This window comes from Leuresthes tenuis, unplaced genomic scaffold, assembly GCF_036924035.1.
Source record: "Leuresthes tenuis unplaced genomic scaffold, fLeuTen1.0.hap1 SCAF_2, whole genome shotgun sequence".
Lineage (NCBI taxonomy): Eukaryota > Metazoa > Chordata > Actinopteri > Atheriniformes > Atherinopsidae > Leuresthes > Leuresthes tenuis.
Window position 1 is genome coordinate 1,936,023 of NW_027325356.1, and position 288,358 is coordinate 2,224,380.

Genomic DNA, 288,358 nt, shown 5'->3' on the forward strand with positions numbered 1-288,358 from the left:
TACACTGGTGTTAATCAGACTGCAGGCTCTGGCCATGTTTGAATTATTTAAATTGTGTGAATCTAGTTGATTCTCTCCATGATTTAGGATGCATCATTTATTATAAATACAGTATTTATTTCACAGCCTGAGGTTTGTTCAAATAAGAATATCCACCAAGGTCACAGATGAATAAAACATCCTCAGCTCAGCATTGTTCAAATCACTTAAAATCTGACTTTCACTGAACAAAATGAAAGTTTTGTTAATCTTTAATGTTTTACAGAGTGATTTTCACTAAAGGCTATCCAATATCAGCAAACAAAATACATTTTTCCTGCAGTTATCTCTAAAATCATCTCGTTTTGGGGACTTTTCCCCATCACTTCTCTTTTATACTAAAAGCTGGTTTCATTCATTTATTCATGAAAAACACAGTTGTTGCATTTTCCTATAAGTATCAGATGATGTTTTAACGTTAACGAGTCGCTGTTGTTAACGTATGTTTCTGAACGCCTCAGAGATCCTTTTTCTTCAGCCATCACCAGCTCTCTGACATCCTAATTTCCATGTTAGGTTTGGTTCAGGTCATTTTTTGCTGCTTCAGTGTATTCCACAGTCTGTTTTTTGTCTTTCTGGCTCTCCACACACACCTGGATAATTGCCACACCTGTCCTCTGTGTGTCATTAGCTCCTTCTGTCCAAATACTCTTAGTGTCCTTTCAACAGGACGTTCTGACCACAGCCTTCATTGTATTCATTGTATCAGGAGCAGGCAGACGTCACAGCTGGATGTTAACCTTCGTCATGCTTTAACCACATATTTCTCTTTCCTGTACGGTGCTTATTAATCTGAAAAGCTGTGAGTGACTCTTTTGAAAGATTCTGAAGCTCGGCTCTGAATCCGCTCGAAGCTTGAATGAAATGTAATGTAACGGTAATGAAACTATGCTGTGATACCAAACTGACTGCAGTGCTGCATCCAGTCGGTGCTGCTGATGGAAGAATGAACTCTTCTGGCACTTTGGGGGAAAAGTGAAGTTACAAACACATTCCTACACGGAGCGAGAAACAAATCCGCCTGCAGCCTGTTGTTTCCGTATCCCTCAGAAGTCTGAACACTCAGTGCGGTTACATGAGCGCCATGGGTTCGGATTAATGGCTAAATTACAATAAGACTGAGTTATTCAGCTCATGTAGACACCTTAATCTGACTAAGAATCAGATCAGGTTACTTACGATCAGTGGATCGGATCGAGCGTTCTGCACATGCTCCAGATTTTTTTCCCGCGATCGTCACCCGGAAGTGGAAGGAGACGATATTCCTGTTGCTGTCGTCACCGTCAGTTTTCACTGCGTCTGGTCATGTAGTGAAACTATATTCACCTCCTTATTCAGCATCACACTTTTATGGTACAAGCCAGCATATTTTAAAGCAGACTTAAATCTAATTAAGTATTTTTCACGCCTAAACCTCGTGTTTTTTAAATCCTTTGACTTTCTCCAGTCCCATGTCTTTCTGAGGGGTTTGTACAGAAACATGCTAACTGAATTAGCTCTCAGGATCCTGTTCTCCCCGTGCATGTGTGGGTTCTCTCCGGCTTCCTCCCATCGTCCAAAAGCATGTCAGGTTAATCGGTGACTCTGAATTGTCCGTAGGAGTGAGCGTGGTTGTGTCTCTGAGGTCCTGAGGTCCAGGTGTACCCTGCCTCTCGTCCAATGGCAGCTGGGAAAGGTTCCAGCCCCGCAGGGACAGAAAATGGATGGATTCTGAGGCCAAAGGGCAGCTTGTGCATACCTGTGAGATGCTGCAAGCTACAGGAAGAAGATGTATGAGCGCCATCGGATCGCCATCGGATCGGATTAAAGGCTAAATTACAGTAAGACTGAGTTATTCAGTTCATGTAGACACCTTAATCTGACTAAAATCGGATCGGATCGAGCGTTCTGCTCCAGATTTTTTCCCGCGATCGTCACCCGGAAGTGGAAGGAGACGATATTCCTGTTGTTGCCGTCAGAAAGAAAGAAACAAGGCGATGGAGAATGCGCCGTTGTGCATCGTTTGTGCCATAACCAGCTCATCACAGATGGAGAGGGACGCAGCTTCATCTCGCTCTGCGTTCGCCATCTTTCTGAATGCCTGAGTTTGTTGTTGTTGGTGGTGAAGACGTCAACAGGAAGTGGCTCTATTAGCGATAGCTGAAATGGGGACAGCGCCACCTATGGTACCGGGGTATGACATGCTTTGTGCCAGTGATTCCATTCATTCACCGCCATATATCCAAGGATAATTACCCTCAGATAAGGAGCAGAACCCAACTGTAGCTTCAGTTAATCTCACCATGTGGACCCCTGAGTCTTATCTTGTTGGTAAATTTGAACAAGTCTCTGGTTATATGTTTTAATTGTTCCCTTTAAGAGCTCATTCTGGCAATTAAAACCTCCCGTTATCGTCCAGAGGCTTTAACGAATGTCTTCTTTGTTCCTCTCAGATCTTATCTCTGGTCCCACGGTGAAAATCCCTCCATGTTATAAACCTTTTTCATAACTGCTCCTTATTTAAATTATTGGCACTGCACTATTTTTATGCTCTCAGGACTCTCGTGCAATTCAATGTTCTGAAGGTATAAAGCAAGTGAAATGAGAGAAATATGTCTGCTGTGGATGTTCGGTTTAAAAATTGGGGCTTGTGGTTCCAAATGAAAATGAGATGTGTATTATGAGAATTCACAAAAAGCATAAACTTTAAGGGGGGGGGGACGTCTGACAGACCAGACCATCTAAATTATTAATAATAATTTAATATTTTATCATTTTTATTGACATTTAAGTATCACTCTCTCATCACTGCACATGAATATGTAAAGATCATGAATTCTGGAGAGTGAAATGTCTTATTTACAAATCAGAGATGTCCAAATAATTCAAGGATAAGGCTCACAGCAGGGCAAGAAGTTGGGAGAATATTCTTCTTCCCGTGGTCCCCTTTTGAAGATAAACGCTGTAAAAACCTGGTTTTGGAGCATGAGTTCATACTGTGGCTTTTATTGGTATAAATGCTCCTTTGCCACAGAACACACAGCAAATCTCAAGCAACAAAACACTCATTTGTGCAGGGAATGAAGTGTGTATTGAACTCTGGAAGAAAAGTGTAAAAACTCACAAAGATACCACAAACATAGCCTGAATCCACTGATGGATGAGTGCAGCACAGGCCTGTTGGCCACAGCTTTACTCTGTTTCAGTTTAACTGGCAGTAATGCTGGATTCAGAGTTGGGGTCATTAGAGGTCAGGGGTCGTCAAGTTGAGGAGACCCACGGGCACAAAAGGCGCATTCGGACAGAGAGTTCTAAGAACTTTCCTTCCCCAGGGGAACCGTTTCATTTTGCATTCCCACATGAGTCGGGGCCCTCGACAGGGACTGATGTGACGCAGCCATCTGCGACAGACGTGTTACTTTAGCGCCACTCAGCAACAAAACAGAACCCGGGAAAAGCAAGGAGAGAAGAAAACAACAGCACCAAGAAGCTAACATGGAGAGCGAGGAGGCCACCGTGTTCACGGTCTGCATGACGGTGATATTAATCATGGACGATCACATCAGGCGTCTAAGATGGAGGCTGGAAGAGCGCACAGCGAGAGTCAGGAGACGGAGAATCCAGCAGCGGGCGATACTTCTTCGTTTCATGGAGGAAAGAAGGAGAGCAGAGCGCCGCAGACAAAGGAGACGAAGTTTAACTTATTAAACAGGCGCCGGTTGGGTCCGTGTCGTATGAGGAAACATTTCAGACAAGGGGCGGAGCTACAGCCACCAAACACCTACATCATGTTCCTGTGGAACCCAGAAAAGACCCTGAAGGAGCTAAAATGGTTCCAGGAACTGAGGGCCGCGGTCCCTAGATCCTGAGGGCCGCGGTCCCTAGTTCCTGAGGGCCGCGGTCCCTAGTTCCTGAGGGCCGCGGTCCCTAGATCCTGAGGGCCGCGGTCCCTAGTTCCTGAGGGCCGTGGTCCCTAGTTTCTGAGGGCCGTGGTCCCTAGTTTCTGAGGGCAGCGGTCCCTAGTTCCTGAGGGCAGCGGTCCCTAGTTCCTGAGGGCCGTGGTCCCTTGTTCCTGAGGGCCATGGTCCCTAGTTCCTGAATGTCTGAATGCACGAAAAAACTATTCCTGAAAAGGTTCTAGGATCTGCAAAAGGTTCCTACAGTGGGAAAGCGCCTAATGAGCCGGTTACTCCTGATATTCTGCAGCCTTCAGCATAAACCACAGACTGTAGAGTCTGTATAATCAACAGTAAGCAGATAACTGGCAGTTTCTGACTCCGGAATAAAGTCTGATATCAACATTTTATTGCTTCATGGCTTTTCTGAGGTGGAGTATCAGGCCAACAGCCAGCCAAAGCCACCCTCAGCACTCCCAAAGTCCCACCAGAAACATGAGGGTTTGCTCCGGGTTCAGAGCGTGTTTTGTTCCCTCTGGGCTACTGTAGTAGCCCGACAGGGACCTTATAGAGTCCTGACTCTATAATCTGGGTGCATACAGACCATTCTGCCCCACAGTGACCCTTAAATCATCCGCATCATATTGGAACCATTTTAAGGCCTTGCTTTAAATCCCATTTAGGCTTCATCGGGCTCTCGGTGTGCCTGGGCTTCTCTGACATCAGTGGCTTGGACTCTAATGGCCTCCACAGGAGAAAGCAGAGCTGTGAGAGCCCACAGACACGATATGTTAAGAGCAGACAGGCTACGTACTCAGCATCTTTTAAACTCTTCTTTTATAAGGAAGTGTGCATGAATATTTAATGTGTTGCTGGGTTTTATCCCTCCACTCCTGCCCTGACAAACCTCTAAACCTCATCCTATCCCAGCATGTTTTATGGTCCCTGTTTCTTTCATTTTTATTAGCACTTGTTCCCGCTGCAAAGTGCTTTGTGAAAATGACAAAGAATTACAAGCAAACTATAAAATGTTTTTATTTCTTCTTCCGCTGACAGCCAGAAAGATGAGCTCCTTGTTAATCTCTTCTCTGGAGGTCAGTTTCCAACCTCCAACGGTGATTACGAGTCGCTGAGCCTCAGCCAAACTGTCTGTGGCGCCTCAGATCTTTGCTGATCCAGGGGTGGAAAGCTCGATAATCTGACCATCTCCGTGGACACCGTCACCTCTGGCCGGAAGGCAGGTGCCTTTATATCCAAAAACGGTTAATACCGAAGAGATCTTTTTCTTAAAATGGAGCAGGTAATGGCCTGTGGTGCTTGGTGCTCGTCTAAGCTGCCTGTTAGAGCTTAATGTGATTTACGCAGTGGAGACAAGCAGCAGAGGAAACTGCTGGGAGCTCGTGTGTTCACTTATTTATTTATTCTTCCTTGAAATGTGAACATGAATTGAATGTGATCGGCTTTTTTTTTTTTAAAGCCCAGCCAGAAAGGATCGATGGCCACTTAGAGAGGGATGAAACCAGGAAGAATTGTCCTGTGAGGACAGATGTGCCGGGCCGGGCGCCGTAAGGAGACTCCACCTCCATTTCAGAATGAAATGCAACCAGACCGTGGCCGGGTTGACCTGCGACTATGGTCCACACGTATTAATCTGTCCTGTCCCACGTTCATATGTCCTGAGCTCCAGCTCTAAAGTACCACCCTGATCATTCAGGCCTCGCTGAGCTCCTTTCCGTCGGTTAAAACATGGAATTAAAAGGGAGCTTCGTGATCTGTGGCTTTTGTTTGGTTCTTTGTTTTTTTTATTGGTCTGGACCTTATTTTTTAGGGGTTTACTGTACCTTCCAGTTCATTCTGCTCCTTAGTTTTTCCTTCCAGTCCTTTGTCTCACATCGGGTTGAAGTTGGCCGATAACTCCACTCCTGTGTCCTCGGAAGCAATTCTCTCCTCATCATTTCCCTCCTTTATTTTCTTTGTCCTTTGCCAGTTCATCGGTGTTTGTTCCTGCTCTGCTTGTCCCGGTTTTCCTTGTCTTCGAGTCTTGTTATTTTCAGCTTCATTGTTGTAGATCCTGTTCTTTTGTTCACTTTGTTATCGCGTCAGTATTTATTCTCCAGGTGTCCTTTAGACAGATACCAGAGGACTGGGTGTAAAGCAGTGTTTCTCAATTCCGGTCCTCATGACCCACTGCCCTGCATGCTTTCGATGTTTCCCCCCTCCACCACACCTGATTCAAATGATCAGCTCATCATCAAGCTCTGCAGTGGCCTGATAAGGAGCCATTCATTTGAATCAGGTGTGGTGGTGGAGGGAAACATTGAAAACATGCAGGGCAGTGGGTCATGAGGACCGGAATTGAGAAACACTGGTGTAAAGGGTTTATTCCAGGGATGTCAAACTCCGGTCCTGGAGGGCCGCTGTCCTGCAGGTTTTAGATGTTTCCCTGCTTCAACACACCTGACTGAGATGAAATTGATCTCTTCGAAAGATTGTTAAGTTCTGCACAAACCTGCTAATGATGCATTGATCTGATTCAGCTGCATTGAAGCAGGGAAACATCTAAAACCTGCAGGACAGCGGCCCTCAAGCACCGGAGTTTGACATTCCTAGTTTATTCACTATAACTGGACTCTTTAAAACACAGGCTGCTGGATCCAGTTCGACTGAGAAAGATCCAAATAATCCAAACTGGCACAAACAAATCCTGGAAACAATCCTGGGAGAAAAGGCTTATTCAAAACTCATCACAGGACACATAATTAGGTTTAATGAATGGCGAATGGAGAGCAGACCCAGGCTTACAATCAGTGCAGTCACAGGTGAGTCAGATGAGCCATCAGCCCATGGACGGTAGGATCAGAGCAAACATCTACAGATCAGAACAAGTAGGGTATGAAGCCAACAGATAATCACCACATGTTACTTCTTTCTCCTGAAGCAGGTCTCCCAACGTTATTCTGAAGTCTGATTCTACGCCTTTAGGTCGCTCAGTTCTGCAGCAGAGGTGCCCTGAACCTGGGCTTTAAGTTCTGTCCTTCAGCTCGATTTCTGCTCACGGTGCAGGATCCAGATGACGTCACCTTCAGATGTGGCGAGCAGCGTTTCATCCCTGAAGCTCATAATCTGCAGCTCATTAGCTAGAATGATGAATCAAATGGCCGATAAGGTTCAGGAGACCACACTGTGGGTCGTGCTGATGATGAACTGTTACTGACCCGGATGGTTTATTCAGGTCGTCAGAATGAAGAGTCGCTTTTTAGAAAATTCTTCATATTTATGGTCTGTCAGTGCTGCTAGAAAATAACAGAAGGAGCATAATTCCCATAAAAGTTACCGTTAATTATAGAGAAATCAATCAAATATTTTCCTCTTACTTCTCTTTTGATCTGTGTTGGTATGTGGGGGGAAAAAATAGGTTTTTACAGCTAAACATGCTCAAATCTGCTGATTCACCCGCTAACATTCACATGGTTTAATCAGACACTTTGTAGGGAATAAATGAGACTTTACATCGTAGCTGGAAAAGAAACTGGTCCGTCTTCATTGTTTGTTGTTCAGACCAGAAACAGCCAGCAGGTCACAGCTTTTTAATCTTTAGCCACAAATTAGCAGTAAAAATCCAGCTAGAACGTGTTTTACTCGAAGCTTCCTGCTCTGGAAAATAAAAGTCTTTCATCTGACCAAAATCGATCTTATTACCTGGAAAAAGTCCTCACAAAGCTCGCTTCTGTCAGAGATGTTAAACAGGAGAGAGGTTTGGCAGCTGGTGAACTTTCAGTGAGCCGCTTTATCCTTTTAAAACTCTGCAGTATGAAAGATTACAGCTTTATTTACACGCTCCGGTCTGAACAAAGTCGTTAAAAGAAGGATGTGAGAAGCTGCTCCGTCTACCTTTTTCATCCCATCCCACCGAACAGCCTGATCGGGGGAAACCGGCTGTGATTAGTTTCCCCCGAGCCACACATGAAGCACCATCCACCAGGCTTGTTCTCATTAAGTCTTCATTAGCAGGAGTGTAATGGCTTTTTAATGAAGGAGGGAGACACAAACACAAAGACGAGCTCAACTCGACCCTGACATCAGCAGGGAGTCATGCCAATCATCTGTTTCCTCCTGTCCACAAGCACCAAAACGCACGGATTTCAAGCTTTTCTTTCACATGTTTGCTTTACGTTTAAATAGATTTGCTTTGTTGCAGTTGAGTGTAAAACCGTCGGCCCTTCTTACGCTTTCTCTTTAAAAAAAGTGACAGAAAAACGCAGATGCAGGTCGTCTCTTGTGTGAAGGCAGTTTTTCTTCCATTTAATCTCTCATTAGCTGTTTTGTTTTCTCACTTTTCTCCAACAACTGACCTGTTTTTATGGGAATCAGGCGACACTGATGAGGAACAGAGGCAATCACCCTCTTTCTTCCCGGAGCAGTTTTTTGTGCCCCAGACTGTGTCGACTCGCATTACAGGAGTCCGACAAACGCCATTAAGTTCCTCTTGTGATCCGCAGCACAGACTCAGGCCTGGCTGCAAAGTCATTAGAGCTGCAGCAATCAAACTGAGAAGTTTAATCAGTTAAAGAGTATCACAAATGAGATTTGTCACTGCTTTGTTCAACATCGTGCAATGTCACTGACACAGATTCATTTCATTTAGTTTGAAGCCAACACTGAATATTCATCAGAGGCAAGTCTGAACAAGTTAATGGGCCCATTTAACCTGAAATAATGACTTTTAAAAACTAATGTGATGATGAATTCTATCAGGTGACTTAATTCACCATTAATAAGGGTACATTTCTGCAGTCAGACAGGCTGTTTGTTCGTATACGACCCACAGAGACGTCCCCTGGTTCGACTCTTATGAGTGTTTCCACGTTGGAGGCATCGTGCTCAAGCCTTAACCTTTTTAACCGATCTGAAACCTACATTTGGCTGGAATAAAGTATGGGGTAATGGGAGCTTACACATTACAGTTTTATATGTAGGGACTATTTAACTCCCAGGAAGCTTAATTTGATGAAGGCTATTAAGATTAAGATTAATTATTCAGATTAAGACTTTATTATTTGTCATGTAGATGAAATACATGAAATTGGGGGCACGGTGCCTTGCTCAGCCGTGAAAAGGAGGTGAACTGCCACCCCTCCAGCTGTCTTTTTACTTGGGATCGAACCGCCAACATTCAACCTTAGTGGACGACCACTGATCCTATGTGTACTTCCTGTTCTTCCAAAGGGATCTTTGACTGGGGAACACTCCCATACCCCAATGATTCTGCCTCTAACTTATTTTTGTTTAAGATCAGGTTGCTGGTTCACCAGGTGGAGCTATGAGCCGCCATTATATAGGTTTAAATTACCCACTTAGTCCAATTTAGGGATTGGACCAGCTGTGATTGGGCGAGAGGACAAACAACCATTCATGCTTACGGTCAGTGCGTTTAATGAGCGCCATCGGATCGGATTAAAGGCTAAATTACAATAAGACTGAGTTATTCAGCTCATGTAGATGCCTTAATCTGACAAGAAAACGGATCGGATCGGATTAAGACCCCGAGATAACGTGATCCAAACGTGCACTTAACGTGCACGCAGACAACAGTGGATCGGATCGAGCGTTCTGCGCATGTGTGGTGCACCTAAAAAAAAAAGGGGTCACCACATATTTTTGGTTACATGGTCATTTTGAAATGTTTTCAAAATTAATTTATTTTTTTTTTTAAAAACGAACAGATAATATTCTGTTTGTATATCGGCATATTAACCTGCCTGTATTTAGTGCTTTCCTGAGCTTAATGTGAGAACAGTAGTGGTAAAGTGGAACCTGGGTTTGGGGGGCGTGGATTCCAGGCTGGTTTCCGGGGCGGACTTCCTGTTTACCTCAGTCGCAATCTGGACTTCCTGTTTACGTCAGACGCAATCTGGACTTCCTGTTTACGTCAGACGCAATCTGGATGCTAGCAGCTGTGCGCCGGTCTACATTGTCCTCTGCTGTTTATTTATTCTTCAGGTCAGTACACGGTGAAAACACACCAGAACTAGCTTGTAAAATGGTTACAGATTCTTTTAGTAGTAGATGGTACTTTGACTCGGTTTCTGTGCGCCGTTGTGCTAATATATTTAAGTTTTATCAGCGGAGGGTTAGATTGGCAGGATGCTAGCCCGCGGACTAGCGCCGGATGCTAGCCCGCGCCGGGGAAGTATCGCGGGACTTGGTGATTAAAAGATCGTGATATTTTACCAACTCCGGTTTTGGGAGTTTTCTAATGATTTTGTTTAAATCATCTTGAATGAATGTTATTTAGTGACACTTAAGGTAAAGTGAGTCCAGCTGAAGTTAAAAGTAAAGAGAGAAACCATTCTCTGTTCATTAAGTGTGGGAATTCTGAGGTTAAAGTTGACAGAATGCTGTGCTAAATTCTACATTAGTTATAAGTCTGGTAATACTAGTTTTGATAGGTAGTACGTTAAAAATAGAGTACATGTTGATGTTTAGACCAGTCAATATGCATTTAAATGCAGTAAAGCTCAGAACAGTTCATTAATCCTGTTTAATGCACTTATTGAAGTGAAGGATGTGGTAAACGTAATTATTACGAGTGAGGAAAAGAAAGGTCATGTAAAAGTCATGTCAAACCTGACCACGATCTTTGTCTAGATTTAATCAAGTTGTCTTCAGTTCCTAAATATAACCACAAAGCGGTTTTAAGCTTAAACCTAATTAAGAAGCTGTAATACTGATATTTAGCCAAACAGCAAGCAAAACAGGAAGTGAAACTGAATGTAAACAATGAGTGAGATAAAGTAAAGAAGTGCACCAATGACTGTGTCAATACGATCTTCATTACAAGTCTTATATTTAACTTAAATTACCCCCCCACAACATTTTTATGAAAACCCTCCACGTTTTAACTCTGCTGTTTGCTGTTAGCATAGTAGCATCTGAAAATGTAAACAGGCTGCCTTTAAACATCTTATATCTGTTGTGAGTTTTATATCCATATATAACTGCTGCCATTTTTTTATTTGAATGATTACCATGGTTACAACTATCAAAAGTAAAAGGATGTGGTAAACGTAATTATTACGAGTGAGGAAAAGAAAGGTCACATAAAGCATTAATGTTGTACACTGAAACAGGTTTGTTGTAATCAATAAATGAGACGCAATCTGGATGCTAACAGCATCTTCATGGTTCTCTGCTGTTTATTTCTTCTTCAGATTGTGCACATCACTGTTTCATCAGTTCTGACACTCAGGACCTGAAACACATGCTCCAGACTTTTTCCCGCGATCGTCACCCAGAAGTGGAAGGAGACGATGTTACTGTTGTTGTTGTCAGAAAGAAAGAAACAAGGCGATGGAGAATGCGCCGTTGGGCATCGTCTGTGCCATAACCAGCTCATCACAGATGGAGAGGGACGCAGCTTCATCTCGCTCTGCGTTCGCCATCTTTCTGAATGCCTGAGTTTGTTGTTGTTGGTGGTGAAGACGCCAACAGGAAGTGGCTCTATTAGCGATAGCTGAAATGGGGACAGCGCCACCTATGGTACCGGGGTATGACATGCTTTGTGCCAGTGATTCCATTCATTCACCGCCATATATCCGAGGATAATTACCCTCAGATAAGGAGCAGAACCCAACTGTAGCTGTAATCCAGCTAATCTCATCATGTGGACCCACTGACTCTCTCCTCGGGACAATTCAGAGACACCAGTTAGCCTAACAGCATGTTTTTGGATGGTGGGGGGAAGCTGGAGAGAACCAGCTGGGATCAGAACCTGGAACCCTGCTGTGAGGCGACGGTGCCGACCAGCAGGTAAATGATCCACTGTAGTCCAAAACCTTTTTTAAATGGAAATGTTTCTGGGGACACAGCTTTGTCAGATAAAGCTGACTCACATTTATACATTTATAAGTCATATTTAACACATTTTAGCACAGTGAATGTGTTGCACCCTCAAAATGAACAGACAAAAAACCACGTCCATCTTCGTTTTTGCAACTTTTTAATCCATCAAAACGGTCCACGGTTCAACACAAGCATACGTTTTTTTTTTTTTTAGCATGTCTCCACACCAACCCACTTTACTTGTCCTCTTAAAGAGACAGTACCCCCCTCCAAAGGCTCAGCACAAACACAGCCAATCCTCAACATACGCAGAAATTCAACCCTGAAACAATAACAACTATAATGAATTAACTGCAACACACACAAAGCAAACCATCTCCAATCATAACACACACAAAATCACTTTTTTTTAATCTTTTGTTATTGTACATCTTGCTAAAATCAAATGGGTTCTGCTGCTTTTCAACCCATAGCATTTAATTTAATGATGTTGCCCTAAATCACTTCCAGAAGGTCGGCGTTAACCACTGTTGGGACTGAAAAAGCGTGATGATCAAAGAGAGATACCAGTCAGTCGTACTTTATGTCATCATCAACAACCTGAGCACATCAGACAGCAGCCATGCACAAAGCTAATAAAAGAGGCAAATCAATCATAATTACCTGCAGCAGAGCAGAATTTACAGTGGCTCAGACCAAACTTTGTTCTCTAAATAAATGGAAAATTGATGGCAGTGCAAGGTCAATCACTCAGGATCATCCTCTGCTCTGCAGGCAACACAAAGGCTCTGCTCACGCTGATTAATAGACTTCGATGAATCAAAAAGCTCTGCAGATGGAGGCTTGAAACTCCTTTCAAAGCCTTTCACCTTCAGACAGATTAGGCAGCAATAGAAGCTGGATGGAGAATGTGAGGCCAATAAGACAGTTCCTAAAAACATCTTTACAAATCAGTTCTGCCCCGACTTAATGATGGGATGGAGATGTGAAAATAATAGGATGTCAGCAGAGATCAATGAGACATTAGAGTCGAAAGGTCTGTACAGTAATTGCCAATAAGCTGTGAGGTTAGAGCAGGACCTCAGACCTACAGCTGGTTTTCAGCTGGGCTTCAGTCCCACCGCAGGGACTTTCAGGCGAGTCCAGCATTTTATTCCCACCGTTCTGTCTGCGTCTCGCATTTCATCCTCAGAGCTCACAAGATCTATTTAACCGGGTTAAAGCGGGCTGAGCTTCAACGGAGGGAGGATAGAAACACAATGTTCTGATTATTTCACAGCAGATAAAACCGCACCACCTTCAAGGAAAGGGCCACATTGCTGATTTGTGTGATTACAGTTAAAGTGCACCCCCCCTTTTAACTGTAGCTGCTATAGCTCGGACCAAAACTCCTTTACACGTAATCTATGTATTCATGTATAAAAGATGAGTGAATTTGAGGCGTTTGACAATTAAACTCTGATTAAACGTCGGTGGAGCGTGAAGAAGAAGAAAAGCGAGTCTTTGGGCATCAGGACTGGCTGGAGATGGAGAGGAAGCAGGTTCTGTGAACATCACAGAAGTTAAAAAGAAGTGGTTCCTCAAACCGTGGAGGAGAAAAAGATCACTGGACTGAGCAGTAAAATTAGGAATAAGAGCAGTTTGGTGCCTGCACACTCAAAGAGAAGCAAGAGAGACAAACCCAAACCCCAGGGTAGCATGTTAATTTGTACCAAAGCTTTATCTTAAAACGATAACGTGTCCGAAGCTGTTTTTACAGAAAGGAACCAAACAGGAGGCAGAACAGAAGCAGAACTCACAAGATCTATTTAACCGGGTTAAAGCGGGCTGAGCTTCAACGGAGGGAGGATAGAGCAGCAAAAAACACAATGTTCTGATTATTTCACAGCAGATAAAACCGCACCACCTTCAAGGAAAGAGCCACATTGCTGATTTGTGTGATTACAGTTAAAGTGCACCCCCCCTTTTAACTGTAGCTGCTATAGCTCTGTCTGTAATCTATGTAGCTTTGTCAGGAACTTTAAGGACTTAGGACACAGATGCAGGGTCTTTGGATTCCAAAAGGGTTTTATTTCAATTATATTTTTAATATATATATATATATATATTAAAAATATATTAAAAGGCTTTGGAAACCTAAGAGCTCTCCTCGGGGCGGCGGAGAAGGAGCGCAGCTATGAAATTTACAAACAAAACTCCACGCTCCGAGAAAAACAGAAAAGCTATGAACAATTAATGAAACGAAGAACTTTAACTATAACTTAAAGACTCTCCTCTCCTCCACCTCCACCTCCACTTCCACTCTTTTCCTCTCCTTTCCTTTCCTCTTCCTCTCCTTTCATTTGAACTTGAACCTTTATTGTTCTTCTTTAACTCATTTGAATATATTTGTTGCATTTTTCACTTATTTTATTGTTGAATAAGTTCTGATCAGTAGACTGGAAAATAAACATCATGCTGGACAGCATCTATATTTCTTATTAATATACCGTCTGTTACGTATAATATGATCCCTCACCTTCATATTTTAAGGGAACTTCAGACCTTAAACATAAAGATAAAGGGAGTTTCTGCAATGAAAGCAGCTCAAAACAATCAATTTCTGAATATTCAACGGGGTTAAAGCTACAGAAAGATGCAGAAATGCTGCTTCAGACATTGATAATAATCGACTGAACACCATCATGTTTCCAGAAGGCAGTTTTTATCCGGTTCGGGCAGATTTCCCTGCAGTGGAACCTTTCTGGAGCTCAGGTCAGACTGAACTGTTTTCCCAGATGAAAGGCTTCAGATTATTGGAGCAGCTGAACAAATGCAGCTGAAGCTCGAGGAGCGACTGCAAAATGAAAAGAAGAGTCAAAGGCGTCCAAAGCCCAGATCAAAAGGAGGCTGTAATGCAGAAGCTCTTTCCAATAATTTCCTCGTTATTCTCCATCTGACCCGCAGAAAGCTGCTCATGTAATAAGAAGCAATGATTCTATCAGCACACCTGAAACTGTTGGCACAGCTGCAGACATTTCCCCAGAGATCCTGCAAAGTTTGAGAGGCCCATCTCCTGCTTTTTATTGCACTGCCTCACAGCTGCTGCTGAATCCAGTTATTACCGAGCTGCGATCAAACGCTGGAAAACTTCTGATATGTCGAGTCTGGATGCAGATCTTTGGTTTAACTTCACCGTGAAGATTCAGATTAAAGATGGTCAAAGCTGTGAAGTCATCACTTTACTCTTCCTCTGACCTCCATCTGAGGGACGAACCACGAGAAGAACCCTGAACGTGCGCGCTCACGTGCACACGTGCTCACGTGCACGCCTCTGACACGGCTGTGATGTGTGCAGCAGCCTGTTGGATATTAAAGGTGCTGTGGGGCGAGTGCAGCAGCAGAATCACAGGAATGTTGCACTTTTGGCTGTAAATGCACCAAAATTATATATTTCCTGCAGTACTGCCTGTCTTCCCGTGTGTACTTTTACCTTCCTGCAGTACTGCGTGTCTTCCCGTGTGTACTTATACCTTCCTGCAGTACTGCGTCTCTTCCCGTGTGTACTTGTACTTTCCTGCAGTACTGCGTGTCTTCCTGTGTGTACTTATACTTTCCTGCAGTACTGCGTCTCTTCCCGTGTGTACTTGTACTTTCCTGCAGTACTGCCAGTCTTCCTGTGTGTACTTATACTTTCCTGCAGTACTGCCAGTCTTCCTGTGTGTACTTATACTTTCCTGCAGTACTGCGTGTCTTCCTGTGTGTACTTATACTTTCCTGCAGTACTGCGTGTCTTCCTGTGTGTACTTATACTTTCCTGCAGTACTGCCTTTCTTCCCGTGTGTACTTATACTTTCCTGCAGTACTGCGTGTCTTCCTGTGTGTACTTATACTTTCCTGCAGTACTGCGTGTCTTCCTGTGTGTACTTATACTTTCCTGCAGTACTGCGTGTCTTCCTGTGTGTACTTATACTTTCCTGCAGTACTGCGTCTCTTCCCGTTTGTACTTATACTTTCCTGCAGTACTGCGTGTCTTCCTGTGTGTACTTATACTTTCCTGCAGTACTGCCAGTCTTCCTGTGTGTACTTATACTTTCCTGCAGTACTGCGTGTCTTCCTGTGTGTTCTTATACTTTCCTGCAGTACTGCCTGTCTTCCCGTGTGTACTTATACTTTCCTGCAGTACTGCCTGTCTTCCTGTGTGTACTTATACTTTCCTGCAGTACTGCCTGTCTTCCTGTGTGTTCTTATACTTTCCTGCAGTACTGCATCCCGTGTGTACTTATACTTTCCTGCAGTACTGCCTGTCTTCCCGTGTGTACTTATACTTTCCTGCAGTACTGCATCCCGTGTGTACTTATACTTTCCTGCAGTACTGCCTGTCTTCCTGTGTGTTCTTATACTTTCCTGCAGTACTGCATCCCGTGTGTACTTATACTTTCCTGCAGTACTGCCAGTCTTCCTGTGTGTACTTATACTTTCCTGCACTACTGCGTGTCTTCCTGTGTGTTCTTATACTTTCCTGCAGTACTGCCTGTCTTCCCGTGTGTACTTATACTTTCCTGCAGTACTGCGTGTCTTCCTGTGTGTACTTATACTTTCCTGCAGTACTGCCTGTCTTCCCGTGTGTACTTATACTTTCCTGCAGTACTACGTGTCTTCCTGTGTGTACTTATACTTTCCTGCAGTACTGCCAGTCTTCCTGTGTGTACTTATACTTTCCTGCAGTACTGCCTGTCTTCCTGTGTGTACTTATACTTTCCTGCAGTACTGCGTGTCTTCCTGTGTGTACTTATACTTTCCTGCAGTACTGCCTTTCTTCCCGTGTGTACTTATACTTTCCTGCAGTACTGCGTGTCTTCCCGTTTGTACTTATACTTTCCTGCAGTACTGCGTGTCTTCCTGTGTGTACTTATACTTTCCTGCAGTACTGCCAGTCTTCCTGTGTGTACTTATACTTTCCTGCAGTACTGCGTGTCTTCCTGTGTGTTCTTATACTTTCCTGCAGTACTGCCTGTCTTCCCGTGTGTACTTATACTTTCCTGCAGTACTGCCTGTCTTCCTGTGTGTACTTATACTTTCCTGCAGTACTGCCTGTCTTCCTGTGTGTTCTTATACTTTCCTGCAGTACTGCATCCCGTGTGTACTTATACTTTCCTGCAGTACTGCCTGTCTTCCCGTGTGTACTTATACTTTCCTGCAGTACTGCATCCCGTGTGTACTTATACTTTCCTGCAGTACTGCCTGTCTTCCTGTGTGTTCTTATACTTTCCTGCAGTACTGCATCCCGTGTGTACTTATACTTTCCTGCAGTACTGCCTGTCTTCCCGTGTGTACTTATACTTTCCTGCAGTACTGCATCCCGTGTGTACTTATACTTTCCTGCAGTACTGCCTGTCTTCCTGTGTGTTCTTATACTTTCCTGCAGTACTGCATCCCGTGTGTACTTATACTTTCCTGCAGTACTGCCAGTCTTCCTGTGTGTACTTATACTTTCCTGCAGTACTGCCTGTCTTCCCGTGTGTACTTATACTTTCCTGCAGTACTGCGTGTCTTCCTGTGTGTACTTATACTTTCCTGCAGTACTGCCTGTCTTCCCGTGTGTACTTATACTTTCCTGCAGTACTGCGTGTCTTCCTGTGTGTACTTATACTTTCCTGCAGTACTGCCAGTCTTCCTGTGTGTACTTATACTTTCCTACAGTACTGCCAGTCTTGCTGGTTGCTGGTTGGAACTTTTCTGCCCTTTTTTTGCACCATATTCGGCTTACATGTCGTTTGAACGTGACTCAGAGGGTGTGTGAGGTGCAGGAATAAATAAATGCACATTTTTCATATTTATCTCAGAGATGCTTCTGGCTTTGAAAGACGGTCCAACTAATAGTCTCGACATCTGTGACCGAGTAGCTTTTTAGATGAAAATGTTTCTCACAAAGTGTGTCTTCATGCAAAGATAAAATCTGTTTGCTTGGACCAAAGAGAGTCAGAATAAAACCCCCTTTGTGTCTTGTTTACTGGAATAACTTCCACACTAATGCTGTAGGACGTCTGTGTTTGTGTTCGGTCTCTGTTTGTACGGAGAGGATGAATAAGGTGTGATCACAGGGCTGAACGGCGTGCACGCTCAAGCTAACCGGGGAGTAGGAGGAGGCCTCCATGACACCTGTTTTCAGCCCTCAGGGAGTCCGCTGAGCGCATCTGAACAAGTTAAAGCAGCTGGAGGAACCGGGGGCAAACAAGTTGTCAAGGTCAGCCGCTCGGAGAGTTTGTCATCGTTACTCGGCTCCTCGTTGCGCCACAGGCTTCATTAGCCGTCTGATTGGCCTTGAGTTCAGCAGACTGATGAATCCGTTTTGTCTCAGAGTCATGCGTGGGCCGCACAAACACATGCGCACAGCTACCACGAGCGTTAATATGCCAGCGTCACGCAGCAGGCATATAAATGTATGGAGAACTGCTGCTTTGGATGGTGTTTGATTCAGATGAGACGTTTCTGTGTAATGAAGTGAGGAGACAACGAACACAGACTCTGAATCTGAGGCTTTAATTGGATGCGAGCGGGAGGGAGATGAGTTTAAATCGGAGGAGTTGCAGGTGGAGGACGGCGTGGGATGGACCTCCTCTGCACAGGTCACCAAGTGCTTTTCCACCCAGAGACAAAGCTGCCGTGCATTTGAATGTTTGTCTTTACACCAAATACAGTTTCAGCCAGACTTTTGGACGCCTGCTTATTTCAGCAGAGATATTAAAGGATGTTCTTTCAGCGTCTGTTTGCAGTTAAACGCTGTCAAAGTCATCGTCTGTCTTCCACAAACAGGATTTTTTCTCCCTTCACGCCGCTCACCGCCACCTTCACTTTAGCCACGCCTCTTCACTCTGTACATTGGAAATTAATGGCAACTGGCCACTGGGCCTGGTCTCCTGGGGGAGCAGCTTCTCTGGGCCTGGTCTCCTGGGGGAGCAGCTTCTCTGGGCCTGGTCTACTGGGGGAGCAGCTTCTCTGGGCCTGGTCTCCTGGGGGAGCAGCTTCTCTGAAGCGTCCTTGGGCGAGACATTTCAGCTGTATCAGTGTGCAAGTGAGTGTGAGATGTGGTGTGAAAGCGCTTTGGCTGGTCAGATTGCTTAGAAAAGCACCACACAGGCCATTAACCATTAACTGACTGGACCGGAGTAAAAGGGGAGGGAGGCTGGGCTGTGCTCGGCCAGCAGGATTAGAAACAAAGAGCAGACTGGAGGTAGAACAATCCACAGGTGAACAATCAGGGGAAACAACCAAAAAGCTTTGATCAAAAACAGCAGATCCTGACGCTCTCGACCAATCGCGTCTCTTAGAAAATGGAGAAACTGAAGAGACGTTACATTAAGACACGTCAGCCACGGTTTCTATAGAATAAAACAAGTTCATCACTTCTGAGCTCGTTCCTGCTGAAAGATTTAAACTAAAATACTTTATTAATCACCACTGAAACATAAAAGATTACCTTTGTGTGATGAGAGGAATCAGTGGATCCTGCAGGCTTTCACTGTAACACCAACACACAATAAAGATTTTATCTCTAAACACATTCAACTTTGTCCCAATCTGGGGTTAATTCCCGCCTTTTGCCTTTTATTTAACCTCACTGTGTGTTAACATGTGCAGATTCCTGTTTCCAGAAAAAGCCTGGAGGAGGTAAGCTAACAAACATCACAAGGTGTGAAACTGGCACAGAGAGTGTTGGAAACAGTGGGGGTGGTGTTTACGTGTGGATCAGTGTGGCGAATCCAGACAAAAATAACCAAGTTCCAAAGTGAGGAATTATAACCAGAGGGAAGGAAGAAACATCGTGGGGACGAAGCAGCAAACTGGGACTGAGAAAGCAGGAGGTGTGCAACATAATGAATACATTTGGTGAGTATTTGTTTTTAAAAGAGGAGGAGGAATAAGTGGAAGCTAACATTTCTGGCTCCCTCTTTCAGCTGTGATTACCCAGAGCTACTTTGCCATGTAATGAAATTTAGTGGAGATTGGGACCACTTTTGTTACATAAATATAGTTAAATACAAGATTTCCTTTGCCAGAACATGTCATCTCTGGGTGGTCTTATTTGTAAGCAGCAGTTTAAGTCTGCAGAGAAACCGTTTTTTTCCTTTTCCCCAGAAAATTATACCCACAATGGGACCAAATGTCCTCAAAACAAGTGAAGAGAAAAGAATAAAAGATTTATTATGAGCACTTAAGTGGAAAAAAACACAATTTATGTTCTGATTGTTTTGGAGAGGGGGGGCTAACTGTGGTAGGGTTTGGTTCACAGTGTTTCTTTGCTTTAGTGAAGCTGGGAAGCAGACATGGCTGCTCTTTAAATGCAGCTAACAGCTGTAGCATGCCTTAAAATACAGACATTTTACTAACAATACGGCTCAATAAGTCTCAAAGAAAAAGCTAAAAGAGCAGCTAAATGACAACACAAAACAAATAGCTAATAAAAAACGCTACGAGTAAAAGTTTTGCTTTGCTAAATGCTTGATCTAAACCTGTAGACTACTCAGTGTGAAGCATTTACTGACATCTGGTGACAAAGTGAACCAAATGACTCCAACAGAAAATAACTAAAACCTGCTAAAAAGGCGCTAAATGTTATGAGGTGATGCCACACGATAATTAGCATCATTCACGTGTTTTTCTATTTCTGTTAAAGAGTGAAACAAATCTGAAATTTAAACTAAGTCCTAATCTGAATTCCTACCACATAGCCTGACTCCACAATTTTAGCTAACTGGCCTCTCACTCCCACAGCTAGCCTCTCACTCCCACAGCTAGCCTCTCACTCCCACAGCTAGCCTCTCACTCCCACAGCTAGCCTCTCACTCCCAAAGCTGGCAGCTCACTCCCACAGCTAGCCTCTCACTCCCAAAGCTGGCCTCTCACTCCCACAGCTAGCCTCTCACTCCCACAGCTGGCAGCTCACTCCCAAAGCTGGCCTCTCACTCCCACAGCTAGCCTCTCACTCCCACAGCTAGCCTCTCACTCCCACAGCTGGCAGCTCACTCCCACAACTAGCCTCTCACTCCCACAGCTGGCAGCTCACTCCCACAGCTAGCCTCTCACTTCCAGAGCTGGCAGCTCACTCCCACAGCTGGCAGCTCACTCCCACAGCTAGCCTCTCACTCCCACAGCTGGCAGCTCACTCCCACAGCTAGCCTCTCACTCCCACAGCTAGCGTCTCACTCCCACAGCTGGCAGCTCACTCCCACAGCTGGCGTCTCACTCCCACAGCTGGCAGCTCACTCTCACAGCTGGCAGCTCACTCCCACAGCTGGCAGCTCACTCCCACAGCTAGCAGCTCACTCCCACAGCTAGCAGCTCACTCCAACAGCTAGCCTCTCACTCCCACAGCTGGCAGCTCACTCCCACAGCTAGCCTCTCACTCCCACAGCTAGCGTCTCACTCCCACAGCTGGCAGCTCACTCCCACAGCTGGCGTCTCACTCCCACAGCTGGCAGCTCACTCTCACAGCTAGCAGCTCACTCCCACAGCTGGCCTCTCACTCCCACAGCAAGCAGCTCACTCCCACAGCTGGCAGCTCACTCCCACGGCTGGCAGCTCACTCCCACAGCTGGCAGCTCACTCCCACAGCTGGCAGCTCACTGCCACAGCTGGCGTCTCACTCCCACAGCTGGCAGCTCACTCCCACAGCTAGCGTCTCACTCCCACAGCTGGCCTCTCACTCCCACAGCTAGCGTCTCACTCCCACAGCTAGCAGCTCACTCCCACAGCTGGCAGTTCACTCCCACAGCTGGCCTCTCACTCCCACAGCTGGCCTCTCACTCCCACAGCTGGCGTCTCACTCCCACAGCTAGCAGCTCACTCCCACAGCTGGCAGCTCACTCCCACAGCTAGCAGCTCACTCCCACAGCTGGCAGCTCACTCCCACAGCTGGCAGCTCACTCCCACAGCTGGCAGCTCACTCCCACAGCTAGCAGCTCACTCCCACAGCTAGCAGCTCACTCCCACAGCTGGCAGCTCACTCCCACAGCTGGCCTCTCACTCCCACAGCTGGCGTCTCACTCCATGCATAAAACCATCTTATGGGCAAGATTAAAAACTTGACTTTTAGCAGAGACGGACTTTAAGCTGCAGTAATTATCAAAGCATTTAGAGACTTTGATAGAATCCTGATTGTGAGCAGAATCATCAGATATGTTGCCCAGAATCTTGCTGGTGCTGCTGGAGATGCTCATATGGGGCAGAACTGAGATATTTGAGCAGAAAATGACTAAACTGTTGGTTTTTACATCCGGTTGTTTCATTTTTCAGTGTAAAGGATAAACTATGGTGGTCACTAACACGGAAACATGCTAAAGGCCGTAGATATAAATAATGTGATTCTCCACTAATGGAAACCAGATGTTTATTGTTCAGTACAGATCTGTAAATGTTTCTGTTTCTGCATTAATGTGGAAATAATTTTTATTAGCTACCAATTAATAAAAAGCTTTGTGTCTGCTTCACATAATCGGTTCGCTGTCACTGTACGAAAAGAGAATAAGTCATAAATTATTGATAAATACCCAATTTAATGTAATAAGGAATTAGTTAATTAAAATAGGTCATTAGTAGCTCCTGAAGGCCTTTAAATGAATGATAATAACAGTTAACATTTAGCTCTAAACCCGATGAACACATTTGTTTTCAGAGGTTTTCTTGAGGTGCATGAAAGAGAAAAAGCCGCCTTACTTCACATTTAGTAAAACCTAAAAAAGACAACAGTGAAAAACAGGTCAAACACTGATTAATTCATTAATCTAGCAGTTTGAATACATTATGACTGCTTTAAGATCCATTTATTCTGATACACATGAGGAATCCTCTGTGTTAAATCAGGAGTAATTGCTTCTTACAGATGTTTTTCAGTCCGGTTCACGTCTCACCTTTTAAAGTTTCTCCCCCCCCCCCCCGTCCTTCGGTCCCAGCAGAGGAGCCATGTTTTAAATAAAATAAATCAATCGTCTTCTTTTCATCCTCACACTCCTGCCTTTTCTACCCAGAAGCACCGAGCATTTTCACTCATTCATCCAGGCCAGGGGGTGTCTGTCTTCACAGCCCTAAAATCACGTAAAAGGAAAGAAATAATCGGATTTGAGTCACTTTAGTGCTGCAACATGAATGCAATCTGTGCATCTTTTAAATATCCTGCAGCTTAATATGTTTAACATGTCTCTAAACGCCACAAACGTCTTTTATTCTCAAACAGAAACACATTTAAGAGTCAAAAAACTCAAAAAGTCTAATTGCACTGCTCCGCTTTAATCCTGGACAATACATTTCATCCTTTAAAGCTTCCTGCTCTGCTCCGACATGACTGTGGGGCTGAAGCCAAGCTGTGGCAACATAAATCTGTGCTGTAAAAGCTGTCATACACTCACGCTGTGGCCGCTCAGGCAAGGCAGCAAAAACAAGTTTTCCTGTCAACACCATCTGTTTTATTCATTATGGAGCTCCAACATATATGGACAGATAGACACGGTTTCCTGCCATTTGTCTTCATGTTTCAGGTGTAAAACTCTGAACTGCAGCTTGTATTTTAAGCATGATGCAGCTGTGCTGACAGGAGGTTGGTGAGAAGTGTGAATCATCGTCTAAATGTGAAGAAATCAGGAGAAAACACTGCTGTAATTACAGTTTTCAGCTCAGATGAAGGCAGTTAGAAGCTCCATATTTCCCATCTTTACTTTCAATAAGAAAAAAAACCTTTAGGTAGAAAAACAGGACAAAGGCGCCTTTATCAGTGACTTTCTTAAAGAAAAACACTGTAAACAGAGCTGAATGTGAAGCATTTTCCACAGTTAGAGTGGGAACCATAGACCTTATTAGACCTGGTTCAGCTATAGCAGCACTTTATGTGCCTCATTCACCTTTTTTCTTCTGCAGTCGACCATCTGAAAGGCTTATTAGTGCGAGTGAAAGAGCATCTCACTCATGGAGAGACAATTAAACATTCTGATGATAAAAATCTGCAGGAGGAGAAGGGAACTTCGGTTTTTTGTGTGAGGAAACAGGTCAGAGAGGTTTTTTCCATCTATTTTTCCATGAAACTAATTAAATCCAACATCTAGTTGCTTTGATTTACAGTTTTTTTACGTGCATTTTCAAATTGGACTGAAAATGACAAAAGCTTTTGAGGATGAGTTGGAGAAATTACTGCCTGATGAAAGCAAATTGGCACAAAGTGCACTGAAAACACGTTCAACCATTTTTCATGCCACAAAGCTGGAAACGAGCTGTGGTTTCTTTTTCTGATGAAACTATTTTAAAAATAATGCTGTTTGGAATGAAAATAAAAACAAAATGCAGTGATTTACAAACCGACACTTTATTTGCTTCAGAACATTTCAGCTCAAGTTTTATTTAAAGGGGAACTCCGGTGTTTTTAAACCTTATTTCTGGCATGAAATACGTTCATCTGCTCACCGAGAACAGTTTGGTGAAAGTCGGCGTCCTTCAGAAGATATTTAGATAACTGGAGATCCATATAACGGAGTGAACGGGGCTTAGAGGATGCAGCCTCTAAATAAGGCATTATCTGTCTTTATTTCACCAATACTTTAAGAAGAATGAATGAATGAACGTGTGCTATAGCTCTGTTAGCTCATAGCTGCTGTTATGTGGCTACTTGCAGCTATAGGAGAGCTAACGGAGGGATTTCTACACAGGCACTCTACTGGGACCACTTCATCCACACGCCCCCCTGCAGCACAGTTTATTCACTCCGTGCTCTGTGACAGTCGGCTAACTTCACACAGAGTTTGCTGCTGATAGTTTTGTGCAACATGGCAGGATATTTATCAGATTTTGACAACGTGAACGACGACTTTGAGTAAGATGGACGTTCTTACCGGAGTGAATGAGCTGTGTTTAAAATGAGACTTTTATGTGTCCAAGACAAGCTTAAACCTTCAGTAACTGCTGAAGGTTTCATTCATAAAGCCGCGTATCATGTGATCGTGTATAGAGAAGTGAAAAGGTCCAGAAGCCCGTGGGAGACCATAAATAAGGAGTGAATATCATTTACAAGTATAAACTTTAATCTATCTTGGCCTAAAGCAGTACCCTGCATCCCAATGATATGTTCAGGTCTGTTAAAAGATGTTCAGTGGGCTTAAATGCTGCACTGAGAGGCCATAAGGAGGTCATTTGTAACTCAAACTAATGGTGTGCACATACACCTTTATCAATAAAACCAGGAGCATATTTGTGAGGCCACTCAGGAGATTAGATTGAGACACACCAGCACTTTGGAGGATGACATTTAGCTCTCGAAGAATGGCTAAAATGTGGCTATATATGTCCTTGTTTCGCACTGTGTAGCATCCCTCTTCTTTTAGCAACATCTGTAAACATCTGGAACTGAGGAGACCAGCTGCTGGACCTCTGGGAGATGAGGTGGGAAAGAGTCCGGTTGTGGTGTAGTGACCCTGAAAGAGCTCAGCGACATCGTCTTTATACCTGAGAGGGTGTTTAAAGGAGGTCTGGTGTATGGGAGGCATCACTGATCAATGAACCTGATCAGTTCCAACATGTTCCTCCTGCTCTTTCTTTCTTCTACGGCTGTTGTTGGAAAACTGTCTTATTCTACTTCCAGATGACTGCATTTGTTCCATATTGAGCATCCTCCCAGCTGTTGGACTGAGGTTTTAAAAGCCAGATGTCAGCTCTTAAATCTGAACGTATTAAAGTGAATAAGGTCCTCCACAACTTGTCTTTCTTCACTATTTAAGAGCTTAATTTCACAGTTCTTAATGCCTCTGATGCCCCCAAATCATCTCCTTCTTGAATAATTTAATTATTTTCTCTTGCAGCTTAATCAGCAATCACGGCTGATCCGAAACCTGATGACGGCGCTGAGTTACTGTATCATGAGGCTCGGGATTAGAAGCAGAGGGTCGCCCTGTGCTGTTAATGAAGTTTTCCTGGCTCAGCATGTTCGGGGGAAGCGGGTGTTTGCATGTATTTCCCTGCAGAGGCAGCAGCCCTAACAGATGAAGATGGATTAGCTTCCCCCTCCGACTGTCTTACGGAAGCAGAAACGGAACCAAGAAGCTCCGCCACTCACAGCGGAAACACTTTTTCACCCCTCCAAGGTCCCCAGATGAAAGGTTCAGCGATTTATTTGGCTTGTTATCAAAACCAAGAAGCAGCAGTTTGTCTCGGTGTCGCCTCATTTCTTCTGCTGGGAGAGGAGGCTGCTGACTCAGCCGAGGAGTCTGTGTTTGACGGCCTGTTTTGGGTGAGAATGAATATAGATGTGGCCTGAACCTCCGGAAGCTGACCTGCGAGACCTGGTCAGTCAGTCAGTTTCCTTTCTGCTCATATCAGCCAGGAGCCCTGACTTTATTAAACATTTTGTATTAATACATTCAGATTGTAAGTCGTATCTGAATATGGGAGGCAGAGCCTTCAGTTATCAGGCCCCTAAAAGCAGAATGGGAGGCAGAGCCTTCAGTTATCAGGCCCCTAAAAGCAGAATGGGAGGCAGAGCCTTCAGTTATCAGGCCCCTAAAAGCAGAATGGGAGGCAGAGCCTTCAGTTATCAGGCCCCTAAAAGCAGAATGGGAGGCAGAGCCTTCAGTTATCAGGCCCCTAAAAGCAGAATGGGAGGCAGAGCCTTCAGTTATCAGGCCCCTAAAAGCAGAATGGGAGGCAGAGCCTTCAGTTATCAGGCCCCTAAAAGCAGAATGGGAGGCAGAGCCTTCAGTTATCAGGCCCCTAAAAGCAGAATGGGAGGCAGAGCCTTCAGTTATCAGGCCCCTAAAAGCAGAATGGGAGGCAGAGCCTTCAGTTATCAGGCCCCTAAAAGCAGAATGGGAGGCAGAGCCTTCAGTTATCAGGCCCCTAAAAGCAGAATGGGAGGCAGAGCCTTCAGTTATCAGGCCCCTAAAAGCAGAATGGGAGGCAGAGCCTTCAGTTATCAGGCCCCTAAAAGCAGAATGGGAGGCAGAGCCTTCAGTTATCAGGCCCCTAAAAGCAGAATGGGAGGCAGAGCCTTCAGTTATCAGGCCCCTAAAAGCAGAATGGGAGGCAGAGCCTTCAGTTATCAGGCCCCTCTCTGTGGAACCAGCTGCCAGTTTGGCTTCAGGAAGCAGACACCCTCTCTACCTTTAAGATCAGGCTGAAACTTTCCTTTCTGATAAAGCTTATAGTTTCTTCCTGGTTCTGGTTCTGCCAGAGGTTTCCTTCCTAGTTCTGCTCCTCACTGAGACCAAAGAAGTGGAGCACATCAGTCCAGCTGTGAGGTCTTTCCACCGGCTGCCGGTCCATCAGAGGATAGACTTTAAAGTTCTGATGCTGGTCCATCAGAGGATAGACTTTAAAGTTCTGATGCTGGTCTATAAAGCTCTGAATGGTCCAAAATACATCAGTGACCTCCTGACCCACTATGAACCTCCCAGACCCCTCAGGTCATCTGGATCCGGTTCTTTATCAGTTCCCAGAGTCAGAACCAGACCTGGAGAAGCTGCATTCAGCTTCTATGCTCCACATTTCTGGAACAAACTCCCAGAAAGCCTCAGATCAGCTGAAACTCTCAGGATTTAAGTCCAGGTTGAAGAAACATCTATTTTCAGCTGCATTTGAATAAGCTTGAGTTTCAAAACGGAATCATATTTTAACTCCTGATTTTATCTTTCATATATATAATCTTTTCTGATTTTATCTATTGTTCTTCTTTCTTTCTTTTGTTTAAATTTTAAATCCTGCTTTTAATTCCTTCTGTTTTAATGTCTCTGTGAAGCACTTTGAGTCACCTTTTCCTTGAATTGTTCTATAAAATAAACTCGCCTTGCCTGCACTGTGTTTGTGGTTTTGACCTGATTTGGAGCAGGTCCTGTTTGTGCACGTTGGGTGTCATGCCTGTGCACGTTGGGTGTCATGCCTGTCACAGTCCAGCGCTCTCAGGAATCTGTCAGTCTGACAGGTCATTAACCTGAGAGAGGCAGAGCATCCACCAAAAGATCAGGGGAAAGGTCAGCTTCATACACAGCCTTATCCGACTGATTCAGACCTCCGCTCTATCTGCTGCCCCCCCCCCGTTCTCCGACAAACACACCTTTGTTCCTCCTCTTGTTTTATGATGCAGGGATCTTGATGTCAGAAAAGTGGGCTTTGGACAGAGGTCACCGGTGATTGCATCGACCTGCAGCTCTCATCCTGCTCTTAAACACAGCAATCACAGCAAAGGGAAGAGCCTCACTGTACGAGTATCAAAGCCTGGATCCTTTGCTGCTGTGACATCTTGACAATATATATTAGAGCATCTGTCATTCTTTAATGTATGTTACCACTGCCTCAGCCTGAGTTGCAGCAGGCTGGTAATTGGATTTCAGTGCTGTTGCTCTCTCACACGTTTATAATAATTACAGTTTGTGGAGCACGATGAAACACGGCAGCAAAATCAAATCAAAAGCCTTCAGTGGATAAATAAAACAAAAGCTCATCACAGAACAACAAAAAAAAAGGGATCAGAGGCTCTTTCTGCTGCTAATTTAACTGCATTAAGTCCTTCTCAGTCCCACAGAAGTCTGTTACAGGAGGTCTGTGGGATATGATCTTCCATAGCTGCAGATATAAATACAGTCTCATGGCATTTATGAAACTGTCAGTAGAAGAGGAGAGAGGAGAGAAAGCTGTCGGCAGACTCAGAGCACCAAATGGCAACGCCAGATGGGCTGAGAGGACACCAGAAATGGGCCAAAAGTGGGATTTGAGCCACTTTTACATGCAGTGTGAATATGGAGTTATGAGAGTCTCAGAGCTGTCTGAGGCCCTCTGAACTTTGACCCCAGACCACACGGGTTAGGGTTAGAGCAGGGATGTCAAACTCCGGTCCTGGAGGGCCGCTGTCCTGCAGGTTTTAGATGTTCAACTCACCTGATTCAGATTAAATGGACCTCTTCGAAAGATTAAGTTCTGCAGCAGTCTGCTGATGATGCATTGATCTGAATCAGGTGTGTTGGAGCAGGGAAACATCTAAAACCTGCAGGACAGCGGCCCTCGAGGACCAGAGTTTGACATCCCTGCTCTACATCCTGCTTCCACCGGACAGATCCTAACTTTCCATCCTCGCTGCTCTGCTTCTGCTCCCAACTCCACAGACCGAAGCTTTTTCCTTTCAAATGCTTCTACTACGAAGTCAGCTCTATGAAATAGATTCATTCTACTCTTAGACCACAAGAGTATATCATTAGATATCATTAGATTTATCATTATATTAGATTTGTAGAGGCTATTTCCTGGGGAACAACAAGCTCTGACGGTGGCTTTGAGTACATGTGCAGCTATATGCCAACTATTCACCTTATTCTTAATGATTAAGTGTTCTGATTATGGTGTTTACAAGAGCTGCATAAAGGATATTCCAATTATATGTATTTACATGTTGCAGAGCATAGTCACGGTTCATTCCTTTAAAACAGAGACTTTAAACTCTGGTCCTGGAGGGCCGCTGTCCTGCAGGGTTTAGATGCTTCCCTGCTTCAGATCAATGCATCATTCGCAGGCTGCTGCACAACTTAACAATCTTTCGAAGAGATCCATTTAATCTGGAATCAGGTAATACTCAACAACATACAGACACACTGTAGAGGTTTAGTGTTCAAACTTTTATTTTAAGCTCTTTTCCTCATCCTAACCGCCTAAAACAGAAAGATGAAAAGCTCCCTCACCACAAAGGTCTTCGTGCAGATTTCACCGCTCGTTCATTACTTTTCTGGAGTGATTGTTGAATATTAGCACACAGGAAAGCGTAAACTAGCATGTCGAATGCCAGCTTTAATTAGCTGAAGACGCGCCTGCTTTGTCTCTGAAATACCTTTAGCATCCCGGGGCTCAGGTAGTGATGGGAGACTCACACAGTTGACCCCTTCTCACAAGTTCTCAAGCTGCAGCGATGATATTTTAATTACTATGGTCACATTGTGATTATTTAATCAGTTTTACCCTGAAAACACTCACCTAACCTGCACTCTGCAGTTATTTAAGGCCACAAAATGCTTGATAATTAGCGTGAGACAGTTCTGCAGAAAGCATGTTTAATAGGATTCCAGTGGAGGACGGCTGGTGCAGGTCCCTTTCTGAGGAAAAGTGTTTAAAATGATGCATTTTCTTTTGGGGAAGCTGTCCAGACGCTTCATTGGTTTTGTTCCCTTCCAAGATTACAGCATTTAGCTGTTGGAAAACATCATGAAGTTAGGGAAAGATGAGTAAAGATTTCAGAAAGGTGACCTCAGTGAGATGGATATCATATTGTTCTAATAAGGGTTAGTATTTCACCTCATAATTATTCACATGAATCAGGTGGTAAAAGTGTAGAATAATACATGGCTGCTGTTTATATATATATATATATATATATATATATATATATATATATATATATATATATATATATTATCCTTTTATAAGACGTAATCCAGCCTTTGCTATGAGAAGATCTTCTCCTGGATTCAGAGACCTGCTCCTATCACTGCCTAAAACAGGTTATTTTACTGGAAAAAAGGCAAGAAGCAAGAAGAAGCTAAAGTTACAGAGATGATAAAAGTCCCTCTGATTAATGTGAGCCTCTGCAGGCTGAGCTGCAGATGGGTATGTGGTGGTTTTTATCTGACATCCATGAGGTACGGAGGACACTGATTGGTGCGTTTCTCACTTCCTGTTTGAACCTGATTGAATCCAGTCTTTCCTTCTCGTTTCTCTCGCTTCACTTCAGTCTGTAACCTGTTTTTTTTCCTCATCTGCTTTTGTTTTTGTGCATTTTTTTGTCACATTTTGTAAAACTTTCCATTTTGGACTCATGAGTGCTTCACTTGTCCTTCTTGTGGGTCTTTCGGCTGACATCATCTCATTTGCATAATTGCTGCAGGACTGACCCTGGAGGCATTTACATCCGTGTGAAGGACGCTGCCAGCTGCTGGACAGCCATGTTCCAACCTGCCCGACCGGCTGAGCTTCACGGCCTCCACTTGCTGCTGCTTGTGTAACAGAGTAAATAGTTATTATTCCACTTGCTTTTATTATTGTAACATTGGAGTCTCCTTCTTAATGCTGCCGTGGTTACGTTGTGATGGTAAATTTTATGTCTCAGGACTGACAGACCCTCCAATCCACATGAACCATTTGTATCACCCAGACACGCTAATTGTTTTAAACTATTTACCTCTTAATTAACACTCAGACAAGATAATTGTTTTAACCTCCTGTTTATCATCAAGACTGCATCCTACCCCCCTCTGGAGATGTTGTTACACATCTAAAGGTATAAATACTCTGGATTCCTTTTGTTTGTATCTTTTCATACCATTGCCGCTGAATGGTGTGGACTGATCTTTTTCCTTGCAACGAAGAATAAAACCTTAGCCGGCCGGCAGAAAAAGTAAGTTTCTCTATTTCATTGCTCATCAGAGGTATTAGGAAGGAAGCGATTGAAAACTTCCACAACAACGTCATCAGCTGCACCTGATGGTGTGGTGTCTGGTTACCAGGCACCAAAAGTAATACAATGGAAATATGTAGCTTAATAATATGGAAAGAACCAAGGTGTAGCTCTGAGTCAATCAATTGATGAATGCATGTGGGGGCGCCATATGTCCAGGAAAGGCTTTATAAAGCAAACACCAGATCTGTTTTATAGTTAGGACTATAATGTGTGATGTCCACACTAATGACAGTCAAATGATGATCCCCAGAGCTATTTACAGGATATGATGTCCACACTAAGGGCAAAAATAGGCCATGGTGTCCAAGATAAGTGCAAAGATGGTAAACCGGCGATGTGGATGTAGAGAACAGGTCAGGAGTAGTAGAAGGGACTATTATATGAATAAATGATAAGACAAAGGACCCAGCCTCGGGTAAACAAAGTAGATAAAACATAATGGTGGACAATTGGGGAAAATACGGCATATGAAAGGAGCCGGGGAGGCGCCTCAGGCCCCAAAACTGTATAAAAGGTGGAAACTTTCGGGCTACTTCTCATGCATGGTCATATTGTAACTCTGCAATAAACCATCATTGGACTGCGATCCAGCTGAATCCGTCCCATCTTTGATGCTTCATGACTTCTCATCTTTAACTACTGAGTATAGCACATTAGGTGAATTGAATTCCACAGAAAGTCACAACAATGGACGTCGGTATTGGGACGATGCGTCAGAAGTTAGTCGGTTCCTTTTTAGCAGTCTGTATGTGGGAGTTTCATTAAGCATTTCCATTCCCCCGCAGTATGTGTGAATTTAATCGTGTCTGACCAGCATTCTCACATGTTCTGCAGGAGAGAATAAACGGCCGGTGCAGGCGAAATCCAACCAGTCTCAGAGAAAGAGAGATCTGAACCTGCCAGTACCAAGGACTGGCCTGGTTACACTTGGATAGGGACTGGATAGTGTATGATTCCCACCTTCCATGTGGGACATGAGAATGAAAGGTATTACCTCCAGTAGGGGTCCTTAGGCAAGACCCCCTTACCCTACCTGCCTACCTGTAAGTCACTTTGGATAAAAGCGTCTGATAAATGCATAAACATAAACATAAACTTGGACCAGCCGAGCTTCCTTAAAGCCGAGTGGAAGGAAGCAGAAACGCAGCGAGAGAGCAGATGACAAGTCATCTTGTCTTCTGGCCATCATTTGCTCAAGCTGCTCAGCCATCATTGTTTTCACTGTTTAATTATCTGTCTTTCAACAGGATAGAATTACAGACTATTTAAAAGGACAATATGCTGCTCTCTGGGCAGGAATAGATTATTTTTCTCTCATGCTTTGTACAAAGTATCTTTTCGAAGGTTTCTTTTGTTCTACTTTCCCGACTTGAATACTTTTAATTTGATTTAAAGTAGTAAAAAGAAGACATTTTACTTTGAGATATCCCACCTGTTCTTCATTTCCTCCAATAACAAACCTCTGCAGCTTTTACAGTTCAGACACTTTTCTTATTGTTCTTATTTCTACGTTTGAGATAAAGTTACAGGATTTCAGCCTAAATCGTCCCTTTCGCAGTAAGCTCTTCCACATGACTCTCCTGACAGATCCGAGCTGTGGCTCCACTGTCCTCCGGTGACTTGATGAAGACAACAGCCAGGAGTTTCTGTTTCTGTTTCTGTATTTATCAGACGCTTTTATCCAAAGCGACTTACAAATGAAGATATAACAGCTTTATAAAAAGCTAACAATAAGCTCCATAGAAGGAACCCAGGAGTCCGACTCTGTCAGAGGGGACAGAGTAGAGATAGGGTGCAGGCATAGAAGGAAGAGCAGAAAGATAAAGTGCAGAGATAGAGGGGGGAGGGAAGTACAAGGTAAGTGCTGGGATAGGAGATGCTCTCTGAAGAGCTGGGTTTTCAGGAACTCGCTCCATTTTCCACTTGTGGATGTCCACCACAGCTGTTGTTGGATTGTTTCCTCTTTGTGGAACGTTTCCCCTGAGGAGGGATGTCAGGGCCGGTTAATGGTCCTGCTTTGGTGCCTGTTTGATGGCTTTCAGCCCCAGAGTCTGTGGTTGAATTCTGATTGGTTAAAAGCTTGGCTGGAACCAGGGTCCAAGACGAAGAAGCACTGATAAGAGGCATAAATCACAGCTGCTCTGGATAGTTGCAGTTATTTCTACAGAATGCGATCTTTGGATAATCTTATACTTACAGACCTGCGTCTGAAAATGAATGCTGGAAGTTAAAGTCTAAAATCTGTGTTTACCTGTGTTGAAGCCTCTTCCCAGAGCGGGCCACGGTTTGTGGTTCTTCCACAAGTTGCCCAGGTACCAGTCACTCTGGTTCTCCACCAGACCGATCACCTGCTTATCTGCAAACACAGCAGCAGTTAGGCATCATTCACCTGCAGGACGAATGTTTCAAATACACAGGAACGGCTGGTATAACAGGGCTAACAGGGCTCAGCCCTCCCTACATTATTCAATAAAAAAGAGAATATAATATATAAATAATTCAATAAAAACTTTAAACAAATTGTTTTTTAATTTTTGATCAGAGGCGGAGCAAAATCTGAACTGAAACCCATGAAATCCGTGGAAACGGGCTAATTATCTACAGCCAAAGCGAAGCAGCTCAGTTACACTTGACTTTTCTTCAACGTTTGAGTGACAGGTTGCAAGTCCCGCCCCCTCCATTTGTGGCTCATTTGGGCTAAATCTGTACAGCCCAAAGCCAGCAGATTTGGGCCAATCACAGACGACTCTACTTGATTGCGTGTTTAGGGCGAAACTTTGACAATGGCAGGCATCGGCGTTAACGAAGTGGATTATTTACTTTCAAATCAGTTTTCTTCAATGTCCTGGTGAAAAAAGTAGGGGCACATCATCCAAACGATGTCCAAATTACACAGAAAGAAAAGCGCCAGAATCGAAGCTTTTGTGTAACTTGGTTTGAGAGAAAGGCTAACGGCTAACGTTAGAAAGGCTAACGGCTAACGTTAGAAAGGCTAACGGCTAACGTTAGAAAGGCTAACGGCTAACGGCCTCTTGAAGCTTATCTTCAAATAAGGTAGACCACCATTTGTGTCACACATTCTGTGGAGTATTTCTTTTAAGGCTCTCTTAATGTATTTCTGGAATCTTCAGACTTTGACAAAATATAAAGAACATTTTAAAAAGAGAGATATCTGTGTGATATCATGCAGCTCCATATGTGGGCCGACTGCCTCTCGGGCCATTTCTCAGTATTCATCGGTTAGATTTTGATCCAAACTGCTCATCTGAAAAGCTTAGGAATGGGTATAACTACCACACCAATAAAGGCCAAGGACAGAAACCCCTGTTGGATGGATCTTTAAGGATGACATTAACTTGATGAAGGACATGAAGGTGAATCTTTATCGATTCTCCATCTCCTGGCCGAGGATTTTACCGAGTGGACTGAGAAGTAAACAAACACCACACCGGTTTATTTTTCAGTTTTACTGTATGTTAGTGTGAGATTAGATCTGTAATTTGTTAATTAATAACTAACCTTTATTTAACAGACACAAGTCAAAATAAATGATTTATGTCAGCAAACAATCAGTAAAAGTTGTTCTGGAGTCGAATAAAGACAGAAAAGTTTATAGAATCTACAGCAGCAGCTTCTGGAGCTTCTCCAAGCAGCAGGTTACCTGCTGACAGGTGAGGGTGTCAGGATTGGGTATAAAAGCAGCTTCCACCAAAGGTTCAGCCTCTCCAACAAGGATGGGTCGTGGCTCACCGCTTTGTGCCAAACTCCATCAGAGAATCATCAATAAGTTCAGGAAATATTCCTCAGAGTCAGACTGTAAAGAACTTTGGTCTTTCAGCATCTACAGAGCAGGATATTGGGAACAGATTCAGGGAGTCTGGGGAAGTCTCAGTGTGGAAAGGCCAAGGACAGAAAGCCCTGCTGGATGAGCTCGGAGCCCTCAGGCAGCACTGCAGGAGAAACCGTCAGGCCACCATGATCCATACAGCCACATGGGCTCAGGAGGAGCTGGGAAAAGCATTTCCACTCAACACAGTCCACGGCTGCATCCAGAAATGTGAGCTGAAGCTGCATCACACCAGGAGGAAGCCATATATCAGCTCTGAGCAGAACCACGGCCCAGTTCTCTGGACTCCAGCTCATCTCAGAGGGACAGAAAGACAGTGGATACGGGTTCTGTGGGCAGATGAGTCCACGTTTCAGCTGCTTCTGGGAAAAACTGCTGAGAAAGAGCATCCAGCTGTTCTCAGAGGAAGGTTTAAAGCAGCGTCTGTGATGGTCTGGGGCTGCAGCAGAGTCCAGGGCATGGAGGGCTTCATCTGGGTGAAGGTACCACTGATGCACAGCTGGATGTTGGAGTTCTGGAGAGACAGATGCTGCCATCAAGGTGCCGTCTTTTCCCGGGAGGTCCGTGGTTATTTCAGCAGGACGATGCCAGACCTCATTCTGCAGGACTTCCAGCAGCTTCAGACACAGAGTGTGTGAGCTCGGCTGCCTGCCTGCAGTCCACATCTGTCTCCTGCTGCAGATGTTGGAGCATCATGAAGAGGAGAACCAGACAACAGCAACCAGGGACTGCTGAGCAGCTGGAATCTGGGATTCAGCAGGAATGGACTCAGATTCCTGTGAAAAACTCAGTTCAAAGCTTTAAAAGAGTCATTAAAGGAAGCTGAAGGAACTTTTACTGAGTGTTGCTGCTGCAGATTCAACGTTTGGTTCAGTTTTCCAAATGTATTCATAGATTTGCACTTTTGTCTGTTGAATAAAGGTTCAAACAAATGAAGAAATTACAGATTTAGGTTTTAGAAAAATGTAACTTTTCTGGAAATGTGTTTTTTGCACAAAAGCACACACAGAGATGCTCAAGCTGGAAACAAAACCAGCCTCTGAGAACATCCCCCAAAGGTCTGAAGTGCTGAATACTGCAGCTGGAGAAGTAATGAAAATGTTTTTATTCGTTTCCTTACATATTAGTTAGAGCTTAACCACCTTCAACGGTTCCCTGGAGAGAGAGCAGCCATCTTCCTCTTAAACTGGTCCTTAATAGCTTCGCATTTGCTTTTTTATGATACAGTAAAATATTCGTAGTTGCTTGTTAACTTACCATGTTTCAGCGCCTTGTTTCTTTATAAAAGCATTAAGAAAGGTGTGTGAAAGGTTCTGGTTTTCATGGCTGCAGCATCTTTCATGGCTACACCCACAGGCCATTAAAGTGTCTAACTGTGATTTATGGAAGCAGAGTGGGCCACAAGTCAGCTGGGTGAGAGCTAATTAAAAATTCATATCTGACTGAACATTAAAAATTCATGAGTGGATGATCTGGTTGAGGTATTTATTTATAAATATATTAATTGTGCGCATGGATTCCACAGTTTGGATGGAATGTAGTAAAAGAGATAATTCTCAGAGTATTCACAGCTAAATCACATGTGCATTGAAGCGCTTTTATCATCTAATATTCTACTATGAACCGGTGAAATATGCAATATTTACAAGCCAGAAGCATCCTCAGACTGAAAGGAGATCAGAGATGAGTCATTGTAAAGCTGCTGCAGTGTGGATGTGGGGTTCCCAGGCAGCTATGAGCCGTCTGTAAACCAGGACTGCAGTTTCTCTGTAAAAGATGGAGAATTCAGAGGTGGTCCACAAGTCAGAAAGAGGCCAGACGAGTACAACAACCTCCTGAGTCTCCACTGAACTTTTATGGACTTTGAAACTCTCCTTCACCCCGAGGGCCCACAGTAAAACTCCACAAAGGAAAAGTGATATATTTGATTACATACTACATTTTCTTGTTCCACCCCATTTGATTGCACTTTCAATTTATTTCCACCATCTCGACCATCATTAGTCACCCACCACTGACATCTAATGCCTGCACTCAGGAATATTCTCTGTGTGAAGCTAACTAGATGACATAGAGCAGTCAGCAGGGTCTGAGGGATTTCTGCTCAGATATATACGTCTCTGCCCTCAGTCACAGCTGGGCTTCGCTCACACCACCGAGGTGATTTACGTCAACCATTTTTCACTGAAGTCCCTCTCCTCTCTCTGCTGCCCCGTGAGGAATGACAGAGCCTTTTCTGGGGCTCAGGAACAGCTACTGAGCCATCATCACCACATGTGGGTGAACTGCTTTAAAATGTCTTCTATGCATCACCCAGACACAGGAACAGTGAGGGCTGAAAAGGTAAGCTGCAACCTGCTGCCACCACATACAGTAACGGAAGGTCTTTTTCCATCTATGCTGCAGCTCAACTTTCTTCTGTTCTCTTTTTACAGGTTTTTGCATTTGTTCCTTGTAGAAAAAAGTGACAAGAAAGTTTCTGAGATGCCAGAATTATCTAAATGACTTATAAGAGTTGGACTCAAAAACATCTGAACAAAGACGAACAAACCTTTTGTCTTTGTCTTCTCAAACCCCAGCTGGTGGAGGCAGATGGCTACTGGTCCTGCCTGGGAGTTTCTTCCCGTTTAAGGGAGTTTTTTCTCTCCACAGTCTCAGGATCGGGAGTTTGGACCGAAGAGAAGTTTCGGCGCAATCTGTTGGTTAACTTAGTTAGGAAATAGCTTTTGAGTTGGCTCTGTATGTATGAATTGGGCTAATTTTTAATGTAATTAATTGGATTTGATTACAATGAATTGGACTCTAATTATCTTGAATTGGACTGTGTCATTGAGGTGCCTTGAGATGACATTTGTTGTGATTTGGCGCTTTGTAAATAAGCTACTTTCAATCATTTTATTAATGACATTTAATCGCTGTTGTCCCGATAGATCCACTGTTTCCAGCGCAGGGAAAGTAAAGTACAGATTTTGTTATCTGTGCTGTTTCCTGGTACACAAAAAACAGTGGCGGACCAGCGCCCCAGCGGTGCAGCCAAACAGCCAATCGTGTACTGTTGCCAGGGCAATTTAATAAATAATTGGCCAATCAGTGTCGCAGAATTTTATGGTCTTGGGGCGTTGAAAATAGCGCCCCAGCAGCAGATTTCAGGTTAAAAAAAAGGCTTGTGCAGCGCGATAAATTAGCGGGATGATGGCAAACTTCACGAGCGATGTGCAGCTTCCACTGAATTCGGTGAGATCCTTATTTATCTGGTATTATACAACTGAGAATGATTCATTTACTTTATCTGTGAAACTGGTGATTTTGAGAAGGAGATCTAATCGTGTTAAATTGTAGCCGTCCTATGACTGTTGATTTGAATTCTTATACTGGACTAGGCAGGGAAATGTATTGTCATATCGGCCCCACCAAGAATATTTTTCACCAGATCAACTGAAAAAAACTATTCTGAGAAGGTCAAGCAAATACCCCCTGCTGCTAGAGCTAGCGGTGACGTGTGTCAACCAATCAGATTACGAGTTTGTCAAGTCAGATGCACGCTTTGACCAATAGGAGCCGTCCTAGCTCGTTTTCCTTCTTACCGTTCCAACGGTTAGCTAAATGTTGTAGCTAGCACGCTAACGGACAGTTAATAAGTGTTGTTAGGTCGATTTATTTTTTTAAATTTATTTTTGCTTTGTCCAGTTGTTTTTGAACGTACAAGGAGATGTGGATTTAATCGATAAAGTCTTTTCAAGAAGGAGAAGAAAAGCTCGACACGGTGAAAAGGAGTCGGACACCGCCGGAGGAAGCAGCTTTGGTAAGTTCAATGTCCGCTGAAGGAGGGATCTTAGAGATGTGGGAAATGTTTTACTCTGTCGGTTTTAGCATTCTGTATCAATATAAAACAGTGAACAGTTTGTGTTGCTCCGTCCTGCGATAACTGTGGAGGAGAATATCAGATGGAGTTAATCTTGGTGGGCGTTTAAAGGGCATTTATTAGACTGTTGCTGGTTTTGTAAATTATTCTGACATTCAGAGACTTGGCTGTGGCCTTGGGATGTTGGCAGTGCCCCATGTTTAACGAGCAAAAAGCCTGTCGATTCCTGATTTATTTGGTTGGATTTTATCGCACTTTTCATTGGTTTGGAGGTTGATGATCGTTGTGAAGTTGAAAGATTAAAAGATTATAGTCACGGTGGAAATGACAGCTGCATGTCGGCCTTTTGTCATATTTAGGTGTTTTAATTCGTGGAAAATAGCAATAAAAGCTACAGAAATAATTGTTTGTAGTTGCATCAACAGCATCACTTCTAGCTTGAATCTATATGCAAATAATAGTAATTTGTATCTCTGTGCTCACTGTTTTTATCTCTGAGAAAGGATCACAAATCTACAGAGTTGGTTAAAAGATGTTCAACTTCCACGATGTTGTTCTGCATAAATGTCTTCTGAGTCATCGGTTGTAGATCACATAATTCCCCTTAGATTTGTGCAGAATACACGGATGCATCACAGACAAATCTTCCACAGTGTGGGGATTATTTTCCTCATAAGACCCAATAAAGCGTTGCTCCGAGTCTACCTCAGGGATACCAACATCTGGGCCGCTGTCCTGCAGGTTTTACACGTTTCCCTGCTTCAACACGCCTGATTCAGATGAAATGGATCTCTTTAAAGATTGTTAAGATCTGCAGCAGCCTGCTGATGATGCATTGATTCTGCGACACTAATTGATCAGAAGATTATTGTTAATAATTGCAGTTCTTCCCCCTCTGCAGCCCACCATCGGTGTGATATGCAGGGTTGTATTTCAGCCTCCTCAACAGAGCAGGCTGTTCACGTGCACAGTGGTTGCACGTGAACTGTTGGAAAGTTAAGACTCTTCTGATTGAGTGTAAATGTTTTATGACGCGGTGACCACAGTCCGGATCAATACCAGAACAAATGTTATTGAGGCAGCTAACCTTTTCAAGCTTCTTGGAAATTCACTGATCAATATTTTCTTGACAAAAAAAAGTCTTTGTCGATTAGTCCAGACAATCCAGTTGAGTAAAACTTTTAGGGCCCAAAACTGTCTGCTGCATCATTTCCACCCGAGCTGAGCCTGATCTTTCACTTTTCAGTCGTTACACGGTGACTTTAAAGCCTCACCGGCCTCGTTAGCTTTCGGTTAACGCCTCACTTTGAGCTGTAAGAGGATCCATGTTGTGTCCACAGGTCACAGCAGTCAGCCCCCCCCACCCCCCCCCTACTGTCAGTCAGGGCCACACCGTGCACTTTCAAACACTTTCTGCTCTACTTTTTCCAGGACAAAGCAAAGGTCCACGAGCTGTTTTTTAGGCAGAGACCCGCTGTGGCTCACAGGCTTTTGTGTTTGCACCTGTCATCAACATGCAAACGTGTGCACGACGGTTTCTGCACGCCAACACGTGCTCAGCAACAAAACGCTTTGTTCAGATGCAGTAGATGTAAAAAACTACCAGATATCGAAAGTTCCAACTGCTCTGGAAATATGGGCCAAAGCAGGATGGTTTCTGGCCTGTTTTAATGTTAAAATAAGCAAAAACAGTCCAGATGGACGTTTTGAGCTCCGTGTTGAAGGGTTTAAAACTGTCTCTGCTCTGTGAGGATGTTTAGAAATGGTTTGACGTCAGAATTTGTGCCAGTTTTATTATTATTGACGAGGCAACTGGAGATGGATGGTGTCAGAGCTGAGCTTGTCAACAGGACCTCTTGCATGTTTGCACATTAAAGGACTGATCTGAGAATAAAGTGGTTGTTGCTGCAGAATCGAAGACAACTGGCATGAGATCAGCTATTTATATATATATATATATATATATATATATATAGGCAAAATGTTTTTGGCGGCATGAAAAAAAGAAAAAAAAGTAGCGGCTTATAGTCTGTAATCGTATATATTTATTGGAACACAGGGATTTTAATGGAGCCAAACATCATTGTTACGGTAATGAATTGTTCATGCATTTTGCCCAGAAAATAATTATTCACAAATACTTGGCCCAAAATGACAACACTGCTAGTTAAAGGGTATAACCCCAACCATTTTTTCTATTTGTATGTATATTAATTTATGGGGGTGTATTGCGATAATTTTGGGTTTAAGATAAAAAATAAAAAGCCACGTTACGGTAATGAACTTTAAGGTTGAAATGTTGTCATAAAATATAGAGCAATCCATCAAATGCAATAATAACAGTAGTTCTACAATTAGTACATACCATAGTTTTATATATAATACAAAAGTTTGATTGTTTTAGTAGTTTAGTCGATCAAATCCTTACAGACACGTCAAAATGCAATTTCGTGAGAATCACCCATATGTGTTTATGTGTATGTATGTATATATATATATATATATATCGTAACATTCGACCAGTAAAATAATAGAATACTTCCATCCACAGTCTGGCTGCTTCTCTTCAGCCGCTGCTTTTCTCCTCTTCAGGTGTTACTGATGCTTTACTTTGGCTTCTCTGGATGGAAATCCCTTTTTCCTTCAGCCGCTTTCTTACACTTTAGTGTCTTTTGTCGTTGATTTTCTATTTTCAGACGCACTGCTTTCAGTTTTCTGTCCATCTTGGACCCGTTTCCCTTTTCCAACCTTTTCCATTTAGTTGTTCTTGCTCCATATTTTCCACCCAGCTGACTGAGAACATGTTTTACCTTCTCAAAGGAGTTTTATCCTTGTTTCCGCTGACAGCTACCATGTTGGTACCGTGTTTCCTGTCAGTCGGCAGCTCATCAAGCTCTGCTAGGAAACTCTTTTAACTGTAGACATGTAGAAATGATTGCATTTCCTCAGATTACACCATCATTACTTTGCCAGCACTGACTCTCCAGAGGAAGTGGGTCATAAAGTAACAGATCACACTCTGCCTCTCACAGATAATAATATGGGATCATTTCTACAATACATGGATAACCAAATAGGATTTTTATCTGTGGTTTAACTGTGGGGGATGGTTTGTTAACCAGAACTATGTTGGAACCTCCATCTATATCCCATTCACCAGTTAACTTCAACCAATCAGATCAATGAAAAGCTGAAAATGGAGCCTTTCGACGCTTAAAAATGAGAAACAGCAAAGTTTTTAGCCTCTTTTGAGGGAATCTACCTCTAGTTGCTCTATTTTCACCCTTTAGACTCTGAAAAAGTCATTTCCAGGGTTTGTTTTTCCTCTGAAAAGCTGAAAATGGAGCCGTTCGATGCTTAAAAATGAAAAACAGCAAAGGTTTTAGTCTCTTTTGAGGGAATCTACCTCCAGTTGCTCTATTTTCACCCTTTAGACTCTGAAAAAGTCATTTCCAGGGTTTGTTCTTTCCTCTGAAAAGCTGAAAATGGAGCCGTTCGACGCTTAAAAATGAGAAACAGCAAAGTTTTTAGCCTCTTTGGAGGGAATCTACCTCCAGTTGCTCTATTTTCACCCTTTAGACTCTGAAAAAGTCATTTCCAGGGTTTGTTCTTTCCTCTGAAAAGCTGAAAATGGAGCCGTTCGACGCTTAAAAATGAGAAACAGCAAAGTTTTTAGCCTCTTTGGAGGGAATCTACCTCCAGTTGCTCTATTTTCACCCTTTAGACTCTGAAAAAGTCATTTCCAGGGTTTGTTTTTTCCTCTGAAAAGCTGAAAGAGATTAAAAGTGTTTCCTGGACAGATCTTTTATGATTTTATGTGCCTATTAAAATACAAATGGTGATATGACTTAAAGAAGTAACTGAAGACTTTGAGCTGTTTTTGTTTCATTAAAAGGAGAATATTTCTTTTGGTGGATATGTTTTAACTGCCATGTTTGCTCCTTATTAATCTGCATTCATTCTCCTTTTACATCTCGATGTGACCTCAGTGGAACCATAGAAGAAGAAGCAGTTTTCCAGGACTGTTACCTGTTTGATGTGATGCAGTTTCATCTTCTTTTCTCCCTTTGCGTCAGGCTCGTTTGAGGTTCTTTGAGAGCAGTTAAGCTGTCTGAGAGCCATTCAGGGTCTCTCTTTCATCAGGTTGTTTTAGCCGCTGTGATACGGTGGGATCCATGCTCGGGTCTTTGTTGGGAGCCTCAGGAGGCGTGTGAAATATCCAAAGGCTGGATTTTGTGACTCAGAAACATCCCGATGTGCCACAGTAATGGTTGACTCCTGACTGACCCCCGAGCCTCACTTTTAATCTGAGCCCAGAAGGCTTTGACATTTCTCTGACATTTACCACCGCACCGTTGCCTCATGGAAGTGGAAAGGGCCTGGTTACTGGCCTCGGCAATCAATAGTCGGTTAGTCCGTCCTCCCACAGAGGCCCAGTAAAAAAGACTTGTGTGTAATCACATTAGTCCTGCCCGTCATCTTCTCCACAAGGTAAAAATATCTGCTGCAGGAAAATGACGGTACAGCTGCAGTATTTCTGTTAAAAGGCTCTTCAGACACAAAATGTCGGCTTTTATCCTCGTGGGGGTGATTGTTGCAGTCGAAGTGGCCCTTTCAGCTCTGAGAATCGACCACGGCTGTGCTCATCGTGGCCGATTAGAGCCTTAAAATGACCTTTAAGAATGAACTTACAGTAACTAAGAGCTCAACTATCAAATGAATGAGTTTAGAAAAACAAACAGAACACATATATCTGCACATATATCTGCACACATAACTGCACATATAACTGCACATATAACTGCACATATATCTGCACACATAACTGCACATATAACTGCACATATAACTGCACATATATCTGCACACATAACTGCACATATAACTGCACATATAACTGCACATATAACTGCACACATAACTGCACATATAACTGCACATATATCTGCACATATATCTGCACATATATCTGCACATATAACTGCACATATAACTGCACATATATCTGCACATATAACTGCACATATATCTGCACACATAACTGCACATATAACTGCACATATAACTGCACATATAACTGCACATATATCTGCACATATATCTGCACATATAACTGCACATATATCTGCACATATATCTGCACATATAACTGCACATATATCAGCACATATATCTGCACATATATCTGCACATATATCTGCACATATATCTGCACATATATCTGCACATATATCTGCACATATATCTGCACATATATCTGCTCATATATCTGCACATATATCTGCACATATATCTGCACATATAACTGCACATATAACTGCACATATATCTGCACATATATCTGAACATATATCTGCACATATAACTGCACATATAACTGCACATATATCTGCACATATAACTGCACATATATCTGCACATATAACTGCACATATAACTGCACATATAACTGCACATATATCTGCACATATAACTGCACATATATCTGCACATATAACTGCACATATAACTGCACATATAACTGCACATATATCTGCACATATAACTGCACATATATCTGCTCATAACTGCACATATAACTGCACATATATCTGCACATATAACTGCACATATATCTGCACATATAACTGCACATATATCTGCACATATAACTGCACATATATCTGCACATATATCTGCACATATATCTGCACATATATCTGCACATATATCTGCACATATATCTGCACATATATCTGCACATATAACTGCACATATATCTGCACATATATCTGCACATATAACTGCACATATATCTGCACATATAACTGCACATATAACTGCACATATATCTGCTCATAACTGCACATCTAACTGCACATATATCTGCACATATAACTGCACATATATCTGCTCATAACTGCACATCTAACTGCACATATATCTGCACATATAACTGCACATATAACTGCACATATATCTGCTCATAACTGCACATATCTGCACATATATCTGCACATATATCTGCACATATATCTGCACATATAACTGCACATATATCTGCACATATATCTGCACATATATCTGCACATATAACTGCACATATATCTGCACATATATCTGCACATATATCTGCACATATAACTGCACATATATCTGCACATATATCTGCACATATAACTGCACATATAACTGCACATATATCTGCACATATAACTGCACATATATCTGCACATATAACTGCACATATAACTGCACATATAAGCACATATAACTGCACATATATCTGCACATATAACTGCACATATATCTGCACATATAACTGCACATATATCTGCACATATATCTGCACATATATCTGCACATATATCTGCACATATATCTGCACATATATCTGCACATATAACTGCACATATAACTGCACATATATCTGCACATATAACTGCACATATATCTGCACATATAACTGCACATATAACTGCACATATAACTGCACATATATATGCACATATAACTGCACATATATCTGCACATATAACTGCACATATAACTGCACATATAACTGCACATATATCTGCACATATAACTGCACATATATCTGCACATATAACTGCACATATAACTGCACATATAACTGCACATATAACTGCACATATAACTGCACATATAACTGCACATATAACTGCACATATAACTGCACATATATCTGCACATATAACTGCACATATAACTGCACATATATCTGCTCATAACTGCACATCTAACTGCACATATATCTGCACATATAACTGCACATATATCTGCTCATAACTGCACATCTAACTGCACATATATCTGCACATATAACTGCACATATAACTGCACATATATCTGCTCATAACTGCACATATCTGCACATATATCTGCACATATATCTGCACATATATCTGCACATATAACTGCACATATATCTGCACATATATCTGCACATATATCTGCACATATATCTGCACATATAACTCCATATATCTGCACATATATCTGCACATATAACTGCACATATATCTGCACATATAACTCCATATATCTGCACATATATCTGCACATATATCTGCACATATAACTGCACATATATCTGCACATATATCTGCACATATATCTGCACACATAACTGCACATATAACTGCACATATAACTGCACATATAACTGCACATATATCTGCACATATATCTGCACATATATCTGCACATATATCTGCACATATAACTGCACATATAACTGCACATATATCTGCACATATAACTGCACATATATCTGCACATATAACTGCACATATATCTGCACATATAACTGCACATATAACTGCACATATATCTGCACATATATCTGCACATATATCTGCACATATATCTGCACATATATCTGCACATATATCTGCACATATAACTGCACATATATTTGCACATATCTGCACATATAACTGCACATATATCTGCACATATATCTGCACATATCTGCACATATATCTGCACATATAACTGCACATATAACTGCACATATATCTGCACATATAACTGCACATATATTTGCACATATCTGCACATATAACTGCACATATATCTGCACATATATCTGCACATATCTGCACATATATCTGCACATATATCTGCACATATAACTGCACATATAACTGCACATATATCTGCACATATAACTCCATATATCTGCACATATATCTGCACATATAACTGCACATATATCTGCACATATATCTGCACATATAACTGCACATATATCTGCACATATAACTCCATATATCTGCACATATATCTGCACATATAACTGCACATATCTGCACATATATCTGCACATATATCTGCACATATAACTGCACATATATCTGCACATATATCTGCACATATATCTGCACATATCTGCACATATCTGCTCATATCTGCACATATATCTGCACATATATCTGCACATATATCTGCACATATTCATGTCACTGTGGGTGAAGAAGAGCCAAAGTTAACAATCTGTAATCTGCTCAGCAGGACTCTGACCTGCGGTCTGGTGATGAAGCAGATGTGCTTTTCATTGGGTTTCATTTTTCCTACATTTAATGATGACGATCTAAGGCTCATTCTTCTGTTTTTAACTGCCTGGGACATTGATTCACATTTCCAAAAGTACTCTCTGATGCTCTTTTATGCTTTCAAGTTTAACAGAAAGTTGTTTTTTAGTTATTTATCATCTATCTTCAGGGTTTGATTAGAACAAAAAAAACGTGCCAAAAGGTTTAAGAGTGAAAACTGGAATCTGTCGACACTGGAATCGACAGTTTGATGAGTCGTACACTAACATCAGCAACTAGATGATAGATTCATCAGCAGAGTTCATGAGACATGCATTAAAAACTGAACTCAAACATGTGAACAGCTAAAGCTGCTCGATGCACTTCGGTGTTCCTCCTGGCTTAGCTCCTGCAGCTGCTGAATCTTTTCTCCGTCACACTCGGAGCTCGGCCTGTTGTCTGCTCCATCATCACGGCTTCACATTAAAAGGTGAACATTTCCACACAGAAGGATTGTTTATGGCTCCACAGGGTCAGACTACAAACCATCAGGTGCCGTTTACTTCCTGCTGTTTCACTGGCAAAAAGCAGCATTTCTGCACAGATGGAACAGAATAAACCTTTATGGTCTAAATGCAGCTCTTATGAGTGCAAAAAAACACAGTGACTTAAGTTAAGCATTGTTTTGCTTTAAGTGGGTTTAATGCATTTAAATTAAATTCTTATTAATTATCACATGTTCCTGTTTTGTTTCTGTCTCTTATACGTTCAGTTAATCTGTAACTTTGAGTTTTACTGCTGCCTAAAACAGGTTTCTCTTGCAAATGAGACCCTGGGTCTCAGTGAGATTTGACCTGTATAAATAAAGGTTAATAAAATAAATAAAAATGAGGGTTGAAACAGGCGAGGTGTGCAGGGTCCCTGAGGCTGTGAAGGATGACCAACGCATGGCTCCCTCTAAGATCTTTTTTACTCCACCAAAAAGGAACAAAGGTGTAAAGTGGAAGATGGAAATGTCCAGTTCTTCTGCAGATTGATTTATGATGTGGAAAAGGCAACGGTTCAGAGCCCAGAGCCAGGCTGGGCCGAGCCGGGCCAGGCTGGGCCGGGCCGGGCCGAGCCGAGCTGGGCTGAGAGGTGATGCTTGACCAAACGGATTCCCCCTTAAATGCAGGCGGAGTGTCTGTCCCCTCTTCTTCAAACGCCTTGGTGTCCTTTTTAAGATGCAATGAATCAGCTGTAGAAGAAGCAGGGGAAGCTCATCATCATCTCCTGTCAGATCGGCTGAACTCCGCCGTGCCGGAGCAGATAATCAGCAGCGCGGCTGCGGCGCCGTCAGCCTGACCCTGAGGCGCACGCTGAAAGCCCGATGACTCATTTTCACCACCACTTGCCCTCTGTCTCCCCCTGCGAAGCAGAAGTGAAGGAGAACCGAACAATGGAAGGTCTGTGGAGCGATGAAATCAGTTCTAACCTTCTGAATGAGTAACCTCTGCCACACAGAGGCCTGAACGCTGACCGCTGAGTTTAAGGATCTCACCCAGCTGCAGTCCTCTCACTCTGAGACATCATTTCCCCATTTTCTGAAACTCTCACATTCAGAAGCCTAAACAAAGTCGCAGTATTGGTTCTTCAGCATGTTCTCAGCATCCTGAGACGGGCCTCTCTGCCAGGAACACCCACTCATGGCATTACAGGCTCAAAGTGACTCTTTCTGAGGTATTTTCAGCAGCTGCTGCCATGCCTGGAGGTTATTCCAGTTTACACAAACATGATTGATTGATAACGGCACCCTGTCAGTCGCACACATCCATCAATGGGATGTAGTCATGATTTGATTCAGAGCAAATGGACAGGATTAACTCAGAAGTTTCATTCACAGTAAATAAGGGAACAAAGGCACCATCAGCAGCTCTGATAAGCATCTGTGGGTAACTCCTGCCTCTCACAGATAATAATATGGGATCATTTCTACAATACATGGATAACCAAATAGGATTTTTATCTGTGGTTTAACTGTGGGGGATGGTTAGTTAACCAGAACTATGTTGGAATCTCCATCTATATCCCATTCACCAATTAACTTCAACCAATCAGATCAATGAAAAGCTGAAAATGGAGCCGTTCGACGCTTAAAAATGAGAAACAGCAAAGTAGTTTTTAGCCTCTTTGGAGGGAATCTAGCTCCAGTTGCTCTATTTTCACCCTTTAGACTCTGAAAAAGTCATTTCCAGGGTTTGTTCTTTCCTCTGAAAAGCTGAAAATGGAGCCGTTCGACGCTTAAAAATGAGAAACAGCAAAGTTTTTAGCCTCTTTTGAGGGAATCTACCTCCAGTTGCTCTATTTTCACCCTTTAGACTCTGAAAAAGTCATTTCCAGGGTTTGTTCTTTCCTCTGAAAAGCTGAAAATGGAGCCGTTCGACGCTTAAAAATGAGAAACAGCAAAGTTTTTAGCCTCTTTTGAGGGAATCTACCTCCAGTTGCTCTATTTTCACCCTTTAGACTCTGAAAAAGTCATTTCCAGGGTTTGTTTCTTCCTCTGAAAAGCTGAAAATGGAGCCGTTCAACGCTTAAAAATGAGAAATGGCAAAGGTAACTCCTTCCTTATCGTCCCTGGATGCTGAGTGCAGGTGGGAGCAGCTGACGGTTAATATCCAGCTGGACCTCGGACAGAGGCTGCCTCACAGGTCACATGTTGAACTGGCCAGAGTTCTAACGCTGTTTTAGCTTTAATTTGGTGTGGTTCCGTCATCGTTTATGTGGGTCAGAGCGAGTGCAGAAGCTTTGAATGAGGAGCTGTTCTCTCTTAAATCCCATCAGCTGCAGGTGAAGCTTTTACAACTGAAAAACTAAACTTTTATGGTGTTTATTGATCTGATTTTTACATTCTTTCTGATGGAAATGAACATTTACATCAAAACCAGTGAACTTAGAATGTAGAACACATGGTATAAAGTTATTCAGTTTATTTATAAATCACAGCAAATATCATGTCAAGACATTTCAATAATACAGTCCAATTCAAGCCAATTAGAGTCCAATTCATTGTAATCATAATCCAGTTAATTAAATTCAACATTGGTCCAATTAATTAATTCAGAGCCAGTTCAAAAACTATTTCCCAGCAAAGGAAACCAACAGATTAACTGAAACTTCTCTCTGATCCTGAGCTGCACGAGGCGACTGTGGAGAGAAAAAACTCCCTTTTAACAGGAAGAAACCTCCATCAGAACCAGAACCAGAACCAGGAAGGGTCCATCTACCTGGACCAGCTGGGGCTGAGAGGACAGGAAAGAGGGGACAACAAGCAGCGTAACACCAGGCCAGAGACACCTGCTGAGAGAGAGAAACACAAGTTAATGACAGCAGTGATGTCATCTGTACATGGAGGGAGGAGAGGTGCATCATGGGAGCTCCCCCAGCAGGCTGGGCCTATAGCAGCAGAACTATGGGATGTTTCAGGCTCACCTGAGCCATCCCTAACTATAAGCTTTATCAGAAAGGAAAGTTTCAGCCTGATCTTAAAGGTAGAGAGGGTGTCTGCTTCCTGAAGCCAAACTGGCAGCTGGTTCCACAGAGAGGGGCCTGATAACTGAAGGCTCTGCCTCCCATTCTGCTTTTAGGGGCCTGATAACTGAAGGCTCTGCCTCCCATTCTGCTTTTAGGGGCCTGATAACTGAAGGCTCTGCCTCCCATTCTGCTTTTAGGGGCCTGATAACTGAAGGCTCTGCCTCCCATTCTGCTTTTAGGGGCCTGATAACTGAAGGCTCTGCCTCCCATTCTGCTTTTAGGGGCCTGATAACTGAAGGCTCTGCCTCCCATTCTGCTTTTAGGGGCCTGATAACTGAAGGCTCTGCCTCCCATTCTGCTTTTAGGGGCCTGATAACTGAAGGCTCTGCCTCCCATTCTGCTTTTAGGGGCCTGATAACTGAAGGCTCTGCCTCCCGTTCTGCTTTTAGGGGCCTGATAACTGAAGGCTCTGCCTCCCATTCTGCTTTTAGGGGCCTGATAACTGAAGGCTTTGCCTCCCATTCTGCTTTTAGGGGCCTGATAACTGAAGGCTCTGCCTCCCATTCTGCTTTTAGGGGCCTGATAACTGAAGGCTCTGCCTCCCATTCTGCTTTTAGGGGCCTGATAACTGAAGGCTCTGCCTCCCATTCTGCTTTTAGGGGCCTGATAACTGAAGGCTCTGCCTCCCATTCTGCTTTTAGAAACTCGAGTTAATGCCTCTGAGCTGCTGTTGGATTCTGTGGCTGAACACATCAGGGATGTGTGCACTTCGGGGGGTAAAAACCGCCGTTGGCAGCCCTCTGATTGGTCGTTAGATTCTAATGTTCTTCTGTAATAAACGTTCATTTATTAACTCAGTAATTAAGTAATTTAGACTTTTTTTGTTAATGGAAAATCGAAAGCTGATGGAAATTGGTGATAATGTTCGTTTAACCGAGCTCGATAAGCAAAGAGTTGCTTTACAGTCTTATAAATTAGACCTACTGCTAACGAGCTCAGTCTGAGGACAGTTTGGGACATTTTTAGCTTCTGTTGCAGCAAATATAAGAAATAAATCTGTTTCCAGAGGTTTTCCAAATGAGCACAACTTGAAAATGCTGCCAGCTGTTTCCTTTCATTGCTGCACGGGGTGCGTAAAAAGCTGGAACCAGAGAAACTGAAGCACAGAGGTTGATTAAAGCTCCAGAGGACATGGTGGAAGTGATGGCATCACAGACTCTGCATCTATCAGCTCAGTCACTCCATCTGTGTGCGATCACCACATTTCATGCCTGCAGGCCTGTCTCACAACACGCCGACCTTCAGGGATCCTTGCTCATCTATTAACGGGCAGAAACGTCCCCGTGACGACCTTCGATCGCGCCCGTGGCCTCGTTCCTCTGGAGTAACGGACTCTTTATCCTCCCTGTCAATACCCACAAGTCAGCGCTGATTAATGAGCATCGGCTCAGGCTGATCCATCCGTCCCCCTTTGCAGGTTAAAATGTTTCTGTTTATGCTTTTAGCAGACTTACAGGTAGGCAGGTAGGGTAAGGGGGTCTTGCCTAAGGACCCCTACTGGAGGTAATACCTTTCATGCAGGGGATTTGAACCCAGATCTCCCACATGAAAGGTGGCAATCACTACACTATCCAGTCCAAAATGTGCCAGAAACAGAGTAATAACGCAGTTCTGCGTGGAATCAGGAGGCTGACACCATCACATTTACTTTGCTGAGTGTGTGCTGTGCCCAACCTGCTGAAATAACTTGAATTTGTGCACGTTTACCTTAGTCTTTGTGGACTTTAGTTGAAATTGTGCAGCTCCAGGGAGGGAGCTCCATGTTTGAGGGAGCCGAAGACGTTTTATTCTGGCGAGGAGTTTGATTTAGACCCAAAACAAAGGCAACCGGAGTCAACACAGCGTGGATTTGTGTGAATTTTGCATCACAAACCTTTCATCGTTGGGTTCAGTTGGACTGGACACACCCAGGAACTATTTGGCTGAAGGATCTCCCCACGAGAAACCAGGGGTGAGGAGGACCAAACTGCTCCATCAGAGTGAATCTTCCAGGACCTGCAGACTCCTCTCATCTAAATTCATATTGTTAGCGTCCACCTCTGGCTGCCAGTGAGTCATGAGGTGAAAACCGGGCTGAATTATGGAGTAATAACATGCCAAGTCATGTTTGGTGTTAATACATCACAGCTTCTGTGATCTGGCCTCACCCTGCTCAGCCATTTCATGTCATTTCAGCAGCATAAAGGCAGTGAAATGTATAAAAACAGCACAATAAGTGCTTGAAGTGACGCTCGATCCTTTTCTGAGAATATTTTACTGACAAAGGAGTTCGGAGGGAAACCGTCACGTCTGCCTCCAGCCCAGCTCAGAGTCCACATTTATGGGCTGTTTGCCTCTTCAGGGTCGATGCTGCTTGCTGTGATTAAGGGGAAAACCTCTGAATTAGTAAAGATGAAATGATGAACCATAGATTATATGTAAAATGGACGGATGGAGCCAGCATTTAGACACTTTTTGGGTTATTTAGCATTCTGAGGTTCATTATTCCATCAATACTGTGACTGAACAATGAAAATTAACTTTGTAAAACTGCCTTTTAATTCATATTTCTACAAAAACCTTCATGTTGATTCTGTTAACTGGAGAATCGGTGGTGTTAGCTGCTGGTTTTCCACTGCGTTAGCTGTTAGCTCGGTTTTAAATGCTCTGCATTGCTTTGGGCATATTTGGTTTGTGTGAACAGCAAAAACTCTAAATGCAGTCTTATATGGTCAGAAAATAACACATGTTCACTATTGGGTTTAAAAAGGTTTTAGTGAAAGGAAACGATCGTGAAATTAGATTTCAATTGGATTTACTTCAATCTCTGTGATCAGCCGAGGCATTTTCAGTCGTCTTATCTACAGAGCAGGAGGCGTTATTCCCCCAGAGCCCCCCGGTCCACCAGCTGGTTTCCACCACAGAGAAAACCCAGAAGCAGAAAGAAAGTATCGGCCCACTGAGGAAGGAAACTGAGCAGAAACGAGTGCAGCCGAAGACAAAAGACCCCGTTAATCAGTAAAGATGCAGAAGCTACGCTGGGAAACGCAACTGATTAGTTTAATGACTTCAGCAGAAAGCAGGAAAATGTGATTAAACAGGGAAGCTGCATCTCTGTTCTAAAGTTGGACTGAAGTTACTTTATGTGGCGGCCGTTCTTGGACATTTGAAATCAAACTATCTAGAGCTGGTTTGCTGGTGTCTTCATTGATCTGTGATGGTTAATCTTTGACTTTGATCATTCAAAGGACTTTAAATGAAGCCCGGAGGAGAAGAGTTGAGATTCTGATGATGGTGAAGGTGCTGGGATGGCATGAGATCGCCTTTAAACTCCTTAAAGGGGAACTCCGGTATCTTTAAACCTTATTTCTGGCATGAAATACGTTCATCTACTCACTGAGAACAGTTTGGTGAAAGTCGGCGTCCTTCAGAAGATATTTAGATAACTGGAGATCCATATAACGGAGTGAACGGGGCTTAGAGGATGCAGCCTCTAAATAAGGCATTATCTGTCTTTATTTCACCAATACTTTAAGAAGAATGAATGAATGAACGTGTGCTATAGCTCTGTTAGCTCATAGCTGCTGTTATGTGGCTACTTGCAGCTATAGGAGAGCTAACGGAGGGATTTCTACACAGGCACTCTACTGGGACCACTTCATCCACACGCCCCCCTGCAGCACAGTTTATTCACTCCGTGCTCTGTGGCAGTCGGCTAACTTCACACAGAGTTTGCTGCTGATAGTTTTGTGCAACATGGCAGGATATTTATCAGATTTTTACAACGTGGACGACGACTTTGAGTAAGATGGACGTTCTTACCGGAGTGAATGAGCTGTGCTGCAGGGGGGGCGGCGATGACATCATCCCAGTAGACGATGCAGCCTCTAAATAAGGCATTATCTGTCTTTATTTCACCAATACTTTAAGAAGAATGAATGAATGAACGTGTGCTATAGCTCTGTTAGCTCATAGCTGCTGTGTTGTTGCTATCGGCGGCTATCGGGGGAGCTTATAGAGGGCTTTCACACAATTTTTCAAGCAATTTCTGAGCTGTTGACAGTTTTCCAGAATCCAAATGAAATCAGGCAGAATCTCAGTAGAATTGTGGCGTGCTCCTGTCATCGCATTTGGTTTAAGGTGGTCATAACACTCAGTCCAGACTGTTTTAAGGTGGTATGTTTAATATTATCCTAAATCTTTTGTCTTGTTATATCTAAATTTGTGTCGTTCAGTGACTCTTTCGGCGTTTTGAACCAACACGCATTTAGCAGCTGCATTAGTAACGAGCTCGGAGATGCAGCAGGCTCCTGCCTTCGATGGCAGCACTTAGCTGGAAGCTTTGGCTGCTGCTCAGTTCACTCCAGGACTGATCGGACACTGAGTTCTGCCTCGCTGTGACTCCTCTGCTTCTGCCACAGCCCGAAGTGGATTCATTTATCCTCAAAACATGTCACGCTAACCGCCGCACGGCTGAATGATGGCAGGGAAATAAATGCATGATTTTAAAGCTGAGGGCTTTTAACATTAATGATGTAAAGTAAAGCTGGGAGATGGGAAACCAATGCATTTACATATCAGCCCATTGATGATTGTCACAGGAATATTATGCTTCTGTTTTTTACCTGAAGAGGCTTCTTCGGGCCGGTCTCTGTCAGGTGGACTGATACTCAAGCCTTTTCTTTACTAAATAAACTTCACATTTCTGTGAAAACACTCCCACAAAGAGAGTTACAGCATTACCTGAATCAAAATGGACCCATTTCATAGAGATAAAGCCATTTCTGAGCTGTTTGAAGGCAGCAAACAGCTCAGAGAGTCGGGGAGGAATTACAGCTACTCAGAATGAGCTGCAACAACTCAAACCTCCACATGTCATGGCTGTAAAGCAAGCGCTCGATCACTTTCACACTCGTTATTGTTCTTTTTTTGTCATTGCATGATAGTGTGTCCCCTCTTTTTAAATGCTGCACACCGTTCTCTGAGTTCTGCAAACTGGAAAATCTACAGAATGTAGCATACAAATGGATTTGATTCAGTGTTATTTCAATCTCTGAGAGGAAATGAAGCTGCAGCAGAGATTATTACTCCAGATAATTGATAAGAAACGAAAACAAAAGGGAAAATCTGAGAATTTGTGGTCAAAGTTTTGTAAAGTTGACATGGAGCAGAGAAAGGAGTGATGGAAATATCACCATCCTTTGCTGCTACCTGCCTGTCTGCAGTCTCTGTCTGAATCCTGGCTGCTGTTGGAGTCTTCCTGCAGCCAGGATTTTGCATTCCCGATATTCCTGCTCCGTTCTCATCAGGTTTTCCAGAGATTTGGTTGTTTCCAGAGAAAGTACACCTCAAAGGCCCTCTGAGGTGTACTTTCTCTGACCTTTAATAAAGGACAACTCCGCTATTTTTAAACCTGGACCTTATTTCTGGCATGAAATACGTTCATCTACTGACTGAGAACAGTTTGGTGAAAGTCGGCGTCCTTCAGAAGATATTTAGATAACTGGAGATCCATATAACGGAGTGAACGGGGCTTAGAGGATGCAGCCTCTAAATAAGGCATTATCTGTCTTTATTTCACCAATACTTTAAGAAGAATGAATGAATGAACTGTACTATAGCTCTGTTAGCTCAGAGCTGCTGTGTTGTTGTTATTGGCGGTGTCTCACAGCCGGCATTTTGGGATTAAACTGCGAGTCGCAGCCGATAACTGGCAGGATGCGTCGACTGGCCACCGTGAAATTATATGAAAGCAACAAGAAGATTCTCCAGAAGAGAAAATAAAGAAACTATCTGAAGCAAAACTGACACTGTGTAAGATTCCAGCCTGGATGTGAAATAGTAAAAAAAAAGAAAATTGTATTTGCGCTGAGGAACATTAAATCTGTTTTTATTTTTCATGCAACTCAGCACAGCTGTCAAAGTAAAGGATCTGGTTTGGTTTGTTCTGCTGCTCTCTGAAGGATCGGCACACAGCTCGTCAGTAACTCGTCTTATTACTCACTGCAGCATGAATTCAGCTCCTCTCTCCTTATAATTGCCTTTGTTCTTAGACATTATGTATTCATATTCTGTATTTTACTAAATAACCTCTGTTCCCAGCTGGTACTTTTCCACTCTGCTCCTTAAATGGTCCAAAACCTCAGCAAGACGAAACAACTGGGTCAGACTAAACATCTCTATTGGGTTAGATAGGTCTGGTACATTAGATCCACGCCTAAAACAGTTTATCACATCCAAAGAACACAACAGACAGTGTTTGGCCTGTTCAGGCCACTACAAACTGGCCAATTATACTCTGAAGTGTGAGTACAACCTCTGAGATAAAGCTGAACATAGATATGAAATGTTTCTGGGTATCGGGACTCGGCCTGACGGGTTTCCTGCAGGAGCTCCATCACTTCGAGTCCAGCCTTTTTACATGTGACCACTGATAAATACTTTGTTGATTCAAAGATTTCTGATAGTTTTGTGCAACATGGCAGGATATTTATCAGATTTTTACAACGTGGACGACGACTTTGAGTAAGATGGACGTTCTTACCGGAGTGAATGAGCTGTGCTGCAGGGGGGCGGCGATGACATCATCCCAGTAGACGATGCAGCCTCTAAATAAGGCATTATCTGTCTTTATTTCACCGATACTTTAAGAAGAATGAATGAATGAACGTGTGCTATAGCTCTGTTAGCTCATAGCTGCTGTTAGCTCATAGCTCTGTTAGCTCATAGCTCTGTTAGCTCATAGCTGCTGTTATGTGACTACTTGCAGCTATAGGAGAGCTAACGGAGGGATTTCTACACAGGCACTCTACTGGGACCACTTCATCCACACGCCCCCCTGCAGCACAGTTTATTCACTCCGTGCTCTGTGACAGTCGGCTAACTTCACACAGAGTTTGCTGCTGATAGTTTTGTGCTATAGCTCTGTTAGCTCATAGCTGCTGTGTTGTTGCTATCGGCGGCTATCGGGGGGGCTTATAGAGGGCTTTCTAGACGAGAAAGACGGATCGAACCGCTGTCTGAGTCCTTGTATCCTGAACATGACTCACAGAGAGACAGAAGTCATGTGAACAGGCTGCCTTAAAGCTCAGAAAGAGCCTGAAATACACGTTTAAAATAGAATTCACTTCCCGCTAATGTGGGCTCATTATTCTGGAAGTGTTTTGCTTTAATGGCTGTAATAAATGTGTTTGGTTTTCGGCAGGTTGATGCAGAACTTGGAAACCAGTTGCTCGGAGCTGTTAGTCTATTAAAAAAATGCCAGGGATGTGTTTGTGTCCACGTCTGTTTCCTCTGTGCATGTGAAGGTTAATAGGGCTGCGTGTTTGTGTGAATGAGTTTTGGATGAGGCCCATTTGTGGCGCATCATTACTCTGTGGCTCCTGGCTCTGTCTCCTGACAGCCTGCTCTATAAATACAGCTGGTTCGGACAACTGATGTGACGCCGCGTGATGCTGCATTTCCATCAGCTCCGACAGACAAGCAGCCAGTAAACGAACAAACAAACCGCACCGGGTCGCAAATCACAACGAAACCACGCCTGGAACGGTTTCTTCTCAGTTTATATTCAGCCAAAAAGTTCTATAATTTGAGATCTCTCTGAAAAAGTCATGTTTTGTTCATGTTTTTCCTCACATACAGACACACAGTTGCTCTGCAGCTCTCTGGTGCTGAAGTCTGGGTTTTTATAACCACTAAGCCTCCAGTTAATTTGATTTTTTGACTATAATTTCATGTGGAATCATCAAAGCCAGAAGAAACCGAAGATATTTTCACATGAGCAGATGAGCGGTCAGCTGAATGCGATTCCCTTTCTGCCAGTTCTGATTCAAATGGCACCAATTCACAACAAAAAGCCATCTCAGGGCACTTTGAATGAATCATTTGCCTCTGAGAAGCATTTGGCAACAGGAGCAGGAGCTCTATAACAGTAAGACACCTCCAGCAGAACCAGACTCCTGGACAGGCAGCCATCTGCCTCAGTGGGTTTAGGGGAAAGAAGGGAGAGACGACAGCAAACAATCGCTGTACAGAAGAATCCTGCAGCGCGTGCAGGGAGGGTCCAACGTTTTTAACTGTGGGGCTCGATCGGAACCTTTTTAAAGCCAAAAGAAGGTTTTTCACAAGTTAGTTTTACTGGATAGATTTGTTGCTATGACAACTGCACATAAGACATCATTTGTTCCCATTTCTTTAGCTGCATCTATGAAAAACAGCAAAGAAAACACAGTTTGACAGACAGAAAATAGGATTTCTGCAGCAACAAGGTGATTCCCAAAGAGCTATTAGCTGAAAACTTGGCATATCTCAGCATGGTGTGCAGTGTGTCCTTAAAACATTTGAGGAAACTGGACAAGTGGAGGACAAAAGAAGAAGTGTCAGGCCTAAAAAACTATCTCCAGCAGATGAACAGGATCTGAAAGTGATGTCCTTAAGAAAGAGGAAAAAATCCAGCTGTGACCTGACAGGACCTGAGAGATGCATCTGGACCTTCAGCTGATCCATCTACTGTTGGCCCAAGCCTCATCAGAAATGGTCTCCATGGAAGGGTGGCTGTCAAGAAGCCGTTCTTAAGGAAGGGAAACAGGGAGAAAAGGCTGAGCTGTGCCAAATGACACAAGAAGTGGACTGAAAATCAGTGGCAACAGGTCTTATGGAGGGATGAATCCTCCCCAGAGCCCGGACCTCAACATTATTGAAGCAGTGTGGGATCATCTGACAGAGAACGGAACAAAAGGCAGCCCACATCCAAAGAAGAGCTTTGGGATGTCCTTCAAGAAGCCTGGAGAACTATTCCTGAAGACTCCTTAAAGAAATGACAGAAAGCTTGTCTCAGAGGGTTCAGGCTGTGTTGGAGAATAAAGGAGCTCAGACCAGAGATTCACTTTAAAGCTGCTGAGAACTGAGAAAAAACTCTGTTTCTGCCTCAGATTCTGGGTTTATGTTCATGTTTCTACATGTTTTAATAAATCACTTCTCCACTTTCCTGGTTTCCTGCTAATAAATAAAGAAATGAGGGGTGTTTCAAAAGTTTTGCACATTGCTCTAAGCCAGAACTACAGTTGCTAAATGCAGAGAAGAAGTTACTGTGAATATAATAATGCTTTAAAAGCCTCTGACTCTTCGAGCCTGGCCTCCACCACCTCTCACCTCCTCAGTCAGTTAAACCTCCAGCAGATTGCAACCAAAGCAGCTCCAGAACAGATGAGACGGCAGAGGGAGTGATGAAGGAACAGGGTCCCAGCTGCTCTGAACATTGGACGGTGGTGTTGAATGAGGGCACATGAGAGTGAGATGATCCTGGAAACACTAAAAGGAGGGGGCGGGGCCTCCTGACTCGCTCTACAATCGGAATAATGAGCCTTCTATCAGGCCTCGAGCACCTTGTTTACTTTCCACTTGCTGCTGCTGCTTCGATTGCCAAATCAATAAGTGTGAAGCACAGCAGCAGGGTGCAACAAACCTGGGAGGACTTCTCCTGAGAAGAGATGACACCTTTCACCTGAGAGGATCATGAGAGCGTTAGCCCGATTCTTTCATTGGAAGCTCAACAGCAAGCGTTAAATATTACAGCCATTAAAGCAAAACACTTCCAGAATAATGAGCCCACATTAGCGGGAAGTGAATTCTATTTTAAACGTGTATTTCAGGCTCTTTCTGAGCTTTAAGGCAGCCTGTTCACATGACTTCTGTCTCTCTGCGAGTCATGTTCAGGATACAAGGACTCTGACAGCGGTTCGATCCGTCTTTCTCGTCTAGAAAGCCCTCTATAAGCCCCCCCGAAAGCCGCCAATAGCAACAACACAGCAGCTATGAGCTAACAGAGCTATAGCACACATTCATTCATTCATTCTTCTTAAAGTATCGGTGAAATAAAGACAGATAATGCCTTATTTAGAGGCTGCATCCTCTACTGGGATGATGTCATCGCCGCCCCCCTGCAGCACAGTTTATTCACTCCGGTAAGAACGTCCATCTTACTCAAAGTCGTCATTCACGTTGTAAAAATCTGATAAATATCCTGCCATGTTGCACAAAACTATCAGCAGCAAACTCTGTGTGAAGTTAGCCGACTGCCACAGAGCACGGAGTGAATAAACTGTGCTGCAGGGGGGCGTGTGGATGAAGTGGTCCCAGTAGAGTGCCTGTGTAGAAATCCCTCCGTTAGCTCTCCTATAGCTGCAAGTAGCCACATAACAGCAGCTATGAGCTAACAGAGCTATAGCACACGTTCATTCATTCATTCTTCTTAAAGTATCGGTGAAATAAGGACAGATAATGCCTTATTTAGAGGCTGCATCGTCTACTGGGATGATGTCATCGCCGCCCCCCTGCAGCACAGCTCATTCACTCCGGTAAGAACGTCCATCTTACTTAAAGTCGTCGTCCACGTTGTAAAAATCTGATAAATATCCTGCCATGTTGCACAAAACTATCAGAAATCTTTGAATCAACAAAGTATTTATCAGTGGTCACATGTAAAAAGGCTGGACTCGAAGTGATGGAGCTCCTGCAGGAAATCCGTCAGGCCGAGTCCCGACACCCAGAAACATTTCATATCTATGTTCAGCTTTATCTCAGAGGTTGTTTTCACACTTCAGAGTATAATTGGCCAGTTTGTAGTGGCCTGAACAGGCCAAACACTGTCTTCATTGTGTTCTTTGGATGTGATAAACGATGTGTGAGAGCTGTTTTAGGCGTGGATCTAATGTACCAGACCTATCTAACCCAATAGAGATGTTTAGTCTGACCCAGTTGTTCCGTCTTGCTGAGGTTTTGGAACATTTAAGGAGCAGAGTGGAAAAGTACCAGCTGGGAACAGAGGTTATTTAGTAAAATACAGAATATGAATACATAATGTCTAAGAACAAAGCCAATTATAAGGAGAGAGGAGCTGAATTCATGCTGCAGTGAGTAATAAGACGAGTTACTGACGAGCTGTGTGCCGATCCTTCAGAGAGCAGCAGAACAAACCAAACCAGATCCTTTACTTTGACAGCTGTGCTGAGTTGCATGAAAAATAAAAACAGATTTAATGTTCCTCAGCGCAAATACAATTTTCTTTTTTTTGACTGTTTCACATTGAGTCGTGAGACCAGGCTGGAATCTTACACAGTGTCAGTTTTGCTTCAGATAGTTTCTTTATTTTCTCTTCTGGAGAATCCTCTTGTTGCTTTCATATAATTTCACGGTGGCCAGTCGACGCATCCTGCCAGTTATCGGCTGCGACTCGCAGTTTAATCCCAAAATGCCGGCTGTGAGACGGTAGATACAAGTGAAAAGCCTGGAAAAGCAGAAGCTCTGAGGTCTAACTCTGAGTAGCTGTTAGCTTAGCTCCCTGGCAGAATTCCTCCCTGAGAGAGCTCTGACTTCTGTTTGCTGCAGGTTAGACCTTAATTAGAAATTAATAAATAAAATAAAGTAGAAATAAACAGAGTATTTTTTTGAAAAGGAAGCAACAAGGGTCCTCGCCCACATCAGTTAGCTGCCCAGCGCCGCCTGATTTCTCTCCATGAAGTGCTCTGCTCCGTCTTCTGTTGTTATAAAAGTCAGTTTTTTGTAGTAAGAGTTCTGTGGTATTTTTAATTATGAGGACTCATTAATACATTAAGTTATATTTAATAAAGCGGTGTACAGCACCGTGTGGAATCGGCAGAAAGGATAACTGGGTCTGCAGGAGCGGGTAATAACTGCTCGATGTAAATAACCTGCTTTGGTGCTTCGTCTGCAGTCAGAAAAAGAGGAAAAATGTCTAAAGTTTGGGAACATTTCAAAGAAAAGAAAAGAGAAAATACTGTACAGTTGCATTAGCATTTTAATGGAAATCAGTACGCTTGTTAGCTGAGAAGGAAGCTAGCAGAGAACAGGAGAAAGCTAGCAAGGAACAGGAGGATGCTAGCGGAGAACAGGAGGAAGCTAGCAGAGAACAGGAGGATGCTAGCAGATAACAGAAGGAAGCTAGCAGAGAACAGGAGGACGCTAGCTGAGAACAGAAGAATGCTGAGGCGAGGGGCTGGGCGGTAGAGACACTTTTTAAGAGGCTTTATTTGGATTTCAGCTGCATTAAAACACAGTTTATGAAAACAGTAGGAGAGAAGCTAACAAATTTAACACAGCTGGACGTTAGCTAGAAAGCTAATAGCTTCGGTTCTATAGTCCTGAGGAGGAAAGAATGTTAGAAGATAAATGTTTTTTGTTCATATTTTTGTAGCTATCCATAAAAGCTAATTGATGCTAGATTTTTTCTTATAGATGGTTTTTATTGTAAAAGTATTTCTTATCTGATGACTTCTTTAATCAATAGAATTATCGATAGAATACTCAATTACCAAAATAATTGTTTTCTGCAGCCCTAATGAGAATCAATAATGAGGCCATTTTATGTTAATAAGTTGCCAAACTCCTCTTGATCCCCAGGAGCCGCTGGAGAGGGATGTCTGGGTCTCCCTCCTCAACCTGTTGCCACGACGACCCGACCTCAGGTAAGCAGAAGGTGAGAAACTCAGCCAAAACACCTCAAACATCAGTGTGACAACTCTAATTCTTCTCTTCCCTCAGCTGGAGCAAGCAGCACACCACCTGCAGCACAGGTGATGGTGGTGGTGGAGGAAGGCCAACAGACGGCTGATGGAAACCTCGTTTGAGACACTTTGAACATCCTGGAGGAGGTACAGGTGAGGGAGGAGGGTTGCACCAGAGAAGAGCTGATGGGCAGAAAGGAAGAATTACACTGATATTTAATGGACTGACTGCTGCAGGAGGGGCTCGGTGGTCTGCAGGGAGCATGAGGTGAAATCACCAGCGGTTTATCTGAAATTGAGAATTTTCTGCTTTTCATAGCTTTAGAAAGCAGAAATGTGAGGGAACGGGTCTTCCTTTGTGAATTCACTCATAAGCTTCACTGAAGGGTGGAAGTAAGTCTGACATACGGCAGCTTCAGCAGAGTATATATAAATATATGTGTGTGTGTGTGGTGGGGGGGGGGGGGGGGGGGGGGGGGGGAGCAGTACTGGGGCTCAGGTGATAAGAGGCAGAAATGCTTACAGGAGGTTTCTGCTGACGGAGGGCTGTTATCATCAGAATCAGGCCGTAACATCCAGGAAATCACAATAAGATAAACTTGAAAGTGAATGCAGGCAAACGCACACACAGGGATGGAGGCAATCCCAGCACACATTCCTGCGCATGTCAGCAGGTGACATAGTGAGGAGAAGGGGTCACAGTGGGCTCATCAACTGAGCTACTTTCTGCAGGTAAGCACTTTTATAAAAGGCTTGTGCACACACACACACACACAACAAGCACAGAGATGTAAGCTACATTATATTTTATATATGATGCTTATTTCTATGCAGATCTTTCTTATGTTTTTCACAGACTGTGTAAATCTTATATTTTAATGCCTTTCAAAAGTCTGGGCAGAACGTCCCCTTTAATTTCCACCCCAGCACCAGATGTTACCCTGACTGAGTGTGACCCAAACCACAGAACCGGTTCCATTTTAAACGCTTAGTGGCCCTTAGGTGTGTCGGGTGTCTTAGATACAAAAAAGTACATCAAATGCTCACGACCCGCCGCTTCTACTTCTTCTGCCGCCGGAAGCGGCCAAAGGGGCGGGGCTTATATGTATAGCAACTAGCAGATATATATATAATAATCCATCCATACATCGGTTCCCTCTTTCACCATGGATCGTACTCTTGGCCTTCTTTGTGTTTCTTTGTGTTTGCGCTCTGCCGTTTTCCGCTTTTTTCCCACCTTTTTTCGCCTTTTTTCCCGCCTTTTTTCCGCCTTCGGAATCCAGATCGGCCCTAATTGGCTGTCGTCGCGTCGCGTCACTGCTCATTTGCATAAAGTTGAGCCTTTCTCAACTCTTGAAGCTCATGAAGCTCATGAAGCTCACAACGCGCCGCTCATTAACGCCAGCTTACATTGAAAATAAATGGCAGCTGGACGCTCACGACGCTTTTGGTGTGAGCGCCCGGTTAGTTGTGTCGGGTGTCTTAGATACAAAAAAGTACATCAAATGCTATGTTGAATTGAAGCCCATAGCGGATCTTGAGAGAAACGTCCTGCCTACTAACCGGGGGCTCACACCAAAAGCGTTGTGAGCGACCACAGCCGCTCACGACCCGCCGCCTCTACTTCTTCTGCCGCCGGAAGCGGCCAAAGGGGCGGGGCTTATATATATAGCAACTAGCATATATATATATATATAATAATCCATCCATACATCGGTTCCCTCTTTCACCATGGATCGTACTCTGGGCAGCCTTCTTTGTGTTTCTTTGTGTTTGCGCTCTGCCGTTTTCCCCTTTTTTCGCCTTTTTTTCCCGCCTTTTTTCCGCCTTTTTTTCCCGCCTTTTTTCCGCCTTCGGAATCCAGATCGGCCCTAATTGGCTGTCGTCGCGTAGCGTCACTGCTCATTTGCATAAAGTTGAGCCTTTCTCAACTCTTGAAGCTCATGAAGCTCACAACGTGCCGCTCATTAACGCCAGCTTACATTGAAAATGAATGGCAGCTGGCCGCTCACGCTGCTTTTGGTGTGAGCCCCCGGTTAGTTGTGTCGGGTGTCTTAGATACAAAAAAGTACATCAAATGCAATGTTCATGGCGGACTCTGGTAGAGGAGGGGAAAGATTCAAAGGTGGACGGTGTAGAGCAGGGGGGTCAAACTCAAATACACAGTGGGCCAAGGTTGAACAAATTAACCTTTTAATGTGGAACCCAACGAGTTTTGATTTGACAATGAATACTGAACCAGCAAGGCTTATATAACTTTAAAGTCCAGGGGTGCAAAATGTCATGCAAAATATCTGCAGTTGTGCATCGTGTGAGAAGCTAAGAGCTTCTTATTTTTAGATTCCAATATTGTGTTTAGACCCAAGGTTTGAGTCGGATCACTTCTGTTTCTGCTGTAAAACTTCACAGAACACCAAAAACTGGTTCTAGTCCCAAATTGGTTTGTATTGAAGTACGACTGATAGCTGAATTTCATATGTTATCGGCTGAGGAATCATTTTATCATAGTTATAGTCTTTAATTTCTTTGTTGGCAAATAAAAGCCCAATGTGCTGCTGTTTAAAGCACAAATAAAGACGGATAAGGTTCCAGCATGCAGGATGGAGAAGAGCCACCTTTAACCCATTCACTGTCGAGCTGCTATTTTAAACCAAAAACTCAGAGTTATGTCACTGGGAAACAAACAAAAACAGTTCAAGTGAAAGGAAAATTACATTTGTGAGGTACAATATATGAGCTGTTGGTGAGTTTCTGAGCATTATTACCCCCTCCTGCAGACCCATTAATGATAAACTGTATGATTAGATAAGTTTATATGCACTGAATGTTTTATTTTACACAAACATTCATGTAAACTGAGGCTCAGATGTCCAAATGTCTGCAGAGTTATTAAAAAAACCAACGTTTTTCCATTCTTTTCTTTATTTTCACACTCACCAGCCTTGATTTTATCATAGTTATCGTCTTTCATTTCTTTGTTGGCAAATAAAAGCCCAGTGTGCCGTTGTTTAAACCACAAATAAAGACGGATATCCTTAAAGGGTCCAGCATGCAGGATGGAGAGGAGCCACCTTCAACCCATTCACTGTCGAGCTGCTATTTTAGACCAAAAACTCAGAGTTATGTCACTGGGAAACAAACAAAAGCAGTTCAAGTGAAAGGAAAATTACATTTGTGAGGTAAAATACATGAGACTTATGACTACATCAGTGATTCCAGCAAAAAGCTAAAGAAACTATTAATTTTCTGAAGAGCAAACGCTGTACTTCAGAAGCTTTGAGGATAAATGGATCTTCAGTCAGTTGATTTTGTGCAGAACCAAGGTAATTCTGTGGAGGGTCACCACCGACCCCCGCCTCATTTTTCACCGGGCAGTTCTTTGATGTTACAAACTCAGTAAAGCAGGAATAAAACATGCATTCTGAGACTTCTTGATGTATTGCTGGTAAGCTGGAGAGTTATTAAGCTGAGGTCAAGGTACACGCCTCTGTGTGGCGTAGATTAATCACTTAAATATGGTTTAAGACCACATGGAGACACCAGGAGTTTAGCTGTTCTGAAACTTTGCCCTCAGCTCCACGTTTTGTCTCGTTGCCTCAGACTTTGAAAAATGGAGTCATGCTTTTGTCTCATGGAAGTTGTTTTAATCCTCATGATAAATGCCTTTAATCGGCTCTTAAATCGTATTGCCCCGGCTCTGACACTGATGTTATCCTTGGCAAACACTGACGATGACAAGCCATTCTTCTTCAACACGAGCCGTTAGATCTGCCCGATAAGACTGTTTCTGAACAATAGGGCGTATCCTTAATGGTTCAGACAGAGGGCTGATGGAATAATTCAGTAACGCAGCCTTTAGTCTATCTTTAGTCCTGAAGTCGTTGATTAAAAATGCTGGTGCCAGTCAGCGGTTACAGGGGGGGAAAAAATAGATCCGCCTTAAATACAATTGCAGGGAATAGTGAAAAGGGAGCAAAGGAGCGGGGGTGGGGGTGGATGGAGAGTATTTGATGAATCTGGTGCCATGAACTGTGTCGGAGCCACAATGAAATGTGCCTCCGATTCAAATGGAATCCATTTTCCTGTCCAACAATAATTGTCTCTTTATTATTACCCTGATGCTTTCTTTTTATTTTTTCATCATTCTCTCATGGCATAATTCAATGCCCCCCCCCCCCATTCTGTGGAGAATAGAAATTCAATCATTCATATTGACTCGTGAATAATTTTTAAACATGTTTCTATAAAACTCGGGATGCCGAGAACAATTTAAATGACATGTTTTATTCTAAATAATTCAGAGGCAGCAAATGAATAAAAGTAAATGTTTTTGTTTTTTGGAAAATAAATTTCGACAGCAACACGTTTTTAAAACGTTGAGATGGGCTCGTTTACATGTTTTGCTTCAATTCAATTCAGTTTATTTATAAAGCACCAAATCACAACAAATGACATCTCAAGACACTTCAAAGATACAGTCCAATTCAAGCCAATTCATTGTAATCATAATCCAACCAAATCCAATAGATACAATTAAAAGTTAATCCAATTAATTAATTCAGAGCCAATTAAAAAAAACTATTTCCCAGCAAAGGAAACCAACAGATTAACTGAAACTTCTCTCTGATCCTGAGCTGCACGAGGCGACTGTGGAGAGAAAAAACTCCCTTTAACAGGAAGAAACCTCCATCAGAACCAGAACCAGGAAGGGTCCATCTGCCTGGACCAGCTGGGGCTGAGAGGACAGGAAAGAGGGGACAACAAGCAGCGTAACACCAGGCCAGAGACACCTGCTGAGAGAGAGAAACACAAGTTAATGACAGCAATGATGTCATCTGTACATGGAGGGAGGAGAGGTGCATCATGGGAGCTCCCCCAGCAGGCTGGGCCTATAGCAGCAGAACTATGGGATGTTTCAGGCTCACCTGAGCCATCCCTAACTATAAGCTTTATCAGAAAGGAAAGTTTCAGCCTGATCTTAAAGGGAGAGAGGGTGTCTGCTTCCTGAAGCCAAACTGGCAGCTGGTTCCACAGAGAGGGGCCTGATAACTGAAGGCTCTGCCTCCCATTCTGCTTTTAGGGGCCTGATAACTGAAGGCTCTGCCTCCCATTCTGCTTTTAGGGGCCTGATAACTGAAGGCTCTGCCTCCCATTCTGCTTTTAGAAACTCTGTTAGCTCATAGCTGCTGTTATGTGGCTACTTGCAGCTATAGGAGAGCTAATGGAGGGATTTCTACACAGGCACTCTACTGGGATCACTTCATCCACACGCCCCCCTGCAGCACAGTTTATTCACTCCGTGCTCTGTGACAGTCGGCTAACTTCACACAGAGTTTGCTGCTGATAGTTTTGTGCAACATGGCAGGAGATTTATCAGATTTTGACGACGTGAACGACAACTTTGAGTAAGATGGACGTTCTTACCGGAGTGAATGAGCTGTGCTGCAGGGGGGCGTGTGGATGAAGTGGTCCCAGTAGAGTGCCTGTGTAGAAATCCCTCCGTTAGCTCTCCTATAGCTGCAAGTAGCCACATAACAGCAGCTATGAGCTAACAGAGCTATGGCACACGTTCATTCATTCATCCTTCTTAAAGTATTGGTGAAATAAAGACAGATAATGCCTTATTTAGAGGCTGCATCCTCTAAGCCCCGTTCACTCCGTTATATGGATCTCCAGTTATCTAAATATCTTCTGAAGGACGCCGACTTTCACCAAACTGTTCTCAGTGAGCAGATGAACGTATTTCATGCCAGAAATAAGGTTTAAAAACACCAGAGTTCCCCTACATGACCTCATCATGTAGTGAGACTCATTCTGTGTCTCTGTTGGGATTTGACGTTGTTGTTGTAAAATTCCTCAACTTTTCCTCCATGGATTAATGAGGCGTCCTGTCAGCAGACCTGGTTGATCCATTACTATGGTAACATGTTTTCCTCAGCTGCTCTGTACCAGACTGTGGGATTTTGTTGGATTTCTTTGTGGATCTGTGGGATGGAGGAGGAATACAGCATTATTTCAGGTGAGGTGTTACAGTGGGACCATGTTGGCAGATCCTTGAAAGAATGACACAAAAACCTGGAAGTAGAGCGCTGCGTGGGGCTATTTTTTAAGAAGAATCCTGCTCTTTTTGAGTTTCTGAGCATTATTACCCGCTCCTGCAGACCCATTAATGATATAATGTATGATTAAGTAAGTTTATATGCACTGAATGTTTTATTTTACACAAACATTCATGTAAACTGAGGCTCAGATGTCCAAATGTTATTTAAAAAACAACGTTTTTCCATTCTTTTCTTTATTTTCACACTCACCAGCCTTGATTTTATCATGGTTATCGTCTTTCATTTCTTTGTTGGCAAATAAAAGCCCAATGTGCTGCTGTTTAAAGCACAAATAAAGACGGATATTCTTAAAGGTTCCAGCATGCAGCATGCACCTTCAACCCATTCACTGTCGAGCTGCTATTTTAAACCAAAAAACTCAGAGTTATGTCACTGGGAAACAAACAAAAGCAGTTCAAGTGAAAGGAAAAGGTACAATACATGAGCTGTTGGTGAGTTTCTGAGCATTATTACCCCCTCCTGCAGACCCATTAATGATAAACTGTGTGATTAAATAAGTTTATATGCACTGAATGTTTTATTTTACACAAACATTCACGTAAACTGAGGCTCAGATGTCTGCACAGTTATAAATAAACCCAACGTTTTTCCATTCTTTTCTTTATTTTCACACTCACCAGCCTGGATTTTACACGGTCAAGAGGTTCAGTGACCTGAACGGTCCTCCAACTATACTGATGAGATGATACTCTGAAGCCTTTCAGATGAGAGGTGAAACGTCTTCAAGAACAAAGAATACGTCCAGTCGCCCTTTTTAAAGCTCTGAGGAGGACCGAGAATCTAAGCCCTTTACTCTGTAATGTGAGGGGAGTTTAGGCATCATGTAACATATCTGATAATCTCTGGAAACATCTTGCAATGACAGAACATTTTCAGCAGCAGGAGAATCAATATTGGCTACAGGACTGGATTTCTGCTGCTCATTTCTGCTGATTAATAGTTAAATTGAATGTTTTTGTAGTTATCCTTTTATCAACAGTCTGGATTATTGGTGCATTTTGGATCAGTTTTATTGAACAGTTGAACTCTGCAGCACACTTTAACAGATTTAGGTAAATTAACCTTCAACAGCCCCCTGATTTTAAAAGATTTAGGTCAATTATCCTTCAACAGCCCCCTGATTTTAACAGATTTAGGTAAATTAACCTTCAACAGCCCCCTGATTTTAACAGATTTAGGTAAATTGACCTTCAACAGCCCTCTGATTTGCTGACGTTAGGAAAGATGAGGAATGATTTGTGGTCGTTGTGACGATTGAAATCAAGATGGATGCCAATGTGAGTGTCCTCACATGACCCTGTGACTACAGGGTTAAACTACTCTTTTTCTTTTCTACCTGGCATTGTTCAGATACATATCAACCACTAAATCCAAGCACTCAACAACACACGAGCCGCTGCCTCATTTCAAATTCATTTAATCTGACAAAAAAATGGACAAAATGCCTAAAAATCATAGAAATATTAACATTTTACGAGTAAGTGCATACCCCCTCAGTTTGCATCTCAGGACTTCAGAGCACCCCTGCAAATTCACTGTTTCCTTGACAACAAGTTAAATAAATAAAATAAGAATTTTAATGTCAAAAGTAACTGCAAACAAAAAATAACTGATGTTATCGACCCAGTTCAGGCTCCATCAGCCTCAGGTTTTTGTCAAACCACATAAACACAACACTCAGTTGCAGCAGCTGCAGACATCCTGTCATTCTTTGCACCTATTTGAGATTTTTCTAATGAGTTTTTTTCTGTGAAAACAGATTTTTTAGAAATTTTTCCTGCTCTAATTTTGATTCTTTGCTGCTGGAAACTCTGGCACCTTTTGACTTTTTCGCCTCCGCTAGGACGCGTAACCGTGGCAACGGGACAATCGCTTTCACGTTGGAGCAGTTGAGCGCGCTTTCCTCGTCTGGGAAGCAGAGCGGGAACAAGGTGGAGGAAAAAGGAGGAGGAAGTTTGAACCAGAGGAATGGAAATTTATGCCATGCTGTCTCATAATGTTACCTAATGGAAGCATGTATAAAGTACAAAGAATCGGTCTGAGCACAGAACCCTGAGGAACTCCATGACTTACTCCAATGTGTGAGGAAGATTCTTCATTTACAAGAACAAACTGGAATCTGTCAGATAAATATGACTTAAACCAGCCTAATGCAGTTCCTTTAATAACTGTTCTATAAAGTTCTATAACTGTAATAAAGTTCCCAATAACATGTTCAAGTCTCTGTAACAGAATCATTACCTAAAGTCGGCCTCTTTTGAGGTATGTAGTACTGTTCTAACCCTTTAAACACATCATTACCTAAAGTCGGTCTCTTTTTGAGGTATGTAGTACTGTTCTAACCCTTTAGACGCATCATCATTACCTAAATTCGGCCTCTTTTGAGGTATGTAGTACTGTTCTAACCCTTTAAACGCATCATTACCTAAAGTCGGCCTCTTTTGAGGTATGTAGTACTGTTCTAACCCTTTAAACACATCATTACCTAAAGTCGGCCTCTTTTGAGGTATGTAGTACTGTTCTAACCCTTTAAACGCATCATCATTACATAAAGTCGGCCTCTTTTGAGGTATGTAGTACTGTTCTAACCCTTTAATCGCATCATCATTACCTAAATTCGGCCTCTTTTGAGGTATGTAGTACTGTTCTAACCCTTTAATCGCATCATCATTACCTAAATTCGGCCTCTTTTGAGGTATGTAGTACTGTTCTAACCCTTTAATCGCATCATCATTACATAAAGTCGGCCTCTTTTGAGGTATGTAGTACTGTTCTAACCCTTTAATCGCATCATCATTACCTAAATTCGGCCTCTTTTGAGGTATGTAGTACTGTTCTAACCCTTTAATCGCATCATCATTACCTAAATTCGGCCTCTTTTGAGGTATGTAGTACTGTTCTAACCCTTTAAACGCATCATTACCTAAAGTCGGTCTCTTTTGAGGTATGTAGTACTGTTCTAACCCTTTAAACGCATCATTACCTAAAGTCGGTCTCTTTTGAGGTATGTAGTACTGTTCTAACCCTTTAAACGCATCATTACCTAAAGTCGGTCTCTTTTGAGGTATGTAGTACTGTTCTAACCCTTTAAACACATCATTACCTAAATTCGGCCTCTTTTGAGGTATGTAGTACTGTTCTAACCCTTTAAACGCATCATTACCTAAAGTCGGCCTCTTTTGAGGTATGTAGTACTGTTCTAACCCTTTAAACACATCATTACCTAAAGTCGGTCTCTTTTTGAGGTATGTAGTACTGTTCTAACCCTTTAAACGCATCATCATTACCCAAAGTCGGTCTCTTTGGAGGTATGTAGTACTGTTCTAACCCTTTAAACACATCATTACATAAAGTCGGCCTCTTTTGAGGTATGTAGTACTGTTCTAACCCTTTAAACGCATCATCATTACCTAAAGTCGGCCTCTTTTGAGGTATGTAGTACTGTTCTAACCCTTTAAACACATCATTACCTAAAGTCGGTCTCTTTTGAGGTATGTAGTACTGTTCTAACCCTTTAAACACATCATTACCTAAAGTCGGCCTCTTTTGAGGTATGTAGTACTGTTCTAACCCTTTAAACGCATCATTACCTAAAGTCGGTCTCTTTTGAGGTATGTAGTACTGTTCTAACCCTTTAAACACATCATTACCTAAAGTCGGCCTCTTTTGAGGTATGTAGTACTGTTCTAACCCTTTAAACACATCATTACATAAAGTCGGCCTCTTTTGAGGTATGTAGAACTGTTCTAACCCTTTAAACGCATCATTACCTAAAGTCGGTCTCTTTTGAGGTATGTAGTACTGTTTTAACCCTTTAAACGCATCATTACCTAAATTCGGCCTCTTTTGAGGTATGTAGTACTGTTCTAACCCTTTAAACGCATCATCATTACCTAAATTCGGCCTCTTTTGGGGTATGTAGTACTGTTCTAACCCTTTAAACCCATCATTACCTAAAGTCGGCCTCTTTTGAGGTATGTAGTACTGTTCTAACCCTTTAAACGCATCATTACCTAAAGTCGGCCTCTTTTGAGGTATGTAGTACTGTTTTAACCCTTTAAACGCATCATTACCTAAATTCGGCCTCTTTTGAGGTATGTAGTACTGTTCTAACCCTTTAAACCCATCATTACCTAAAGTCGGCCTCTTTTGAGGTATGTAGTACTGTTCTAACCCTTTAAACGCATCATTACCTAAATTCGGCCTCTTTTGAGGTATGTAGTACTGTTCTAACCCTTTAAACACATCATTACATAAAGTCGGCCTCTTTTGAGGTATGTAGTACTGTTTTAACCCTTTAAACCCATCATTACCTAAAGTCGGCCTCTTTTGAGGTATGTAGTACTGTTCTAACCCTTTAAACACATCATCATTACCTAAATTCGGCCTCTTTTGAGGTATGTAGTACTGTTCTAACCCTTTAAACGCATCATCATTACCTAAAGTCGGCCTCTTTTGAGGTATGTAGTACTGTTCTAACCCTTTAAACGCATCATTACCCAAAGTCGGCCTCTTTTGAGGTATGTAGTACTGTTCTAACCCTTTAAACGCATCATTACCTAAAGTCGGCCTCTTTTGAGGTATGTAGTACTGTTCTAACCCTTTAAACGCATCATCATTACCTAAAGTCGGCCTCTTTTGAGGTATGTAGTACTGTTCTAACCCTTTAAACGCATCATTACCCAAAGTCGGCCTCTTTTGAGGTATGTAGTACTGTTCTAACCCTTTAAACCCATCATTACCTAAAGTCGGCCTCTTTTGAGGTATGTAGTACTGTTCTAACCCTTTATACGCATCATTACCTAAAGTCGGCCTCTTTTGAGGTATGTAGTACTGTTCTAATCCTTTATACGCATCATTACCTAAAGTCGGCCTCTTTTGAGGTATGTAGTACTGTTCTAACCCTTTAAACACATCATTACCTAAAGTCGGCCTCTTTTGAGGTATGTAGTACTGTTCTAACCCTTTAAACGCATCATTACCTAAAGTCGGCCTCTTTTGAGGTATGTAGTACTGTTCTAATCCTTTAAACGCAGCATTACATAAAGTCGGCCTCTTTTGAGGTATGTAGTACTGTTCTAACCCTTTAAACGCATCATTACCTAAAGTCGGCCTCTTTTGAGGTATGTAGTACTGTTCTAACCCTTTAAACACATCATTACCTAAAGTCGGCCTCTTTTGAGGTATGTAGTACTGTTCTAACCCTTTAAACACATCATTACCTAAAGTCGGCCTCTTTTGAGGTATGTAGTACTGTTCTAATCCTTTAAACGCAGCATTACATAAAGTCGGCCTCTTTTGAGGTATGTAGTACTGTTCTAACCCTTTAAACGCATCATTACCTAAAGTCGGCCTCTTTTGAGGTATGTAGTACTGTTCTAACCCTTTAAACGCATCATCATTACCTAAAGTCGGCCTCTTTTGAGGTATGTAGTACTGTTCTAACCCTTTAAACGCATCATTACCTAAAGTCGGCCTCTTTTGAGGTATGTAGTACTGTTCTAACCCTTTATACGCATCATTACCTAAAGTCGGCCTCTTTTGAGGTATGTAGTACTGTTCTAACCCTTTAAACACATCATTACTATGTCACAACCTGGTCTCCATCTTTAGGTAGGACTAAAGATGGAGACCACACATCACTTTAAGCTATAAAACATTTATTTGATTAAACCACAGTAAGGTTAACTGGTTATGTCAGTTCATCAGTAATGTTTGTAATGGGTGTGTGAGAATGTGTGTAAATGTCAGATGAAACTAAATATAAGTAACCAAAGCTCAAACAAACCCAGCAACTCAAACAGGGAGAAAGTGAGCGCTCAGAGCTCTTCTTATAACTGACCATCTCTCCTGATGAGACCCCAGACAGCCAATCAAAAACAAGGTCAGGCCACGAGGCCGTTACTATGTGATCGTACCTAATCTGAGAGCCGACTCTGGCACTACTGCCACCCTCTGCCTGACCGATCTGTTTATTTTACAGTTTTCTTTTTCACAACTCCTCATTTTGTTGGTCTGAGTTGGTTTTCCCACTGTTGTGAGCCGCCTTCCCAGACAGATGGCAGCTTGCAGTGTTTTCACTGAGAGCCATGAGCCTCCGCTCAGTTGTGACCGACTGCAGCCACCGTGTGTTTCTGTTCTCATTTGACTGCACAGTGGAGGTGAGAATGCTGTTTGCACAGATGTTTTCTTATAGAAGTCACTGGTGCAACATGCTGAATGTAAAGAAATAACAGGCCAATGATCCAATACGAACATTGGTGTCAATACTACTGATATGTGGATTAACCGCCTGCCCCTGATGGTAATTTGCTAATAAAACGTTCATATTACGTTGATATGCTGACCCAGAGGGAAACACCCTGTCAGAACAGAGCAGGAGGTCCACAGCTTTGAAATGGAGCTGCATCACAGCTGGAGATGGAGCTCCAGCAAGGATGTCTGAAATGAATGAATTGAAGATGAAAACATCTGTTTGTTTCTGTTTCTGTTTCTGTATTTATCAGACGCTTTTATCCAAAGCGACTTACAAATGAAGATATAACGGCTATATAAAAAGCTAACAATAAGCTACATAGAAGGAACCCAGGAGTCCGACTCTGTCAGAGGGGACAGAGTAGAGATAGGGTGCAGGCATAGAAGGAAGTGCAGAAAGATAAAGAGCAGAGATAGAGGGGGGAGGGAAGTACAAGGGAAGTGCTGGGATAGGAGATGCTCTCTGAAGAGCTGGGTTTTCAGGAGCTTCTTGAAGATAGACAGGGACGCCCCTGTTCTGGTAGCGCTCGGTAGGTCATTCCACCATCGTGGGACGACACATGAACAGAGTTTGGATTGTCTTAGGCGTGGTGTAGGAGCTGCTAGACGACAATCCTGGGACCAACGGAGGGACCCAGTTGGGACAGAAGCCTTTGCAAGAGCATTCAAGTAGATGGAGCCGTTCCATTAAGCTCTTTGTAGCTAACATCAGGGACTTGGATCTGATGCGGGCGGCTAAGGGCAGCCAGAGGAGCTCAATGAACAGAGGGGGGACGTGTTCTTTTAGGCTGATCCAAGACCAGACGCACCGCCGCGTTCTGGACCATCTGCAGAGGTTTCACAGGCTGGAGACCAGTTAGGAAACCAGTTAGGAGACCAGTTAGGAAACCAGTTAGGAGACCAGTTAGGAAACCAGTTAGGAGACCAGTTAGGAAACCAGTTAGGAAACCAGTTAGGAAACCAGTTAGGAGACCAGTTAGGAGACCAGTTAGGAGAGCAGTTAGGAGACCAGTTAGGAGACCAGTTAGGAAACCAGTTAGGAGAGCAGTTAGGAAACCAGTTAGGAGACCAGTTAGGAAACCAGTTAGGAGACCAGTTAGGAAACCAGTTAGGAGAGCAGTTAGGAAACCAGTTAGGAGACCAGTTAGGAAACCAGTTAGGAGACCAGTTAGGAAACCAGTTAGGAGACCAGTTAGGAGACCAGTTAGGAGAGCGTTGCAGTAGTCAAGGTGGGAGATGACCATGGCCTGCACCAGGAGCTGGGGGGCATGTTGGGTCAGGTATGGTCTGATCTTTCTTATGTTTAGTAATGCAAAGCGGCACGAACGAGCAACCGAGGTAACGGGATCTTTGAAGGTTAGTTGGTCATCAGTCTTGACACCCAAGTTAAAGAGGGAAGGTTTTCCCTCAGGAAAACTTTTCCTCTCCTGCTTTGGCACCCAGAGCGCGGACATTTGATGTTCTTTGGACTTCTGAAGTCCATTTTTCATGCATCAGGTAGTTTTTCTTGAGCCTGATTGGTTCATCTGGTTGAATCTCCATTCGGCCGCCGCCCAACATGACTGAACACAGTGATTCCCTCTGAATACCATCCCTGGCTGTGGCTGGTTTTCAGCCCTCCCCTGATCTCTGTGACACAGCGTAATGATCTAATAAAGGAATCCTGCTCAGGATGGATGACCTCACCTGAGGTCCACCTGCAGGTCAGTGAAAAGAAGAAGTTTTGCATCAAATGAGCAGCTCCAGCTGCAGTGATTCAGCCCAAACAGGTGCTTTTCCATTCAGAGGATGTTTTTCCTTTTGGAAATAAAAGCTCCCGTCAGTTTCCTGCGCTGTAGAAAATGAGAGTGAAGGAAGGTGTGGAGCGGCAGAAAGATGGGCCGCCTCAGGGGAAATTCCCCTGCATCAGCTGCGCTGCCACAGCTGAGATTAACTCTGTGAAGCATCCCCTCCCTGCGCCTCTTCGCCGGCCGTTAATCTGAGACGACACGCTGGAGACGTGATGAGAGGCGGGGGGTGTGGCTGCAGAAGAAAGGCGGTGGCATTTATATGCTGGAATAATGGCGCCATCAGCGCCTCGCTCCCAGCCATGTTTGTGCATTATGGGCCTGTGTTCCCGGCTCTTTACGGCTTTTTTTCGTTGTTCCTCATCATAAACTTCAGTTAGATGTGATGTGGCTCCTCCCTTAGCAACCAGTTGGTTGCTGTCGGGCATCAAATTGTCGGTTTGTTATGAGCTTTGAACAGAACTCCTGCAGCATCACAGCCCTGATCACACCCGGTAAATAATACCTTCATTTTTACCTTAAAGCAGGGATGTCAAACTCCGGTCCTCGAGGGCCGCTGTCCTGCAGGTTTTAGACGTTTCCCTGCAGGTTTTAGACGTTTCCCTGCTTCAACACACCTGATTCAGATGAAATGGATCCCTTTAAAAGGTTGTTAAGTTCTGCACAAACCAGCTAATGAGGCATCGATCTGAATCAGGTGTGTCGGAAAAGGTCGGGAACCTTTTTGACTAAGAGAGCCATGAAAGCAAAAAATGTGGAAATTTATTTCAATGAGAGCCATATAATATATTTTAGTAGCTCCTGGCACGCTTTCTTTCTGCCGTCTCCTGCCGGGTATTTTGATGCAAAGGTAGCATGGCGCGTGTCGAAGTGCCGCTTTACATTCGACCGTTTCATCGATGTAATTTTGTCTTTGCAAATTAGACACACCGCAGAATTTGCTCTCTCCACAAAGGCGAATTCTTCAGTCCATTCGGCCTGAAATGTACGATACTCGTCATCTTTTTTTCTTTTCGCCATCTTCTTCGTCGAAGGGTTAGCTTTGAGCTAATGACCGAGCAGACTGATTCAAAAGGGGGCGTTTACCTGTTTTACGCTGCAACTGTCCAGTATCATCCAATTAAAATAATGCTCCTGCAGCCCTGAGCAGGACATGAAAAATCGATGGATGGATTAAAACAAGTGAGAATATTTTGTTTTATCTGCGATGCAATCATCAAAAGAGCCACACCTGGCTCGCGAGCCATAGGTTCCCGACCCCTGCTTTAAAAGGTTGTTAAGTTCTGCACAAACCAGCTAATGAGGCATCGATCTGAATCAGGTGGCGTTGGAAACATCTAAAACTGCAGGACAGCGGCCCTCGAGGACCGGAGTTTGACATCCCTACCTTAATATGATCTAAAGTAGCCTGTCAACAACCTATCTGATCCAGATGTTTTCCAGGCAGCATCCCATCCTTCAGAGTTCAAGGAGTCCCTAATTCCTCTGAACTGCATCCAATTATTGTCTGATTCGTTTAACAATTTACAGAATTTTGTTGCAGTTTTAACTTTTTATTGGCAAAGTCTTTCAGGCTGGGTGTGATTACAGCGTCACTAAGTATTTGCTCAGTCGGGACTTGATTTGCACATATTTTAGGTGCCGTATGGGGCCTTAATTTGGGTTTAAAGCTTCCATATGTGTCCAGGCTGTGATGGAGCAGAGGAAGGGGCAGGAAGCTTAAACTTCCTGTGGATTTAGTTGATGTCAATAAGAAGTCTCAGCCTTTCATATTTTATCCTGAGGTGGGGGTCCATAACAGTTATGATAGAAGGCTCAGATTTACCATCAGCTGGCTGCCTTTTATCTGTCCAGGTTTTTATGTGATTGGCCCCAGTAAAGGGCCCAGTGAAAGGCTGCAGACAGAAGTGTGAGTCCCTGCTGTAAGGAGGGAATCTGCAGGTTTCATTACAGTCATAATTATCTCTTTCCTCCTCACTGTGGGACTATTTTAAATATCTTTACTGAACGGTTTCAACTGCGTTTCCCAGCTCTGAGAGGAGGGAGGAGGTGCTCTGAGGAGCAGCCAAGCAGGAGAGGAGGAGGAGACAACATGAGGAGGAGGAGAGGAGCCAACAGGAGGAGGAGGAGGAGACAACAGGAGGGAGGAGGAGGGTGCTCTGAGGAGCAGCCAACAGGAGGAGGAGGAGGAGACAACATGAGGAGGAGGAGGAGGAGACAACATGAGGAGGAGGAGGAGGAGCCAACAGGAGGAGGAGGAGGAGACAACAGGAGGAGGAGGGAGGAGCCAACGGGAGGAGGAGGAGGAGCTCTGAGGAGGAGCCAACAGGAGAGGAGGAGGAGCCAACAGGAGGAGGAGGAGGGAGGCCAACAGGAGGAGGAGGAGGAGCCAACAGGAGAGAGGAGGAGGAGACAACAGGAGGAGGAGGAGGAGCCAACGGGAGGAGGAGGAGGAGCTCTGAGGAGGAGCCAACAGGAGGAGGAGGAGGAGCCAACAGGAGGAGGAGGAGGAGCCAACGGGAGGAGGAGGAGGAGCTCTGAGGAGGGAGCCAACAGGAGGTTGAGGAGGAGGAGCCAGGAGGAGGAGGAGCCAACAGGAGGAGGAGGAGCCAACAGGAGGAGGAGGAGCCAACAGGAGAAGGAGGAGGAGCCAACAGGAGGAGGAGGAGGAGCCAACGGGAGGAGGAGGAGGAGGAGCCAACAGGAGGAGGAGGAGGAGGAGCCAACAGGAGGAGGAGGAGGAGGAGCCAACGGGAGGAGGAGGAGGAGGAGCCAACGGGAGGAGGAGGAGGAGCCAACGGGAGGAGGAGGAGGAGACAACAGGAGCCAACAGGAGGAGGAGGAGGAGGAGGAGCCAACGGGAGGAGGAGGAGGAGCTCTGAGGAGGAGCAACAGGAGGTTGAGGAGGAGGAGCCAGACAGGAGGAGGAGGAGGAGGAGCCAACAGGAGAAGGAGAGGAGCCAACGGGAGGAGGAGGAGGAGGAGCCAACGGGAGGAGGAGGAGGAGGAGCCAACGGGAGGAGGGGAGGAGGAGCCAACAGGAGGAGGAGGAGGAGGAGCCAACGGGAGGAGGAGGAGGAGGAGCCAACGGAGGAGGAGGAGGAGGAGCCAACAGGAGGAGGAGGAGGAGACAACATGAGGAGGAGGAGGAGGAGCCAACAGGAGGAGGAGGAGGAGACAACAGGAGGAGGAGGAGGTGCTCTGAGGAGCGAGCCAACAGGAGGAGGAGGAGGAGACAACATGAGGAGGAGGGAGGGGAGACAACAGGAGGAGGAGGAGGAGGAGCCAAACAGGAGGATGGAGGAGGAGACAACAGGAGGAGGAGGAGGAGCCAACGGAGAGGAGGAGGAGCTCTGAGGAGGAGCCAACAGGAGGAGGAGAGGAGCCAACAGGAGGAGGAGGAGGAGCCAACAGGAGGAGGAGGAGGAGCCAACAGGGAGGAGGAGGAGGAGGACAACAGGAGGAGGAGGAGGAGCCAACGGGAGAGGAGGAGGAGCTCTGAGGAGGAGCCAACAGGAGGAGGAGGAGGGAGCCAACAGGAGGAGGAGGAGGAGCAACGGGAGGAGGAGGAGGAGCTCTGAGGAGGAGCCAACAGGAGGTTGAGGAGGAGGAGCAGGAGGAGGAGGAGCCAACAGAGAGGAGGAGGAGCAACAGGAGGAGGAGGAGCCAACAGGAGAAGGAGGAGGAGCCAACAGGAGGAGGAGGAGGAGCCAACGGGAGGAGGAGGAGGAGGAGCCAACAGGGAGGAGGAGGAGGAGGGGAGCCAACAGGAGGAGGAGGAGGAGGAGCCAACGGGAGGAGGAGGAGGAGGAGCCAACGGGAGGAGGAGGAGGAGTCCAACGGGGAGGATGGAGGAGGAGACTCAGGAGCCCACAGGAGGAGGAGGAGGAGTGAGGGAGCCAACGGGGAGGAGGAGGAGGAGCTCTGAGGAGGAGCCAACAGGAGGTTGAGGAGGAGGAGCAACAGGAGGAGAAGGAGGAGGAGCCAACGGGAGGAGAGGAGGAGGAGGAGCCAACGGGAGGAGGAGGAGGAGGAGCCACGGGAGGAGGAGGAGGAGGAGCCAACAGGGAGGAGGAGGAGGGAGGAGCCAACGGGAGAGGAGGAGGGAGGAGGAGCCAACGGGAGGGAGTGAGGAGGAGGAGCCAACAGGAGGAGGAGGAGGAGCCAACGGGAGGAGCATCTGAGGAGGCAGGCCAACTAGGAGGAGGAGGGAGGAGCTCTGAGGAGCCACAGGAGGGTTGAGGAGCAGCCAACAGGAGGTTGAGGAGGAGCCAACAGGAGGAGGAGGAGGAGCCAAGCGGGAGGAGCTCTGAGGAGCAGCCAACAGGAGGAGGAGGAGGAGCTCTGAGGAGCCAACAGGAGGGTGAGGAGCAGCCAACAGGAGGTGAGGAGGGGAGCTCTGAGGAGCAACAGGAGGAGGAGGAGGTGCCAACAGGAGGTGAGGAGGAGCTCTGAGGAGCCAACAGGAGGAGGAGGAGGAGCCAACGGGAGGAGGAGGAGGAGCTCTGAGGAGGAGCCAACAGGAGGAGGAGGAGGAGCCAACAGGAGGAGGAGGAGGAGCCAACAGGAGGAGGAGGAGGAGCCAACAGGAGGTTGAGGAGGAGCTCTGAGGAGCCAACAGGAGGAGGAGGAGGTGCCAACAGGAGGTTGAGGAGGAGCTCTGAGGAGCCAACAGGAGGAGGAGGAGGAGCCAAGAGGAGGTTGAGGAGCAGCCAACAGGAGGTTGAGGAGCAGCCAACAGGAGGAGGAGGAGGAGCCAACAGGAGGAGGTGCCTGTAGCAGCATCCTTGCTGTAGATGAATACGGACGTCGCATTATTCTGAGCAGAACAGCAGATTCCTAACGGACCTCCTCCTGTTCTGTATTTTATAGAATCGCTCTTTGAGCGTCTGTCACAGCTCTGGGGAGATTCTGCTTCAAAGTGACTCCACAGAACCGTGTTGTTCCGACTCGCAGCTTCTAACCTTGGACCGCTACGTTGTGCTCATCTGGGCCGGTGTGTCCAACAAAAGTCAGGGAACCAGCTGAGGACCAAACCCTGCTGCAGCAGAACTTTAGGTGTTGGCAGAACCCCGCCGGGCTCACAGGCTGCAGCCGCTCTGCTCCTCGCTGCTCCTCGCTGCTCCTCGCTGCTCCTCGCTGCTCACGGAGCCGTCAGCTTCTGGTCTGATCCGAAGGGCCTTTGGCTCGATGGCGCTCTGCTGCTTAATTAGTCTAACTGTGATGTCACAATGCAGTCAGATTATGTCAGCGATTATTAAGAGCACCTGAAGGTTTAATGACCTTTACAGCCTCTGACCGTGTTCCAGATCCATCACCTGAACCCGAGCTGCAGTTTAAACCTTCAGCGGCGCTGCAGCCTGTAAAAATGGCCCCAGGAAGTTTATCTCACGTGTTTGGGTGTTAAAACCATCCACCGTCAGTAATTTATTCATCTGTCGTCCTGGTGCTGATGGGGCTTCTTTGTCTTGGCTCGCCGAAGCAGCAGGCGTGAATATAAATGAGTTAATCTATTTCAGACAAACAGTTGGTTCGGTGAACGCCCTCCCACGCCGTTGGCCGGGGAAACCACAAAGTCCAGGCAAGCCTGTGAGAGCGTGCTGACAGGCGTGCAGCGCGCTCTGTCACCGCCGAGTTACTGCAGAGGCCTTCGAGCCGCTGCTGGACGGAGCTCAAGGAGCTCAATGAGCTCCAGTTCAGCTTCCAAGAACAAACGCAGCCAGAGACGCACTTTGGCTCAGCGCTTTATGAGATGCTGTATGTGTGATGGGCCCCTGTGGCCCCGCCCGCCGCCGCTCTCTCTGCTGTCGTCTCCTCTCTGCTGTCCAACTGAAATAAACTGCCAAGATGCACTTGTTAGTATTCTTGCTTTGTGATTTACTGAAGCTCAACATGCTCCGGTCAAACCAAGACAGCTGCAGGCATCTAAATCAGCCGATGTCCCGTATTCATATATATATATATATATATATATATATATATATCGTATTCACCTTCACTTCACACCAGTGCATGTTGGGTAAATGTATTTAATACCAAAGCAGTTATTTTTAATGATCATAATCCCAGATGTTGAGCCGCTGGCTGTTGTCTCCTGAGTTGATGTCTGTGTTTCCTGCCGACACCTAAGCTAACACTAAGCTAAGCTAACACTAAGCTAAGCTAACACTAAGCTAAGCTAACACTAAGCTAAGCTAACACTAAGCTAAGCTAACACTAACCTAAGCTAACACTAAGCTAAGTTAACACTAAGCTAAGCTAACACTAAGCTAAGTTAACACTAAGCTAAGCTAACACTAACCTAAGCTAACACTAACCTAAGCTAACACTAAGCTAAGTTAACACTAAGCTAACACTAACCTAAGCTAACACTAAGCTAAGCTAACACTAACCTAAGCTAACACTAACCTAAGCTAACACTAAGCTAAGCTAACACTAAGCTAAGCCAACACTAAGCTAAGCCACAAAAACAACACTCCAACCGGGATAGATTTGTTTTTTTTAGCTCTATCCAGCAGATTTATTTGTTATTTACTAAAATACTAAACTCATTGCCACATTCCCTCTGAAACATGGCGCTTACACATTTAAAAAAGGTTATAAAAATAAAAGAAGACATTAGCTTCGTCGGCTCCAAGCTGTCTGCTGACCTGCTCCGCGACTCGGTGGCAGGATGGGAGCTGAAATTCGTTGTTTCCTCGTTTTACTTTAACCGTTTTGCCGCAGATTTTACCGATTTTTCTCATTTAAATTGGCTGGCTCCCCCTTTTCTTTTAGCTGAAAGCCGAAATGCTCCCAAAGGGAGTCGCCGCTCTCTCTGCTGTCGTTTCCTCTCTGCTGTCCTGAAATAAACTGCCAAGATGGACTTGTTAGTTTTGTTGCTTTGTGATTTACTGAAGCTCAACATGCTCCGGTCAAACCAAGACAACTGCAGGCATCTAAATCAGCCGATGTACACGTTTTTTATTATTTTTAATGATCATAATCCCAGATGTTGAGCCGCTGGCTGTTGTCTCCTGAGTTGATGTCTGTGTTTCCTGCCGACACCTAAGCTAACACTAAGCTAAGCTAACACTAACTTAAGCTAACACTAAGCTAAGCTAACACTAACCTAAGCTAACACTAAGCTAAGCTAACACTAACCTAAGCTAACACTAAGCTAACACTAACCTAAGCTAACACTAAGCTAAGCTAACACTAACCTAAGCTAACACTAAGCTAAGTTAACACTAAGCTAAGCTAACACTAAGCTAAACTGCTGCTAAGCCACAAAAACAGCACTCCAACCGGGATAGATTTTTTTTTTTGTTTTTTAGATCTATCCAGCAAATTGGTTTGTTATTTACTGAAATACTAAACTCATTGCCACATTCCCTCTGAAACATGGCGCTTACACATTTAAAAAAGGTTATAAAAATAAAAGAAGACATTAGCTTCGTCGGCTCCAAGCTGTCTGCTGACCTGCTCCGCGACTCGGTGGCAGGATGGGAGCTGAAATTCGTTGTTTCCTCGTTTTACTTGAACCGTTTTGCCGCAGATTTTACAGATTTTTCTCATTTAAATTGGCTGGCTCCCCCTTTTCTTTTAGCTGAAAGCCGAAATGCTCCCAAAGGGAGTCGCCGCTCTCTCTGCTGTCCAACTGAAATAAACTGCCAAGATGCACTTGTTAGTATTCTTGCTTTGTGATTTACTGAAGCTCAACATGCTCCGGTCAAACCAAGACAGCTGCAGGCATCTAAATCAGCCGATGTATCGTATTCATATATATATATATCGTATTCACCTTCACTTCACACCAGTGCATGTTGGGTAAATGTATTTAATACCAAAGCAGTTATTTTTAATGATCATAATCCAGTTTTTAGATTATTTTTAACCGAATTCGGAGGCTTTTGTAAATATACCGAGGAATAAACCTCGGTACCAGAGAGTGAAACCGTGGCCACACCAACACAAGGAGCCTCATCTGCTGCTGTCATCATTTGATCCGGGAGGCTGCACCCCCGCTGCGATGGGCTCGTGTGGAAAGAAGCAGCAGGAAAAGCCCGGCCCAATTGTCTGCTCTTTCCCCTGAACGCCTCTGGGTTAAAACGGGAGGAGACGAGTTTCCCTGAAAGACTCGAACTCCCAGGTAACAGCGGATGTGTTCAGTTTGTTCATGTGGAGCCGATTCAGCAGGCATCTAACAGAAGGCATCTAAAGGCACTTAGAAAGGAAAGAAATCCAGTTTGATTCCGTGGAAACTACTGAATCACACGTGGTATCATGTCTCAGAAGGTAACGGCCACACTGACCCTGGATATTTATGCACAGCTTCATCTAACCAGCGACAGTCTGTGTGCAGAGCAGCCGTTTCATTTCCCTCTGCTGGCTTCTTCTGGTTCGATACTTACCTGCAGAACCTTAGAATGATGGCCGCATCGCAGCAAATTAGAAGGTAGTTGGAAATGCAAAGTTAGGTTAAGGAAAGACTCTGAAAGGAGTAACTGTTCACTTATTTATCTCTCCTACATTTAAATATGCTTGTTTCGGTCCTGTGGGCTCCAGAACGTAGTGGTGTCGCCATAAAGGTACTAGAGTTGCACGATAGCCAGCGGTGCCAAATTGTTACGGTTCTGCTTGACCTACTCCCGTGGATTACTGTGCGACCGGAGCCAGTTTCCACTACAGAGCGGCCGCCGCGACTCTCCTGCCGGCTCCTCACCGCTTGCTGCTCCCTTGTAAACAAACCCACCCAGCAACCACTGCAGCGAACTACACAGCTGCTGCATGATTGGCTGTTTCTGTCAGCCGCGGCGTATGTATCGTTTCCTTTAGCTTCACAACCTGCGGCAGAAAGTAAAGGAGGAAAGTGGAAAGTTGTTATTGTTGGTCAGATGGAAGTAGAACTCGCCGGTTGGTATTTTAACACCACAGCTACCTTCTACCTTCTTATGACTGTTCTGAGCTTTTAAAAGTCATTTGCAAAGAAAAATGAAGACATGCAATGTTTTGGGAGCCTTGAAAAAGTGGTAATTTTGCAGTTTATGAGACAGTTTGGTGTCAGTTCTGTAGCATTTTAAATGGGAGAGTTCATCTTCTAATTCTTATATTACAGCAGCTCGAATGTGTTTTTGGTAAATATAGAATAAATGTAGTGGGAATCATAAGGGCTGCTCCCACTTTGGCCTCACTGAGTCGTGTGATGTCAGAAATGATGTCAGAAATGAGAGGAAGGCTTTTTTCCCCCTTTTTTCTTTCTTTTCTTTTTCTTTTCCTTTTTTTCCACTTTTTTCTTTCTTTTCCTTTTTTTCCACTTTTTTTTCTTCCTTTTTTCTTTCTTTTTTATTTCCTTTTTTCCCCTTTTTTTTCTTTTTTTTTCCTTTTTCCCACTTTTTTCTTTCTTTTTTCCTTTTTTTCCTTTTTTTCCACTTTTTTCTTTTTTTCTTTCTTTTCTTTCTTTTTTCCTTTTTTTCCACTTTTTTCTTTTCTTTCTTCCTTTTTTTCTTTCTTTTTTTCTTTTTTCTTTCCTTTTTTCCCACTTTTTTCTTTCTTTTTTCCTTTTTTTCCACTTTTTTCTTTTTTTTCTTCCTTTTTTTCTTTCTTTTTTTCTTTTTCCTTTCCTTTTTTCCACTTTTTTTCTTTTTTTTCTTTCTTTTTTTCTTTCTTCTTTTTCTTTCTTTTTTTCCTTTTTCCCCCCTTTTTTTCTTCTTTTTTTTTCCTTTCTTTTTTTTTCTTTCTTTTTCTTTTTTTGTAAAGAAAGGCTTTCTGACCCCCCCCCCCCCCCCCCCCCCCCATCCTCCCATCAGGCAGCAGGATCAGGGGAACAGTCCACGTTTGACCAAGTGGAAAAAATGCAATTGACTTTAATGTGAATCTAAATGAACTGATGTAAAACTTGCTTTACATGCAATGAAACGTTGCATGTGTGACATCAGGCATAAATCTTTCTGCCAGCCGGAGATGAGGGCTTTATTTTCTTTATTTCTCTGCTGTGCTGGAGCTGAAGTGTGATTTCCTGCAGGTCTCTTCGGGGCGACCTGGTTTTACTGTCTGCAGTGTGATCACAGCCATAAAAAACAACTATTACAGTTTAAAAGCTTCTTTGCTTCTGGAAGAGTGCAGATAATTTACAACAAAAGTCATGTTAAATCCAATTATCACAGTGGATGGAAAACTATTAATGATGCTCATTTCAAACGGGGCTTTTCCAAACATTGTCCCAAACTGCTTTGCATGATTGAACCGTAATTAAAGCAATTCATGTCTCCACCGAGGCAAAAAAAAAGAATTTATAGAAAAATAAGTGAAATACAGTCGTGTGTAAAAGAAATCTTCACCAGGTCCATGAGGTGAATCCAACCTTCAGCAGCACTGTGAGAGAAACTAAGTGAACCCCTGATCCAGCAGATTCAGCAGCAGTGAGTGTAAAACTAAGTGAACCCCTGATCCAGCAGCTTCAGCAGCAGTGACTAAAACTAAGTGAACCCCTGATCCAGCAGAATCAGCAGCAGTGACTAAAACTAAGTGAACCCCTGATCCAGCAGCAGCAGCTTCAGCAGCAGTGAGTAAAACTAAGTGAACCTCTGATCCAGCAGCTTCAGCAGCAGTGAGTGAGAAACTAAGTGAACCCCTGATCCAGCAGATTCAGCAGCAGTGAGTGTAAAACTAAGTGAACCCCTGATCCAGCAGCTTCAGCAGCAGTGAGTGTAAAACTAAGTGAACCCCTGATCCAGCAGCTTCAGCAGCAGTGAGTGTAAAACTAAGTGAACCCCAGCTTCAGCAGCAGTGAGTGTAAAACTAAGTGAACCCCTGATCCAGCAACAGCTTCAGCAGCAGTGAGTGAGAAACTAAGTGAACCCCTGATCCAGCAGCTTGCAGCAGAGAGTGTAAAACTAAGTGAACCCCTGATCCAGCAGCTTCAGCAGCAGAGAGTGAGAAACTAAGTGAACCCCTGATCCAGCAGCTTCAGCAACAGTGAGAAACTAAGTGAACCCCTGATCCAGCAGCTTCAGCAGCAGAGTGAAAAACTAAGTGAACCCCTGATCCAGCAGCTTCAGCAGCAGTGAGTGAGAAACTAAGTGAACCCCTGATCCAGCAGCTTGCAGCAGAGAGTGTAAAACTAAGTGAACCCCTGATCCAGCAGCTTCAGCAGCAGAGAGTGAGAAACTAAGTGAACCCCTGATCCAGCAGCTTCAGCAACAGTGAGAAACTAAGTGAACCCCTGATCCAGCAGCTTCAGCAGCAGTGAGTGAGAAACTAAGTGAACCCCTGATCCAGCAGCTTCAGCAGCAGAGTGAAAAACTAAGTGAACCCCTGATCCAGCAGCTTCAGCAGCAGTGAGTGAAACTATTGCTATTGTGTGTTCTTCAGTTTTTGAGCCCATGTGACACGCTGTAAAACTTTTGCTCTTTACACCCTTTTTATGTGGCCTGTTTGTACCTCATAAACCTGATGGACCGCTGAGGTTCTGCCCCCACAGCTGGTGTTTCCACTGATTAAAGTGGAAGTGCAGCTCTGCAGGAGTCTCCCTGCCAACAGTCTTCTTATGTTACACATTCAGTGGGAATTAACCTAATCACCACTTTTAATGTTGGTTTAACCAGTGCAGATTATTTCAGGACATTCATAAGTAAAGAATGATTGATGGCTGCATTTCTTTGACTCCTGTTGGGTTATTCTGTCGCATTGATGCCGAAACAGTCAATAATTGGTATTTATTGTATCTATATTCCGTGTAGCAATGGGAAAGTTTCTAAAGCGACCATTGGCAGGAAAATAATGCTGTTACTGTGGTGCAGTTTTTTACTGATAAGAAAAACAAGTAATAGCGTTTAAAATGGTTTGTTTTTACCATGATGTCGAGGAGATTTTAACCATTTGAATCAACCTCGTATTTAAACTTTAAACAACTTTACTAAAATCATTCAGTTACTACGGAAATCAGTGGTGCCATCTTTCCTTGGTCTGGAGTGCAATGCATTCTGGGATATTAGGCTGTCCAACACCCCAGATGCATCCTGGGAAAATGGGCGGTGCAGTGTTTTTGATAAAAGAGGCCGAAACCTTTTTTTTCCTTTTTTTTAAAGAAATTCTTCAGCTTTATGTGATTATTATTTATTATTTTTCTTGTTTTAGGTTTTGTGTTTAAACAGATTTTTTTATCCACAAAAATTATAATATTTTGGGAGAGTGACTCAAAAATATTATGAAAAAGTTTAATTTTCTTCAATTTAAAAAATGACTTAATTTCTGAAAGCCAAGTTGGTCGCTAAAAATAATTCCACCTCCATTATATGGAATTGGTTTGGATTTTCCACAACTGATCAAGCGCAAACAAATGTAATTTGCAGGGGAGGCAGCAGCCAGCGCAAGCAGCGGCTAGCGTTAGCGGCGGCTGGCGTTAGCGGCGGCTGGCGTAAGCGGCGGCTAGCGTAAGCGGCGGCTGGCGTTAGCAGCGGCTAGCGTAAATGGCGGCTAGCGTAAGCGGCGGCTAGCGTTAGCGGCGGCTAGCGTTAGCAGCGGCTAGCGTAAGCGCCGGCTAGCGAAGTCAAGCAAGCGATGGAAAGAGGTAACAGAAGCAGTTACCTTTTATCTTGCAAGGGGTTCAAACACCTGCTTCACGTAGTTGACCCGCGGTACGAAAATACTGAAAATACTTGTGCAACACTGTCTGTTTTTCACTTTTTAATTTAAGATTGTGATAAAATCAAAATCGTGATTTTATTTTAAAAAAGTGTGACATGATATTTTCGCCATATTGCCCCCCCCTTCTTCCACTTTGGGAAATGACGAGTTTTGAATGTTGACATCAACACAAGACGAGTCTCTGTGTTGAAAGAAAGAAAACGGGGAGGAAAACGGAGTCATTTTACTTTTTAAAACACGTTTTTACACGTTCAGGCATGAGATCGGTTGAAAATACATTGTGAATCCTTTTTAAAAGGCCCAACTTGTTGTGTGATAATCATTCAGTGTTCGGGTTTCGATTCTCTGGGAGCTTTGTGTCTGTAAAGTAGAATAAATCCTGAGGAATACAGCATGTTAGAGTTTATTAACACGCTTAATACATACAGACTGACCGATGCCTTCATACTGAAGCATCAAACTCAGCCCTTCTGGCAGTAAACTCATTAAATCTGTATTTTTTAATGATATTCACTCATTAATACCCAAACTGTCTCAGAGGCTTGCACTAGTTTTAATTTGTCATGAAGCAAAGCTATTTACTGTCAGATAAATCACTCTTATTGATCATATCAACCTCAGAAAAACCTTCCTGCAGGTTCTCCATCTACAGCCATCTTGACCTTTCTGAACCTCTTCCTTTCAGGCTAAATTTTGGTTGAATTTGCATGGAGTGAAATGAAAACTGTGAATAATAAATGGCCGACTGCACACATAAATAAATAAATGGAGTAAACAGGAGTAAATGTGGTGCACCCAGTTGTTTTTTTAAAGGCTTTTTTCTTGGATTGTGCACATGTCGGACGCCATAAACTCTCCAGAGACCGAGCAGTCAATGGAGCAGAGGACAGTAACCACCCCGGAGTTAATACTGACGATACATCATTGTTCTCCTTCTGTAAGCCTAATCATGGCAGAGGGAGACGAAGCGTTAGCCTCCTCTTTATTGAGCTCAGGGAGAGGAGAAGGGAGCGGTTATTGCCATTGATCTGAGGAGCGCGATTCCTCTGGGCCGCTGGTGGGAGTCACTTTTGGGTGAATCCACATCGATTTTCCTCCCCTCTGACACTAATAATTGGCCTGTGCCGCCTCGGCCCTCGGATGGCTTCATCGGCTCCTCTTGTCCGACGCTGAATGCAGCCCACAGCTCCTCACCAAGAGGCCGCCGTAGTGGCTTTAATGAGTACAGCGGGGCTTTTAATTATGCTAATGTGGCTCCTATAGCTCCATTACTTTTCTCAGTGAGGATTTGAAGGAGATTAAAGGAATAGACAAGATGATGGAGGAGCTGAAGCCACCAGATGAGGATCCTTGGTTCACTAATGCAGGACTTTCACCACAAGCCACTTGATAAAAGACTTCCACATTGGGTACATTTGTCTTTTGTTGCTCCTCGAGGAACCACTTCTCTCCCCTTATCTCAAAGTACATTTAAGGGATTTGAAGGTCTTCCATGGCGATGGAGGGGAAATGATTTCCAGTCCACTAGAGAAACGAGAGACTGTGAGGACGCATGAGTTAGCTTAATGAAAAGCACATGCATGAGCTCAAAGTTGCACTGAGACATTTTCTCTGTGAGCTCAGAGTGTAGAAGTTTCTCTACAAGTAACTTCCCTGAAAGGATTCTTCAAAGGAAAGTGTGAAAACAGGGAGAGCCTCTTGTTGTGAAGTTATCAGCTGAATCTGCAGCTTTATGGAGCTTTGAAATCAGCTACATAACATAACATAACATAATTAGTCGCCGACGTATTTAAGCATATATATAGTCGGTTACGTCTTTTTCACGCTGTCCAGCTGAACATCATTTTTCGTACGGAGTGAGTCATCTCACTTCCCTCCTATCTCTGCTTAGAGACGCATGCGCGTTACGGTAAATAATAGCCGGAGATGACCTGTAGAAACAGTGAAATGGCTGCGGCTCAATTATCGTCCTCTCTTCTAAAAGTGTCCAGGTTCTGGGAGCATTTCACCCTCAACACCCAGAAAAAATAGATTAACCTGCAAGTTTTGTAAAGCCGACCTCACGTCATGCATTTGAAGAGGAAGCAGGTTGGAGCTCTGGTAAGATATTTAGCTTGTTAGCGTAGCCTGCTAGCTATAAATAAGCGGAGTTGTTTTGGATTTTAACATTAAAGTGCAACATTAAAATTGTATTATTTAACTTTAGTCCAAAGTCACAACCAGGCTGTATTCTTTTCACTTTTTGGTATTTATTTGACTGTTGGTGCTTTACAGCCGCACTCTTTTTTAGCATTTTCAGTTAATATTAATGTTAAAAGTCTAGATAAAATATGGCTTGAATGCATCCTTTTTCAGTTTTGGATTGTTTTCATTAGAAATTGACCGATTAGTCGATTAATCGATTAATTCCAATTATCCGATTAGTTCCAATAATCAATGACTAATCGACTATCGAAAATAGTTAGTTAATTTCGTGCTGTTGTTTAACTGCACTGTGAACTTTCTTACGTCTATCAGTTCATGCAGGCATTTGGTGCTTTGTATGAACAAACTAAATATAATAGAAATAATAGTTCTTATCAGGGTACTTATTGTCACTGAAGCACTTTTAGTAGTTTTACACAATAAATACAACATTTATTTATCCCCAAATATACATAAATTAGATTTTTTTTTAAAAGTTAACACAATTTGCTGCGGTCTTAATGAAATATTTGCCACATACATGAATTTAAACCTCTGTTCACGTCTCTATTTGGGAAAATACTCCACAGAGGGAGAAATGACGAAAACATTTCAACAAACATGGCTCCAGATGAACTTTTTAAAGTTGTAATTTGTATTTTTTACATTTTGGAGCGCCGCTGACGTTGACTTTTAAACTAAATAAATCACTTGACACCACAGAGAAGTCACTAAATTTCTGTTTTATTACATGAGTAAATCAGTCATTTATAATAAAATACAATAGAACCTCCGTCTGAACCCTGCACATGCACAGCTGTGCACATTAATCTGTTGACTCCGGTCCTGGAGGGCCGCTGTCCTGCAGGTTTCAGATGTTTCCTGCTTCAATGCACCAGATTCAGACTAAATGGATCTCTTCAAAAGGTTGTTAAGTTCTGCACAAACCAGCCAATGAGCCATCGCTCTAAACCAGGTGAGATGGAGCAGGGAAACTTCTAATTCAGTACATTAACTCATATATAGAACATTTTAAACAGGCTGCAAACTTCTGAGATTGGTGTGAAATTAGCTAAAACTGAGCAAAGATTTTAAAGTTATTTCCATGTTGGTTTGAGCCAGAGCTGAGGAGCTAACTCAGGCTTCACGAGTCAAAAAGCTGCAGTTTGAATGCTTATTTCAGACCTCTTTCTATCGGAGTCTGCAAAAAGGCTTCTGATTAATTCATGAATCGGCATATGGTGCAGCTGCAGGCCTTGGCCTGAGGTTCGCGGTGGATTTATCGGCAGTAACTGCAGGTTAAGAAGAAAAGGAAGGCGCTTTTTGACCAAACAGTGGCTCATTTCTCAGTGTTCAGAGTCGGTCTTGCTGCTCGTATCTGATCACAGACGCTTAAACTGCAGCTCTGATATCATTTTAAAGCCCAAAGATGAGAGATTGATTTTCAATCAGAAGCTTTTTCTTTGGCAAACGATTGTCACGGCTGTTTTTTTCCTTTTCAGTTACTGAAAATGATTAAATTCTCGACTCGAGTTTGTTTTTCGTTTGCTTTGATAAAGCTGGAAGGAGAACCTGTCAAACAACTCATCTATGGAAGACGGTTAAATTTCAAGGCCTTTGCAATAAATGTCAGAGCAGGAAACAGCAGCTGGAAACTGGTATAATCTGGTTTTATAACAAATGTATAAATGCTGTATTACAGAGACAGAAAACCGATCCTCAGCAGACTTTATCACATAGGTTGGAACTGTGAAGAAACGCTTTGTTGGTGTCCTCAGACACGATCTTCTCTTTTTCTTTCATGTGCATGGCTGCAGAAGTCATTTCATATGAATAAACGCTCGTTTAGTGACAGTTTGTTGGAGGATTCACCCATTTTCCAGATGAAAAAGGCTTTGATGGTGGAGTTACATCCACCATCAAAGCCAAAGCCAGAAAGCAGATCCAAAGTGGTCTGCTTTCAGGTTTGGTTTGGTTGATTCGTTTCATGTTGCGTTGCTGGGGTTCGGCATGAAAGCCCGACTCTGTTAGAGTTCATAAAGCATCACAGCTCTCCATAACGTGGAGCCTGCTGCTCTCAGGCTTCTCTGGTGATGAGTAACGCTGTGCAGGCACAACAGAAAGCTCCCTCTGGATGGCATCATTTTAAAAGCACGACACACTCTTTATTATTTTACTTCACATTCAGCTCAACATGTTGAACTGCTGCTTATTTTCGGATCCAAGAAGCAAAGCAGCAAATGTTTGCTCTCTCTGTCCGGCAGCTTCACAGCTTCACTGTGACGGATGCACACAGAGAGAAGCCAAATGAGAGGATTTTCTTTAACTTCCTGTCAGAAAAGTTTGCTTATTATCATTATATAAAAGTCATGGCCAGAGATTTCATATCAAAACTTCACAAGGAGAAGTTGGGAGACAAAGAGAGCCGTGTTTTAAGAACTGATCGTGATCTTTATAGCTCCCCAAATAAGGAGATGCTTCAAACTCAGGAGATAAACCAGACCTGGGCACATAGAGGATTGGATGTGTGTGTGTGTCACCTAATAAAAGGTAAAGGGAGGAAACTCGTTGGAGAATCTTGTGAATCTGCAGAGAGACGGTTCCTGTGTTGTTCTCCCCTTGGAAGTAAAACACTGAGGGACTGGATAGTTAGTGGTGTGATTACCACCTTACATGTGGGAGTCCTGGGTTCAAATCCCTGCATTAAAGGTACTTCCAGTAGGGTCCTTACCCTACCTGTAAGTCGCTTTGGATAAAAGCATCTGTTAAATGCATGAACATAAACATTTTCTTGGTTTCATACCGTTGTCTGTGAGTTTCTTTAACTTACTAACAAAGGACCGCAGCAGTAACCCCACCCGACTGTGCAGACCTGGGGTCCAAAACGGGGTGAATACTCCCAGATATTCAGAATGATATCTTCTCTACTCTTCACATACTTTAACTGTGGGCTGGATAGCATAGTGGTAAGATTGCCACCTTACATCTGGGTTCAAATCCCCTGCATGAAAGGTATTACCTCCAGTAGGGGTCCTTGGGCAACGCCCCCTTACCCTATCTGCCTACCTGTAAGTCGCTTTGGATAAAAGCTGCTAAATGCATGAACATAAACATTTTCTTGGTTTCACACCGTTCCTCAGGGGGAGAATGGGGCCATAGGAGAATTTTCCTGTAAATACAGAAAATGGGTTTTTTGCTCCTTGCAAACAGTGGAAAATTTTCAATGTTAAAGATTTAAGATGATTCAGTGTTAATTGTACAAGATGCAGAGTTTTTCCCTTTTTCTTCATAGTATAAACAGGAGGGAATGTTAGAAAAATTATAGAGTTATACTATGAGAAAAGCTGCAAGAATAAGAGTTTTTCCTCCTGTCTTTTGGTTCTCAGAATACTATGGAGCAAGCAAAAGTGTTTTGACTGCCTGAACTCGTCTTCCCATAACATTAAATGGCGAGTAATGCCTTTTCCCATAACATTGAACGTCTCTTCCCATAACATTAAATGGCGAGTAATGCCTTTTCCCATAACATTGAACGTCTCTTTCTCATAACTTTGTGTGGTCAGCAAACATAAACAACATAAATAGCAATAGCACCATTTTGTTAGCAGACAACTCTGAGCAGCTTCCTGACAGGTTGTGCCGACTCGTCTCTTTCTTACAATAAATAAATGTTTTGTGTGAATCGTCTCCAGCGACTCTGAGCCTAATTTTGAGAGAATTTTTCTTTAACTTACTAACAAAGGACCGCAGCAGTAACCCCACCCGACTGTGCAGACCTGGGGTCCAAAACGGGGTGAATACTCCCAGATATTCAGAATGATATCTTCTCTAATGTCGGTTTGTAGTAATTACTGAGATAAGATGCTGCTTCTGACCTCATTATCATCGGAATTCGACTGTTTCCTGAGCATCAAATTAAACTCGTGGCAAATAAAGGGAACTAAAAGGACTCGGCTTCGCTCTCATGCAGCAACAGGAAGCCTTGTTCTGTCAAAGTGGGAGAGATCCTGATGCTTCCAGCTGCAGATGGCAGCTGTCAGTCTCCAGCTCTTCACTGATTCTGCTTCAACGCGTCTTTAAAGCTGTAAAAGCTTTAAAAAAAGACAGAAAACACACAAACATCAGTCATATTTCCTCAGAGGACCTCATGCAGGGAAATGACTCCCACGACCAAAGCCTCCTCTGCAGAGTGTAATTGATTCAAGTGTTCTCCTAAATAAGTGCTCGCCAACACTTTGCCTGCCTCGTGCACATATGGCTTTGCTTGGCCTACATGCAGGAGGACTGACTAATAATTGATAAGTTGTTGCTAAAAGCCCTGGAGGCGAGAAGTGGCTGAACCCCCGCTGTGAGCTGACAGCTTTGGGGGGCTGTTGCAGGCTGCTCTGCCTGCTCAGCCACGGCCTTAATGCCATGAGCTCAGAGCCGATGTGCACAACGCTGAGTAAATATGGACCAGCTTCATCCCTCTGTTTACAGAGCAAGTCCAGGACCAGTAGCACGTCCTCAGTTACAGTATTTAGTGACATTTCAGCTGTTTATGCAGGGAATAGTTATAATTGGCTTTGATCTTAGACATTATGTATTTATATTCTGTATTTTCCTAAATAATGTTCCCAGCTGGTACTTTTCCACTCTGCTGCACAATCGATGACCTTAAATGGTCCAAGACCTTAGAATGACATAAATATAGATATGAAAATGCTTGTTATGAGTGTTTAAAGAGAGGATAAATGTAACATTTTTATCGTTATAAAATGAGCAAGCAGCAGGAGGTTTGGAGGAGTTTTCTGCATTAATGTGCCTCCATCTCCGAATGAGTCCTCCGTATATCGTGCGCTGTAGAGGGTGTTTGGACACAGCCAGCATATCCCACCGTGGTTATTGGTACTGTTAACGTTTCGTGCTGGAACAGGAATTGAACTGTTATAATTGGCTTTGTTCTTAGACATTATGTATTTATATTCTGTATTTTCCTAAATAACCTCTGTTCCTAGCTGGTACTTTTCCACTCTGCTCATGCTGCACAATCGATGACCTTAAATGGTCCAAGACCTTAGAATGACATAAACAACTGGGTCAGACAGAACATCTCTATTGGGTTAGATAGGTCTGGTACATTAGATCCGAGCCTAAAACAGTTTCTCACATCCAAAGAACACAACAAGGACAGCGGCTGGCCTGATCAGGCCACTAAAAACTGGCCAATTATACTCTGAAGTGTGAGTAGAACCTCTGTGAGATAAAGCTGAATATAAATATGAAATGTTTCTGGATATCGGGGCTCGGCCTGACGGATTATCTGCTGGATCTCTGGCACTCTGAGTCCAGCTGCAATATACTTTACTCTGTGACCACTAATAAATACTTTATTTAATAAACGATTTCTCCAGCTTCCAATGAAAGAATCGGGCTAAAAAAATAGTCGTTGCTTCGTGGTGCAAATTCTGATTGGCAGAGAGAAACTGAAACTGAGGAGTGCTGCAGGTATCTCCCACCATGGAGATTTTTAATAAGATCTTTAATCTTTTAGCTCAACAAACTGAACATTTAAAGGTTTAAACATCGACTTCCTGTCAGATTTATTTCCCTGTGACGGCGGCCATGACGGCTCGGGTCAGAGGTCTTTCTTCATGTTTTCATCCTGCTGGATGGATGGTTTTCTTTCTTTTGATTTAATAGTTAATCCTTGTTTTTTCTTGTTATTCATCAGTTTTTTGTCTTATGTTAGCTTGTTATGTTGGTTTGAGTTGGAGACCGAGGGGAGTCCTGTTTGGTGGTTTTTTTTTTTGTTTCAGGTTCTATTTTTGTGGCGTCATGTTTTTATTCTTGGCGTCCTTATATGTTATCTCATTGAGCCTATGTGGGATTTAAATGTTATGTAACAGTTTCCAAAGAGTTTCCAAAGCTTGGGGCAACATTTTGTTGTTTCTTTTCAGCCCATTTTGGAAACCTTTGGAAACCTACAGTTCATGGAAGACACATCTGCATGGATGCCTCCTGTCTGGTGACCACATGAGCTTTCATCAGCTTTCACAGCTCAGTTTAGCCGAATTCTGATCAGCTGCAACAAACCGCCGGTGAAAATAAGGTGTTTCTGAGCAGCCAGATTGTTGTTGGAAGGTGAAATCAAGAGTGAAACAATAAACCTAAAGGAGGAAGCAAGAGGAATAAACACGTTAGCAGAGACTGATTTTCAGCTTCTCTCAGACTCCCACAAGTGACTCCATGGAGATGAAAACCACATCTTTAATCTTTTAGCTCAACAAACTGAACATTTAAAGGTTTCTACATCGACTTCCTGTCAGATGTATTTCCCTGTGACGGCGGCCATGACGGCTCGGGTCAGAGGTCTTTGTTCATGTTTTCATCCTGCTGCTCTTCTTCATCCATGTTTGATTTTCTGTGAGAGAATATTCACAGAAGCACAAACAACAGCTGCTGCTTTGGGTCAAATATTCCATTTAAAATGTGTTTTTAACTTAATTAATGAAAACATTCTTGGCAAATGCTTTCGCTTTCGTCCGGTCCAAGAATTTCACCTCAATACGAATGCCCAGTGACGGTTGTGGTGGCTTTGAATGGGGGGGCTAATGTGTTATAAAAGCAAAGTAGTTGTATTTAAACATAAAAGGTGTCCTGTTGGAATGAAAGTTTAAACTATAAAAACAGCACGGGCCTTTTCAACAAACCACCAAAACTCTATTTAGAAGAATGCACTGATGGAAAATATACCATCTACCATCTCTCTGGAAATACAAATACTTTCACACCATAAAAGGTTTTAAAAAAGGTCAACCCAGACTTATAGCCTATTGCAATTAGCTTTGGAGCACAATAATTCAAACATCAGCACAAAACTAAAATAGTAACTCCAGAAAAACACTCCAGAAAGACGTTAAGAGAGAAATACTCCACAAAATGTTCCATCTGTGTGACATGAATGGTGGTTTTCTACCTTATTTGAAGAGAAGCTTCAAGAGGCTGTTAGCTGTTAGCCTTTCTAACGTTAGCCGTTAGCCTTTCTAACGTTAGCCTTTCTAACGTTAGCCGTTAGCCTTTCTCTCAAACCAAGTTACAGAAAAGCTACGATTTTGGCGCTTTTCTTTCTGTGTAATTTGGATATCCTTTGGATGATGTGCCCCTACTTTTTTCACCTGAGGACATTGAAGAAAACAGATTTGAAAGTAAATAATCCACTTCATTAACGCCGATGCCTGCCATTGTCAAAGTTTCGCCCTAAACACGCAATCAAGTAGAGTCGTCTGTGATTGGCCCAAATCTGCTGGCTTTGGGCTGTACAGATTTAGCCCAAATGGAGGGGGCGGGACTTGCAACCTGTCACTCAAATGTTGAAGAAAAGTCAAGTGGAACCGAGCTGCTTCGCTTGGGCTGTAGATAATTAGCCCGTTTTCACCGATTTCATGGGTTTCAGTTCAGATTTTGCTCCGCCTCTGATCAAAAATTAAAAAACTATTTGTTTAAAGTTTTTATTGAATTATTTATATATTATATTCTCATTTTTATTGAATAATGTAGGGAGGGCTGAGCCCTGTTAGCCCAATTATACCAGCCGTCCCTGCGAAACTTTTGTTTCGGGACGTCCAATTCCACTTATGTGTTGTAGAAAGTTACTGTTTGTGTTGTTAGTGTCATGAAGCCTTCATATTTCTTTACGTTTAGCAAAAATCGAACTTGGAACTTGTGAATCTGGCATGGTTCACTAAAGTGGACCAATGTGACTGAGCACTTTTTAAGGTATAAATACATTTTTTTTCTTATTTGAGCATCTAATTGAGCGTTTCTGTCTTTAACTGTCAAACAGATCCATGCTGTCAGCAGAACTGGATGCTAATTTATCAAGAACCTGCTGCACTGAAGTTGTGTTAAATGAATAAATAAATGGAAATCTCACTGTCAGATGTGATTGATTTTTACATTAAAAAAACAAGGCAACCAAACGTTACCTTGTTTCCTGTTTTGGATGGATGTCCAAACGCCGCCTCTGATACATATTTCATGGCGGTATTTTGGCTTCTTTAACAGAGCGCTGCTGTGTGAGAGATGCAGGATTAAAGTCGCTGCATCATGTGGAAACACAACAAAGAAACAGAATACAGATGGAAAAGCACGCAGCTGTTTGAGTGTCCTAAGAAATAACCGACTCCATAACGTGAAAACAGAAGCAGAAGCAAGAAGTTCAGTTAGAGCAGCTTTATACAGCGTAAATACGTCTGGGATGAGACGTGGAACTCTTTTAGGAGCTTTAACTGTAGATTAAAACAAAAAGAGGAAGCTTTAATGAGCCACCGGAAATATCCCTTTAATGTTCATTTTCTTTTTCTAAAGAAGTTCTACAAAGTCGTCTTTTTTCTCTGAAAAAGATTCATGTTTTACTTTGTACTTGTCTTTATTTTATTGAAATTAATGCTGGCAGACGCCCTGATATCTGCTCCCAGGAACAGGAAGAAGGGATTTTACTGGATGTGTCACCTTTAAAGCTGCAGTGGAGGAACACTGAGTTGTGTTAACATCAGAAACTGATGATGAAACTACACCAACCACGGTCTCAGCTCCATAAAAACCTTGTTCGCTCTGGTTTTTCTTCCTCTAAATCTTCATTAACTGTTTCTAATTCAGTTTTTTCCTCCTTTAGCCTTAAAGTGGAAGGTTTAATTCACCTTGACTGGCTTCGTGCTGCAGCTATCGGTTCCTACAGGACAGACTTTAGCTGATTCTAGCTGTTTTTTCTATATTCAGAAACAGTATTTGTATTTATTTGCAGTTCCTTTCTAAATAGACAGTCAAATATATTCTTATCCATGAGTTCCTCTTGCATTTCTCTTCTTTTTTTTGGCAAATATTAAGTTCTGCATGTGTTAATTATTTATTAACTTTTGAACACAGAGCAGGAAAAGTTCTGTGTTCGATTATTTCAATTTAATTTGCATTTAAACAGTCAAGAGACTCGTTCATCCAAAACAATTTAGCTTGTGTTCGAAATATTCTCTGGACCAATTACACACATGGAAGATTCTGTGGGCCGACAGCCGCTGACCTCGGCTGACGTTTTCATTGGTTGGATGTTCCTCCTCCACCCTGTGGGGTAAAAAGTCTCCTTAATCCAAAGAATTAATTCAAAACGGAACTCGCCGAGCAGAAAATGGATTAATTGTTGGAAACAAAACACAAAAAAACAAAATCCAGACAAAGTAATTAAAAAAGGGCAAATTTATTTAAAGCACTTACATAGAAAAATATGATTGATTTGAGTCAACAATAATAAATAGAGCGCCTGACTTTCCCCAGGCCCTGTCCGCACGTCTGTACAATCAATATCCAGTTTCACAATACAGCAAAGGCACTAGCATTTACCACAATCAACAACACGTCAATGGAGGTGGCGTGGATGGAGCAGGGCGCTTCGTGGCGCTCGCTCCCCACCGAACGCCGCCGCTCACGATGCAACGCTTCGCACCCGACCTCCTCCTCCGTTTCACTGCTTTTCTCTAACATGCAGGAAAATAAAACACAACTTCTCAACTCAGAGTTTAAATGATTAAAAGCTAAATTAAAGTGTGACGCTGCTGCTGCTGCTGCAAATTGTTTCCTTGTAAGTTTGGTTTGAATTGACACGAAACGTGAATGGATTTGGTAAAACAGTTTGGTCCGTTATGGTCAGACCAACACGGGTCACGTGACATGTGGCAGCATCAGGTGGGGACAGCTCAAAGAAACATTTAAACAACTAAATACACTGAAAAGTCCATCTGAAATTAGAAGCCACGTTTTCTCTCGCCGCCACCTACTGGTCAGCTCTGTGAACTGCACCCCGATGAACATTAAACTATCCACGGCTTAATCTGGAGATGGCTGCAAATGGTGCTATTAGCATGAGATGGAAGCTCCACATTGTGGTTTGCTGCTTCATCCTCCATCTTTATGGATGGTGCGACTGTCACAAGGTCAGATTTTCACTCCATGAAAGAGTTCGGTTTCAGTTTTATGGAAATATCTGAGAAAAAAAAGGGATTCTGTTCGTCAGATGTGCTTTTGTTTAATTTGTACGAGAAGTTAAACTGCAGGTGAATGCATCGTTAACACTCTGGAGCTGACGGACACGCCAGCGTGTCCAGGTCACATGATTTAGGACTCGAAGCCCCGCCGAATTCTCGCCGAAGCCCCGCCGAATTCTCGCCGAAGCCCCGCCGAAGCCTCGCCGAAGCCCCGCCGAATTCTCGCCGAAGTCCCGCCAAATTCTCGCCGAAGCCTCGCCGAGTTCTCGCCGAAGCCTCTGTTTCAACTTTGAGTTGAAACTTCAAACTATGCACCAGTTTTTAAATTGTTTACAGCTCAAGTAAAGCGGTGCAAATGAGCTGTTCTCAGGAAAGTCCTCGCTGTGGTTTTCAAAAAATCATGTAGAAATAACAGTAAAGTCGCACCTGAAAGAAAATTACATGAAATATGGTCAAAAAAGGCCAATTATACCCTGAACCCCAGAGGGTTAATGTGATAAATGATATAATAAATATTGTATTGTGTTATGTGTGCCTGTTTAGCCGTTTCTCCTTGGTCTGATGATGCAGGAGACGCCATTTCATCCTGGTGGGACTCTACTGGCGCGAAGTTGATGGTGAACAAAGCGTTTGTAATGAGCTGCTCCACCTGCACATTGAGGGCTATGATGAGGTCACCTGTCGGTGCTGGTGGATGGAGAGTGATGTACCATTTGTATCCCGTGTAGCTGCAGTTAGCGGTGGAACTTTAACAGTATGTGACTCAGCTTTTACCAGCTCTGGAAACCCTGAAGTCTTCAGTCAGTTTAAGCCAATTACTGAAGGGCACAGGGATGTATTTCTGACCTTTAAGACCTCTTTCTCTACAGCATTCATCCTTGTTTGACCATCTTAATCACCAAATGGAGTTTGAGCCCACCCTGAACATCGAGGAAAACACGAAGGTTATTACCAGAACGTTCCCCGTGTCTCCAGTTCGGAGCATATGTTGGCGATTGAGAGGTGTGAATTTTTCAATTTCAGCTGGACTTTACACAAAACATTCAGTAGATGGCACATATATCCAGTGACACATAGAGGACTAACAGTGATGGCAAACCAATTAAAATAAGCTCCTGCTTCATGTAGTAACAGCTCACTGTCACATATCAGTGCGAGTTGGTCCCAGTCGGTCATAATCTTCTCATTAACGCACAACTGATGCTCTCAGAGGGATGAAAATGCGTCTTCTGTTGTGAAAATAACATGTAGTGCAACTGTTTTCATGCAAGACGAAAGCAAGCATGACACTGACCACAAGCAGAAAGCGTGTTGAGGATGTGCCGTGTGATGCAGCCGGATCGCTCACGCACACGTGCACGCACACATGCACACACACACACGCACAGCACATCCAGGACACCTGCAGAAACTCTGAAATATTCCACCGGGACACCATGGATTCCTGTTAAAGAGGTCAGAAAACGTAGAAAAAGAAAACAAACTCGATCTCACGTAAAGCTGTAATCAAACCCTCGTAAATGCAAATGTTCTCTATCATTGGTTCTAAAGGAAATTAAAATATCATTAAATATCTTGGTAAATATCGTGAAAGTGATAAGGCTCGAATCATTCTCCAGTTCGACGGGCCTCACAAACGTAGTCTTCCCTCTGAAGTTAGTCCACAAAGTGCCGGGGGTCCCGTGGTGTCCAGGTATCTGTGCAGAGCGACTGGTTCATAGCGTGTTCTCTGGAAAAAGCCCTGATTGTCAGAACAAATGGTAAGAATATGGTTATTTCCTGGCCTTAAAGCTCGTCCCATCAGCATCCAAACGGGTCCATCGTCCCTCTCGGCATTTAAGAAACCCGACGTTATGGCGCCGTGTTCAGATCTGCGCCTCTGCACCTCCTCCTCTGTCGACTGGAGAATTAATGCACAGAAGCCCGAGAATGCTCGAAAGGGCTGTAAAGCTTTACCGTATCATCACATCACGCTCTGCTGCAAAGTGGCCCCCGCTGTACGAACGTGTCTGAGCTCTCAGAGGCTCTCAGAGGCTCCCTACATGTTCCTCTGGGCGGTGAGGTACTTGAGCGCCGCCGCGCCGTACTTCCTGGACAGATCCTGGTGGAACTCGTCCTTCAGGGTGTTCAGACAGTTACGATAGCTGGAACTGGAACGAAACTTGGAGATGTCGAAGCTCGGAGCGTGGGGCATGTGGATCATGAAGGCGTTGGGGAGGACCATCAGGTCATACTCCTGGAAAGAAGGAAAAACACAAGAGTTAGGAATGGAAAGAAGACTCTGTTTGATGCTTTTCAATTCAGTTTGTTCAAGTTTTATCCAATAATAATCCAGTTAATCATCAAATTCAGCCTCCAGAGATGAAAGTTAATCTATTAGAGTGCAGATTAGAAGCTATCGATTTGTTTCCGTGCCCATTTAGGTTGAGTTAACTGAAGATTACAAGTTTATAACTGATTAAAATAAAGTGTAAAGGATCATTTTTAAAGTTTCTGGAAGTCATTATTTTCACCTGGATGAACTTAAACTTCCTAAAATATAATCAATGACCAGCGAAATACGTTCAACTGAATAAGTGCAGCTCTCAAATATTTAAATAAACTAATATTTGCTTCAGTTCACTCATCAATATATCAGCTGAACTTCTCAAATATGTTAAAAGAAAATAATGGAATCGGGTATTTAAATCTGTTACCAGAGGAAACGGATCCAAACATATGTCCGCTCTTCTCTTTCTCCCATGCATTGACCTTCTGTCGTGATTCATCAGAAACTGACCACCTGCTGTATCATCTTCCCGGGGATAGATAAAATAAAGTGAGAGTAACTTCACCTCCTTACAGCTCAGTGAGGTTCATTCTGATTGGATCCTAACTCGTCCTAAACTTCCACAACCAACAGTAGTTCAGATTGGCTCTAATCTGGCAAACGTTTCCATCAGTAAACTTCCCTGAAGGGGTTTTTATTTAGCTTTAGTCTCAAAAAACTTCATTTCCTGTGATCATGAAAGAAAGAAGAAATGTCCACATATCTTAGTCTATAGCGGTTTTATTCTGGGGAACTATTTAAAATGATTACAAGCATTTTATTTTTAGCCCTGCCCCTCCAGCCAAGCCTCTGTGCTCTGATCGGATTACAAAGTCCAAATGGCTCCACAAACAAACTATTTACCCAGATTTAACCTCGACTCAGTGTTTAAATGTGTGCACACAGAACTCAAGTTCAAGCTAAATATCTGAAAAGTAGAAACGCCAACTGGAACAAAGCCTGCATATTAGGCAGCTAATCCGATGTCAGTGGGATGGTCTCATAGAGGCCTGCTGTAAGGAGCGTAAAGACGACCCCCAGCTGGTGGTACAGTCAGTTATACCCGCTGTAAGGAGCGTAAAGACGACCCCCAGCCCCTGGTACAGTCAGTCATACCCGCTGTAAGGAGCGTAAAGACGACCCCCAGCCCCTGGTACAGTCAGTCATACCCGCTGTAAGGAGCGTAAAGACGACCCCCAGCCCCTGGTACAGTCAGTCATACCCGCTGTAAGGGGCGTAAAGACGACTCCCAGCCCCTGGTACAGTTAGTCATACCCGCTGTAAGGAGCGTAAAGACGACCCCCAGCTGGTGGTACAGTCAGTCATACCCGCTGTAAGGAGCGTAAAGACGACCCCCAGCTGGTGGTACAGTTAAACATACCCGCTGTAAGGAGCGTAAAGACGGCCCCCAGCCCCTGGTACAGTCAGTCATACCCGCTGTAAGGAGCGTAAAGACGACCCCCAGCCCCTGGTACAGTCAGTCATACCCGCTGTAAGGAGCGTAAAGACGACCCCCAGCCCCTGGTACAGTCAGTCATACCCGCTGTAAGGAGCGTAAAGACGACCCCCAGCTGGTGGTACAGTCAGTCATACCTGCTGTAAGGAGCGTAAAGACGACCCCCAGCCCCTGGTACAGTCAGTCATACCCGCTGTAAGGAGCGTAAAGACGACCCCCAGCTGGTGGTACAGTCAGTCATACCCGCTGTAAGGAGAGTAAAGACGACCCCCAGCTGGTGGTACAGTCAGTCGTACCCGCTGTAAAGAGCGTAAAGACGACCCCCAGCCCCTGTACAGTCAGTCATACCCGCTGTAAGGAGCGTAAAGACGACCCCCAGCTGGTGGTACAGTCAGTCATACCCGCTGTAAGGAGCGTAAAGACGACCCCCAGCCCCTGGTACAGTCAGTCATACCCGCTGTAAGGAGCGTAAAGACGACCCCCAGCCCCTGGTACAGTCAGTCATACCCGCTGTAAGGAGCGTAAAGACGACCCCCAGCCCCTGGTACAGTCAGTCATACCCGCTGTAAGGAGCGTAAAGACGACCCCCAGCTGGTGGTACAGTCAGTCATACCTGCTGTAAGGAGCGTAAAGACGACCCCCAGCCCCTGGTACAGTCAGTCATACCCGCTGTAAGGAGCGTAAAGACGACCCCCAGCTGGTGGTACAGTCAGTCATACCCGCTGTAAGGAGAGTAAAGACGACCCCCAGCTGGTGGTACAGTCAGTCGTACCCGCTGTAAAGAGCGTAAAGACGACCCCCAGCCCCTGTACAGTCAGTCATACCCGCTGTAAGGAGCGTAAAGACGACCCCCAGCTGGTGGTACAGTCAGTCATACCCGCTGTAAGGAGCGTAAAGACGACCCCCAGCCCCTGGTACAGTCAGTCATACCCGCTGTAAGGAGCGTAAAGACGACCCCCAGCCCCTGGTACAGTCAGTCATACCGGCTGTAAGGAGAGTAAAGACGACCCCCAGCCCCTGGTACAGTCAGTCGTACCCGCTGTAAGGAGAGTAAAGACGACCCCCAGCCCCTGGTACAGTCAGTTATACCCGCTGTAAGGAGCGTAAAGACGACCCCCAGCCCCTGGTACAGTCAGTCATACCGGCTGTAAGGAGAGTAAAGACGACCCCCAGCCCCTGGTACAGTCTAGTTTAACAGTTTCTTTATGACAAAAATCCGTAGTGTGAACCGCTTGTTTATTACCCCACAAAATGCTTTTAACTAAAGTAATGTTCTGATCTTCAGCAGTATTGCCCAGATCCCAGCATGGATTTAGCCCACTTTATCCTGCTTTAACCACAGACGTACCTGTGCATCCAGCTCCATTACATGGGACACTTTATTCCAGCCAAAGCCCACAAAGCGCTGGTCGTACTCCGGACAGTCTCGTCTCACCACAACGTACGGCTCGAAGTCTGGCTCCCACTCCACCTTATAGGGCGTGGTGGCAGTTCGCCATTTGGCGTAGTTGGTAGGAGCGTGACCCTTTGGCCACACATGATACCTGGACAGGCAGGAGGAGAAGGGCTGTTTTTATGAGACATTTAGTTATTTTCCAATCCACGGTTTTCTCCCACTGAGAGGAAAAGGTCATTTTACCTGAAGGTGTAGAGAGTTCCCATGTCCAGCATGGAGAGCAGCTCAGCTTTGGATTTGGGGAAGGACAGACGGTAGCGCAGCGTCTCGAAGGCTGGAACTACCAGAGCCTTCTTGGTGTGAGCCATGTCCAGCTGCACCACAGACTTCCTGCAGCCGCAAACAGGAGGTGAGACACTGACAACTTCTGATCAGTTCAACATACAGTAACAGTCCTGCGTGATCGGCTTTACATTCGGGTTTAATGCTCAATGCAGAGATGTTAAAAACACGTTCAAATTCATTTATTTCTCATTTCTTTACTGCCAAAGCATTTATCTGTTGAGCTTGAATAAATATTCCCAGGAATGTGGAGGCTGGCAGGTCTTCCTTTATGCCTACAATAGTGATCAATGAACATTATTGATTAGGTAATTCCTGTGTTTAAAATGCTGCTGTTTCAGTGCATCTCAGCCCTCGCAGTTAATGCTTGTTATGAGTGTTTAAAGAGATGATAAATGTAACATTTTTATCGTTATAAAATTATGTTTCTGTTTCTGTATTTATCAGACGCTTTTATCCAAAGCGACTTACAAATGAAGATATAACAGCTTTATAAAAAGCTAACAATAAGCTACATAGAAGGAACCCAGGAGTCCGACTCTGTCAGAGGGGACAGAGTAGAGATAGGGTGCAGGCATAGAAGGAAGTGCAGAAAGATAAAGTGCAGAGATAGAGGGGGTAGGGAAGTACAAGGTAAGTGCTGGGATAGGAGATGCTCTCTGAAGAGCTGGGTTTTCAGGAGCTTCTTGAAGATAGACAGGGACGCCCCTGTTCTGGTAGCGCTCGGTAGCTCATTCCACCATCGTGGGACGACACATGAACAGAGTTTGGATTGTCTTAGGCGTGGTGTAGGAGCTGCTAGACGACAATCCTGGGACCAACGGAGGGACCCAGTTGGGACAGAAGCCTTTGCAAGAGCATTCAAGTAGATGGAGCCGTTCCATTAAGCTCTTTGTAGCTAACATCAGGGACTTGAATCTGATGCTAAGGGCAGCCAGAGGAGTTCAATGAACAGAGGGGGGACGTGTTCTTTTAGGCTGATCCAAGACCAGACGCACCGCCGCGTTCTGGACCATCTGCAGAGGTTTCACAGGCTGGAGACCAGTTAGGAGACCAGTTAGGAAACCAGTTAGGAGACCAGTTAGGAGACCAGTTAGGAGAACAGTTAGGAGAACAGTTAGGAGAACAGTTAGGAAACCAGTTAGGAAACCAGTTAGGAGAGCAGTTAGGAGACCAGTTAGGAAACCAGTTAGGAAACCAATTAGGAGACCAGTTAGGAAACCAGTTAGGAGACCAGTTAGGAGACCAGTTAGGAGACCAGTTAGGAGACCAGTTAGGAAACCAGTTAGGAAACCAGTTAGGAGAGCAGTTAGGAGACCAGTTAGGAAACCAGTTAGGAAACCAATTAGGAGACCAGTTAGGAAACCAGTTAGGAGACCAGTTAGGAGACCAGTTAGGAGACCAGTTAGGAGACCAGTTAGGAAACCAGTTAGGAAACCAGTTAGGAAACCAGTTAGGAGAGCAGTTAGGAGACCAGTTAGGAAACCAGTTAGGAAACCAATTAGGAGACCAGTTAGGAAACCAGTTAGGAGACCAGTTAGGAGACCAGTTAGGAGACCAGTTAGGAGACCAGTTAGGAAACCAGTTAGGAAACCAGTTAGGAAACCAGTTAGGAGAGCAGTTAGGAGACCAGTTAGGAAACCAGTTAGGAAACCAATTAGGAGACCAGTTAGGAAACCAGTTAGGAGACCAGTTAGGAGACCAGTTAGGAGACCAGTTAGGAGACCAGTTAGGAAACCAGTTAGGAAACCAGTTAGGAAATCAGTTAGGAGAGCAGTTAGGAGACCAGTTAGGAAACCAGTTAGGAAACCAATTAGGAGACCAGTTAGGAAACCAGTTAGGAAACCAGTTAGGAGACCAGTTAGGAGACCAGTTAGGAGACCAGTTAGGAGATATGAAAATGCTTGTCATGAGTGTTTAAAGAGAGGATAAATGTAACATTTTTATCTTTATAAAATGAGCAAGCAGCAGGAGGTTTGGAGGAGTTTTCTGCATTAATGTGCCTCCATCTCCGAATGAGTCCTCCGTATATCGTGCGCTGTAGAGGGTGTTTGGACACAGCCAGCATATGTGGTTATTGGTACTGTTAACGTTTCGTGCTGGAACAGGAATTGTATAGTTATAATTGGCTTTGTTCTTAGACATTATGTATTCATATTCTGTATTTTACTAAATAACCTCTGTTCCTAGCTGGTACTTTTCCACTCTGCTCATACTGATGACCTTAAAGGGTCCAAGACCTTAGAATGACATAAACAACTGGGTCAGATTAAACATCTCTATTGGGTTAGATAGGTCTGGTACATTAGATCCGAGCCTAAAACAGTTTATCACATCCAAAGAACACAACGAGGACAGTGTTTGGCCTGATCAGGCCACTAAAAACTGGCCAATTATACTCTGAAGTGTGAGTAGAACCTCTGTGAGATAAAGCTGAATATAAATATGAAATGTTTCCAGATATTAGGGCTCGGCCTGATGGGTTTTCTTTGAGAGCTCTAGCACTCCGAGTCCAGCGCTGCAATATTTTTACATGTGACCACTAATAAATACTTTGTTTAATAAACGATTTCTCCAGCTTGTTCTTGGGCTTCCAATGAAAGAATCGGGCTAACAATATGAAGTCATCGGGAGTTACGTGACTAAACCGTCAGATGGGATATTTTTATTCTAGTTGGTGATTTTGAACAGACCTAACAGCTGATTCCACCAAAATGCCGACTTTCCCACCAGAGGAAAACTCGTCCTGGAAGCTCCAAACACCATTTTACTCTGGATCAGACTTTCCTGCTTCTCCCAGCTGATTTTTCAAAAGAATGTTTGGTCCTCTGACACTGACCAAAGTTCATGAAAAGAACTGAGAAATGTATTATTTTCAGGAAGATTTTCCCAGCAGAGCACAGAGTACAGTACACCGTGTTTCTGTAGCTGCTGTGTTGGATTAGGAGTCATAAACTCCTGCTGTGATTTCCCAAGGGATGAGTAAGACCACACATCGTTGCCTGACCAACGGCAGCCTGCCGGCGGCCATGACCTACGTGATGTTGCTCATAAGGTTTCAGGCGCCCACAACCATCGCGTGATTGTTGTCACTCTTATATTTGGAAAAGCCAGAGAGGGAGAAATTGCTGCAGGGACGTTCACGCGTGACTCTCCGAGTTGTTTTTTTTTGTTCTTCAGCCAGTTCTCGGCTGCAATATGACGCCAGCTAAAGCATTAAAATGCCTGACACCAGCATTCATTGTTCATAGCCTTTCAGATCAGTGTTTCCATGTCTGAGTCGAGCAGAACTCATTAAAGTTAAGCAAAAAGAGAGCTCTGTTTCAGCCTGCTGCTCGTGTCACAACATATTGTGTTGACCTGTGATGTTTGGCAGAAATAAAGCTGGTTTCACTGAGCTGTTGTCTTCTGTAGCTGCAGCACAGCCCCCCCAATGAGGAGCAAACAGCATCCTCCGTCCCAGCAGACTGGAAGCGTGACTCAGCGTGAGGTTAATGAACGTCACGGAGCTGTGACACGATGTGGAGTGAAGTCCTACAACCCCTCAGCACAGCAGCTTTAGGTTTGATGGTTAATTACTGTAATTTCTGTTAGCATCCGTGTCTGGCTGTCCTGTTAATGGGTCCCTAAATCACAATTAAAATGATTTCATTATGTGTGCTGTTGATGTGATCAGAAGAAGCACGAGATTTGTTTTAATTCATGGCTTTTCTGTCAGACTGCGTTAGCTTTAAAAAGATTTGCTGAGAGATTATTAGTTTTACATATGAGTGGAAACATTTCCAATAAACAAACATCCATCCATTATTTTCTGCTTATCCAAGGTCAGGTCACGGAGGCACGAGGTCCAGCAGGTAAACCCAGACATCCCTCTCCCCAGATACACTCTCCAGCTCCTCGTGGGGGTTACTGAGGCGTTCAGGTCAGACAGGAAATATAATCCAGAGAGTTCTGGTTCTGCCCCGGGGCTCCTCCCAGTGAGACGTGTCCGAAAAACCTCCAAAGGGAGGCGACCAGGAGGCATCTTAACCAGAGGAACCACCTCAGCTGACTCCTTTCTATGTGGAAGAGCAGCGGCTCTACTCCGAGCTCCTCCCCCCGGATGGTGGAGCTCCTCCCCCCGGATGGTGGAGCTCCTCCCCTCTGGATGGTGGAGCTCCTCCCCTTCGGATGGTGGAGCCCCTCCCTCTGGATGGTGGAGCTCCTCCCCCCGGATGTTGGAGCTCCTCCCCCCGGATGGTGGAGCTCCTCCCTCCGGATGTTGGAGCTCCTCCCCCCGGATGGTGGAGCTCCTCCCCCCGGATGTTGGAGCTCCTCCCCTCGGATGGTGGAGCCCCTCCCTCCGGATGGTGGAGCTCCTCCCCCTGGATGGTGGAGCTCCTCCCCCCGGTTGGTGGAGCTCCTCCCCCCCGGATGATGGAGCTCCTCCCCCTGGATGGTGGAGCTCCCCCCCCTATCTCTAAAGCTGAGCCCCGCCCCCCTCTGAAGGAAACTCATTTCAGCCGCTTGTATCCACGACCTCCTTCTTTGGGTCAGAACCCAGATCTGTGAGCACAGGTGAGGGTTGGAACAAAGATGGAGCAGGAACCTGAAAGCTTCTCCTTCCGGCTCAGCTTCACCAAACGGACCGGAGCAGCGCCCTCATTACTGCTGACGAAGCCCCGATCCGTCTGTCCATCTCTGATCCAACTCACCATCACTGAGAACCAGGTCCAGAGATGCTGAAACTGCTCCAGCTGAGGCAGAGACTCATCCCGACCCGGAGGATCAGAACCACAGCCTCAGATTTAAAAAAAGCTGCTTCACACTCAGCTGTGAACTGAAGGTCAACAGAACCACATAATCTGCAAAAAGCAGAGATGTAACCCTGAGGTTCCTAAACCCGACGCCCTTCTCTCCCAGGCTACACCTCCAAATCCTGTCCATGAAAACCACAAACGGCATCGGTGATGAGGGGCAGCCCTGGTGGAGTCCAACACGCTCTATAAACCAGAACCAACCAACCAACCAGAACCACTTTGTGCCAAGAACGTGGACACAGCTCTGACTTTGTTAAACAGGGACTGAATGGCCCCGGCTCCCATGACCCCCTCAGTAACTCTGGGGGTATAGATCTGATCTACAGTTACACGACCTGGGGGAAAACCACCCTGCACCTCCTGAACCTGAGGTCCAACAATCAGTCGGAGCCTCCTCTCCAACAGTAAACTTTCCAGTTTTACTCGGGATATAATTGTTTTTATAAACTAAAACATATATCAGGATTTATATCTTTACTTATTGATTAAAATGGCATTACATACACGTGATTTAGGCCGTAGGTCTTACCTGAGGTAGTCATAGAGACCGTACATCGGCAGGAAGTCCACGTCAGTCAGGAACACGTAGGGAGTGTTGGCGTTCTTCAGGGCCACGTTCCTCACCAGGTTGACCGGGTAGAACTGGCCCTCCTTGTAGACGATGTGGTAGCCGACGTTCTTGCGGTTCTTGAGGACCTCGGAGGCCTGAGCGTAGCGCAGGAACTGCTGAGCCTCAGCGTCGGACATGTAGAGCGCCAGGCTGATGGGGCCTTCCCAATGTTTACAGATGGCTTCCAGCATCTGCAGTCTGTGGGCAACACACACATAATGAAGCCATAGGAGAGATCATGTTTCTCCAGCTTTAGCTTCTCTTCATTGGCTCCCTGTTAAATTCAGAACAGAATTTAAGCTTCTTCTCCTCACATATAAAGCTCTTAATGACCGAGCTCCATCACATCTTAAAGATCTCACAGTTGGATATTTCCCCAACAGAGCACTTTGCTCTCAGGCTGCAGGTTTCCTTGTGGTTCCCAGAGTTTCTAAAAGCAGAATGGGAGGCAGAGCCTTCAGTTATCAGGCCCCTAAAAGCAGAATGGGAGGCAGAGCCTTCAGTTATCAGGCCCCTAAAAGCAGAATGGGAGGCAGAGCCTTCAGTTATCAGGCCCCTAAAAGCAGAATGGGAGGCAGAGCCTTCAGTTATCAGGCCCCTAAAAGCAGAATGGGAGGCAGAGCCTTCAGTTATCAGGCCCCTAAAAGCAGAATGGGAGGCAGAGCCTTCAGTTATCAGGCCCTTAAAAGCAGAATGGGAGGCAGAGCCTTCAGTTATCAGGCCCCTAAAAGCAGAATGGGAGGCAGAGCCTTCAGTTATCAGGCCCCTAAAAGCAGAATGGGAGGCAGAGCCTTCAGTTATCAGGCCCCTAAAAGCAGAATGGGAGGCAGAGCCTTCAGTTATCAGGCCCCTAAAAGCAGAATGGGAGGCAGAGCCTTCAGTTATCAGGCCCCTAAAAGCAGAATGGGAGGCAGAGCCTTCAGTTATCAGGCCCCTCTCTGTGGAACCAGCTGCCAGCTTGGCTTCAGGAAGCAGACACCCTCTCTACCTTTAAGATCAGGCTGAAACTTTCCTTTCTGATAAAGCTTATAGTTAGGGATGGCTCAGGTGAGCCTGAAACATCCCATAGTTCTGCTGCTACAGGCCCTGCCTGCTGGGGACCTCCCATGATGCACCTCTCCTCCCTTTGCTCTCTTTTTTTTGGTTTCCTTAGCTAGGATATTATTTTTTGAATTGGCTCTATATGAATTAATTGGATTATAATTGGTTTGAATTGGACTATTTTACTTAAATGCCTTGAGATTACATTTGTTGTAATCTGGCGCTATATAAATAAAATTGAATTGAATTTAATTGAATTGAATATGTTGTGTTGGAAAAAGCATAGAAAGACGCTGGTTTCTTATCAGATGAAGTTGCCTGACGGTGAGGTAAATTTAACCTCAACCTTAGTTGGCTTAGCCTACCTGCTGCAGCTGACTGACACCAACTGAAGGTATTAAAAGCACCTTAAAAGCACCCCCGAACGGTGAAAAGTATATCCATGATGGAATCTAGCAGCAGGAGACAGCAGTATGGGGAATATCATCATCTTGAGTAAGAGCTATGATTAGATGGAGCTTGGTTCCAGGCCAGTTTTAGTTTAATCAGCAGACAGTTTAAAGTAATACTCTTTTCAGTGGGTTGGTGGTGATCATTCAGGGAGAGGATTTCGGTTAAAAACAGCCTGTTGGAATGAAAACCTGCAGTAAATGGACTGTACTTCTAACACAGCACGTCTTAAGTCTGTGCATAACTACATGTTTTCTAACCATTCATACATCCAATCGGCCCTGTCTTCAGATCATTCGATCGCTGTCGATTCGCTGACTCCATCCCTATGACAACCTGTTATTTATTTAGAAATATAGGTTTTGTGCCACATCTGCACAGACAAAAGTGTCTGTGGCTCAAATTTTTATTTTTGTTTGGTTATTTGTGTGAGGAGCATTTAATTTAGGCTCGCTGATCCCTCGATTTAATAAAGTTGTTGTTCAAATATATGCGCGAATCGTTTATTTTGTGACTAAAAAGATGATATAGCACCCCACTTGTGTTTGGTAAGCAAGCAAGAAGATTAAGGACAGAGGAGACAAATAAGAAAGTGGGAAGGAAAAAAAGATGCAACAGGGTGTAATTAAGAGTTTAATATTCAGTCCTCAGTTGCACAGATCAAAGGCTCTTTATGCAGACATGTTGCTGCATGAGAAACATTTTTAAGTACACAGTAAAGCGCAGGTTCTTATGGAATTAAATTAATTAAAGATCCCCTTAAAGATCGCAATTTGAAAAAAAGATCACGATCCTCCCTTTGATCGCCGATAGAAATTTAGAAATATAGGTTCATATATGTATATATATCAGTTTTATGAGGTTTCTTTGGCTTTCATTGTCATATACATATATATAAATTTAGAAATATAGGTTATATATATATATATATATATAAAAAATATATAAAATAAATATATATAAAATATATAATATAAAATAAAATAAAAAAATATATAAAAAAATGTAAATAAAAAATTTATTTTTAAATTTATTTATATATATATATATATATATATATTTTTTTTTTTTTTTTTATTTATATATATATTTTTTATGAGGTTTCTTTGGCTTTCATTGTCATATACAGTAGCGTCACCACCACTTACTGGCATGACTTTTTTCTGCATTTCAACTGAACATAAATATATTTTTTCAAATGAAGGGAAAATGATCAGGTTGGAAAATATTCGGAGGCCATCGTTCCTCCCACCAGAGTCGAAGCGTTCAACAAAATAAGCCTCACTTTTAACCAAAGTTCATCATATCGAATTTATTTTACAGTTGCACATAGAATTGATTTATTGTAAAGTAGGTATTTGGTTGAATTCAGTTTACAGTACAGGATTAACGCTCCCTTCAGATGTCGCCGTATTCTCGCCTGCAGCTCCTGCAGCAAGCCTCCTTAATCCTCTCTGCGTGCATTATTTTGGATTTCAGAAATCCTTCAGAAATATGCTGTGAAAGACTTACGGATGAGACTGAAATTAGACAAATCAGATTATTCTACGGTGCCTGGCAGGTCTGCTCCCACTAACACATGGAAAGGTTTCCTCGTGTTATCAGTGGCCTGAAAAAAGCAACAGAAGCCTGGTCTCCATTCCTGCTTTTGAGCTTTTAAAAAAGCTTTAAAAGATGAGAGTTACTGGCACTAACTGTTTCTGCCTGTTTTAAAGAAGACTTGATTTGCAACAACGCTGTAAAACACATCAGACTTAGCAAAGATCCAATCTGACAAAGTCACCTGATTGACCAGCAAAGAATACAACAACCTTCCTCTTGTGGATGTCCACCACAGATGTTGTTTTTCTACTTCTTACGGTTTCTTCCCTGTTGGAACTACTTCTTCTGCTGAAGAAGCATCACCACCGTCTTGGTGACACTGCTCTAGTTTATTCACTTAAACGTTAATAGAAATGTGTCAGATTGACAAAGATTGCTTCGGAAAAGTTTCTCAACTGGATTCGATTGGAGTTGTTGCTCAAAAAAGCTGGACGAGCTACATTTTCCGGTCAGGATTTAACATGGATGTTTTTGTCAGAGATAATCAGCTCAACTGTTTATAGAGTCGTAAGTTCAGGCCTCTACATGTTGATGCTTGAATGGTCCCAACAACAGAAACTTTATCCGGTCGGATCTGCCTTCAGGTGGGAAACGCAGGCTAGTTTTCAAGATGACATGATTTTATATGATTCAATTCGATGCGATTTTATACGATTCGATACAATTTTATACGATTTTATATGATTCAATTCGATGCGATTTTATACGATTCAATACAATTTTATACGATTCGATACTATTTTCTACTATTCAATTCGATACGATTTTATACGATTCAATTCTATATGATTTAATACGACTCGAAACAATTTTATACGATTCGATTTTATACGATTCAATTCGATATGATTTAATACGATTCGATACAATTTTATAAAATTCGATTCGATTTTATACGATTCAATTAGATATGATTTAATATGATTCGATACAATTTTATACAATTCGATGCGATTTTATACGATTTTATACGATTAAATTCGATACGATTTAATACGATTCAATACGATTTTATACGATTCAATTCTATACGATTTCATACGATTTGATACAATTTTATACGATTCGATATGATTTTATTCGATTCAATTCGATACGATTTAATACATTTACATAATTTTCTGAAAGATTTTGTGATTTGTCATGAACCGTTGCTGATTGGACCAGTGGTCCGTCCTTTGAACCGGAAGGACAACACCGCCAGACAAACGGAAACAAACAAACATGTCACAAACGTGTCTTCAGCGTACGCAGACTCATGTTTATGTTGTGAATATTACATCATCGACCTGCTTGTTTTACTTGCTAAATACCATAAACACAAATCCAAATTCTCTAATCCCAAACCATCTTTTTTAATGTTTGAGAAGGAGCTCAAACACATCACAACCCTGGCATTGTATTGTATGTTAATGTTAATGTTCTGTGTTTTCACTAATTGTAACGTCTGACTTTTCAATAAAGTTTGCTTTAAAAAAAATAAGATAAAAATTGATACTTGCGGCTGAAAATCGATACTTTATCGGATAAAATATCGATATATATCACAGTATCGATAAAATCGCTCAGCCCCAGCATGCAATGAGACCAGTTGATGTTTTTAGCAATATTTTTCTGTTTGAGATGACCGTGTTACTTACACAAACTAAACAAACTACTTCCTGTGGAGTTTGAAGCAGCAGTAGCTGAAGGTTGCAGTGAAAAATATAGCGTGACACCCTGAAGGTGAAACTTCTAACATTTACCTGCAAGTGTTTGATTTGTAGTGAAACTGTCAAACTCAAAGTAGAACAAAGCTCTTAAAGAACCGAGTTGTGTGACAGGTGTTTATCTATATATATAAAGACAGTCCTAAAACTGATTTTACATATAAATACCTGTCCATGGAGAGCTGGGCCACCAGTGTGACGTCTGTGTCGTCCTCGGTGGGCGTGTACTCGTACTGCAGGAAGTACAGATGCACTCGATGTACCGTCAGACGCTCTCGCCGGAAGTCGTAACACTGATCGTCCTCGTCGAGCTCCTCCAGAGCCGTCTGCAGCTGAAGAGATGCACAGCATCATGAATATCTGTCTTTATTTTACCATGTTTAGTGGAAACGTCAGATGTCTTAATAAGGAAGATATTTCCAGGTTACAGCTCGTTAAATATGAGTACCGGGCAAAAGAGTTGCATTTTTAATGTCTGTAAAAGTCAACAGCAGCCTCTTCAAACAGCTGTGAAGAGTAAATTAGTACTGAGTCCGTTTATGTGTGTCTAACCTGGACGTTGTCTGGACTGGCCTGACTCGGGCAACCAAACAGCTCCCGTCGCAGCAGGTTTCCGTCGTACTCCAAGAAGGTCAAGTAGAGGTTCCTGAAGAACTCCACGTGTTTGTTCTTTACTCTGAGCTTCTTTGGAGAGTTCCAGTGAATCACCTGGAAACACAGGAAATCCCTGCTGCATCATTGGTTTTTTTGTTAATGCAACAGAAAGAACCACAAATCAAATCAAATCTGTCTTTTCTGAAGCTCTATTTTCAAAACTGGTAGGACTTAAAATACTGAATCAGTCCTTCATTTATGTCACAACAGACAGAATCTCTTTCGGCTCCATTAGTTTTTAGTATTGTGGCTTCATTTTAGTGTTCATACAAAGGTCCAGTTGTGTGGAATTCTATAAATACAGTAGAAACACCGTTACATCCCTCTGCTTTCTCACAATACTTGCAGTGTCAATGCAAGAGTCTTTGGATGAAGCATGGGCTTAATTGTTCAACACTCTTGCAGTGTATTGTTGAGTAAATGCTGGCTGGATTTTAACAATAAACCAAGTGCTTTTCTTAACCCCATGTGTTCAGTCTCCTATTATGTTGCTGCCCAATTAGCAAGGTCGTAGCATTAATTGGGGGCTTGTCCGGGATCCTTGAACTTGTAGTTGAGACTAAAACTAAGCTAATCCAGTGATACGTATTTATATATATATATATATTAATATATTAAAAAGTGTGGAACAAAGCTAATCCAAAAACTGAGCTTAAACATTTGCTGAATTAGCAGTGGATGAACATGAGCTCAGTGTTCCTCTGTCACTTTCCGTGTCACCAGTTAGCATTTGTGAACGCTGCCCAATGCACTCTAAAGTGCAGCATTCATGATTAACGTTTTCAAGCTACCATTCATAGATCCCGCTCTAAACAGCCTAAAAGAACACGCCCCCCCTCTGTTCATTGAACTCCTCTGGCTGCCCTTAGCCGCCCGCATCAGATCCAAGTCCCTGATGTTAGCTACAAAGAGCTTAATGGAACGGCTCCATCTACTTGAATGCTCTTGCAAAGGCTTCTGTCCCAACTGGGTCCCTCCGTTGGTCCCAGGATTGTCGTCTAGCAGCTCCTACACCACGCCTAAGACAATCCAAACTCTGTTCATGTGTCGTCCCACGATGGTGGAATGACCTACCGAGCGCTACCAGAACAGGGGCGTCCCTGTCTATCTTCAAGAAGCTCCTGAAAGCCCAGCTCTTCAGAGAGCATCTCCTATCCCAGCACTTACCTTGTACTTCCCTACCCCCTCTATCTCTGCCCTTTATCTTTCTGCACCTCCTTCTATGCCTGCACCCTATCTCTGCTCTGTCCCCTCTGACAGAGTCGGACTCCTGGGTTCCTTCTATGTAGCTTATTGTTAGCTTTTATAAAGCTGTTATATCTTGATTTGTACGTTGCTTTGGATAAAAGCGTCAGATAAATACAGAAACAGAAACAGTGTGTAGAAATCCTGTGTGCTGTGACCTTTGTAGATCCCGTCCAGGAGTAGTAAATAAAACAGTTTAAAACAGCATTTAGTTTAGCACTGTGAGTGAAATCAAATCAGTCTCTGAAAGGCTCTGAAAAGGAGTATCAGAGGCTGAAATACCCGAGTAATGCGTGCTCAGGATGTACCTTGAGGTCGGACACCTCGGTGTAGCACTGCTCTGAGCGGGTGTGATCAGACAGCTGAACGTTCCAGAAACAGGGCAGCTGGTGCACCAGGACCGGGTTCTGCTTTATGAAGGCGTTGAAGATGTCCTGCACAAAAACAACAGAGATACCCTGCTTTGAATGGTGGGATTTAGGTTATTTAGGTTCATCAGAGTTCAGAGTTCATCGTGGCATTAAGCTCTTTTCTGCCAGTCCAAACCGAACAAGTAATGAAGTGAAAGGAAGCAGCACAGGTCGGTTTCATCCAAAACATTTCAGATGATTTCAGTCCATCAGACATTTCCAAACTGTGGAAGACCAGCTATGAAAGTTCATCTCAACTCAACCGGAACAAGATCTGAGAATCAACTGTGTGAACGTTTTGCTGGAAAAAATATTCCATAGAATATGGACTGGGACTGGATAGTGTAGCGGTTAGATTGCCACCTTTCATGTGGGAGACCTGGGTCCAAATCCCCTGCATGAAAGGTACTACCTCCAGTAGGGGAGGTAGTACTAACTCATAAATTTCCATTTTTCAGAACAGATTAACAGCTTCATGCCAGCCACTGATGAGACAAATGCGCGCGATAGCGCGCACTAACTCATGTTTTCCATTAATCTGAACAGATTAACCGGGCCTTATGTGTCTAACGCAGGCAGATTTCACCAGAACAAGCCTGAATCTCATATTTAAGACTGGATTATGATCATATAATGCTTGACTGGCAACTAGCAGCCTCTCTGTCTCTCTGTGTCTGTGTGGACGGGCAGCAGCTTGGCACCCATCAAAATTTCTTCGAAAATTTTCATTAGGGGTCCTTAGGCAAGACCCCCTTACCCTACACCTGCCTATCTATAAGTGGCTTTGGATAAAAGCGTCTGCTAAATGCATAAACATTAATATTAAAAGGTTGTGAACTCGTGCTTTGGTCCAAAAAGCAAAGTGTTTGAGGAGCAGAGCATCTCCAGAATGAATCTGTTGGATTCTCAGTCAGAATCATACAGTTTATGCTCTGACTGAACTGTATTTATATAAAACTTCACCACATTTCAGATCCTTTCAGCCTGTTCTCCTTCGACTCCATAATGAGCTGCTGGCTTTGTGTTTGATATTAATGTGCAGCGGCGTACGTGCGTCCTCAGGTCTGTGCATGTAAAGTTAATAAATCTTTACATTTGCACATCATCTGTCCTCGCTGACAGCTCACAGAATGAATGTTTTATTGCTGAATCCCACTGACTGCAGTTCTTTCAGCAAAGACTAACCAGATGATTTAGAGAGCTGGTAGGGTGAAAAAAGAGGAGTGTAGTCTGCTCTGATTGGTCAGCAAAACACGACCAATCAGATGGAGCCGACTCTAAAAAGTGTGAGTTACATATTTTACAGTTTTCTGACTCCATCTGAGGTATTCTGAGAAGTAGCCAGAGGTGTTCCCGACCTGGTCAGCGAGCGAGGTGCTGAGCATGCTCATTAGCTCCCTTTCTGCCGTCAGCCGCCACATCTGTTCCCAGCTGATTCGCCGCAGTCGTTCCATGTAGAGAAGAATGACGCCTGCAACAAAGAGGAGGCGATGAATCCAAAAGCCAGCTTGAAACGCTGGAAGTTAAAGTGAAAAATCTGTGTTTACCTGTGTTGAAGCCTCTTCCCAGAGCGGGCCACGGTTTGTGGTTCTTCCACAAGTTGCCCAGGTACCAGTCACTCTGGTTCTCCACCAGACCGATCACCTGCTTATCTGCAAACACAGCAGCAGTTAGGCATCATTCACCTGCAGGACGAATGTTTCAAAGCTGAGCTCAACGTGTACTAAAAGGTCCACATTCATCTCGCTTTGTTGCAGCTTTCTGACCCTGGTTTGAGCTGCTGTTCAGCTGCCATGTGCTGCTCCTTTGAAACACTGAGAGCCTAAAACACAGGAACTGGATTTCTTTAAAATGACCAGAGAGTCTTTGCTTTTTTAAGTAGAATTCAGACAAATTTTTCCAATTCAAATTCCAGTTTTTAGGCCATGTAAAGCATCTCAGTACAAACAGCTTAACGTCAGATTAATGAATGAGTCACTTCTTATATAAACACACACAATTCAGGTAATAGCAGATACAAGAGCAGTGAAACCTCTGCAGATGGTCCAGAACGCGGCGGTGCGTCTGGTCTTGGATCAGCCTAAAAGAACACGCCCCCCCTCTGTTCATTGAGCTCCTCTGGCTGCCCTTAGCATCAGATCCAAGTCCCTGATGTTATCTACAAAGAGCTTAATGGAGCGGCTCCATCTACTTGAATGCTCTTGCAAAGGCTTCTGTCCCAACTGGGTCCCTCCGTTGGTCCCAGGATTGTCGTCTAGCAGCTCCTACACCACGCCTAAGACAATCCAAACTCTGTTCATGTGTCGTCCCACGATGGTGGAATGACCTACCGAGCGCTACCAGAACAGGGGCGTCCCTGTCTATCTTCAAGAAGCTCCTGAAAACCCAGCTCTTCAGAGAGCATCTCCTATCCCAGCACTTACCTTGTACTTCCCTCCCCCCTCTATCTCTGCACTTTATCTTTCTGCTCTTCCTTCTATGCCTGCACCCTATCTCTACTCTGTCCCCTCTGACAGAGTCGGACTCCTGGGTTCCTTCTATGGAGCTTATTGTTAGCTTTTTATAAAGCTGTTATATCTTCATTTGTAAGTCTCTTTGGATAAAAGCGTCTGATAAATACAGAAACAGAAACATTTACTCACCAGTAAACTTCCTAAAGATGCCCCAGAGTTCAGCGATGTCTGTGGCGAAGGTGATGTCCGTGTCCAGGACGATGACCTTGGACAGGTCGGCGGGCAAAGCTTTGGTTAGGGTCAGCTTCATCAAGCCGTAAATACCTGAGTAATGCTTGTTGGGTATCCACGACACCTCCGACTGAAAGGAGAATCAGAGAAACATGGTTTAAAGGTTTAAAGGAAGCTTTTAACTCAGGCGAAGCATCGCTGCTGTGACCGAGTTGTTCATTATGAGAACGCAGCTTTCTGAACGTGGGTCAACACAAAGCCACATTCAGCACATTTTGGCAAAGACTCCGAACCTGCAAACAGTGTCTTTTAATTAATTCTCTTGATTCAGAGTAATTGGATCTGCATAAGTGCATCATCTGCAAACATAATCGGCTTAGAGTCTCGGCTGTTTTTCTCCACTTTAATGCGAGTTAATGGAAAGTGAAGAGAGGCTGCAGGTCGAAGCGTCTGACGGCACAAAGGACTCATTGTTCAGCACAAAGACCGAGCAGGAGGGGAATGTGATGATGGGAGGCAGAGACACACAAACACTAATTCACGCTCATCACTGAGAGCACATTCATCAACTTGATGTGGAAATAAATTATTTGCTGCTTCCTTAAGTGTTGCTCGACTCAATTAGCTGCCGTTTCTGTCAAATGGCACCAAAACTTTAAAGAGATGGAGATTAGTTATAACTGCTAACTGATCTTTAACGTCAGCTTCAGTTTGTCTCTGAAGGTACGAGTCAATACTGATCAATACTTCTACTGATCAATACTTCTACTGATCAATACTTCTGGTAATCGATGGGATTGACCACAAAGTAACAGTTTGATCGTGTGGAAGTTGGTGAAGAAGGAAGACGTTAAAGTTTATGCATGAAACTCAGGATGTGGGATTGATCACTTCCCATCCTGATGGATTTTTCACTTGATCAATTGATCATTTTTATTGATCATTTTCCTAAGCTTGATGGAAATTGTCGAAGATTCGGTTAAAACTTCAGGGCCGTGTCAGTCTAACAGACAATAAACAGCTCATGTGGACAGTTTTCTCAGAACATGATGAGCAGGAGTAATTAAAACTGCATTTTGCCTTGTTGATAGATCAGCTCTAAAAGGTCATTCTGGGCGCCACGCAGTGTGGCGTCACGAGGTCGATGATGTCATTTTACTTTGTGAAAAGGCACAAAAAATGAACCCGACATCCCGATGATTCACGTAAAGATCTGAGAGTCCAAAACCATTTGGAGAAGGGCGGCGCTTCATCGATCTTTGGTGACTGGATGAAGCATGAGCGCTCGCTGCAGTCCGTGAGCGCTCGCTGCAGTCCGTGAACGCTCGCTAGCGTCCGTGAATGCTCGCTGCAGTCCGCGAACGCTCGCTAGCGTCCGTGAACGCTCGCTGCAGTCCGAGAGCGCTCGCAGCAGTCCGTGAACGCTCGCTGCAGTCCGTGAGCGCTCGCTGCAGTCCGTGAACGCTCGCTGCAGTCCGCGAACGCTCGCTAGCGTCCGCGAACGCTCGCTAGCGTCCGCGAACGCTCGCTAGCGTCCGTGAACGCTCGCTGCAGTCCGAGAGCGCTCGCAGCAGTCCGTGAACGCTCGCAGCAGTCCGTGAACGCTCGCTGCAGTCCGTGAACGCCCGCTGCTGTCCGTGAACGCTCGCTGCAGTCCGTGAACGCTCGCAGCAGTCCGTGAACGCTCGCTGCAGTCCGTGAACGCTCGCTGCAGTCCGTGAACGCTTGCTGCTGTCCGTGAACGCTCGCTAGCGTCCGTGAATGCTCGCTGCAGTCCGCGAACGCTCGCTAGCGTCCGTGAACGCTCGCTGCAGTCCGAGAGCGCTCGCAGCAGTCCGTGAACGCTCGCTGCAGTCCGTGAGCGCTCGCTGCAGTCCGTGAACGCTCGCTGCAGTCCGCGAACGCTCGCTAGCGTCCGCGAACGCTCGCTAGCGTCCGTGAACGCTCGCTGCAGTCCGAGAGCGCTCGCAGCAGTCCGTGAACGCTCGCAGCAGTCCGTGAACGCTCGCTGCAGTCCGTGAACGCCCGCTGCTGTCCGTGAACGCTCGCTGCAGTCCGCGAACGCTCGCTAGCGTCCGTGAACGCTCGCTGCAGTCCGAGAGCGCTCGCAGCAGTCCGTGAACGCTCGCTGCAGTCCGTGAGCGCTCGCTGCAGTCCGTGAACGCTCGCTGCAGTCCGTGAACGCTCGCTGCAGTCCGCGAACGCTCGCTAGCGTCCGTGAACGCTCGCTGCAGTCCGAGAGCGCTCGCAGCAGTCCGTGAACGCTCGCTGCAGTCCGTGAGCGCTCGCTGCAGTCCGTGAACGCTCGCTGCAGTCCGTGAACGCTCGCAGCAGTCCGTGAACGCTCGCTGCTGTCCGTGAACGCTCGCTAGCGTCCGTGAATGCTCGCTGCCGTCCGTGAACGCTCGCTAGCGTCCGTGAACGCTCGCTAGCGTCCGTGAACGCTCGCTAGCGTCCGTGAACGCTCGCTAGCGTCCGTGAATGCTCGCTGCTGTCCATGAACGCTCGCTAGCGTCCGTGAACGCTCGCTGCCGTCCGTGAGCGCTCGCTGCAGTCCGTGAACGCTCGCAGCAGTCCGTGAACGCTCGCTGCCGTCCGTGAACGCTCGCTAGCGTCCGTGAACGCTCGCTGGCGTCCGTGAACACTCGCTGCAGTCCGTGAACGCTCGCTGCCCTCCGTGAACGCTCGCTAGCGTCCGTGAACGCTCGCTGCAGTCCGTGAACGCTCGCTGCCGTCCGTGAGCGCTCGCTGCAGTCCGTGAACGCTCGCTGCCGTCCGTGAACGCTCGCTGCAGTCCGTGAACGCTCGCTGCCGTCCGTGAACGCTCGCTGCAGTCCGTGAACGCTCGCTGCCGTCCGTGAACGCTCGCTGCAGTCCGTGAACGCTCGCTGCCGTCTTAACACGCTCTGAACGGTCACCCTTAAAGCAGCTCTTTGGTTTACTGACACCTGACCTGGTTTCCTTCTCCTGAAGTTTAAGTTCTTTGACCTTTGTGCTCCAGCTTGAGTTTGATGCCTTGATAAAGAGATAATGCCCTCTCATATAATGATAAAAAAGGTAAAACGTACAATGTGCTGTAGTAGAGTACAGAAATGTGAACTGCCTGACATTAAAGGAGCAGTGTGGAGGATATGAGGACACCTAGTGGTGAAGTTGAAGATTACCACTGAATACACCTCAGTTCATCCTCTTTCCAAACGTAGCGCTGCCTTAAGAACATGCAGATCCTCCACAGAGCCCAACAGTTCTCCTTTAAACAATCTTTAAAGGTTTTATTTCAGATTTCTATCTTTCTATCTTCATATATCTGTCTGCTGCCATTTAAAAAAGGAGATTAAACTGCAGCCTGACCCTCCAGCTCACCCCAAAGTAACATCTGGTGCCGGGAAGGCGAGCAGGAAGCAGGCCTTCGTCTTACCTTCAGTTCATCTGCATCGTAGAAGCTGACTTGCACTGATGGGACCATCCAGGACTGGAACAGGGAGCTCAGGATGCGATTGGCTACCGTGTCGGTGATGAAATGAAAGTGGAGAGGATTCCTCCTAAAAATGGAGAGAAGAAGAGATGTTAAAGCTCGTGTGGTGGTCGGTTTGGATCCTCACTGACCTAATTAACCTGCACAAATCTGCCCGGTACCGACCTCACGCTCTACCAGCTTTTGGGTAAGTTCAATCAAAAGAGCCAACATTGAATTTCTGCTGTTATCGACCATCCTTCAGCCTGGAAAATCAGTAAGTTCTTTAGCATGCACAGAGTGCACGCCTGCGGTTAGAGAAGCGACATCAGAACCGATGGGGCAGATATCTGTTACAGCCCAGGAAAAGAGAAAGATTTCATGTTCCCTCCCTCAAGAAACAGCTGGAACGAGTTCAGAGCCATTAATAATAAACCAGTAGCCCTGATCTGGTCCTGAAGCAGCCTCCAGGACAGTCTGAGCAGCAAAGAGGTTCAGAGGAGCTCCAGTTTGTGTTAAAACAATGTTCCTCAGAGAAAGACTGGAAGGGATCTGCATATTTCTGCCTCTACAGAGCAGAATATCATTAAAGCATTCAAGGAATCTGGAGGAGTTTCAGTGTAAAGGACGAGGGAGCAAGCCTAAGCTGGACCCCGTGACCTCTGACCCCTCAATGAGCTGGGCTTCCTGTGTGTGATTTTGTCTTCAGCTCCAGACTCCAGCTGCTCTTTCAGGGATCCTCTGGATGCTGACGGCTCCGTGGAAACAAACAAAGGGAGCATCTCTGGAGGTGGAAACTCCTCCTGCTGAGATTAGTCAAGCTGCCGTTTCTCCTGGAACTTCACTTCCTGGTTTCTACGGTTCTGTTCATTTCGCCTCAATTTTCTAATCTTTCTTTAGACCTTAAGCTTCGCTCTGTTCAGCTCCTTCATCTGAGGATAAAGAGCCAAATGTCCTACATCATAACCAGGCCTTTAAACATGGAAAACAGCTTCTTCTTCTTCTTCTTCTTCTTCTTCTTCTTCTTCTTCTTCTTTTTAAATCAGCAGTTTTCTTCTGTAAAGTCACAGAAACAGACCCGAGGGACAGAAGAAGACTCGGTTACACATAAAAACTCACCTGTGAAAGAGGACCGACTTCACCAGCGTGACCACGTCTCTGCTGGCGTTGTGACCGGCACAAACGCACGCCACGTGGATCAGCTGCGGACACAGAAGAAGAAGAAGAAGACGCTGTGAGTGTCACTGGGAGACTCACCTGTCAGCACCTCCACGGCCCGTTTCTAACCCACTTAAACTAACAGTCGGGGTCACCTCAGGGAGCAGGTGCTCCGCTGTGATTGGCCGAGCTTCGGCGGCGTGTTTACGGGGGGAAACGAAGCTCGTTTTATCATTTCCCATCGTATTTATCTGAGCTTTTAACTGTAACCCTGGCAGAGCTCTGAGGTCAACAAATCAACTTTTGCTGGAAGTGTTCAGGTCCAAATACAAGCCCTGGGGTGCCCCCAGGCTCTGGAATAAGCCCCCCCCCCCCGAGATGCATCTTATTTCTGACCTGGGCCTCTTTAAATCAGGGCTAAAACCTACTTATTTCAGATGGCTTTTAATACCCAGTAGTATGGTGACTCTTTTATCTTATCTTATTAAATTTTGCTGTATTTTATTGCGTTTACTGTTATTTTATTGTTTTGTACTTATTCTTTTCTTTATTTATTATCTGCTGTAAACTGAAATGGATTGTTGTAAAGGGCTGTAGAAATAAATTACATTTCATTTAGCTTTGACCCGACACCTTTCTGCTGTGAACATGTCAGTGTGTCCTGACCTCGCACTTCTGGACGGTTGGCGAGCGGGGACAGTCCGTGTGGTTGTTCTTCTCCTCCGCCGTGTTGTCGCCGTCCTCCGACACCGTGTCTGCCGACGCTCCCCACTGCTGGTTGCCATAGTTTCCCTCCGGCTGCTGGGCGGCGGCGCCCTGCGCCTGGCTGAGCTGCAGCCGGATCTGCCGGTTCTCCTCCTCCACCTCTCGGACCCGCGACTCCAGGACGGCTCGCTCTAAGACCTGAGCGGCCGGCGTGTCGGCGAGACAGGGCGCCAGGAGGAGGGAGCGGCCATCTGAGGGGAAGAGAGCGAGCGTCAGACTGCAGTACAGATCTGTTAGATTATTGTATTATTATCTGCAGCTCATCCAGAACTCAGCTGCTCGAGTCCTCACTGAGACCAAAGAAGTGCTGCTGCTGCAGGTATCCTGTTACTGAAAATCTCACCTGAAGCTTCTCAGTCTTTTCTGTCAGAACGCAACACAGACTTGGTCAACTTTTAGTTTTGTAGTGAATCAATATGACCGTTAAATGGCTGGCGATATGTCCTGGTCAACAACAGCTCCAGGAGTGAGTGTGTCCAACATGAGCGACATAAGGGCAGATTTTAAAGCCCATCACCTCCAACCTAACCTCCCAAAAACTGAGCTGCTGGTCTTCCCAAACCAACCAAACACCACAGCATCTGCATCCAAACTGAATCTCTGGCTCCATCAAAGGTTGCTGGAAACTTGGGTGTCATGATTGATGACCAACTAACCTTCAAAGATCCCGTTACCTCGGTTACTCGTTCAGCCGCTTTGCATTACTAAACATAAGAAAGATCAGACCATACCTGACCCAACATGCCCCCCAGCTCCTGGTGCAGACCATGGTCATCTCCCACCTTAACCACTGCAACGCTCTCCTAACTGGTTTCCTAACTGCTCTCCTAACTGGTTTCCTAACTGGTCTCCTAACTGGTCTCCTAACTGGTTTCCTAACTGGTTTCCTAACTGGTCTCCTAACTGGTCTCCTAACTGGTTTCCTAACTGGTTTCCTAACTGGTTTCCTAACTGGTCTCCTAACTGGTCTCCTAACTGGTTTCCTAACTGGTCTCCTAACTGGTTTCCTAACTGGTTTCCTAACTGGTCTCCTAACTGGTCTCCTAACTGGTTTCCTAACTGGTTTCCTAACTGGTTTCCTAACTGGTCTCCTAACTGGTTTCCTAACTGGTTTCCTAACTGGTCTCCAGCCTGTGAAACCTAAAAAAGTCCGTTAGACACCTGCAGCTGATCCAGAACTCAGCTGCTCGAGTCCTCACTGAGACCAAAGAAGTGGAGCACATCAGTCCAGCTGTGAGGTCTTTCCACCGGCTGCCGGTCCATCAGAGGATAGACTTTAAAGTTCTGATGCTGGTCTATCAGAGGATAGACTTTAAGGTTCTGATGCTGGTCCATCAGAGGATAGACTTTAAAGTTCTGATGCCGGTCCATCAGAGGATAGACTTTAAAGTTCTGCTGCTGGTCCATCAGAGGATAGACTTTAAAGTTCTGATGCTGGTCCATCAGAGGATGTTCTTTAAAGTTCTGATGCTGGTCCATCAGAGGATGTTCTTTAAAGTTCTGATGCTGGTCTATGAAGCTCTGAATGGTCCAAAATACATCAGTGACCTCCTGACCCACTATGAACCTCCCAGACCCATCAGGTCATCTGGATCCGGTTCTTTATCAGTTCCCAGAGTCAGAACCAGACCTGGAGAAGCTGCATTCAGCTTCTATGCTCCACATGTCTGGAACAAACTCCCAGAAAGCCTCAGATCAGCTGAAACTCTCAGGATTTAAGTCCAGGTTGAAGAAACATCTATTTTCAGCTGCTTTTGAATAAGCTTGAGTTTCAAAACGGAATCAGATTTTATCTATTGTTCTTATTTCTTTCTTTTGTTTAAATTCTAAATCCTGCTTTTTATTCCTTCTGTTTTAATGTCTCTGTGAAGCTCTTTGAATCACCTTGTTGTTGAATTGTTCTATAAAATAAATACAAAACCTGAGGATTGTTACGTGGAATCAGAAGCTTTTGTGCTTCTGTTGCTTTATATTCATCCTGAGCTTTAAAACGTTTTAATGAAGGTGATGAATCTTTACGGTGATCCCTCCGTCCAGCTGAAACTGCATCGTTTCCCCGTCTTTTTCAGTCTAAAGCGTTTGTTTTAGAGCAGCCGTCAGATGAAACTGCAGCACAGAAAAGTCACATTTTCCTCAGAGTTTATGGAGCAGAAAATGCAAATATGGTGTCAGAGCTCCACACATGATGCCATGAATATTTCCTTCAGCTGTGAACAGGCGCAGCGTGGAACTGAACCCAGCCTTCTGATCATCACTCCACAAACCTCGTGTTTTTCTCATCTACGGTACAAACTGAGAATGTGTGAGAAACGCGTTCTCAGGGGAATCACACGTGGAAATTGGCTCATCACACTTCCTCCTGATGAGTGGGTGCGAACATGGCTGGAGTGCTCCTGGGGGGGGCTTTTGTTGCTCAGGATAGTGGAGGTAAAAGCTGATTCCAGGACACTTTTCCTCATCTTTAAAAAGCCTCATTTTAAACCGACTGAAGACGGTTTTACTTGCAGTTTTGTGAGCAGAAAACGAAGGTTTTTGGAGTCTCTGGCTGCTGAAATCTGGCTGAATTCTTGATATAATTAGTGTCCTGTGATCACATAGATCTGAATCAGTTTCCTTTTGCTTGTGCCAGAATGGCAGGAATGCATCGTGTAGCCTGAATAATCTGAATAATCTGAATAATCTGAATAATCTGAAGCTCTCACTGCAGTGAATAAATGTTAAAGTGTGTGTTTGCAGCTCATTTCTGCTCCGACTAAAACTAAAACCTCTTACAACTCCGGGCTTTACATATCAGACATATCAGAAAATAAAGTTAAGGTGAGCTCAGTCCAACCACATAAAAAACTAAGTGAACCCTTCCTGGGTAAATTAACTGATCATCAGTCAGTGTGAGCAGCTCTATAAAAGCAGGAGTTCTGTCAGTTTAACACGATGCCAAGGAGGAAAGACACCAGCAAAGATCTCAGAGAAGCAGCTGCTGCTGCCCATCAGTCTGGGAAGGGTTATAAGGCCATTTCCAGACTATCTGGAGTCCATCATTCTACAGAGAGAAAGATTATTCACAAGTGGAAAACATTCAGGACAGCTGTCAATCTTCCCAGGAGTGGACGTCCCAGCAAGTTCACCCCAAGGTGAAGAAGCCCAGAGCTACATCTCAGACTCTACAGGCCTCAGTTAGCATGTTAAAGGTTAAAGGTCACCCCAAGGTGAAGAAGCCCAGAGCTACATCTCAGACTCTACAGGCCTCAGTTAGCATGCTAAAGGTTAAAGGTCACCCCAAGGTGAAGAAGCCCAGAGCTACATCTCAGACTCTACAGGCCTCAGTTAGCATGTTAAAGGTTAAAGTTCACCCCAAGGTGAAGAAGCCCAGAGCTACATCTCAGACTCTACAGGCCTCAGTTAGCATGTTAAAGGTTAAAGGTCACCCCAAGGTGAAGAAGCCCAGAGCTACATCTCAGACTCTACAGGCCTCAGTTAGCATGTTAAAGGTTAAAGTTCACCCCAAGGTGAAGAAGCCCAGAGCTACATCTCAGACTCTACAGGCCTCAGTTAGCATGCTAAAGGTTAAAGGTCACCCCAAGGTGAAGAAGCCCAGAGCTACATCTCAGACTCTACAGGCCTCAGTCAGCATGTTAAAGGTTAAAGGTCACCCCAAGGTGAAGAAGCCCAGAGCTACATCTCAGACTCTACAGGCCTCAGTTAGCATGTTAAAGGTTAAAGGTCACCCCAAGGTGAAGAAGCCCAGAGCTACATCTCAGACTCTACAGGCCTCAGTTAGCATGCTAAAGGTTAAAGGTCACCCCAAGGTGAAGAAGCCCAGAGCTACATCTCAGACTCTACAGGCCTCAGTTAGCATGTTAAAGGTTAAAGTTCACCCCAAGGTGAAGAAGCCCAGAGCTACATCTCAGACTCTACAGGCCTCAGTTAGCATGCTAAAGGTTAAAGGTCACCCCAAGGTGAAGAAGCCCAGAGCTACATCTCAGACTCTACAGGCCTCAGTCAGCATGTTAAAGGTTAAAGTTCACCCCAAGGTGAAGAAGCCCAGAGCTACATCTCAGACTCTACAGGCCTCAGTTAGCATGTTAAAGGTTAAAGGTCACCCCAAGGTGAAAAAGCCCAGAGCTACATCTCAGACTCTACAGGCCTCAGTTAGCATGTTAAAGGTTAAAGGTCACCCCAAGGTGAAAAAGCCCAGAGCTACATCTCAGACTCTACAGGCCTCAGTTAGCATGTTAAAGGTTAAAGGTCACCCCAAGGTGAAAAAGCCCAGAGCTACATCTCAGACTCTACAGGCCTCAGTTAGCATGTTAAAGGTCAAAGGTCATGACAGCACAGTTAGAAAAAGACTGAACAAGAATGGCTTGTTTGGTGCAACTTTCTTTTTTTACACGGCTGTACGTTAAAAACTCTGAAAACGAACATGAAGCTAATTCAGGTTTAAAACGTAAACCTCACTCAGACACCTTCTACTGAGCTCCTTCCTGTTCTTCTTCTGTGATGGAGTTTATCTTCACCACGTGCACACGCACACACACACACGCACGTGCACACACACACACACATGTGCACACGCACGTGCACATCAAATGTGAACTAATCAGCAGCTGAAAATAGTCCAAGAAATTTCCTCTCATTTGAATAAAAATCAGTGTCTCCATCTTTTCTTTTTCTTTCATCCTTCTTCTCTCAGCTCATTTTCCTCTCTCCATCATTCTCCTTTCCTCCTCCTTTCCTTTTCTTCTCCTCCTCCTCCTCCTTTCCTCCTTCTCCTTTCCTCCTCCTTCCTTTCCTTTTCTTCTCCTCCTCCTTCTCCTTCTCTCCTCCTTCCTTTCCCTCTCTCTCCATCATTCTCACTTCCTCCTCCTTTCCTTTTCTCCTCCTCCTCCTCCTTCCTTTCCTTTTCTCCTCCTCCACCTCCTTCCTTTCCTTTTCTCCTCCTCCACCTCCTTCCTTTCCCTCTCTCTCCATCATTCTCCTCCTCCTCCTTCCTTTTCTTCTCCTCCTCCTCCTCCTTTCCTTTCTTTCTCCTCCTCCTCCTTCCTTTCCTTTTCTCCTCCTCCACCTCCTTCCTTTCCCTCTCTCTCTCCATCATTCTCCTCCACCTCCTTCCTTTCCCTCTCTCTCTCCATCATTCTCCTCCTCCTCCTTCCTTTCCTTTCTTTCTCCTCCTCCTTCTTCCTTTCCTTTTCTCCTCCTCCTCCACCTCCTTCCTTTCCTTTCTTTCTCCTCCTCCTTCTTCCTTTCCCTCTCTCTCCATCATTCTCACTTCCTTTCCTTTTCTCCTCCTCCTCCACCTCCTTCCTTTCCTTTCTTTCTCCTCCTCCTTCTTCCTTTCCCTCTCTCTCCATCATTCTCACTTCCTTTCCTTTTCTCCTCCTCCACCTCCTTCCTTTCCTTTTCTCCTCCTCCTCCTCCTTCCTTTCCCTCTCTCTCTCCATCTTTCTCCTCTTCTTCCCTCCATCCCTGTCGAGCAGCTGCTGGCCTCAGCTGAACTCGGGCATGATGGGAATGTTCCCACCCTAATCTGAGGAGGAATTCACCATCTTTCTGATGGTTTTTGTTGCAGCATCTTGTTCGTGGCAGAACAATAAAGCAGCTGTTCTAACAGTGGAAGGAACCTTTAAATCTGTCAGAAGAGTCCAGAGTTGGTGTTAAACAGGACAGGTTGTGTCTGTTTAAACATGTTTAAAAGAAGAAGAAAGGCAGCCAATAACACCAAATACATGTTCTTATAAATGACAAACCTTGAAACTAAGTAAAGGTGCTTCAGTTCAGCCACAGCAGCAGGAACAAAGCTGTTTCTGGGACTAAAAACCTTCGTCCGGATGGAAGAAGCAGCTTAAAAATGACTGAACAAAGGCTGGGAGTCATGGTTTAAAATAGATTTAGCGAAACGCCGTCGCTGTCTGAGGTTCAGGGACGCTGGGAGCAGCTGTGGCTCAGCAGTCAGACGATTAAACCGTTCTGTGAGCCACGGAGGCAGAACACGCCACGCTATGCAGCAGCGCCGTGGTCGGTCAGCTGATCCGTGACGCTGGCACACATTTATGCGGGGCAGAGGCGCCTCGATTTGAAACGCGTGAATTAAGAAAAACGGGGAAGGAAACACGTTAACGAGGGCGTCCAAACGAGTCTAAACTCCACTCGCATCGTGCTGGATCCAGCTGCAGTGACTGGCTATATCTGGTTATCTCTGATTATCTCTGGTTATATCTGGTTATATCTGGTTATCTCTGGTTATCTCTGGTTATCTCTAGTTATCTCTAGTTATCTCTGGTTATATCTGATTATATCTGATTATCTCTGGTTATCTTTTGTTATCTTTTGTTACCTCTGGTTATCTCTGGTTATCTCTAGTTATCTCTGGTTATATCTGGTTATCTCTAGTTATATCTGGTTCTATCTGATTATATCTGGTTATCTCTGGTTATATGTGGTTATATCTGATTATATCTGGTTATATCTGGTTATATCTGGTTATCTCTGGTTATCTCTAGTTATCTCTGGTTATATCTGGTTATCTCTAGTTATATCTGGTTATCTCTGGTTATCTCTAGTTATATCTGGTTATATCTGATTATCTCTGGTTATATCTGGTTATCTCTAGTTATCTCTAGTTATCTCTGGTTATATCTGATTATATCTGATTATCTCTGGTTATCTTTTGTTATCTCTGGTTATCTCTAGTTATCTCTGGTTATATCTGGTTATCTCTGGTTATCTCTAGTTATATCTGGTTATCTCTGGTTATCTCTAGTTATATCTGGTTATATCTGATTATATCTGATTATCTCTGGTTATATCTGGTTATATCTGGTTATATCTGGTTATCTCTGGTTATCTCTGGTTATATCTGGTTATCTCTGGTTATCTCTAGTTATATCTGGTTATATCTGATTATATCTGATTATCTCTGGTTATCTTTTGTTATCTTTTGTTACCTCTGGTTATCTCTGGTTATCTCTAGTTATCTCTGGTTATATCTGGTTATCTCTGGTTATCTCTAGTTATATCTGGTTCTATCTGATTATATCTGGTTTTCTCTGATTATCTCTGGTTATCTCTGGTTATCTCTGGTTACATCTGGTTATATGTGGTTATATCTGATTATATCTGGTTATCTCTGGTTATATCTGGTTATATCTGGTTATCTCTGGTCATCTCTGGTCATCTCTGGTTATCTCTGATTATCTCTGATTATCTCTGGTTATATCTGGTTATCGCTGGTTATCTCTGAGGCGATGTGCTCCAAAAGCTCACTCAGTGACGTTTAACACTCAGCTAAAGTGGATCCACTGCAGTGTGAAAACTCATCAGTCATCCAGGCTTGAGTGTTGGAGCCTCAGCAGAGAGGAATCCTTTTTTCCTGCTCTGCTTGCCTCCTAAAAATCTCTGCTAACCTCAACACTTACATCAAATATTAACTGCATCACCAGGAACTCTGGGTGTGATGCAGCCTTAAGTCAAACTGGATCCAAGCACAACAAATCAGTGTAAAAATGGGACTTCAACAGCAACACTGAGGGAAAAATCCAGCTGGAGGATGACTCCGTCAGACCTGAAAGTTACATTAGAGTCGAGCAGGGTCCGTCAGGATGACATTTACCTCCTTCCTCTCACTTCAGACTCACAACTTTCACCAGTTCTCTGTAAAAGTCGGAAATCTGAGGTGAGCGGGCCACAAGGTTTTGGGTCGTAGACTTTACACAAATGTCAGAAAAGACGAAGCGGCTTCACAGGACAGTAAAGAGCAGTTTTCACAGTTTTTACACCAACTTGGTCAGGAGTGAATGGAACGACTCTCCTGAGGGAGTTTTCATGTGTACAGCTGAGACGTTTCCTCAAGAAACCCTCGATGCAAATGATTTGCTACGATTCGCCATTTCAAATAGTGGATAATTTCTGCTGAAATGTCACCGGAACGACCATCAAATTGTCCTTAATGTGCCATCAGAGCAGCTTCAGCCTGTTAAAGTGAGCTAATATTCTGAGTCCAACCAGAGTAAAAATTAATTTTATCAGATGTGTTTTATCTGTAGCATCAGAGGCTGCTGGTTAAGGTGTTAACTGCTGTTACTCTGAGTCACTGTGTTGTCTGATAACAGACAATAAAACAGGAAATAAGAGGCTTTATTAGGATTTCAGCTGCATTAAAACACAGTTTATGAAAGCAGAGACGGGAGGAATGAAGCTAACAGATGCTAACAGAGCTGGATGTTAGCTCATTTTATCAGACGTGTATCTGTAGCATCAGAGGCTGCTGGTTAAGGTGTTAACTGCTGTTATTCTGAGTCTCTGTGTTGTCTGATAACAGACAATAAAACAGGAAATAAGAGGCTTTATTGGGATTTCAGCTGCATTAAAATACAGTTTATGAAAGCAGAGACGGGAGGAATGAAGCTAACAGATGCTAACACAGCTGGATGTTAGCTCATTTTATCAGATGTGTTGTATCTGTAGCATCAGAGGCTGCTGGTTAAGGTGTTAACTGCTGTTACTCTGAGTCTCTGTGTTGTCTGATAACAGACAATAAAACAGGAAATAAGAGGCTTTATTAGGATTTCAGCTGCATTAAAATACAGTTTATGAAAGCAGAGACAGGAGGAATGAAGCTAACAGATGCTAACACAGCTGGATGTTAGCTCATTTTATCAGACATGTTGTATCTGTACATCAGAGGCTGCTGGTTAAGGTGTTAACTGCTGTTACTCTGAGTCACTGTGTTGTCTGATAACAGACAATAAAACAGGAAATAAGAGGCTTTATTAGGATTTCAGCTGCATTAAAACACAGTTTATGAAAGCAGAGACGGGAGGAATGAAGCTAACAGATGCTAACACAGCTGGATGTTAGCTCATTTTATCAGACGTGTATCTGTAGCATCAGAGGCTGCTGGTTAAGGTGTTAACTGCTGTTATTCTGAGTCTCTGTGTTGTCTGATAACAGACAATAAAACAGGAAATAAGAGGCTTTATTAGGATTTCAGCTGCATTAAAACACAGTTTATGAAAGCAGAGACGGGAGGAGAGAAGCTAACAGATGTTAGCATAGCTGTATGTTAGCTAGAAAGCTAATAGCTGCTGTTCGGTGGTCCTGTTATCAGCATCAGGAGGAGGAATCTTCGGAGATAAATGTGTTTTTTTGGCTATATCACACGTCACTGATTAACCGAATGCTCTATTACTTAAATAACATGAACAATGAGCTTTTTCTAAATAAATATGATCGAAACTCTGACCAAAGAACAATTACAGGGTGTGAAAAGTTTAATTCACCTCCAGGTTACAGAAACATGCAGATGTTTATGTGAAACTGCATGAAAGTGAGATCTGTGGCCTCCTGATGTACGTCCCACACAGAAACTGAGACCTGATAAACAAAAGGTCAGCGGAGCAATGAGGAAACTCCACAGGGAGTGGGTGGGTCGTTTTAAACAAAACCTCCTTTATGCTGCAGAAAGAATCCACAGATTCATCAATAATGACAACAAGTGAGAGCTGAAGCGTCTGTTTTTATGATGAGATCTCAGAATGATTTAGATTAAAATGGCGGCTTGTACCAGCCTGAATGTAGTGATCCAAACTAAAGCGCTGACTCTGGCTCGCTGTTGGCCTTTTGGATGCCAGACATGTCAGAACCGAACAGAAAGTCTGTCAGATGGAAGGAAAACCGAGCCGACCCGCCGTCTCTGCTGGGATTCGGACCTGAACCACAACCCTGGCCTTTTATTATGACTCCGCAGCCACTTTTAAACCACAAACCATGGAAATTACACAGCGAGGATCGTCAGATTGGAGTAAATAATGAGGAAATCATGGAGTTATACTCCAGAGAAGCTGCAGGAATAAAGGTTTATGTGAGGGGGGGGCTTCCTCCTGCCTTTTGGTTCCCAGTAAACATAGAAAATAGAAATAGAAATAGTATCATTTTGAACTCAGGCAGCTCAGAGCCAGCTTCCTGACGGGTCCTGCAGACTCGTCTCTTTCTTGAAAGGAATAAATGTTTCGCGTTAATCGTCTCCAGCGAGTTTTTCTGCCGGGAACGTTTGCTCATACTCACTCTCCAGGTTCCCAGCCAGCAGGTAGAGCCAGGTGAGCAGGACGATGGCCGTGAGGGACGCCACCAGCAGCTTCAGGCGCCCGCGGCACAGCAGGTTCATGATGGGTCGGCGGCGCTGTGAGCTCGAGGGTCGGGGAGAGGTTCAGGTGGGGCTCAGTCCCTCTTCAGGACCCATCAGCATCCTTTTATCTGAGGACACAGAAACAGACTTTATTCAGTCGCATCTCAAACTGTTTCCAGTGGAAGCTGGAATCTGGTCAAAGCTTTCCCAAACCCAGCAGACACTGAATGCCAAAACAGAGCCGGGAACATGAGGAGACGCCAGAAATATGTCCGGCCTCTTCTGCCTGAGGAACCTAATGACAGAGGGGTCGCGCTGCTTGTGAGTGCAGATGTGCCCTGAAATAAATGACTAATCTCCTCAGGAATGTGGCCTCTGTGAGCACAAAAGTGCATGTTCAGCATCACCAAGCAAACCACAACTTAAAGAGTAACTGGAGAGAGGTAAGTGAGTTAGAACACGAACAGCCTGAGAGTAATGAGATGTTTCCAGTTTGTTTTCAGCCCAACTGAAGCCCAACTGCCTGCTATTGGAGCCCAGCACCGGGCCGGGCCTCAGTTCTGGTTTCATAGAGTCCAGAAGATGTTTCAGAGCTTTCTCTGAGCTTCTGCACTCATCACATCTTTTCTGAACATTTCCAGCTGACAGCACAGTTAAGTCGAGCTCCGGTTGAACCTTAAACTTGGGTTAGGGTTAGGGTCCATTTCCTGACCGACTCCATTGGTGCAGGTGGCAGGAAGCCTCCTTTGACCCGATACATCCCAGAACAAAACAACTATTTAGCTAACTGGTACCGTGCTGAATGAACACGTGCTGAACCTTTAGCTTTTGTACTGGTTCCTCTCTGCTGCTACCGGCTGCTTCTTCTTCTCCTGTTTCCTGCAGGTTGAGTGTCGCCAGTATTGGTGATAAATAATAAATAATAAACAAAACAAAAGGCACAAATTTACAGAGCGGCTAAAACACCTCCACAGATCAGAGTAAAACTCGACTGAGCTGCTGAAAGCGGTGAAGTCGGTCAGTGAGACGGCTGTTAGCAGACGATGCTAACGAACATTTAGCTCCATGTTAGCAGCTTCTCTCCATCATCGTCATTGTATCATATTATGGGAGCAATATTTCATGAATGCTTCTGGACAAGACTGATGATCAGACGTTTACTTCCAGGTCAGAAGGTCAAAGGTCGGGAAAGGAGCTGCAGAAAAAAGTGGATATGCACTTTATAGAAGGGGCACCAGAGCGACATTTTCTTTGTTCAACAGCTTTTCTGAACGTGTAAACATGTAATCTGATTACTCTGATGACAGTAATCTGATTACAGTAACCTTTTAACAGTAATTTGATTACTCTAACCTCATTACAGTAATCCGATTACAGTAACGTTATTTCATTAATCTTACACTGTAAACTTATTATTGAATTGTTATGAATGGGGGGCGCCAGTCGTGTGTCTGCAAACCCCTCAGAAAGTAGGTATTTTCACCCCTGCGTCACACACACTGAACTCTGTTCATGGTGATGAAACAACTTCTGCTTCATGTGAAGCTTTAGCCTGCTGGAATCAGCTGGTGGAAGAGAGCAACTCTTTCCATAAAGGCGGAAATGTGGTCGGTAAGACAAGCATTCAGAGCCCCAAATGAGCCCAGAATGAGCTCAAAATGAGCCCAAAATATGCTCAAAATGTGCCCAAAATGAACCCAGAATGAGCCCAAAATTAGCCCAAAATATGCTCAAAATGAGCCCAGAATGAGCTCAAAATGAGCCCAGAATGAGCTCAAAATGAGCCAAAAATATGCTCAAAATGAGCCCAAAATGTGCTCAAAATGTGCCCAAAATTAACCCAAAATGAGCCCGAAATATGCCCAAATGAGCCCAGAATGAGCTCAAAATGAGCCCAGAATGAGCCCAACATGAGCCAAAAATATGCTCAAAATGTGCCCAAAATGAACCCAGAATGAGCCCAGAATATGCCCAAAATGTGCTCAAAATGTGCCCAAAAGGAGCCCAGAATGAGCCCAAAATTAGCCCAAAATGAGCCCAGAATTAGCCCAAAATGATCCCAGAATGAGCCCAAAATGAGCCAGATAGCGTTCCAGCATCATAAACTTCCTCCACCAGCAGTGAGGACAGCTCACGAAAGGAAAGTTGGCGCTGAACTCTGAACCCTGGTGGGCGTGCACTCGCCAACCTGCTCCAACCACTCAGACCTTTGTTCTCTGACCTGAACCTCTGACCCGCTTTCTTGCTGCTCAGCGGATTTCCTTTTTCACTGAGAGGAAACTCTGCAGACGTCTGGACTCACACCAACAACCCCAGTGAAGGTCAAAGCCACTGCGCTCTGATGTGTCCGTGCAGCCGATCATTGATTAGCTCTGGATTATGGGACTCGCTTCTCAAAGCCACCGAGGGCTTTGACATTTCTACACAAACAGCACATTTTGCTCTGATCGCACAGATGAGCTTCAGGTGAGATCATTCACATCATTTCAGTCATCTGAGGAAGATGGAGTCAACACCAGTTACATGGAAACAGAAAAAATGAACAAAAGGGGAAAATCCTGAACAAGCCTCGCTTAAATCCTTCCCGTCACTTTGTCTCCGTCTGCACCGGCCCGATCCGATCCGAGCAGGAGGGTCTGTATTTGTTTTACAGCCAGACTCAGTAATCCCTCTTTAATTAGACAGAAGCTCGAGGGAAACAAGACCAGAGACGTCCGCCAACAGGAAACAGCCGAGCCGGAGTTTACAGCACAGAGAAGGAAGCTTTAAGCTGAGTTAACAAGTTTGGTTTGCTTTCTGCTGGATGCTGGGATCGATGTGGAGCTGGCGATCTGGGAGACATCTGGGGACAAAACTTGGACTAATGTTCAAGATTATTGCTCCATTTAAACTGAAACCTGGTGGGAATGTTAACAGTGACTTCAGAAAGGGAAAAAATCTGCAGAAACGCATCCAAAGTGTGAAACTGAGGCCTGATCTACCCCAAAGAGCGTCCATGGGAGTCACCACAGAAGAAGAAGGATGGCAGCCGGCATTAAATCTCTCTTCAGGAGACACGATCCGCTCCTCCATGATGCTTCTCTGAAAGGAACTGATGTTAGACCGATTCTACACGCGTGCACGTGAAGCACAGAGTCAGTTATTGCACTCTGTCGGCCATTTTCTGCCCCAACAGAAGATGAAATACGTCCTGCCCTGCAGTATTTACAGTAACTTACTGTAACCCTCACCCTGACCATCTGACATGTCATTTAAGCAGCTTAAAATGCTTATAAATGACTAATAAATGGTTAAAAGTGCTATTTATACACACCGCCATGAGAACACGTTGCTAAACATCTGGATTTAGAGGCGAAATGCAACAGATGAAACTCTCCAGACATAGAAGAAGAAGAAGAAGAAGGTTCTGTAAAACCCGGCTCATCCCAAACATCCAGAGTTTATCCGAGCTGGTTCTGTGAATGTTTCAGGACGTGTTGGCGAAGCTTTTTGTGAACAAGAACCTTTAATGTGGCATAAAGTCGGTCAGTCGTGTGTCTGCATACCCCTCAGAAAGTAGGTATTTTCACCCCTGCGTCACACACACTGAACTCTGTTCATGGTGATGAGACAACTTCTGCTTCATGTGAAGCTTTAGCCTGCTGGAATCAGCTGGTGGAAGAGAGCAACTCTTTCCATAAAGGCGGAAATGACAGGCTGTTGCATTCAGAGCCCAAAATTAGCCCAGAATGAGCCCAGAATGAGCTCAAAATGAGCCCAGAATGAGCCCAGAAAGAGCTCAAAATGAGCCCAGAATGAACCCAGAATGAGCCCAGAATTAGCCCAAAATGAGCTCAAGATGAGCCCAAAATGAACCCAGAATGAGCCCAAAATTAGCCCAAAATGAGCCCAGAATGAGCCCAAAATGAGCCCAAAATGAACCCAGAATGAGCCTAAAATGAGCCCAAAATGAACCCAAAATGAGCCCAGAATGAGCCCAGAATGAGCCCAGAATGAGCCCAAAATGAGCCCAGAATGAGCCCAAAATGAGCCCAGAATGAGCCTAAAATGAGCCCAAAATGAACCCAGAATGAGCCCAGAATGAGCCCAGAATGAGCCCAGAATGAGCCCAGAATGAGCCCAAAATGAGCCCAAAATGAGCCCAGAATGAGCCCAAAATGAGCCCAGAATGAGCCCAGAATGAGCCCAAAATGAACCCAGAATGAGCCCAGAATGAGCCCAAAATGAGCCCAAAATGAGCCCAGAATGAGCCCAAAATGAGCCCAAAATGAGCCAGATAGCGTTCCAGCATCACAAACTTCCTCCACCAGCAGTGAGGACAGCTCACGAAAGGAAAGTTGGCGCTGAACTCTGAACCCTGGTGGGCGTGCACTCACCAACCTGTGTTGGAGAAACCGTGTCCAAGTTGGACTGAAAGGCGCTTCGAGCTTGGTGGTCCGACGACAGAATGACACCAAACCCCCCCGACAGCAGGCGGCCGACCCGACGCCAAAAACCGGCGGGATGACGAGTCACGCACAAGCAGGTGAGCGTTTGAAGCTCCTCTGTGCCGTCAGCCTCGATTCATTTTAGTTTTCAGCTTGAAATGAAGAATTCATTCAAGAGAAAAAAAGCCGAGGCCTTTAGTAGCTGAAATAATCAGTTTTAAGGAGCTGCCTGATAGAAAACTGGCCATTTAACAGCTTCACTTAACACATCCTTAAATTAAACTCCCAGACATACGTCTCCTGATGGCGGGGGGGTGAGTGTGGGCGTGGATCTTAATAACGACCCGCTGAGGACCGAGCCTGCTCCATACGTCTCTGTCAGAGCGTTTTTCTCTGCTCAGCAGCTGAATCAGCTTCGTCTGCTTCTTCTTCTCCTCCTCAGCTTCATCAGCTCCACCTCGGGACGCTTTTCTGCTCGTCATCACATCCGAAACAGGAGATAATTATCGACACTTTGGCGCCGGGACGTACAGAAGAAGCCGTTTAACACATCAGAAGTTATTAGGTTACACTTATACTTTATCTATCTTTATCTATTAAAATAAGCCCTTTTCTCACAGGCTGCATCGTGTCCTGAGCTCTTCGTCTTTCAGTAGAACATCACAGGAGGAATGGTTTAATGTGTGTGAATCGCTGCTGGAACCTGATGTCAAACTCCGGTCCTGGAGGGCCGCCGTCCTGCAGGTTTTAGATGTTTCCCTGCTTCAACACACCTGATTTAGATTAAATTAATCTCTTCAAAAGATTGTTCAGTTCTGCACAAACCAGCTGATGAGGCATTGATCTCAATCAGGTGTGTTGGAGCAGGGAAACATCTAAAACCTGCAGGACAGCGGCCCTCCAGGACATCCCTGTTTTACGCTATCGCACCAAAAATAAAGACGAAACAGGCTGACCCTGTAACTTAGGATATAAGGGAGCATGGAAGTGACACTCATGCTTATCCATCTGGGATCAGCAAGTAAGCTAATAACAAGAAACTGGCACAAGAGTGAAGCCAGCGGTCAGAAAGGTTAGAGGTCGATGCAGCGGAAACGATGACTTACAGAAAATGGTTTGATGTCACAGGAGAAACTGCATATTGGACATTTGTATGCGCTTCTCTTCTATTGTTATAAACTACATTTATACAAGTTCTACTCTGAAAAATCCTTGAAAAAAGCCTTGAAGCACATTGTGAGCACTTCTCTACTCAGACTAGCTCACTCCAAGCTGACAGAAAACACCAAACAGGCGGTTTTTTATGGTTAAACTTGTCACACGGGGTCGGCTCAGATTCAAAAGATGCTTATTAAATGAACACAGCACAGAAAGACAGAAAGAGGATCTCCTCACAGAGCAAAAGAACAGGCTGTGAAACCCTGAGCCCTCCTCAGTAAATATGTGTGGAACGAGTGCGACTCTGAATAAAAACTCTCCACGCTGGGAGGGAAACAAACAAAGAGCTCTGAATGCTTACAAAGTAAACTCGGATTTAACAAAGGACGCTCCCTTAAAAACTGAGGCTCTATGAAGCTTTAACTGAACGTAAAACGCACCTTTAACAAGATCTTTGAATAAGCGAAAACACAAAACCGCTCCGCGAGGAGAGGAACTATGAAGCATTAAGTTCAACAAACGCAAAGCTCCGCTAATCAGAGACGACTGAAAGTTACAAATCAAAACTCTGCACAAACAGAGGAGCAAAACAAAGCTATGGAACACTTACTGCTGTTTAATAAATACATAAACTAGGACTGTGAATAATTTACAAATAAATATGTTCTGCAGGAGAGTCGCCCGGCTGCAGGCTGCAGGCTGCAGGCTCGAGGCCTGAAACATGAGGCGAGTAATGCAGAAACGCAACATACTGGCACAAGACAAGGGGAACAGGTGGAAACACTTTGGGAATCAGGGAAGATAATCAGACGCTTTACACGGGAGGAAGGAAAAGATACCTGAAACAAGAGGGAAGTTAGTGATTTTAAAAGTAAAACAGGAAATGACGAGACAAAATTCTGCGGTTTGATCAGGTAGCTGCTCCTGATCTCTGCGAGCAGCAGTCTGGCTGAGAGTCACATGTTGAGCTAATTCAGGTTGGAGAAACACAGCAGACAGAAGCCTGAAGTCGGGTTTTTTCACTTCACATTCGGCCAATTCATGGTGGCGAGCAAAGTGACGTGAAATGTGGCAAAAATGGTGAAAAGACGTCTGCTCTGGTTGCTCAGGGCTGTCATGTCTTCCAAATATAGAGATTGAACAAACTTTAGACACACGTGCACGCACACGTGCACACGCTGCTCTGAACTCCCAGAGTTTGTGGTGAACAGATGAAACTGCTTCACAGGATGTTAAATTCAACTCTCAGCACGCGTGACGCAACAGATGGTGGCTCCACTTGCATCATGAAACACTCAAAAAGCAAATAAAATGCTGTCGGAGCTTCTGGAAACGGACCTGCTGCGTGGTCATGTGGCGCCATGTGGCGCCTCTGCCTGTCAGCTGACCTCCGGCCTCCCGCTTTAAAGCCGCCTTCTTACTGAACCCATATAAGATTTAAACCACGTCGCCTTTCAGCACAGCTTTGCTCACTACTTTCATCCAGTTTCGCAGCACCTTGGCAAACAGGATTGGCTCATTGGTTACCAGCGTATGCAGAGCAGAGCGCCCCCTGCTGGATCACAGAGAAAAACTACTTCAAACGTAATTATCCAGGTTTTAAGGTTCATTTTCTTGCTGCTGATCCGTGTCACTGATCATTTTATCCTTCAGTCTGAGCTGAATTAAAGGATATTTGAGTTCAGTTGATCCGTGTTTTTAAACTGAAGCTCGAATTAGTTTGAAGCTGCCGACACTGAGCGGTTAAAAGCTTTTCGACCTCCGTTCCTCTGCGTTTTGTGTCGGTTTCTTGTGGCTAATGTTAAGAAGTGTTACTCCACACCAAAGTTTGCTTCTGCAACCAGCGACGCAGTCCAAGGACAAACCGAATGAAACAGCAGATTCATGCTAATTTCTCCAGCTAACGGAGTTAGCTTCCCACCTTTTGGTGCAGTTAGCTTGAAGTTGGGTGGAGATGAGGAGGATAATTCGACTGTGAGCCGCTCACAGAACAGATTTATTTCAATAACATGCCCCTTTAAAACCATGCTGAGTGAAACTCTACAAACTACTTGTATTTCCCCCAAAGAACATGACGTTTGCAGACGTTTCGTCGTCTTTTTAAAGCATTTTATCCCGTGTACACGATGCCTTTCTTTGCTCTGCAGCATCACAGAAAAGAAGAAGAGACGCATGAATGCAGCATGTGAAGTCTGCACAAACATGATTCATATCGAGTTTAGTATCAGAACTGTGACCTTTTTATCAAGTTATTTAAACCTGAAGCTCAGATTTAAATATTCAGACAACAATCAGACACGATTAGACGTAGAATATTACTTTTATGCATTATTAAAAACACTACAGTCATCTACTGTGACTCAAACTGAGCAGAAATCACTCCAGCAGACGTTTAAACTTTCCAAGTATGATTTATGGGTTAATTAGCGAGGCTGATGTATTCGCTGTATGTCGTTAGGAGCGATGAAAGGTGCTGAGACGGGAAGAAAGGAGGAGAAATGGAGAGAGAAAATTAAGAGAAGAGAGATGAAGAGGAGCAAGTGACACATATGGAAATGATTGGAGGGAAATAAAGGAAATAAAACACCGTGGAGGGGAAATGGAGATGTAACGTGGAAAAGGAAATAAAGGAAGAAAAGACAAGATTAGACAATAAAAAGAAGACAAAAGAGATGGTGGAGGAACAGACAACAGAGGAGGTTAAGAAACGAGAGAAAACAAAAGAGGGATGCTGGAGGTGAGCTGCTTTTCAGCTCCAGCATCCGTGGAAAGAGGAAAGAAAAGGCTTTTATCTGCTGGTTCTGCACATCTTTCTGGACTCATCCAGAGATACGAGGAGGTCCGCAGCCTCCTGTGAGCAGAGCCGAGAAATGAAAAGACGACAGAAAACTAGGCCCAAACATTCCCCCGTTCTCCTGTCCTGGTCCCGATCGGCCATCTTTATTCTTCCTGCTCTGATCCCAGAGAGGAAAGAAAAGGCTTTAAAAGGCAGCCTCTGCTGGTTCTGCTGGTTCTGTACAGCTTTCTGGACTCATCCAGAGATACGAGGAGGTCCGCAGCCTCCTGTGAGCAGAGCCGAGAAATGAAAAGACGACAGAAAACTAGGCCCAAACATTCCCCCGTTCTCCTGTCCTGGTCCCGATCGGCCATCTTTATTCCTGCTCTGATCCCAGAGAGGAGCCCGGTTCTGAGCTGAAAGGCTGTTTTCATCCCAGATTAAAAGGAAGCTGTTTTAAATCAGGCTGTGATCATTTTAAACTCTTTAACTCAGTCTCCCTGCTTTATAGAACCGGTTTGGACCAGTTTATAAATGACAATAAGTGAACAATGTAAGATTTCCCTGCACTGGTCCAGGAAAGGAAGGCTGCTGTCAGATCTGTTCGGTTCGGTTGTTAAATCCTAATCTTACATTAAATAACTTTTATTTCTATGCAATGATTAATCATATAAGTTGACTTTATACTAAACTAAATATGTTTAGCTGTAAAATTAACGCCTTAATAACAAGTGAACGAAATGTTTTGGACACGTTCTGAAAGGGATGCAGCTGAATCTGCCGATTCTCCTGACCCCGCCCCTTTTCTGACCGGGCCGAGCAGGTTACCTGCTGCAGGTGAGGCCCCGCCCCCTCTTCCTGCTGCAGGTGAGACCCCGGCCCCTACTGACCAAGCCGAGCAGTCTACATGCTGCAGGTGAGACCCCGCCCCCTCTACCTGCTGCAGGTGAGACCCCGCCCCCTCCTGACCGAGCCGAGCAGCTTACCTGCTGCAGGTGAGACCCCGCCCCCTCTTCCTGCTGCAGGTGAAACCCCGCCCCCTCTACCTGCTGCAGGTTAGACCCCGCCTCCTCCTGACCGGACCGAGCAGTCTACCTGCTGCAGGTGAGACCCCGCCTCCTCCTGACCGGACCGAGCAGTCTACCTGCTGCAGGTGAGACCCCGCCCCCTCTTCCTGCTGCAGGTGAGACTCCGCCCCCTCAGGTGAGACACGGTTTATTCTCTTAAAGCATTGAAGCTTCTGCTTCTGAAGAATGTTCTGGACAGAATTTCTCAGAACAATTTGTTCTGGATCGAATAATAATAATAATAATAAATAAATAAATAAATATTTCTGTTCCCACGTTGGTCAGAGAGTGAAAAACTGTGATTATTTTACGTTTTTTGGGGAGTTAACTGTGTGATTATTTCATGTTCAGATTGAGGTCCTAATCATTACGTATTCAGATAAAAACTAAAGGGGGGGGGGCTGTATGATAATGCAATTAAGACCTGAAAGCTCTGGTCCGGCGGCCCGTCTCACTTCCATCTGAGGGACTGATTTTAGCACTGAGCTAATCACAGAGGGGATAGCCCTGATTAAGGCTTCCAGCATTAGGGCAGAAAGATAAGAGCAGTAATCAACTCCTCCAACGCTCTCCGCTGACCCCGTGACCCGCGGCGAGGAGCAGAAGCGCCTCCTGAGTTCGTCTGTCACACACCGGCTCTGCGTTACGACCCTTCAGCTCATTTCTGCTGTCGTCTGAATTAGCTTTGAGCAAACAGATTATTATCCTTCACAGCTTCTGATCATTTCAATGAAGCTGATTTCACGGCCGGCAGGAGGCCGCCATATTCCCTTTCTTTAAATCACCCTCCTTCAGTTGATCACCTGATAAACTGACCGATATCACGATGAGTTCAGGCCACCTGGGAAGATTAACGCCTCAGACTTCCTGCTGATGAGTAAAACTGATCAGGATTTAATCTGGGGTGAAAGGATTGTCCCCACTGAGCTTCTTCTTGGAGATGTCGAGCGTCTTAAAAGGAAATAAGACACCAGCCTGACCGGGGCTCACAACCCGCCGCTTCTTCTACTTCTTCTGCCGCCGGAAGTGGCCAAAGGGGCGGGGCTTATATGTATAGCAACTAGCAGATATATATAATAATCCATCCATACATCGGTTCCCTCTTTCACCATGGATCGTACTCTGGGCCTTCTTTGTGTTTCTTTGTGTTTGCGCTCTGCCGTTTTCCGCTTTTTTTCACCTTTTTTTCTGCCTTTTTTCACCTTTTTTTCTGCCCTTTTTCACCTTTTTTTCTGCCTTTTTTCCACCTTTTTTTCTGCCTTTTTTCACCTTTTTTCCACCTTTTTTCCACCTTTTTTCCGCCTTTTTTCCACCTTCGGAATCCAGATCGGCCCTAATTGGCTGTCGTCGCGTCGCATCACTGCTCATTTGCATAAAGTTGGGCCTTTCTCAACTCTTGAAGCTCATGAAGCTCAGCTAACATTGAAAATGAACGGCAGCTGGCCGCTCACGCTGCTTTTGGTGTGGGCCCCGGTGAGACTGAGAGTAAATTCACTTTGCATTCACGAGTCCTGCCAACAGACAGCATCGTGCGCTGAACCCTGCGCTGTGCAGCTCTCTGAAATTGGCTGCCTTCTCCATCATCTGCCCTCCAGCGTCACTGTTCATCAGCAGTCTCTCTCGCTGATTTTCCCTCCTCACCCTCGGCTTCGTGACTCTGCACTCATCAAAGGCTCATCGCCTCCCGTCTTTCCCTCGATAGGATCTGAGCTCTGCTGCAGCTTTTCAGGGGGAACGACCCTGAGGAGTGAAAACAGGCAACGACTCTCCACGAACGCATCAGAATATGTTCCCTTAGAGTGGATAGAACTGGCTTAAAAACATGAAATCTCAGCCTCTCCCTCCTTCACTCCTCAGTCTGCTGCTGTAACCCCCCCCCAAACACTGAAGGAAACGCAGAGGACCTGTGATTACTCTGAAATTAAATGCTTTGTAACAGGACGTGCACATCCTCACCGAGCTGATCAGGGATCTGCTTCCTTCCGCAGCAACATGCAGCAGGAAGTATCTTTTGTATCATTTGGGCATCTTTTAGAGCTTTAAATCCATGACAAACCAAGCTAAAGAATTAATTTCAGGCTGTTTGCAATATGCCAAAGATTGGAACGTTTACCACAGGTCTGACATGAACAGAAACAGGTTTCACCGGTGGGAAAAACCGCTGCTGAAAAGAATCAGATCAGGGATCTGCTTCCTTCAGCAGCAACATGGAGCTTCTCCAGTTTTTCTTCGATCGACTCTCTTTTCGAGGCGTCGTTGCAATGCAGCAGGAAGCATCATTTAGAGCTTTAAATCCATGACAAACCAAGCTAAAGAATTCATTTCAGGTTGGTTGCAATATGCCAAAGAGTGGAACCTGCTTCTGTTTGGTTTGGTTTCACCGGTGGGAAAAACCACTGCTGAAAAGAAAGGTGGAGAAGGGAAGACCTGCCTCCACCTGTTGGTGTCTCAGGCTGCAGCTGATGAAGCCGTCACAGGTGGCATCAGGTGAACCTTTGGCCGTCCCGCCTGACCGTGCATGCAGCAAAGATCCACCGCGACGCCACTTCCAGTCTGCACTGGAGCACCAGAAGAAGAAGAAGAAGAAGAGGAAGCACTTCCAGTCTGCACTGGAGCACCAGAAGAAGAAGAAGAAGAAGAAGCACTTCCAGTCTGCTCTGGAGCACCAGAAGAAGAGGAAGAAGAAGAGGAAGCACTTCCAGTCTGCACTGGAGCACCAGAAGAAGAAGAAGAAGAAGAAGAGGAAGCACTTCCAGTCTGCACTGGAGCACCAGAAGAAGAAGAAGAGGAGGAGGAAGCAGAGGAACTGGTGGCAAACTGCTGGAAAACAGCGATGAGAACCATGTTGGAAGCACCTTCAGCGCCAGGAAACCACCAAACGCTGTCCCTGTCCTGACGAACCCACCCCCCGAAGGTCGGGAGGACCGCTGGTCTCTAACGTGTAACTAAGGCAACCAGTAAAACCCGTTGCCATGGCGAAAGTCTCATGACGAGCTCCAGCAGCACCTCGGGGTCAGATCGATAATCACGACTACATCTGTTTCCTCCTCTGAAGGGAAACTGAACCAGGAAGAGCGTGCGTGGTGCCTCACGTGCACGTCTACGCAGGAGTTGTGCTTCTTAGTGCACGAGATGCTCAACGTGCACGAACTGTGGCCTCACTGATGCTCTTTTTAATCGATTCTTCTATTTTTAATGTTGTTTAGGTTTCCTCGTGCTTTTCCCTGTAAAAACAGGCTTGATGCGTTGTGTGCGTGGCGTCCGGCTCTGAGCGGCGAGCGCGGCTCTAAACCGTTAGTCACGTTGAGTGGAACATCACAAAGATCCACGGGCCAAATATAACTCCCTCTCGCTGTCGGCGCACATCTCTTCTTCTGCTCTGACAGAAGTCCTGTAGTAATTTGACTGTAAGCTTCTTTCCTCTGTTCTGATTTTCATTCGATGCCTTCAGGTCACACAGCGGCGCTCGGCTTAATCTGCCGCATCGTCGGCGTCCCGGCCGGCCGGCTCCGAGAGCCCGGCTGCATTTCTGCGATTTATCGGAATAAGCTGAGGTGGGATTAGGGGCTTTGGGCCCAACGTTTGTTTCCCAGTGCACTGACCTCTCGCTGCATCTCTTTGTCTCGCTCAGACTGCCTGAACTACGTTTATTTACACCTGGATTTGAACCTGATCTGCATTTTAAAACCTGCTTTATTCACCTGCATCAGGCGGTCTTTTAAAAACAAGTGAGGAATAATAATTTCTCGCTGTTTGCCGAGTTTCTTTATTTAAATCCACTCCAGAGGATTGTGAAATAATCAGTATGACATGTAGTCTCCAGAACTCTTTTTAAGAGGTTTATGGACTCATATTTCCTAACTGCTGAGTTCTGAACAGGTCATTTTGTTTGGACCATTTCATTTTAATTCAAAAGCCTTTTTCAGAGGTGAGCCACCAGATTTTAATAATGACTCCAGTCATTCAGACGTTGGTTACTTCTCTGTTAATGTTGCATGTCTGTGGAAGCCATGAAAAAGGCAGCGAGGGATGTCACTGAAGCAGAGTCTCACTCTTATTGCAACAACTTGTCATTTCCATCCAAAACTCTAAGCTTTTTATGGGAGTTAAATGCTGGAAGGCTAAAAACCGTCAGAAAGCCTCTCTGAACCGGGCAGGAATCTGGGAGACATGTTTGATTCTGATCGAAGCTTCGGCGGTCAGATAGATTCAGAGGTAAGAAGATGGTGGAGCATTAAACTAAACTGGAATCCATCCTTTCTGGTGTTGCTACAGCCTTTAATGGCTGGATTATCAGAACTGCTTGTACCTGAGCGTCAGTCGGCCTCTTTCAGCTGGTTCAGGGTTCAGCAGCGACTCCAAACTGGAACCAGAGTCTCTCCCCTGCTCTACAGAATTAATTTGTGTGTTTTCGAAGCTTTACGTTGACCCCAGACCTCTGAGAAGCTGCTTTCAGCTCATGTTTGAGCCTCTGCTGCTCGACTCTCAGATGAAAGTTTCCTCTTTTAGGCTTTAAAACACAACTGGACTCTTTGGTCTGTTTTAAACGTGCTTCGGACAGAAATTTGATTTGATCAGCGTGTAAAACTGAGCAGTGATGGATGGAAGCAGCTGAAATTATCTCTTTTCTACAGTTACGCTTGTGAGGGTTTGATAAAAACCTGGATGTTTTGCATCTTCTTCTACTTTAAACAGCACTTTTCATTGCATGGAAGGGTGTGAGAGACAGTTATTAACAGGAAACAGGTGGAAGCTGTGGAAACAGTAGCTGAAAGCACCCTCAGCAGCTGGGTGATTCTCACGAAACTGTCCTAACTTTTGCAAAAACAAATTTAGGTCAATTTTGCTATTTTTTCTCTTATTAGTATTAAGCAGGGTCTCAATTAACTGGCTCAATTAAAATTTGTGATCAATACACGTTCTTTAATACATTTTCGGAATGTTTTATTGAGTCGTTGACCTAATAAATTCATTACCGTAACACATTTTCAATTGATGATAACTGAATATGTATGAAAGGTAGACCTTTTATTTTTTTCCATGCATGTTCTATTAATAGTTCAGAATAGTCACATAGTGTAAACATTCAGAAATGTTTTTATTGATACAGTAATTTTAGTGATTATGTTCATTACCGTAACAAAATTGCCTTTTTTTACACTAAATCTTTCCTGTAGTCTAAATTTCACAAATAACTAAAAAATGTCAATTCAGTAATCTGAAAAGACTTGACAAATAGTTCCTTATTTACATATACAGCAAGTGTTACGGTAATGAAAAGCTAACCCTCTATGTGGGTCCAAATCTGCTGCATCTGATGACCTGAGACACCCGATTCTGCACTGAGCAGGAACCCAGTGGAGGGATGTGTTCAAATGTCTGTGCTCACGCAGGAACTCTGGCCGCTGCTAATATAGCCGCACAGTCACCCCACGTCAGTTTGAGATCAAACTCTGAGCTACAAAGCATTTCTGGTGACGTTGGTCATGTCATTATTGAAACTGAGACCCGTCGGAACACATTTTCTATCCATTTGGACCATCGTGCTCTGTATTATCAGCAGATTCTTCATTAAATGACCAAGTAGGAGCCTGTGAAGGTTCAGGAGAAATGGAACTGACCCATGTCGACACCCTGAAAGCATCTTAATTTCTGTTGGTTTTAAACTACTGGGACGATGAAAGGCCTTCATGGGGAAAGTATTGTGTGGATTACTACTACACAGAAGCAAGAGAACCGGGTCGAGACCAAGAGTCTGTGCTGCTTGGGAACACAAAAACTGTTGGTAACTCACAGGAAACATGGATAAATGTGACTTATTCTAATGTTCTTCAGTCTCATAATGATTATAACGACATGTGAAGTCTCCTCGTTAAGCACGGTGTCACAATCAGTTAGAGTCGCTTCATGTGGCTGCAGTTTGAAAAATTAATAGTATGGAAATGGAGCTAGTTGTGGAGTATGAAAGAAAGTGGGGGAGGACATGGCTACAGGACGATGGATGAGAAAGGAATGGGGTCAATGCAAATAAGGATGATGCTTGTTTAATCCAAATGCTCTGCATCAAACCCGGCAGCTCTGCAGATTTCAGATGATCCCCCAAAAGCACGAGGCCCACCATGCAGTCACCTTTCTATGGTGTAAAATCAGCAGCTACCTTCATGCTGTTCATTCTGAGACTTCCACAGCCTCATATCTCATTCCCACGTCACCAGAGGGGCTCCGCTGAGCGAGATGAGAAGCTGCAGCGCCACAGAAAAACTGCCCAAGTCCTCAAAGAATTGCACTTCTCTGCAAGGCAAACATGTGGTTTCACCTCAAAAATTCATATCAGCTAACAAGCAGCAGAAAACGGTGGTGGAGGAGCTGAAAATATTCCGTCTGATCTCACCAGGCTTCAGCTTTCCAGCAGTTTTTCTTATGTTCAGTTGGTTCAGACACGAAGAAAAACAGAGGAGTCGGCGCAGCGCAGGTAATGAAAGAAAAGCCGTTAAGGAAAGTTTGGTCACTCCTTTGTCTGAGAACGGGATTCAGAAATGAACACGTCTGTAAACTAGGTCCAAAGCGGTCAGATTGGCACACAGCTGCTGTCAAGCTGCACATGTTTGAGTAGAAACACGTTCAGTAGAAATCCAACCTCCTTCCCTCAGTCAGGAACAATTAAAACATATAACCAGAGACTTCAAATTTCAAATTTACCAACAAGATAAGACTCAGTGGGTTTACATGGTGAGATTAACTGGATTATAGCTACAGTTGTAGTTGTAGTTGCTGTTCCTAAAAAAGCATTAAAAAGAGTCATTAAAGGAAGCTGAAGGAACTCGATGGGAAACCTGAGTCTGGAATAACTTTTACTGTGTGTTGCTGCTTCAGATTATACATTTATTTCATTTAATTTCTTTTGTACTCGTGTCCGTAAAAGAAGGGATCTCTGTTTCCCCAGAAAATAAACCTGCGTATCGAGGATTCCTCACCTGAAGTTTATACACTGCGAGTGTTTTATGGTTCAGACTCAGACCTTCTTGCATCACTGGCATAAGTGTAAAAATACACTTTAACACTCAGGGGTCCACATGATGAGATTAACTGAAGCTACAGTTGGGTTCTGCTCCTTATCTGAGGGTAAATATCCTTGGATATATGGCGGTGAATGAATGGAGTCACTGGCACAAAGCATGTCATACCCCGGTACCATAGGTGGCGCTGTCCCCATTTCAGCTATCGCTAATAGAGCCACTTCCTGTTGACGTCTTCACCGCCAACAACAACAAACTCAGGCATTCAGAAAGATGGGGAACGCAGAGCGAGATGAAGCTGCGTCCCTCTCCATCTGTGATGAGCTGGTTATGGCAGAGACGATGCACAACGGCGCCTTCTCCATCGCCTTGTTTCTTTCTTTCTGACGACAACAACAGGAATATCGTCTCCTTCCACTTCAGGGGGAAAAAGATCTGGAGCATGCGCAGAACGCTCGATCCGATCCACTGTCGTCTACGTGCACGTTCAGTGCACGTTTGGATTGAGTTATCTCGGGTCTTAATCCGATCTGATCTGATTTTAGTCAGATTAAGGTGTCTACATGAGCTGAATAACTCAGTTTTATTGTAATTTAGCCTTTAATCCGATCCGATTTTAGTCAGATTAAGGCGTCTACATGAGCTGAATGACTCAGTTTTATTGTAATTTAGCCATTAATCCGATCCGATTTTAGTCAGATTAAGGTGTCTACATGAGCTGAATGACTCAGTTTTATTGTAATTTAGCCTTTAATCCGATCCGATTTTAGTCAGATTAAGGCGTCTACATGAGCTGAATAACTCAGTCTCATTGTAATTTAGCCTTTAATCCGATCCGATTTTAGTCAGATTAAGGTGTCTACATGAGCTGAATGACTCAGTTTTATTGTAATTTAGCCATTAATCCGATCCGATTTTAGCCAGATTAAGGCGTCTACATGAGCTGAATGACTCAGTTTTATTGTAATTTAGCCTTTAATCCGATCCGATTTTAGTCAGATTAAGGCGTCTACATGAGCTGAATAACTCAGTCTCATTGTAATTTACCCTTTAATCCGATCCGATTTTAGTCAGATTAAGGTGTCTACATGAGCTGAATGACTCAGTTTTATTGTAATTTAGCCATTAATCCGATCCGATTTTAGTCAGATTAAGGTGTCTACATGAGCTGAATAACTCACTCTCATTGTAATTTAGCCTTTAATCCGATCCGATGGCGCTTATTAACCGCACTGACCGTAAGCATGGATGGTTGTTTGTCCTCTCGCCCAATCACAGCTGCTGGGTAATTTTAACCTATATAATGGCAGCTTATAGCTCCACCTGGTGAACAAACAACCTGATCTTAAACATAGATAAGTTAGAGGCAGAATCATTGGGGTATGGGAGTGTTCCCCAGTCAAAGATCCCTTTGGAAGAACAGGAAGTACCCACAGGATCAGTGGTTGTCCACTAAGGTTGAAGGTTGGCGGTTCGATCCCCAGTAAAAAGACAGCTGGAGGGGTGGAAGTTCATCTCCTTTTCACGGCTGAGCAAGGCACCGTGCTCCCAATTTCATGTATTTAATCTACATGACAAATGATAAAGTCTTAATCTTAATAACCTTCATCAAATTAAGCTTCCTGGGAGTTAAATAGTTGTCTGTCGTCTACGTGCACGTTCAGTGCACGTTTGGGTCGAGTTATCTCGGGTCTTAATCCGATCCGATCCGATTTTAGTCAGATTAAGGCGTCTACATGAGCTGAATAACTCAGTCTCATTGTAATTTATCCATTAATCTGATCCGATTTTAGTCAGATTAAGGTGTCTACATGAGCTGAATAACTCAGTCTTATTGTAATTTAGCCTTTAATCCGATCCGATGGCCCTCATATAACCGCACCGAGTGAGTAGATCTGCCATCTTCTTCCTGTAGCATGCAGCATCTCACAGGTATGCACAAGCCGCCTTTTGGCCTCAGAATCCATCCATTTTCTGTCCCTGCGGGGCTGGAACCTTTCCCAGCTGCCATTGGACGAGAGGCAGGGTACACCTGGACCTCAGGACCTCAGAGACACAACCACGCTCACTCCTAGGGACAATTCAGAGTCACCGATTAACCTGACATGCTTTTGGACGATGGGAGGAAGCCGGAGAGAACCCACACATGCACACTCAGGATCCTGAGAGCTAATTCAGTTAGCATGTTTCTGTACAAACCCCTCAGAAAGACACGGGACTGGAGAAAAGTCAAAGGATGTAAAAACCATGAGGTTTAGGTGTGAAAAGTACTTAATTAGATTTAAGTCTGCTTTAAAATATGCTGGCTTGTACCATAAAAGTGTGATGCTGAATAAGGAGGTGAATATAGTTTCACTACATGACCAGATGCAGTGAAAACTGATGATAACTGACTCTAAAGGTCCAGTTAACAGTATGAATGGGCTGGGAATTCATCCAATTAGTGTAGTTCTGCCAGCCCCACTTTCATCAGAAACATTATCCTAAACATCTGCAATTAGAGCTGTGATTTATCTGAGACACCCCGGCCCTGTTCTGGGTCCTTCTACATGCAAACATGACAGGATGGCCTCAGGGTGCAGAACAGAGCAGCATCAAAGACAAGGCAAGTCTGAATAAGCAGCACCCAGAAAGGGGGGAGGGTTACAAAGTGGTAGAAAGAGCAGGAGAGCAAAGAGGTGGATCCGTTTGAATTGTACTGAAAAGGCTCATCGATCAGGTGATGATCCGAGATGTGGCTGAGCTTCAGTGTGAAACAGCCTGAACAAAGGCTGGAGTATTGGTGTGTGTGAAATGTTCTCTTCAGAGGAGGGTGGTGACGGAGCAGCAGGCGGTAAGTCAGGTAAGAGACCTGATACAGTCCTGATCAACAGTTCTGCAGCTTTCTGAAGCTCTTTCACAGTTTTTCTGCTTTTTCCCTCATCTTCAGTCCTTGTTCCTGAGCATTTTCATGTGTTTTTTCTTTGTTCAGCCACTGAACTCTGAGCTATGAAGCATTCAGGCAGAAAAAAGGCTCCTAACTCAAGGGATGAACCAGTGTTGTGTCGACACAGAACAGACAACTTAGCAAAGAAGCCATTTTAAACTGGATCTTTAGGCACTTTGTCACAAAGACACATCATTTGTTCCCATTTCTTTAGCTGCATCTATGAAAAACAGCAAAGAAAACACAGTTTGACAGACAGAAAATAGGATTTCTGCAGCAACAAGGTGATTCCCAAAGAGCTATTAGCTGAAAACTTGGCATATCTCAGCATGGTGTGCAGTGTGTCCTTAAAACATTTGAGGAAACTGGACAAGTGGAGGACAAAAGAAGAAGTGTCAGGCCTAAAAAACTATCTCCAGCAGATGAACAGGATCTGAAAGTGATGTCCTTAAGAAAGAGGAAAAAATCCAGCTGTGACCTGACAGGACCTGAGAGATGCATCTGGACCTTCAGCTGATCCATCTACTGTTGGCCCAAGCCTCATCAGAAATGGACTAAAGCTTTAAAGCGTGCCGCTTCATGCTTGTTATTCCATCACAGGAGCTGAATGTTCAACCATATTCTGAGAAAACAGACTCAATCCTGTAGGACTCATTTAATCAGGAGCTACTTTTTACCAGAAAAAAAGCCTCATGATGCTTTCAGAACTTTATTCTACAGAAACAGCCTCCACCAGAAAGTTCAGATCAAACAAATCTACATTAACAGAAACCACCAGAGGTCCAATCTAAAGGAAGGAAACCAGCAGCTCCTGCAGTGCGGTGAACAGATAGATGTGAAGGTAGTGATCAGAAATAAGCTGAGCCGGATCACCGGGCTGAAGGTGGGTTTAATCTCACTGCACCGAGCATCTTCTCCCACACCTCTTCAGCTTTTTATCAACATACTTTCTGTTCTCGAGTAAAAACAGAACTTAAGCCCTCCGAACACACACAAACAGAAAAGGAGGCGGCGGCGACCTTTGCCCCGTCGTCCTACCTGGAAAGTTCCTGTCCCACGCTCACTGTGATCCAAGCATGTGGTAACGAGTCCAAGTTCAGCCGAATGAAACGAGCCGAGTGTGCTGCCTCCTTCACATAATCCTCCTCTTTTCAGAGCTCTTCAGCTCTGACAATAAACTCCGGTTCCTTTCTCTCCCTCTCTGCAGACTTTTGTCCCAGTTCTTCCACCTCATGCCCTGCTTTCCTTCACTCTGCCGACTCTCCTCCCACTGCTCCTCCTCCTCGTGCACAAACAGACCAGAAGTCGCCTCCACCTCCGAGGAAACGTCTCCGGTTTCAGCCCATCTCCCTCAGAGAGGTGGGAGGAGAAAGGTGGAAAGAGGAGAAAACCGGGAGAAAGGAGCAGTGTCACCTTTCATGCCGTCAGGACAGTAACAGAGAAGCTTTGTGAGACTCTTTTAAGCCGTGGAATGCATCCCGGAGGCCAGGATCTTTACAGCCTCGTCACTTTGTTTCCAGCATCGCTTTTTCATTCATCTTCTCTTCATTCGTTTTAATCCCAACGATGCGACGCATTCCAAAGAAAAGTAGTGCTATAAACACAGCATTCAGGGCGCAGAGCTGGTGATTTTCATTGCTTTCAGGCACACGTTCAGTGGTGGAAGTTAGCGGTGGGGCTATATGGCAAAAATATCACGATTTTTTTTTAAATAAGATCACGATTTCGATTTTATCACAATCTTAAATTAAAAAGTGAAAAACAGACAGTGTTGCAGAAGTATTTTCGGTGGGCAGCTCGTACCGCGGGTCAAATACTTGAAGCAGGCGTTTGAACGCCTCCTTTTCTACGGTACGATACTTTGCAAGATATAAGCTAACAGCTTCTGTTTCCTCTTTCCATCGCTTGCTTGACTTGTCATACGGAGAGTTTTTGTTAAATGCCTGTTAAGGTTGTCTGTTTTGGTCTTAGCTAGCTGCTGCTTACGCTAGCCGCTGCTTACGCCAGCCGCTGCTAACGCCAGCTGCTGCCTATGCTAGCCGCTGCTAACGCCAGCCGCTGCTAACGCTAGCTGCTGCCTCCCCTGCGGTGCCGTCGGGCCCCTCGCTGTTTGGCTCTCAGCATACTGTTTGTCATTGAACAGGTTTGTCCTGTTGACACCCGACATGTGAACCGTTTCTGTGCAAACTTTGCAAATTACATTTGTTTGCGCTTGATCAGTTGTGGAAAATCCAAACCAATTCCATATAATGGAGGTGGAATTATTTTTAGCGACCAGCTCCTCCGTTCGGCTTTCAGCCACGGCTCTCCATGCAGCTACACACACAAACAAGGAGGCGGGTAAGAAAGCGCGTCACTGCCCGTAGTTCGCTGTGATTGGTCGGTCAGGTTGATGACGTAACACGTCTGGTGCGTCGGTGCATCAGCATAGAACTGCAGTTTATAGAATGTGCCCGAGACGATCCCACGATCTCTGCAGTTTGACAGATCGTTACGGAGCGTCTTCACGTTGCAATCCTTCATGATTTAATATCGTCACATCGCCCGCCCCCTACTGGAAGCCTTTACTGATAAGAGAACTGAAATCAGCAGCTGTAAAGACCTGAGAGAGTTTCCCCAACTGTGGTTCTGGTGATGCCGTCATGCACCAAACTGACATCAGTCCGTCTGTCCAAACCAAGACAATCAATAAAGAAACAAATGCTCAAAGAAAACCACTGAAACGACGCATCAATTCAAACCGAACCCGACTTTATACGTTTATACGCCTGTTTTTCCCGACTGAGAGGCGCTGCTTCTGCTCCCTGATGTCAGGTTTTGACCCGGTTGGCAGTCGGATGCTGGTTTTGTCCTGTTCTGAAGAACTTTTTCAAGTTTTCAGTCCTGCAGCTACACACAGCGGGGGGGCATCTTTACGCTGCTTATTTCTGACATTTATTGGCGTTTAAGTGGATGAAAAAGGTGAAACAAAACCTGTGCAAAGAACCTTGTTCGAACAACCAATTAGAGCCAAAGAGGGGCTTTGAGGCGGAGCCAAAGCCCAGCAGAGAGGAACGTGGGCGGAACCAGCAACTAGTTCTTATTCATTTTCCTATTTTCTGCTTCAACATCCCTGCAGCAATCTACTGGTAAAAATGCAATATAATAAATGTGTTACAGCACTGTAATAACATGATCCCCAACTTTGGTTTTATTAGTGTAGAATCTGGTATAAATAAGAATTAACTGTGTTTTATTTAACTTTGTATGAGTGGAGGCGGCTGTAACCTCAGCGAACAGCTGTTAGCGCAGCAGTCAGCCATGTGGGCGGAAAAAAGGCTGAAAGAAGCGACTTTTATCCCCACAAACTCCACATTATTCACTGAAAAACAACTCAAACAAAGCAGTTCTCAGTTAGTCTTCAGAACGGAAGTGATTTCACGCATGAATGAAAAATAAGAATCATTTTACGACTTAACTTTATCTCTATCAGAAACTCTGCTGAGAGGACTTCAGTTAGGAGTCCTGGACTCAGCACGGTTTCAGCTCCGATCCTGGAAGGTGGAAAGGATTTAGAATCCGGCTCGAAGGACCAATATATCAGAAAAATTCTCTCAAAATTAGGCTCAGAGTCGCTGGATACGATTAACACAAAACATTTATTTCTTACAAGAAAGAGACAAGTCTGCACAACCTGTCAGGAAGCTGCTCAGAGTTGTCTGCTAACAAAATGGTGCTAATGCTATTTATATTGTTTATGGTTGCTGGCCACACAATGTTATGGGAAAAGGCAGTTCTCGCCATTCATTATTATGGGAAGAGACGTTCAATATTATGGGAAAAGGCAGTTCTCGCCATTCATTATTATGGGAAGAGACGTTCAATATTATGGGAAAAGGCAGTTCTCGCCATTCATTATTATGGGAAGAGACGTTCAATGCTATGGGAAAAGGCGCATTTAATATTATGGGAAGACGAGTTCAGACAGTCAAAACACTTTTTCTTGCTACATAGTATTATGAGAAGAGAAAGACAGGAGGAGCCCCCCCCCACCACATCACAGAAACTCTTATTCTTGCAGCTTTTCTCATAGTATAACTTTATATTTTTTCTAACACACAACCACTTTAATTCTGGGGGGTTTATGTTCGTGGCCTTCAGCTGCATTTCATTCAGACTTACTGCTGGTTTAATAAGTAACTTGTCCAGGAAACGAGCCGAATTCCTCAAGCTGCAACGTGCACGCTCCTCAACTCTGACCCATTTAACAGGAGCACACCTGGAGAGGCTGCAGGCAACGAGCAGGCATGTGCAAACCGCTTTGTACACGCCGAGCGTGATGTCATTTGGAGTGAATTTATCCAGCAGCATCATCCGTTTCCCTGGAGGCATGAAGGTAAACTCATATCATCAGATGCACCATAAGGGAGTCGCCGCTCTGCAATTACCGAGCACACAGACCTCCAGGTTTGGCAGCAGTCTGCAGAGAGCGAGCCAGAGCACGCCGCATGCCTGAGCTAACGAAGCTCTGCTGATAGACGCTTCATTAAGGATGAAGATCAGCGGAGTGGATCAGCGGGGGGCCTGGGAACCGGCAGCAGCTCTTATCTCATCTCTCACACAGCATCTAAAGTCATAGCTGCAGGGCAGCTCTGCGCCACACACCAGGAACGCCTGTAATCACCTCCTGTTATGTAAACTGTGGGAAAGCTACCTGGATCCCCCGAGTGTTTCTGCAGGTCGTCACAGGGGAAATTCACCGACATCAGATACAGATTACAGACACGTCTTAAGCTGCTGTGCTGTTTGCTGTTATTAAGCAACCGAAAGAGCTGAAGCATGAAGCCGGTTTCCATAAATACAACTCAACTGGAGACCTTTATTTACAGCCACTTCCATGCAAAGAACACAATATTCGGTTATCCATCAGACAGATCCCTTCATTAAAGAATATATTAACCCAGTATCGTCTCATGTTAATTAGAAATTTAACTACTTCCACAGCTTTCTGTGTTTTGGAGGAACCGGTGAACTGAAGGAAAACAGTTTGTATCGAGCAGGAAATAAAAACCAAAGCAGGTTATCAGGTGACACTGAATCCATCCGGAGTGAATATTGTGAAAAAAAAGGTTAAATCCGTTGTCAGGAATGGTTTTTTATGAGTATTCACCTCCCTGAACGGCCCAGTTTAGAGCTGGTCGGGGGTCTTATTTCACTGCAAAGCTTCTTTCAGCTGTTCCACATGAATCATTTTTACTCTTTCTGTGTAAAAACATTCAAACGCAGCCTTTTCTGTTCGGTTCTGTCAGTTCAGGGGAAAGAAAGCCTGCTGAGGAAGTTTGACCTGAAACCCACAGGGCCGGCCTCTCATCGACCCCCCTACAGGCAGCAGGAGGGAACTGCAACTCTTTACTGAAAAACTTCACTTCCTGTTTGACTTCAGCCAATAATGATCGAAATTCAGCGCCAGCAGTCGGGTTGAATGTGCTTCAGCTGTTCTCTGCCTGCATTAACAGCCGACCCGTGGGTTTGGTTCTGGGAGGAGCTCAGTGCTGATGGTGCCTCCTCCTTTTCACCGAAGACTCTGCAGACGACAGTTCAGACCTGCAGCAGCGAATCAGAGGACTTTTCTTATTGGAGATGATTAAAATCGGATCCACAGATGTTCTCTGGAAGGTCAACAGCAGAAGATGTTTGTGGAGATCTAACCACCAGATGGAAACTATAAGATAATCTGCTGTCTTTAGGACTTCCTTACACCCTTCTTTGCTGTTCCTGTTAATAAATTTCCCCAGAGGCTGCCCGACTGCTCTGATTCTTTCTCTGAAACGTTCTCAGGTACCAAACAGACAGACTCCAAGAACCAGAACCAAACAACGAGCAGAAATGACGTGTTTTGGGAGGGATGGGAAGACCAACGCTGGATTTAAGAGGCTGATCCCAGTAAAAATAGGTGGAAATTAGCAGTAATATCAGCCATAAATGAACAGAAGCTTCGGTTTATTTAAACATCTTCCAGAATAATCCATTTCACCTGAAACAGGACAATCTGTGTTTCTTACATCAGGACAGAAAGTGAGGCAGAGAATGAAAAATGAAGAACTGAATCATTATTTCTCCTCTGAGATGGAAGTAACCCCCAAAAACAGGTCTTAAGCTGAGGTTAGCAGGTCAACAACACTCTCCTCCATCTACTGCAGGAAAAACAGTTGTTCCTGCTGTCTTCTGTCCTCTGGCTGCGAGTCAGGATCAGGTAGCGCTCCTCCGACGAGCCGACAGCTTAACACCAACACTTCCCAGCTTGTCACGGGGTCACAGGTCAGATTTACTGGCCCACAAGGGAGCGTAACCGCCGCCTGGTGCAGCATTTAAACCAGAGGAGGTAGAGAGGTGGAGCAAAGGGCTGAGAGGTGGAGCAAAGGGCTGAGAGGTGGAGCAAAGGGCTGAGAGTCTGCAGAGGTGGAGCAAAGGGCTGAGAGTCTGCAGAGGTGGAGCAAAGGGCTGAGAGTCTGCAGAGGTGGAGCAAAGGGCCGAGAGGTGGAGCAAAGGGCCGAGAGTCTGCAGAGGTGGAGCAAAGGGCCGAGAGTCTGCAGAGGTGGAGCAAAGGGCTGAGAGTCTGCAGAGGTGGAGCAAAGGGCCGAGAGTCTGCAGAGGTGGAGCAAAGGGCCGAGAGTCTGCAGAGGTGGAGCAAAGGGCCGAGAGGTGGAGCAAAGGGCCGAGAGTCTGCAGAGGTGGAGCAAAGGGCCGAGAGTCTGCAGAGGTGGAGCAAAGGGCCGAGAGTCTGCAGAGGTGGAGCAAAGGGCTGAGAGGTGGGGCAAAGGGCTGAGAGGTGGAGCAAAGGGCCGAGAGTCTGCAGAGGTGGAGCAAAGGGCTGAGAGGTGGAGCAAAGGGCCGAGAGTCTGCAGAGGTGGAGCAAAGGGCTGAGAGTCTGCAGAGGTGGAGCAAAGGGCTGAGAGTCTGCAGAGGTGGAGCAAAGGGCCGAGAGTCTGCAGAGGTGGAGCAAAGGGCTGAGAGTCTGCAGAGGTGGAGCAAAGGGCTGAGAGGTGGAGCAAAGGGCCGAGAGTCTGCAGAGGTGGAGCAAAGGGCCGAGAGTCTGCAGAGGTGGAGCAAAGGGCCGAGAGTCTGCAGAGGTGGAGCAAAGGGCCGAGAGTCTGCAGAGGTGGAGCAAAGGGCCGAGAGTCTGGAGAGGTGGAGCAAAGGGCCGAGAGTCTGCAGAGGTGGAGCAAAGGGCCGAGAGTCTGCAGAGGTGGAGCAAAGGGCCGAGAGTCTGCAGAGGTGGAGCAAAGGGCAGAGAGTCTGCAGAGGTGGAGCAAAGGGCCGAGAGTCTGCAGAGGTGGAGCAAAGGGCCGAGAGTCTGCAGAGGTGGAGCAAAGGGCTGAGAGTCTGCAGAGGTGGAGCAAAGGGCCGAGAGTCTGCAGAGGTGGAGCAAAGGGCCGAGAGTCTGCAGAGGTGGAGCAAAGGGCTGAGAGGTGGAGCAAAGGGCTGAGAGGTGGAGCAAAGGGCCGAGAGTCTGCAGAGGTGGAGCAAAGAGCTGAGAGTCTGCAGAGGTGGAGCAAAGGGCCGAGAGTCTGCAGAGGTGGAGCAAAGAGCTGAGAGTCTGCAGAGGTGGAGCAAAGGGCCGAGAGTCTGCAGAGGTGGAGCAAAGGGCCGAGAGTCTGCAGAGGTGGAGCAAAGGGCCGAGAGTCTGCAGAGGTGGAGCAAAGGGCCGAGAGTCTGCAGAGGTGGAGCAAAGGGCCGAGAGTCTGCAGAGGTGGAGCAAAGGGCCGAGAGTCTGCAGAGGTGGAGCAAAGGGCCGAGAGTCTGCAGAGGTGGAGCAAAGGGCCGAGAGTCTGCAGAGGTGGAGCAAAGGGCTGAGAGTCTGCAGAGGTGGAGCAAAGGGCCGAGAGTCTGCAGAGGTGGAGCAAAGGGCCGAGAGTCTGCAGAGGTGGAGCAAAGGGCCGAGAGTCTGCAGAGGTGGAGCAAAGGGCCGAGAGTCTGCAGAGGTTGAATCCGCTGCTGAAGCCAAACCGCGGCCGAACAGCAGCTCAGCGCCACCAACAGAGCAGATTTGGGCTGATTCGGGCGGAGCCTCGCCTGTTGGGCCCGTGAGAACGACAGGAAGGAACGGCGGCAACTGAACGAGGCGCCGCCCAGAAAGAAAGTACCCAGATGCTTCTTTTCCAAAACTTTAAACCCGGATGCTGCTTCAGCCATTTTCACACATGAAAAACTGAGATTTTCTGGGGAAATTCCCACAGAGATGAACTCCCAAAGCTGTGGGAGCGAGGTGACGGCTGCGCTGACCGTGCAGAAACGGCAGAGCGCCGTAAATACTGCAGAGGTGCACACTCACATGCATGTTGCCTCAGAAGCTGCAGATTTTACCTGGAAAACGTGCACATCTGCATCCTAACCAGTCAGAAACCTTTCGGGTCTCCACCGGCTCCACGATTCGCCGTCAGATCCTGAAACTTTCCGCTCAACTCCAGCTCCTGCTTCTTCAGCACCAGAGTTTGACTGAAGAATCATCTCCAGCAGCTGCTCATTTGAAACTAAACTCTGCAAACAACACGAAGTCGTAGGAAAGCTAAAAGGACACGAGGCGCCCGGCAGCTTTGGAGGATCTCTCTCCATCTCGTTCAGGGTAAACATGCGCTGCCCTCTGGCTCCACGCTGCCCTCTGGCTCCACGCTGCCCTCTGGCTCCACGCTGCCCTCTGGCTCCACGCTGCCCGCCCACTCACACTGGATAAATCATGCAGAGCACACATTCAGCAGCTCTTCTGTCTGCTTCCCCGGCTCCGGCTGCCTACACAATGCAGATTCTTTTACAGCAGAGCGGGTCAGAGGTCCTGCTGAGAGCCCACGATAAGCAGCCAGCTGTCGTGCATTCGCTGGTTTCTGAGGGAGCCCACAGAGTCCTGTGCTATGAAAGCTACCTGTGCATGAGTGGGAGGTTCCAGGGCTGTCAATCAATACGATGACTAAAGGACCGCCTGCCAGAAGCTGAGATTCTTGACTTAAAGAAACACTCTGTTGCATAAAACTTTCTTTGGAAATAACTCTTCTCCTTCAGACAGATAACAAGCTGGTAAAAAGTTGTTTTAGTGTTTCTGCAGCATATCAGGAGCTAACCCGGGATCTTTTTTTAGCCCCTTCTCTGTTTGCTTTCTCTGGTATTCCTGATTTTCAGTGACTGAGTTTCAGCAGAGGATTTGAGCTCTGCTCACATCGAACAGCTGAACCTGCGGTTAACCAGGTTAAAACCAGTTTGTCTCTGGATCGATGAACATATTTACTGTTCTGTGCAAACGTGTCACGCCCCCCCCCCCCCCCCCCCCCCCCCCCCCCCCCCTCATTGACTTTGCTGAGGAAAAAGAGAAAAAGCTGCAGAGATTCACTGAAACATGTTCAAACATGAAGTTAAACCCAGAATCTGAGGCAGAAACAGAGTTTTTTCTCAGTTCTCAGCAGCTTTAAAGTGAATCTCTGGTCTGAGCTCCTTTATTCTCCAACACAGCCTGAACCCTCTGAGACAAGCTTTCTGTCATTTCTTTAAGGAGTCTTCAGGAATAGTTCTCCAGGCTTCTTGAAGGACATCCCAAAGCTCTTCTTTGGATGTGGGCTGCCTTTTGTTCCGTTCTCTGTCAGATGATCCCACACTGCTTCAATAATGTTGAGGTCCGGGCTCTGGGGAGGATTCATCCCCCCATAAGACCTGTTGCCACTGATTTTCAGTCCACTTCTTGTGTCATTTGGCACAGCTCAGCCTTTTCTCCCTGTTTCCCTTCCTTAAGAACGGCTTCTTGACAGCCACCCTTCCATGGAGACCATTTCTGATGAGGCTTGGGCCAACAGTAGATGGATCAGCTGAAGGTCCAGATGCATCTCTCAGGTCCTGTCAGGTCACAGCTGGATTTTTTCCTCTTTCTTAAGGACATCACTTTCAGATCCTGTTCATCTGCTGGAGATAGTTTTTTAGGCCTGACACTTCTTCTTTTGTCCTCCACTTGTCCAGTTTCCTCAAATGTTTTAAGGACACACTGCACACCATGCTGAGATATGCCAAGTTTTCAGCTAATAGCTCTTTGGGAATCACCTTGTTGCTGCAGAAATCCTATTTTCTGTCTGTCAAACTGTGTTTTCTTTGCTGTTTTTCATAGATGCAGCTAAAGAAATGGGAACAAATGATGTGTCTTTGTGACAATAGTGCCTAAAGATCCAGTTTAAAACGGCTTCTTTGCTAAGTTGTCTGTTCTGTGTCGACACAACACTGGTTCATCCCTTGAGTTAGGAGCCTTTTTTCTGCCTGAATGCTTCAAAGGTCATTGTTAAGTGGCTGAACAAAGAAAAAACACTGAAAATGCTCAGGAACAAGGACTGAAGATGAGGGAAGAAGCAGAAAATGTCCAAAGAAAAACTCTGAAAGAGCTTCAGAAAGCTGCAGAACTGTCGATCAGGACACTTTAAAGGTTCCAGAAAGTCTGAATGTGTGGAAGCTTCAGTGGGATAAAAGCTCTAAAAGCCTTACATTATGTAACATTGTGGTTGTTTTACATCGTTTTGAAGTCATTCATGTCTCTTTGTATTGATCCTGAATGGCTCTGAAGAATATTTTCCTTATTTTCGTTACTTAAAGTTTGTTTCTTTTGAATGATGGTTTTTCACTTCTTTCTGGCAGCTTCCCAGCAGCTGCACCTGCGTCCTGATTGGACGGATTAAAAGAGATGATGTGATGCTCCAGGGTGGGATTAGAGATCCGACTGTCCTCAGTGTGTTTGGTAGGAACTGGGATGGACAGTTGGAGGACCTGGAGGCTGCTGCTGCTCCATCAGCTGCAGCTGAGAGGCGGAGGACATAAAGAAGCACCAACAGCTCTGACCTGACCTCTGCCCACACAGTCAGCGCCTTCCTGACAAACTGCACATTTCTGCACATTTCTGCCAAAGCATCCAAACTTTTCAACGTTCAAGACTAAATCACAGCAATTTATTGACTTCAAATTACAGTTTCCTTCTCTTTTGTCAGAGTTGCTCTTTGGTTAAATGTCAGAAAAGGCCGACAGGAAGCGAATAAACGCCGTTTTGTTACAGATGATGAACCAGATGCAGCAAACGTGTCCTTTAAGCCTTTTGAGGGTTCCATGTGTCAATTTCTATTGCATCTCTTTGTCTTTGCAGATGCTCTGAATTTCTTTTTATTTCTGATTTGCCCAGAGGAACTTTTAAAGAACGATTCCTCACAGTTGCGGCGGGTTCAGGCTGAACCCAAGTGGATGGACGAGTGCAGAAAGGCATCACAAATATGTCTCCACTCCACTAAAAACACAGTTCGGGTCCATTTTTGTTAAAGAATGCCTCAAACAGCAGAGAAAAGCAGGCACATCACATCCCTACATGCACAGGACCCGTGACACCAGGTTAGATATAAATGGGTCAAAGGATTTTACCCATGAGTGACGAGAGGGAAGAAGCTGAAAAACCCAGGGGGCGATGACATCACACATCTTTGTGATGGAGGAAGACGCCAAAGAGGACAAGACATCAAATGCAGGAGAGTTGTGAGCAAACAGCATGAGACGTTGTAGACATGCATCCTGTGGAACCCAGGATTAGGTCCCAGGGGCCATTTAATCAAGCATGTATTTTGCCCAGAAAATAATTATTCACAAATACTTGGCCCAAAATGATAAAACTGCTAGTTAAAGGGTATAACCCCAACCATTTTTTCTATTTATATGTATATTAATTTATGGGGGTGTATTGCGATAATTTTGGGTTTAAGATAAAAAAATAAAAAGCCCGGAAACGTTACGGTAATGAACTTTAAGGTTGAAATGTTGTCATAAAATATAAAGTAATCCATCAAATGCAATAAGAACAGTAGTTCTACAATTAGTACATACCATAGTTTTATATATAATACAAAAGGTTGATTGTTTTAGTAGTTTAGTCGATCAAATCCTTACAGAAACGTCAAAATGCAATTTCGTGAGAATCACCCATATGAGAGGCCTCATATTGTCAAGACCATGAATGCTGAACTCTAAGTCCTGGCTGGGATCATAAAGAATGGAAAGAAGCCCAAAAAGAAGCGCTGCTCGAGCAGAGAAGATGACGCTAAAGTGTTTTTCTGAATGTGAGAAGATGATGGACGACGTCAGGTTTCCACACGAGTAAAACACATCAGACGCGTTTCCTGCTTGGCGTCGTCATAGCAACAAGCTGCAGCGTTACTGTAATTCAGGAAGAGTTTTAGGAACAGGACACAAACCACGAGGAGAAGAACTGGATAGTAGTGGTTAGATTGCCACCCTCATGTGGGAGACCTGGGTTCAAATCCCCTGCATGAAAGGTATTACCTCCAGTAGGGGTCCTTAGGCAAGGCCCCCTTACCCTACCTGCCTACCTGTAAGTCGCTTTGGATAAAAGCGTTCTGCTAAATGCAGAAACATGAACATGAGGAGAAGAACTGTGGTGGACCTCCACGAGAGGAACATGCAGCTCTTCTGCAGGAGTTACTTTCATGTCTGGGTTATTTTTCATCCCAAATCTGAGCGTTTCGTGAGGATCAGAGCAGGTCAGATCGTTCTTTTTTAATAAATCTGTCAATTCCTCAAACATCCTCCAACTGTCCCGTGAACCCGAGCAGCCTCCCCCTGCCCTCCGTCTCAATCAGCCTCCCTCTGCTGTCACGGCTGTCGCTCATCAGCGCTAACGCAACACGACAGCGGCATGGCGAGCTCTGCACAGGAGACGCTCACGTGCACATGCACGTGCACGCACACCAGCAGCACCCGGCCCACACAGCAGGCTGAATACAGCTAACTGTATAGCTAACCTCACTGTTTACAAGCTGCACGAGCAGTAAAAGATGTGAATAAAATACACAAACTGATCTGTAAGAAGTGAGCTTTATGCGCCTGGCTGCAGAAGAAGAACCCGTCTCTGATCAGGAGGGACTCGGACCCCCCCCCCCCCCCCACGGCTCACCCGTGACCTTCTGAATCATCTCCATCGTTCTGAAGATGTCTGCAGGTCGCTTCTTGACCTTCTGGAGGTCTGACTTTGTGTGACTGTATTCTTTTACCCCGACAGTCCTTAAAAGTGATCAGTCTGAGCTCGATTAAAAGAGGTTGATCGCTGAGATAAAAACCAACGCTTTCTTCTTCTGTGGTGCTTCACAGCAGGCAAAGTCACACAGAGGACTCATCACTCTCCATCAGACTGGAATCTTTCTGCTGTTAATTCACATGAAAACTTCTGTAAATTCCTTTCTAAGTCGTCTTAAATCAAACAGAAGGGACTCGAGGAAATGTGTCTGAGACACTAAATGTAAGCGACTGTTGGCTCGAGGACCGACGACAGAAAAGCTCACACACGAACTTGTGGATCCTGCCGTGATGCATCATTATTCTGCTCCACGATCAGAGTGTGCTCGTTGCGCTTTGATGCCGTTGGACTTTGTTGGCTTCTGTTAATGTGATGAGTCACAGCTGCTATTTCTGTGCAGGACACAAACGCTGCAGCTGCCTCGTGCTTTCAGCCATCGGCTGGTCTGAGGTCTGCGCAGGACGCCGTCCTTTCATCAGAGCCATTCGCCTGATCAATACGCAGATGCTAAGGCGTCCGAGTATCTGGATCAACATTCTTCCTTCCACTTTTCTACTTTAAAAGACTTCAAAAATTCAGCATTACATCATTATTTCTGGGATAATTTACTAATCGAATCTTAATGCGTGATGTCATTCAGAAACTTATCTAATCGAGACCCAAATATCGGTTTATTTTATAGTTTGACTCGCAAACTAACCGAGATATAAACGATATAAAAGATTTAATCGCACGATTAATCCAGTAAAAGTGCACAAATATTCAGTCACTACAGTCAAAAGAGTGTCCTGAACAGAAGATGGTGAAGAGCTTTTCGGGGACTGAGCAGCTCGGTGTGCACACTAAGACCAAAAAAGTTCTGAGGTCTTTCCACCGGCTGCCGGTCCATCAGAGGATAGACTTTAAAGTTCTGATGCCGGTCCATCAGAGGATAGACTTTAAAGTTCTGATGCTGGTCCATAAAGCTCTGAATGGTCCAAAATACATCAGTGACCTCCTGACCCAGTAAGAACCTCCCAGACCCCTCAGGTCATCTGGATCCGGTTCTTTATCAGTTCCCAGAGTCAGAACCAGACCTGGAGAAGCTGCATTCAGCTTCTATGCTCCACATGTCTGGAACAAACTCCCAGAAAGCCTCAGATCAGCTGAAACTCTCAGGATTTAAGTCCAGGTTGAAGAAACATCTATTTTCAGCTGCATTTGAATAAGCTTGAGTTTCAAAACGGAATCATATTTTAACTCCTGATTTTATCTACTGTTCTTATTTCTTTCTTTTGTTTACATTTCAAATCCTGCTTTTTATTTCTTCTGTTTTAATGTCTCTGTAAAGCTCTTTGAATCAGCTTGTTGTTGAATTGTCGCCTTGCCTAACGCAGCCGGTGTGAGCCCCCGGTAACGCAGCTGTGGTTCCCGTTTCCTGCCTGCTGAGTGCAAACAGCAACAAGACAAGTTGTGCTTTTGATAATCCTGTAAATACCTGGAATGAGTCTGCAAACACAAGTCAGGACGATTTATGTTTGTTGCCAAACCTTCCCTTCAGTTTTCATTGGCCGAGTCAAACCTTAACGATCAATAATGACCCTCTGAAAGCTCTTATATGGGCTATGAGGGTTCGCTGCAGTATGAGTGAAGCAGTGTTTAAAGGGCACTCCAGCTCTTGTTATGTATTCTTTGCATCATCATAAGTCACTGCATCAGTCTATATTCACTCATTCCTGCACCGTTTATGCAGCAGCAGGCGCTGGAATCTATTTTCCGCCGCTCCCTGTGCTGCTGATGCATTGTGCTGCGTTCAGGTGAGTCACAAAGTGCTGAGAGGCGTTTGATTTTGAGATTCCTGTGACAGTCCTTCAGTTCGAATGTCGGCTACCAGAGGGCACCAAGGGTGTGAAAGAAACAGAAAGGCAGAGAGGAAGGAGGCTGCAAGGAGATGTGGAGGGAAATGATTAAGTATAGTTGGGAGTTCATTTCCCAGCAGAGCCACGGCTCCATTTCTTTCAATCCCCCAACAAGAGATTCATCTCTTTGACAGGAAGGCAGGAGTGTGTTTTTCTGTGTGGGCAGTGATAGTCGACACTGTGAGCAGAAGACACCCATTAATAAGAGCTCTTCACTGTACCAATCACACGGTGTCTTCTCCAATCTCTGTTCGCCTCTTTGCCCTCCTTCAGTCTTCTCAGCAGTCATAACAAATGCAGGAGATGGATCAGCTGGAGGGCCTCATCATTCACTCCCCATGAAGAAGAGGACGGCCGGGCGGGGGGGTGCTGCTGGGACCTCTGACGGCGTCCGAGTCTCTTCTTCTGAGGTTCACTCGCCTCCTTTGCCTGAAACGAATGTGATCTCAACATGTCCAACCGCCACTTATCTTTCAATGAATCCTTCTGCTTCAACAGGAAGTTCTTCAGACTGAAAAGCATTTAGTCTTGAGACAGAACTTCCTGCTTTTCTTTTTTCAGTCCAAACCTGGAAACGCAGGTTTACCAGAGGGACTCAGGACGCAGGGTCGTGGTTTCAAGATGGTTTTATTATAAACTAAACACAAGACAGCAGATCACGGCGCTGCAGGGCAGAAAGAAACTGCTATAAAAGGCCTAAACGCTCTCCTCCGTACCTATGATGGAAAGTTAACAAACAAACTCTCTCCAAACTGGGAGGAAAACAGAAATGCTATGAAGACTTTAACAAAACTAAGTCACGCTCTCAAAATGAGGCGGAATAAAACAAAGGCACTCTTTACAAAACAGAGGCTCTATGAAAATGTAACTAACTAAAAGCTCTCCTTTAACGGAGGCGACTAGGAATGGTTACAACAGAAATCGCTCCTGAAAACGGAGGAAAAACAAAGCTATGAAACTTACCGTTACCATAAATATATTAAGGCTATGGAAGTAGAATAAATTACAAAGCAAGACAGCACTGCTGGCTGGTGGAATCTGTGGGTTCAAGACAAGACAAAAGGCTGGTAATGAAGCTCAAAATGAGACAACAAACTGGCACAAGACAAGGGAAACAGACTATTTGAACACATGAGGGACCAAAGGGGAACAGGTGGAAACACTTTGGGAATCAGGGAAGACAAAGAGACGCTTTACACGGGAGGAAGGGGAAGATACCTGAAAGGAGAGGAGAAGGTCAGTGACTTTTCAAAATAAAACAGGAAATGACGAGACATGGAACGGAAAATAAACCGCGACAGGTGACAGAAACGAGCCGTTGCCTTTGACCCGTCCGGTAATCCGAGTGTTTCTCAGTGAAGAGTCGGAGAGAAACCGTGTGGCTGCCAATGAGCTGTGGAAGACTTCCAAGTCATTACCATCATGTCGCTGATTATTGACGCCTCATTCAGCCACTCTGTCAACAAGAAATTACGTTTCCAGCAGAAAGTGTGACAGCAACACATCAGCACTGCGGCATGAACTCCTTTTATCTGAGATTATCGGCGCCCAATAAACAGCAGGCTGAAGGTGACATCATGCCTTCTGCTGCTGTCGAACAGAAAGTATGATGTCACCGGTGACATCATGCCTTCTGCTGTTGAACAGAAAGGATGATGTCACCAGTGACATCATGCCTTCTGCTGTTGAACAGCTGATGTCACCTGTGACATCATGCCTTCTGCTGCTGTCGAACAGAAAGTATGATGTCACCGGTGACATCATGCCTTCTGCTGTTGAACAGAAAGGATGATGTCACCTGTGACATCATGCCTTCTGCTGTTGAACAGAAAGGATGATGTCACCTGTGACATCATGCCTTCTGCTGTTGAACAGAAAGTATGACGTCACCGGTGACATCATGCTTTCTGCTGTTGAACAGAAAGCATGATGTCACCGGTGACATCAGATGTTCCGCAGCAGCTGGTTGGAGGTTTACAGCCACCGACTGTTTCTCTCAAAGTGCTAACTTCTTTAATTGGACGGAGGCACATTTGGTTGGAAAGCAGCGAGTTTCAGCAGAAAAGTAGAGTCAGAGGCACCGATTATATTTAACCTCGAACTGTGGCACGAGTTTAAGTTGTGATGACGCCTTCAAACATTTACATTAACGCGTTAATATGTGCTGCGTACTTTCAAACCTGTTATTCTGGTTATTTACATGTTTGTTGTTTATTCTGGTTATTTACATCTTTCTTGTTTATTCTGGTTATTTACATGTTTGTTGTTTATTCTGGTTATTTACATCTTTCTTGTTTATTCTGGTTATTTACATGTTTGTTGTTTATTCTGGTTATTTACATCTTTCTTGTTTATTCTGGTTATTTACATGTTTGTTGTTTATTCTGGTTATTTACATCTTTCTTGTTTATTCTGGTTATTTACATGTTTCTTGTTTATTCTGGTTATTTACATGTTTGTTGTTTATTCTGGTTATTTACATGTTTGTTGTTTATTCTGGTTATTTACATCTTTCTTGTTTATTCTGGTTATTTACATGTTTGTTGTTTATTCTGGTTATTTACATCTTTCTTGTTTATTCTGGTTATTTAAATCTTTCTTGTTTATTCTGGTTATTTAAATCTTTCTTGTTTATTCTGGTTATTTACATCTTTCTTGTTTATTCTGGTTATTTACATCTTTCTTGTTTATTCTGGTTATTTAAATCTTTCTTGTTTATTCTGGTTATTTAAATCTTTCTTGTTTATTCTGGTTATTTACATGTTTGTTGTTTATTTTGGTTATTTACATCTTTCTTGTTTATTCTGGTTATTTACATCTTTCTTGTTTATTCTGGTTATTTACATCTTTCTTGTTTATTCTGGTTATTTAAATCTTTCTTGTTTATTCTGGTTATTTACATGTTTGTTGTTTATTTTGGTTATTTACATCTTTCTTGTTTATTCTGGTTATTTACATCTTTCTTGTTTATTCTGGTTATTTACATATTTCTTGTTTATTCTGGTTATTTACATCTTTCTTGTTTATTCTGGTTATTTACATCTTTCTTGTTTATTCTGGTTATTTACATCTTTCTTGTTTATTCTGGTTATTTACATATTTCTTGTTTATTCTGGTTATTTACATCTTTCTTGTTTATTCTGGAAGGAATTCAATTTGTCTTAAGATAAAAACGATTGTGACATCATACACGTGGCACCAAGCTAAAGCCAAACATTCAGTCCATTTCATATATATATATATATATATATATATATATATATATATATATATATATATATATATATATATATATATATATACTGGTTTGTAAAGCATTATGTGAGAACAAAATGTTTTCCCAGCCCACAGAGCAAGTGTAAATGCCAAATGATCTCCCATATTACTTTATTTCCATATAGCATAATCCCTTTTCTCTTTAGAATGTGTCAAACTTCTGTTTATATGAACCTTTTATCTATATATATATATATATTACAGGTAGGGTAAGGGGGTCTTGCCTAAGGACCCCTACTGGAGGTAATACCATTCATGCAGGGGATTTGAACCCAGGTGAAAGGTGGCAATCAAACCACTACACTATCCAGTCCCTAAATGTCCTACATGCTGCTGTTCAATGACCGAATGAGCTACAGGTGGATGCTGGGTGGTGCAGGGCCTTAAAGGCAGGTGGTGTGTGGTGGAGAAGCAGCAGCATAGATGGCTCCTCGGTTTAAACAGACCGCCCAGATAAGTTCCATAAGTGGCCGATCATGTGGGAGGCAGCAGAGCGGCTCGAGTTGGCTCCATTTAGGAAAGGATCTGGCCCGGTTCATGATAGAACAGGTCCAACTTCTGCCTCAGAGGAGCCCCCCCCCTCACTTTTAATCACTTTGTAAGTTCTGTTGTGCAGTCAGGAAGTTTTTAAATGTCACAGCTCCTCTAAAAGCTGCATCACTGCAGGAGTTACATCACTCCAGCCATTATGATTCATCATATACTCGAGTTTTCATTAAAGCCGCGGAACAGGTTATCTGACAGTAATGTTCAATCTTATGAGAAAAAGCTCTTTATGTAACCGCTTATTACCATGTTGACCAGAATATCATTTGTATAACCAAAAGGCTCCCCCGACACGATTCAAAATAAGCTTCAAAATGCAAGAAAAAAATGACAAATCACTCGAAAATGCATCTTTAACTCCAGCCAAAAGCCCAAAATATTCCCGTTCTCTGATGCTGTTGGTTTGGGACCATCGAAATACGGATTTATACGGTGCTTCCTGTCCTGGGAATCCAGCCTAATTAAATACGAAAGCTCCGAACTCCCAGCGGCCCAGACGACCCCATCAGCAGACCACATGACCTCCAGTGTTTTCTATGGGTCCAATGAAAGCAGGGGTCAGAGGTCAGAGGTCAGAGGTGAGGGATTAGGTGAGGGCCCTGTGGCCATGACGGGTCACCTCTGACTGGAAAGCAGTGGGGGGGGGGGGAGCTGTGTGTGTCAGAGTAAAAGCTCATTACAACTCCTGCAGGTCAGCCACAAGCAGAGCACATCAATCAGTGAGAGCGTCGCATTTCTGCACAGCAGGCAGTTTAACCACAGGACTCCTCACACGCAGCTAAACGTTTTCATAGCAACCCGAGCCACAGGGGATGAAACCGTCCCCACGATGACACAGAACCAGAACCATCCCTTAGTTTTAGTTCTCAGGGCCTCACCTTTAGTTTTCCAACCTCATAAAGCCAGAGAGCACAAAGCAGGCGGCTTTATAAATGATCCAGATCCAGAACTTTCTACTCAGAATGGAAGAAAAGGGTCTTTGTAAAAGCTTAAACCCTCCAGATGCTGTCTGCTCAGCAGGAAAAGGAGTAAATGTGGAAACTGTGCGATGCTCCCAGGACTAAAAAGTAAGGAGATACTTTGCAAAGGTCAACCTGCAACAAATAGTGTGTGAGACGTTTTCTCTCCCACTCAGTGGAATAAAACACACAATTTTAATTAGATGTATTTTGTTGGTAGAAAGCAGCAGTTTCTGATCAGAGGTCCTCATTTCATTATAAACTTTCAAGAAAACATGAACTTAAACCCAGAATCTGAGGCAGAAACAGAGTTTTTTATCAGTTCTCAGCAGCTTTAAAGTGAATATCTGGTCTGAGCTCCTTTATTCTCCAACACAGCCTGAACCCTCTGAGACGAGCTTTCTGTCATTTCTTTAAGGAGTCTTCAGGAATAGTTCTCCAGGCTTCTTGAAGGACATCCCAAAGCTCTTCTTTGGATGTGGGCTGCCTTTTGTTCCGTTCTCTGTCAGATGATCCCACACTGCTTCAATAATGTTGAGGTCCGGGCTCTGGGGAGGATTCATCCCTCCATAAGACCTGTTGCCACTGATTTTCAGTCCACTTCTTGTGTCATTTGGCACAGCTCAGCCTTTTCTCCCTGTTTCCCTTCCTTAAGAATGGCTTCTTGACAGCCACCCTTCCATGGAGACCATTTCTGATGAGGCTTGGGCCAACAGTAGATGGATCAGCTGAAGGTCCAGATGCATCTCTCAGGTCCTGTCAGGTCACAGCTGGATTTTTTCCTCTTTCTTAAGGACATCACTTTCAGATCCTGTTCATCTGCTGGAGATAGTTTTTTAGGCCTGACACTTCTTCTTTTGTCCTCCACTTGTCCAGTTTCCTCAAATGTTTTAAGGACACACTGCACACCATGCTGAGATATGCCAAGTTTTCAGCTAATAGCTCTTTGGGAATCACCTTGTTGCTGCAGAAATCCTATTTTCTGTCTGTCAAACTGTGTTTTCTTTGCTGTTTTTCATAGATGCAGCTAAAGAAATGGGAACAAATGATGTGTCTTTGTGACAGGCTGCTGGTAACAAAGAGCCTAAAGATCCAGTTTAAAACGGCTTCTTTGCTAAGTTGTCTGTTCTGTGTCGACACAACACTGCTTCATCCCTTGAGTTAGGAGCCTTTTTTCTGCCTGAATGCTTCAAAGGTCAGAGTTCAGTGGCTGAACAAAGAAAAAACACTGAAAATGCTCAGGAACAAGGACTGAAGATGAGGGAAAAAGCAGAAAATATCCAAAGAAAAACAGTGAAAGAGCTTCAGAAAGCAGCAGAACTATTGATCAGGACACTTTAAAGGTTACAGAAAGTCTGAATGTGTGGAAGCTTCATTGGGATAAAAACTCTAAAAGCCTTACAGTATGTAAAGTTTTCAGCTAACAGCTCTTTGGGAATCATCCTACTATACATAAAATAAAGTAGTTCACTAACAAAAGCAGTGATGCATATGTCCAGATGTGCAGCCAATCCCCTCTTTGGACAAATGGACTTTGTGTGCATCTGCTGCAGCTTTCAAATCTTCTTAATGCATTATTACGCTGCTGGATTAATATAACTGGAGACCAGCTGCAGGTCCCATGTTCTTTGCCTGATGAACTGGGGAATTCATGTTAGGGTTGAGCTGGCATCGAAACACCTCCTGAAGTCACCACAGAGAGAAACGACCCGTGTTAGAGGCTGTGATGCCCCCCCCAGTTAAGTCAACCATCTGCTTTATGTGTTCTGATGGAGCTGACAGCGCACTGGAGGATCATCTCCCGCGTGCAGCAAAGACCTCAGAGGCTGTTTATTCCCCAGCTCTAAATACCCTGCGGCAGGCTGGTGGAGGACGGACGGCACAACGTCGCGTCTCTTAACTCATCAGGATGAAACCACGGCAACACAAGCGCACGTGCAGCAAGCTCCCTGTGGACTTGTGCTGCTAAGGAAGGACGAGGCCTGATGGAAAGCAAAGCCGTTCTGCAGAGCTGTGAAAGTGTGGCAGCAGTGATAACAGGAAACGATCAATAAGTTCCCCTCAACAGTCTGATGGCTGCATGTTTGCATGGCAAACGGACCCGGATCCCTTAGAGCAGGGGTCGGGAACCTATGGATGACTGCATCTGGATCGCAGATAAAACTAAATATTCTCACTTGTTTTAATCCATCCATCGATTTTTCATGTCCTGTTCAGGGCTGCAGGAGCAACTGTCCATTATTTTAATTGGATGATACTGGACTACGTTGGCAGCGTAAAACAGGTAAACGCCCCCTTTTGAATCAGTCTGCTCGGTCATTAGCTCAAAGCTAACCCTTCGACGAAGAAGATGGCGAAAAGAAAAAAAGATGACGAGTATCGTACATTTCAGGCCGAATGGACTGAAGAATTCGCCTTTGTGGAGAGAGCAAATTCTGCGGTGTGTCTAATTTGCAAAGACAAAATTACATCGATGAAACGGTCGAATGTAAAGCGGCACTTCGACACGCGCCATGCTACCTTTGCATCAAAATACCCGGCAGGAGACGGCAGAAAGAAAGCGTGCCAAGAGCTACTGAGCAGGGTACAAGCTAGAGCTACTGAGCAGGGTACAAGCTAGAGCTACTGAGCAGGGTACAAGCTAGAGCTACTGAGCAGGGTACAAGCTAGAGCTACTGAGCAGGGTACAAGCTAGAGCTACTGAGCAGGGTACAAGCTAGAGCTACTGAGCAGGGTACAAGCTAGAGCTACTGAGCAGGGTACAAGCCAGAGCTACTGAGCAGGGTACAAGCTAGAGCTACTGAGCAGGGTACAAGCTAGAGCTACTGAGCAGGGTACAAGCTAGAGCTACTGAGCAGGGTACAAGCTAGAGCTACTGAGCAGGGTACAAGCTAGAGCTACTGAGCAGCGTACAAGCTAGAGCTACTGAGCAGGGTACAAGCTAGAGCTACTGAGCAGGGTACAAGCTAGAGCTACTGAGCAGCGTACAAGCTAGAGCTACTGAGCAGGGTACAAGCTAGCTAGCAGCAACCCGGCAAGGTGACTATAATTCTGCTAGCTTTGCTGGATCTTTAGCAATAGTGAGGAACGGAAAACCGTTCACAGATAGCGAGTATGCTAATAAATAATATGCTAATATATGCTAATATAATATGCTAATAAATTCAGAGGCTTATTATACTGACATTTAGTTGAATTCACTTTTAAAATATATTATATGGCTCTCATTGAAATAAATTTCCAAGTTTTTTGCTTTCATGGCTCTCTTAGTCAAAAAGGTTCCCGACCCCTGGCTTAGAGAAAGACCCTGTGTGTCACAATGTGTTGGACACAGGTCCGTCAGCTGTGAGCAAATCTGATGGAACAATTAATCAGGCCTCATCAGGCCTCATGTTTCTGTCCTCTGAGACAAAAGATACAGAGAAAGGACACCAGGAATTCAGCATAAAAGTGCCCAATGTTGCCCAAATAAACCCGGAGTCCAACAAACTGAGACTGACAACAGAACCTGAGCTCACTTGGGTTTGTGGCTTTAACAGAGCGAGGCCGGCTGCATCAACACAACCAAACCTTTGCAGCCTCTTCAGATTCTGTGGTTCTGTGCAACATCCACTCAGTTTAACCGATGCATTCTTTTCAGCCAGATGATGATTTGATGCTTTTATTTGACCGTTCTGATTAGAAACGGAATATTTTGTGGGTTTTGGACTGTTGGGCAAATAAAAACGAGCACTTTGAGTCTCCTTCGGCTTTAGGAAAAGAACAGCAGTCACCGTTTTCACTCCTAAATCAGTCAGTGTTGTGATCATGTCAGCTTTTTATTCTGTGGTGGATTATTCTGCTTAAAAGAAATGCTTCAAGCTGGATTTTAATGCCAAATCTCACACAGACTCATTCTGATGATACTTACTGCAAGTGCAACAAAGCCCTGACCAGCCAGAAGCTTCTTTATCCCAACTGTTCAATGAGATCAAACACAAAGAAAAATACTTCATGCAATACACAGCCACAGCTGAGATGTGACCGATCTGAGAAAACTAAGTCGTGGCTCGCTGTGGAGCCGTGATGAACATTTAAATGCATCGTTAAAACAAAAGCAACAACTTAAAATCATTTTGCATTTGCTGTACCTGTAAAAATCTGTCAGTTGTACAATAAGCTTGAAGAGAAATGAGCTGATAATGTTCTTTAATTTCCCATCGAAGAAACTTATTATCGGTGATTTTTTTCCTCGTTGGAAGCAGAATACACAGAATTCCCATTTGTAATTGAATGCAGCGTCCCACCATCTGAACCGTCTCAGTCTCAGAAAAACATCTGAGCCACAGCTGTTGATTTCCGACGTGTGACGGAGGAATTATGGCGAGATTTGACTCTCCGTTTCTAGCCTGAACCAATTAACCGCAGAAAGATTGGGCCTAAAGCGTGATCTGTTCCCACCGTCTGAGGCTGGATCTGGAAATAAAATCTTTTCTCTCAGTTCGGTGTGTGTTAGTCTGAGCTCTCAGACCAGATCCTGTGCATCAGATTGAGATGATATCATTTCCTACATCAACGGATTTGTTGATGCTAATACTGAGCGCAACATGAAATAAATTTAGTTGGATTCACCAAGTTTTCTCCTCTTGTAATGAAATAAAAAGTAAAACCAAAACCAGACGATGAGATGATGCTTCTCAGTTTACTCACATATTTCCAGACTTATTCTAATCTGTTCTTCATCATTTTTCCCTGAATCCAAACCACTTCCAACCCACTGGGACCGTTTCCTGTCAGAATGCATGAAGTCAGTCTCTCTCCTGTGTTTCCGTCCTCAGTCCGCTGGTAGATCGTTGCATTTTATTTTCTCGCCCAGCGTCTCATGCTGTAATTATGGGATTCAAAAGCTTTTCTTATGGAGTATTATTTGTAAGGTAGCTCCAATCTGCACCAACCATTTAAAAGGAGGCACAGCCCAAAAAAGAGAGGCGTTTCTCCCAAAAAGGAGCAGAAAATGCCTTCTTCAGAGTAAATGAAGCCCAGAGTTCAGCCATTAAAAATGAATGAGACGGCTCATCTGATCCCCGACTTCAAACCTCTGCTCCTCTCCTACAGAATTAACCAAAACTCTCTGAGATCTGTTTTATGACGGTAAATGAGCGTAGAAACACAAACTCTTCAAATAACACTGATGAACACGCAGATTTGATGCTAACAGCAGCCTCCCTCGTGTCAAAGCTTTTACTCCTAAATGTAAAAACCAGCCCAACTGACCCTAACCTGCTCAGATACAAGCACCAGGAAGCCAGGATTCAGGAGGTAAAAAAAGCTTTTCATGGAAACACGGCACTAATTAGCAATCACAACACATGTGTCTATATCTATGTATACAGACAAAGAAGAGAAAGCGCTGCAGTATTGATCTGCAGCTTCTTTCAGAGAGTGAACTCCTCTGAATCAGGCTCCATGCTGCAGAGCTAAATCTGTACCCAAAATGCTTCAAGCAAATATAAATTATTTCCACTGCAGCTTTTACAACTCCTGAAGCAAAACAGGAAGGAAAAGGCCACAGAAATATAACAAAAGACCCCAGAATCTCTGGGGAAAACACAACTTAATGGCTTAGACACCATTTTACAAAAAGCGTGTGCTCCTCACCAGATTCGCTAATGTAAATCCCAGCGTGAGGAAACTGATGGGGGGTGACGCCGAGGCTCCACAGTCTTCCACAGAAACCTCCGGTCTGTAAGGAAGAAGAAAGAAAACAAACATTTAAACTCGTAGAAGACGACGGGAGCCGTGCAGCAGAGAAAAGAGAGAAATAATATCTGTTCAAAGGAATAAAGAGAAGAGATGGAGCAGAGAAGTGCTGAATATCAAAGGATGAAACCGAACCACAGGACAGCAGCAGATGGAGCTGGAATTCAGGTTTTTCTCTGTTTAACTTCGTCTTTGTCACAGTTTCTGCACCCGCAGAGCGCTCCTCTGGGATATTTTCTGTTTCTCCAACCAGAAGCAGCAGATCACGTTCATGGAGGCAAACACTGCTGTTTCCTACTGGACTCCATCCTGGGCCTCGCTATCGGTCAGTGGCCGGCTCCAAAGGGCCTGATAAAAACTGGGGCCCTGACCTTTGAACCCTTATGTTTAGTTTAAATGTCACAATATCAAGCAAAGCAGCTGCTTTTGGTGTCATTTTGGCCAGTTGTGCTCCTTCTGATCCTGATTCTAGTAACCCATCTCTACAGGAGTCTGCCTGTAGAGATGGGACAATGTTTATGTTTATGCATTTAGCAGACTTACAGATAGGGTAAGGGGGGCTTGCCTAAGGTCATTTGAACCCAGATCACCCACATGTAAGGTGGCAATCATACCACTACACTATCCAGTCAATATCCAATCAAATACTGTCTGACAGAGAAGGAGTAACTCCCAATAACTCCCAGAAACTCACAATAACTCACAATAACTCACAGTAACTCACTTAACTCACAGTAACTCACTTAACTCACAGTAACTCACTTAACTCAGTAACTCCCAGTAACTCACAACTCTACACAGCTCCGTTTGTGAATTAATGATGAAGATCAGCTTTATTGCATATGTACAGTAATTTCTTCCTTTTAAACACAAACACACATTTATTAACCTTTATTTCTACAGGTAAAATCTCACTGAGACCCAGGGTCTCGTTTGCAAGAGAGGCAGCAGCAAAACACAAAGTTACAGATTAACTGAACGTACAAGAGACAGAAACAGGAACAAATGATGATTAATAATAATAAAATTAAAGAAAAAAGGAACTAGTTAAGTACAGCACATGTGCAGACCCCCCACTGACTGTCTCACCAGCCTTCCTACAAGTCATTTGAAGTCCTCTAGTGAAGTAAAAGTGGACAGCTTCAGCTTCTGTTGGAGCCTGTTCCAGGTTACATGCAAAGGATGCCATGAGCTGGAGCTCGGGGGGTAAACTGGTTCCTTCCAGTATCAACACCTACGGTTTGGGAATGAAGCTGCATATTTTATAGATTCAAATTAATTTAAAAGAAGATAAATAAATAAATATGTTCTGCGGGTTCACTCTGGAGACCGGGCTGCCTGGAGCCATGCAGCAAGCAACCAATCCCCTCCTCCTTCCCTCAGTGGGGAAGTCGGGGGTTCAAATTCAGAGGCCCTCAGGCCCCAGTTTAAGGTCTGTTTGTGGTTCTGCTGAGCAACCCCAAATTAGCGGGCGGAAAGTTTCTTCACAGCGACAGCCTGCAGGGCTCGTTATGGCTGCAGAGTGGCTGTGGTGGGGGGGGGCGTTGCCTGTGCTCCGTCCAGATGCCTCCTCTGCATGCCTGTCAGAAAACCCTGAGAAATTCTGCCACTGAGCCTGAGACCAACCGTCACCTCTCACACCAGCAGGCCTCATCTGCATGGAGGAGGATGTGGGGGGGCTGGAATCATCCTGGACCGCAGGAGGTCCTGGGCTGCTTTTACGGCTGCTGATAGCTGCTGTTGTTTGTGAGCTAACAGCCCTCTGATGGCTGCAGGAGCACCGCCAGATTGGCTCGTAGTGTGAAACAACTGCAGCCATTAAAGCTGCTTCATATGGCCCGGGGGGAGGAGGCCAGCCCAGTGTGAGACGGCTAATTTCTTTGTCTTTTTCTGTTAGTTGGCAGTAAACAGAATCAGGGGAGATTCAAACTTGTTTACATCTACTTACAGCAATCTGATTGTTCCTCTCATGATATCATGCAGATGATTCTGTGGCTCCAACCAGCTGTGGAGCCCAAACGGACGCAGATCATCGCCGTTAAACTGCAACAAATTAAACTTAAAGAGCAAAAAGCAGCACTCAGCAGGGCAGGTGCTCCCCTGCAGGCAGGGTTGGATAACTTAAGAAGTCGGTCTACTGAAGTTCTTCTTTGTCTTCAATAAATAAAACGAAGGAATTTGCAACTCAAGCTGAATATCACCAAAAATGATTCAGGCCTTAAAGGCACACTTTGAAAGAGTCCGAAATGACAGGACTGAGGATGAAGGCTCCAACAGACTGAAGATTTAACATTAAATTGATCTGTTATTAAACCTGTCGGGGTCCTGGTGGTCCGACGGCCTCGGGCAGTTTCTCTTTGGCTTCATCCAGAGCGAAAGGAACGTTCTGACGCGAGAGGAAACCTTTCGGAGAACTCGGCTCCTCTACCAGAAGTTTCTCAGTACCTCCGATGAGCTGCCTGCTGACAGGAGGTGACACACCTGGAGTTGACCACAGACCACACCTGGGATGCTTCAAAGTCCCTGTTACAGAAAGAAGCTCCAAGAACAGCTTTCTCCTCAGGGATGCATTTTCTGCACACCGTTCCTCAGCATGTTGCACTGTCCTGCTGGAGGAGACCGCGGCCGCCAGGGTTTAAGCTTTTGGGGATAAAGAAGTGGTAAAACACGTCACCTCAGTCTGATGAGTAAAGCTGAGAGTCGGCTCAGATTCATTCTACGATAAGAGTTCAGATGTTTATGTATTTATCAGACACTTTTATCCAAAGCGACTTACAAATCAAGATATAACAGCTATATAAAAAGCTAACAATAAAGGCAAGCTAAGTTAAGGCAAACAGCAAAAAATGAACAGAGTTTTGCATCATTTTACCCAGTTTTGGATCAACTCTTCAACCAGCAGCCACATGCTGGATATCCAGTAAAGCACAGAACCCAACAGGCATCATCAGATAAAGTCACATGATGTGATCAACCACAGCAGAGTAACTGGTCTGTGTTCATCAGGTTTAACAGGAACAGAAACACAGAATAAAAGCAAGCGTGTGAACTTTGTTCATACATGATGGGATTCACATTCAGATGATGCAACTGAACGATAAAAACAACAGAAACACTTAAAGAGCAGAGAAAAACAAAGGCGAACCCATCATTTTTCACCCCTGTTCTGTAGACCCTTCAGCTCAACAAAAAGCAGATTATTTCTTCTTCTGCAGCTTCAGCTTCACAGACCGAAGCACACGAGAAAACCAACAAAACACTGAGAACTCATGTTTAAAAGGCTTTAAACTACAGCGACTTCATCACCATCACAAACACAAGCTGAAGCCAATTAGTAGCCTTTTTTCCAGCTGTGGAGGAGGTCTGGAACTTAGCACTTTGATGTGCAACTTTTCAAAGCGCCACAACACAAATGACAGAACTCCAAAGAGGATAAGTCATGTGTGATATCACACTGCTGCTGCAGCTGTTTGAAACACTGCAAAACTATCTGAATACGTCAAAGAGCTGCGAGTCAACAAACAGATTGCAGAGAGCCAACATCATCTATCCATGCAGTTCCTCTGTTGTCCGGTTTCAGGCCACACTACAGTCTGCACTTATAACCTACTTATTCCAGCCTCCTTACAGATGACGATCAGTGCGGTTATATGAGCGCCATCGGATCGGATTAATGGTTAAATTACAATAAGATTCAGTTATTCAGCTCATGTAGACGCCTTGATCTGACTAAAATCGGATCGGATCGGATTAATGGCTAAATTAGACATGTAGACACCTTAATCTGACTAAAATCGGATCGGGTTAATGGCTAAATTACAATAAGACTGAGTTATTCAGGTCATGTAGACACCTTAATCTGACTAAAATCGGATCGGATCGGATTAAGACCCGAGATAACTCGATCCAAACGTGCACTGAACTCTTCTGGCACTTTGGGGGAGAAGTGAAGCTACAAACACATTCCTTCAAGGAGCGAGAAACAAATCTGCCTGCAGCCCGTTGTTTCCGTATCCCTCAGAAGTCTGAACACTCAGTGCGTTTACATGAGCGCCATCGGATCGGATTAATGGCTAAATTACAATAAAACTGAGTCATTCATGTCATGTAGACGCCTTAATCTGACTAAAATCGGATCGGATTAAAGGCTAAATTACAATAAAACTGAGTCATTCAGATCATGTAGACGCCTTAATCTGACTAAAATCGGATCGGATTAAAGGCTAAATTACAATAAAAATGAGTTATTCAGCTCATGTAGACGCCTTAATCTGACTAAAATCGGATCGGATTAAAGGCTAAATTACAATAAAACTGAGTTATTCAGCTCATGTAGACACCTTAATCTGACTAAAATCGGATCGGATTAATCGCTAAATTACAATAAAACTGAGTTATTCATGTCATGTAGACGCCTTAATCTGACTAAAATCGGATCGGATTAAAGGCTAAATTACAATAAAAATTAGTTATTCATCTCATGTAGACGCCTTAATCTGACTAAAATCGGATCGGATTAAAGGCTAAATTACAATAAAACTGAGTTATTTAGCTCATGTAGACACCTTAATCTGACTAAAATCGGATCGGATTAAAGGCTAAATTACAATAAGATTCAGTTATTCAGCTCATGTAGACGCCTTAATCTGACTAAAATTGGATCGGATTAATGGCTAAATTACAATGAGACTGAGTTATTCAGCTCATGTAGACGCCTTAATCTGACTAAAATCGGATCGGATTAAAGGCTAAATTACAATAAGACTGAGTTATTCAGCTCATGTAGACACCTTAATCTGACTAAAATCGGATCGGATCGGATTAAGACCCGAGATAACTCGATCCAAACGTGCACTGAACTCTTCTGGCACTTTGGGGGAGAAGTGAAGCTACAAACACATTCCTTCAAGGAGCGAGAAACAAATCTGCCTGCAGCCCGTTGTTTCCGTATCCCTCAGAAGTCTGAACACTCGGTGCGTTTAATGAGCGCCATCGGATCGGATTAATGGCTAAATTACAATAAAACTGAGTCATTCATGTCATGTAGACGCCTTAATCTGACTAAAATCGGATCGGATTAAAGGCTAAATTACAATAAAACTGAGTCATTCAGATCATGTAGACGCCTTAATCTGACTAAAATCGGATCGGATTAAAGGCTAAATTACAATAAAAATTAGTTATTCAGCTCATGTAGACGCCTTAATCTGACTAAAATCGGATCGGATTAAAGGCTAAATTACAATAAAACTGAGTTATTCAGCTCATGTAGACACCTTAATCTGACTAAAATCGGATCGGATTAATCGCTAAATTACAATAAAACTGAGTTATTCATGTCATGTAGACGCCTTAATCTGACTAAAATCGGATCGGATTAAAGGCTAAATTACAATGAGACTGAGTTATTCAGCTCATGTAGACACCTTAATCGGACTAAAATCGGATCGGATTAAAGGCTAAATTACAATAAAAATTAGTTATTCATCTCATGTAGACGCCTTAATCTGACTAAAATCGGATCGGATTAAAGGCTAAATTACAATAAAACTGAGTTATTTAGCTCATGTAGACACCTTAATCTGACTAAAATCGGATCGGATTAAAGGCTAAATTACAATAAAACTGAGTTATTCAGCTCATGTAGACACCTTAATCTGACTAAAATCGGATCGGATTAAAGGCTAAATTACAATAAAACTGAGTTATTCAGCTCATGTAGACACCTTAATCTGACTAAAATCGGATCGGATTAAAGGCTAAATTACAATAAAAATGAGTTATTCAGCTCATGTAGACGCCTTAATCAGACTAAAATCGGATCGGATTAAAGGCTAAATTACAATAAAACTGAGTTATTCAGCTCATGTAGACACCTTAATCTGACTAAAATCGGATCGGATTAAAGGCTAAATTACAATGAGACTGAGTTATTCAGCTCATGTAGACGCCTTAATCTGACTAAAATCGGATCGGATTAAAGGCTAAATTACAATAAAACTGAGTCATTCAGCTCATGTAGACGCCTTAATCTGACTAAAATCGGATCGGATTAAAGGCTAAATTACAATAAAACTGAGTTATTCAGCTCATGTAGACACCTTAATCTGACTAAAATCGGATCGGATTAAAGGCTAAATTACAATGAGACTACATTGTGTCATGTAAGGACGACTTCCTGCTGCCAGTAGGTGGCGCCGTGACTATGAGCCGATGTGGAAGTCTGCCACACTGACATGCCAACTCATCCGATTAAAGTGAAGCATCCTTCACCATTTTCCTGCCATGTTTCAGGAGGCTGCAGTCGGGCAACTCAGATAAACCTGTTTAATTAAACCAACTTAAGGTAACTTAAGTCTTAAGGGGGATTTACCTGCAGATTCTTTGGATTCAACTTTACACAAATGACAAAGTTAAGAATTACTCTAGTTTTTTAAAGTGGAAGGTCCAAAGCAATAAACACTGGAACTTTCCCTCAGATTATTCCTGTAACAGCTGCAGGTGAGAGGCTGTTGAACTCATTTTAAAGACAAAAATACACCAAACTTAAAAGGATTCCAGCAGGTCAAGAGGTCTGAAAGATACTCGACTAAATGATGAACTCTTTGCACTCCACCCGCAGGAAACGGGGAGAGCAGTTTGCACGTATCCACAGCAACAAGAGCAAGATGAAAGCAGCGTACGGGTCACCAGGAAGGACAAACTCGTCAGCACACGCTCACATTAACTCACAGCAGAGATTTCAGAAGGCTGGATGGAGGATTACAGGCATGTGATGCCACCACATCTCAGGACTCAGGTGCCTATGTGTGAAAAGGGCTCGAGCAACAGCTGTTTTTCTGGTTGTACGAGCTTCCTCTAATAAATTACAACCATTAGCAATGAAGCCTGTCCTCTCAGCCTGAGGTGGTCCTACACAGCCCAGTTTATTCACTTCAAACCAGTCAATGGAACGGGTCGGATTCCCGTTGCTTTTCTACAGCTTTAAGCTTCAGATTTGGTTCCAAGTGACTGAAAACCCAGTTTCTGTTTGCAGTCTGACGGGAGCACACATTAGTTTGTCTTTGAGTCATAAAACACCTTTCTTTATGGGCCTGGGGAGACCACTCACATCTGCCTTTGTTGCACCCTCAAAATGAACAGCCAAAAACCACGCCCATCTTCGTTTTTGCAACTTTTTAATCCATCAAAACGGGAAGATTACAGGCATGTAATGCCACCACATCTCAGGACTCAGGTGCATATGTGTGACCATTAGTGAGTCCTCTTGATGCATCTCTCTTCTCTACTTCTTCCTCAGTGTGGCATCCTGGTTGTTTCAAAGCGTGTGAAACCATCACTCGTATCCGTGGCGATAAAAACCCTGACAGATTTCACCATCTGCCCTTGTGAGCTGGGATGAAGCTTTGAACTTGCTTCCTCGACGTTCTTCTGGCACAGACGTGGTTTCTCATGCTTAACCTTAAGGAAGCCAGAGTGCTGTCGGTTGGATTTCTAACCTTTTCAGAGACGAAAGTCATCCTGAAATTAACTTTTATCTTGTGGATGTCCACCGCAGCGGTTGTTTTGTGCTTCCACGAGGTGTTTTTCTGGTTGTACGAGCTTCCTCTAATAAATTACAACCATTAGCAATGAAGCCTGTCCTCTCAGCCTGAGGTGGTCCTACACAGCCCAGTTTATTCACTTCAAACCAGTCAATGGAACGGCTCGGATTCCCGTTGCTTTTCTACAGCTTTAAGCTTCAGATTTGGTTCCAAGTGACTGAAAACCCAGTTTCTGTTTACAGTCTGACGGGAGCCCACAGTAGTTTGTCTTTGAGTCATAAAACACCTTTTCTTTATGGGGCTGGGGAGACCACTCACATCTGCCTTTGTTGCACCCTCAAAATGAACAGCCAAAAACCACGCCCATCTTCGTTTTTGCAACTTTTTAATCCATCAAAACGGGAAGATTACAGGCATGTAATGCCACCACATCTCAGGACTCAGGTGCATATGTGTGACCATTAGTGAGTCCTCTTGATGCATCTCTCTTCTCTACTTCTTCCTCAGTGTGGCATCCTGGTTGTTTCAAAGCGTGTGAAACCATCACTCGTATCCGTGGCGATAAAAACCCTGACAGATTTCACCATTTGCCCTTGTGAGCTGGGATGAAGCTTTGAACTTGCTTCCTCGACGTTCTTCTGGCTGACACAGACGTGGTTTCTCATGCTTAACCTTAAGGAAGCCAGAGTCCTGTCGGTTGGATTTCTGACCTTTTCAGAGACGAAAGTAATCCTGAAATTAACTTTTATCTCGTGGATGTCCACCGCAGCGGTTGTTTTGTGCTTCCACGAGGTGTTTTTTCTGGTTGTACGAGCTTCCTCTAATAAATTACAACCATTAGTAATGAAGCCTGTCCTCTCAGCCTGAGGTGGTCCTACACAGCCCAGTTTATTCACTTCAAACCAGCCAATGGAACGGGTCGGATTCCCGTTACTTTTCTACAGCTTTAAGCTTCAGATTTGGTTCCAAGTGACTGAAAACCCAGTTTCTGTTTGCAGTCTGACGGGAGCACACATTAGTTTGTCTTTGAGTCATAAAACACCTTTTCTTTATGGGCCTGGGGAGACCACTCACATCTGCCTTTGTTGCACCCTCAAAATGAACAGCCAAAAACCACGTCCATCTTCATTTTTGCAACTTTTTAATCCATCAAAACGGGAAGATTACAGGCATGTAATGCCACCACATCTCAGGACTCAGGTGCATATGTGTGAAAAGGGCTCGAGCGACAGCTCTGCTGAGCCACAGAGGAGGGACAGATGGGGGGGCTGCAAACAAAGGAAGAGCAGAATCACAGGAGTCTGCAACAAGAAGCAGAAGCCGGGCTCAAAATCCAGTGGGCCGGGCAGAAACCGGAGCTTGTTATCGACTACCTGACTGAGGCGTCTCCACTGCCTGGTGTGACATCATCAGAAGACCACCAGAGGCCCAGAGGTGGAGGAGAGGAGGTATTGATTAGGAAGAAAATACAATGTGTGTGACAATAAGTGATAAAACACCGGCGACAGCGGCCACTGAAACCACAGAGTGACTGAAGACTCGGCTGGGGGGGGGGGGGGGGGGGGGGGGTCATAATTACAGGCAATTATAAAACCATTAGTGAGTCCTCTTGATGCATCTCTCTTCTCTACTTCTTCCTCAGTGTGGCATCCTGGTTGTTTCAAAGCGTGTGAAACCATCACTCGTCTCCGTGGCGATAAAAACCCTGACAGATTTCACCATTTGCCCTTGTGAGCTGGGATGAAGCTTTGAACTTGCTTCCTCGACGCTCCTCTGGCACAGATGTGGTTTCTCATGCTTAACCTTAAGGAAGCCAGAGTCCTGTCGGTTGGATTTCTGACCTTTTCAGAGACGAAAGTAATCCTGAAATTAACTTTTATCTCGTGGATGTCCACCGCAGCGGTTGTTTTGTGCTTCCACGAGGTGTTTTGACCATAAGAGGGGTGCGTCAGGGTAATTTCATCTCCCCTAAAGTTTTTTTTGACAAAATATAATTAAAGATTACAAAAAAAAGTATAGATAATCCTCTGAGCCCTTTGTGGGTGTGAAAGAAGACTGTTTTCTACTAGGTTTTAACAGCCAGAATTAAACCGTTCGTTATCCGCGGTAGAAATGGCGTTTCCTCCTCACCTGAGCAAACTAAAACGGCGTCATGCTGCTGGGCTTCTGCTCCGTTCACAGCAGGTTTGGTGTGAAAGCGCTCGCATTCAGTCAGCTTAGATGTGGGGAGGAATTTGGGATTCGAATCCTTGAAATCTCATTGCAGCAGGACTCTGCTGCGGTGTGGAAAACTGAGCTGGAGGAACTGAGATAAGAAGGATTTTCAGATGAGTCTGGGGACTCTGGGAGGGGTTTTTGCTTTGGTTGGAGGAAGGAGAGTGAGGATGGGAAGGTTAAAAGCTTACACTTATACTTCCTCTGCTGATAAAACCTTGTTTCACGGCTGAGAATCAGTTTTACCTCCATCATTGTTGCACTGTTTGTCCGTTCGTGTTGGTAATAAATATCAAGAAGTTCTTGAAACATTTGAATAAAGTAAACAAGCGCCTCTTTTTATCCGGAACAAAGACCTGGTCCACACTCTGCATGTGGAAGTGAGTCATTAACTCACATGCTCTCTGTTTAGGAGCGAGTGCTGCTGATAATGACAGTAATAATAATGAGGTTATCACAACGTTGCTCCGAGCTTCATTACATCCTCTTCAGACCGAGAGCTGTCGCTCAGTTTCAGGTTTGTTTGTTTCGGCGCCTTCCAGACGTTTCCAACATTAACTCAAGATTAGTGGAAACATTTCAGTTAAAAAAATGTGTTTCTACAGGACGAGTTGCATATAAATTACATGGAAAGTCAATGGAAAGACAAAGCAACGGAGCGAAAACGGGTAGTTTAACTCTTTAAGCCCGTTCTAGTTCACTCTGGAACAAAATCTGCCATCAACAACAACCTCTGGAGCACATAAAAACTACCAGGAATTACATTTGCTGGAGTTTTGAGATCTAAATCTCCCCTAAAAAGAGATTAAATCATGTTTTCATGGTATTTATGGAGGTAACCACCAACCCAGGGGCAGATTTTCGCTTCACGTTCGAAGGCACAGGTACAAATGATTCAGTTTTTCATTCACTTCATCGTTTACGAGATTAAATTCTCAGACAGATCAGCCCCCAACAGGGCAGGGGTATAAACCGGGGTATCAGCGTGAGTTTATGGTTTACCTGGTTCAGCTGGAAATATCTGGCGAGTCCATGATTTTAGTTTCCTCCCAGAGTTTCCTTTGAAACAAGCAAAAAACAACCTCAGAGACGGATCTAAACTGATCAGAAAGTTCTGCAGCTCGTGTTCAGGTTCAGCCTCGACTCTCCTGCTTTCTCCTTATTTAGCTCTATTTTAATCAAACATCCTTATTTCGACTTCCTTCACTCTACTAATGTAGCCTCTTACTTCACGAGGCTATAAGGTTGTTGGTTAAACAACATGGTTGGACATTAAAACACTTTTTTTTTTTACGAAACTCCTTCCCAACATGTTCCACGTTGTCATAGCAACATGTCCGGGGCTTTGGGGTACCCTCTGCATCTAAAACTGACACAGCGGACCCCTGACTACACATCAGTACGTGATGACAATCAGTTGTACAAAAGCATCAAATGCTGCTTCAGAGTAAAGCAGCGCTTTGTAAAGTTAATGTAAGTGATGAATCTTATTTCTTAAAGGGGAACTCTAAAGGGCCTCTAAATAAGGCATTATCTGTCTTTATTTCACCAATACTTTAAGAAGAATGAATGAATGAACGAATGAACGTGTGCTATAGCTCTGTTAGCTCATAGCTGCTTTTATGTGGCTACTTGTGTGCAGCACAGCTGATTCACTCCGGTAAGAACGTCCATCTTACTCAAAGTCGTCGTTCATGTTGTCAAAATCTGATAAATATCCTGCCATGTTGCACAAAACTATCAGCAGCAAACTCTGTGTGAAGTTAGCCGACTGTCACAGAGCACGGAGTGAATAAACTGTGCTGCAGGGGGGCGTGTGGATGAAGTGGTCCCAGTAGAGTGCCTGTGTAGAAATCCCTCCGTTAGCTCTCCTATAGCTGCAAGTAGCCACATAACAGCAGCTATGAGCTAACAGAGCTATAGCACACGTTCATTCATTCATTCTTCTTAAAGTATTGGTGAAATAAAGACAGATAATGCCTTATTTAGAGGCTGCATCCTCTAAGCCCCGTTCACTCCGTTATATGGATCTCCAGTTATCTAAATATCTTCCGAAGGACGCCGACTTTCACCAAACTGTTCTCAGTGAGCAGATGAACGGATTTCATGCCAGATATAAGGTCCAGGTTTAAAAGTTCCCCTTTAATCCTATAAATCTGAACTCTATCACAGTTTTTAACATGCTCTTTTCTTTTGGACGTACAGCTGAACAGTTGATGGAAACTACAAAGATTACTGTTGAACTGTTTTAAATACATTCTGCCATTCGGCTCCACGGTGTCCCTCACATGGGAGCAAACACTCAGATCCCAGCCGCCGGCCTTCCTGAAGGCAAATTAACCACCAAGGTTTGAAGATCCCGGACAAACTAAAGCACTGTGTCACATGGCAGCGTTACACTCACAGCAGCGTGGAGCTGAATGTTTACACAGGCTGAACTCACAAACTGTGCATTAACAGCCCCTTCTGACATTTACACAGAGATTAACCTCATCAGTCTGCCTTTTGCTCTCCCACTCAGATAAAACCGGAAGCTCCACAGAACAGGAAGTCACAAGCTCACAAAAGACTGTGTGCATGAGGGGGGGTGCAAGATGCAAACACCTTAGAGCATTTTCAGGGCTTTTTGCAAACAAAGCTACATATTTTGGTTTGTTGGTCACAGTGAAAATGAAAGGCCAGATGATACTTAATGGTTTTACATCATGCATGTGATAAATATTCATGAGAATTGAAGGCCGCAGAGAAACTGCAGAGACAGATAGAAACCGACATCTTTGGATGAAGAAATAACCAGATTCAGAGAGAACTGGAAAAGCTTAATGCAAGAGAGCATTACTTTGGTTTATTAGCACTTTTATAAGTAAGTAAAATGAATGTGCAGGTGAGGTCGAAACACACGATTAGCTTATTTATCGATAAATAAAGACAGAATTACCATCTGAATATGAGCTAATAAAGACTTTTCTTATTCAAAGCATCTTTTCTTACTGGAGTCTATCACAGGTTGTTGTCAAAAAGAAGAAGATCTTTTGAAATAAATGCTCTCAATTCATCGAAATAAAATCTGAAACTTCTTTCCTCAGCTGAGGAGTGTTTTTCTTTCTTTATCGAGAGCGCTGGATAATAAATTTCTATCAATAAGAGATTCTCTCCTTCGGCGCTTCACAGAGACCGGTTCCAGCTCCTGATTTCTCTCCGTTGGCATGACAACTTCTATTCAGTTACAAAAATTTCATGTTTAAAAACAGCAAAAGCACAAGAGCAACAATTAGCCTCAGTTAGCAAGTTCACATCCAACCATTACACCCATAGTTTAAAGGCCAGATCATCATTTTACAGGTTTAGGACCGTTTATTGTGTTCATCTGAGCTCTTTTTTTTCTTTTTACTCGCTGCTGCTCATTTTCTTTCAGTGGTTTAAAAAAGGTTCATCATGAAGAAGCTCTGATTTCAGCGCTGATGTAACTCAGCAGAGTTGAGTGTTTGTATATCAGCACTGCATCGCATTACTCTCCTCTTCCTGTCAGTCAGTTACAATCTTATTAATGATGAAAAACCAGTGTAATTAGCTGCATTAATCCTTAAAACATCCAGCGCCGTACTTCAGTACTTTTCTTTGGCTGCACCACTCCACCAGGAACATTTTGAACTTTAAGCTTTTGCATCATTTAGACACATTTCCATAAAATTCTGAGTAATGTATTTGGTATTTCAGTGGTTTGGAGGGAAAGAAAATTGTGAGTTTGTTCATTTTTGACTGCGCAGTGTGAGTTTATGAAGCTTGACCTACTGGTGGGCTGCAGCATGAAACATGACTGGAGCCTAAAATGAAAGTGGACAGACTGCCGTCAGAGCCCGAGGGCTGTGGACCGACCTGTCAGAGGAGATACCACAAGTCTGGCTGCGTCAGTATCAGGATTTAAATATCTACTCAAAACACACTTCCAACAGGCTTTCATCTAAACTGGCCACACTTTTTTAGCCTTCAGAGCATGGTCTGATAGTCGTATCGTTTCTTGGTAGCATCTGGAAGTTACTCAAATTCTTCATTCCTCATTTCATTCTTCCACATTACTTTCCTTTAGTTCTACTAAAAACTGAACTGCTGGTCTTCCCAGCCAAACCAACCAGACACCACAGCATCTGCATCCAAACTGAATCTCTTGCTCCATCAAAGGTTGCTAGAAACTTGGGTGTCATGATTGATGACCAACTAACCTTCAAGGATCCCGTTACCTCGGTTGCTCGTTCAGCCGCTTTGCATTACTAAACATCAGAAAGATCAGACCATACCTGACCCAACATGCCCCCCAGCTCCTGGTGCAGGCCATGGTCATCTCCCACCTTCACTCCTGCAACGCTCTCCTAACTGGTTTCCTAACTGGTTTCCTAACTAGTTTCCTAACTGGTCTCCTAACTGCTCTCCTAACTGGTTTCCTAACTGGTTTCCTAACTGGTCTCCTAACTGGTTTCCTAACTGGTTTCCTAACTGGTTTCCTAACTGGTCTCCTAACTGGTCTCCTAACTGGTCTCCTAACTGGTTTCCTAACTGGTCTCCTAACTGCTCTCCTAACTGGTCTCCTAACTGGTCTCCTAACTGGTTTCCTAACTGGTTTCCTAACTGGTCTCCAGCCTATGAAACCTCTGCAGATGGTCCAGAACGCGGCGGTGCGTCTGGTCTTGGATCAGCCTAAAAGAACACGTCCCCCCTCTGTTCATTGAGCTCCTCTGGCTGCCCTTAGCCGCCCGCATCAGGTTCAAGTCCCTGATGTTAGCTACAAAGAGCTTCATGGAACGGCTCCATCTCCTTGAATGCTCTTGCAAAGGCTTCTGTCCCAACTGGGTCCCTCCGTTGGTCCCAGGATTGTCGTCTAGCAGCTCCTACACCACGCCTAAGACAATCCAAACTCTGTTCATGTGTCGTCCCACGATGGTGGAATGACCTACCGAGCGCTACCAGAACAGGGGCGTCCCTGTCTATCTTCAAGAAGCTCCTGAAAACCCAGCTCTTCAGAGAGCATCTCCTATCCCAGCACTTACCTTGTACTTCCCTACCCCCTCTATCTCTGCACTTTATCTTTCTGCTCTTCCTTCTATGCCTGCACCCTATCTCTACTCTGTCCCCTCTGACAGAGTCGGACTCCTGGGTTCCTTCTATGTAGCTTATTGTTAGCTTTTTATATAGCTGTTATATCTTCATTTGTAAGTCTCTTTGGATAAAAGCGTCTGATAAATACAGAAACATGAACATAAACATACTAGCTGTTTAATGCTTCAAAGTACCCCGTTACTTAAAATCAAGCCTTTAACGTAGTTAGCGTGTCGATAAGTCCTGTCATGAGCTAAATGAGCCTCAAAGGTATGCCTGGGAATTTTCGGTTTGATTGTGCGGACCAACACCGAAACTCCAGAAAAGGCAAAGTCAAGCGCAGTAGATTGGAGGAATCATTCCTAAAGCCTTGAATAACATGGCTGCAGAGCTACTTTTCATGCACAGCAAGGAACCAAATGAATTACAAGCTACAAGGAGAATTTAGCAGAAAGCTAGCAGCTGCTCAGCTCAGCCTAGCCAGTGGGCGCTAGCTGTTAGCTGCTGGAGTTTGAGGAAGAGGGATTTATTTTTAGATTCATTTAAGTTAACACCTTGTTACCCAATACACTAATAAAGTCTCCTTAAAGTCAGAGTACAGTAAATAAACCTACTACGATCAAACGAGTCTTTTCTGGATGCCGGGACTTAATGAACTTGGGCTGTTTACTTTATTTGCAGCAGGATGAGAGCAAGATAATCTGCATTAAGTTTTGTGAAGCCTGAAATGGGGCCCCACCATCGACCTGACAACAAACTAGCAGAAAAAAGGGAAAATAAGATTCATTCTTGGTGAATTAAAGGACCAAGTTAGCATCATAACCCACAGTATGTTGTGTATCTACATCTTGCACAAGTGAGCTTAGGCGTAGGAACCGGAATTTATGACATATTTATGCTCAAACTGTTTATGGATCTGTCAGGTTTCCGACACACGCCCCCCCCCCAATGAGTTAAACTCATTCCTACACCCTTGCAAGTAAGTGCTGACTGGAGTTAGCCACAGTGCATGAATTTTGTAACGAGCCAGCAGCATATTGTGGGAGTCTGAGGTCTGCACAGCCTCTAAAAACAACCAGTTTCAGGAGCAGCAATGTTCAATCAGTGGATTATTGTTGTGCAGAGACACTGCGATAGAGGGGTGAGGATCATCAGCCACACCTGCCTCATTTTTCAGCCTGAGATTTTACTGGAGACAGCTGGAAGAAAGAGATTTTAATGGATACATCGATACACCACTAAGACGGATTCTACATCGCTCAGTTTATCTATTTTGGCAAATTATTCCAAAACTGGAAGGTGAATTTGTAATTTCACAAAACAAAACAAGCTCTGTTTGACTATTATTCTTGTTGTGCAGACACACAGCAGCATCCCATTTTCCTGTGATTTAAAAACCTAATTAATCATTCTTGTTTGCCTGCGATAGTCTCCATAATAAAACTTTAACAAAACTTCCTCAAGACGAACGTAACAGAGTGAATGAAATGGCAAAATCTCAATTTCAGGCACAGCAAGTCTACAACAGAGTTGGAGCGTAAAATATTCCAGACATCATTACGAAGGACCAGGTTTGACAACAGAGGCTCCTAAATGGCTGCAATAACCAGAAGAACCATTCAAAACAACTTCTTCTTCTGTCTAGTCTTGGATATAAGAAGCAAGAAAAGAAAAATGACACGAGCACCCCGGCCCTTACCATCCAGCTGTCTTTGCACGTCTGAATCGAGCTACAAGGCGCCACAACATGTGTCTTTAAGGCACAAAACCTTTGCTTAAACAGCTTTGTGAAGCAGCCGTCTTTGATGTTTCTTGTCTCAATAAGTTTAATTTAACACTCACAGACACAAAAGGGATAAAGTCTGTATTTTGGGCTGCTTCTCCGGCTGTCAACAGCCACTTCACTAAGTTCAGGAGCACTTACTTAATGGATCCTGAATAATTTATGACATACTTACAGTTCATGTTTCCACTTTTACGCGGAGATCTCAACCGTTATCTTTCATTTCATCTTTCCTCCATCCTGCTGTTGTCTTTGCTTTCTCTTTGTGAGCTTTAACGGAGCCGAGAGGCTCTCGTTGGGGCCTGATCACATCTCGTCTCATCAGGTTCATTAGCTGAGCATCGCTTTCCGATTGAGACGGTGACGACTTCCGTCGGCACGAGAGAATAATGAGGTGAGCTTCAACGGCCTCACAGAGAGAAACAAAGGACAGAAAACAGTGGGAAATAATAACCACACGCAGGCCAAAGACCCGAGTTACATCCCACACAAAGATAACATATGTAGGAGTTTAGCTACAGCTGCAGATAACGGGTATTTAACTTTTGCATGTTCAAGTGCAGGAAAAGAGATGGATTTAGTGACAGGGCTCCCTGTAATGAGGACATCATGCAACAGGAAAGCTGGTTTCTATGATCCAGGCTGGAGATCATGAATAAAGACTTCATGTGAGGCATGCTGTGCCCGTGATGAGATTCAACCTCTTTGGAAACAGATCTGCTGACCATCACAAGCTGTCCTCATACAGGACGCCGTCATTACTTTCCCAAAGAGAAACGATCAGGTGTTTCTCTGGTTCCGGATTCTCCAGGAAGAAGATGTGATTTTATTCATTTAGACCAATCGAAGTCATTTGCTCACCACTTTCTGACATAAAGAATCAAATGATGGATGATATAATGATATAACTTCGCTGCTTCCACAACTTCACAAGGAACAAGTTTATTATAAAACTATAACATTTGAGGTGTTAAAACCAGAAGATTAAGCTGACGAACTGCTTCAGAGATGTATAAATCAGATCTTTGAGATCCGAGCAGCTACTTATCGGTCATTTGTCAGCTTATATATGGTGTATACAATATGTTTAGATAATTTCATGTACTTAATATGACTTATTTCACAAGTTAAGGACGAAGTCTGCTCTGTATGTGCTGCAGACAGCGCTGTGACACAGAAACAGTCAGATAATGGTAAATAAACTGGGCTTTGGTGTTGGTTGCTGCTTTATCTTATTGATCACTCACTTCTGAAACCAAAGATCATCCAATAAGGTCCATCTCAAAGTGTTCAGTACATGCATTCAAATACTGGCTTTCATCATTCAGCACCAGGTCAGCATGTGCTGTCAAACAGCATCCCGATAAGGAAAAATCAGAGGAGTGACACCAGCATCTCAACCCGTAGCTGCGTCCATATCCAAGACATGAAGGCCCAACAGTCCCAGAGTTGCATGAAAAGGACAACTGACATTATTGTGGTTATTAACTTGTGTTTCCCTGTTCCAGCAGGTATCCTTTGAATGGTGTTATGGTGTTTTTCCCCCCTCTTTTCCCTCTTTTCTGTCTTCTCAAACTCCAGCTGGTCCAGGCGGATGGCCACCCTTCCTGGTTCTGGTTCTGCCAGAGGTTTCTTCCTGGTTCTGGTTCTGCCAGAGGTTTCTTCCTGGTTCTGGTTCTGCCAGAGGTTTCTTCCTGGGTCTGGTTCTGCCAGAGGTTTCTTCCTGGTTCTGGTTCTGATGGAGGTTTCTTCCTGGTTCTGGTTCTACCAGAGGTTTCTTCCTGGTTCTGGTTCTGCCAGAGGTTTCTTCCTGGTTCTGGTTCTGTCAGAGGTTTCTTCCTGAGTCTGGTTCTGCCAGAGGTTTCTTCCTGGTTCTGGTTCTGTCAGAGGTTTCTTCCTGAGTCTGGTTCTGCCAGAGGTTTCTTCCTGGTTCTGGTTCTGCCAGAGGTTTCTTCCTGGTTCTGCCAGAGGTTTCTTCCTGGTTCTGGTTCTGCCAGAGGTTTCTTCCTGGTTCTGGTTCTGCCAGAGTTTTCTTCCTGGTTCTGTCAGAGGTTTCTTCCTGGTTCTGGTTCTGCCAGAGTTTTCTTCCTGGTTCTGTCAGAGGTTTCTTCCTGGTTCTGCCAGAGGTTTTTTCCTGGTTCTGGTTCTGCCAGAGGTTTCTTCCTGGTTCTGCCAGAGGTTTCTTCCTGGTTCTGGTTCTGCCAGAGGTTTCTTCCTGTTAAAGGGAGTCGTTCCTTTCCACAGTCCCTCAGGCTCAGGACGGGAGATTGGACTGAAGACAAGTTTCGGTCCAATCTGTTGGTTTCCTTAGCTCGGATATTATTTTTGAATTGGCTCCATATGAATTAATTGGATTATTTTCAAATTAATTCATTGGATTATGATTGCAATTAACTGAATTCCATTGGACTATATTATTTAAGTGCCTTGAGATGACAATTGTTGTAATTTGGCTCTATATAAATAAAACTGAATTGAATTGAACAACTGCAGCACATTAACTAAAATTCAATTCAATTAAATTAAAAGTGAAAGATTTCCACTCTGGAAAAGATTTAAAAAAGAGCCCAAGTATCAGATTAATTCTCAGTTCTGGCAGAGGAAAGAAAGCTGAACTGAAAGCACATTTCATCACTGAGGTGGGCGATATGATGATATAGACCCTCGTAAAATAAGGAGAGAATCTGCATTCGTCATTTATGTCAAAGTATCCAGAGCCTCAATATCTCTGCGTGGATCTCTGATTAATTCCATGAACACGACTGATTCATGGCTATTAGATCCATACACTGTTTTTGCATCATTGTAATGAAGCACTTATCTCATTCGTCCCCATTTCACTGCTGACGCCGATGCTCACGACAACAAACTCGCACCAAACCCGCTCTAAACAGGAAGCTTGGGTGATTCTCACGAAACTGTTCTAACTTTTGCAAAAACAAATTTAGGTCAATTTTGCTATTTTTTTCTCTTATTAGTATTAAGCAGGGTCTCAATTAACTGGCTCAATTAAAATTAGTGAACAATACACGTTCTTTAATACATTTTCGGAATGTTTTATTGAGTCGTTGGCCAAATAAATTCATTACCGTAACACATTTTCAACTGATGATAACTGAATATGTATGAAAGGTAGACCTTTTATTTTTTCCATGCATGTTCTATTAATAGTTCAGAATAGTCACATAGTGTAAACATTCAGAAATGTTTTTATTGATACAGTAATTTTAGTTATGTTCATTACCGTAACAAAATTGCTTTTTTTTTTTTTTTACACTAAATCTTTCCTGTAGTCTAAATTTCACAAATAATTAAAAAAAATGTCAATTCAGTAATCTGAAAAGACTTGACAAATAGGGTAACCCCCTAACCCCCAACATGTTTGCATGCAGATTCGACCGTTACTAGGTCAATAAACTGCATAGAAACGAGTCGTCCGAGTCCCTCTGTGGCCTGGTTTCTCAGAGAAACCTCATCCAGCTTCCTAAAATCTTGTTTTCCTTCTTCAGGTTCACATCGTGTTCACCTATCGATGCATTTTGGAAAGAGGACTTTGCTTTACTGTTTGAATAAGATCATACTTTGTTTGCCCCCAAAGCTTCAGCCCCGTTGCCACTAACGAGTGAGGATCACCCACAGAGAGCTGCCCAACCTTCCTGAAACATTTAACAGCCTCTTTCTGCCCCCTCACATCCCTCTGTCACATCTTCACGCTGACTCAGCATCCTCTCAGCATCAGCTGAAGAGCAAAATTTCACTGCTGCTGCTCTTTGTACTGCCATACATCACAAACACACCCACGCCTTCTGGGAGGAACGGCATAAAAATACTGCGCATGTCCCTTTATGTCTGCTATTTATTGGCCCCATTTTAACTGAGGATGACTTGGCTTTACCTCTTCTAAAGGCCTAATCAGGGCTTACATTCACATCACATTTGTTTACCGGTTAGAAAAGCTAGCAGGTAACAGAAGGTCAGAAGGATAAAGCACAGGTGATGATCCAGGGGATTATTAACGCTGTCTTAAAGGGGGAATTAGAGTCACTAGGTACCAGTAAACCAGCAGTGGTTGTAGGAACCAATATCTGGGATCTTTAAGTAGAACTAAACATTCTCCAGGCCTTTTATATATATTTCTCCTCTGAGTTTTAACATCTGAGAAATAAAAGAATGAATGTAAAGGCCCATAATCCGCCTCTTATAGTTGTGGGTGCACAGTTTAGTTCAGCTATGGTTGGTGTTCCACCTGGCAATCTAATTGGGCCACTGTCCTTTTATATAGTACACCGAAAAGGGAGGGAAATATAAACTGGAGACATTCTGCTGCTTCCTCTTTGTTAGACATGTAAGTACAGCTGAATTCACTGCAGTTACTTGAATAATCAGATAAATGGTAAATGAACCGAACAGCTCTTTTCTGTTATAGCTGACCACTTGAAGCGCTTTCACACTCCATGCCTCATTAACCCATTCACTCATACAACAGGTCTTTGTCCATATAGGCTACACAGCGCTTTCTTCTACGCATTCACACACCTGTAGGCAACGTGGGATTTAGAGTCTTGCCCAGATGCTTGGGAGTCAAACCCTGACTCTTCCTCCTGAGCTTCAGGATTTTATTAGAGCAGAGCGACAGTCTGGAAATGCTTTAAGTGACCACCAGCTAATGGGCTGATTTTCAGTCCCAGTTTCTCATGCTTTCTGACAAAAGAAACTGATCCTTTTTGCTGTATTAATATGCTTTACACTCTGGAGTTTGAGCAGAGCGCTTCGGCCAGTTTGAGTCCAGTTAAACGTGTCTGGGTGCGTTACTCTGGCTCTGAGAGCTTTAATTTCACACAATCTCATATCAAAAGTCCTGTTTTGGTCAGACTAACACAATAAATCATCTTTTTCTAGTGTCTGAGATGAAACTGAGATGCCAGTGATGGAGTACATACAAACCATCTGAAGCCACAGCATCAATAAATGCTAAAATTACTGTGAAGTTATGCCTCATCAACCCCATTTTCTCTTGAAACTCCAGTGTGCATTAAAGCAGTTTTCATACAGTGAATTGAAAAAGGAGTATTTGCTTTTCACAGAGATCTCACCTGAGTGAATGAGAGTCTCCAAATCTGTTTCACTGGCTGTAATAGCAAAAGAGAAGTGCCTTCGTCTCTTCCCAGGTTGGCTCAGCCCACACTGATAACTAATGAAAACACAGAATATCCTATTAAATTCTACAAACGGGGCAAAGTCAGCTGCTCTTTGTGCTTCACTGTTTAAAAAGCAGAGACCGTGTTTTTGATAAAAGGTTTGGATACCTCAAAGCTATGGCGTAACCACGCATTCTTTGGGGGGGGGTCGTGTCCCTCCCAATATTGAGAAAATATGTAAAATGCATGTTCTCCTTTTATGAACCCTGTCAAGGGATCGGTCTCTTGTTATGTCTTATTTATTTTCAACTTATTTCCGTGTGTTACCGTGGTAACGGCTGCGCCGCCGTCTCAGCAGCGGCTCTCCTTATCTTTACGTTGGACTTCTACTTTTGACGGAGCCGCAGCTCAACAGAGCAGATTGTACCAGAACAGGAAATCCAACACAGAATCAACAAAATAAACTTCCGCCCCTTTTCAAAATAAAAGAACTTAAAACAAAAATAACATTAGACTATTAGACTTTTCATTGTTAATGCACATTTTGAGACATTGACACAATAGAAATTAACTTAAAAGTCCTCGGCACATTTTTTGTTAAAGGAAAAGTCTGTACTTTGTTACATCATTAGTTGTCCTTATTAAAATATTTCCATAAACATGCTTTGGGTATTTGGTCGTTTTCCATTGGAAGCTGTCCTATTTGCTACAGAACTACTGGAAGAGCATAACTGTAATTGGTAGGTGTGTTTAAGGTCAGTAAACAGGAAGCAACTAACCAAAACAAAGTGGGGGGGGGGGCAGTCACTGTCTCGGAGAAATTACACTATTCCTTTAGATGTGAACTTAAATGGTCAATGTAGTCCTCTAAACTATGTTCTAAATGTCCAATTCTTCATATATAAATAAAGAATTGTAGATAATGCACTTAACAATTTTGTTTTTCTTGGAACCCCCCAATGTCTAAACCATGGTTACGCCCTTGCCTCAAAGAGTCACCGTATCAGCAAAGAAGCCTTTTTAGATTGAATGTGAATATTCTTATCTCCATATTTGGAGAAAACCTGGACGTTTCCTTAGAATTTTTGCTCTATTCCAAAGCAAGTGATTAGATAAGTTAACTGTTAAGTTAAGTGTTTATTTCTGTCCCATTACAGGATATATATACGTGTTGTTCAGCTCATCAATCAGCTTTTTCTGAAACCTAGAACCTACAGCTGAGAGACGATTAATCAGAGTCTATTTTCCTGGTCCATTTCCATAATGGTCTGCAGCTGCTCTGTGAGGAAAATCTTTCCTTTAACTGGACGCTGTAAAGCTTTTAAAACACAGAAGAAGAAGAAGTGACAGCGGTCAGAAGATATTCCAACCACAGACTCTTTGGTGGTTAGAACAGTTTCACCCACAGAGACAGTCTCCTCGGTACCAAGAAAACCCGAATTTCTGTGAATTCTCCCGTAACTGGAAGGCTCAGAAAGCACAGACAGAAGTTGAGTCATTCTGTTCATCCCTTTGGAAGACTTGTGAGGGACTGGAGAAATCAAAGTTTGACTGAGTGTATGAGAACAAAGCCTCCAGATAAAATCTGCTCACAAACAGATGAGGACAGGAGCAGAAAAAAGACGAAGAGCAGTGATGGAGGCAACAGTGGACCTAAACTTTGCAAACCTATTTTAGATTAAAATATGTTCAAACGCCTCTATGGTTATACTTCCACTGGGTTTTTTTTTATTTTAGCTTCTACACCTGAAGCATCATCCACTTTAAATAAGTACTGATTAGCATTCTGTCTCATTTCTGCCATGTTTCAAGGTCTTAAAGAGTATCACACAGCTCCTGTTTCTCTCCTCCTCTGCCGTCAAACACAGAACCTTGTAAAGGATAACAGTAACACTTGTGTTCAGATCCTAAACAGGCAGGTTGTCAAATCTCCACTTCAGTTATCAGCAGAGGAAATAAGGAGAGAAAGCCTCAAACGGCGCATCGTCTGGAGCTGATGAGTCCTCAGCTGTCAGTCTGGACTCTGGACAGTGAAGGCATGCAGGGGGCAAAGTTCACCTCCAGCAGGGCCGACAGGAGAGGGTTGGATACAGAGAACGACGGGTCGTCTCCTGGGATCCAAACTGATGCTTACAGCCGTCTAAAAAGCATGACTCACAACATTTTTAGAGCTTCAGACTCCACTGCAAAAATAACTGCTGTGAATCCAAACAGTTTTTTACTAAAAGATCCCAATAACACACCCAGAAAAGTCTAAGATCTGTGACTGATGCTGCCTTTAAAGGCATCCTGAGGATCACAGATGCTTTCAGACAGCAGGAACCTCACAACTATCGGAGATTTTCCCTCTTCTGTGGCCAAACGTTAGTAGAACTCCGTTTAAAGGGTCTATTTCAGTTACCAACTCAGGGGGAGCTTTTCAAACATCATCGATGATGCAGCTGTACAGTGATGGGAACCGACCACACAGGAAACCTCCTCTAAAACCCAAAGGAAGGGAGCTGCTGTGAAAGCCAGCGCTTTCTGACCTGCTGACTGGCCGTTTTATTACTTAATCATTTCATAAGTATTTAATACAGCAAACAACTAAAAGGCTCCATCAGTACCTGCATATCCACCACAGCAAACCCCACAAAGTCTGTATCAAAGACTGACTTACTACATTATGTTTGTCCGAACCAGCTGAAGACAGGATTCATGCGCACGCCTTTTCCCACACAAACTGCTACTCATAAAGCAAGAATGTCACGTATGTTTTTCCCGTGTGAACAAATATTCATTTCATACTTTTTCCTGGGAGACTGCTGCGTGTAAGACCAGGAACTGAACTGTGACTCATTCAGTAGCTGAAAGGAGCTGAACTGTGACTCATTCAGGAGCTGAACTGTGACTCATTCAGGAGCTGAACTGTGACTCGTCCAGGAGCTGAAAGGAGCTGAACTGTGACTCATTCAGGAGCTGAACTGTGACTCATTCAGTAGCTGAACTGTGACTCATTCAGGAGCTGAAAGGAGCTGAACTGCGACTCGTTCAGGAGCTGAACTGTGACTCGTCCAGGAGCTGAACTGTGACTCATTCAGTAGCTGAACTGTGACTCATTCAGGAGCTGAACTGTGACTCATTCAGTAGCTGAACTGTGACTCGTCCAGGAGCTGAAAGGAGCTGAACTGCGACTCGTTCAGGAGCTGAACTGTGACTCGTCCAGGAGCTGAACTGTGACTCATTCAGTAGCTGAACTGTGACTCATTCAGGAGCTGAACTGTGACTCATTCAGTAGCTGAACTGTGACTCATTCAGGAGCTGAAAGGAGCTGAACTGCGACTCGTTCAGGAGCTGAACTGTGACTCGTCCAGGAGCTGAACTGTGACTCATTCAGTAGCTGAACTGTGACTCATTCAGGAGCTGAACTGTGACTCATTCAGTAGCTGAACTGTGACTCGTCCAGGAGCTGAAAGGAGCTGAACTGCGACTCGTTCAGGAGCTGAACTGTGACTCGTCCAGGAGCTGAACTGTGACTCATTCAGTAGCTGAACTGTGACTCATTCAGGAGCTGAACTGTGACTCGTCCAGGAGCTGAAAGGAGCTGAACTGTGACTCGCCCAGGAGCTGAACTGCGACTCGTTCAGGAGCTGAAAGGAGCTGAACTGTGACTCGCCCAGGAGCTGAACTGTGACTCGTTCAAGAGCTGAACTGCGACTCGTTCAGGAGCTGAACTGCGACTCGTTCAGGAGCTGAACTGTGACTCGTTCAGGAGCTGAACTGTGACTCGTCCAGGAGCTGAAAGGAGCTGAACTGTGACTCGCCCAGGAGCTGAACTGTGACTCGTTCAAGAGCTGAACTGTGACTCGTTCAAGAGCTGAACTGTGACTCGTTCAAGAGCTGAACTGTGACTCGCTCAAGAGCTGAACTGTGACTCGCTCAAGAGCTGAACTGTGACTCGCTCAAGAGCTGAACTGTGACTCGTTCAAGAGCTGAACTGCGACTTGCTCAGGAGCTGAAAGGAGCTGAACTGTGACTCAATCAGGACCTGAACTGTGACTCAATCAGGACCTGAACTGTGACTCAATCAGAAGCTGAACTGTGACTCAATCAGGAGCTGAACTGTGACTCATTCAGTAGCTGAACTGTGACTCGTTCAGGAGCTGAACTGTGACTCGCCCAGGAACTGAAAGGAGCTGAACTGCGACTCGTTCAGGAGCTGAACTGTGACTCGCCCAGGAGCTGAAAGGAGCTGAACTGCGACTCGTTCAGGAGCTGAACTGTGACTCGCGACTCGTTCAGGAGCTGAACTGCGACTCGTTCAGGAGCTGAACTGCGACTCGTTCAGGAGCTGAAAGGAGCTGAACTGCGACTCGTTCAGGAGCTGAACTGTGACTCGTTCAGGAGCTGAACTGTGACTCGTTCAGGAGCTGAACTGTGACTCGCTCAGGAGCTGAACTGTGACTCGCTCAGTCTGAATAACAATGAGAACTTGAACTAAAGGCCTGTAGATGTGTGCTACCCTGAGCTGTTGGAGTAAATAAATGCCTCCACCTCACTTTGAGGAAATAAGGTAGTTAGCAAACAAATTTACAGACAAAATAATGACTCATTTAAATCAAGGAAAATAATTGTTTGATTAACTGAAAATTAAAAGAATTATCAACAGAACTAAGGCCGTTTTCACACAGGCAGTCGAGCCCTGAAATGTTCTGGAGATGCTCTGAAGCGGTGGCACGTGAAAAGATAAATTAAGCTAAATTCCACCTGGTAAAAGCTCAGGAGTGTGTTTTAAAGACTACAGACTGATTTCCACATCCTGTCCACATGCTGCCTCCTGTGCTCGGCCAGAAGTGCTTATCACATGTATGAATGACACAGGTCTGGAAACCCCTCCCCCTCACTTTTCTAATCACAGATTAGTGGGTCTGTGTGTGACTGTTTCTGTAACTTTCCACCCTGATGACCAGCTGTGTGGAAAAGTTTAAGCTCTACTTTTTCCATTCTCAATGCAACTATTTAAGTCATTTTTCAAAGGTTCTTTATTCCAATCCAATCCAGCTTTATTTATAAAGCAGTAAAAGAGGTTTTTTTAAAAAAAAAAAAAACAGCCCTACATCACAAACATAAAAATAACATAAAATCAATTAAACCTACAAAGATCAACATCTTAGATGGTGCTAAAAGCCAAACGGAAAAGAGAGATTTAAATACAGACCATGACTGAAAGTGGTCCTTCAGAGCAGGTAGAAACACTTCTGAGGAACCGGGTCAGAACAAGGAAATCAGAATAAAGCTTAAGAGCCTTCAATCTGTCTTTGTGAACACTTGTAGATGAGACTGAACGACGTCCTTCCTGTAAAACCAACCTCACAGGATCTGCTACCTGCCATTTGCTTCTCTTTCCTCTTTTTGCTGCTTCGTGTTGCACCAAAAACTGAGTAAAATCTGACAGAAAAAACAGGAAAAACAGGAAAAACGTCATTGCACACAGCTGAAAAACAGCCCGAGTGCAGGTCTTACCGTCAGGAAAACATCCAGAGAGAAATGATCATCCAGTCCAGTTAGAAACAGCTCATGGACCAGAGCAGCACAAATCCTCTGAGAGAGCAGAGTTAACGCTTCTCCTCGCAGCCAAAAGCCTCTCACACTGACACCCAATAACAGCTGATCTGAATACGAAGAGGCCGACAACATGGACAAAAGACTCTGCTGCACGGAGGCGACACCTCCCCAGGCTCAGACACCTCACCCCATATACCCTCCAGGTCCTACATTCATGTTGCCCCGCAGGAGTCCCCACAGCAGCCCCCACCACAGGGGCAGTCATCCCCCACAAAGGCCGCCTTAAAGTCACTGGAAGGAACAGAATCCAACCTGTAAAGATAAACCAGCGTCTCACTGCCGCCAGGTGGGCCCAGAATGTTCCATTTTGATTTCTACACCCGAAGTAAAGAATAAAAGGATTGAGTTTGCTGGGATTCACTACAATAAAGCTGTGCTGAGGTCACACAGCCTTTAGATACCCTTCAGTTTGTCTCAGGTTGCATCAGCAGCAGCACAGAAAGCTGCCAGACATAAAGAGTTCAGCACCAGTGGTCTGCAGCTGGAGAATAAAACCCAGAAATGCAATCCTACAGCTGTGACGCACAATCATCCGGATGAAATAATAAAAGTACCTACAAGGAAACCTTTTTCCTCCACAGCTGACATCCAGAACAGGTCCAATCACAGGTCAAAGTCATTTCCCAAATGCACAATCCATCTGGGCTCGGAGCGCTGGGCTTTATTTCATCCAGTCTGCAACGGGCCGCCACTCTTCTGCAGCATTTCTGATGGACCGGGAGGCAATTTTACATTTCAAACCCCGGCTCACCTGTACATGAAATAACAGGTCAGAGCAGAAACATTTGCTCCAGTTTCAAAGTCACACTGAACTGACAAAAGCTGCAGCAACACCAGAGAAACGCAAGTCTCAGGTAAGTTTAACAAGTGAATGTTGCATATTCAACACCAGTTCTGTCAAATATAGAAGCCTGGTTTAAGAGAAGCATCAGTTAGCCTCTCATTCTTTACAAAAAAGTAGACTTCAGGAGAGGAAATTCGCAATAATTTGCTTCTTAACAAAGATAAAACGCTCTTTAAACTGAGGTAAAGACATTTTGTCTTAAATCATCAGGAAAATGACCAAGAAAGACTTCCAGGGAATGAAAACTTCATAAAAAGAAAGCTTCAGAGGTTCCATTTAGTTGTTTTTAGTTTTATATTTCTGTTCATATCGATTCTGTGAGAACTGCATTTATGGTTCTTCTGAATGAAGCTGAGAGGAACTTCAATATGAACCACTGTCTGAATGATGGAATAAATACATAAATGAGCTAAATGGGGTGATGGATTCATTGATGCTACATACTGAATGTCTGACTGGGATGGATCAGCAGCACAGCTGATGCAGTCACCGGCAGTTTCTACATGGAATTAAGATATTTAAACGAGCTAATAAGTCAGCTAAATGGGTGATTCTCACGAAACTAACTTTTGCAAAAACAAATTTAGGTCAATTTTGCTATTTTTCCTCTTATTAGTATTAAGCAGGGTCTCAATTAACTGGCTCAATTAAAATTAGTGATCAATACACGTTCTTTAATACATTTTCGGAATGTTTTATTGAGTCGTTGACCAAATAAATTCATTACCGTAACACATTTTCAACTGATGATAACTGAATATGTATGAAAGGTAGACCTTTTATTTTTTCCCATGCATGTTCTATTAATAGTTCAGAATAGTCACATAGTGTAAACATTCAGAAATGTTTTTATTGATACAGTAATTTTAGTTATTATGTTCATTACCGTAACAAAATTGCATTTTTTTTTTACACTAAATCTTTCCTGTAGTGTAAATTTCACAAATAATTAAAACATGTCAATTCAGTAATCTGAAAAGACTTGACAAATAGTTCCTGTAGAAAAATAAAGTTTGAAGGTATCACTCATTCCCATCCAAATATTTACATATAAAGCAAGTGTTACGGTAATGAACTCTAACCCTAAGGCATGAATGCCTTCCAATAATTCACAAATTTCCCCCAATTTATTCAATATTCTCTGCAGAAGAGTCTCTCCATTTCTAACTTTACATGAAATCTTTCTGTCAGAAGCAGATATGAGCGAAGGCTCCCTGTTAGGTCAGGTCAGCTGGGCTTTACTGCACTTCCAACAGATCTCACAATGAATCCGAGGGGCCTGAAGGAAAATAAAGCCCTTAAATGTGCAGCCGTGTCCGAATGAAGTCACAAGGAACCTCCACGTAAAGCTTTGCTCAAACAGACAAAGCCAGAAGTGTCCAAAAGGAAGTTCCCATCACCGTGTCCAGGCCAAATGACACCGGAGGTCACACACCTTCCACTTCTCCTTTGAAGGAAGAGCAGGTGAGTCATGAGATTCACTGCCATCACAAACGCAGCCACAAGCCTTTCATACAGCACAGAAACAGGAATGCAGGGAGAAAACACAGCAGGGTCCTCTATAAAAGGCATGAAATCAGAGTTGGACTCCCGTGAGCAGCCTGAAGCTGCAGAGCTCTGCAGCAGCTTCGCTCCACTCTGCTCACCATCACACAGAAAAGTGAAGAGGGGGAGGAAGGTCAGGCTTCATCCCGCTGCTGCTGCTGGGATTCAGACAGCGATGGGTACGCCAGGTCCAGCCAATTAGGTTTGTTGTCTATCATCGGCAGGCAAACATCCTCATTTACACATTTAAGACCAAAAGAGTTCAAACCCAGAGAAAATCCACCCCAAACAGCATTCAAATACCTTCAAGTTTAGGATTTAATCACTACTTTATGCTACTTAAAACTCGGTTAAAAACCGTTCCCATGAACAAAAATATTCTTCTAAACAACAACAAACGCAGCAGGAAAAAACAGCGGGTAGAAAATTCCTGGTTCAGGGCTCAGGGTGGTTCATTTAATGCTAAAAAGCTCCAACAGCAATGGCCCAATAAGCAGTTTCCTTAAAGCTTTTCAGCATAAAGAGGCGGAAACAAAGACAACATGCACAGCTGCTCCCTGCAGCTCGGTTATCAGTGCAGAGGAATTCAATATGAACCTTTATCAGGGTAAAGACCAGCTTCCATTATCAATAGGATGTTCAAACTATGAAAAAGAGCATCGACTCCAACAATAAAAGGAAGCTCAGTAACACTTTGCTTCATTAGGAACAAAAGGGAAGCGATCCTTTGAAAAGCTACAACAAATAAACAGGAATCGCTTTCATTAACTGGTCAGAGGCAAAAGAACTGAAGTACAGCGATGACAGAAGGTGACTGGCTGTTATAATTCAGTAGAAGAAGTAGAAGGTGGCTGGCTGTTGTAATTCAGTAGAAGAAGTAGAAGGTGACTGGCTGTTGTAATTCAGTAGAAGAAGTAGAAGTGACTGCCTGTTGTAATTCAGTAGAAGAAGTAGAAGGTGACTGGCTGTAGTAATTCAGTAGAAGAAGTAGAAGGTGACTGGCTGTTGTAATTCAGTAGAAGAAGTAGAAGTGACTGCCTGTTGTAATTCAGTAGAAGAAGTAGAAGGTGACTGGCTGTTATAATTCAGTAGAAGAAGTAGAGGGTGACTGGCTGTTGTAATTCAGTAGAAGAAGTAGAAGGTGACTGGCTGTTGTAATTCAGTAGAAGAAGTAGAAGAAGGTGACTGGCTGTTATAATTCAGTAGAAGAAGTAGAAGGTGACTGGCTGTTATAATTCAGTAGAAGAAGTAGAAGGTGACTGGCTGTTATAATTCAGTAGAAGAAGTAGAAGGTGACTGGCTGTTGGAATTCAGTAGAAGAAGTAGAAGGTGACTGGCTGTTATAATTCAGTAGAAGAAGTAGAAGGTGACTGGCTGTTGGAATTCAGTAGAAGAAGTAGAAGGTGACTGGCTGTTATAATTCAGTAGAAGAAGTAGAAGAAGTAGAAGGTGACTGGCTGTTGGAATTCAGTAGAAGAAGTAGAAGGTGACTGGCTGTAGTAATTCAGTAGAAGAAGTAGAAGGTGACTGGCTGTTGGAATTCAGTAGAAGAAGTAGGCGTCCACAGTGCAAACTGAGGGAAACGGAGAGCTTTCATCTCTGGGAAAACCTGGGATACGGCACCAGATCCTGGAAAATGCCGGATCGGTCACTGGTTTTATTCTTTCCTGTTTCCTAACCTGATGTGCATCTGGTCTAAACTTTTGGGTTTCTAATTATCACTTTTAACATTCTCACATTCTTTAAATTAAACATCTTCTAAATGAGAAAAGCAGCAACGGAAACTTGAGTGAAGTCATGTTGTCTCATCTAAAGAAAGAAACACTGTGAGACTCCTGTTTGCATTAAAATATCCATTTCACTGGATCCCCAAATGAAGCTGGACTAAAAGAAATGACTGTCATTAGCGCCTTATGCCGGTTTGTTTTTTAGACACATGGCAAACATAAAATGCTTTAATGTCAGTTTCAGGTTTAATAGTTCCAGAGGCATTAAATCCCAGAGAATAAAAGAAAAGCATTTCCACATTTTATTTATATAAAAACACACAAAAAAAAGCTCTTAACACAAGCTCACGATGGAATAAATGACAATGAAACCTCCCGCCGCTCCGTAAATCAGATGCATAAATGTGCCGTAAGAAAACCAGTTTACTCCTCAGTATTGGCAAAAATAAAGCTGACAAACAGCCATACAGGCGCTGAAACACAAACACAGCGAACAGATAACGACCCGAAATCAATCAGAGCGATTATTCACAGGGCTGGGGCCGTCCGTTAGGTTCTGGGAACGCTGCGAGGGGAAAGTGTTTGGGAAGGCTGCAGAGAGGGAAAAGATTAGAGTAAAAAAGCCGCTCGGTTTGCTTCAAACACAATGTGGAACCTGTCTTTATGTATTTAGCAGACGCTTTTATCCAAAGAGACTTACAAATGAAGATATAACAGCTCTATAAAAAGCTTGAGCCTAAATATGTCATAAATTCCGGTTCCTACGCCTAAGCTCACTTGTGCACGATGTAGCTACACAACATACTGTGGGTTATGATGCTAACTTGGTCCTTTAATTCACCAAGAATGAATCTTATTTTCCCTTTTTTCTGCAAGTTTGTTGTCAGGTCGATGGTGGGGCCCCATTTCAGGCTTCACAAAACTTAATGCAGATTCTCTTGCTCTCATCCTGCTGCAAATTAAGTAAATAGCCCAAGTTCATTAAGTCCCAGCTTCCAGAAAAGACTCGTTTGATCGTAGTAGGTTTATTTACTGTACTCCGACTTTAAGGAGACTTTATTAGTGTATTGGGTAACAAGGTGTTAATCTAAATTGATCTAAAAATAAGTCCGTCTTCCTCAAACTCCAGCAGCTAACAGCTAGCGCCCACTGGCTAGGCTGAGCTGAGCAGCTGCTAGCTTTCTGCTAAATTCTCCTTGTAGCTTGTAATTCATTTGGTTCCTTGCTGTGCATGAAAAGTAGCTCTGCAGCCATGTTATTCAAGGCTGAACTCGTCTTCCCATAACATTAAATGGCTAGTAATGCATTTTCCCATAACATTGAACGTCTCTTTCCCATAATAATGAATGGCGAGAACTGCCTTTTCCCATAACATTGAACGTCCCTTTCCCATAACATTGTGTGGTCAGCAAACATAAACAATATAAATAGCAATAGCACCATTTTGTTAGCAGACAACTCTGAGCAGCTTCCTGACAGGTTGTGCCGACTTGTCTCTTTCTTGCAAGAAATAAATGTTTTGTGTGAATCGTCTCCAGCGACTCTGAGCCTAATTTTGAGAGAAATTTTTTTTTTCTAACAGCTTGTAATAAATTATTTCTGGTAAGAATGAGCAGTGCAGACAGTGGTCCAATGTAATGTCACCCGTAGCCACGCCCCTTCTCCCCTGAGAGGAGGCGGCATCCCTGAACGCACCTTCACTTCTGCGTCATCAACACAGAGGATATTAAAAACCTGGTTAAAAATGGAAAATTTGGTGTTTAATGCTAAAAGATTTGGGCTGCATGAACAGGGACGATTTTTCTGTAGATGATCAGCACTTCAATTTGTATTCATAAGCAAATATGCTGGAAAGGATAATTAAAATGTACAAATAACACAAAAAGGCTTCCTGTCTTCCTGTTTATGCAGCTCAAACATGGCTGCAGGCAGCAGTGTGGAAAAACAATGTCGGAATGAGGATGAACACTAATTGCTCACTTTCTCTGGACGGCTTTCTTGGAGGCTCTCATTATTTGGGACATGCGCTCAGAACCAGGCAGGAATACTAAGACAGAAGCTGTTCACTGCTTCAGCTCAGCGTCAGACCGCCTTTAAGATGGCTTCCTTTACCGCTGCCTTGACTTTGGATGATTGAAGAATTCATTTGGACAGTTTGAACCAACATTTTAAAACACAAAAGTAAAAAAAACTTTGTCACTTTGCTGCGATCCAGATTCGTTCATTAAGTTGTTTGCAGGGTCTTTAAACGCATCACCCTGAAACGATTCTCTGAACGTGCAGGGTCTTTAAACGCATCACATTGAAACGATCCTCAGAACGTGCAGGGTCTTTAAACGCATCACGATTCTCAGAACGTGCAGGGTCTTTAAACGCATCACGATTCTCAGAACGTGCAGGGTCTTTAAACGCATCACATTGAAACGATCCTCCGAACGTGCAGGGTCTTTAAACGCATCACGATTCTCAGAACGTGCAGGGTCTTTAAACGCATCACACTGAAACGATCCTCCGAACGTGCAGGGTCTTTAAACGCATCACACTGAAACGATCCTCCGACCGTGCAGGGTCTTTAAACACATCACGATCCTCCGAACGTGCAGGGTCTTTAAACGCATCACGAGTCTCCGACCGTGCAGGGTCTTTAAACGCATCACGAACTCTCCGACCGTGCAGGGTCTTTAAACGCATCACACTGAAACGTTCCTCTGAACGTGCAGGGTCTTTAAACGCATCACACTGAAACGTGCACAGAGATGAAAGCAGGGATCCATTCCACCTCCAGAGTCCGTATTGATTCTATTTTAAGAGGCAGGGGGTGGGAAAAACTCGACTGCACATGCGATACTCGAACACACCGTGCAGACGTGACAGTTCCACCTTCTGGCAACAGTTTCCATTAAAAGAGAAAAGTCAGAGCGGGTGAGTGAGGGCTGCATGTGGAGGTAAATCTGAGAGGCACGGCTGGCTAATGTCTCCTTCTGCTTGGTCAAACACGTTATTTATCTCTCATTGTGTGTGTCTACAGGCCGTAAATAGGTCTGTAATTACCCGCTCTGCCATCAGGTGGGGTTAATGGAGAGGCCATTAGCATGGATAGCATGTGGGTAGATGGAGGCACAGAAGGAAGCTGCATTATTGAGGCGGTGAAAGGAGAAGTTGAGGAACAGGAGGAGGACGCAACCTTGGGCAAAAATCAGCAAATATTAGTCATTAATTCAGCCTTTCATGAATCCGTCCACCCCCCCGCTGCTCCCCGGATCAGGTCAGCAATTAAAACCGGATCACACTTAATTAAACAGGAATATGATCTTTAAAAGAAAAAAAGCAACCCAAGGTTTTTCCATAAGTATAAAAGTCACTGAATGGCCTTTAAAAACACCGGTTCTCCGTACTTTTTCTTCTCAAACTGACTTTAAACTTTATTTATTTTTGCTTATTTCTAATTCCGCTCGTTTCCGTGTAAAATCGAATCTCAGCCCACGTGGCGGCCTCAGCTGGGAGCTTTTATCGGGGATCATACACCGACCGGACCAGAGAAGAAGAGAAGGAGCTGAACCTCGGTGTTTAGTTGTGGTTTGGCAGCATTAACTGTGGATGACTGATGTGGACACACAACATCTGACTGATTCAGACAGTTTGGTTTGTTAGAAAGATCAGTGAGCTCCTGAATGAAATATCTCTGTTTTGCTGCTCTAAACTTTATATTTTGTAGATGCTAACAGTTGTTCTCTGACATCATCTTTATATTTATTAACGTAAAACTCATTTTTTCTTACAGTATATTCGGCGGCTGCCAGTCTACTTTTATTTTAAGCTATAAATGAGGAAATAATAGACTTGACTCAATCATTTTGTGTTCCTGGTTGGTTTCATCCCAGTCTGGCACTGACTGAAAAACATCCACTGCTCAGAGGTGGGCTGCACCCATCACGCCCAGAACCAAATGCACAAGCCAGTGAGGAGGGCATTATGAGCCGGTTACTCCGGGCTCGGCCTTACGAGCCGGTTACTCCGGCCTCGGCGTTACGAGCCGGTTACTCCGGGCTCAGCGGTACGAGCCGGTTACTCCGGCCTCGGCGGTACGAGCCGGTTACTCCGGGCTCGGCCTTACGAGCCGAATAAATGGGTCAGACAACTACCTGAATGCGCTGAGCAACTCTTCTTCCCTGATGGCTCAGAACGTCAGAATTCATCGGGCTCAAATTCTAAGAGCGGCTGGCGGAGTGTGACACATTACTTTCACACACGGTTCGGTCACCAGAGTCTAGACCATAACTGGGTCACTGGGATGTGCCGGAGAAGACCTTTTACTGTAGTCCGACGCCTCCAAGGTGGAAAAAATTCTGTGTCATTGTCTAAGCTGTTGATGAACGCCATCGTGACGTTTTCAGTGATCCAGGTGACAGCGTGGCTATGGCACAGGGTGCACAGCGGCACCCCAGGAAGAGCACCGATCCACCAAAGAAACATAACCGAGATCATTCTCCTTCGCTGCTAAATCCCTGCAGCTCCGGGATCAGTTTCAGCAACAGCTCAGTCAGCCGTGTGCAGGTGAGTCCGGTGAAGCTAAAATGGCTGGATGTGAAAACAGGAAGAGCTCATGTTGATCACTTTCTGTGCATCACAAAGAACACGCACCCTCTGTGCTTTCAGGAGGACTCCAGACCTGATAAATGACCCTTAAACTGCGCTAAGTGCTCATAAAGACAAGATAATCACTCAGACGGGCTCATGTAAACCCCCCCATGTCCACACAGATAAACGTCTGTGATGGAAAACACACAGTGAGGAAAAAACAGCTGCAGCTCAGACTTTGGTGGCCTGTCAGATCGCTCTGACGTGCACTAACAACTCAGGTCAGCTCCAAGAAATAGGACGAGCCCCGACAGATCCAGCTCAAACAGGAAGTCCAGAAAACAAAGAAGGACTCATCATCCCTGCAGGGGAAACACAGCAGCGAGAACCTACTGTTGGCTCCCTCCTCCATCCAGCTGCTGATGGTGTTGACTGGTGCATTAAATAAACACTTAGTTTCATTATAATGTAATAACTATAATTAAATGCCTAAAGTGTTCATTATACGTCTATTTATGCTTCTTTTATGTCCTTTAATTCAATTCAGTCTTATTCAAATGGTACCAAGTCACCACTGAAGTAATCTCAGAGTGTTTGAGATGTGAAGCAGTGGACTGAAGCAATAAAACTACTTTTTAGCCTAAATTTCCTTTATTCTGGAAGTATGAGCTACATTTGTAGATAGTGACGGTCCTGATTGGCTTCTTATGAAAGCTGCCATTTCCCTGGTTCTGCAGGGTTGGTCTTTTTGTGAGATTTGAGCCCAAAATAATGGACCAGACGTGACCTTCAATGGCAGAATTCTTTGCTGAAAAACCTTTTAATGAGATTCAAGAAGGAAAAGTGATTCTGAAATTTAAAAAAAGGCCAAATTACAAAAGTTTCCATTTAAGAGGCTGAATAAAATCTATTATCCACCAGCTGCCTGAGCTGCAGAGCACAGTAAGGCTCCATCAACATCACTATCCTGGAATATTGATTAGGTAAAATATACCTAATCTATATTCCTAATACCTAATGGTTAGATCATTTGAATTTCTAAAGAGCAAACATGGCAACTTTCTTTAGTTCTGGACACATTTAACTGCTGCCTTCCAGCTGCAGAACATGTGGCTGTTGGGGGGCATTTACTGACCTTTTAACAAACCCTTCAGCACCAACAAACACGAAGCTGTTCAGGTGTTCAGGTGCTCTGTAACCAAACTATACACCTTACAACATAAATGCATCCTGGGACACAATGAGGGGCCCAGAGAACACAGTGAGGGAATCACAACTTTCACTGGTTCCGACACAGTAGGACTGAACATTGTTCTTATGCAACAGTAAATTATGTTGTTTTTTCACATTTTAAAACAAATGAACTGATCTTTTTAACTTTGAGCTGCTTCCTTTCCACATGTCTCTGCTCGGCCCGAATGTACTGTGAATATAAAGTTCCACCAGGCAGCCGAGCTCAACTTAAACTGTAGAAACAGGACGTAACGAGCTGGTAGAAACAGGAAGTAACGAGCAGGTAGAAACAGGAAGTAACGAGCAGGTAGAAACAGGACGTAACGAGCTGGCAGAAACAGGAAGTAACGAGCAGGTAGAAACAGGAAGTAACGAGCAGGTAGAAACAGGAAGTAACGAGCTGGCAGAAACAGGAAGTAACGAGCTGGCAAAAACAGGAAGTAACGAGCAGGCAGAAACAGAAAGTAACGACCAGGTAGAAAGAAACAGGAAGTAACGAGCAGGTAGAAACAGGAAGTAACGAGCAGGTAGAAACAGGAAGTAACGAGCAGGTAGAAACAGGAAGTAACGAGCAGGTAGAAACAGGAAGTAACGAGCTGGTAGAAACAGGAAGTAACGAGCAGGTAGAAACAGGAAGTAACGAGCAGGTAGAAACAGGAAGTAACGAGCAGGTAGAAACAGGAAGTAACGTACAGGTAGAAACAGGAAGTAACAAGCTGGGAGAAACAGGAAGTAACGAGCAGGTAGAAACAGAAAGTAACGACCAGGTAGAAAGAAACAGGAAGTAACAAGCAGGTAGAAACAGGAAGTAACGAGCAGGTAGAAACAGGAAGTAACGAGCAGGTAGAAACAGGAAGTAACGAGCAGGTAGAAACAGGAAGTAACGAGCTGGGAGAAACAGGAAGTAACGAGCAGGTAGAAACAGGAAGTAACGAGCTGGTAGAAACAGGAAGTAACGAGCTGGTAGAAACAGGAAGTAACGAGCTGGTAGAAACAGGAAGTAACGAGCTGGTAGAAACAGGAAGTAACGAGCAGGTAGAAACAGGAAGTAACGAGCAGGTAGAAACAGGAAGTAACGAGCTGGTAGAAACAGGAAGTAACGAGTAGGTAGAAACAGGAAGTAATGAGCAGGTTCCTATTTTATACGTAAACAAACAAAAAAGAATCCTGTATAACCTTTGCTCCAAGTTCATTTAGCTATATGCAAAACATCAAACAGATGCACAAACCGGCCTTTAATTCAGTAAATCATACTGGATGCAACAGATTTGAGTCTTTATGCCACACTTCCATCACTTTAAGTGCAGGATGACCCCTCAGGGTTTAAGAGGCTGTTTTCAAACACTGCTAACGTTTGAGGACACTTTAAAAGGATTCCTGAGGTCTTAATAGATTTGGAAAATGTTCTACGGTGAAGAATAAAAGAAGAAGTCAAACAATGAGGAAGTCTTTGGAAATGTCAGATGTGCTGTAGGTTAAATTTTACAGCTTTAAAGGCTTAAAAGCTTTAGCTTGAAACCATCCTCTCCTGTAATCAATAAAATGATGCTGCAGACAAATGGGAGTCAACTGGCAGTTACATAATCTATCTTCTGATAATAATAGCAGACTGTGTGAGTATATCATGTGTGCACATACCCCCACAGTCCAACAGGAGAGCTTCAACCATTTTAATTGTAAAAGAATGAAAAAACAACAACCTGCAAATCAAATCCACATCTATAGAAAATGTCTCAAGGGCAACAGCTTTAAATCAGCTAAAAATACCATTTTTAAAAGTAACCTGCTTTGTGTTGTTCCCAGTTTAATGGGGACATATTTCTGCATGAACTCACATAACAGTGTTCCTTTTAGCAGCTGCAATAAAAAGGATGCGTCACCGTGTTTAACAGCACTGATTGACACCTGCTCTGAGTTGTTGTTGCACAGCTCCACTCTAACATACGGCAGGACCATTTAGATAAATGATGCTTTCAGGAAATGCACATGAAACATTTAAGTACTCTAATTTATCTAAATTAGTTCAGCAGCAAGCTGTATAAAACAGGGCAGTCAAAGTCAGTGTAATAATAATGATGCAACAATCCGATGCAACCCCAGAAAGCGGAGTAATCTCTGCTCCCTCCCGCGGTTCAACCCGCTGCTCTGCATTCTGCTCGGTGCTGCTTTTCCATTCCTGAGTGGTCATCTAGACCTTCACCAGGGTCCTGGGAGTCATTTGGACAACTTGCATCCAAATAAATGACCACAACTCTTTGATCCCTAAAAGGATGCAAAACAGAGGAGTAGGACTGCCCCATGTCCATCCGAGGACTTTCCAACAGTGTTAGAGCCGTAACTGTAATTCTCTTTTATTAAAGGGGAACTCTGGTATTTTTAAACCTTATTTCTGGCATGAAATACGTTCATCTGCTCACCGAGAACAGTTTGGTGAAAGTCGGTGTCCTTCGGAAGATATTTAGATAACTGGAGATCCATATAACGGAGTGAACGGGGCTTAGAGGATGCAGCCTCTAAATAAGGCATTATCTGTCTTTATTTCACCAATACTTTAAGAAGAATGAATGAATGAACGTGTGCTATAGCTCTGTTAGCTCATAGCTGCTGTTATGTGGCTACTTGCAGCTATAGGAGAGCTAACGGAGGTATTTCTACACAGGCACTCTACTGGGACCACTTCATCCACACGCCCCCCTGCAGCACAGCTCATTCACTCCGGTAAGAACGTCCATCTTACTCAAAGTCGTCGTTCACGTTGTCAAAATCTGATAAATATCCTGCCATGTTGCACAAAACTATCAGCAGCAAACTCTGTGTGAAGTTAGCCGACTGTCACAGAGCACGGAGTGAATAAACTGTGCTGCAGGGGGGCGTGTGGATGAAGTGGTCCCAGTAGAGTGCCTGTGTAGAAATCCCTCCGTTAGCTCTCCTATAGCTGCAAGTAGCCACATAACAGCAGCTATGAGCTAACAGAGCTATAGCACACGTTCATTCATTCATTCTTCTTAAAGTATTGGTGAAATAAAGACAGATAATGCCTTATTTAGAGGCTGCATCCTCTAAGCCCCGTTCACTCTGTTATATATAAACATTTGCATAATGCAGTCCATGCGTCAGTCTCACAAAAGCCAAACAAAGACAGAAGAGTTGTCCTCTACGCTGATATTTTCGGACCAATCACAGCAGAGCGGGCCTTTCCAGAAGCTGATCACATCTGAATGTGTTTAACATCAAAGCATCTGGTTCCAGATGAGACAAACGTGGAAATAAATGCCGAGCAAACGTCATCCGAGTGAAACGGCATGAATGGTGTTCATTTTAGGGTTTTTCTTCCTCGTGTTCGATCTGGTCAATAACCCAGAGGCATTTCAGCTGTTTATCATTTGTTTTTCTCTTCTAAAATAAAATCCCTGCCATCCTTCCTCTCCCTTCATCATTAATTACCGCTGCCACCATCTGTCACCACGGTAACAGGTCACAGTGACCATTGTGAAACATAATCACATGTATACAACATAACGGCTCAGATTCTGTGCACAATGAGTCATCCGGTGTGCAAGAATGTGAACAGTTTGGTTTCCAGAGCACTAATGAGCCTGTATGAGCGGGTATGTGGACGCCTCCACCTGAACATCTGTGGTGGGAAAACCCCCAACAGCCTCCACCCTCATTATGTTCGAGCTCATCCCAAAGGTGTTGGGTGGGGTTGAGTCAGGTTACTCCACATATGCTGTGCCATTCATTTTCTGTCATTACAACTAAGGTGACCCACTGCCTTTAACCACCCGGATATTGTATTTATTATAAGGATGAATGAACACCCACCATGTGATGAGGGGATGCTATTAAAATCAAGCTAACATGCATTTAAATGGTAGAAACAGGAAGTAACGAGCTGGTAGAAACAGGAAGTAACGAACAGGTAGAAACAGGAAGTAACGAGCAGGTAGAAACACAATGTAACGAGCAAGTAGAAACAGGAAGTAACGAACAAGTAGAAACAGGAAGTAACGAACAGGTAGAAACAGGAAGTAACGAGCAGGTAGAAACACAATGTAACGAGCAAGTAGAAACAGGAAGTAACGAACAAGTAGAAACAGGAAGTAACGAACAAGTAGAAACAGGAAGTAACGAACAGGTAGAAACAGGAAGTAACGAACAGGTAGAAACAGGAAGTAACGAGCAGGTTCCTATTTTATACGTAAACAAACAAAAAAGAATCCTGTATAACCTTTGCTCCAAGTTCATTTAGCGATATGAAAAACATCAAACAGATGCACAAACCGGCCTTTAATTCAGTAATTCATACTGGATGCAACAGGTTTGAGTCTTTATGCCACACTTCCATCACTTTAAGTGCAGGACGACCCCTCAGGGGTTACTCCACATATGTGTCATTCATTTTCTGTCATTACAACTAAGGTGACCCACTGCCTTTAACCACCCGGATATTGTATTTATCATAAGGATGAATGAACAGCCACCATGTGATGAGGGGATGCTATTAGCATCAAGCTAACACGCATTTAAATCGGACCTTATCAGAGCACAATGACCTCTTCTTCATATGCAAAATAGGTTACTTCCATCATTTTTAGCCAATCTCTTATCATAACCACCTGATGGTCCACGGCAACGGCAGCAAGAAGTGGGACAAACCATGTTTTACACAGCGTCACTTCTGCTTCAAGTACAATTCTGACGTTCAGAAATGGGTCAAATTAGCAGCCGAATGTGAGGGAGCCTTGATTGCAGATCGGGTGGAAACTGATGAGAGTTAACAGCATGTCCCTCTGCAGAGACTGAGCTCAACCCGTCACAATGATTCATCCGAATAGTGGAAAAGTGTTTTATAAGCTCCTCTAATTTTTGGAACTCGTATTCTTTCAATCAATACTTGAAGAAGTGACAAAATGGGAATTTTTGCTTGAATGGTTTCATCTCAGTTGTGTCGTCTCACCATCCGTGACTAACGTGCACTCTGCAAGAAGTGCATCACTTTCCTCAAATTCTCTCACTGATAATGCAGAGTTTTAGGCTCTTAGCAAAGGAGCCTTTTCTAACTCCAAGTGAGGTTATCTAACGCGATAATGTTTCATTAGAGGAACAATTCCTGCAGACGTGTGAAGTGGAAACGGCAACCTGTGTCAGTCCTGAAGTGTTACGCATCGGGATGGAATAAATAAAAATCATCATAAACATAACATCAAATAACATGTTAACACAGCAGAAGTCTTTACTGCTTCCACAGGAACTCAGAGCAGTCAGTGTGAGCAGCTCTGTTAAAGCAGAAGTTTGCTGCTCTGCAGCATTCAGGTTAAGTTGGGCGATATGATGATATTAAATCGTGAAGGATTGAAACGTGAAGACGCTCCGTAACGATCTGTCAAACTGCAGAGATCGTGGGATCGTCTCGGGCACATTCTATAAACTGCAGTTCTATGCTGATGCACCGACGCACCAGACGTGCTACGTCATCAACCCGACCGACCAATCACAGCGAACTACGGGCAGTGACGCGCTTTCTTACCCGCCTCCTTGTTTGTGTGTAGCTGCATAGAGAGCCGTGGCTGAAAGCCAAACGGAGGAGCTGGTCGCTAAAAATAATTCCACCTCCATTATATGGAATTGGTTTGGATTTTCCACAAGTGATCAAGCGCAAACAAATGTAATTTGCAAAGTTTGCACAGAAACGGTTCACATGTCGGGTGTCAACATGACAAACCTGTTCAATCACTTGAAGAAGAAGCATCCAAACAGTATGCTGAGAGCCAAACAGCGAGGGGCCCGGCGGCACCGCAGGGGAGGCAGCAGCTAGCATTAGCAGCGGCTAGCGTTAGCGGCGGCTAGCTAAGACCAAAACCAAAATGTCGCCCACCCCTAATTCAGGTGTGTGTTAACATGATGCCAAGGAGGAAAGACATCAGCAATGATCTCAGAGAAGCAGCTGTTGCTGCCCATCAGTCTGGGAAGGGTTATAAGGCCATTTCCAAACTATCTGGAGTCCATCATTCTACAGAGAGAAAGATTATTCACAAGTGGAAAACATTCAGGACAGCTGTCAATCTTCCCAGGAGTGGACGTCCCAGCAAGTTCACCCCAAGGTGAAGAAGCCCAGAGCTACATCTCAGACTCTACAGGCCTCAGTTAGCATGTTAAAGGTTAAAGGTCACCCCAAGGTGAAAAAGCCCAGAGCTACATCTCAGACTCTACAGGCCTCAGTTAGCATGTTAAAGGTTAAAGGTCACCCCAGGGTGAAAAAGCCCAGAGCTACATCTCAGACTCTACAGGCCTCAGTTAGCATGTTAAAGGTTAAAGGTCACCCCAAGGTGAAAAAGCCCAGAGCTACATCTCAGACTCTACAGGCCTCAGTTAGCATGTTAAAGGTTAAAGGTCACCCCAGGGTGAAAAAGCCCAGAGCTACATCTCAGACTCTACAGGCCTCAGTTAGCATGTTAAAGGTTAAAGGTCACCCCAGGGTGAAAAAGCCCAGAGCTACATCTCAGACTCTACAGGCCTCAGTTAGCATGTTAAAGGTTAAAGGTCACCCCAGGGTGAAAAAGCCCAGAGCTACATCTCAGACTCTACAGGCCTCAGTTAGCATGTTAAAGGTTAAAGGTCATGACAGCACAGTTAGAAAAAGACTGAACAAGGATGGCTTGTTTGGAAGGGCTGCAGGAGAAAGCCTCTTCTCTCTAAAAAGAACATGGCAGCATTTAGATGTGAGGCTTCTTTTTTAAAAACCCTTCAAATAGACCAGGATTTACAGACCATTTAAAGCAGTCCACTAAAACCATTTAATCATCTGTCCCTGAGGAAGTAGCAACATGAGAGGTTTAACCTTCTGTGCATGTGCATCACTTCAGGGTTGAAAGGTGAAAGCACACATGTGTTGCTTCAGCTCAAAGATTCAGTCAAAAAACACCAAAAAGCTATTTGTTTGCATCCCTGGTAAGAGCTACGTCTTTTTATTATTCTATTAACATCAAAACCTCAACATTTAGAGGTTCAGAAAAGGCAGAAATTTCATGATCAGCTGGAAAATAATGACTCATCTTTATTTCTAATGTTTGGAGAGTTTTTCCACTTCATGTCCTGCTCAGAAATCACATCTCAATCAAATAAAAGTTTGTATTTTCTGATTTTAAGGCACATAAAGCTATGGGATGTGATGGATAACCATTTAAAAAGAAATGTGAAGCAGCAGTCCAGATAATTCAGCTTTCAGCTCCAAAATGAATCAACTCCAAAAAGCCTTGATCTGTCATTCCTCATAATGCAACTCGCTGTTAAATCTTTGCCCGGAAGACAAAGAAAGCTTCTTAAAACTCCTCAGCTGCAGTTTCTAACAGACTCTCTGCAGTTGTTGAACCGAAGTCTCTCAGCCGAGCTGCTTTACTGAGTCCTTTAAGCCCCACGTGTTGGAGCCGTTTAAACAGACTGGAAATCATCTCCCCGTCGCACATGAAGTCGTCTCAATATGCGAAATCACGGCCGGCACCAGCCGGGGGCTGGCGTGCATCGCTGCCCCCCCTCCACTCACCTCACTAACCACAGCATTAGTGCCGGGGCTGAGGTGTGAAACGGTTCCACAGCAGCTGGGGCCGAACTCTGGGGACTCATCGGGAGTTTCAGGGGCACACTCCAAGGATCTGAGCAAATGTAAATGATGTTTTTCATTTCCTGAATCAGATTTCACACTTCTTGGACGGGTTAAGGAAGGAGTCAGCCACTCTGCTTAGTGGGGGGGGCCGGCGCTGGCTCCACGGAGCCGGATCCATCAGAGCGTTATACCAGAGCGAGGGACACAGAGGGAGGCAAACAATCAGCCCAGCGAGCTGCTCTGAGAGCTCAGAGAGCGGCGGTGCAGCTCATCTGCAGAAAGGAAAACTTTCAGGTGGTCTGGGGGGGGGGGGGGCATTAAAGGAGAAACAGCTGCTGCATCAGGAGAGGTGGACAGTGGATGGTGTTCATGTCAGTTTGCATCTTCTGCTGAACAGCAGGCAAAGATCAATCCGCCCATTTTGCACACCTGCTTCATGCCATTCAGGCCTGTCGGGGGGGCTGGAGCCCCCCCCAGCCGCCCCCTTCAGATCAAGATGGCTTCAGAATCTTGGACTTCTATTCTGTGGCTGGAAAAGGTAAACCGGCCCTGGAGGGCCCAGTTTCAGCAGCAGATTCAGGCTCCAAACGGTGGATCGAATGTGGTCGTGACCTTTGAACTTTGGCGTAACTGCAGTATGAGGCCTGTTAAGGCTCGTGTGCTTCCATAGAAGAGCTGAATCCTGTCTTCAGGGGTTAAATCTCATCTGGGAATGAATGCTGAGGGGGGGTCTGAATTCATATTAGCAGAAGAAAACAGATTTAGCGGCTCGTTTTAGTTTTATGACACGTTTCCTGTTTGGCTCCATCTTTAGGTTACAGCAACAATCAGCTGTTTCAGCTGGAGCCAGAGGAGACCAAATAAGAGCAAAAAAGAAGGTTTTTTCCTGCAGTGCCCCCTAGTGGCCAAAAGTAATATGAAATACTGAAACTTATACAGTAGAGTAAAGACATGTTGGATTTAACCTCAAATGCTCCAAAGATGTTCCTGTTCAGATTCTGAGTTAAAAAGCAAACAAGCACAAATAAACCAGTTGATGAGGAATATTTCTGTTCCCAGAGCAGCAGAGACCCGGTTCCACACGGCGAGGACGACCTCAGCCGCTGAAAGTGTTTTGCCTTTAATTCCCAGGTGGATTTTACGCGTAAACTGCTGTCCTGCTGCTGCTGTCCTGCTGCTGTCCTGCTGCAGCTTGGGATGTCCTGCTGCTGTCCTGCTGCTGCTGTCCTGCTGCTGCTGTCCTGCTGCAGCTGTCCTGCTGCAGCTTGGGATGTCCTGCTGCTGTCCTGCTGCTGCTGTCCTGCTGCTGCTGTCCTGCTGCAGCTTGGGATGTCCTGCTGCTGTTCTTCTGCTGTTCTTCTGCTGTCCTGCTGCTGCTGTCCTGCTGCAGCTTGGGATGTCCTGCTGCTGTTCTTCTGCTGTTCTTCTGCTGTTGTCCTGCTGCTGCTGTCCTGCTGCTGCTGTCCTGCTGCTGCTGTCCTGCTGCTGCTGTCTTGCTGCTGTCCTGCTGCTGTTGTCCTGCTGCTGCTGTCCTGCTGCTGCTGTCCTGCTGCTGCTGTCCTGCTGCTGCTGTCTTGCTGCTGCTGTCCTGCTGCTGCTGTCCTGCTGCTGTCCTGCTGCTGCTGTCCTGCTGCTGCTGTCCTGCTGCTGCTGTCCTGCTGCAGCTGTCCTGCTGCAGCTGTCCTGCTGCTGCTGTCCTGCTGCTGCTGTCCTGCTGCAGCTGTCCTGCTGCAGCTTGGGATGTCCTGCTGCTGTCCTGCTGCTGCTGTCCTGCTGCAGCTTGGGATGTCCTGCTGCTGTTCTTCTGCTGTTCTTCTGCTGTCCTGCTGCTGCTGTCCTGCTGCAGCTTGGGATGTCCTGCTGCTGTTCTTCTGCTGTTCTTCTGCTGTTGTCCTGCTGCTGCTGTCCTGCTGCTGCTGTCCTGCTGCTGCTGTCCTGCTGCTGCTGTCCTGCTGCTGCTGTCTTGCTGCTGCTGTCCTGCTGCTGTCCTGCTGCTGCTGTCCTGCTGCTGCTGTCCTGCTGCAGCTGTCCTGCTGCTGCTGTCCTGCTGCTGCTGTCCTGCTGCTGTCCTGCTGCTGTTGTCCTGCTGCTGCTGTCCTGCTGCTGCTGTCCTGCTGCTGTTGTCCTGCTGCTGTCCTGCTGCTGTTGTCCTGCTGCTGTCCTGCTGCTGTTGTCCTGCTGCTGTCCTGCTGCTGTCCTGCTGCTGCTGTCCTGCTGCTGCTGTCCTGCTGCTGCTGTCCTGCTGCTGTTGTCCTGCTGCTGTCCTGCTGCTGTTGTCCTGCTGCTGCTGTCCTGCTGCAGCTGTCCTGCTGCTGCTGTCCTGCTGCTGCTGTCCTGCTGCTGTCCTGCTGCTGCTGTCCTGCTGCTGCTGTCCTGCTGCTGTTGTCCTGCTGTTGTCCTGTTGCTGTCCTGCTGCTGCTGTCCTGCTGCTGCTTATGAGGCTGACTTTACAACACGAGGAGGAACACAATGTGGAGCAGAGCACAGTACATGCTGGATGGCTGTTTTCAGGAGTTCTGATCGAACCGAACAGAACTGGGTCATCTCTGATTCACACATGTTCATCAGTGAATTATCTCAGACATTTAAAAACTGACCTGGAATAACATGGAATGAGATGGTTCCTATATATAAATATATATATTTACAGGGTAGATTCAAAGTTAAAGCATGAGCATGTGTGTGTGTGTGCGTGCGTGGGGCTGTGGGGATAAGAATGAAGCTCAATTAGACCTTATCCAACAAACAGGTCACATGGACCTCATACACACGCGCACACGTGCACTTCTGGTCGCACAGACATAATCCATCATAACCAGAATGTCCAACTCGCATCACTCCCGCTGAAGTGATGAGAGATTAAAACTGTTTCAGGCTTCTCTGCCAGCTGCAGAGGCACAAAGTGCAGAAAATCCTCACCTGAATCTGTAGTTCTTCTTCTTGGGTTCCGAATCACTCCAAATCCTAATCCAGGTGCTCTGTAAACCATTCAAAAATCCACTTAGAATCACAGGAAAAGCTGTGCGGGAGGAGGCGGCGGCATCGTCTCTAATCCAGAAGGTGCGAGGCTGTGTGCGGGGAGGGACGCGGTCCTCGTGCACACACGAACACACGCGGAGAGAGAGCAAAGCCAGGTGAATGCTGCAGAGCTCCAGAGAAAGAGGCTGAGCGCCTGCACACCTCAGCCCAGGACGGTCCACCCTGGCCGGGTTGGAGGAGCGCGGAGGCTGCGGCTGTTTGATCCAGTCTCCGCCGGTCTGCCGTTCAGTCGCGAGCCGGTCGGTGTCAGAACACCCAACTGTGTCCGCTCTGCTCCGGCTGGAAATGAGGCAGTCTGCAGCAGCACCACCCCCTGACGGCGCAGGCCCCGCCCCTCCGCACAGACCCAGCCAATAGCAGCGGCCGGCCGGCCCCATCACCTGCCCCCTGCCTCTCTCTTCCTCTCTCTTCCTCTTCCTCTCTCTTCCTCACTCTGAGGACAGTTTGGCAACGCAAAGCCTGGGCTTCACACCAGGAGCCAATCACGCACATTGAAGCTGTAACACAAGAAGACACGCTCTGAGTCACAGAGACACTTCTGTGCACACCTGACTGACTTTTCACAGCGTTTTAAAACCGAGCCACCACCTGTAGCTCCGCTCAAACCATCTGAACCGAATGAACCCAAATCAGCTTCAGCTTCAGCGGCAGCAGCAACTTGAACCGGGATGGTTCAGCGGTTAAAGACACTTCAGTCATATTTACTGAGTCATGCCTCGAAACGTTGATCCCGCTCAGATGTGTGAGATTCAGGGAGTTATCCATAGAAAAAGTACAGTAAAGTCAAGTTTCTGCAGCTATTTACTCATAGGCTGTATCATTCATGCTCACCTGCTCTGGTTGGCTGCAGGTAAACCCCCCCCATACAACCTGATGAATAATGCAGATATCCTTACTCTGCATCTTTACAGCATCAACAGCTGCAGCTGGAGACGCTGAAGCTTCTTCTGCTGTTAATGAGCCACAAAAATCTTGATTGGAACAGAATAGCAGGATGATGATCAGCTGACATTTTGAGCTTTAATGTGCTTTAAATGGGAATTCCGGTATTTTTAAACCTTATTTCTGGCATGAAATACGTTCATCTGCTCACTGAGAACAGTTTGGTGAAAGTCGGCGTCCTTCGGAAGATATTTAGATAACTGGAGATCCATAGAACGGAGTGAACGGGGCTTAGAGGATGCAGCCTCTAAATAAGGCATTATCTGTCTTTATTTCACCAATACTTTAAGAAGAATGAATGAATGAACGTGTGCTATAGCTCTGTTAGCTCATAGCTGCTGTTATGTGGCTACTTGCAGCTATAGGAGAGCTAACGGAGGGATTTCTACACAGGCACTCTACTGGGCCCACTTCATCCACACGCCCCCCTGCAGCACAGTTTATTCACTCCGTGCTCTGTGACAGTCGGCTAACTTCACACAGAGTTTGCTGCTGATAGTTTTGTGCAACATGGCAGGATATTTATCAGATTTTTACAACGTGAACGACGACTTTGAGTAAGATGGACGTTCTTACCGGAGTGAATGAGCTGTGCTGCAGGGGGGGGCGTGTGGATTCCATGTTAGTCAAATTCATACAGAGCCAATAAAAAGTGTTCCCTCGCTAAGAAAACCATCCGATTGCAACCAAACTTCTCTTTGATCCGATTCCCGTCCTGAGCTGCACGAGGTGATGGTGGAAAGAAAAAAGCTCCCATTTAACAGGAAGGAACCTCCAGCAGAACCAGAACCCACCTGCCTCGACCAGCTGGGGTCGAGAGGACGGGAAAGTCTGTCTGAAGAGTCTGACATACTCTCCCAGTCAATAGATCGATTTCCCTGGCATGCTTCAGAACTGCACAGGGACAGTAGTCCACTCAGATGCCCGATTCACGCTTTAGCTGCAGCCTCTGTTGACCGTACATGTAAATATAATGACTTTTGCAAGGATCTCACAGGGTAGAAGTTCAACGAGAGATTTCCCAACATTGTGCTCACCTGAGATCACAATCAACTTATTATATTTGGCTGTGGTTCATCTGACCAGATCATTTATTTCCTAATGCTGGATATCTCTGGATTAACTTTGCACATAACTCCAAATAGTTTGTAATTACAGCTTTTTTGGGGGGGAAACCTCCCCTTGAGAAGAAGATAATCAGGCTAAAGATGTGGGAAGAGGATGATGGTGACTCGGGAACATTTATCTCATGCTGGCGCCATGAAGCTATGACAAGAAGACACTTTGACAGACACAACATTTTCAAGCATGAGATCCAGTCATTTGGGCCAGAATCAGATCCAGAACATCAAAGTGAGCAGCATGAGGAACCGAAACAGAGAAAATTACAGCAGGACGTCTCTGTTTATCCAAACCAGAGTAACTCAAAGTACCATTAGTCCAGTTTGTGCTGAAACCCATTCAGACGTCTTATTCCAACATGAAACAGCCTCTTTATTGATGGAACAGCCTCAGTTTTTACCTTCAGTCTCCCTGCAAAGCCAGAGTCGTACCGGGTCTCCTTCATAAAGCTGTCATCGCTGAAGTGTAGCGAACAAATCCAAACATTTTCCCAACTGTGTTGCTGGCTGGGAAAAACAATCCACTGATCCAAGAATTCTGGGACTTCAGGGAAGCCGAAAAGGTCCAACGCATCCTCACAACGACGTCTCTGAAGCAACAGCAAAGCTCTGAAAAGCACCAGTGGATCATTCGTTCCCTGCGCCGTGATAACTTCCACGTTTTAAATGGATAACATGCGCGCTCCAGCTTCTGATGGGACGCTCTGCCTGGAGGAAAATCCTGTTTTTCAATCACTGTAACGTGAAGAATTCTGAAAAAATCCTGCAAGGAAGAGTTTGAGACATCTGTAAACAACAAGTTTCTTCTTCATAAAAGACACTAAATTATGTGTATACCTCTTCTGTTGAGCTTTGAGTGACGTTTAAGGTTTATTTTGCATTTGTTCATCCTTCCTGGCTCCTCTCTTATCCCTCTGCCTCTTATCCCTTATTCCACTCCAACTACAATCATCAGATGCAGCTCATCCCTGCATATAAGCCTCTCCACAGTCTCATCTTTGCCAGATTGTTCTACTGCGAGACTTTCCAGCGTTCATGGCCTGCGTTCGACCTGCTTCCTGGTAAACTTACCTGCCTTGCGTCTGTTTTCCTGGCTTCGACTCCTGCACCCGGAGACCCACAGACTGCGTCTGGGCTGTTAACTTTGCTGAGTTTCGCTGGTGTAAAAATAAAAGTCATCACCAACGGTTCCTGGTTTCCAGAGGTGCTGCTTTTAGGTCCTAAATAAACATTTTAAGACGCAGATGAGACAGAAAAGGCGTCGTCAGGCTTCAATCGTCAGCTTTCTGACGTTCAAATTTCTCGTTGCCTTTTACGGTTCAGGACCACGGACAGCTCACATGCATGAGGTCATTAAAGCCGAATGAAATTTGAACTTTTTAACAGCTTGAAAAGATAAAAAAAAACACCAAACTGTTGCCGTGTGGCTGTTTGCGTGTTTTAGATGTTGTTGCTGCCTGAAACACGATCAAACGGCCACCTGGAGGAGTTTTGGGTGAAAATCTACTTCAAGTTTTGCGCTGAAGTTCAGAGATGTGTCAGAGCGATGATGTGTTGTCATGGAAACGTACACTAAAACCTCAAAGGTGTGACGTTTATGACCTTAATGAATTAATTATTGAATTGCTTTTGTGTGGCTGAAGATTGAAACCCACAACACGGCAGCTCTTATCTTTGTGCTCTCCTCTGAATGTCGGGTTGAATGCCGCCGAGACGCCGTCTTTCAAGGGCAACCTGAGGCTAAAAGAAATGTTTCACAATGCAGCTGTGGAATGAGGGAATTAACTTTTGCCCATCAACACTTCAAATTAAAACTTGTTGACTCTTCTGAGAAACTGTAGCTGTGAGGGTTTGACAAAGGAAAAGTACAGAGACAAAGTTTTAAGCTAACTGTTGTCATTATTCATCAGTTTTGCCATTTAAGTTGAATTTCTTGTGTTTGTTCCCATATATTCTTCACCAGTAAATACACAAACTCCCACAGTGATTACATCACTGCGTGAAAACGCTCTTTATTAGACATTATTTTACTATTTGTATTGACGATGCATTCTTACAGCACACTGCTGTGTATGTGTAACCGGTTAGCTTCTAGCGTTGTCTGCGTTGTGTTTTTATGAACATGAACAGGCCCAGAGCAGGATATCTTTCTCCTTTTATTCTGACGAAAGGTGGAAAAAACAACTAAATCCTCCAGTCAATCGTGATCAACTCTCCCAAGGAGTACAACAGCAAAAAGGGGGATTTAACACGTGAAACCACAGAAAACATACCTGACCAAAGGTGTAAAAAACAACAAAATCCTCCGGTTAATCCTGATCAACTCTCCCAGGAGTTCAACAGCAAAAAGGGGGATTTAACAGGTGAAACCACAGAAAACATACCTGACCAAAGGTGTAAAAAACAACAAAATCCTCCGGTTAATCGTGATCAACTCTCCCAAGGAGTTCAACAGCAAAAAGGGGGATTTAACACGTGAAACCACAGAAAACATACCTGACGAAAGGTGTAAAAAACAACTAAATCCTCCTTTCAATCGTGATCAACTCTCCCAAGGAGTACAACAGCAAAAAGGGGGATTTAACAGGTGAAACCACAGAAAACATACCTGACGAAAGGTGTAAAAAACAACAAAATCCTCCGGTTAATCGTGATCAACTCTCCCAAAGAGTACAACAGCTAAAGGTGAGAGGCAAATATAGGAGGGACCCTCGAAAGTGAACATTAAGGTACAAAAACTGAGTCTCAAACGTTCCACATGTTGACTCAGGAGGTCAGACATGTCGGGTAATAACTATAATAATTATAAATCTACTTATTACTGCTGTTTAATTGACTCTGTTACATTTGAAGATGATCAGGAGAAAGACAGAGATGAATCATGCAAGCCTACAGCAGGATATGAGCCATTTATTTTTTATACCCAGCCTATCCCAGCTGCCACTGGGCTGAAGGTGGGGAACACCCTGGCCAAGGCAGCCGGTTCAGCGCTGGGCCATGAGCCAATATTGTGCTAAAATTTGGAGCCATATCTCGAAAGTCATTCTCTCCGAAAAGCCTAATTTGCAGGGTTTTCTGTGAGGAATTTGGCAATGGCAGCCCCAACCGCAGGATTAAAGGAGAGAAGAGGGAGGCGTGGCTGGTGATGGATGCTTTTAATAACGCTGACCTGAGAAGACCGAGGAAAAAGTCAAACAGAGTCTGTTTACGGGAGAAAACACAGGCTAAGAGAAAAGAAACCAGCGTAAAATGATCTGACAAGCAACAGCTAATACTGAGGGAGCACATTACAAACAAGCTGCAGGCGAGACAACGAGTAATGGGACCCAAACAGGAAGTAAACACAGCGAAATACTACAAAATAAAACAAGGCAGCTGGTCTTCTGTGTTCATGCTTCACATCTTTTGACTGACCGGTTTAGGTTTAATGAGCTGTTTGTTGGGACATTACCGGTCCATCCCGTGGGTCATTTGGTTCGCTGTTACCTGCCTGTGTTTATTTATATTTATAAGCGTTTATTTATATTTATAAGTGTTTATTTATATTTATAAGTGTTTATTTATAGAATCCACAATTAGATAAAAGTACACAGTAAAAACTAAGATAAGAAACAAAATATTTGCCACAATGTTACAGTGAAACTGTGAAATGCCTCTTTTGTTCCTGTTTCCACTTCATTATAACATAACAGATGGATCGATCGATAGATAGATAGATAGATAGATAGATAGATAGATAGATAGATAGATAGATAGATAGATAGATAGATAGATAGATAGATAGATAGATAGATAGATAGATAGATAGATAGATAGATAGATAGATAGATAGATAGATAGATAGATAGATAGATAGATAGATAGATAGATAGATAGATAGATAGATAGATAGATAGATAGATAGATAGATAGATAGATAGATAGATAGATAGATTTGTTTGTAGAGGTAAAAGTGAGGGAAACACCCCCCCCCTCACCTCTATTTCTGAGGCTGAACCTGGAACCATCTGATTGGATGATGATGTTCACACAAATATGATGGTTCCATCCCATTTAAAACCCTAAAACTAGCAGTAAAATATTCAAATGAACTCTAATATTGACAGGAAGCCTGTGGAGTGATGCTTTCTTATGTTTTCTGGTCCCAGAGCGGCAGCTTTTTGCAGAGATAAATGATCCAGACCAACATACAAGGAATTACAATATTCCGTGTGGTTATAAAAGCAGAATCTTTCTAAGTTGCTGTAAGATGAGTTTGGCTTCATTTTGGCCAACAGTCGTGACTGGAAGAAGCTCGTTTTGACAGCAGAACTGATCTGTTTATCACATTAAAAGTGCTGAGTGGCGGCTCAGTCTTTCACCTGATCTGAAAGGTTCAGGTCCAACCAGTTTTTCAGGGTGAATCAGAACCTCTAGTTTCAATAGCAGATATTTTGTGTTTCTGGTACAGTTTGTGTACCTGAAAATGAAGCCTCAGCTCTGCAGTCTGAGTGAATCCAAACTGCAGCAGAATAAAAACAGAGTTTGGATCCAACAAGAGTCAAGAATCTAACTCATATTTTCATTTTAGTCCATCTTCAATCCTGAAACACCCTTTTGATACCTCACACTGACACTATAGTGACTCATCTACCCTATAATGTGATATTTGATCGTACTGAACTAGATTTCTTTCAATGGTTCAACTAAATGTTGAACCAGTGGAGTTCTGCTCTACATTAGTTCTGAAATCAGTGGTTTCCGTGAGGATAAGGTGGTGAATCAGAAGCTGCAGACACACGAGGCTGAGGACAGAAACGACTCAAAGCTTTGTACACTCGAGCTATTTTCCTTTAAATAATCAACCTTTCAGCCCTCTGCTTCACAGGATCTGATATGTTTCAACACACCGATCAGTAATAATCACCCTCCATTCTTAAAGGTGAAGAAGATAAAGAGCCTCTAATATATTCACATAACAGATCTCAAATCTCCATTCATTTTCACGCTGTGCGATTTATGCATAAAGCTTTAAACAACCTACTTCCTGATTATATTCTAAAACTGCTTTTTAAGAGCTGGGGAACGTCCCAGCATGACTCAGTTTAAAAAGTGCTAGAAATGATGTTTTTTTGCATGGTATAAGTCGGAGGAAGAGCTCCCACCGGGGGTTCTCCCCCACTATTTACACACTGTATGTGTGAGTGTATAAATCTGTAAATATGTATTTTTCTTGGTGTTTTACGGGGTTATAAAACCAAGAATATGTGGCAAACTTTAAAGAAGGATTTATGATATGACAGGACATAATAATAAGGAAGTAAAAGGGATGATTATTACTTTTAAAGTTGTTTTATTCAGGCTTTTTTAGCATGTTAGGAATAAATAAAGCCTTATTTTCTCCAGACCTCATCTTTAAAACATCAGCTCAGCATGAACATCATGAATGAACCAAGTCTGTTTTCAGAGCACGTGGTGAGAAAGTTTTCAGACGCTGAATACAAAGATGTTATTTCCCAGACAGGCAAACATCGAAGGGGGGGGGGTTACTGCCTCAGTCTCCATGATGGAATGATTCAATTCAACAGAAAGTGCTGCTGCTGGATTCAATCATACATTCAGAGGGCGTCCTGTGGTAGTTAATACAGAGGAATTCAGGCGCATTCTCCTTCCAACAGCACCAGCTCAAGCTAATTTAGCTCCTTTTCTGTTCAGAAACCTTGACTGATAAAAAGAAAGCATGCCACGCTTTCACTGATCTAATACTCAGTGTAGGTGCACTGCTTTTCTGTCACTGATGCTGTGAGTTTCTGCCAGCTGGTGTAACAGAGTTAGAAATGCACTTTATTAATTATTTCCAATTTGTATTTGTAAGTTTTATTCATCATTTCATGATTATTTTGAGTATTTTTTCATTTTATCTCTATGAGTTATTTTCATTTACCATTATTTTATACATTTTCCCTGAGTTAATTACCCTCCTGCACTCTGCCCTTTTTGTTCCTCCTGGGCTTCTGTAGCCCCTCCCCTTTTTGTTCCTCCAGGGCTTCTGTAGCCCCTCCCCTTTTTGTTCCTCCTGGGCTTCTGTAGCCCCTCCCCTCTGCCCTTTTTGTTCCCCCTGGACTTCTGTAGCCCCTCCCCTTTTTGTTCCTCCTGGGCTTCTGTAGCCCCTCCCCTTTTTGTTCCTCCTGGGCTTCTGTAGCCCCTCCCCTCTGCCCTTTTTGTTCCCCCTGGACTTCTGTAGCCCCTCCCCTTTTTGTTCCTCCTGGGCTTCTGTAGCCCCTCCCCTCTGCCCTTTTTGTTCCCCCTGGGCTTCTGTAGCCCCTCCCCTCTGCCCTTTTTGTTCCTCCTGGGCTTCTGTAGCCCCTCCCTTTTTGTTCCTCCTGGGCTTCTGTAGCCCCTCCTCTCTGTCCTTTTTCTTCCTCCTGGGCTTCTGTAGCCCCTCCCCTTTTTGTCCCTCCTGGGCTTCTGTAGCCCCTCCCCTTTTTGTTCCTCCTGGGCTTCTGTAGCCCCTCCCCTCTGCCCTTTTTATTCCTCCTGGGCTTCTGTAGTCCCTCCCCTTTTTGTTCCTCCTGGGCTTCTGTAGTCCCTCCCCTTTTTGTTCCTCCTGGGCTACTGTAGCCCCTCCCCTTTTTGTTCCTCCTGGGCTCCTGTAGCCCCTCCCCTTTTTGTTCCTCCTGGACTCCTGTTGCTCCTCCCCTTTTTGTTCCTCCTGGGCTTCTGTAGCCCCTCCCCTTTTTGTTCCTCCTGGGCTTCTGTAGCCCCTCCCCTTTTTGTTCCTCCTGGGCTTCTGTAGCCCCTCCCCTCTGCCCTTTTTGTTCCTCCTGGGCTTCTGTAGCCCCTCCCCTTTTTGTTCCTCCTGGACTCCTGTAGCTCCTCCCCTTTTTGTTCCCCCTTGGCTTCTGTAGCCCCTCCCCTTTTTGTTCCTCCTGGGCTCCTGTAGCCCCTCCCCTCTGCCCTCACCATGTGGTTTCCTGAGTTGTGTGGAAAATATAGCAGCAATATTGTGTTATTTTCTTTGAAAGTTTAGTCACTTATGTTGAAATATTCGATCTATATTATTCTCTGTTACATACTTTATGTCGCCAAGCTGTTTTGTGTTGCTTTGTACTGTTAATATAAGTGCTGTTAATGTTTTTAGTTTTGCGGTTTTGGCGCCATTTGTTCATGCAGCAGAACCCATGTAGCATCACTTTGCTAGTTTGCACATCTTAACGCTGTATTTGTGCACGTTTAGAAGCAGAGACAGAAGAGTTAATAATCTGTGTTAATGTCTTCTGCAGAAGATAAATGCAGGAAAGCAGCATATTGAGTCCTCTTCCTCCGTGCCCAAACACACAAAGACATCAGGTCTCCATAAACCTCGACTTCACGACTATATTTTCACCTCTGATTTCCGATGAGTCAGAAAGCTCCTTCGGCCCCCGAATCATCCAATTTCGCACCAGGGCAGAAACAAGAAAAAGCCATTTGGTGCCATCAGACACAACACTCATTTTGTTTGTTTCCTGGACGATGACATCACTGGAGATTCCTCCTGTTCATCAGGACGAGTCGATCTGAGCAGCTCCGAACTGAGGCAGTTACGGGCTGAAAGGCTCCAATTTCAGACATTTTAACGCATAAAATACAGAATATCCTCCTCTGAACTCAGACAATGCCTAAAACTGTATTTACACTGAAAACAAACGCAGGCATTTGATTGGAGGGGTGTCATACAGTAAAAACTGCTGATTTTCCACGGTAAAATGAGAAAAAACAGCGAGCTTTTCTCTGTGCTCAGATATCCCATCTATGTTCAGTTGCTCTCAGCCGTGGATTTGCAGGTAAGCCCACAGGTGAGCTGCAGATCTGCTCAGGTTTCTGCTTACATGGAACCTCAGCTGAGGCAGTGCCAGAAATATAAAATACTCCTAGAGCCTCATCTCATACTGGAAAAGGGACCATATCTGCAGGGAAGTGCTGTGAGCGGAGCGCCAAGTCACGGCCTGATGAGGTGTGCAAGAACCTGCGCTGTGAGGTCATGCAGGTGGTTATGCATCGTTAATAAATCTGGTTACTACTGCTGTTGGTACAGGAAATATTCAGGATAAACAGTCCCTCCAACTATTGTGAAAATGGGCTTATTTTACCAAAGTTATTGGTAAGGTTATTATTAAATTTGAAGGAAACCGGCGGAACAGAATTCTACAAATTTGGAGCTTCAGAGGCTGAAATACTAATTAAATGATTAAAAATCTGAACCCTGACAAAGTTGTGGCTGAGTGAGGATCTTAGATTCACACACAGGAACTGAATAAAACAGTTTTCACATTCATTACAAGCAAATTGGAGTGAAAATTGGCAAAGCATTAGGCAAATTACCGTGTGTTTTAGAGACCGGAAGCAGCAGCCAATGAAAAGCTTTTATTCTGTCGGGATTCATGGTCGAGCTGCAGGTGAAAGGACCCGAATGCAGGATGACTGATGAAGAAGAACAAAGCTTTTACTGAAGCTAAACTAAAGGCAGGCATAGCCCCGGTAAGCAGGTTTAATCGAGCTTTGGCTCGATCGTCTAACCCGGGGATGTCAAACTCCGGTCCTGGAGGGCCGCTGTCCTGCAGGGTTTAGATGCTTCCCTGCATTCAGATGCATCATCAGCAGGCTGCTGCGGAACTTAACGATCTTTCAAAGAGATCCAATTCATCTGAATCAGGTGAGTGGAGTTTGACGTCCTGATCGAACCGAAGTAAACGTTCAACACGATCTGACGCCTCTAACCGTCTCTGTGGTTAAAGTCGAGGTCGTGGTGCATGGAAGAGGATAGATTAAGCCGAGCTTTTTAATCTTCTGATGTTTCTAAAGATTCTAATGTTTTCTAGGTCTTTTAAACTGTGTCTCCATGCATCAGAGAGTGTAGCTGCTGTCCATCTTCAGCACTGTTGGAAGAATAAAGATGTTAAATCTCAAGAGTTTATATTTCCAGGGTAAACAAAGGCTGAAAAAAACTGAAATAAACTGAGATTTAAGCTGAAAAGTTGCCTCTTTGTGGTCGTGGACATCAGGATTCTGGTATTTATCTATAAATATAAGATAAGGAGAGACAGAATTCAGAGTTTGAATGTGATTCATCCTGAATCTGACTGCCTCTGATGCTGATTCAACATGCAGAATCAGCTGAACAGGAGCAGATGAGGTTAACTAGAGCCAACGGTACACTGAGAAAACTCCAGCTGAGGCTCGACCGCAGGCCACAGACCACACCACATCATTATGTTGGTGTTTTCAGCAGAGAGGCTGAGCTGAGCTGCTCAGCTTTCCCACAAAGGAAGACACTAAATTCAGGGAAAGTACTTTGCAAACTAGATTCAGGGAGGAAAAGAAGGTGAAGCAGCACAAGGAGCAAAAACCCGCAGATCATAAATTATTCAGAGACAAGTTGTTTTTGTAAGAGCATGAAAAAAGAATCAGACGAGGACAACTTTCACCGAGCTGATGCTCAAAGTTTGACGTGCACTTTTACCACAAACACACTCTGCTCACATCCATTTTTTAAAGAGACTGCGCTAATGTTCAAGGTGAGGCCGGAGAGCCATCCTATGCAAATAGCCCATATGTGCTGCCTGTCACTTCCTGGAAGGCACACCTGATAAATGGGCCGGCTGGGATCAGGTTTCTGTTTGGGTCCTGAAGGACAACTGATGGTTCTGAGAAGCTCTAAGGTGCACCACACACACACTGTATAATTAACCTTCTCTGACCCACATCCTGACCAGAAGTGATCCACATTAAAAACCCTACCGTGGACAGATGTGGACAGATGTACCCGTGACATGAGACTCGGCTGTGACTGTCAGACATATTCTGGAGGTGTTCTCTTCCATTCTACTGCTGATTAACTCCCACACTCAAGCACAGCGATCAGATCAATAACCAGTCATTAATCAGCTATCAGCTCAATTAAAAGTCCAGTGTGTGACCTTATTAAAGCAGGATGCTGCTGCTGAGACTAAACTGAAAGTGGCACCTGACTTAGAGTCTGAGTCTCATCTCTGTAAAGCAATGATCGACTGCGGATGAAACCTTGTTTTTGAAGGTTTTTTTAGGCGAAGATTGTGAGAAAATCTGGAAGGTCGTTTACTCTGGACTGTGCAGCAGGGACTCACATGCACTCACATGCACTCACATGCACTCACATGCACTCACATGCACTAACATGGGCATAAAGACATAGCCTGAGCAGCTTGGTTAGAATATTATAACAATCATTTTCATATTCTTAAAGTATCATACAGCTATGAAACGTTCCTTGGTCAGAAGGGATCTAACCTCCAGTGAGCTGTGGGTCTAAAAAAGAAAAGTTGGCCATAAGATGCCTCCTCAGATCTCCTCTGATGCAGAGGAGCAGTGATTCTGCTCCAAGCTCACCTTGGATGAAACATCTGGACAGACAGAGCAGAGCCTGAACGCACCACAACGTGCAGATGTCCCCTGTTCCTTCCTTCAACTAAATACTAACTGTGTTCATATGAGTTTTTCTTTGGTTGTTTCACAGCTGAAGAAAATCTTCATGGAAAATAGGGCTGCCACAAACGATATTTTTATTTTAATTATTTTTTTCGATTAGTCGACTAATCGGATCGTACGTATCTTGAATGTAAAACATGCAGCTTATCGCACCAGGAAGCAGCTGCTCTTATTTAACCATCATTAGCTTTCAGCTTGGAGGGTTTAAGGTAGATGCTAACAAAAAAAAGACAATTAATATCATAGTTCATTAACCATTTGATGAAATATGCAGCTTGTTGCAACAAACAATTATTTAACTGTGTAGCAAACACACAAGAATAAATACTTTTTTTAGGTTTTTCTTTCCTTCATTTGTTTCTGGCATCAAACTCAGCTGCATTTAAATCAAATGAGGCACCTGAAACTAAGGAATTATTCACTAAAAGTTTTGGTCTCACAGACTCAGATATAACAGCAACATGTTCAGTTTGGACTCAGTCAGGACATTCGCTTGCTGCGGTGTGCATGTAGCTAGCTTTGTAACAAAGCCGTCCATTGAAGATTAGCGTACTTTTTTAGCACTGAAACATAACGTTAGAAAACATTAGCGTTCCTATTCAAACACGTCACTGTTATAACGTTACAGAAAACACATGAAATATGTGTTTTAAGGCTAATTAATCACATCGTCATCGCTAATGTTAACGTTTACAGCTATCAATATGAGTAAGTAGCAAGTTAACTCTCTGTTTACGCTAATTTTAGCAGCTAACTAGCCAGTTAGCTTACCAAGAGGACGGTCCCTCTTCACAATCAGCCACAACAACATGCTTCCTGTTCAGGTGCTCGTGCAAGTTCTGCCTTACAGATACTGCATTGCACACATTTATCTTTAGTTTTCTTAAAATGCTCCCACACTTTTGAGCTCTGTTGCCGGGTAGCCATGATACCAGAGCCCGCCTGGTTTAACTTCCTGTGACACTCAGGTTACCACTACAGATGTGTGTCAAGGACAGAAACGCAGATGCAGCAGCTTTGAGAGAAAAATAAAGATTGAAAAAGGAAAAAAAAAACAAAAAACGACGCATCGACCATTAAATTAGTCGTCGACGATTTTAATAGTCGACATAATCGTGGCAGCCCTAATGGAAAATACCATGAAAACAGCTGTTGTTAAAGGGGTTTCCTCATTTTTCAGATCAGATCCAAAGAGCTGGAATAAGGGCAACTGGACCTCTCGTCTGTTTACTACGACCTGGATGAATCTGCAGAAACACAAGTGTTTTACATTTTACTTTGATGTAAGCGCAGCTGCGTAAATTACACGCCTGAGCTCAAGCTAACGCTTAACTTTTCATCACAAACAACAGAAAATGTTTGTCAGGATTAGATTGGAGGATTAGTTAAGGAACAAGAACAATTCTGAAATGGAAGCTGTTGCAGCATATTTGTGGATGACGTTTAGACTGAAAAGGACGAGGAAAGCTAACTTTCCCTGTTTTAGCAGCTATTGGATCAGCCCAAGAACGGTTCTCAGTTTGGAAAATGTATTTGTTGACAGGCGAGCTGAGCCAGAAGCTACTCAGGACCACTGTGTCACTTCTTCATCAAACTGGTGCACGTTACGTTAGTTAGTTCTGTGCTTGAGAAAATGTTGTGAACAAATGTCTGATCCAGAGGTGATGCAGTGTCAAAAATCCACAGTACGGCTCTAACCGAGGATTTAGGCTGCTTTAGATGGCGAATAATTTCTCATGACCATGTTCTGAGCAGCTTTTAGCTTATCTCACCTGTCAGGATTTGTTTCTGATTCACCAAACTTTTTCACAAAAGCCCACATCCTAAAAAAAGCTAAGAAAGAAGGAAACGATGCTTTTAAGTTTAGACTTACGAAGCTTTTTCTCACCTACCACTGATCGGTGTAAATCAGCTTTATCATGAGGAACGGCTGGTATAATTGGGCTAACAGGGCTCAGCCCTCCCTACATTATTCAATAAAAATGAGAATATAATATATAAATAATTCAATAAAAACTTTAAACAAATTGTTTTTTAATTTTTTATCAGAGGCGGAGCAAAATCTGAACTGAAACCCATGAAATCGGTGAAAACGGGCTAATTATCTACAGCCCAAGTGAAGCAACTCGGTTACACTTGACCTTTCTTCAACATTTGAGTGACAGGTTGCAAGTCCCGCCCCCTCCATTTGTGGCTCATTTGGGCTAAATCTGTACCGCCCAAAGCCAGCAGATTTGGGCCAATCACAGACGACTCTACTTGATTGCGTGTGTCGGGCGAAACTTTGACAATGGCAGGCATCGGCGTTAACTAAGTGGATTATTTCCGTTTTCTTCAGTGTCCTCAGGTGAAAAAAGTAGGGGCACATCATCCAAAGGATATCCAAATTACACAGAAAGAAAAGCGCCAGAATCGTAGCTTTTATGTAACTTGGTTTGAGAGAAAGGAGCGGCTAACGGCTAATGTTAGAAAGACTAACGGCTAACGTTAGAAAGGCTAACGGCTAACGGCTAACAGCTAACGGCCTCTTAAAACTTCTCTTCAAATAAGGTAGACCCCACCATTCCTGTCACACAGATGGAACATTTTGTGGAGTATTTCTTTTAAGGCTTTAGTTTTGTGCTGATGTTTGGATTATTGTGTTCCAAAGCTAATTGCAATAGGCTATAAGTCTGGGCTGACCTTTTTTTAAAACCTTTTATGGTGTGAAAGTATTTGTATTTCCAGAGAGATGGTAGATGGTATATTTTCCATCAGTGCATTGTTCTAAATAGTGTTTTGGTGGTTTGTTGAAAAGGCCCGTGCTGTTTTTATAGTTTAAACTTTCTAACAGGACACCTTTTATGTTGAAATACACCTACTTGGCTTTTATAATACATTAGCCGACCCTTTCAATGTCTCCACAAGCTGTCACTGTTTATCATTTCAGGTGTTCATGACTAATTAAACACTTATCATTTGCATTTTTTTCTCAAGACTAAAACTGTACGACGAGTGTCGAGTTGTGTTGAATGTCTCAAAAACACCTTTTCAATCTGCTGCTGCAAAGATTTCTGCAAGGTTACAATAAAGTTTTCCCCGACAGCAAGGACGAGTCGTCCCATGCAGCATGAATACATCATCATGCTCACACAGAGTCTGTATGTGCAGCGAGGCCACGGCAGGCAGACAGACTTTAATATTTTATATGCTTCCAGATGGCACCGTAGAGCCTCTAATAACCATCTTTAATAAAGGTATTCAGGAGTCGCTGTGTGTGTGTGTGTGTTTTAGCGGTGGGGCTCCTACGATCAAAGAGCCCGACTCAAATGGCATCCTCATGTCAGGAGCCAGACGCACACATCAATAATTCATCAGAAACACACACACCTGTTTTGACATGTTGACACAAACACAAATGAAAACAGCAAAAAGGATCAAATTCTGCGGTGCACCCAACATGCACACGCCTACACACACACATATATGTTAGTTTAGTGTAATAATGTGCTTTCGTTGACCTTTTAATAAAAATATCTTTGGCTGTATTTACTGGTCCTGAATGTCTCGGAGAAGCTTTACCAGCGATAATGATCTGGTTGTAGTTATCAGGTTAATTATTGATGAATTATAGATTTATTTTATGAAACAGTTTTCTTTTTTTCCTTTAATTATGAATTTAAATCCCTAAATTAGAGATAAATTGAGGCATCTGGGACCAGAACACACTGATAATCCTGACAGTTTCGCCTGTTGTCAGCCCTAAAACAGACCTTTTACCTCCAAATAAATGCTCCACATCTGTTGGGTCACTGATTTAGTTACTGTGTAACATCCATCCTTTATTCTGAGGACACATCTAACACAAACACAAATGAAAACAGCAAAAAGGATCAAATTCTGCCGTGCACCCAACATGCGCACGCCTACACACACACACATATATGTTAGTTTAGTGTAATAATGTGCTTTCGTTGACCTTTTAATAAAAATATCTTTGGCTGTATTTACTGGTCCTGAATGTCTCGGAGAAGCTTTACCACCAATAATGATCTGGTTGTAGTTATCAGGTTAATTATTGATGAATTATAGATTTATTTTATGAAACAGTTTTCTTTTTTCCCTTTAATTATGAATTAAAATCCCTAAATTAGAGATAAATTGAGGCATCTAGGACCAGAACACACTGATAATCCTGACAGTTTCACCTGTTGTCAGCCCTAAAACAGACCTTTTACCTCCAAATAAATGCTCCACATCTGTTGGGTCACTGATTTTAGTTACTGTGTAACATCCATCCTTTATTCTGAGGACACATCTAACATAAACACAAATAAAAACAGCAAAAAGGATCAAATTCTGCCGTGAACCCAACATGCGCACGCCTACACACACACATATATGTTAGTTTAGTGTAATAATGTGCTTTCGTTGACCTTTTAATAAAAATATCTTTGGCTGTATTTACTGGTCCTGAATGTCTCTGAGAAGCTTTACCACCGATAATGATCTGGTTGTAGTTATCAGGTTAATTATTGATGAATTATAGATTTATTTTATGAAACAGTTTTCTTTTTTTCCTTTAATTATGAATTAAAATCCCTAAATTAGAGATAAATTTAGGCATCTGGGACCAGAACACACTGATAATCCTGACAGTTTCACCTGTTGTCAGCCCTAAAACAGACCTTTTACCTCCAAATAAATGCTCCACATCTGTTGGGTCACTGATTTAGTTACTGTGTAACATCCATCCTTTATTCTGAGGACACATCTAACACCGTTTTATTTTGTTTTGTCACAGTTTATTTCCCAGATAGAGTTAAGTGCTCGTGTTTCCAGAATCGGGGGTCCGGTTGAATAATAAAAAAAAGTACTCTTGTTGTTCTTTGCTGAGCTCTCTTCATGATTTGGTCAAAAACATCATGGCGTTAAGGACAGACGGTGGAAAAGATTCGCAGACAGCCGCGTTACGATGAGAATCCGAACAGACCCACACTCAAATGTTCAGATAATTCCTCTAATGCGATGTATCATATTGCTAAAGGATGTACATCCTATTAGAGCTAATGTAGAATATTAGCTTATTATGCAGTTAATAAGTGAACAGGAAAGCAGATGTGTTGTCCCAGGCTGTTCATCCACAGGAATCACAGTTACTGCAGCTGGATGAAGGGGTTGTGCTGTGAAAGCTGCGACCGCAGGAACTTATCTCCGCTCATAAAGGGTGGTTCGGTGCATCCGGTGTTAAAGGAGGTAATTCAGGAAGATTTGGAGCTCCTTTCTTAGCATCTGGAGACTTCGAACAGCTCTTATTACTGGATCTGTCTCCTGTAATGTCTACACATCTGGTTCCATGGTGTAGTGGTCATCACATCTGCTATACACGCAGAAGGTCCTGGGTTCAAACCCCAGTGGAATCATACAAGAGGCTCTACTGATGCTCCAGTCCATCTGAGATGAGCTTTTATTTGTATTCAGACAAAACTGTCCTCATTTTCATCTCCGCTGTGTGTGTGAGGAGAAGCTGCAGCATGACATGAGTGAACATTTAGAGCTTTTCTCAGTTAATTCAGACGCTGTGAGAAGAAACAGATTCTTCTGAACAGTTGATCCAGACCTGTTCAGGTCGACTACAAGGCGGCACAAGAGGAAAACCAGTCCTTAACCCAGCAAAAGAACGATGTGCTGCAGGCCATGAGCCGGCTGGAGGAGAGGTTTCAACCGCATGAGACTGACAAAAGAAGCTCTGCAAAAAGATCTGGATCAGACCAAGAAAACCCTGCAAGAGCTTAAAGCAGCAGAGCAGACCTGACGAGAGATGAGGCAGGAAAATGTTTCTGTCCATCAGCAGAATCAGGCCCTGAAAGAAGAAGTTCAAGGGCTGCAGAGAAAGGTTCAGAATAGAGAAGAAATCATGAGACAAAGGGACGTGGCACAAAAGCTTAGACAGAAAAGCTGTTAACATGCACCGAGAGAAAGTCACTGCACCAGAAAACTCAGGAACTGGAGGCCCAACAAGTCAACAAGCAGTTGTGTGATTCTGAGGAAGCCGTTGGAAGAAAAGAGGAGGCCCCACAAGGAAAAATCCCTGAACTCCAAAATGTCAGAGAAGAACTTAGGGGCTAGAAAGAAGAATTTGGTGTAATTCCAAAAGAAAACAACCCACTGCGCCATAAAACTCAGGACCAACTAAAAAGGACCAACTCTGCAAAGTCAACACAGAGCTGTTTAACACCGAGGAAGCCATCGAAAAGGACGAGTTTAATCAAATAATGACAAGAGACTTCCAAAGATTTCAAGGTAATTTGGCAGCGGGCTTTTTACGACATTAGCTTGTTAGCAAAATGTTAGCTAAAACATGGGGGCGTGTGGATGAAGTGGTCCCAGTAGAGTGCCTGTGTAGAAATCCCTCCATTAGCTCTCCTATAGCTGCAAGTAGCCACATAACAGCAGCTATGAGCTAACAGAGCTATAGCACACGTTCATTCATTCATTCTTCTTAAAGTATTGGTGAAATAAAGACAGATAATGCCTTATTTAGAGGCTGCATCCTCTAAGCCCCGTTCACTCCGTTATATGGATCTCCAGTTATCTAAATATCTTCTGAAGGACGCCGACTTTCACCAAACTGTTCTCAGTGAGCAGATGAACGTATTTCATGCCAGAAATAAGGTTTAAAAATACCGGAGTTCCCCTTTAAGAGAGAGAACGAGTCTCTACAACAACTAATCGAAGCCATGAAAATGCAGCAAGAAGACGGCAACAAAACAACCAGGAAGAGGCTTGAGAAAGAAGAAGGAAGGATCTCCTGCAACCCACTGAAGACCCTAAAAGAATCCTCCAATATTCTAAGAAATAAGCAAAGAAACAAAATGATTCGATGAACAGCTCAAAGCTTGGTGAAGTGACAGCTGGAGGGTGTCCATGAGCAAGGCACCGTCCCCAACATCTGCTGTGAATGGCTGCCAGTGAATATGAGTGTGTGACCCTGTCCAGGTGCCAGCCTGGCTGGAGTTAAAATGAATTAAACACAAAGAACATTAACAGTTAAAACTATTTAAATATAGAGATGAGGAACAAAGACTGAACAGAAGCTGAGAATACAATAAAAATCTGTATTTGGATTAACAACATGTTGTAAATGCAAGAAATGAATAATAAATAAAGAAAATAAACACTATCTGATCTCCTTCCTGTTGTGATGCTCATGAATTATAACAAAAGTTAAAAAAAGTGCCAGAATTACCTGCAAAAATTCAGTTTATTTTAATTTTAATTCCATTTTATTTTATGTGGCGTCAAATTACAACAAATTGAATATCGAGTTAAACATCAAAGATACAACTCAAACCATCAGAATTAAATTCACTGTATTACAATTATAATCGAATCAAACCCAACTCATTAAAGCTGCCCCTGGTGTGCTGCCATTAGAGAATTATAATTAAAAAAAGGATACATTCATCGACTCCATTATTATTAGTCTATCTGATGAGTGTATTATTATCTTTATGAAGTCTCTCTTTGGTATTTTGACCAAAGCATAATGTGGCCTGTGATCTAAAGGGCCATTACAACACTAAATCAGAACAACACACCCAATGGCCTCATTAAAAAGGCAAGAAATTCCACTTGATAAGCTTAACTGTTTGTCAGGGACTTTCAGTTTAGTACCACGAGACACTTTACATCTAAAGTATGAAGATACACCAACAGAAAGTGGGTCAAAGCACTGGAAACAGTTTGTAGGTCACTGCAGTCTGATGTGAGGAGCTCCGTGCGTTGGTCACTCTCAGCGTGATGTTTGTAAAAGTGTTCAAATCTAATATTGCGTTGATGTGCACATAAACCGGCCAAATATGAAAAATAATGTTCGATTAGTGCCAGAATTCTACAATTAAACAAACCATTAAAGCTGGATGTGAGCTGTTGGGAGTGGAGGCATTTTAAAGGGGAAACATGGGGATAATAAACAGAATAAGAACAGAAATCTGCCATCTAATCACGTCATTCAGTTTAATTTCAGCTTAATTAGGGACCTTTTAGTAAGAAAAACACAATGTCTACAAGATTTTGGGCTGGGCACCGAACTTCGGTTCTTTTAAGGCACCGACTGAAATGTTTCGGTAGCACAGAGTATCAAAACATGCCTCGTCTTTCGGTGCAAAGTTTCGGTGCCCAGAGGTTAATCATGTGATCAAGAACTGATCACGCTGCCCTCGATTGGCTGTATTAATGTTACACTTTGCAGGAAAACGTGGTTACGCCCACAGACGGGTTCTCGTGTATCTGCGTTGGGAACTGTAGTTGAACCGGTTAAACGATGCCACCGAGGTCTAAAGCGTGGCTCCATTTCACCAAGATTGATGCCAACATGTGCCAAAAAGTCATCGCTGCTGAGGTCAGAAACACGACTGATTTAATGAGCTATTTGACCTGCACAAAGTCAATTTAAGAGCAGAAAGTTGCTCCGTGTTTGACCGCAACCATCCTCCTCTCAGCATTCAAGTGGACGCCACAGAGCCCAAGCAGCATAATTCAAAGTCTCCACCACTGGACTCGGCTTCATCTCAGAGCACCGAGGACGGCGCAGTGTGTGGGATTATAACAGGTAACGTTCAGAGAAAACCGGCAGAAATCTCAATGTTACTGCAGCTTAATACTGCAGAAAGCAGACATGTTGATGTTTGTGAAGGAAAACTGCTGAGTGAAAAGTATCCTCAGTGTGTAGGATGGTGTTAGACACCAACCTGGCAGCTGTTTGCAGCTGTTTTGCAATGGAAATTATTTGTTATTACTTTTTTCTGTAAGAAAACTGCTTGGATTGGAAAAATAGACCCTTTAAAAAAAAGATTTCTCTGGGAAAGTGAAATACTGAGCAGACAAATAAAACTGAAGATTTGTACTGTTATGTGTGATGTAATTTCCTTTTTATTAGAATTGATATTATAAAATTGATATAGAAAAAAAGTATCGTTCAGGAACCGGTATCGAAACATTTAGATTGATACAAAGCCCTAGAGAGATCCCCGCCCTGATCCAAACAGAATACATTAAGTTCACCGCTTTGCCTGTTGTTTCATTAGCTTAAGACAACAAAGACCAAAAAATCCAAAAATACCATCCAAATATCCAAAACTGCAGAAGCGTTTTAGCTAGAAGAGCAGCGCAGGATCGGCTGCAGTTAGCTCTGATGCTAAGAGCAGCGCAGGATCGGCTGCAGTTAGCTCTGATGCTAAGAGCAGCGCAGGATCGGCTGCAGTTAGCTCTGACGCTAAGAGCAGCGCAGGATCAGCTGCAGTTAGCTCTGATGCTAAGAGCAGCGCAGGATCGGCTGCAGTTAGCTCTGATGCTAAGAGCAGCGCAGGATCAGCTGCAGTTAGCTCTGACGCTAAGAGCAGCGCAGGATCGGCTGCAGTTAGCTCTGACGCTAAGAGCAGCGCAGGATCGGCTGCAGTTAACTCTGATGCTAAGAGCAGCGCAGGATCGGCTGCAGTTAGCTCTGATGCTAAGAGCAGCGCAGGATCGGCTGCAGTTAGCTCTGACGCTAAGAGCAGCGCAGGATCAGCTGCAGTTAGCTCTGACGCTAAGAGCAGCGCAGGATCGGCTGCAGCTAGCTCTGACGCCAAGAGCAGCGCAGGATCGGCTGCAGTTAGCTCTGACGCTAAGAGCAGCGCAGGATCGGCTGCAGTTAACTCTGATGCTAAGAGCAGCGCAGGATCGGCTGCAGTTAGCTCTGATGCTAAGAGCAGCGCAGGATCGGCTGCAGCTAGCTCTGACGCCAAGAGCAGCGCAGGATCGGCTGCAGTTAGCTCTGACGCTAAGAGCAGCGCAGGATCGGCTGCAGTTAGCTCTAATGCTAAGAGCAGCACATCCTCTTCATGACTGCACATCAACGTTTGGCTCTCTAACCGGCACAGATGCGGCATGAATGCTGCAGATGAGAAACTGTTGCAGAGGTCACATACAGACATCTGGGCTTCTTCCTCTGGCAGCCGGAAAGGTTGTGAAATACAGTAAGAAATGCATATTTTCTGTTCTGTGAATAAAGCCTGAGAGGAATCCGTTTCCCTGCATGTGGGGGAGGCATGAAAGAGTGTGGCACTGAGCACACGCCTTCCAAGGACTAAGGGCATGCAAAAGTCAAAGTAAGAGAGTGTGACGCAAATCAAAAGCTGCAACTGAAGCCAAAACACACCCAAATTAAGCATATGCTAAAGTAAAAGGACACGTTTTATACTGGAGGACCTCAGGGGACAGTTAAAGGTGCTCAGAGGGGCTGAGAACCAGAACCAGGGTGTTCTCACAGTGATGTGAAGAAGAAAGAACCCTCTCTGACAGTTATTAAGTACATTTAAAATAAAAAAAACATGAACAACAACACAATTCATAAAAAATAAAGAGAAAATAATACGAGGAGTAAAAATAGCACCGAGACGTGCTGCGATGATGAAGGACAAACAGCAGCAGGAATGAGTCATTTAGCTTGTTTTTACAACAAAAAGGCGGTAAAGGTAAAGACTTTCTCACCAGGAAACTCCTCCAGGCTGTAATGTGGAGCTACCAACACCAGACCTGTATCTGAACCTAACCCATATGAATCATACTTTAAGTCTAAACTATGAAACAAACATTAAATCTAACAGAAACTACTTAGAAGTCGAGAGCTTTAGCCGTGCATTTGTATTAACACTTTCCCTGGCTTTGACAGATGAGCTGCTTATTTGGTATTTTTCCACAGGTTTCCATTAAGGATGCCTAATTTAACAAGTGTCAAAAATTAAAATGGTATACACCATCTTCCAGGGTGGCTTTCCACCCCGAACACATTAAGGTAATATCCTCAATTCATTCCATTTCCAGGGCACTTTCCTGGCTGTGTGCCCCGTGATATTTTCTTTTGAAAAGTCAGAACCCAGTGTGTGTGTGTGTGCTTACTTTAAGTGGAAGTGTTGTGGCTTTCAGCAGTGGCGCAGTGACATTCCTCGAGCTGGCGGAGCAGCAGAGGTGAACAGTTACTCAGGTGTGACATGCCGGAGTGTAGCTGTAATAAAGACCTGGGACGACGCCTCAAGTCTGCTCCGACCTCCATTACCGTGTGATTGCAAGACACCGCAGACGAGCTCCTGCAGCATTACACCCTCCACATGTAAAACCAGAAGGTCAACTGTAACAACCGGGAAACTCTGATGAAGATGTAACAAACTTTAAACCTCCTGCACAGAGAGAAAAAGGCAGGAAAGTGGATTTAATATTTACATCTAGTCATTTAGCAGATAGTTTTATACGAAGTGAGGAACAACATTCAAGCTTCAGGAGAATAAGAAACACTGGTTTATGTATCTAAATCTATTTAAAACCGAATGCAGCAGGTAAAGATGTGAAAACTAAGTGTACATTAGGTCTGGTTTTAGTGAAGAAGGCGTTCTCTAAAGAGAAGGAAGCTCTCATTCCAGAGCGATGAAAAACATTTAAAGTTCCTAAAAGTCTCGACTCCAAAATCATTACAAACATACTTAAATAGTGCTTTAAAGGGAAACTAAAGGGGTTAGGATTCAGAGTCTTTAATAAAAACCGACAAAACAACCCAAAGGAACCGATGCCAGAAATCCAAAAAATATGTGGAACATAATAGTGTTGCTTTAACTTCTCTGACACTCCTATAAAGCTGTGTCATAAACACTGGTTGAGATACTTTAATTAAAGGGAAACTCCAGAATTTTTAAACCTTATTTCTGGCATGAAATACGTTCATCTGCTCACTGAGAACAGTTTGGTGAAAGTCGGCGTCCTTCAGAAGATATTTAGATAACTGGAGATCCATATAACGGAGAGAACGGGGCTTAGAGGATGCAGCCTCTAAATAAGGCATTATCTGTCTTTATTTCACCAATACTTTAAGAAGAATGAATGAATGAACGTGTGCTATAGCTCTGTTAGCTCATAGCTGCTGTTATGTGGCTACTTGCAGCTAAAGGAGAGCTAACGGAGGGATTTCTGCACAGGCACTCTACTGGGACCACTTCATCCACAGCATAGCCCCCCTGCAGCACAGTTTATTTACTCCGGTAAGAACGTCCATCTTACTCAAAGTCGTCGTTCACATTGTCTAAATCTGATAAATATCCTGCCATGTTGCACAAAACTATCAGCAGCAAACTCTGTGTGAAGTTAGCCGACTGTCACAGAGCACGGAGTGAATAAACTGTGCTGCAGGGGGGCGTGTGGATGAAGTGGTCCCAGTAGAGTGCCTGTGTAGAAATCCCTCCGTTAGCTCTCCTATAGCTGCAAGTAGCCACATAACAGCAGCTATGAGCTAACAGAGCTATAGCACACGTTCATTCATTCATTCTTCTTAAAGTATTGGTGAAATAAAGACAGATAATGCCTTATTTAGAGGCTGCATCCTCTAAGCCCCGTTCACTCCGTTATATGGATCTCCAGTTATCTAAATATCTTCTGAAGGACGCCGACTTTCACCAAACTGTTCTCGGTGAGCAGATGAACGTATTTCATGCCAGAAATAAGGTTTAAAAACACCGGAGTTCCATTTTAAATGTGACCGTCACATAATTAATGTTTGACACTTTTATGAAGGGGGAAAGTATGGCTTATTGCATCAATCCAAGAAATCTGACCCAACATTTTTTTAAATTCTTCACGTCTTTGGTTCAATTTATGTATAAAGAATTCATGGGTAGGGCTAGAAATGTAAAAAGTGCAGCTAGACAGAAAGAAATAGTCAGAAAACATATGAGCACACAGTTTTAGAAATAAAGTTCTTGTATCCCAACTGTTGCAGTAATTAAAGGTACTTTTCACAGCATCATCAATCTAACTAATTCATACAAATTCAGCTGCTTGTTTCTTCATTTAACCGAAGAAATCAGAATAATGCAGCAAATATCTTTTCTTCTGGCCCCTCATCATCTTTCCTCCCCCACCCCAACACCACCTGAAATTAGAACAAAAGAAAGATAAATGTCTACATTCTATAAAGGCTGATGCTGTCACACGTTCATATGTGTGTCATTATCATTATTATAATTATTACTGCACATGCAAGCTCTTTACAGAGTGAAGGTTAATCATGAACCACAAGAGAGACATTAACAGGAAACAGAGTAGGCAAGCTAACACGTATTCTCATTTAAAAGCATCACATTTTAAAACATTTCTTTCTTTTTTCCCTTTAAATACAAATTAGCATAATTCAGTCGGTAAATGAACAGGAAACAAAGTGATTTTAAATCAAAATTTAAAATGTGAATTTATATGAGAAAAAATTATGTCGAGTCTTCTTCTTGTTATCTTGTCATTGCCCCCCCCCCCCCCCCCCCCCCCAACCAGCACTTGTTCCTCCATCTCCTCTGCAGCTGAGTTTTTTATCTGTTATTTTATCTCAGAATATATTTTATTGGTAGCAGATTAAACTGGCAGAGCTGCAACGAGACGCCGTTTTACTGCAGCAGTAGGAGTCGCCATCTGCCTCCATCTGCTCGCTCGTTCCAGAACACCTACGCCGTGCACACACAGCAACCTACGTGCACATGCACGGCCGCACTATGCATCAGCAAAGTAATGGAAACACGGCGCAGAGTCCAGCAGGTAGAGTTTAATCTGATCTGCAGGTGGTTCCTCCGCCCAGACGCCATGATACCATCAGGCTGAGAGCGATGGACAGTCGGAGGAAAACAAGACGACACAGAAATGTTCATTAGCCGCCTCTGGCTACTCCTCTCTGTCCTTTCCAATCTCCGTGTGGCTCTTCGGTTTCCCTGCAGCCGGCTTAATTTCCCCACTCTGGATGACAGAAGCGACTCTGTACTGGGAAGTGAAAAGAAAGTGAACCCATTCCAAGGTTTTACATGAAGAATGATCAATAATCCAGTTGTTACCAGGTCTTGAATAATCTCAGACGAACAATAACTCACATCTTAAGCCTCGTTTACGCTTCTGTGTTAAATAGCCTGATGTGCAGCTCCAAAAAATCCTGACTATGAGTAAAGTTGATGCAGGCCGTAAGTCTCAGAAGGTTATTTCTTTTTCCGCTCTTAATGGCTGAACACGGCGAAGAAGCTCGTCCAATCGGCCCGTTGACATTCGAAAGTATCTAAAGTGCATTTGTTCATCCAGGTTCCTCAGAGGCTGAACCAGTGCTGTAAATTCACCCGTTCAGCCTCGACCGGTCGCACAGACCAACTCCGCAAACGTCTTCTCTGTCGCCTGTTCTTCAGCATTTATTCTTCAATATCGATGAGCTCCAGCTGCAAATACAGCTGCTCCACCTCGGTTGCCGTTGGTTACTGTTGTTAACTGTGACCGGAAGGAAAAGCAAGTGTAACGGGCTGGCTGCTGATCATATTTAGCTTTACTTATGTATCATGGATGCTCACTGGTTAGCAGAGCTCTCCTCAGCATATAAACATGGGCTGTGATGTAGGTGTAGCGCCAGTATACGAGGACTGAGCCCACGGTGAGTTTGTTACACAAAGCACTGCGTCATACTGTAACTGTATGTAATAATTAAACAGTTATTAGTATAGTAATAATACAGTAATTAATACAGTAATAATGCAGTTATTAATACAGTAATAATATAGTAATAATACAGTTATTAAAACAGTAATAATGCAGTTATTAATACAGTAATAATACAGTTATTAAAACCATAATAATACAGTTATTAATACAGTAATAATACAGTTATTAAAACCGTAATATAACAGTTATTAATACAGTAATAATACAGTTATTAATACAGTAATAATACAGTTATTAATACAGTAATAATACAGTTACTAATACAGTTATTAATACAGCTATTAATACAGTAATAATACAGTTATTAAAACCATAATAATACAGTTATTAACACAGTAATAATACAGTTATTAAAACCGTAATAATACAGTTATTAATACAGTAATAATACAGTTAAAATAACTGTATTATAACAGTAAGATGGCAACAGAATTTCATTTAATTAAATGTGTTGGAAAGGTTTTATTTCGTAATGATAATATGTTAGCGACGTTAGCTCAAAGGCTAAGCTAAACTTGCTAACTTTCTTTCATGAAGCTGTGCCTGACCACGAGCTGACCAGTCGGTTCCCGTATTGTTATCCAGGCAATAAAAAGTCCAGTCTGAAGCTGAAAGAGTGTCGGTCCTTATTAACAAACGCAACACAACGCAGACAACGGTTACACAACGGCTATAACCCCTGAAACCACAGAAACACACGCCCCCTAGCAGCATGGCGGTGAACTGCAGACCGATGTGTCCCCTCGACGCAGAACTTCAGATGCTCAATGATGCCGTCACGTAGTACGCTGTCGAAAATGAAGGCAAAATGAAAAACCCCATCCTTCTGCAGCTTGTTGAACCATCTTTAGGGAGCAGTAACTTAAAGTAATCACATACTGTATGACGTTTTCAGTCTCTCTACAGCGAAGTATTAAAGAAAATTACGGAAAAACTTTGTTTACATTTCCCATTTCAATATAAAGTCAAAGTGAATTTAGTCAATAAATGAGGAACTTTCACACAAAGGGAACTAAATAAATACCAGGGTTGTGTTTTTGGGGAGTTTTACACCTGCTGGTGACTTCAGACGCCCTGATATATGCTCCCAGGAACAGGAAGAAGGGATTTATACACAACATGTCACCTTTAAAGTATGCTCAATGATGTTCTCCGATGAGAAAAGCTGACTGACACTTACTGCTTTCAGTGGCTCCTGATCACTCGGCCAGAATGCAAGTTAGCTCCATCTGAACAGGTCTGTCAGTGCTGTTAACATAAAATAATGAGACATTTTCAGTTCCCTTCGGGTTTTATAGGGGAAATGCAGTATTCATCTCATGCATTCTGCAGAGTAAGAGTCACTTCCAGCTGACTAAATATGAGAAAGAAGGATTGGAAAACATCGGTGGTTCACAATCGTGGTTTCCAAGCTGCATGTGTCGTCTCATTTTAACTCCAGCCATCTAATTTGGCCGTGATTGACAACTGGGATGCCAGGTGAATGCAATCAGCCATCTGCTGGAATGGAACTCCAACAAGGCAGCTGGATCCAGAGTGAAATAACCAAGTGGAGGAGACAGATCCATGTGGCATCACAGCCGAAACTGGAAGAGAATCCAACAGCCGGAACCACATCTTGTACTCAGTCCACGTCCCCTTTAAGCCTTGGACATGGACCTCTCCGGCACTAACAAGTGGCCCATCTGCAGTCAACTCACACTTCACACCTGTTGCTGAGAAACAGTCCGATAATGCTTTGCTGTAACTCTGCTCTGGGAATTAATTCAGGTAAAATCACAACTTTAATGATTTTTGATCTGCACAGAAAATAAGACATGAGAAGATCTCTGTTTGTGAATAAAAAGACATTTTATTCACGGTGTGTGTGAATGTAACAGAGTCAATAATACAGCAGTAATAAGTAGATTTATAATTATTATAGTTATTACCCGACATGTCTGACCTCCTGAGTCAACATGTGGATTTTGTTGTTTTTTACACCTTTGGTCAGGTATGTTTTCTGTGGTTTCACCTGTTAAATCCCCCTTTTTGCTGTTGTACTCCTTGGGAGAGTTGATCACGATTGACCGGAGGATTTTGTTGTTTTTTACACCTTTCATCAGGTATGTTTTCTGTGGTTTCACGTGTTAAATCCCCCTTTTTGCTGTTGTACTCCTTGGGAGAGTTGATCACGATTAACCGGAGGATTTAGTTGTTTTTTACACCTTTCATCAGGTATGTTTTCTGTGGTTTCACGTGTTAAATCCCCCTTTTTGCTGTCGTACTCCTTGGGAGAGTTGATCACGATTAACCGGAGGATTTAGTTGTTTTTTACACCTTTCGTCAGGTATGTTTTCTGTGGTTTCACGTGTTAAATCCCCCTTTTTGCTGTTGTACTCCTTGGGAGAGTTGATCACGATTGACCGGAGGATTTTGTTGTTTTTTACACCTTTCGTCAGGTATGTTTTCTGTGGTTTCATGTGTTAAATCCCCCTTTTTGCTGTTGAACTCTTTGGGAGAGTTGATCACGATTAACCGGAGGATTTAGTTGTTTTTTACACCTTTCATCAGGTATGTTTTCTGTGGTTTCACATGTTAAATCCCCCTTTTTGCTGTTGAACTCCTTGGGAGAGTTGATCACGATTAACCGGAGGATTTTGTTGTTTTTACACCTTTGGTCAGGTATGTTTTCTGTGGTTTCACGTGTTAAATCCCCCTTTTTGCTGTTGTACTCCTTGGGAGAGTTGATCACGATTGAAAGGAGGATTTTGTTGTTTTTTACACCTTTGGTCAGGTATGTTTTCTGTGGTTTCACGTGTTAAATCCCCCTTTTTGCTGTTGAACTCCTTGGGAGAGTTGATCACGATTAACCGGAGGATTTTGTTGTTTTTACACCTTTGGTCAGGTATGTTTTCTGTGGTTTCACGTGTTAAATCCCCCTTTTTGCTGTTGTACTCCTTGGGAGAGTTGATCACGATTGAAAGGAGGATTTTGTTGTTTTTTACACCTTTGGTCAGGTATGTTTTCTGTGGTTTCACGTGTTAAATCCCCCTTTTTGCTGTTGAACTCCTTGGGAGAGTTGATCACGATTAACCGGAGGATTTTGTTGTTTTTACACCTTTGGTCAGGTATGTTTTCTGTGGTTTCACGTGTTAAATCCCCCTTTTTGCTGTTGTACTCCTTGGGAGAGTTGATCACGATTGAAAGGAGGATTTTGTTGTTTTTTACACCTTTGGTCAGGTATGTTTTCTGTGGTTTCACCTGTTAAATCCCCCTTTTTGCTGTTGGACTCCTTGGGAGAGTTGATCACGATTAACCGGAGGTTTTTGTTGTTTTTTACACCTTTCGTCAGAATAAAAGGAGAAAGATGTCCTGGTCTGGGCCTGTTTATGTTCACGCAGACAACACTAGAAGCTAACCAGTTACCGGAAAAAGTACACAAGAGCCACGCTCCAATGAGTCTTGATTACATGATTAACACTTGTTGCAAATACCCAGAGCACCATAAGAAGTCAGATCCTCATAAACTGATCACAGTATGTGACAAAACTGCTGCTGAGGGTTAATATCTGTCACTAATGGGAGAAAACAGCGGTGTGCGTGGCCTTAGGTAGACAGTCTTAATAATAAACAGTCTTTACATGACACAGTGACTGTCAGGAACTGGTGGAGAGGTGGGACCCAGATGCAGCTCTTTTAGTTCCAAAAAAAGGTTTATTCCAAAAAACAAGACAAGGCAAAAACAAAGCCGGATCAAAAATACTTAAAGTGGAAAAAAGGCTATGACAAACAAAACAGTACTATGAATAACTGTGGCAAGACTATGAAATAAATACTATGAACAACTGTGACTTAAACAAAGAAACGTGACTATGGCTATGAGGCAAAACCAGACTCATCTTACCATGGCATGAAGGGTTATGAAGGGATTCTGCAGTGACTGAAAGGAAACCAGGACTGTAACATAACCTGAAAACATGATTAAACATAAACTGTGACGTGAACAAACTGTGACAACATTATGTGTACCCAAATTACACTAAATTCATCTTCAAATGACACTAAATTCATCTTTATGTATCCATAAATACGTGCAGAAAGCATCCAGCACATAGACTCTCACACCCTGATGCCGAAACGTTCGTTCGTAGTTATTCGCTCTGAACTTTTTGCAGAGATTTTCTACCCAAACCTCAGTAAAATCTGTGGGACAGCAGCAGTTTTTCATTTCATTTCATGAAGTTCATGTCTCTAAGAGGAAATTTCAATATTTTTCATTGCTTTCGGCCTTCGAAGTGAGAATGCTTTGTTGAAAATACATTTTTCCCACTTTGTTTATTCTCTTCGAAAACTCAAAGCCTGAATGAATGAAATCCTCCAAGTGTGATGATTTCATCATGTTTGCCAGGGTTTGTAGCCGAGGATTAACACTCACTTCATGCAAAGTGAAAGTATCAGTTTCCTGCACCTTTTTTACATTAAATCCAGGATCATTACTATGATTTTTTTACCGTTGGATTGGAGGAAAATGAAGATGCTCATGAGCAGAGGGGTTTCTGCGGTGGGGACCACATCCACAGCCAACTCCAGCGACAGCAGCCAGTGTCACACAGCTAATCAAACTGCAGCGTAGAAACAAGCAATCAGCACCACCGGGCATTTAATTTACCTGCTTTGATTAAAAACTCGGGGGGGGCTCACTCGATTTGCAGTCTTTTAACCACATTTTAAAACTGTTCAATCAGCCACTGACTTTAAATTTCTGGAATAATGACATTATAATGACATTACCTGGGGATTTCTGACATGCATTCATCCACATTTGTGCTGATTTAATTACTTATGTTCAGCTAAAACAACATTTAGGCCAAAATACCCGCAGACAACGCTAACATCAGCCTCCTCGTGGAAGGACTGGTCTGTAGATTCTGTATTTACTCCATTATTTCTGTTCATTTTCTCTTTCAGCCTGTGGAAGAATGCTGACAATCTGCCAGAGCTGGAACACAGAGCTCATCAATAGGTGCTGGAGCACTCGCAGCATTTTTCGCTTTGAGATGTTTATTGTACCAATGAGCCATTAGAGGCCAGAGTTAGAAAAGAGCCATAAATCAATGATCCTATCACACAGCAGGGCCGAGGAAAGCAGCGAACTGAAAGCTTTTTGTTATGTGGGAGCACAAGGAGAAGCGTTATGGTGAGATAATGAAACGTTAGCGACCCCGCTGCTGCTGCTGCTTCTGCTTCTGCTTCTCACAACTTCATTTAGGTGACAAAGAGAAACTTTTAGTTTCTGGTCTGAGGATGAAAAGAAAAGATTTCAGGGTTACAGCTGATGGATATTGGACGCAGTTGCCATAGTTACGGAGCCTCTGAAATTTTGTTTAAATGTTTTTTTGGCATGAGCTTGCCCACCGATTTATTTCAAATTGATTATGAATGCGTATATGAAGAGTTGATTTCCGCTGTTGAGGTTTTGTCTTGTTTTACTAAATCAGCCTGCAGTCACTGTTGATCTGCTATGAATTTGGCTGTGACTCCAGTTTTCTGCAAGCAATTACAGATTAAGTAGCTGTGTGATAAACATGGCGTCAGAACTCTGTGAAAGTGTCAGATGTTAGATTGCTATTCAGAACAAGTACAGGCTTCCTCGGCATTTAATCTTAGGGGGCCGTGCATGGAGCTCTTTGTGGACCAAAGCAGGATTAGACAGAACAAAAGTGAGCACATCGTCAGAAGATCAATACATCTGGCTTTGTTACTGAGAGGTTCAAAGCAGCTTCACCACAGCAACAGATTTTACTGGACTTGTGTTGTCAGAGGATGATCAGTGTCTCCAGACCAGCTCTCAGGAGGGGAAACAAGGACAGTTTAGGTGACACAGCAGCATTAACAGTGAATGAAAGGGAAAAGAATTCTGTTTTGATGAATCGATGTTATGGATTTGTGGCGGTAAAAGAAGGGTGAACAAGAGGAGACCCGCCGCGATACTGCAGTGGATCAAAGCCACAAAGTGGTGGCGGGAATAATGAAGTCTGAGGCGGGACACCTTCAGCAAATCGAATCCACTTTGACCAAGAAGAGGCAGATTCTTCAGCTAATAATGCAGCCGGATAATGAGGCCAAACAAAACTCCAAAGAAGACTTCAGGCCGTATTATACTTACAGTGGAACTGCCAAACAAGCTGCACTTTATGCTTCTACGTCACGTCCTCTGGGCAGTTCAGCCACATCACCTCAAAGCATTTTCAATGAATGAGTGAATTTATTTCAGACAAAGAAAAGAAAAAGCGGTTGGTAAACAGTAGTTAAAAAAGAACAATCAACATATACATATTCACCAGTATTAACTCAACATATTCATATATACATTTGAACATGAATAGAAACTAATGACATAAGCAAAATTGCCAATCGAATAAACTTGTAAGTATTTATACCTTCAGATATGACATTAATTAATGCAAATTGTCTGAAAAGGGGTATAAAGAAGTTAAACTTATTTATTTATACTCCTTCTCCATCTAATTGCCCTTATAGTAACTTTCCTGTTTGATTTCTATGCTTTTATCCAAAATTCACAACAAAAATAAATAAATAAATACATATATATACATATTTATATGTATATATATATACATACATACACACGTACCTAACTGTATTCAAACCTATATAACAGCAACCCCACAGCAGGCCTGGGGGTCAATGCAGGAGTATATTTTGGCTTTGAGTAGCATTGACTGTCATAGACTTTTCTCCCAAGACACCAACCTCAGCCCCACAGAAGATTTACATCAAAGCTAAACTTATGACAAGAAACATGAGCACACGAGTTATCAGGTCTGACTAACTGCTGCTGAAAAACTGAATACCAGGATACTCTAAACAACATTCAGCTTATCTTCCATCTAAATATGTTTAAAGGTCCCAGTGGAGTTTAAGTGGTCCCAGTAGAGTGCCTGTGTAGAAATCCCTCCGTTAGCTCTCCTATAGCCACATAACAGCAGCTATGAGCTAACAGAGCTATAGCACACGTTCATTCATTCATTCTTCTTAAAGTATTGGTGAAATAAAGACAGATAATGCCTTATTTAGAGGCTGCATCCTCTAAGCCCCGTTCTCTCCGTTATATGGATCTCCAGTTATCTAAATATCTTCAGAAGGACGCCGACTTTCACCAAACTGTTCTCTGTGAGCAGAACGTATTTCATGTTAGAAATAAGGTTTAAAAACACCGGAGTTCCCCTTTAATTAAAGTATCTCAACCAGTGTTTATGACACAGCTTTATAGGAGTGTCAGAGAAGTTAAAGCAACACTATTATGTTCCACATGTTTTTTGGATTTCTGGCATCAGTTCCTTTGGGTTGTTTTGTCGGTTTTTATTAAAGACTCTAAATCCTAACCCACCTGGGTTCTGTACTACAACACGAGATTTGAAATGAAAGTCCCAGACTTAACCCGGATCTTGTTTATAAAGTCTCGACTTTAAAAATGTGTAGAAATCTTTTGTCCTAGCTTAGGAGTCACACATCCTGGAAAATGAATCAGTCCAGCAGGTCCCGGCCTCTTTCCTCAGCAAACATCGTGCTGGAGGTCTTTCATCCAGGAGTCCCAGACTCCCCCCTGCATGGTTGGCATAGGGGAAAAAAAGCATATTTAATTATGCTGCAACAAGGGGAACATCTACATACAGAGGCTGTGATGCAAATGTTCAAAGATACAGAGTTCTAGATAAGCTGTTATGGGGTAAACAGACGGAGGCTTGATTTTTGTTTGTACGAGTCAGGAGACATTCCCTTCTGCCCTTCTAACCGTAGACGGTGGTTGTGGAATATCCTCTTCTCGGAGCAGACAGTGCGGCTGATACCACCGAACAAGGGCGAAACCATAGTTTAGACATTGAGGGGGTCCAAGAAAAACAGAATTGTTGAGTGCATTATCTACAATTCTTTATTTATATATGAAAAATTGGACATTTAGAACATAGTTTAGAGGACTACATTGACCATGTAAGTTCACATCTAAAGGAATAGTGTAATTTCTCCGAGACAGTGACTGCCCCCCCATTTTGTTTTGGTTAGTTGCTTACTGTTTACTGACCTTAAACACACCTACCAATTACAATTATGCTCTTCCAGTAGTTCTGTAGCAAATAGGACAGCTTCCAATGGAAAACGACCAAATACCCAAAGCATGTTTATGGAAATATTTTAATAAGGACAACTAATGATGTAACAAATTACAGACTTTTCCTTTAACAAAAAATGTGCTGAGGACTTTTGAGTCCAGGTTCATTTCTACTGTGTCAATGTCTCAAAATGTGCATTAACAATGAAAAGTCTAATAGTCTAATGTTATTTTTGTTTTAAGTTTTTTTATTTTGAAAGGGGACGGAAGTTTATTTTGTTGATTCTGTGTTGGATTTCCTGTTCTGGTACAATCTGCTCTGTTGAGCATCGGCTCCGTCAAAAGTAGAAGTCCAACGTAAAGATAAGGAGAGCCGCTGCTGAGACGGCGGCGCGCCCGTTGGGTCACGCTCATTGGCTAGAGTGTTAGCATCAACAACGGCGACCGCGGCGCAGCCGTTACCACGGTAACACACGGAAATAAATTGAAAATAAATAAGACATAACAAGAGACCGATCCCTGGACAGGGTTCATAAAAGGAGAACATGCATTTTACATATTTTCTTCTGTATATTGGGGGGGACAGGTTGGTATTTTCTCAATATTGGGGGGGACACGACCCCCCCAAAGAATGCGTGGTTACGCCATAGCCACCGAAGCTGTGGGACATTCTGATCTGACCTCCGAGTGCAGCTGCTATTCTCGTGCATAGGTGCAATAATTTAAACAGAAGCAGTTACGCAGAAATAGAAATTATTATGATTATGTGAGCATAAAGGATAACAATTATTTTATCGTTTAGCTAACTTCAGGTTCAGCTTTTCAGTATCACAAAGCTGGATCACTTCTCACCAGGGTTCATGGATAGTTATGATGGAAACCCTAGCTGTGGTAGGTTGGCGGTTTGAAGCCCAGCGTTTCTAATGGGGATGAGAGAGGAGTTTGGTTTGGTTTGGTTTGGAAGAGCCTCCAGTTTTGATATCCATCAGAGATGCACTTCAGAGAGCAATCGGTGCAATCTGTTGGTTTCCTTAGCTGGGATATTATTTTTGAATTGGCTCCATATGAATTCATTGGATTATGATTACAATGAATTGAATTCCAATTGGCTTGAATTGGACTTTATTACTTAAGTGCCTTGAGATGACAATTGTTGTAATCTGGCGCTTTATAAATAAATTGAATTGAATTGAATCTCCTATCCCAGCACTTACCTTGTACTTCCCTACCCCCTCTATCTCTGCACTTTATCTTTCTGCTCTTCCTTCTATGCCTGCACCCTATCTCTACTCTGTCCCCTCTGACAGAGTCGGACTCCTGGGTTCCTTCTATGGAGCTTATTGTTAGCTTTTTATAAAGCTGTTATATCTTCATTTGTAAGTCGCTTTGGATAAAAGCGTCTGATAAATACAGAAACAGAAACAGCTTGTAATAAGATGACGTAAATGGGGGGTAAAAAATAGAGTGAGGTAAGCAACCCCATCAAAATGCAAAGCTTAGCTGGTAACTGGTGAAAAATGAGAATAAAAGTGACAAACTGATCGAGAACTAAGGTGCTGATGTAGAGGCAGGAATAATCAACAGCAAACACAACTAAACACAGGTGTATACTGAAGGCAGGAGGGGAAACTGATGTAGGTACACAAAGAACAGATCATCACAAAATGCTAACCCCCCCCCCCCCCCCCCCCCCCCCCAACAACCTACTTTTCAGGGCACCTGAGTCAACCTCAGAAATGTATTAATAGCAGTGCTTTATGAATCAAACAGCTGAAGGCACTCGGTTTTATTCATCTGAGGCACATCTGTGCAGCATTAAATTGTAAAGCAGCTTATGTCTAATGTTGATTTGGGATTTCTAAACCACAGGTGTGTGATTTTATTATCTGCTTAAGCAAAATTCAGGCTCAGCAAACGTAAAGAAAGTTCAAATATATGCCTTGAAATAAACGTTCCCTGTATGGGAGCTAATACAACGTCAGAGGAATAATTGGACAAATTGTGAAGAAACAGAGCTTATAGTTCTTTAAGGAATTGTTCCTTTCAAAAAGTTCTCACACTTTACTCTGCTGCTGCACAATAACAAGTAGAAATCCTGATTTAAACCTTCCCCTCTGGAGCTTCCTGTGGTGAATGTGTCTGAATACCTCAGTTCACTTCCGAAGCCATCAAGTTGAACTGTTTGACAGGAAGTGTTGTTTCGAAGGGCTCAGAGGTGAAGACTGCTGAGCTGCGTTTGAGCGTATCAGTGAATCAAATGGAGCCTGAAGAACCTCCTGCCATCAGAGAGACGCTGCAATCAGGCAAAGCTTTTAACGCATGGCCTGCTCTCTACCAGTCTTACCCATCCTGACAAGCACCCTGGAATCACAAAGCCTCACAAAAGACACCAACATGCGTTAAAGCCGAGGAAGATGGAGCTGTGGAAAATATTTGGGAGAGATTTCGAAGATGAAGTGGTGCTTTGAGGCTTGTGAGAGACTAACTAAAGCTGCACCCGGAGAACAAAGCACAGCTGACAATATCTGTAAACTTCCTCTTTCAAAGTTTGAAATTCAAAGCTGAGAAAACTGTTCCTGAATAAAAAGGACTCTCAAGCGATAAAATATGTTTAATCAAAAGTGACAAAAATAGGCCTTTTGACGCCATAGCAGGAAGTTTGTTTCGAGTTTCAGCTTTTGAAATTCTCCAGCTGCTTTGATCATATTCCTCAAAGTATTTTCCACTGAGTCTAAAAGAGACACTTCCACTTCTCCATCCCTGATTACTGGATTCAAGGTGGAACCAGTGTTGGGTCAGTAACTTTATCCTTCTTCTTACCATAACTTACCTGATGAAACACAATTGATCACAACCGTTAACTGTGTTACAAAGTGAACCAGAGGACGTAAAATGGGAGAAGACGGATAATGAGAAGAACCCTTCGGATTTCATCATCCTGCTCTGGTTCCTGACCTGTGTTATGGCGGCAGGTAGAAAGAGGAAAGAAATGCAGACACAGGTGAGACAGATGAAAGCCCGACTTGAGCTCACATGAATTATGTGATCAATGAAAAATAAAACCTGACTCCCGACACTGTGATGCAACAAGTTCTTCCAGCTATTTGCACACGAGTTTTTTCTTTAAAACAACATTTTATTTTTAAAAGAGTGTCTATTGTAACACGGTTGTTATTGAACTGAAATGGAATATAAAATGTAAAAATAAAGGAAAACAAATGGCTTGTAAGGAGGTTTTCTGTGTCACGAACGTTGGTTGGACCCAGATGCAGCTCTTTATGTTCAACAAAAAGGTTTATTCCAAAAAAAGCAGGGAGCAAAAGGCAAGAACAAAAAGCACCGGATTCAAACATAATTAAACGCTGACAAAAAAAACAAGACTATGACAAACAAAACAAGACTGTGATTAACTGTGGCAAGACTGTGAGGCCTAACCAGACTTAACTTGTGACATGACGGGTAAGTGAGGATTCTGCCATGAATGAAAGGAAACCAGGAGACTAAATACTGTGGAGGGAGTGATCAGCTGTGAACAATGAAGCAGGTGACGTGAAAACTAGGTGGCAGGGGAAAAACATGACCAGAACAGAACCTGAAACAAACTGTGACATTATGTTTGAGTCTTATATAAAGAGAACTGCATTGTGGGTTGTTTTCTGATGGAGAATGAAATGGTATCTAATAATCCCTCTAAACATTTAGATTTCCCCAAACGGCAGCGTGGTGGTGTGGTGGTCTGCCCTGTACCTTCCAGGTTTGAATCTGGGCTGAGGTTCTCTTAAGCACATATTCAAAATGGATGGATGGTTTCCCCCCAATTTCTTTGCAATAAAAAAGAAAGAAAAAACCCTCTAATGGTCATAAGATGCCTTGGTGCTGACTCTTCCATCTTTTTCTTCATTTAGAACATGCTGATCAGCTCTGCCCACATCTCCAACTGTGTTTAGAACTTCTGAGGTTGGGGTAATTTAGCCATAAATGTTTGAGCCAGAGAGTAATTCTGTTATACTGCACATGTGAAAGTATCAGAATGTTAATGTATTTATTATCTATGGCTTTTTAGTTTTAGACGAGCACTGTTTTCTGGGCAGGACCCAGCTCCTTCTGCTGCTAGCTTAGCTAGCTCACAAATCCCTGGTCGATCACTTGGGAGAGCATGTTGAATCCCTCGGCTGAAAGGTAGCCAAGAGGTCACTCAGTCAGGAACTTGGTAGACAGCCAACCAAGCTCTCAAGCAAACGATCGTGGATCTCCAGATCGATAGTGATCCCTTAACTGGTATCTTCTCATTCAACCAAGAGCTGGCTTAGCTAACCTAATTAGCTCGCAGCTGTGTCAAGCTAGCTTAGCTAGCTTAGCTAGCTCCAGGCTCTTGCTACTCTGGAGATGCAGGCTTGTTTGACCGGCTATATCCTGAGAAACTGGCCATGTAACCTGTAGCTGTGAACATTGGCTCTTTGCTCAACATTGCCTCTGTCTTCCCGAACTAGCTTGCATGAACTTCTTCTTGTAGCATGCTAGCTTTCCATCATTTCATCGGTTCCTTACGACACAACCTTCTTTGACTGGTTTATGGAGTCAAACAGAGACAAAAGTTAAAGTTTTGGAGATAAAAGTAAGGAGGGCTTTCTGGCCCAGTTCCATCAGTTCTGCTGAAAAGGGAAAGGGCCACAATTTCAGAGCATATTATTAGAAGCTAGTGACCTGACTTAGACCATTTAAAGGAAATGCTACCAAATACTGTACCTCTGACATGTGAGAAAAGATGAATAAGAGCTTAGATAAAAATTCTCCATATCATTATTCTCACATCTCACACACTTAAAATGAAAGAGTGTTAAAGACTTCTCAGATTTTAACTGTATGTGACACTCTGGTAGTTGAAATCTCAGCTGCTTCCTTTCAGCTCCAGTCACTGCAAACGAAGTTCCTGAAAATTAGAGTCAATTTACAGAATCAATAACTCATTTAGCATCAGTTGATAATACCAGTCTGTGTCGAGGGTGCTTTCAGTTTAACGCATGCCAGACGTTTAACATTACAAAGCTTTGCAGATTTGCATGTCATGAGTCAGACAGACAACCATCTATCTCCAAGTCTTGTATATACACTGAGCAAATACTTGGCTGGCAGCAAACAAGGAGTGTGTGAGCTGCCAGCACAGAGAGCGTCAGAGTAAAAGAGGAAGGACAAAATCTGTCTGCAGCTTCCAACATTGAGCCCAGAACTGAAATTAAATTAATCTGACTGAGGCCCAAAATAAAATGCCTCAAACGCTGTGTGAGAGGTCAGTTACCAACAATATTTCAGAGAAAAAAAGAGCATTTTGTTCCTGATTCAGCAACTGAAACGCACAGAGAAAGTGTTTCACTTTGTGTTAATATTCAACATTAACAAACTGTTACGTGCATTTATATTCAGTCCTGAAACTGTTGTCAGTTCAACACTGTTTTGGAGGAGTTTTGAGGAGCTTCAGTTCATTATTCTGTTCCACATAAATTGGTTTGGTTTCGTCTAACATGGAAAGAACCAGTTTCCGGCCCAAAGAATTAAGTCCGACTGTCATTAATGAGCCAAATGCTTGCTGCCTTTTGCAAAGATATCTGCATGAGTTAATGTGCACTGCACACTGCATGCTTGTTTTTGCAGAAGAAGAAGAAGAAGCACAACAGAAAGTCAGCTTGATAGTCAGACTGCAGCTCGAACAACGTGGGGTCTGCTGTTCAAGGAAAGGCGAGTTTATTTTATAGCACAATTCAACATTAAGGTGATTCAAAGTGCTTTACAGAGACATTAAAACAGAAGAAATAAAAAGCATGATTTGAAATTTAAGCAAAAGAAGGAAATAAGAACAATGGATAAAATCAGAAAAGATTATATATATATGAAAGATAAAATCAGGAGATAAAATATGATTCCGTTTTGAAACTCAAGCTTATTCAAATGCAGCTGAAAATAGATGTTTCTTCAACCTGGACTTAAATACTGAGAGTTTCAGCTGATCTGAGGCTTTCTGGGAGTTTGTTCCAGACATGTGGAGCATAGAAGCTGAATGCAGCTCCTCCAGGTCTGGTTCTGACTCTGGGAACTGATAAAGAACCGGATCCAGGTGACCTGAGGGGTCTGGGAGGTTCATAGTGGGTCAGGAGGTCACTGATGTATTTTGGACCATTCAGAGCTTTATGGACCAGCATCAGAACTTTAAAGTCTATCCTCTGATGGATCGGCATCAGAACTTTAAAGTCTATCCTCTGATGGACCGGCAGCCGGTGTAAACGAGTGAATCTGTGAGTCAGTCTACTGGAAACCCTGAACAGCCACAACAAGAAGCCACAGCGTCCAAACTGTCAGCAACAGGTTCAACAGGTGAACACCTTCGAGTTTCCTTCATTAAGTTTGCCTGAACTGTGTGTGGGTTTTGCTCCTTCAGTTCAGTGAAGGAAACGCTTCTAATTAGCAGCAGACATGTTGGTGTCACAGCTCAGGAATATTTGGCTTTCTTTGTACTTTGAATTGTTAAATGGAGACACGACATTCCTCACTTCTTTTTGCTTAATGTTGGGATTTTAACTTTGAAAAGCCCAAACTTATCAGCAGACATGTGAAGAAAGGACCAGACAGGTGCCAGAATCTGTGCCTGATTTTAAAAAGTGGCCGCCTGCACTTTTAGAGTCCAATTCCAAAGCTATGAATCTCAAATGGGCCTGAAGGGAAGTCTCACTGAACACTGCATGTTAAGATCAGAGCTTCACTGAGTGAAGCCTGTTGACTATTCAGATTGTGTTAGTGTCACAGCTCTAGAACCAGCCTGCCTCCTAACTCTGTCATTACACAGGAATATATTTGCACCAGTCATCTGAAACGGCTGAATTTTAAAGCTTAACCACTCTGAAGTCATTCTCTTTTACACTTTTTTTTCAGCAGTTAAGGTTTTACAGAATATACCAGGTTAGAGAAACCTTTTCTTTAGTTTTTGGTCATGGAAAAGATTGGCAAAGCTACGAAGCCACACCAAAGGGAGCTTTTCTCTCTTGTAGAAAGGACCTGGGCTGCTTCCAGCACCAAACTTGTCTTCCTGAATTAATTTTGTCATCTTTAAACACAGTTGCTTAATGCCCCACCTGAAGTTCAATATATGAGACTAATCAGACACCAATGAGCTGATGAGTTTATCAGGTCTCACAGAGACTCTTAGAGTTTTGTATCTTGTCTTGTCACTTCCTGTTTTATTTTGAAATTAACAAACTCCTCTTGTTTCAGATAACTTGCTCTTCCTCCACCTGTTCCCCTTGGTTCCTCAGGTGTATTTATCTGCGTTTCCCTCGTCTCGTTGCCAGTGTGTTGAATTTGTCTCTCGAGCCTCCAAAGTAACCAAAGCCTAAGTATCCCAAGATCTTGTTTATTAATGATTTCCTCCTTGAGAGTGATTTTCTGTTGTAAGTTTTGCCATAGATTTAGTCAAGTGAAGTTTTGTTTGTCTTGTCGTTTTCAGCAGTATCTCTTTTTATAACTTAAATTATAACTTTCATAGCAACTCCATTAGAAGGAGTCTCCTTTGGTTTATTGATTTGTTAAATTTCTATAGACGGTTCGGAGAGGAATAAGTTTATTTGTAAGATTTATATAATCTTTTGTTTTGTCCTCCTAGCGTGGAGAGAACTTTCTTTTGATAATCGTTTTATAGTCTCCTCTCCATAGGTATCGAGGAGAGTGAGTTAGGAATTTATAATCTATTACTTTGCTCTTCAAGTGACTATTATTATATAAATAAAATCTGATTATTGATTCTACCCTGCATCTGCATCCAGTGCTTTCACGGATCGTGACAGAGTTTGCTTTTTAACATGTTTTCTATGCTAGCTGTGAAGCTGCAGTCCGGTCAGATAAACAGAGATGCACTAATGTTACACCTCTCTTAACTGCTCATTTAGTTTTTAGTCAATATTTTTCTAAATTTGCCATAAAGTGCAATACAAACACAGGACAAGCCCCCAATTCACGTGCTGCCCTATGTCGGGTGGCCAAGACACAACATGAAAATGACCCTTCGTCCTCAGGTCTCACGCAGCCATGGAGACGTTATTAAGATTTAACAGTTTATTTCCAAGTTGTAAGTGAGTGGGGTTGAGCTATGTTGAGGATGAGCTGAGGCCAAAATAACAGACAGAACAACACTATTCCAGCCAGAAAGGAAATGACAAAAACAAAAGAAAAATACCATCACAAAGGAATGAAAAGAAAATGGCCGCCCACCAAAAGTTACATCAGGCACCTCATGTGTTAGAGACTGTGTGATTGGTTGGGAGATGAGGGCGTCTTCCCACATCATCTTGGGTCTTTATACTCAATCATTCTCCAGGAGTCATTCCTCTGTGAGCTGCTGGAGGTTCAACCAATCCCAGCTCAGCACCTGCACACTATAATTAGCATAAATGAGACTGCCTCAAACAATAGCAGCCATAACGCTGACAAAATGTTTTCAAAGCACAGAAAACACACGTTTACAGGCACAGAAGGTCGGATTTTCCCCCAAACTCCAAGCTACTCGATCCACTTTATCTTTTGAGACATCCTTTACTTTAAATTCATAGAAGGATCGATGCGCTGGAGTGTTACGGTAATGTGCAGCAGTCCAAATACTGAGTTTATTAAATCAGCCTGCATCATTGAGCTGTTACTTGTGATGCCAGCGAGGGATAATTCTGAGCCTCTGCAGTGTACCTGGCTCTCAGAGTCATCATGTGATTATTTTTACACATGAACAGCTCATTGGGGGGGAGTCAAGCAGCACAAAATCACTGAGGAACTCATCCAGTAACTCAGCTAATACTCTCTGCAGAGACTCCATCACTTGCAAATCGTTATCTTACATCAGCAGCTCGCTGCACAAACAAAGTAGTGTTAATTGGGAGATTATTTAGCTGTTCCAAACTACAATCCCATGCAGTTTTTGCCTTTTTTTTCCTTCATTTAGTTTCCATCAGCGGCGGGTCAGTAAATGTTTTCTGCTGCTTTCACAAGCTTCTTTTTGTGATGTCATTTAAATGGATTAAATAAACTGCCTGAGTATTAGGGGTGAGGTTTGGAGCATGTTTTTCGTTGCCCGACTTTCAGGATGATGGATTTCATCTTTGAGCCTGAACACTTGGTCACAAGTTGTCCATTTTGCCATTTTTACACCAGAAGTAGCCTGTTGAATTGGGTCTTTGAAACATGGGAAAACCCCCTGAAACAAGCCGATTGAATCCTTTTACACTGCCAGAAGTAGCGTGTTTTTGATAACTTACCGATCCAGAAACCACCACAACATAAAGGGACCACATTACGCTCTATCCCTCCGGCTGTTTTGGACCATGACTCCCTTAGATAAGAGAGAATTAGGCTATTCTTTAACACTCAATCCTGTCACCGGTTAATCTGCTGATCACAGAATCTTCTACAACATCTTAAAAACCTGCTTTTTGTCAGGGTTCGGTGGAGAGGTAGGACCCAGATGCAGCTCTTTTAGTTCAAAAAGGTTTATTCACAGGAAACAGGGAACAAAAGCAAGAACAAAAAGCAAGCAGAGCCGGATTCAAAAATACTTAAACGTGGAAAAAAAGACTATGACAAACAAAACAGGACTATGATTAACTGTGGCAAGACTGTGGTAACAAGACTATGAAATAAATACTATGAGCAATGACTATGACTAACAAAGAACCGTGGCTATGGCTATGGCTATGGCTAAGGCTAAGGCTATGGCTATGGCTATGGCTATGGCTATGGCTATGGCTAAGGCTATGGCTATGGCTATGGCTAAGGCTAAGGCTATGGCTATGGCTATGGCTAAGGCTATGGCTATGGCTAAGACTAAGGATATGGCTAAGGCTATGGCTGTGGCTATGGCTATGGCTATGGCTATGGCTATGGCTAAGACTAAGGATATGGCTAAGGCTATGGCTGTGGCTATGGCTAATGCTATGGCTGTGGCTAAGGCTAAGGCTATGGCTAAGGCTATGGCTAAGGCTAAGGCTAAGGCTAAGGCTATGGCTATGGCTAAGGCTATGGCTATGGCTATGGCTATGGCTAAGACTAAGGATATGGCTAAGGCTAAGGCTATGGCTATGGCTATGAGGCAAAACCAGACTTATCTTTCAGTGACTGAGGCATGAAGGGTTGATAAGGATTCTGCGATGACTGAAAGGAAACCAGGAGACTAAACACTGTGGGAGTGATCAGTGAATGAATGAAGCAGGTGACGTGAAAACAAGATGATTAAACCTAAACTGTGACACTTTTCTTTTTCAATGTGTTGCTGCATCAAATTCTGGATTTATTTACATTCTATAGATGATATGAAGTCGGTCAGTGAACAAACTTGTTGCCTTTTTCGAAAACTTTTAGAAATAGTTTACGTGCATCACTTTGAAAGTTTTCACCAAAATAGATTTTAAAAAATCAATCAATCACACACATTTCTGTGCACAGGATGGTACAGTTTAAGGCAGGGATGTCAAACTCCAGTCCTGGAGGGCCGCTGTCCTGCAGGTTTTAGATGTTTCCCTGCTTCAACACACCTGATTCAGATGAATGCATCATTAGCAGGTTTGTGCAGAATTTAACAATCTCTGGAAGAGCTCCATTTAATCTGAATCAGGTGTGTTGAAGCAGGGAAACATCTAAAACCTGCAGGACAGCGGCCCTCGAGGACCAGAGTTTGACATCCCTGGTTTAAGGAGTCAGCTTCAGATACTGTGGAGATGTGTGTATTACCTGCTGTATTTCTACAAATATGAGTTTATGAAGGTTGCAGAAAGCAGCAGTGGGGAGAAGTGAGTCCAACACTAATGCACCATTTATCTCCAGTAAATAACATTCTGCTGCGAGGTGTCCTCTGCCTCGTTATATCTCTGCTACACACAGGACTGCCATCCAAAAAGGCTTTTTATAGAATTGCTGAATTAACCTGCTTTGGTTGAAAATGTCCTCGTACATCCATCCCACATCGTAAATCTGCACACACGAATATCTTCACTGTCAGAGAGAACAACCTTTTGTTCCACCTCTACGGCCCCCAATTACAGTAATCTCCCTCCTCGGCTAATCCTGCCGCACAGAACTTTGAAGTGGAGCGCTTCACTGAACATCAAAGTTGTCTTCTCACTCCTCAGCTCAAGCCAGTCACAGAGACACTGCTGGATGTGAGGGGAGAGGATAGAGGAGGATGTTATGGCTGGAGGAGCCTGCACAACACAAATATGCACTTCAGCACACTGCTGCAGGGAAAATCCACCTGAAGCTTTTTGCTCTGAAGTTTGAGAGCAAAGATTCAAATAATATTACAGCAAATGTTCTCCTTTGTAGGTTTGTTGGGTTTAAGACCTTGTGTCTTATTAAGGAACTGGAAGTTAGCCTTTCTTAGTCAGATACATTGATTCTAATCATTTTATTTGGACTCCGTTTTCTCTCTTTTCTTGCTGTCATTACCAAAAATAAAAAAAACTGAAAGACAAAAGAATTAACTGGAAACAGTCAGAGAGGTTCAGGAAGCAGAGTTAGCGACACGGAAGCTAACTATCTACAAGCTGAAACATGTTACAAGTCTTAGGGTTGGTCTTTATTTACAGGATTATGGTGCAGACTACACCTGCAAGAAGGCTTAAATTCAGTCTTTAAAGGGGATCCTTTATTCTAAAGTCCATTTCCATGACAAGTCAGCGAACGGCCGTATGACTGAAAGCTGCAGAACAGTTACTTAATGCATCATGAGAAGACACAAACTTACATTCAGCTGCTCAGTCAGGAAGTGGCTCTATTAGCTACAGTTGGGTTCTGCTCCTTATCTGAGGGTAATTATCCTTGGATATATGGCGGTGAATGAATGGAATCACTGGCACAAAGCATGTCATACCCCGGTACGATAGGTGGCGCTGTCCCCATTTCAGCTATCGCTAATAGAGCCACTTCCTGTTGACGTCTTCACCACCAACAACAACAAACTCAGGCATTCAGAAAGATGGCGAACGCAGAGCGAGATGAAGCTGCGTCCCTCTCCATCTGTGATGAGCTGGTTATGGAACAGACGATGCACAACGGCGCATTCTCCATCGCCTTGTTTCTTTCTTTCTGACGACAGCAACAGGAATATCGTTTCCTTCCACTTCCGGGTGAAAAGATCTGGAGCATGCTCAGAACGCTCGATCCGATCCACTGTCGTCTACGTTTGGATCGAGTTATCTCGGGTCTTAATCCGATCCGATCCGATTCTTAGTCAGATTAAGGCGTCTACATGAGCTGAATAACTCAGTCTTATTGTAATTTAGCCTTAATCCGATCCGATGGCGCTCATAAAACCGCACTGAGTGAGTAGATCTGCCATCTTCTTCCTGTAGCATGCAGCATCTCACAGGTATGCACAAGCCGCCTTTTGGCCTCAGAATCCATCCATTTTCTGTCCCTGCGGGGCTGGAACCTTTCCCAGCTGCCATTGGACGAGAGGCAGGGTACACCTGGACCTCAGGACCTCAGAGACACAACCACGCTCACTCCTAGGGACAATTCAGAGTCACCGATTAACCTGACATGCTTTTGGACGATGGGAGGAAGCCGGAGAACCAGGAGAGAACCCACGCATGCACGGGGAGAACATGCACACTCAGGATCCTGAGAGCTAATTCAGTTAGCATGTTTCTGTACAAACCCCTCAGAAAGACACCGGACTGGAGAAAAGTCAAAGATGCGTCCCTCTACATCATCAGTTATCTCGGGGTCTTAATTCGACTGCAAGTAACCCGATTCGATCCGATTTTAGTCAGATTAAGGCGTCTACATGAGCTGAATAACTCAGTCTTATTGTAATTTAACCTTTAATCCGATCCGATGGCGCTCATGTAACCGCACTGAGTGACATATGAATAGACGGCGTGCATCTATGTCACTGGTCTAAATGGACGCTTGAATTGACGTCCCTTCAATGGCAAACGTTGGCTGCCGCCACTACTTTTGGGACTGGGAGCATGATAAATGAATATCATCTTGCATTAAAGGCTCCTCCGAGATCTTTACGACCTTCCAAAGAATCTGTGGACCGTAGATATTAAGATCTGTCTGGGAATCGGGTCTCCTGATGTAACAGGTAATGAGATTAATTTCTACTGTGAGCAGGGATGGACTTATAGGGTAGAGTCCCCTCCACAGTCCAAGTTATATGTTCCCTTTAATTTATTTCATTGCAAAATGTTTGACATACGAACCTCAGGATCAGGATTACAAAGGAAGCTCACCGATCATGTCATTAATAAACTTAATTTGAGCACATTTGGAGCAAACTTTAAGTTTTAGGTCAATTTTTGAACAAATTTCATATGTACACAGATAAATACACATGGATGATTTATTGGTCACAGCTCTTCATCGACGTGGCTGTTATACTGATACTTTGGACCTATTTCCTATTTTCTTTGTTGTTATAATGTAAAACTCTTGGACAGCTGTTTGTTTTCACATTTCAAAACATTTCAAAAGGTTCTTTAAGTTATGCTAATGGCTTCTCTTTTCTAGGTGCAAAGAAATGTGATCAATATCAGTCCTAATCTGACTGAGGGTCCAACAATCTGCTTCAGTCCTCAGCTTGCCATCCTCTTGGAAATCAGCCGATAAGCTGATGAAGTTGGACAGCAAACTGTGTCGAGTTCAGCCACCAGCCAAGTTCAAAAGGCAACAGCCAAAGTCAGACATCAAGTCTTTGGCCGGCTGTACGAGACGAGTCCAGATGGTCTGAGAGAGGCAAAAAGCTCAATTATTCAAATGTTGCTTAAACGTCGGATGAGTCCTTCACAAAGATGCGATAAAGTGTTTTTTTAAGATAACACAACACAAAAACTATTTGAAATTTCAAAGCAAATTCATCACATACTGTAAGTTATACTTTCATGAGTTGTTGGAAACTTATTGAAGAATCTGATTGTTCAGATTTGGACACCTGAAAACTCTCAGGGATGAAGGGTTTCAGTGCGAAAAGTTCACTAACTGAGCGAAAAGGATCTGTGATGAGGCAGTTACCAAGGCAACTAAAACGTCCTGAGATGCAGAACCATGAGCTTTTGTTCACGTTGATGCATTTATCACATCGAACAGTGGAAAACTCCTCCTGCACCATGTTTTCACCCGTCTTTACCTCCTCCTGCAAATGGCTAAAGTTAGGTGTTAAAAGTACATGATTAGAGTTAGATTTCACAAACATTTTAGGTCTACATGTAACTAAATATATTCTTCTAATGCATGCCGGTGCCGTCAGAAAACAACAGCCTGGTTATTTTTATGTATTTAGCAGACGCTTTTATCCAAAGCCACTTACAGGTAGGGTAAGGGGGTCTTGCCTAAGGACCCCTACTGGAGGTAATACCTTTCATGCAGGGGATTTTAACCCAGATCTCCCACATGGAAGGCGGCAGGTATGGGATGTTTCATCTTTAAACTTATAACCGTGAAACTGCTACAGAAATCGGGCGAGTGGACATAATATGTATCTTTCTGGAGAGTCTGAGTGTCTGACTTACAGCGAAGTAATAAATTACAGTCAGCGTAATAACTCGGATCTCTTCAGAGTTGAAGGAACCTTTAGTTTCAAGGCTCCTTTGGTGGAAACAGACATAAACTATCATCACAAAAGGATGTTCACACGCGTGTGAATTTCTATCTAATGACAGAAATGTGATATGTTGGGATGTTGGAGCATGTGTTCAGGCTGGAGCTGCTCTCACACATCCTCTAAAAGACACTTCACTCACGAGGACCGCAACAATGTGGATTTACCGGTTTAATAAAGAGTCTTGGGTGGAGTGGACGGAGGAGTAGATGGAGTTGAGCTTTCCTGATTGGATCTTCTGAGGTATCTTCACTGACTGCCGGGGAGAAGGAGGCTCAGGGTGGGCTGGCTTAGGACCCTCCAGATGAGGGAAGAATGGATGAGAAGATATGGGACTGGATAGGAAAGAAGTAAGGGATGAGGTGTTGGGGAGCATGGATGCACGGCTTGCAAAGTGCTCAGACGAGTGGTCGGGACACGGTCCTGCTCCACAGCTAAGTCAACTTCATATGTCAGGATGGACCCTGCAGCAGAGGTGGAAGTGGAGTGTGAAATTGTTCTTTACTCATAATCCGTCCGCCCTGTACAGCAGAAGCTGTGTGAGTTAAATATAAAGCAAGCTTCAAAAAGTGATGTTTAATTCTGACGTATTCAGCTGGCTTTGTGAGAAACGCTGATATAAATTTGGCCAAATTGAAATTCTTTGCTGAAACATCAGTTAAGTGTGTTCGGACAGGAAATATTTGGCCTTCTCCCCAACCAACAGACCGAAGAACGGCTCCACTCAGCCGTATTAAAGCCTAAAGATGAAGAACGCTCGGTCTCTGGAGCATTTATTCTGGGCTGCTTTGTTAAAGGTGATTGATCCTGTCAATTCTAATCTGTCTTTTTATTAATATCTATCACACAAGTCAGGAAATGCTGCATTTTCAGCTGTTGCACTGCTCAGTTCATTCATTTGAGTTTCTTTATCATTTACTGTGTTGTCGTCAGGTTTTGTGGAGGAATCGACCCAAACATGAGGCATGAAATGATCTGACAAGGATTAACTGAAAACTGAGGGAAATAAGTAGAGATGAGCAGCAGGTGAGGAAACCAGCAAAGCTGAAGTGAACGAAAGATCAGGACAGGAAATAACTTAAACCTTACCTGAGTATCTAATTCTGTGAGTGAAATGATAATAAAGAACACTTTTCTAATTCATCTCCAGCCCATTTCTCAGTCTGTGGTCTCACCTCTGGTGGGAGGAGCCTGTTTTTCTCATATTTCTGTGAGACTTCAACAGGTTTACACCTGTGGAGATCCCCTCAGTTTGTTCCCTGCATGTGTTCTGCTCTGCTTTTAAAGTTAAAATGTTTCAATCATCTGATGCATTAACTCAGAAGCCAGAATCAACCACAGACCCTCACATTTCCAAAGTCCCTTTGATTGATTATTCAAATGTGGCACTTTTTGTCTGCGAGGCTTTAAGTTGATTCATTAAAGTCCAGAACTTTAATTACTGAAGGAATAAAACAACACAGGTTTTCTTTAACTCAGCGTGATCAAATAAAAACAGGAAAGCTTTTCTGTGAGAATCCATTTGTAGCTGAAATTACTTTCTAAAAAAAGCCATCCTCATTAACTTTAGTTTATTGTTCAGAAGATAGAGGTTTTTATGAAGCTCACAGTCCTTTGGGTGGGAAATTACTCAAGAAAGCATGAAGTAAAAAGAGGTAAAACAAGCTAATCGAAGCTATGGATGGCATATCTGACACATCTTTTCTGTTTACCTTCTGGTCACATCAGAAAATCATGAAATGGCGGCTGCTTTAACACGTGATTAAGCCTCCGTTCACACTGCAGGTAAAAGTGGCCAAAACCCACATTTTTTTTGCCCATAAATCCGATTTATTTCAAATCAGACTCAAGCCATTTTCATACGTGGTCCTAAAGCTGATTCTTATCTCTTTTTGTCGCACATCATCCAAATTTTACGTCTTTAAAGTGAGACAGACGTCACAATTCTGGAGGAGGCGGGACGCGCCAAGATCAAATGTAAACGATGGACGAAACAAGCATGACAGAGCAGGAAAATGGACAGAAAGGGAGGTTTGGGCTTGATTAAATCCTCATCATTCAGCAGCTTCAGAAGCACACACGCTAACATGTGCAGCTTCCATATTTACTTCGGTAAACGCAGCGTGACGTCACATCTTGTTCTGCGCATGCGCGTTACTTCGGGGCTGCAGACCGTTCAGCGGTGCAAAGTTTAGCGCCGTTCTACCGCCGGGCTGTTTGAGACAGGACAGATTAAACCGTCTTCATTAAAGGCTGTAATACTGAGGGCGATGACACGGCACTGGGGCCTCAGGAGCCTGAAGTTTTAGGAGAAAATGCAACAGGATTTTATCTAAACATAAAGTAAAGAAGCCACAAGGAAAGCCGTCTCTCAGAAACCTGCCACAGCATTCATTTGACTCGTTAGTATAATCTCCTGCCAGTGTGGCAAAAGTTTGTTCAGCAGCACTCAACAAATCCAGTTGTTTAAATTCAGATCACAACCTTCATAGAAACATGGATAAAACAGGGAGGCGTGTAGCGTGATTTAAAGAGGAGGCTCAGTGTCCTGCTTTGAGTTTATATCACCCTTAGCTTCATATCTGACCTGTGCCATCATCAGGAGGCACCCTGAAAGAAGAGGGAGAAGTAATTCCATGGGTTGTAATATTAAAAAGATACAGAAGTTTAAAAAGTTCATAAATAGTAATAAAAACATCTAAAATAATCAAAAGTGTTTATTTAATATTGTACACTTTGCTGTTTCTTTCTTTTTTTGGCCTGTGATCTGCACAGGGGTCTTGCTCATACGATCGGTGATCGATTACGTTTGTCGCGTGCACGCGCACCACGGGAATCCGCGGTATTTTGCAGCGCTCGTATAATTATTTCTCCCGTTTTCAGGTATGTTGCGGGCTGTGGGCACAGTTTTGTAGGTTGCTGGCATGTTTTCAGTAACTTTGGGTTGGGTTGGGGTCGGAGCGCGTGAGCGGGTCCCGTCTCGGGCACGTGGTTAGTGACGCTGTGTGGCTGTGGCTCAGCGTCCATGTGCTGCACCGTGGAGTATTTCGTGTTGTTTGTTTGATTGGAAAGCAGAGAACATTCTGAGGGATGTTACCTGTGGATTGTTGGTTTTTGTGTTCTTGCTCAATATTGGAGTAAAATTGAACAAATTTTTTAATTATTTCCCCCTATTTTCAGGGGAGTAACAAGTGCACATATCAGCCAAAAGAAAACTTCAAACATGGTACAGATAAACCTTTTCAGCCTGGTTGTGTAAGTGAGGAAAGTCTCTTTTTTCTTCTTTCATGGCCACCTTATTTCTCCACAAACAGCTGATCATTCACCTGAGAAATTATGTTAACACAAAACCTACAGCCAATCCATGCTTCACACACACGTGGTTTTCTCCATCAGCTCCAGTCCGTGCAGCTTCATCAGATTAGTCCCCGTGCAGCCAGCTTTTAATCACACAGTGACTGACTACACCCTGGATTAAAAGAAGAAGAAACACCGCAGAAAGAGGACAGAAACCTCGCTAAAAAGCTAAAAAACCACCAGTTTTTACAGAGAAACTTTGCATGAGAATCACAGCTGGCCTCAACTGTACAGTAACATGAACAGAACCACGTGCACGTCTGCAGGAACTCGTAGTTTGTGCACGCAGATGCATTTTGGACAAATGCTGTTTCCATCTTTTGAAGTGTGTTAATTTTTTTTCTTCAAAGTCTGGATGAAAGAACCTTGATGGAAACATCAAAAAGCTTATTAGCAACATTTGACTCACTTCCTGAAGTTTCGCTCTGACCAACAGAGTATTCCACGCATGACACCATCCCTTTTACTCTGGAGCTGGAGTAACTCACATAAATATGTCTCAGAAACTCAATAAAGCCACAAACACACTCAGATTATCTTTCAGGAATGATTAAAACACAACCTCCAAAAGTCAGAATCAAAGTTCAGCAACAAACTGTGAGTCAGCGTCCTCGCAGCAGACATCAAAGCCTGCGATAAGCTTTCAGATCTTATTACCGGAGCGATCCTCCCCACAGTGACCAGCAGCACACCTGCGGGAGGAACCGCATTTACATACGTTTGAGTTCCTGGGTCGGTTTAGGATTTCTGGAGACTATTTAAAAGATGAAAAATAAATAAAAGAAAGGTTTCCAATGCAAATATTCCACATACAGTCATGGAGGAAGCCAGTATTTTCTGTGAAGAATTGAATTATCTAGAATTTTAGTTTTTTTATCAGAAGAAACCCTCTAATCCCAAAGTGACTGTAAATTGACTTTAACTCAAAACTGTGAAATATTTTTAGAAGTTTAGCAGTGATTCATTTCAGGCAGCAGATTATTTCCAACCTTATCCTCTGAGGTCCATCACGGTCTGACTGAATGCAGATTCACTGCTGATCAGCCTAAAGCTGGAAGAGAATGTTTTCTGCTGCTTTCTGTTTCTCTCTCTTCTTATAAATCATTTATAAGTTCAATATTAGTCAAATGACTCTCATTTTAATATATCAATGTTTTCTACTAACACTTTTCATCCTGAGTAAGAAATAAATCTAGTTAACAACTTCAAATATCAATATATTGTGCTACGAGATCTCGCGAGATTAAAATCGACGATAGTTCTCGTCGCGTAAAAAAATCTCTCGCGAGATTTGTGAGCTATCCAAACTTCTATTTGTGGCCTGTGGGGGCAGTAATGCGCCATGGCTACGTCTAGCCTACCAGAACCTTAAGAGGAGAAGAAGAAGAGGATAAGGAGGGGAAGCAGCCAGAATGACGGCGGAAAATACCGGTATTACCGTTGAAGATGCCCCCCCCCCAAAATCGTTTGTTTGGCAGCATTTTGGGCGTAAATGATAAATGGCAGCAGAGTGACTGATAAAACACGGACAATATGCAAGCCTTATATGAAAATAATGCCGTAAACCGCGGCTAATATAAAGAAATATTTTATTTTAACTTTTATCAATTTTAGTTTTAGTTTCAATTGTGGAAGAAGAAGTTTATTAAAAGTTCATGCTTACATCATGTATGTAAAAAGTTATAATAAAACATTTAAAAATGCACGTGCAGCTCGGTTAAATAAAAGTCTGTTGGTCCGGTCGTATATTTTGTCATCGCAGTTTTCTTAAGATCTCGTGAGCTGAGTGTATCGTCACACCCCAAATACATTTTCATCTAATTTTGTTTCTACTATGAAACCTCTGCAGATGATCCAGAACGCGGCGGTGCGTCTGGTCTTGGATCAGCCTAAAAGAACACGTCCCCCCTCTGTTCATTGAGCTCCTCTGGCTGCCCTTAGCCGCCTGCATCAGATCCAAGTCCCTGATGTTAGCTACAAAGAGCTTAATGGAACGGCTCCATCTACTTGAAGGCTCTTGCAAAGGCTTCTGTCCCAACTGGGTCCCTCCGTTGGTCCCAGGATTGTCGTCTAGCAGCTCCTACACCACGCCTAAGACAATCCAAACTCTGTTCATGTGTCGTCCCACGATGGTGGAATGACCTACCGAGCGCTACCAGAACAGGGGCGTCCCTGTCTATCTTCAAGAAGCTCCTGAAAACCCAGCTCTTCAGAGAGCATCTCCTATCCCAGCACTTACCTTGTACTTCCCTCCCCCCTCTATCTCTGCACTTTATCTTTCTGCACTTCCTTCTATGCCTGCACCCTATCTCTACTCTGTCCCCTCTGACAGAGTCGGACTCCTGGGTTCCTTCTATGGAGCTTATTGTTAGCTTTTTATACAGCTGTTATATCTTCATTTGTAAGTCTCTTTGGATAAAAGCGTCTGATAAATACAGAAACAGAAACATAAGAGCCTGAACTCTCTGTGAGGACATTTTTAATGATGCACCAAATGAATCACGACCTCCTTAGTTTTAATTGAAGTGATTCAGAAAATCAGGAGCAACACCGAGCCCTATTTACGAGTGACGAAAAAAAGTTTTCCTTAACCTAACCAAGTACTTCTGGGTTCTATAACTATGTAGATCCATAATGTTTAAACCCAACCAAGTGTTGAATTGACTAAAAGGCAAATGAATGAAACCATAGTCATCCTGAGGTGGTCTTGACCTGTGACTTTACTCCACTAGATGGACTCCTGGGTTCCTTCTATGTAGCTTATTGTTAGCTTTTTATACAGCTGTTATATCTTCATTTGGATAAAAGCGTCTGCTGAATACAGAAACAGAAAAGTAGAGACATTGTTTGGAAATCATATCTTGGCCCCACACACTGGCCAGAAGCTGAATGGGAGAGCAGCCAGCGTTGGGAGGAGGTGGGATGAATACCTGGACCTTTTGTTGTCTCGGTCCACAGTCTGCAACGCTGCGCTGGAGTTCCTGTGTGCTCATTAGGGCCGTTTGGGTTTGGTGCCGGGATAACAGCTCCAGTCTGAGCTGAAAGGGATTTGTGAGATGAGGACTGAGTCGTTTTGGTCTGTGAGCACTGTGGAGGAAGGAAGGGACTGAGCGAATCCTGGTGTTTCTGTAACAAACCATGTGACCAGGAGAGAGTTTCCTTGTCTGGCAAGGTCAAAGGTCACATGCTGAGGAGTAGTTACCCGAGGATGAATTAGAAAAGCTTTCATCTTTTTCAGTCATTTTCTCTTTTCTTTTTAATCTTTAACACCTGATAAGTTCTATTTACTGCTGCTGCCACCTTGTTTTTCTTTTAAACGCATGAAATCACTGTTTACAGATATCTTTCTTTTATATTTGTTGGATACATGCGACAAACATCAGTTATCATGCAAAGCCTTGCAGAATAAACTGTTGTTTGACCTCGTTCATCACTGGGAGTCCTGTCACTGCATTTCCTTCCTTTTCTCCCACTTGGTTAAGGTTTGGAGCAGAATGTGGGTAAAGCTTAAATATAGAAAACTCCAGGTGAACGTGAGGCTGATTCACTAAAACTACCTGCTTAGACTCAATGTGACGTGCTACAGCACGGCCTTTTGCACGCTGTGCTGATGATGCTTTAACAGGAGATTTCTCTCGTTTCCGCGACCATCAGAGGACACGTAACAAAGGTTGTAACAGTCTGTAATCTATCTTTAAACATTTAAACAGACCCGTTTGTTTCCCCAAGCAGCCTAATAAGAGGTTAATTCCACCCTGTTAGATTTTAGGTTGATATCTTTGTCTCACTGCTTTGGAAAATGTCAGTAAATGTGTTTTTGAGTGAGTCCTCTTCGGTCTACAGAGACACCAACTAGTTAAAGACTTTAAGCTCAAAGAGTGGAGGAAGAGCTTCGGATCAGAGCCACTCGTGATCTGTTCGTCTGTCTCTCAGGTCAGCTCGCCCTCAGAGCCTCTGAGGAGGCTGAAACAGGCTGGAGGGGGAAGGATTTGGCAGAACAGAGGAACAGGTGGGGCTGCAGCCACACAAACACTAAACTACAGACGACACAGTCAGCTGCAGCCACCGGGCAAGGATGGGGTTCAGCAGGGCAGGCTGTCGGAAACCTGTCTCTTACTGACTAACAGCACAGCAAAAAGTCTTCTCTGAACACGGTTTCTTTGTAATTACTGG

The 288,358-nt window shown here is 43.7% G+C and overlaps 1 protein-coding gene and 1 non-coding gene across 3 annotated transcripts; one reads left to right on the plus strand and one right to left on the minus strand.

Moving 5' to 3' along the window:
• Positions 1-101,206: 101,206 nt before the first annotated feature.
• Positions 101,207-231,281, minus strand: large2 (LARGE xylosyl- and glucuronyltransferase 2). Of its 2 annotated transcripts, XM_072379833.1 has the most exons (16): positions 230,893-231,281; positions 182,968-183,052; positions 138,152-138,340; positions 127,994-128,283; positions 127,289-127,371; positions 126,134-126,257; positions 122,674-122,845; positions 121,579-121,683; positions 121,390-121,502; positions 119,930-120,055; positions 118,275-118,430; positions 117,891-118,054; positions 112,840-113,118; positions 107,413-107,559; positions 107,122-107,317; positions 101,207-104,245 (listed from the first exon to the last, which is right to left on the minus strand). In XM_072379833.1, exons 3-16 carry the CDS (start codon positions 138,249-138,251, stop codon positions 104,048-104,050), a joined length of 2,253 nt encoding a protein of 750 aa, XP_072235934.1. In that variant the 5' UTR covers positions 138,252-138,340; positions 182,968-183,052; positions 230,893-231,281; the 3' UTR covers positions 101,207-104,047. The 2 variants fall into 2 exon arrangements, with proteins under 2 accessions (XP_072235934.1, XP_072235935.1); XM_072379834.1 differs by lacking the exons at positions 182,968-183,052; positions 230,893-231,281 and adding an exon at positions 158,621-158,832.
• Positions 231,282-248,889: 17,608 nt separating this feature from the next.
• Positions 248,890-248,962, plus strand: trnav-uac (transfer RNA valine (anticodon UAC)). The gene has a single exon. It is a non-coding gene; the product is annotated as a tRNA-Val (tRNA).
• The last annotated feature ends 39,396 nt before the right edge of the window (positions 248,963-288,358 follow it).

What these genes read in the sequence shown, in the direction of transcription:
- large2 (XM_072379833.1), bottom strand. Translation starts at nt 138,251, where the DNA reads ATGAACCTGCTGTGCCGCGGGCGCCTGAAGCTGCTGGTGGCGTCCCTC. An exon ending in CAACCGTCCAGAAGTGCGAG is followed by an intron (nt 127,372 to 127,993) that starts GTCAGGACACAC and finishes CTGTGTCCGCAG; the next exon opens with CTGATCCACGTGGCGTGCGT. An exon ending in GGAACTCTCTACACCTTCAG is followed by an intron (nt 107,318 to 107,412) that starts GTAAAATGACCT and finishes CTGCCTGTCCAG; the next exon opens with GTATCATGTGTGGCCAAAGG.